A 288,358-nucleotide genomic window follows, 5' to 3' on the forward strand; every position below is an offset into this window, starting at 1 on the left:
AGGAGTGGTCCCTGGTTCTGGAAAGACTCAGTGAAACAGTATTTGGCAAAACCAGAACGGGGAACTGGGAAGGGGTGGGAGGGAGGACAGGGGAAGAGAAGGGGGCTTACGGGACTTTCGGGGAGTGGGGGGGGGGGGCTAGAAAAGGGGAAATCATTTGAAATGTAAATAAAAAATATATCGAATAAAAAAAAAGAAAAAAAAAGAAGAAGAGAACAACAATAAAAAGCAACCATGTCATCTGTGGCATTTAGGGAGGGTGTGCAGCATATTTGAACATGGTTCTGAGAACGTGTGTGGGTGTCTAGTGATTTGCCAGCCTGACAGGTTTGTGTTCAACCATCCAAGTCTGGATACTAAGGTTGGGACCACTCCACTGATGATCAAAGCCATGAAGATGATGAGTGTTACTCCCAACTCTCCTTGATGCTCTGGAGACCTCAAACCTGAGGGGAGAAATGTTATAATGATGATCAGGGGAATGAGCAAAGCCTCTTTGTCCACATTGTGTAAATGTGATGTCTCTTTGAGCCAAGTGGGAGACCTGCTTGGGCAGAAGGTACAGCCAGAGGTCTGCTGAATAAAGATGCTGGTACAGAGACCCCATGTAATGAGAAAGGACTGTCTGAAGTACCCTTGGCTTGAGGTGGAATTTTAAGATTCCATTAAAAAGAGTATGGGACCACAATTGATGGTCTTATATTCAGACCAATAATGTCTCCCCAAATAGTCAGAGATGTATGACTAGTGGCCATAGGTGAGAGAGCAAAGAGCAAGGGGAAGAAATATGATAGGACAGACTTCTTCAGGTTAAGCTGGAAATCTAAAAGCCCTATTTAGAGGTAAAGCAGCATGTTTGGTTGGGTAGTTTAAATTTGCCTACTCTTCCCTTGACATGAGGTCAAAGACCCATCCTACATCATGCAGTGGAGCACATTCCAGGTACTGCCTTAGCAGCTATCAGCTCCTCAGCACAGACTAGAGCATCTGTCCACTATAGTAATTGTGGTGTCCAGTCAGGCAACAGTCTGAGCATTTATCAGAAAACCTGGTTGAGAGTCCCACACTGATTCTCCTTCTTAAGAATATGTTCATTGGCTAGGTCTAGGTATAAAATGTGGGGAACATACCATTTTAGTTTCTATCTCGAGGAAATGAGCTTCTGTTCTGGGCTGTATTTGCTAAGCATGTGCTCTGGAACTTTAAGCCTGGCTGGTCTCGAGGTCCATTCTGGCAGATTGAAATACTATATGTCCTAAAGGTAGGTTGGGGAATGTCTGAAAATGCTGCATCAGAGGAGGACAATGCAAGGTCCTCCTTAGTCAGAAAGGTATATTTGAAGACAGCTTGGGGAGAATGAAAATCTGAGGCCCCCTGGTAAATTAGAGGCAGTAGGTTGGAATTTCTTTGGTCACAACAGAAGGATGTTAGAGACTTAGTAAGTCCACTCACACAGGCGCATATTTAGAAGCTCTGAGAACCTTTTGGATATTGGTGGACTGTAGCTCTCTATTAGAACAAACAGGTCTGAGATTCTATTGCTAAGAAAAGAAATAGTTGGAGTATATAATTATATTTAGGAAGAGGGAATAGTCTAAAATCCAACTCAGTAAAAGAGGATACTCAGATTTCTTTTTGGTAGGTATAGACATTTCCAGTATCCCAGTTTACAGAACAGGAATTTTTCTGCCCCTTTGGGGAAAGGTGATAGATCTAAGATGCTCTAAAGAAGAAGGATGAGATAGGAAATATTATATGTCCTAAAGGTAGGTTGTATGGAATTGGTCTCAGCCTCTCGTACTCTTATATCTGCAGAACTACTGAGCAGAAGTTGAATGTTGATTGATACTTTGAGAATTATAGGACATTCCGAGCACTTACTCCTGCATCAACTCCAAACTTGAAATCACAATCTAGAATACACATAATGTGAAGGTCCATTGTAGGCATGACAGCAGTCTTAGAAGTCTTCTAAGAGGCTGCAGTGCTGTATTCTCAGGATTAATGTCTTCCATGAATATCTGTCCATCCACACATACCTCTGCATGGAGGACAGGACTTCTGTGTCTAAGGAAACACAACAAAGATAGAAATCTGACTTATTCTTGCCTTGATACTCTTCTGTTTGGGACCTCAGTCCAGAGTGCTGAGAGATATTTAGGTAAGAACAGTGCCTATGAAAATTAGAAGTTGTAGGTAGGAGATGCACTGGAAAGATGGGGAATTGTGGGATTTTCTCAATCACACAGGACAGATCTGGAGCACTCTCTGTTGTAAATGTCTAAATCAGGTAAGATGTGGAGGAGATTGGGCAGCTTTGCACTGAAGTTCTCTTCATCAAAGAGGTAACGTGACAGACTTCATGGGAATAAGGGTGTTGAAGCACCCTGGTCATAAGCAGGATTTCTGAGAAACTCTATGCATAGGTGAAATTCTATACTTATTTGGAAGAGTCGTAAAATCTCTGGCTATTTTCAATAAAATAAGAAATGTCATTTAACATGGAGAAAATGTAAATACCTTGTGGAGCAGAGAAAGTTCCAGCATTGTTGCTTGATCAGCTTCTAATTATTTTTCAGTATTTAGATTGTCCATATACTTTGTGTGCTGTGTAAAAGTCCAGGCAGCAATGGTTCCATTATTCCAACAGGTTGTATGTTTATCATTAGAAAATGAATTCTTTGGTTTTATGAGATAAGGCCAAGGCCCCTTTCTTCAGTGGAGGAATGTCTCAGAATATATGTAGCAGAAATAAGTTTAGAAGTAATCCTAGAGAATTGAGGTATATCAGGTACACAAAGTCAATAGAACAAGATCTATTGATACTTTACAAGAGAGGGTAGGCATGAGCACCCCTTGGGCACCAGGAAAGATTTCAGGCCAATGTGGGCATTAGGAGAAGGCTTTGTTATTCACTAGACAGAGGGAAAAGAGGAATTATTTATGAATAGGCATGGCATGACTGAAGTTACCATAGGCAGAGTGAGAAGTATTGAAGCCCTGTTATGAAAGGATGACATTTACAGGCCTCTTGGACAGAGGGTGTGGATTTGAGGACCATTGGAATGAAAGAAGTCATTCTGATGTCCCTTTCAGATGAGGAGTTGGTTGTGACACACAGTTAAGTGTAATATTTGTGCTCTCCTTTATTGGGAAGAGAGTGCTTTGGAATCCTTCTTGGTCAGAGAGGATAATTATTAAGGGCATTTTTTACTGGAAGTGAAGTTTTGGGCCTGGGGCAGGTAGATATAGATGATCTCAGGCCCTGTCAGTCTTACAAGATAGATATTGGACCCTCTTAGATACAGAGGGAACATTTGATATATAATGGACAGAAAATGGTGGTCTAAGTATTGATGTTTAGGAATAGATGATTAAAGCAGACTGAAATTCTGCTTTAAGTCTGAGACCTGTTTAAGGAAAATGGAAAATGGAGTGTTCTAGCCTACCTTGATTAGGGGAAATAGGACTGCTTCACAGTTTAAAAGAGTCTTATCTGCAGTTACTCCATGGTAGATCTAGCAGCAATCCAAAAATTATTCATAAGTCAAGATTGTTAGTTTATAAGTCTTCTTGAAGCTTATCATCAGTTATATTGGTGTACACATAAAGCATGGCATGAAAACTGATGACCTAAGTTTCAGGCTCTGTTCACATAGGGCAGAATTGATGAAGTCCCTTTGGTCACATCTGTATTTTCTTAGTGGCCATGGTTAGAGAGAAATGATCTAAAGCTCACCATTAGAGGGTTATATTTGACACCCATATAGAAGTGGGGGATTCTTTAAGAAGTCAATTCTTGGTCCCCTTGGGCAAAATGAAAATTCTGAAGTCCAAATAGTAAACTCCATTCATTCTTATGACAGAATGTGCACAGAGAAAGTGGAAGGTTTGGGGTATTATTTGTAAGAGCATAAAGTACTGGTGACCCTTCATTCAGTTATGAGATGCCTGGAAAATAGGTGAAGTTTGAGTAGCCTGTATTCATAACTGCACCTTCTGGGGTCATCCTTAACTGCTTTGCTTAGAAAGACTCTGTCCATGTTTAACCAAATAGCAAGATCCAATCTCCACCCTTTATAGATGGGAAAAAATCTACCAAAACATGGGTAGTGGGAGAAGAGTATGGTACTGCATCATTTGTTTCCATCTGTTCTTCCCAGCTTCCACCAGCCATGCATTGTATATACTGTTGGGAAGAGTACAAGAAGCAATCAGCATGCTCTTCAAAGAGGGTGAGTGGTTGTCTGAACTCTGATGCTTCTTCAATGTTATATTGGTCTGTACACATGCATAACTGAGAGAAGGGAACACTGCAATTCTGACATCCACCTCTAGGAAGATCATAAGTATTCTAATTTTACCGTTCTATTGTCTGCCATCTGTCTTACACCCAAAAACTTGTGAGGTCCCCCCGTGAGTTTGCAATTGTGTTTGCCTGACAATCTTGTTCAACATACATTGGCATTTAGGCATGGGCTGAAGAGGAGCTTTGGTGGATCTTTAGTTGAAGAGGTAAACTTGAAGTCCCCTAGTATAGATGGTGGGGGTCAGAAACACACCTTTGGCACAGGAACTAGCTTTGAAAGTCCTTTCAATACAATTTGATTTCCCAGAGCCCCTTGGGCAGAGACTGAAGTTCTAAAATGCACTTGATGAATGAAAGGAGACAATAGGCCCACAATCCTACTGGAAAGACAGAAAATGTTAGATGTTTGTTTGTGTAGAATGTGTGGTATAATCTTCCTTAATCTTCCAGCCCTTTGGAAAAGAGACTCAAAGTCACATGGTAGGAATAGGAATATAGAAGGCCATGTAAGGCATAATACATTTGGCAAATGAGGACTAGGGTCATGTTAGTCCTAGGAGAGTTCTTACATTGTGTTCAATTAGTAAAAGGAAGTAAGTTGACACTGGGACATGTGAGTCCCATATAAGAGAGGAAAACTCTGAGGCCCTATTGAAAAAGGAGGATAGAATCACCTTCAGGCAGAGTGAGGGAGCCATGTCAGAGGTAAAGGTCCCTGGAACTTTGTACAGTAGAGAAAGTTTTCATCAGTGATTATAAGTTTCCAATTCTTATTCAGAGTTTTGTATCTTTATTTGAGTTCATTCTTGGAGAGAGGAGGCAGCAACTTATCTATTTGTCTCAATGTTTGATGACTGTTGCTGGCTAGGTTACTTCTTCTAGTTTGTTCAGCTGTTCAGATCTAGGCAGAAATGTTGACATTATTGCATTTCTATTGACTTACTGGAAGGCAGATGGCACAGGTTCTATGCTCTGATTCTACAATTGCACTAGGGAACCTCAAGTCAGAGTTGACTAGGTTCCCTTTTTTACACAAGGAGTCACTTTTGGAACTATAGCTGATAAGTTAGATATAATACTACTTTGACCATATGTGGGAAGGTCATAGGCCCCATTTTTGAGAGAGAATATGTTGGGAGGATGGGGAAGAGCATAAAATTCATAGAAGGCAAAAGGTTACACTGGGAATTGTAAGAAGGTGCAGAAAAATACCTAATCAGGTGCAAATGTCCTCACAGTCCAGAGAACGCAGGTGTTCTAAGACTCTGAGGTGAGCTTTCCAGCAATTAGAGAATTTTCCTTAAAAACTGGTTAGTAATCTCTGGATTGATGTTCTCCACAAGCTGTCCAGTGGAAGCACAGGCATTGGTAACAAAGTTGGAACTACTCCATTTCAAGTGAGAGTCTTAAAGATAGAAGTTAGATTAGTGCTCAGATTTTTACTGTTATGTCTGAGAACATCATTTCAGAATAGTCTGAAACCCCTTTGGTCATTTGGGCATTCCTAGCCACCCAGGTTAGAGGGGAAATATTAGGACCTCCTAGAGGAGTACAACTGAGGATTGAATGGATAGAAATGGATTCTCTGAGGAAACCATTGTCAGTGGATGTTGATTTAAAGTTTCCTTGAGGTCTGATGCCTCTTTAAACAAAGGTGGAAAGAATGAGTACCCCTGGGAAGAAGGAGGGACTGAGATCCTTGTACCAGGAAAGATGTTCAAAGTATAAAAATTCCTATCATATTTTGAGCAAAAGTTAAATTGCTTACCATAGATCATGAGGTCCTAGCATTGCCTCCTCTTCTAACTGTTCTTCACAGGCTAGGGTATCCATATCTTTAGCTGAATCAGGAAGAGACCAAATATAGACACCATGATTCATATGTAGCTTGGGTATGTCTCCTCAGCATGATTAAGTTCAACCAAGCAGAACTGAATCAGACTGATGATTTTGCACTATGTCATGTGACTGCACTCAAAGAAGTGGCATAAGATTCCAAGATTTGATTCCTCCTCTTGATTTCTGTGTATGTTGACCAGAGCGGCCAATGCTTCTTGGTCAGAGGTAATATATCCCATGGGGTCCTGAGCAGAAAGGATTGTTATTGGAGCCCATTGGGTCAAGGGTGTAACTTTTAAGGCCTCAGTCATCAAAGGGAGAAAATTACCAAAGTTTTGGAATGAAGAAAGGTCCTCAACCCCATTGGACAGGGGCAAAGTATACTTGTTTACCTTCTGTAAAAGGAGGATGATCCAGGCACTCCAGGCCTCCATGCTTCAGAGAAATTTCTTATTTTTGAGGAATCCACTGCAGACTTCTGAGGTTTCTTCTGACAAGTCAGGTCAAAGACCCTGGATCTGTTCCCTATTTAAACTTACAATGAACCCCACACGTATGAGTATGGAGGACAGTTAGCTTTCTGGTGAGCTGCTTAAAGAGAGATGGCCTTGGATCCACGCTGAGTTTTTTATTCATTGGCCATGGGACTTGAATCCAAGGCTCTCTGAGGGATTTTTTTTTTGGTTGTCATTGTCAAAGGTGTATTTCCTAACCAATAAGGCCTGAGGGAGATGCTCTGGTCTGTCTTAGTTAAAGTGTAGACCTGAGTCAGCCGTGAACAAAAAGAGAAGCTCCTGTGCCTTCTTGGTCACAAGGATTCAGTCTAAAGCACACTACAGCTGAGCCTGAATGTTTGAGACACTCCTCAGTCACATTGTCAGTTCTGTAATTTGCTTCATCACAAGGACATGTCTCAGACCCCTCCAGTAGAGACCGAAGAAGAATAAAGTGTTTTTATTGACGGTCAGCCAACCACTTAGGCATACCTAGCTAGAGCAATTAGACAACTTAAGGAGGTCAACGTATACAAATTGGAAAGGAGGAAGTCAAATTATAACTATTTGCAGATGACATGATAATATACTTAAGTGACCCAAAAAACTCCACCAGAGAACTCCTACAGCTGATAAACAACCTCATCAAAGTGGCAGGTTATAAAATCAACTCAAACAAATCAGTTGCCTTCCTATACTCAAAGAATAAGCAGGCTGAGAAAGAAGTTAAGGAAATGACACCCTTCGAAATAACCAAAAACAATATAAAGTATTTTGGTGTGACTCTAAGCAAACAAGTGAAAGATCTATATGACAAGAACTTCAGGTTTCTGAAGAAGGAAATCGAAGAAGACATCAGAAAATGGAAAAATCTGCCATGCTCATGGATAGGCAGAATTAATATAGTTAAAATGGCCATCTTGCCCAAACCAATATACAGATTGAATGCAATCCCCATCAAAATCCCAACTCAGTTCTTCACAGAGTTGGAAAAAGCAATTCTCAAATTTTTCTGGAATAACAAAAAACCCAGGAGAGCTAAAATGATTCTCAACAGTAAAAGAACTTCTGGGGATATTAGTATCCCAGACCTCAAGCAATACTACAGAGCAATAGTGTTAAAAACTGCATGCTATTGGCAGAGGGACAGACAAGTGGAACAATGGAATAGAATTGAAGACCCAGAAATGTATCCACACACCTATGGTCACTTGATCTTCAACAAAGGAGCTGAAAACATCCAGTGGAAAAAAGATAGCCTTTTCAACAAATGGTTCTGGCTCAACTGGAGGTCAGCATGCAGGAGAATTCGAATTGAACCATTCTTATCTCCTTGTACTAAGCTCAACTCCAAGTGGATCAAGGACTTCCACATAAAACCAGACACATGAAAACTAATATAAAAGAAACTAGGGAAGACCCTTGAGGATATAGGCACAGGGGAAAAGTTCCTGAATAGAACACCAAGATCAAGAATTGACAAATGGTATCTCATGAAATTACAAAGTTTCTGTAAGGCAAAGGACACCGTCAAAAGGACAAATAGGCAACGAGCAAATCTTCATCAACCCTACATCCGATAGAGGGCTAATATCCAATATATACAAAGAACTCAAGAAGTTAGACCCCAGGGAACCAAATAACCCTATTAAAAATGGGGAACAGACCTAAACAAAGAATTTTCACCTGAGGAAATTCGGATGTCTGAGAAGTACCTTAAGAAATGCTCTACATCATTAGCCATTAGGGAAATGAAGATCAAAACAACCCTGAGATTTCACCTCACACCAGTCAGAATGGCTAAGGTTAAAAACTCAGGAGGCTGCATGTGTTGGAGGGAATGTGGAGAAAGAGGAACACTATTTCACTGCTGGTGGGATTGCAAGATGGTACAATCTCTATGGAAATCAGTCTGGCAGTTTCTAAGAAAACTAGGCATGACACTTCTGGAAGACCCTGCTATACCTCTCCTGTGCATATACTCAGAGGATTCCCCAGCATGCTACTATGTTTGTAGCAGCCTTATTTATAATAGCCAGAAGCTGGAAAGAACCCAGATATCCCTCAATGGAGGAATGGATACAGAAAATGTGGTATATATATACACAATGGAGTACTATTCAGCAATTAAAAACAATGAATTCATGAATTTTTTAGGCAAATGGATGGAACTGGAAAATATCATCCTAAGCGAGGTAATGCAATCACAAAAGAATACACATGGAATGCAATCATTGATAAGTGGATATTAATTAGCTCTGAAGCTTGGAATACTAAAGATACAATTAGCATATCAAATGATTCCCATGAAGAAGGAAGAAGATGGCCCTAATCCTGGAAAGGCTTGATCCAGCATTGTAGGGGAGTACCAGGACAGAGAAAAGGGAGGGGAAAAGATAGGAGAGTGGATGGAGAGAAGAGGACTTATGGAACTTATGGGGGGGGGACTGGGAAATGGGAAGACTTCTAGAATGTAAACAAGGAATATAGAAAATAAATTTAAAAAATAAAATGATAAGCAGGCTGAGAAAGAAATTAATAAAATGACACCCTTCAAAATAGCAACAAAGAGTAAAAAGTTCCTTGGGGTCACTCTTACCAAACATGTGAAAGATCTGTATAACAAGAACTTCAAGACTCTCAACTGCATGGTATTGGTACAATGACAGGCAGGCAGTTCAATGGAACAAGATTGAAGATCCAGAAATGAACCCACACATGTCTGGCTACTTGATCCTCGACAAAGGGGCTGAAAGCTTCCAATGGAAAAAAGATAGCCTTTTCAACAAATGGTGCTGGTTCAACTGGAGGTCAGCATGCAGAAGAATGTGAATTGATCCATTCTTGTCTCCTTGTACTAAGCTCAACTCCAAATGGATCAAGGACCTCCACATAAAGCCAGACACTCTGAAGCTAATAGAAAAGAAACTGGGAAAGACCCTTGAGGGCATTGGTACAGGGGGAAAGTTCCTGAACAGAACACCAATAGCATATGCTCTAAGATCAAGAATTGACAAATGGGACCTCATAAAATTACAAAGTTTCTGTAAAGCAAAGGACACCAACAAAAGGACAAATCGGCAACCTACAAATTGGGAAAAGATCTTCACCAACCCTACATCAGATAGAGGGTTAATATCCAATATATACAAAGAACTCAAGAAGTTAGACCCCAGAAAACCAAATAACCCTATTAAAAATGGGGTACAGAGTTGAAGAATTCTCACCTGAAAAACTTCAGATGGCAGAGAAACATTTTAAAAAATTCTCAACTTCATTAGTCATCAGGGAAATGCAAATCAAACAACCCTGAGATTTCACCTTACACCAGTCAGAATGGCTAAGATTATAAACTCAGGAGACAGCAGGTATTGGTGAGGATGTGAAAAAAGAGGAACACTCCTCCACTGCTGGTCGAGTATCAAATTGGTACAACCGCTCTGGAAATTAGTCTGGCGGTTCCTCCAAAACCTGGGCATGCCAGTTCTGAAAGATCCTGCTATACAACTCCTGAGCATATACCCAGAGGATTCCCCAACATGTAATAAGGATATATTCTCCACTATGTTCATAGCAGCCCTATTTATAATTGCCAGAAGCTGGAAAGAACCCAGGTATCCCTCAAAAGAAGAATGGATACAAAAAATGTGGAATATATACACAATGGAGTACTATTCAGCCATTAGAAACAATGAATTCATGAAATTCTTAGGCAAATGGATGGAGCTGGGGAACATCATACTAAGTGAGGTAACCCAGGCTCAAAAGATCAATCATGGTATGCACTCACTAATGAGTTGATATTAGCCTGGAAAACTGGAATACTGAAAACATAATCCACACATCAAATGAGGTACAAGAAGAACGGGAGGAGTGGCCCCTGTTTCTGGAAAGACTCAGTGAAGCAGTATAGGGCAAAAGCAGAACAGGGAAGTCGGAAGAGGTGGGTGGGAGAACAGGGGGAGGGAGGGGGGCTTATGTGACTTTTGGAGAGTAGGGTCCAGAAGGGGGGAATCATTTGAAATGTAAATAAAACATATATCAGAAAAAAAAAGAAGAAGAATGGAGGAGTGGCCCCTGGTTCTGAAAGGACTCAGTGTAACAGTATAAGGCAAAACCAGAACAAGGAAGTGGGAAGGGGTGGATGGGAGAACATGGGGATGGAAGGGAGCTTATGTGACATTTGGGGAGTGGGGAGGGTGGCTGAAAAGGGGAAATCATTTGAAATGTAAATAAAAAAATATGTCGAGGAAAAAAAAGAAAAAAAGAATAAATAAATAAAAATAAAAAAGAAAAAGAATCTTAGCTTATGATGTATGTTGCCTGTGAATACATTAACATAATCACAATACACAAATAAGAAACAGCTACTTGATAGAGATTGCATTGAATCTGTAGATTGCTTTAGGCAAGATGGCCATTTTTACTATATTAACCCTGACAATCCATGAGCATGGAAGATCTTTCCATCTTCTGAGATCTTCATTTTCTTTCTTCAGAGACTTTAAGTTCCTGCCATACAGATCTTTCACTTGCTTGGTTAGAGTCATGCCAAGGTATTTTATATTATTTGTGACTATTGTAAAGGTGTCATTTCCTTAATTTCTTTGTCAGCCTCTTTATCCTTTGAGTATAGAAAACGGCTAATGATAGTTTTGAGGTAATTTTATATTCAGACACTTTGCTGAAGTTGTTTATCAGATTTAAGAGTTCTCTGGTGGAATTTCTGAGGTCACTTAACTATACTATCATATCATCTGCAAACAATGAAACTTTGACTTCTTCCTATCTAATTTGAATCCCTTTAACCTCCTTTTGGTGTCTAATTACTCTGGCTAGGACTTCCAGTACTATATTGAACAGACAGGGAGAGAATGAACAGCCTTATCTAGTCCATGATTTCAGTGGGATTGCTTCAAGTTCCTCTCCATTTAGTTTGATGTTGGCTACTGATTTGTTGTATATTGCTTTTACTGTGTTTCGGTATGGGCCTTGAATTTCTGATCTTTCCAAGTCTTTTGTCATGAAGAGGTGTTGGATTTTGTCAAATGCTTTTTCAGAATCTAATGTAATGATCCTGTGTTTTATTTTCTTTGAGTTCATTTCAACAGATTACATTGGTGGATTTCCATATATTGAAAAACCTTGAATCCCTGGGATAAAAATCACTGTGGATGATTGTTTGGATGTATTCTTGGATTCCACTAGCAGGAATTTTATTGAGTATTTTGCATCAATATTCATAAGGGAAACTGGTCTAAAATTCTCTTTGTTTGTTGGATCTTTGTCTGGTTTAGGTATCAGAGTAAGTGTGGCTTCATAGAACAAATTGGGTAGTGTCCCTTCTGGTTTTTTTTTTTTTTTTTTTTTTTTTTTTTTTTGTGGAATAGTTTGAAGAGTATTGGAAGAACACTCTTCCATTGCTGGTGGGATTGAAAGCTTGTAAAACCACTATGGAAACCAGTTTGACAATTCCTCAGAAAATTGCAATTACTAGTACTACCCGAGGACCCAGCTATACCACTCCTGAGCATATATCCAGAAGATGCTCCAACATGTAATAAGGACACATGCTCCACTATGTTCATAGCAACCTTATTTACAATAGCCAGAAGCTGGAAGGATCCCAGATATCCCTCAACAGAAGAATGGATACAGAAAATGTAGTAATTTATATAATCCTCCTACAGGGGCCAGCTTCTTTTCTGTCCATTGGTTGGGTACAAATATCTGCATTTGACTCTTTTAGCTGCTTGTTGGATCTTCCAGAATGGGGTCATGCTAGGTCCCTTTTTGTGAGCATTCCATAGCCTCAGTAATAGTATCAGGCCTTGGTACCTCCCCTCGTGCTGGATCCCACTTTGGACTGTTGTTGGACATTCTTCTCCTTTGGCTCCATTTCCATCCCTGTAATTCTTTCAGACAGGAACAATTATGGGTCAGAGTTGTGACTGTGGGATAGCCCCCTCTCCCTCTATTTATGCTCAGTCTTCCTACTAGAGGTGGGTTCTGTAAGTTTCCTCTCTCTACTGTTGGGCATTTCATCTAAGGTCCTGAGAGTCTCTTACCTCCCAGGTCTCTGGTGCATTCTTCAAGGTCCCCCCAAACCTCCTATCTCCTGTGATTGCTTGTTTCCATTCTTTCTGCTGGCCATCTGGGCTTCAGTCCTTTTCCCTTACACAATACCAGATCATTTCACCACTCCTCTTTATTCTCTCTCCCCTGTTCACTTTCTCTCCCAGATCCCTCCCTCCCTCTCTCCCTCCTTCCGTTCCTCCCCCTCACTTGTGATTGCTTTCTTCTCCCTCCTACTTTTGGTTGCTTTCTTCTCCCTCCCACTTGGAATTGAGGCATCCTCACTTGGGCACTTCACATTGTTGAACTTGTTGAGTTCTGTGGACTTTATCTGGGGTACTCTGTACTTTTCCTTTTCGGCTAATATCCACTAATTAGTGAGAGCAAACCATGCATGTTCTTTTGGGCCTGAGTTCCCTCATTCAGGGTGATATTTTCTAGTTCCATCCATTTGCCTGCAAAACTCAGGATGGCCTCATTCTTAATAGCTGAGTACTATTCCATTGGGTAAATGAATCTCAAAAACTTCAAAAAGAAAAACAAAAACAAAAACAGGGTAACCAAAAAATTATGAACAATAAAAGTAATTCTGGGAAAATCATTGTCACTGACATCAAATTATTATCTTAAATTTAATATTTATATCAAATGCTGCCCAGTCCCTTTGTCCCCTCACAGAGACCCTACCATCATCTGGTATATCCTTCTCCTCTGACAGGGCAGAGGATTCCCATGGGTATCCACCCACCCTTACACATCAAGTCTCTGCAGGGATCAGCAGATTTTCTCCCACGGAAGCCAGAGATATCAAACTGTGTTGAGGAACAGATTACATAGTCAGGCTATAGCTTTAGGGAAAGCTTCTGCTCTCTAAAGTTTTGTTGATGTTGTTTGTTTTCTTTGGTTTGTTCTGTTTTTGCTTTGTTGTTTTTTTTCTTTTCTTTTCTTTTCTTTCTATCTTTCTTTTTCTTTCCTTCTTTTTTTTAAAGACAGAAATTCACTGTGTAGCTTTGGCTTTCCTGGAACTCTCACTGTACACCAGGCTAGCTTCCAAATTCAGCTTCCTGAATTCTTGGATTAAAGGCATTTGCCAGCACCACCCACATCAAAGCTTTTGTTCCATTTAATTGTTTGTTTATTCAATTTATATACTGTTCCCATCCCTCTCCCACTACTCCTTCCCTGTCTCCCCAGAGTAGAGGAAGTCCCCTTGGGTGTCCCTCTGCCCTGGAACAGCTAGTCCCAGCCAAACTAAGCACATAAGCTCCCACATAGGACCAACCAGGAGGTCCAGCCAGAGGAAGTGTATTTCATTCAATTTTGAGATCATGATATAATTATATATTTCTACCTTCTCTTTCTCTCTTCAGACCCTCCCATATATCCCCCCTTGCTCTCTCTATACTAATCAGGACTCACGAGTATGATAGTTTAAACATGAGATAAAGAAGGGTAAGATATATGGCAAAGTGGACAGAGAAAGCCCATGAAGCCTCAACCATACACAAGAAACTACTGGAAACTATGGAATGTTGAGAGTGGAAGAAATATCTGCACACATATGGGTTAGCAAAGATTATTATTATCATCATCATCATTATTATTATCATTTCCTTTGTTGAGTTACCATATAACCACACCACTTCACCCTTCCAGTGTAAGATGATAATAAGTCCTCTCCTATCTAGTTTTGGGTCTATTGAGAGCCTTATAATCAGTTGAGTTAGGTGCTTGTGTCCCCATGGCATTGGCCCACTGTTTTTATGCTGTATCATTTCTAGTAGTTTGGGTGTGGTATGGCTCCACAGTGATAGCACACCCTGGGCAGGCAGGACCATTCTGGGCATCACCCTGTCTTGCGCCAGGGAAATGCTAGTGATCCCCCAAAAGACAGGAGTCAATCTGATACAGGTTACAGCAGGGTCTTTATTCCATTTGATCTAGCTCTCCCCCCTTCAAAACACCACTGTCATGCAGGACAGATTTCATGGTGGGGAAGCATTGAATGTCTATAGAGCAAGGCTTTATTATAAGCAGAAAGCAGGGAGTGCATGTGCAGGCATCTAAAGCTACTGTGGCCTTTAACATAATTGGCTGGTGCTCGGGGTCATATCATAAATTTAACTTCTGCTCCCCTCTGAATTGGTGGTCATTAGGCAAGGCACCGGCTTGTAACCTGGGAGTGCAGGTTTGTAGGGAGAATAACCTGGAGTCACTAGTCTTGCTAAAGGTGTAACCTGGAAATGCTGGTCTTGTTGGGGATTAACCTAGAGACTGGACCTAGGCTCCAGTTTTGTTGGTGGGGCTTAGACACTAATGCTAGGTATCAGTCTGTTAGTTTACCCGGAGTTCAGACATATGTCAGGTTCTCTAAATGGAGTCTGAACTTAAAATATATGGCATCTCACCTACATTTGAGGAGTCATAATGACAGCTGAGTATCCTGTACCAATGGTAATGTTTCTACTGCACAGTGAGAGGATATGAGTTCAGATCCTGGGTCCAGTGTCTATGCTTCTGTATCTGAGGATTCTTATCTCTCTTCTAGCAAAGAAATGGAGTTCCTTATATAGGTATATAATATGGTTCCTGTCCCTTGAGATAACTTAATCTTCGAAATACAGTGGAAATGGGGACACAATGGGGTCTTTGTTTCCAAGGCTGAGTCACCTGATTCATTCTGAGAGGCACATGTCTATCCAGAAGTAGCCAAGATACTGCAGTAGCCAATACTGAGTTTGGTCATGGTGTTTGGCTCAGTCAAGGGATTAGGTAGTGTGCGACAATGCATTATTATGAAATAGCCTCTTACATGCCAGTTCTATGATCCTAGGGTTGACTCAGCAGAAGGGCGTGTTGCTAAAGTAGCAGACACTGCTTCCTGTGCAACAAGCACCATGCTACTCCACTCCATTCCAAACCCTAGAACAGTAAGAAATTTGATTGCTACCACTAAACAGAGTTCATCATTAGGCCTGACTATAATTCCATTATAAATTACACATAATTGAAGTGATAGAGGCTCCTGAAGACTATGGTGTTGCCTGATTCCACAGATAGTGGGCTCAATTGGTGTTTCTTAATAAACCTTATATTCCAAGTTCAATTGAACAGATTCTCAAAAAAAGATATTGTAGATATAGTAGCTAATGCTTCTAATTAGCACCCCAGTCTCCAATTTTAGACAGTCAAGGGGTCTGAGGCAAAGGTAACCCCCCCTGCCAAAGTACAGAAAACGTGTGTGTAAGCCTTCAGAGCAAAGCTGCCATTTTCATCGCCATATTTCACCCTTACCTTTCACTCTTTGGGGTAGAAGATCCTGTGTCAATGGAGTTGTGAAATCTCTGTCCCAGAACATTCTTTCTCAAGGAGCTACTAGAAAACAGCATTAGTCATTAGGGAAATGCAAATCAAAACAACCCTGAGATTTCACCTCACACCAGTCAGAATGGCTAAGGTCAAAAACTAAGGAGACAGCAGGTGTTGTCGAGGATGTAGAGAAAGAGGAACACTCCTCCACTGCTGGTGGGATTGCAAGATGGTACAGCAACTATGGAAATCAGTCTGGCGGTTCCTCAGAAAACTGAAAATGTCACTTCCGGAGGATCCTGCTATACCACTCCTGGGCATATACCCAGAGGACTCCCCAGCATGCAATAAGGACACATGCTCTAATATGTTCAAAGGTGTGCTTTTTCAAGGACTACTTCTCAGTAATCACACACTGGCATCTAGCTTTCAAAGAGCTTTCCCAGGGTGTGCTCAACAGCCCCACCTTCTGACAGCTCTTGGGAAGCCATTAGGGTCCCCATATCTCTGATGTAGCCAAGGCAGGCACAAGGTCTGTACTTAACCCTGTGTGCATGTGTCTTAGCCAATCACAAATCATGTGGCAACTTGTCATGGGTGACAAGACCCATGACCAGAAGTCACTGGCATGGAATCTCTGAGTACTCAGAGCAGAGCCTCCTCTATAGAGTTGTCTTTGAAGCTTCAGAACAGATGTCTTTAAGAGGCTTGCTAGAGAGGTAGAGTTGAACTTCAACGATGGGGTTGTCATCAGGAGGTTGGGAGAGTGTTTTTATTATGTGGTTCAACACAGACATTCTAGGCAGTGTGGTGTTGGAACTCTGGAGGTTTGGTTCTCGAGGGAAATAAGACTTCCTGTGAGTGCAGAAAATCATCACCCCAGTGCACATGATAAATTCTCTGATAATCAGACACATGCTGCTGCCTTGAGTACAGTCCTAGGAATGTAGATATGAAAGATGAGAGAAGGAATTAAAGGTAGAAGCAGAGACAGACAGATAAATAGACTCACCTGTGTGCAGAGAAAGAGGAGAGAAGAGAGAGGAGAGGAGAAGAGAAAGGAGTGAAAACGAGAGAGAGAGAGAGAGAGAGAGAGAGAGAGAGAGAGAGAGAGAGAGAGAGAGAGAGAGAAGTAGAGAGGAGAGAAGAGGAGGGGAGAGAGGAGGGGATTGGACAGGAGGGAACAGGAGGGGAGGGGAGGAGAAGAGGACCACATACTGTCTAAGGACTATATGACCTTCAACCAAAACCTCCTACTGGACCACCTGCTAGCCCACTTCCTTCAATCCTGGAGCCTTTCCAGATTATGACCCATGGGTGCTCACCTGTAACTGACAATAGATGAAAGATGAAGCAAGGTACATGGAAGCTACAGTAGATACTTTAACCTAAATTATTTGGGTCCAAGCCAGGTACCTCAGCCCAGAGAACAAAACTGATCAATATGACCCAGGCATTCAGATAGGGAAAAGGAAACTCCATCACCATGTACATGGACAGTCGCTATGCCCTTCACTACTGTGTTCACTCTATGATTCATAAAGAGAGCATCTCACCACTATGCAAAAGGACATTAAAAACAAAGAGAAAATGTTAGCCTTTTCTTGTGGCTATTTGGCTTTTCCTGTTAATTATGGACACCCAATGCCAGGTTGCTGACCTGGCTTCACAACAAATAGCCTGAAAACCAAAAATATTATGATGGTATATCACAGCCTGAGACTCCATGGTAAAGAAAAATTGGACAGCTCAGACCCACATGTTGATGGAGGACATCAGAGTCAAAGATCATTGTCACACAAACAACTGGCAGGATTGCTGGTAATTGTCCTTCACCAGCCACATAGGGTCCACAAAGTTTTCTGAGTTACTCCTTTAAGGAATGTTATAATTAAATAGAACAGCTTGGTCCAAGATGCCAAGTTTGTGTTCAAATAAATACAAATCACAGAGGTCTTAACCAGGAAGGGGTCCAAATATGAGATCAACACCTTAGAAAACTCTAGGAAACCTGAATTCACTAAAATCTAACCTGCCAGGGGAGAGTAAATGTTCTGGCTTCTTTTATTGGTACATTTCCAGGTGAGTAGAATCATTCACCTGAACTGAAATTCCTCAAAGAGTATCTTCAAAGTTCCTGATGGACTTCCCCTTAGCAATAGGGTCTGACAATGGCCCAGCTTTCATAGCCCAAAATCAATTAATTGCTAAAGATTTAAACAAAGATTGAAAAATGTATTGTCCTCAGCATTATGGGCACTTACAAATAATCAGGGCAGTAAAAAAACTCTAGGAAAAATTTCATTGTAGTCCAGAAAAGGTCAAGTAGATATCCTTCCTTTGCTTGAGGCTGCACCCCATATAGGTAGGGATTTACTCCCTTTGACATTACATTTGAAAGGCCTCCTGTCAGGAGCCATTATAGAACAAGCTAATAACTAGTAGATGATCTTCCTGAGATGGTCTGTTTTGGATTAAAAATCCCTGACAGATTTGCTCTAATATGCAAGGCCCTAGAAAATTCATTTTAGGAAAGATTCCTGCTATTAATATTCTTTTCCTGTTATTATTAAACATATATAACAATCACTAGGTATTAGCCCAATTCCTTTGAGAAGATATCTGCAGATCTATGAAGATTTACTGTCTTGTAGGATGCTATATAGACAAATAGATGATTGCTTAATTCTTTTTTTGCACTAAATGTTGTAAATATTCTTTTATTGGAGATAGAAATAAATTCACATGCATATATTTACACTTGTTTAATAATTGATAGATAAATAGTGGGTAGATGTTGTTAGAAGCAATAAATAACTGGACCAATGTGAATATGTATTATATACAAAGGTATTTATTTATTATATATACACACGCACATTTTCTTACTCTTTGCTTAGTGTGAAAAAATCACAAAACATATAGAATAATGATCACATTTTATCACTTCATCTTCCTGGCTGTGTACAATACTTCATATTAGCAAGTCTCCTTGGAGATACTGCAAATCCCAAAATTGAGACCTAGAGAACATAATGTAGAACACAGACTTGCCAAAAATTTAAGAAATTCCCAATAAATGATATAAGCATCAAGATAACAGGTACAAATGAAAATAGGACCAAAGTGAGCAATTGTAAGCCAATTTCAATGTGAAATAATGATTATGAAATGGATTATAATGATTTATATAAAGAAAGTAAAATAAAATGTTACAAGAGAATTTAAGTGTAGGCCCTCTAGGTGAGAAGCGTGGGAATGTAGACGGAATAATGGAAATAGTAAATGCCTTCGGGTCATAATTGCAGTATTAGGGGTACTCAAGATTAGAGTGGAGAACAGGCAAAGGGAAAAATATAAACTATGAAGAAACTAAGATACGAATTAGAGAGTATCAACTGAACCACAGTAGTAGATGCTATGTAGAAATGCAAAAACATGTAATTGAACTAAATAACCTGTTTAAACCATGAAAATATCCAAATGGATTTCAAGTAAATGTTAACTCGTACTCTTCAAAGGGGACACTCTAAAATTCTGAAACACTAATAAAATAAAAGAAATAAAGAGCAAAAATTACAAAGACATATAATAAAACATTTGATATGAAATGTATTTCCAAAAATAGATGTGACAAAATAAAGTTAACATTTTAATACTTAGTGTTAGCAAACATAATTGTCACTAATGATGATAAACACTTCAATTGACCAGGAAGACATAAGAATTCTAATTCTGTGTTGCCTAAAATTTATAAACCTGAATTATTTAAAGCAAGGGCTGACAGAAATGTAAGAAGCAACACTAATGTGTATACTAGGAAATTTAAACACAGTTTTCTCAATAATGATAAGTCATGTAGTCAAAAATTAGTAAAATCTTGAAAGTTTAGTATCACAAAACCAATAAGGTCCCATGTAAAGACTAAAATAATAAAATGTAACATATGTGTAGAGGCCATATGTGAGTCCCATGCATACTCCCTGGTTGATAGTTCAGTGTCTCTGAGCCTCTGTGACCCCGGTCAATTAATTCAGTAGAGTATTTTGTTGTGCCCTTTCTCCTCTGATTTCTTAATTCTTAATGATGACATCATAAGTATCCCTAAAATTATACCAGTGATCATTACACACTTTTGTAGTAGAACTGCTATTAGATGTTTTTCTGATAGTGAAATCTTCAGTGAGAACTCTGTCAATCTCCCATGTATCACCAGTTAATTGCTTTCTACTCAGAGCACATTACAAGAGGTTGTAAAACAATTAATCAAAAGTTGTAAAATGAAACTAATGATTTATTATAGGCTCAAGGAAAGAAAACGAAATATTGACTGGGTTTATCTACGTAAAACTTTCCTAATAACTTAGTTATGATTTTCAACTTTCACTGACCTGTGGCACTGTGACAGTTGATGGATGTTTAGCCAGCTAACTACTCCTAATGGATATGCATATAAACATTCTCTGTTGTAAACTTCTATTTCAATTTATGATTTGATTTTTTGTGTGATGTTGTCATGAACTTTTTAACATGTGATCATGTATTCTGAAAGTTCTCTTTTATACCTATTATCCTTAGGTTTAGTCTTCTCATTGTGTCCTGAATGATGTTTTGGGTTAGAAGCATTTGGTGTTTTGCATTTTCTTTGACTGTTGTGTCAATGTTTTCTATGGCATCTTCTGAACCTGAGATTCTCTCTTCTACCTCTTGTATTCTGTTGGTGATGCTTGCATCTATGACTCCTGATCTCTTTCCTAGGTTTTCTATCTCCAGAGTTGTCTCCCTTTGTGATTTCTTTATTGTTTCTAATTCCATTTTTAGATCCTGGATGGCTTTGTTTGATTTCTTTACCTGTTTGGTTGTGCTTTCCTGTAATTCTTTAAGGAATTTTTGTGTTTCCTCTTTAGGGGCTTCTATCTGTTTGCCTGTGTTCTCTTGTATTTCTTTAAGGGAGTAATTTATGTCCTTAAACTGCTGTATCATCATCATGAGATGTGATTTTAAGTCAGAGTCTTGCTTTTCTTGTGTGTTGGGTGTGTTCAAGACTTGGTGTATTGGGGGAACTGGGTTCTAATGATGCCAAATAAACTTGGTTGCTATTGGTAAGGTTCTTGTGCTTGCCTGTCACCACGTCATTTTCTCTGGTGTTAGCTGGTCTTCTTCTTTCTGACTTGAGCTTGTCCCTCCTGTGGGCCTGGGATCCTGTGATCTTAGGTGTGTCAGCAATCCTGGGGAGACCAGCTCTCTCCTGGGTGGAGTTTGGGTGCAGATGGCTGTAAGATAGCCTTAGCTCCAGGGTGCAGATGGAGACCAGAAGGATATAGTCCTCAGATGCTCCACTGTCCTGTTCCCTGTACACTCCTGGATGGTCCTGCCTTGGACAATTATTGGAGTGAACGTGATGATCTCACTTCTGGGCTTAGGAATGAGAGCACGCCTAGGAGATCATCTCTCTCCTGACAGGATTTGTGTTCAGGGTATGTTGGATATCCTTAGTTCCGAGGTGCAGATGGAGACCGGTTGAATCCATTTTCTTATGATCCAATTTTATTCTTCTTTGTGGCTGAACAAAATTACATTTTATGTATGCACAATGTTTATTGTACATTTATCAGTTCATGGCTACCTAGTCTTAGTCTATAACCTAACTCTTTTAAGTAGTTTTGAAATAGATATGCATGTGTGAATATCTCTGGTATATAATTTAGATATCTCTATGTACATATTTAGGTGTGGCATAAATATTACATGGTAGTACTACTTCTAGTTTTTTTAGTAATCACCATTCAAATTTCAAGAAACAATGTTTGCATTTGTTTAAAAGACAGAAACAAAAACTATGTTGAATATGATGATTTCTTTATACCATTATTTTTAACATTGGCATACTTCTTCTATCTAACACTTACTTTCACAATTCAAATGATTTGTTAGTTCCAAAACTAAGTAATTACTTACAAATTTCCAAAGAGTATAAAGATATAGATGTTGCCTTTGAAAGAGAAGTTACCATTATTCAATAATTTATCATATTGTCTCAATTGCTTATGATGGCACTTAATTTTTCTCTTATTATGGTTCTAAGTTCTTTAACAGTATATTACTTTTACAAATTAACTTATTTGACCTTCAACTCTATTTTCAAAATATTTTAAAATTTATTATTGTGTTAATGGATTCCTAACCAAACAAAATAAGTAGAGGAAGGGTAAATTGATTTGTTTTAAAATTTAGCTGAGATATCCACCTTCTCCTGATACCACTGCTACACCTGGCATTCAGTTGTGGACCAGGACTAACATTATAGAGTACCCTTGCACCTTCAGACTTGGAGTGAATTATATTAACAGATTTCCTAGTTTGCTGGCTTACAGGTAACAAGCAGACAAAGGACTCCTTGACCTTCAAAATTGAGTGTTTATTTTCATGATAACACGATATATAAACTATTGGATCTATTTCTAACTTGCACAGTTAGTAATCTAAAAACATATCATCTTAAGAAGCAATTCTGAGAGCACTGAGAGTATTGTCAGCAGGACTATAAATACAGTACTCAGTGAAACTGTGAAAATAGGCAAATTGTAGGATCAATGAACTAGAATTTGAAGTCTCTTGAAACTTTCCTAAAGGTATACATAATGTATATATGTATATGTATATGGATAGATAGATTGATAGATAGATAGACAGAGAGAGAGAGAGAGAGAGAGAGAGAGAGAGAGATAGGTAGGTAGGTAGATACATAGATACATAGATACATAGATACATAGAGATATAGATAGATATTAACAAAATCGCTGTAAGATCAGGTCAAATATGTCATATTTCAACAGTGATTCATGTCTCCATCTTCCCAAAAAACATATCATCTTGATGTAATCTCCACTCTGTTGTAAAAGAAAATTGGAATTATTAAATTGTTACTAACCATTTAAGGTTGCGCTCTTTAGGGAAACTACCGGTGTTTAGAGTACACAGACAGCGCATATTTGACTTGACGTTATAATAGGAGACACAAAGGTGGGGGTGAAGGGAAGGTCAGTGAACCTAGAAGGTGTTGGAGATGTTGAAATTATATGACCAAAAGACATTGTATGCAATTATCAAGGAATTAATAATTAAAAGCAGCAGCAACAACACCAAAATGTCAATACTTAAAATGCCTTCCATGTTTAACGTGACAAAATACTAAAGAATGTACTCAAAGTTCTGATGATACTTCTTTAAGAGATCTCACTTGTTTAATTAGCACTAATTACACATAATGATGGGCTCCATTACATCATTTCACACAGATACATAATCCGTTTAGATCATGTTTTCTGCCATGACCCTATCTTGTCCCTTATGTCCTGCTGATCACCTCCCTCTCCCTGACTGGTCCTATTCTACTCTCTTGGATTTTTAATGAGTTCATCAGGTCTGTTTGCAAGACTAAGGGTGAGGAATTACTCACAGGGACACAGGCACTTATTAACAGCTGTAACACTTAAGAAAGTATCTTTTCTTCTGTCAACTCGGCATTAGAAATCAGTGGAACTTCATGACTAGCCCCCTCCTCACTACTTTTTTTCTGTGAGTCCTTAGAGAGCAGTTAGGAGTCTCATGAGACTCCCTCCTCCCAGAAAATATTAACTGTCTGTGAGTCCCTGGATTGTGGAGGCCATGTGTTTTTGATGGAATGCTAATAGGCCTAATCTTGTAAAAGTTTTATATATGTAATGACATCTGCTGTGTCTAAATGCTAAGAAACTAGAAAAAAGCCCCAAGATGGCAATAAGGAATTTGAATAGGAGTAAATTAGAAAGGGTATTACTGAGTATAGAAGAGCTTAAGAGCTATGTTCATAGCAGCCCTATTTATAATTGCCAGAAGTTGGAAAGAACCCAGGTATCCCTCAACAGAAGAGTGGATGCAAAAAATGTGGTACACAATGGAGTACTATTCAGTCATTAGAAACAATGAATTCCTGAAATTCTTAGGCAAATGGATGGAGCTGGAGAACATCATACTAAGTGAGGTAACCCAGACTCAAAAGATGAATCATGGTATGCATTCACTAATAAGTGGATATTAACCTAGAAAACTGGAATACCCAAAACATAATCCACACATCAAATGAGGTATAAGAAGAACGGAGGATTGGCCCCTTGTTCTGGAAAGACTCTGTGAAGCAGTATAGGGCAAAACCAGAACGGGGAAGTGGGAAGCGGTGGGTGGGAGGACAGGGGTAATGAAGGGGGCTTATGGGACTTTCGGGGAGTGGGGGGCTAGAAAAGTGGAAACCATTGGAAATGTAAATAAAAATATATCAAATAAAAAATGAGGTAAATAAATTATTCACATTTATCAATATACAAAGGACCAGTTCAGAAAAATGTCAGGTAATATAAGTTGAAGGCAATTGTCTAGAAGAGTATTGTGGTTTTGTGTTTGTCTCATGTTCATTTCCAATGTTTTCTTTCAAATTCTTGCCTGTGTTGATCTCTGTATGCTGCCTGGTTGGTGGCTCCATCTTTGGGAGCTCTCTGGGGTCTGGGTTAGTTGACACTGCTGGTCTTCTAATGGGGTTGCTCTCCTCCTCAGTTTCTTCCAGCCTTTCCCTGATTCATCCACAGGGGTCCCTGACTTCAGTCCACTGGTTGGGTCTAAAAATCTGTATCTGTCTCAGCTGCTTTTTGGGCCTCTGAAAAATAGCCATTCTAGGGTCCTGTCTTAAGCAGACCATGGCATCAGTACTAGTGTTAGGCCTTGAGGCCTTTCCTTGAGATGGATCACAAGTTGGGCCTGTCATAGGGCATCATTTCTCTCAGTCTCTTCTCTGTTTTTGTCCCTGTAGTTATTTTAGACAGGAACAATTCCTGGTTTTTGACTGTGGAATGTCAACATTTAACTGTAACTTATAAACTGATGAAAAAATATTACCTGTAAATTAAGTTACTACATCCATAAACTTAGATTTCTCTTTTGTTTAATTAAAATTAGTAGCATTTTGATATCTTCTAACTGAAAACTGCTGTATTCTCTCAGAAATGTTCCAGAAATTTGCAAATGTAATTTATTTACCAATGAAGGTCTTCTTTTGTCAATGTACATTTTGATTATAATAATATATATTATATGAGTTTGTTTTTATTAAGATATTATTATTTTGGAAATCTTCTACTTTAGGATACATGTCTTTATTAAAAATTTAGATAAACATTATTTCAATTTTTTTTCCCATCAGTGCTTCTTAGTGTAAGAGTAGTATTAAATGTCCTTTGTTTTTCGTCATACCTTAATGATGTTTCATTTTTCATTACTGTCAAATTATTTCATTCGTGTTTATTTTTCTTGAATGCCATCTCTCCCAGTACTCTACTCCTCCATCTTTCCCACGCACTGACGTATTCCTCCTCCTTTCATCCTCACCTAACTCTAATCCACCTACAAAATCTACCTCCTCTTCACAAGGGGATCCATAAGTTCCCCCCCTCCCATTTAAGCCCTCCTTGTTTTGCTTAGTCCCATTGTGCCTGAGAACTGTATCATGATTTTCCTTTACTTAACAGTTAATGTCCAAATATAAATGAGTAAATACCATGTTTGCCTTCCTGTGTCTGGGTTACCTCACTCAGTATAATTTTCTCTAGATCCATCCATTTGTCTTCAAATTTAGGAATGTCATTGTTTTTAAGCATTGAGTAGTATTCAGTTGTGTAAATTTACAACTTTTTTCTTTATTCACTCTTCAGTTGAGGGACATCTAGGTTGTTTAAAGTTTCTGGTCATTGTGATGAAAGCTACAATGAAGATGATTAAGCAAGCATCCTTGTGGTAATATGGAGAGTCATTTGGGTATATGCTCAAGAGGCAATATAGCTGGATCTTGAGACAGAACCATTTCCAATAGTCTGAGGAACCATTATGTTGATTTTCATAGTGGCCATACTAGTTTGCTCTTCCACCAGCAATGGAGAACTCTTCCCCTTGTTCCAAATCATTGCCTCCATGTGCCGTTCCTTGGTGATTGAACTTAATCATTCTGATAGGTGTAAGATGGGATCTCAAAGTAGTTCTGAATTACATTTTCCTGATTGCTAGAGATCTTTAGCATTTTTAAGTGTTTCTTGGCCACTTGAGATCCTCTTGAGAATTCCCTATGTAGATAATGTAACCCAATTTAATTGTGTTATTAGGTTTCTTGATGTCTGGTTTCTTGAGTTCTTTACATATATTGGACATTAGCTCTCAGTCAGATTTGGGGTTGATGAAAATCGTTTCCAATTCTTTGGCATTTTGATGGCTTTCCCACCTTACAGAATCTGCTGTTTCTGGGTCCCATTTATTGATTGTTGTACTTAATGTCTCTGCTTTCAGTGTTCAGTTCAGGAAGTTGTCCCCTGTTCCACTGAGTCCAGCATAAACATTAAATTTCTCATTGATCAGATTAAGTGGATTTGGTGTTGTGTTGATATAATTAATCTACCTGGACTTGAGTTTTGTCTAGGGTGATAGGCATGGGTCAATTTGCATTCTTCTATATGCTGACATCCAGTTAGACCAGCACCATTTGTTGATGATGTTTTCTTTTTTTTTTTTTAAATGTATATTTCTGGCTTATGTGTTATACATCAGTTTCCATATGTGCATGGATTTATGTCTATTCTTCAATTAAATTCCATTGATCAACTGGTCTTTTTTATTAGAGGTTGAAATCAAGAAAACATATTCCAGATTGTCTTTCATTGTACAGGATTGTTTTAGCTATCATGTGTTGTGTTGTGTTGCTTTAATTTGGTTGTAGATTTCTTTTGTTTGTTTTTTCACATGAAGCTGAGTTTTAAGATGTGTAAATATTTTTCTTGGAATTTTGATAGCAATTGTTTTGAATCAGTAGATTGCATTTGATAGGATGACATTGTTTTACTATGTTAATATGTCAAACCCATGAGCATGTGAGATCTTTCTATCTTTTGATATCTCCTTCAATTTCTTTCTACAAATGCTTGAAGTTTCTGCCATACAAGACCTTCATTCATTTGCTTAGTTATGCCAACGTATTTTATATAATTTGTGCCTATTGTGAAGGGTGATGTTTCCCTGATTTCTCTGTAATTCATGCATCGAAAATCTGTGCTATTTTTTAGTTAATCATATATCTAGGCACTTCACTGAAGATGTTTATCATCTCTAGAAGTTTCATGGTAGAATTTTGGGGAGTAACTTATGTATACTATTATATCATCTACAAATAGTGATACTTTGATTTATTTTAAAATTTGTATCCCCTTTTCTCTTTCAGATTTCTTATTGTTCCTAAGTCTTGAATTAGTATATTGAATGAGTATGAAAGAATGGAAATCCGTTTCTTCTTCCTTACTATACTGAAATTCCTTTGAAATTCTTTCCATTTAATTTGAATTTGGCGACTGACTTTATGTAAATTGTCTTTATTATGTTTAGGTTAGGTCTTGTATCCATAACATATTCCAGACTTTTATCATGAAGGGTGTTGGATATTTTTAAAAGGATATTTCAGAATTTAATGAGATGATCATGTGTTTTTTCTTTGTTAATAGGGTGGATTACATTTCTAAATTTTTGTATGTTGAACTACCTCTGCCTCTATGGGAGGAAGCAACCTTATGATGCATGATATTGATGTCTTTAGGTTTGTGAGTATTGTATTATGGGTATTTTTGCATTTATATTCATGAGGAAAATTGGTATGTAATAATCTTTCTTTTTTAATCTTTGTGTAGTTTAGGTGTTAGGCTAACTATGCCCTCATAAATTGAATTTGGGAACATTCTGTTTATATTTTGTTAATTGATTTGTATAATGTTGGCATTATCAGTTCTTTAACCGTCTGGTAAAAAATTGTATAATTTAAGCTTTAGTTCTATTCATTCACTTTACAAATGCCAGTGCCCTTGCATTTGGTGCATAGATGCTAAGAATTGAAAGATTACCTTGGTGAATCTTTTCATTAATAAATATGAAGTGACTTTTTGTGTCTGCATTAATTTATTTTGATTTGAAATCTGTTTTATTGGATATTAGAATGGAAAAACCAGGTTGCTTCTTGGATCCATTTGCTTATAAAGGTTAGATCAGGATATTGAGAGCTCACATCTTGAACTAAAAGCTGAAAACAGAGAGAATAAACTGGTGGTAGTAGGATGATCATTATCGTGATTTTCTGCCTGCATCAATATACTTCTTCTAAACACCTACTCAAGCCCTGCAAGCAACACTTAACTTTGGGACCAAGTGTTAGAATTCTAAAGAGTATGGGAAGCATTTCTCACTTAAATCACAACACTACTTCCTCCTTTCAAGGTTCAGAGGTCACCATGGAGGAAATAGAAAGATTGCAAGAACCAAAGGTAAAGAAAGACTACAAAGAAAGTCTTTTCGAGACATAATAAGACTTTTGTATACGTGAAATGATAGTAAGTATCTATAACTATATGCACAAGACGAATACAAGATCAAGCCAGACAAAGCCTAGCATGTAGGGGTGACATCTTTAGAATATCCCAATCCTGGTTAAGAAATTTTAACCACTTGATCATGGTGGATGATCATTTTTATGTATTCTTGGATTCAGTCGGCAAGAATTTTATTGAGTATTTTTTATTATAAATAGTGCTGCTATGAACATAGTGGAGCATGTATCCTTATTACATGCTGGAGAATCATCTGTGTATATGCCCAGGAGTGGTATAGCGGGGTCCTCCAGAAGAGATGTGCCCAGTTTTCTGAGGAACTGCCAGACTGATTTCTAGAGTGATTGTAGCAATTTGCAACCCCACCAGCAGTCCAGGAGTGTTCCTCTTTCTTCACATCCTCGCTAACACCTGCTGTCTCCTGAGTTTTTATTCTTAGCCATTCTGAGTGGTGTAAGGTGAAATCACAGGGTTGTTTTGATTTACATTTCCCTAATGACCATTTTTACTATATTGATTATACCAGTCCATTAACATGGGAGATCTTTCCAACTTGTGAGACTTTCTTCAATTTCTTGCTTCAGAGACTTAAAGTTCTTGTAATGTAGATCTTTCACTTGCTTCATTAGGGTCACACCTAGGTATGATATTATTTGGGAATATTGTGAAGAGAGTCATTTCCCTAATTTCTTTCTCCTCTTGTTTATCCTTTGAGTAAGGGAAGGCTACTGATTTGCTTGAATTAATTTTATATGCACCCACTTTGCTGAAGTTGTTTATCAGCTTTAGGAAATCTCTGGTAGAAGTCTTGGAGTCGCTTAATTATACTATCATACCATCTGCAAATAGTGATATTTTGATTCTTCACTTACAATTTATGTTCCTTTGACCTCCTTTTGCTGCCTGATTGCTCTGGCTAGGACTTCAAATACTATACTGAATAGATAGGGAGAGAGTGGGCATCCTTGCTTGGTCTCCAATTTTAGTGGGATTGCTTCAAGTTTCTCTCCATTTAACTTGATGTTGGCTACTGATTTGCAGTATATTGCTTTCACTATGTTTAGATATGGGCCTTGGATTCCCAATCTCTCCAAGACTATCGTGAAGGGATGCTGGATTTTGTCAAAAGCCTTTTCAGCATCTAATGAAATGACCATGTGTTTTTTTTTTTCTTTAGTTTGTTTATGTAGTGGATTACATTGACAGATTTCCATATATTGAGCTATCCCTGAATGCCTGGGATGAAGCCTACCTGATTGTGGTGAACAATAGATTTGATGCATTCTTGGATTTGGTTGGCCAGGATTTTGTTCAATATTTTTGCATCAATGTTCATGAGGGATATTGTTCTGAAGTTCTCCTTCCTTGTTTGGTCTTTGTTCGGTTTAGGTATTATCTTTAGTGTGGCTTCATAGAATGAGTTGGGAAGTGTTCCTTTAGCTATTTCATGGAAAAGTATGAAGAGTATCAGTATTAACTCTTCTTTGAAGATCTGATAGAATTCCCTGCTAAACCCATCTGGTCCTGAGATTTTTTTTTTTTTTTTGATGGGAGACAATGACTGCTTCTATTTCCTCAGGACTTATGGGACTATTTAGATGATTTATCTAATCCTGTTTTAACATTGGCACCTGGTATGTATCTAGAAAATTGTCCATTTCATCTAGGTTTTCAAACCTTGTTGAGTATAAGCTCTTATATTAGGAGATGATGATTTTTTTGAATTTCCACAGTTTCTGTTATGTCTCCCTTTTCATTTCTGATTTATTAATTTGGATACCGTCTCTGTGCCCTCTGGTTAGTCTGGCTAAGTGTTTATCTACCTTGTTGATTTTTTTTCAAAGAACCAGCTCCTTGTTTGGATGATTCTTTGTATAGTTCTTTTTGTTTCTGTTTGGTTGATTTTAGCCCTAAGTTTGTTTACTTCCTGCCGTCTACTCCTCTTGGAGGTATTTGCTTCCTTTTGTTCTGAGATTTCAAGTTCATTGTCAAGTTGTTAGTGTGAGCTCTCTCCATTCTCTTTTTGGAGGTACCTAGAGCTATGAGTTTTTCTCTTCGTACTGCTTTCATTTTGTCCCATAAATTCTGGTATGATGTGTCTTCATTTTCATTGAATTCTAGAAAGTCTTTCATTTCTTTCATTATTTCTTCCTTGACCAAGCTATCATTGATGAGAGCATTGTTCAATGTCTATGTGTATGTGTGTTTTCCATTGCTTTTGTTTGAGCTTAAGATCAGCTTTAGGCCTTGGTGATCTGATAAAATACATGGAATATTTTCAATATTTCTTTATCTGTTTTGTGACCAATTATATGATCAGTTTTTGAGAAGATACCATGAGGTGCTTAGAAGAAGGTATATTTCTTTGCTTTAGGGTGGAAGGTTCTATAAATATCTGTTAGATCCATTTGGTCCATAACTTCAGTTAGTTTCATTGTATCTCTGTTTAGCTTCTGATTCCATGATTTGTCCATTTTTGAGAGTTGGGTGTTGAAATCCCCCACTATTATTGTGGGGGGTACAATGTGTATTTGAGCTTTATTAAAATTTCTTTAGTAAATATGGGTGTCCTTGCGTTCAGAGCATAGATGTTCAGAATTCAGAGTTTATCTTGGTAGACTTTTCCTTTAAACAGTATGAGGTATCCCTCATTATGTATTTTGACAACTTTTGGATGAACATCAATTTTTTCAGACATAAGAATGGTCAATCTAGCTTGTTTCTTGGGACCATTTGCTTGCAAAATTGTTTTCCAACGTTTGAATCTTAAATAGTGATTGTCTTTGTCACTGAGTTGGGTTTCTTGTATGCAGCAAAGCATTGGATCCTGTTTACATATCCAGTCTGTTAGTCTATGTCTTTTTATAGGGGAATTGAAACCATTGATATTAAGAAATATTTTTTATTCGATATATTTTTGATTTACATTTAAATGATTTCCCCTTTTCTGGCTACCCATTCCCCGAAAGTCCCATAAGCCCTCTTCCCTCCATATGTTCCCCCACCCACTCCTTCCCACTTCCCTGTTCTGATATTGCTCTATACTGCTACACTGAGTCTTTCCATAACCATGGGCCACTCCTCCATTCTTCTTGGAATCATAAGGAAAAGAGATTGTTGCTCACTGTTATCTTTTTAGTTAAAGGTGAAATTCTGGTTGTGTATCTATTTTCTATTCAGCTTGTTGAAGTATTACCTTGTTGATTTTTCTATGGTGTTGTTTGCTGCCTTGTGTTGGTATTTTCCACGCATTATCCATTGCAGAGCTGGATTTGTGGAAAGATATTGTGTAAATATGCTTTTGTCATGAAATGTCTTGTTTTCTTCATCTATGGTAATTGAAAGTTTTGCTGGGTATAGTAGTCTGGGCTGACATTTATGTTCTCTTAGGGTCTCCATGACATCTGCCCAGGCTATTCTGGCTTTCATAATCTCTGGTGAGAAGTCTGGTGTAATTCTGATAAGTCTGCCTTTATATGTTACTTGGCCTTTTTCTCTCACTGCTTTTAATATTCTTTCTTTGCTTAGTGCATTTGGTGTTTTGATTATTATGTGACAGGAGGAATTTCTGTTCTGGACCAATCTGCTTAGGAAGTCATAGGACATATGGGAAAACCTACTACTTTTATTTTTTAGCTAGATGGAGATAATATAAACTCCCACATGAAAAAAAATCATACATATTTGGGTAATGTTTGGCAGGAATAATAATATAATTACATCATTTGAAGCAAAATAGGCATAATTGGAAAATGTTATATAATTTGAAGTAAAGAAAGACATAAATAAGTGCATACATTTTCTTTAATATATATATTGAAAGTGTAAAGTTTTAATTAGGCTATGCACGTTCATGTACTTACAACTTATATACAGTATAGGTATTTAGTTACCTACTTAATATTGTGATTTCTTATAATTTTTGGAGATATATTTAATTTAACCCTCTTCCCTCCTCCTTCTATATTATTCTCTCTCCCTATTAGAACCTGACTCTCCAAAATATCTCCAGAAAATATGATGATGACAATCATCCATGCTCCCATCAGTAGCCATATTGAAACACACAGTTCTTATTGCTTCTGGAGATAATTGCTAACGTCAAGGAACCCTGAAGCCCACAAACTCTACAGTGAAGGTCATAGTCTATATGGCCACCCCAGGTCATGTTAAGTTACATGCTCTGAGATAGGTTTTGTTGAGGTCACATATATACTGGCAAGAGACAACAGTGTATGCCCATGATACTTCAGGCCTTTAGAAACCATGATTTCAATGATCCCTGCTGCCTTATGGGACCACATTAGTATGACTGTCTCCAACTGCAGTAGAATCACGACGGATATTAGTTATCTGTGATACTACCCAATTCATGAGAAGTGTTCTGTCAGCTGTAACCACTTCTATGTCCTGTTGAAAGATATGAGAGGTGTGACCATGGACAAAAACCTGTTGTTTCTGTGAATGGTCTTACTTGCTATCTGAAACTATCTTGATGTCCCTGAGATTCCTGGCAACAGATACCATGGTATATCCCAGATACCTGCTGACAAAGGCAACCAGACATGATTGAACCCTTCTTACACTTTGGATCAGTTGATAACATCAGAAATACCCAAATTCAATGAAAATATAATGACATTATATATATTTTATGCCACTGGTAAACATGTTGGGAACCATAGTCTGTTTCATCTTGGAAGAGTTCCCTAATGTCTGATATCCTAAGGTCATAAAAGTCTATCAATAAGATCATTGTCAATACTGCTACCTAAGATCATAATGAGGTAAGTGCTCTGTGATGCTACTAAAGATAACATTGATGCCAGTGATACTACCTGCAGCCTAAAGCTATGCTGAAGTCAGTGCTGCATGCTGTGACTAGCAAAATGATGGAGTCCATTTTTAATTTTGCTTATGAAGACCCTGGTTATGGCTTTGATCTGTATTGCTCCTGGAGAACATGCTGAATTCCATGGTCAATACAGATACTCAAGGTCATTTTGAGGTAAGTATTCTGGACTGACACTGATGATAAGATTGTTGTGCAACATCATACCTGTCACAGAAAATTCTGGTGATGTTTCCTGACGCATGCATGTAGCCCCATATATTGAAAAAGGAATGTACTTTGATGCCTATGATACTATATGAAAACTGAAGCTATGTGGATGTGAGAGTTGCATGATATGAATGGCAAATGATGGGGTCTATTATTCCTATTGCTGTTGGAGATCAAATTTATGGCTGTGTTCTGTGTTGCTATTTGAGAATCAGGTGAATTTGACAGCCCATACTAATGCCCAAGGTGATACTGAGGTAAGTATTCTGAGCCACCACCTGAAATCTAATTGATATCTGAGATCAAACCTTCCACAGGAAATTCTATTGAGGACTCTGATAGATTCATCTTGTGTCCACAGTCAGACATGTAGTGTATATGATCCATATTACCACCAAAAGTGTTAGAGATGCCAAAAATCAATCATACCACTGGAGAAGATGTACATGACCATAGTATCTTCTGTACTTTTTAACAATACTGAAGATATTATTGTATACATGGCAACTGACACCATGGTTCTTCACAAGATCCATGCTGCCATTGGGAACCTTGTTGTCAGTGATCACTGCTGTTACTGGGAACGATGTTAACAGTAATCCAAAGTGCCTGCAGACACTATGTGATGTCAATCATCCATGCTTCCCCCAGAAGCCCTGTTTAAACCCATAATGCATGACAATTCTGGGGAGATTGTTAGTATCAAGGATCCCTGAGGCCAGAAGGGTCCACAGAGAAGTTAAATGTAAATACTGTTTCCTCAGATCATTTTGATTTTCAAGTTCTGAAATGTTATTTCCAGATCACATATATAGTGGCAACAGAAACCAGTGTATGTTTCTGTCCAATTTAGAAGAAGTGTCCTGCTAGCCTAACCAGTTTGATATCATGATTGTCCCTACTGGTCAAATGAAAATATCTAGATGTGCATGATACTTCCTGACAAAAGACAAGATGACATATCCCAGATCAAGGCTGCCATAGGTGCCAAGGTCATGAGTGATACTTACTGCCAATTTGGATGTGATTGATGACATCTGTGATTCCAACTGCCAAAGGAAATATATTGATGTCACTCATCAATGTGGTGAATTGTCGCCGTGTTCAGAAACAAAGTCAATTTTGTCCTGGAAGTGCTCCCTGATATGTGAGATGCCTGAGCCAGAGGAGTTTTCTTTATGTAATTCATGATGAATATTGATGACTAAGTTCATAATGATGGAAGTGCTGTGTGCTGCTATTGGAGATGCATTTGATGTCTCTGACCCCACCTGAAACATGAGCCTATTCTGATGTCTGTGCTGCACCTCTGCTCAGCAATAATGTTGGAGTCCATTATTCCTATAACTGATGGAGACCCAGGAGTTGGCTATGATGTATTTTACTTCTGGAGAACTGCCTGAATTCCAAGGTCCATACCGACACTGGACCTTGACTTACTTCATATTGAGGTAATTATTCTGATCCAGCACTGGAGAGCAGATTGATGACTGAGATCCTACATGTCCAAGGGAATTCCGCTGATGTTCTTGATGCATGCATGTAATCCACAATGTTGAACATGCGATGTATTTTGATGCCTGTGGTCCTACCTATAGCAAGAAGCTATGATGAAATCATGGATATATTCTGTGAGCAGCAAACATGTAGGAGTCCACCAATTTTATTGGTGATGGAGACCGTGTTGATGGCTAAGATGTGTTCTTGTTTGAGAATCTGATATATCCCAAGGTCCTTAGTGATGTCTGAATTCATATCAAGGTAAGTTTTCTCAGCTGTCACTGGAGTACAGATTGATGTGTGAGATCCTACCTGACACAGGAAATTCTGGTTATGTTTCCTGATGCATGCATGTAGCCCAAGATGTTAATCATGCAGTCTACTTTGATGCCTATGACATTACGTGAAACCTGACGCTGTGTAGATGTGAGAGTTGCATGATGTGAATGGTAAATGATGGACTCTATTCCTATTGCCGGTGGAGATCCAATTTATGGCTGTGTTCTGTGTTGCTACTTGTGAATTTGGAGAATTTGACAGACCATACAGATGCCCAGTCATCAACCTGTTCTACAGGTTATATTGAGGTAAGTGTTCTGTGCTAGTACTTGAAATCCTATTGATGTCTGAGAACAAATCTTCCACAGGAAATTCTATTGATGACTCTGATATATTTATTTTGTGCCCATATTCAGCCATGTAATATATATATATATAGTCCGTATTACCAACAAAATTGATAGAGATGCCAAAAATCAATTGTACCACTGGAGAAGATGTGCATGACCATAATATCATCTTCACTCTTAATTGATAATAAAGTTAATGTTGTAAACCTGGCAATAGACGCCATCATATTTTCCAAGTTACATGCTGCCATTGGCAACCTTGTTGTCAGTGGGAATGATGTCAATAAACAGTAATCCAAAGTGCCTGCAGACACTATGATGATATCGGTCATCCATGCTTCCTCCAGAAGCCCTGTTTAAACCCATAGTTCATGATGATTCTGAGGAGATTGTTAATATCAAGGACCCCTGAGGCCAGCAGAGTCCACAGAGAAGTTAAAGGTCATTATTTTTTCCTCAAGTCATTTTGAGTTTCAGGTTCTGAGATGAGATGAGGTCACATATATAGTGGTAACAGAAACCATTGTACGTCCATTAGACTTCAGGTTTCCCGCACGTATGATATCAGTTATCCTTACTGCCATGTGGGAACACAATAACATGAGTGTCTCCAAATATCAATGGAAATTAACTTATGTCTATTATCCATGTTTCAGTCCCATTTAGAATAAGTGTCTTGCCAGCCTAACCATTTTGAGGTTATGATGCCTCTTGCTACTAGAGAACTTGTCTGTATGTGCATGATACTTCCTGGCAAAAACAAGATGGTATATCCCAGATCAATGCTGCCATAGGCACCAAGGTCATGAGTGATACTTAACTGCCACTTTGTATTAATTGATGATATCTGTTAGCCCAACTACCAAAGGAAATATATTGATGTTACTCATCAGTGAGGTGTCTGGTCACCATGTTCAGCACCAACGAGTTTTGTCCTTGAAGTGCTCCCTGATATGTGAGATCCTTGAGCCAGAAGAGTTTTTTAAATGTAATTCATGATCAATATTGATGACTAATTTCATAACAATGTAAGTGCTGCTATTGGAGATGCATTTGATGCCTCTGACCCAACCTGAACCATGAGGGTATTCTGATATCAGTGCTGCAGCCGTGCCCAGCATTAATGATGCAGAACATTATTCCTGTTACTTTTGGAGACCCAGGATTTGGCTATGATCTATTTTGCTTCTGGAGAAATTCCTGAATTCCAAGGTCCATACTGACAACAGAGTTCATATTGAGGTAAAGATTCTGAGCCAGCACTGGAGAACAGGTTGATGGCTGAGATGCTACTTGTCAGAGGGAATTCTGTTCATATTCCTGATATATTCAGATGATTCCTGATTTCAAACATGCAATTCATTTTTCTGCCTGTGATCCTCTTTTAATATGAAGCTATGTTGATGTCAGTGGTACATTCTGTGACCAGCAGCCATGCAGAACTCCATTATTTCTCTTGGTGATGAAGACTCTGGTGATGGCTATGATCTCTGGTGTTGCTTAAGAATCTGATAATTTTCATTGTCCCTGCTGTTGGTGGAGGCATATTGAGGTAAGTTTTCTTAGCTGGCACTGGAGTTCAGATTGATGTCTGAGATTCTACCTTTCATAGGAAATTCAGTGGATATTCCTGATGCATGTATGTAGTCCCTGCTGTTGAATATGTTGTATGTAAAATCACCACTGTACCCAAAGAGGATGTATGTCTTTTATCTATCCTGCAATGGGAGATGAGGGTTATGACCATAATTTCTTCTGTTTTCCAAATTGATGCTGATGTCACTGATTTTACCTGGAAATGGACTCTGCAGTATTTATTGCCCATCATCCATATTGCCTTTCACAGTCCTGTTTTCATTGATCCCTGGTGCCAGTAGGAACCATGCTAACATCAGATATCCAAAGTGCCTGCAGAAACTTGGATGATGTGTACCATCTCTGCTTCACCTGCAGCTTTCATGAAAACCATAGTCTATGTTGCTTCTGAAGATATTGTTAATGTTATGGGTCCTAGAGACCATCAGATTAAGTTGAATTTCAACTTCAATAGTGTTGCCACTAGTCATTTTGAATTACATTTTCTGACATATATTGTTTTGAAAGCATATCCATTGTGGCACGAAACACTGGTATATGTCCATGATACTTCAGGTCCCCAACAGGCATGCCAGTAATGCCTGCTGCCATTAGGGACAACATTGATATGAGTTCTCCAATTGCTAGTGGAATTGTTACTGATTTCTGCTATCCATTCTTCTGCTGAATTTATGGTTTCTTGCCAGCTATAATAATTTTGATGTCATGATGCGCCCTGCCTCTGAAACTATATTGATGTTGTAATTCTTCCTTGCAACAGATTACAATTTATATCCCAGCTTCCAAGTGTTTTAGGCAACCATGCCAGTGGTGAATCTTTCTCCCACTTTGGATTAATTAATGACACCAGAGACCCAAACTGCAAAGGGAAATATATATTGTCATTCATCCATGATGCCATTGGTAACCATGTTTATAGTCCGATATATAGTCAGTGTCTGTAGGAGAAATGATGTAGCAACAAGTTTTGCTTTTGAAGGGCTCCATGGCATCTGAGATCCCCTGGCCAGAAATGTCTATTGTGAAGATCATTGTGAGTACTTCTGCTAAGTTTATAATAACAAGAGAGATGTGTACTCTTAGTGGAGTCCCCTTTGATGTCAGTGATCACATCTGCATGCTGAAGCTATGTTGATATGATTGCTGAATACTGTGATCAGCCAGCATGATGTAATCCATTGCATGATGTTCCTATTACTGATGGAGACCCTGGTAATGGCTATGAACTGTGTTGCTTCTGGAGAAACTGCTGAATTTCTAGTTACATGGCTGATACCCAAGGTCATATTGAGTTGTTTGCTGGCACTGGAGTTAAAATTGATGTCTGAGTTCTTACCTGCCACAGGAAGTTCTGTTGGTGTTCCAGATGCATGCATATAGCTCCTGGGGTGAAACATGCAATATATTTTGATGTGTATGATCCTACCTGTAACAAGAAGATATGTTGATAACAGTGATGTATGCTGTGACCAGCAATTATGATGGAGTCCATTATTCCTATTGCTAACAGAAACCCTGGTAGTGACTATGATCTGTGTTACTGCTTGAGAACATAATGAACCTCAAGGTCCACACTGAGGCCATAGTTAATTTTGAGATAAGTATTCTTAGATGGTACTGGACATCAGATTGGTATCTGGAAAACTAGAGGAAAATCAGGTGTTCCTCATACATGCATTTAGCCCCCCAGTATCAAACATGTAATATATATTGATGACTATGATTCTAGTGGAAAATGAAGCTATTTTGATGTCAGTGCTGCAGGTATGACAAGCAATCACGATGTAGTCCCTTATTCCTATCGCTAGTGGAGACCCTTGTGATGGCTATGATCTGTGTTGTTTCTCTTGAGAACCAGATGAATTCAAAGCTCCATAATGAAGTGCTTGCTCATATTGAGATAAGTGTACTCAACAACAGTGATCAGATTGAAGTCTGAGATTCTCCACTATAAATTCTGTTGGTGTCACTGCTACATGAATATAGTCGCTGATGTTGACTATATATAATGTGCAAGATCCTTAATGCCACCTGAAGTGATAGTGATGTCAGTGATCTATGCTGCCACTAAATAAGAAAATTATGACTGTAATTTATTGTGTCCTGTGAATTGATGTTGATGTCATTCATATATATACCTGGCAACATATCCCAAGTCATTGCACAAGTTCCATGCTGCCATTGGTAACCTGATTGCCAGCGATCCCTCCTGCCGTTGGTTACCATGTTAGCATCACTATTATCAAATGCCTGCAGAAACTATGATGATGTCTGTGATCCAATCCATACTGCTTCAATAGTATGGTTAAGCCCATAGACCATGATGCTTCTTGGGATATTGTTAATATCAAGGATCTCTGAGGCTAGCAGAGTCTTAGGTGAAGTTTTATATCAATTCTTCTGCCTCAGATCATACGGAGTTATAAGTTCTGAGATATATTATGTTGAGGTCACATAAAGAGTGGCAACAGAAGACTCTGTTGTTTGTCATATATACTTCAGGCTTCCAGCAGCCATGTCAGAGATCCCTTCTGCCCCATGGAACCACATTAATATCACTATCTCCAATTGCCAATGGAATCATCATTGATATCAGTTATCAATGCTTCTGCCAAATTTATGTTAGGTTTCCTTCCAGCTGTAATCATTTTGTTATCACGAATAAAACTGCCATTAGAGAAGTTTCTTTACATGGTTGTACCTGCTCTCTGAAATTTTCTTGGTATCTCTGGCAACAGATACCATGGTATATTTCAGATTCCTACTTCCATAAGCAAACAGGCAGTGAGTGATTCCTTCTAACATTTCATGATACTGATTTAGAACAATCTGAAAAAAATTGATGATATCAGTGATCCCCAACTGTCAAGGGAAATTTATTGATATCAGTCATCTGTGCTGCCACTGGTAACCATGTTGAGATCCACAGTCAGTGTCTTTGAAGAGGCTGTGATGTATGTGAGAACTCAACCAGAATAACATATTGTGAAGGTCATTGTCAGTACTGGTGCCTAAGGTCATAATGAAATAAGTGTTGTGTGCTGCTGCTGGAGACATATTTGTTGCCAGGGATCATATCTACAACCTGAAGCAATGTTGAGGTCAGTGCTGTATGCTGTAACCAGAAATCATGATGGAGTCCATCATTCCTATTGCTGATGAAAACCCTGGTGATGTCTATGATCTGTGCAACTTCTAGATAACATGCTGAATTCCAAGGTCCATACTGACACTTAAGGTCATATTGAGGTTAAGTATTCTTATATGGCACTGAAGATCAGACACCATGGTATTGTTAGAGATCATTGTTGACAATGGCAACCTTATTAGCAGTGATCCCAGCTGCCACTGGGAACCACCTTGATGCCTCAAATGTGACAGGACTGCAGAAATTTGGATGATGTGAATCATACATCCTGCCTCCAGTAGCCATCCACAGTCAGTGTTACTCCTGAAAATATTGTGAATAATAAGAATACCTGAGACTATCAGAATCTACAATGAAGTTCAGTCAATAATGCTGTCTTGGATCATGTTGAGGTACATGTTCTGAAATATGTTGAGGTTTTATATTAATATACATATATAGTGGCATCAGAAACCACTATATGTCCATGTTATTTCAGGCGTCTAGCAGACAATATGACAGTGATAGCTGCTGACTCTTGTGCCCATACAAATATGACTTTCATTAACAGCCAAATGGTATCACGACTGATGTCTGTTATCTACCCATAAGCAATTTGATGTAAAGATGCATCTGGCAAGTAAAAAAGAGGTTTCTCTACATGAAACTTTCTGAAATAATTTCAATGTCCCTTGTACTTCCTGGCAACGTTATATCACAGATTCCTGCTGCCACAGTCAAACTGATCTGGAGTTATTCTTACTAACATTTTGGACCAGATTGATGACACTTGTGATTCCAACTATGAAGGGAAATATATTGAAATTACTGATCCATGTTGTCACTGGTAACCATTTTGACAGTCATAGTCTGTATGGTCATTGAAAAGCTACATGATGTCTGTGATAAATCAACCATAATAATCTATTGTGAGGTCCATGGTAAGTATTGCTGCCTAAGTTCATAATGAGGTAAGTACTGTTTGCTGCTACTGGAGATGATTTTTACGCATGTGATCCTAATTGCAACCTGAGAATATGCTGATGTCAGTGCTGCATGCTGAGATGAGCAATCAAGGTGGACTCCATTGTTCCTATTCCTGATGGAGAACCTGCTGTGATGGCCATGATCTCTGTTACTGCTTGAGAACCTGCTGAATTCCAAGGTACATGCCCAAGTTACATGCTGTCATTAGCCACCTTGAGATTTGTGATCCCTGCTACCACTGAGTACTTTTTAAATGTCAACAATTCATAGTGACTGCAGAAAATCTGATGATATCCATTTTTCATGCTGTCTAGAAGTCATGTTTTTTTTTAGGTTTATTCTTTTTTTAATTTTTTTATTCGATATAATTTATTTACATTTCAAATGATTTCCATTTTCTAGCCCCCCCACTCCCCGAAAGTCCCGTAAGCCCCCTTCTCTTCCCCTGTCCTCCGACCCACCCCTTCCCACTTCCCCGTTCTGGTTTTGCCGAATACTGTTTCACTGAGTCTTTCCAGAACCAGGGGCCACTCCTCCTTTCTTCTTGTACCTCATTTGATGTGTGGATTATGTTTTGGGTATTCCAGTTTTCTAGGTTAATATCCACTTATTAGTGAGTGCATACCATGATTCACCTTTTGAGTCTGGGTTACCTCACTTACTATGATATTCTCTAGCTCCATCCATTTGCCTAAGAATTTCATGAATTCATTGTTTCTAATGGCTGAATAGTACTCCATTGTGTAGATATACCACATTTTTTGCATCCACTCTTCTGTTGAGGGATATCTGGGTTCTTTCCAGCATCTGGTAATTATAAATAGGACTGCTATGTACATAGTAGAACATGTATCCTTATTACATGGTGGGGAGTCTTCTGGGTATATGCCCAGGAGTGGTATAGCAGGATCTTTTTGAAGTGAGGTGCCCAGTTTTCGGAGGAACTGCCAGACTGCTTTCCAGAGTGGTTGTACCAATTTGCAACCCCACCAGCAGTGGAGGAGTGTTCCTCTTTCTCCACACCCTCTCCAACACCTGCTGTCTCCTGAATTTTTAATCTTAGCCATTCTGAGTGGTGTAATTTGAAATCTTAGGGTTGTTTTGATTTGCATTTCTCTAATGACTAATGAAGTTGAGCATTTTTTAAGATGCTTCTCCTCCATTCGAAGTTCTTCAGGTGAGAATTCTTTGTTTAACTCTGTACCCCATTTTTTAATAGGGTTGTTTGGTTTTCTGGAGTCTAACTTCTTGAGTTCTTTATATATATTGGATATTAGCCCTCTATCTGATGTAGGATTGGTGAAGATCTTTTCCCAATTTGTTGGTTGCTGATTTGTCCTCTTGATGGTGTCCTTTGCCTTACAGAAACTTTGTAATTTTATGAGGTCCCATTTGTCAATTCTTGCTCTTAGAGCATACGCTATTGGTGTTCTGTTCAGAAACTTTCTCCCTGTACCGATGTCCTCAAGGGTCTTCCTCAGTTTCTTTTCTATTAGCTTCAGAGTGTCTGGCTTTATGTGGAGGTCCTTGATCCATATGGATTTAAGCTTAGTACAAGGAGACAAGGATGGATCAATTCGCATTCTTCTGCATGCTGACCTCCAGTTGAACCAGCACCATTTGTTGAAAAGGCTATCTTTATTCCATTGGATGTTTTCAGCCTCTTTGTCGAGGATCAAGTGGCCACAGGTGTGTGGGTTCATTTCTGGATCTTCAATCCTGTTCCATTGATCCTCCTGCCTGTCACTGTACCAATACCATGCAGTTTTTAACACTATTGCTCTGTAGTATTGCTTGAGGTCAGGGATACTGATTCCCCCAGATTTACTTTTGTTGCTGAGAATAGTTTTAGCTATCCTGGGTTTTTTGTTGTTCCAGATGAATTTGATAATTGCTCTTTCTAACTCTGTGAAGAATTGAGTTGGGATTTTGATGGGTATTGCATTGAATCTGTATATTGCTTTTGGCAAAATGGCCATTTTAACTATATTGATTCTACCGATCCATGAGCATGGGAGGTTTTCCCATTTTTTGAGGTCTTCTTCCATTTCCTTCTTCAGAGTCTTGAAGTTCTTGTCATACAGATCTTTCACATGTTTGGTAAGAGTCACCCCAAGATACTTTATACTGTGTGGCTATTGTGAAGGGGGTCATTTCCCTAATTTCTTTCTCAGCCTGCTTATCCTTTGAGTATAGGAAGGCCACTGATTTGCTTGAGTTGATTTTATAACCTGCCACTTTGCTGAAGTTGTTTTTCAGCTGTAGGAGCTCTCTAGTGGAGTTCTTTGGGTCACTTAGGTAGACGATCATGTCGTCTGAAAATAATGATAGTTTGACTTCTTCCTTTCCAATTTGTATCCCTTTGACCTCCTTATGTTGTCGAATTGCCCGAGCTATTCATTGTGTTCTAAAAAGTCTTTAGTTTGTTTCGTTATTTTTTCCTTGACCAAGGTATCATTGAGTAGAGTATTGTTCAGTTTCCACATGTATGTGGGTTTTCTGTTGTTTCTGTTGCTATTGAAGACCACTTTTACTCCATAGTGATCAGATAGGAGGCATGGGATTAGCTCTATCTTCTTATATTTGTTGAGGTCTGTCTTGTGACCAATTATATGGTCGATTTTGGAGAAGGTACCATGAGGTGCCGAGAAAAAGGTATATTCTTTTGTTTTAGGATAGATTTGGATTTAAAATCACTGGTCGTGATGCTGGTACAGGAACACATGAAGGACATACATAAAGAAATTCAGGAGAAAATGGATCAGAAGTTAGAATCCCTTGCAAGGGAAACACAAAAATCATTGAAAGAAATTCAGGAGAATACAAAAGCCAACAAGGAGGAAATGCAAAAAAACACTTAAAGAAATACAGGAGAACTTAGGTCAACAGGCTGAGGTCATGAAAGACGAAACACAAAAATCTCTTAAAGAAATACAGGAGAACTTTGGTCAACAGGCTGAAGTCATGAAAGAGGAAACACACAAAAATCTCTTAAAGAATTACAGGAAAGCACAAACAAGCAAGTGAAGGAGCTAAGCAAAACCATCCAGGATCTAAAATCAGAAGTAGAAACAACTAAGAAAACTCAAAGGGAGACAACTTTGGAGATAGAAAGCCTTGGGAAGAAATCAGGGGACAGAGATGCAAATATCAACAACAGAATTCAAGAGATAGAAGAAAGAATCTCAGATGCTGAAGATTCCATAGAAACCATGGACTCAACAGTTAAAGAAAATGCAAAATGCTAAAAGCTTGTAACCCAAAATATCCAGGAAATCCAGGACACAATGAGAAGACCAAACCTAAGGATTATAGGCATAGAGGAGAGTGAAGATTTACAACTTAAAGGGCCAGCAAATATCTTCAATAAAATTATGGAAGAAAACTTCCCTAACCTAAAGAGAGAGATGCCCATGAATATACAAGAAGCCTACAGAACTCCAAACAGACTGGACCAGAACAGAAATACTTCCAGTCACATAATAATCAAAACACCAAATGTTCTAAACAAAGAAAGAATACTAAAGGCAGTAAGAGAAAAAGGCCAAGTAACATATAAAGGAAGACCTATCAGAATCACAGCAGACTTTTCACCTGAGACTATGAAGGCTAGAAGGTCCTGGGCAGATCTCATGCAGACTCTAAGAGAACACAAATGCCAACCAAAACTACTATATCCAGCAAAACTCTCAATCACCATAGATGGAGAAACTAAGATATTTCATGACAAAACCAAGTTTACCCAATATCTATCCACAAACCCAGCCCTAAAAAGGATAATAGGAGGAAAACACCAATACTAGGAGGGAAACTTCACCCTGGAAAAAGCAAGATAGTAACCTTTCATCAAACCCAAAGAAGTTAAGCATTCAAATTTAAAAAATAACATCAAAAATGATAGGAAGTAACAATCACTATTCCTTAATATCTCTTAACATCAATGGACTTAATGCCCCAATAAAAAGACACAGACTAACTGAATGGATACGTAAACAGGACCCTACATTTTGCTGCTTACAGGAAACACACCTCAGGGTTAAAGACAAACACTATCTTAGAGTAAAAGGCTGGAAGACAATTTTACAATCAAATGGTCTCAGGAAACAAGCTGGAGTAGCCATTTTAATATCAGATAAAATTGACTTTCAACCCAAAGTCATCAAAAGAGACCCTGAGGGACACTTCTTGCTGGTCAAAGGAAAAATACAAAAAGAAGAACTGTCAATCCTGAACATCTATGCCCCAAATGCAAGGGCACCCTCTTTCGTAAAAGAAACTTTATTAAAACTAAAAGCACACATTGCACCTAACACAATAATTGTGGGTGACTTCAACACTGCACTTTCCTCAATGGACTGATCTGGAAAACAGAAACTAAACAGGGACACAATGAAACTAATTGAAGCTTTGGACCAATTAGATTTAACAGATATATATAGAACATTCTAGAAGTCATGTTAAACCCACAATCCATTATGCTTCTGACGAGACTGTTAATGTCCAAGATCTGTGAGGCCATCAGAACATAAGGTGAAATTTTAGATGATACTTTTCCCTCATATCATGTTGAGTAACATATTCTATGTTATATTGAAGTCACATCATGACAACAGACACCCTTGTATGTCCATAATACTTCAGGCCTCCAGCAGCCTGAAACATGAAACATGATGGATTCCATTGTTTCTGTTGCTGTAGGAGCCTCTGGCCATGGCTACGATCTGTGCTGCTGCTCAGGGACATGCTGAATTTTAAGGTTCATACTGACACTGGACATCATATTGAGGTACGTTTTATGAGTTGACATGGGATATCACATTGATATCTGAGCTCCTACCTGCCACAAGAAACTCTGTTGATGTCCCAGATAATTTCAGTGACCCCTGCTTCCTTATGTGGCAACATAAATATGAGTGTCTCCAACTGCCAGTAGAATCTATACTGATAACCATTATCCATTTTTCTGCCCAATGAGACCATGATATTTATGAGAAGTGTGCTGTCAGCTGCAACAGTTTTTATGTCAAGGATCCATCCTGCCACGAGAGAAGAGGTTTATCTACATGGTCATTCCTGCCCTCTTAAGTATCTTGATGCTACTGATACTTCATACCAACAAGCAAGATGGTATATCCTAAATCAATGCTGCCACAGGGAACCAGGTCCTGAGTGATCTGTACTGCAACTTTGAACCAGTTAATGATATCAGAGACACCAAATATTAAATGTATTAACATCACTTATCCCCTAATGCAACTAGTAAAGATGTTGTGATCCATTGATAGTGTTGTCTTTGAAGAGTTCTGTGCTGTCTGTGATCCTTTAGCCAGAAAAATCTACTGTAAAGTTCATGGTCAGTACTGCTGCCTGAGGTCATAATGAGGTAAATGTTGTGTGCTGCTAGTGTAGACAGTTTTGAAGCCTATGATCATTCCTGAAACCTGAAGCTTTGTTGATATGAGTGTTGCATGGTTTGAACAGTTATCATGATGGATTCCATTTTTTCTGTTGCTGTAGGAGCCCCTGGTCATGGCTATGATCTGTGCTGCTGCTCGAGGACATGCTGAATTTTAAGCTTCATACTGACACTGGGCATCATATTGGGGTATGTTTTCTGAGTTGACACTGGAGATCACATTGATATCTGAGATCCTACCTGACACAGGAAACTCTGTTGATGTCCCACATGCATGCATGCAGCACCTGCTGTGAACCATGAGTTCATTAATAGGAATCATGGGAAGAGACACCATTTTATGTCTAAACTCTTTATGCCACAAGTAGCAATGTTATCAGTGATCATTCCTCCAGCTTGGGACCACATTAATATGAGTGATTCCAACGGTCATTGGAATCTATACAAATTCAGTGATGCATGCTTCTCTCACATGTGAGAATGTTCTTTATGAGAAGTATACTCATAGATGGAGTAATTTTGAAGTCAAATATCCATTTTGACACTATAGATGTGATTTCTGTTCATGGTCCTCCCTGCCCTCTGAAACGATCATGATGTTCTATTTTTTTAGTATAGAATAGAGTTTATTCAGAGCATGAGATAAGAGTTAAGGGGGTAGTAGAGGCAGAGAAGGGCAGAGAGAAGAGGAGAGTAGAGAAGCAGAGGCTGGTCATGACCACGTGGGGGGACCCAAGAGGGACAGGAGAGAGGTTGAGAGTGAGAGAGGTGAGAGAGGCATAAGCAGAGCCAATCATGATGTTCTAATACTTCCTGGCAATAGACACCACAGTATATGCATGATCCTTGATGCCACAACCAGAATTTTAGTGATCTCTAATGACACTTTGGACCAAATTGTGATATTAATTCTAGTGTTTACTAAGATAAATATATTGATTTTACTCATCATTGTACCATTTGTAATCACTTTGAGATCCATAGTCAGTGTTGTTTCTCAAGAGTTTTAAGATGTCGATGATCACTGAGGCCAAAGGTGTCAAGTGTGAAGTTCATGGTCAGAACTGCTGCCCAAGATCACAATGAGGTAAGTGGTGTGTGCTGTGATTGGAAACTAGTTTCAAGCCTCTGATATGACCTGAAGCCTGAAACCAAGTTGATGTCAGTGCTGTATGCTGAACTAAGGAAACATGATGGTATCCATAGTTTCTCTTTCCTAGGAAGACCCTGTTGACTGTGATGATCTCTGTTGCTGCATGACAACAGGCTGAATTCCAAATTTTATACTGATGTGCAAGGTTATATATTGAGGTAAGTGTTCTGAGGTAGCACTGAGGATAAGATGGATGTCTAAGAGCCTACCTGCCACTGGAAACTGTGCTGATGTCTCTGATACATGCTTGTATTTTCTTTTTGTAGACCTTGTTGTGGATATTATCCTTGCTGCTGCAAGAGAATACTTGATGTAATTGATCCTTCCTGCCACTGAAGAAGAAATTTATGTTCATATTTACTTCTTCCCTCTGAATGTCAGTAAAACACTTGTTAACAGACACACTACTATATCATGTGTTGTTCTTGTCAATAGCAAACATATTAGAGATTTGTGCTGCCACTTTGGATCAGTGGGATATAAGTGATTCCAACTACTTACACAAATGTAGTGATGGTAGTCATCCATATTGCTATATGTAACTCTGTTGATATGTATAGACTGTGCTGCCTCTGAAGACCTTACTAATGTCTGTTATCCCTACTGCTAGAAGAGTCTGTCTTGAAGTTCATGGTCAATACTGCTGCCTAAATCATGTTGACTTAAGTGTAAAGTACTGCAACCAGAGATAAATTTCATGTCTGTGACCTGACTTGTAACCTGAAGCAGTGTTGATGGCAATGCTGACATCAGTAATCATGATGGTGATTATTGTTCCTCTTAATATACTACGGGGCACAGGTATGTATGAGATGTCGGTGTTGATTAGATTATTTATAAACTACTTACTGAAACCAGAAGAAATAATCAAGTGTCATTTATCCACCTTGGCAATGAAGATAGTATGATATATACTGCTCCCAGCCCTCTGAATCTATGCTGAGGTCAAAGACACACCTGGAAACACACACCATGATTTTTCCCAAGATCCATGCTACCACAGGCCACTACTGATTTCAGTGATTCCTGTTGGATATGAGTACCATGTTAGTATCACTAATTCAAAGTGCAGTCAGAAAATATGTTGATGTCCATAATCAATGCTGACACTAGCAACTATATTGAAACACATAGTCTGTGTTGCTTCTGAAGAGATTGTTAATGTCAAGGAACTCTGTGGCTTCCAGGGTCTAGGGTGAAGTTCATTATCAGTACTACTAACTGAGGTTAGGCTGAGCTAACCTTTCTGTGATATTTTAATGTCAGTGATACATTGTGGCAACTGACTCTATTGTATGTCCATGAGCTTTGATGCCATTAGCAGCCATAATGTCATTGATCACTGGTGACACATGGGACCACAACAATATGAGTGATTCCACCTATCACCAGAATCCATAGTGATGGTAGTGATCCATTTTTCTACCATCTGAGACCATGCTATGTATGAAATATGTGCTGACTGCTGTACTTTTCTTGATGTCAAGGATCCATCCTGCCATTAGAGAAGAGGTTTATTTCCATGGTTTGACCTGTCCTCTGAAACTGCATCAGTTTCTCTGACACCTATTGGAAGCAAAACCATGGTAAATACTAGATCACTCATGTCTCTGGCTGATCAGCAACCATGATAGTGTCCATTATACCTATTGAGGTCCTACCTGCCACAGGAAACTATGACAATGTCCCTGATGTATGAATGTATCCCCTCTGTAGACTATGCCATGTATAAGATCTTAACTGCCACCAGAATAGCTATTGATATAAGTGATCCAACCTTACAAATTCTTGTCAGCTGTAACTATTTTGATTTCGAGGATTCAACCTGCAACTAGATAAGAGGTTTCAGTCTCTGATCTGACCTTCTAGTGAAACTATGATGTCAATGATAACTCCATGGTAACAAACATTAAGGTATATCCCTAATCTACGATGCCACAGGATACAGGATGTTACTAATCCGTGGTCCCACTTTGGACCAGAATGATGATATCAGTGATCTCCCCTACCAGTGGAAGCAACAATGTTGATGTCAGTGCTACCTGTTGTCACCAGCAAACAAGATGAGGTCCTTCATTGTTATTGAGATTCTACCTGCCATAGGAAATTGTGGTGTGGTCCCTGATGCATGCATATAGCCCTTACTATAAACAATATCATGCATAATATCGTGTATACTGCCACTAGAAGTAATATTTATGTTAGTGATCCATCCTATGACTCAAGATGAGATTTATGCCCATAACCTCTTTCCCTCTGGGTATGTACTGATGTCAACGATATCTATACTGATGTCAGCAATCAGCATTTCTGACAGATGTCACCAAGTTAGGTATGTGATGTGTGCTGCAGGCTGTAACCAATATGATGTCAAAAGTCTATCCTGCTACTAGAGTAGACATTTCTCTTTATGCTCTTTTTTTTTTTTTAGAGTTTTAAACAGCAACATTTTATTTCAAATTCCTCAAACCAGTTTCCAAGTTCTTTATTTTTCTTACATTCAGTTTTTCATGTTTTTCTTTATTCATCCTTCCTATAAATTCTAATTGATATAACCTCCTATCTTTCATTATTTCATAAACATCAGAAGACCGTCACTGGAGCAAACATGCTATTAGTATACCTAGAGGATTCTCCACCATGTAATAAGGATACATGCTCTACTATGTTCATAGCAGCCCTATTTATAATTGCCAGATGCTGGAAAGAACCCAGGTATCCCTCAACAGAAGAGTGGATGCAAAAAATGTGGTATATCTACACAATGGTGTACTATTCAGCCATTAGAAACAATGAATTCATGAAATTCTTAGGCAAATAGATGGAGCTAGAGAACATCATACTAAGTGAGGTAACCCAGACTCAAAAGGTGAATCATGGTATGCACTCACTAATAAGTGGTTATTAACCTAGAAAACTGGAATACCCAAAACATAATCCACACATCAAATGAGATACAAGAAGAAAGGAGGAGTGGTCCCTGGTTCTGGAAAGACTCAGTGAAACAGTATTCGGCAAAACCAGAACGGGGCATTGGGAAGGGGTGGGAGGGAGGACAGGGGAAGAGAAGGGGGCTTATGGGACTTTCGGGGAGGGGGGAGCTAGAAAAGGGGAAATCATTTGAAATGTAAATAAATTATATCGAATAAAAAAAATTAAAAAAAAAGAATTTTCAAATTTACACTAAAATACTTTTGGTCAGTGAGAAAACAACCCCATTGTTCTCAATATTCTCTGTAAAATAATTCAAGCTTCCTACAAGTATTTTGCTTCTGGAAGCACTATGTCAAATTCCCCTGGGAAAGCAGTGCACATGCTTCAAGAAGGGCAAATGCTCTCGTGCCGTCTTCACCCCATATTTTTTTTTTATTCGATAATCAAAACACCAAATGTTCCAATATCTTTATGCTCTTATATGTCCTCTGCAACTCTGTACATGTACATGTACATGCCTCCTGGCAACAAACAACACAGAGTACTGCAGATGATGGCTGCCACTAGCCACATGTGTATTAGGGATTCTTGCTTTCATTTTGGATCATATTGATTATATCATCCTTCTCATTTGCAAAGTCAAATACCTTGATGTAACCCTGTGATAATCATGTTGATAACCCTAGTGTTTAATCTCAAAGGCTTGGTGATGTTTGTGACCCAGTTGCCAGAAGAGTCTATCTTGAAGTTCATGAACAATTCTGCTGTCTACTTCATGTTAAGTGTTCTGAGTGCCACCTAAGAGATGTTTTTGTATGCTACTTGCAAATGGAAGCTATAATATCAATACTGTCTGCTTTCATAAGCAAAGAAGATTTTGTGTGTGTGTGTATATATATATATATATATATATATATATATATATATTACATATATAATATAATTGAGATACTACTGCCACAAGAAACTGTGGTGATTTCCCTGATGCATGTATGCAGCCTCAATGTAGATCACATTAATTAAGACATACAATTTTTTTAATTTTTTTATTCAATATAATTTATTTACATTTCAAATGATTTCCCCTTTTCTAAACCCCCACTCCCCAAAAGTCCCATAAGCCCCCTTCTCTTCCCCTGTCCTCCCACCCACCCCTTCCCACTTTCCCGTTCTGGTTTTGCCAAACACTGCTTCACTGAGTCTTTCCAGAACCAGGGGCCACTTCTCCTTTATTCTTGTACCTCATTTGATGTGTGGATTATGTTTTGGGTATTCCAGTTTACTAGGTTAATATCCACTTATTAGTGAGTGCATACCATGATTCACCTTTTGAGTCTGGGTTACCTCACTTAGTATGATGTTCTCTAGCTCCATCCATTTGCCTAAGAATTTCATGAATTCATTGTTTCTAATGGCTGAATAGTACTCCATTGTGTAGATATACCACATTTTTTGCATCCACTCTTCTGTTGGGGGATACCTGGGTTCTTTCCAGCATCTGGCAATTATAAATAGGGCTGCTATGAACATAGTAGAGCATGTATCCTTATTACATGGTGGGGAATCCTCTGGCTACATGCCCAGTAGTGGTATAGCAGGATCTTCTGGAAGTGAGGTGCCCAGTTTTCGGAGGAAACGCCAGACTGATTTCAAGAGTGGTTGTACCAATTTGCAACCCCACCAGCAGTGGAGGAGTGTTCTTCTTTCTCCACACTCTCTCTAATGCCTGCTGTCTCCTGAATTTTTAATCTTAGCCATTCTGACTGGTGTAAGGTGAAATCTCAGGGTTGTTTTGATTTGCATTTCCCTAATGACTAATGAAGTTGAGCATTTTTTAAGATGCTTCTCTGCCATCCGAAGTTCTTCAGGTGAAAATTATTTGTTTAACTCTGTACCCCATTTTTTAGTAGGGTTGTTCGGTTTTCTGGAGTCTAACTTCTTGAGTTCTTTATATATATTGGATATTAGCCCTCTTTCTGATGCAGGATTGATGAAGATCTTTTCCCAATTTGTTGGTTGCCGATTTGTCCTCTTGATGGTGTCCTTTGCCTTACAGAAACTTTGTAATTTTATGAGGTCCCATTTGCCAATTCTTGATCTTAGAGCATACACTATTGGTGTTCTCTTCAGAAACTTTCTCCCTGTACCGATGTCCTCAAGGGTCTTCCCCAGTTTCTATTCTATTAGCTTCAGAGTGTCTGGCCTTATGTGGAGGTCCTTGATGCATTTGGATTTGAGCTTAGTACAAGGAGACAAGGATGGATCAATTCCCATTCTTCTGCATGCTGACCTCCAGTTGAACCAGCACCATTTGTTGAAAAGACTATCTTTTTTCCATTGGATGTTTTCAGCCTCTTTGTCGAGGATCAAGTGGCCATAGGTGTGTGGGTCCATTTCTGGATCTTCAATCCTGTTCCATTGATCCTCCTGCCTGTCACTGTACCAATACCATGCAGTTTTTTTTCTTTTTTTTTTATTTGATATAATTTATTTACATTTCAAATGATTTCCCCTTTTCTAGCCCCCCCCCACTCCCCGAAAGTCCCGTAAGCCCCCTTCTCTTCCCCTGTCCTCCCTCCCACCCCTTCCCACTTCCCCGTTCTGGTTTTGCCAAATACTGTTTCATTGAGTCTTTCCAGAACCAGGGACCACTCCTGCTTTCTTCTTGTATCTCATTTGATGTGTGGATTATGTTTTGGGTATTCCAGTTTTCTAGGTTAATAACCACTTATTAGTGAGTGCATACCATGATTCACCTTTTGAGTCTGGGTTACCTCACTTAGTATGATGTTCTCTAGCTCCATCCATTTGCCTAAGAATTTCATGAATTCATTGTTTCTAATGGCTGAATAGTACTCCATTGTGTAGATATACCACATTTTTTGTATCCACTCTTCTGTTGAGGGATACCTGGGTTCTTTCCAGCATCTGGCAATTATAAATAGGGATGCTATGAACATAGTAGAGCATGTATCCTTATTACATGGTGGGGAATCCTCTGGGTATATGCCCAGGAGTGGTATAGCAGGATCTTCTGGAAGTGAGGTGCCCAGTTTTCGGAGGAACCGCCAGACTGCTTTCCAGAGTGGTTGTACCAATTTGCAACCCCACCAGCAGTGGAGGAGTGTTCCTCTTTCTCCGCACCCTCTCCAACACCTGCTGTCTCCTGAATTTTTAATCTTAGCCATTCTGACTGGTGTAAGATGAAATCTTAGGGTTGTTTTGATTTGCATTTCCCTAATGACTAATGAAGTGGAGCATTTTTTAAGATGCTTCTCCGCCATCCGAAGTTCTTCAGGTGAGACTTCTTTGTTTAACTCTGTACCCCATTTTTTAATAGGGTTGTTCGGTTTTCTGGAGTCTAACTTCTTGAGTTCTTTATATATATTGGATATTAGCCCTCTATCTGATGTAGGATTGGTGAAGATCTTTTCCCAATTTGTTGGTTGCCGATCTGTCCTCTTGATGGTGTCCTTTGCCTTACAGAAACTCTGTAACCTTATGAGGTCCCATTTGTCAATTCTTGCTCTTAGAGCATACGCTATTGGTGTTCTGTTCAGAAACTTTCTCCCTGTACCGATGTCCTCAAGGGTCTTCCCCAGTTTCTTTTCTATTAGCTTCAGAGTGTCTGGCTTTATGTGGAGGTCCTTGATCCATTTGGATTTGAGCTTAGTACAAGGAGACAAGGATGGATCAATTCGCATTCTTCTGCATGCTGACCTCCAGTTGAACCAGCACCATTTGTTGAAAAGGCTATCTTTTTTCCATTGGATGTTTTCAGCCTCTTTGTCGAGGATCAAGTGGCCATAGGTGTGTGGGTTCATTTCTGGATCTTCAATCCTGTTCCATTGATCCTCCTGCCTGTCACTGTACCAATACCATGCAGTTTTTAACACTATTGCTCTGTAGTATTGCTTGAGGTCAGGGATACTGATTCCCCCAGATTTTCTTTTGTTGCTGAGAATACTTTTAGCTATCCTGGGTTTTTTGTTGTTCCAGATGAATTTGATAATTGCTCTTTCTAACTCTGTGAAGAATTGAGTTGGGATTTTGATGGGTATTGCATTGAATCTGTATAGTGCTTTAGGCAAAATGGCCATTTTAACTATATTGATTCTACCGATCCATGAGCATGGGAGGTTTTCCCATTTTTTGAGGTCTTCTTCCATTTCCTTCTTCAGAGTCTTGAAGTTCTTGCCATACAGATCTTTTGCATGTTTGGTAAGAGTCACCCCAAGATACTTTATACTGTTTGTGGCTATTGTGAAGGGGGTCATTTCCCTAATTTCTTTCTCAGCCTGCTTATCCTTTGAGTATAGGAAGGCCACTGATTTGCTTGAGTTGATTTTGTAACCTGCCACTTTGCTGAAGTTGTTTATCAGCTGTAGGAGCTCTCTAGTGGAGTTCTTTGGGTCACTTAGGTAGACGATCATGTCGTCTGCAAATAATGATAGTTTGACTTCCTCCTTTCCAATTTGTATCCCTTTGACCTCCTTATGTTGTCGAATTGCCCGAGCTAGTACCTCAAGTACAATATTGAAAAGATAAGGAGAAAGGGGGCAGCCTTGTCTGGTCCCTGATTTCAGTGGGATTGCTTCAAGTTTCTCTCCGTTTAGTTTGATGCTGGCTACCGGTTTGCTGTATATTGCTTTTACTATGTTTAGGTATGGGCCTTGAATTCCTGTTCTCTCCAAGACTTTAAGCATGAAAGGATGCTGAATTTTGTCAAATGCTTTTTCAGCATCCAATGAAATGACCATGTGGTTTTGTTCTTTGAGTTTGTTTATGTAGTGGATTGTATTGATGGATTTCCGTATATTGAACCAACCCTGCATTCCCGGGATAAAGCCTACTTGATCATGGTGGATGATCGTTTTGATGTGTTCTTGGATTCGGTTGGCAAGAATTTTGTTGAGTATTTTTGCATCGATGTTCATAAGGGAAATTGGTCTGAAGTTCTCTTTCTTTGTTGGATCTTTGTGTGGCTTTGGTATCAGCGTAATTGTGGCTTCGTAGAAGGAATTGGGTAGTGTTCCTTCTGTTTCTATTTTGTGGAATAGTTTGAAGAGTATTGGTGTTAACTCTTCTTTGAAGGTCTGGTAGAATTCTGCACTGAAACCATCTGGTCCTGATGATTTTTTGGATTTCCTCAGTTTCCGTTGTTATGTCTCCCTTTTCATTTCTAAGTTTGTTAATTTGGATACTTTCTCTGTGCCCTTTGGTCAGTCTGGCTAAGGGTTTATCTATCTTGTTGATTTTCTCAAAGAACCAGCTCCTAGTTTTGTTGATTTTTTGTATGGTTCTCTTTTGGGTTTGATGAAAGGTTACTATCTTGCTTTTTTCAGGGTGGAGTTTCCCTCCTTGTATTGGTGTTGTCCTCCTATTATCCTTTTTAGGGCTGGGTTTGTGGATAGATATTGGGTGAACTTGGTTTTGTCGTGAAATATCTTAGTTTCTCCATCTATGGTGATTGAGAGTTTTGCTGGATATAGTAGTTTTGGTTGGCATTTGTGTTCTCTTAGAGTCTGCATGAGATCTGCCCAGGACCTTCTAGCCTTCATAGTCTCAGGTGAAAAGTCTGCTGTGATTCTGATAGGTCTTCCTTTATATGTTACTTGGCCTTTTTCTCTTACTGCCTTTAGTATTCTTTCTTTGTTTAGAACATTTGGTGTTTTGATTATTATGTGACGGGAAGTATCTCTGTTCTGGTCCAGTCTGTTTGGAGTTCTGTAGGCTTCTTGTATATTCATGGGCATCTCTCTCTTTAGGTTAGGGAAGTTTTCTTCCATAATTTTATTGAAGATATTTGCTGGCCCTTTAAGTTGTAAATCTTCACTCTCATCTATGCCTATAATCCTTAGGTTTGGTCTTCTCATTGTGTCCTGGATTTCCTGGATATTTTGGGTTACAAGCTTTTTGCACTTTGCATTTTCTTTAACTGTTGAGTCCATGGTTTCTATGGAATCTTCAGCATCTGAGATTCTTTCTTCTATCTCTTGTATTCTGTTGTTGATATTTGCATCTCTGTCCCCTGATTTCTTCCCAAGGCTTTCTATCTCCAAAGTTGTCTCCCTTTGAGTTTTCTTAGTTGTTTCTACTTCTGATTTTAGATCCTGGATGGTTTTGCTTAGCTCCTTCCCTTGCATGTTTGTGTTTTCCTGTAATTCTTTAAGAGATTTTTGTGTTTCCTCTTTCATGAGCTCAGCCTGTTGACCAAAGTTCTCCTGTATTTCTTTAAGAGATTTTTGTATTTCGTCTTTCATGACCTCAGCCTGTTGAGCAAAGTTCTCCTGTATTTCTTTAAGTGTTTTTTGCATTTCCTCCTTGTTGGCTTTTGTATTCTCCTGGATTTCTTTCAATGATTTTTGTGTTTCCCTTGCAAGGGCTTCTAACTTTTGATCCATTTTCTCCTGAATGTCCTTCATGTGTTCCTGTACCAGCATCATGACCAGTGATTTTAAATCCAAATCTTGTTTTACTGGTGTGATGGGGTATCCAGGACTTGCTGGTAGAGGAGAATTTGGTTCAGATGTTGCCATATTGCCTTGATTTCTGTTAGTGACGTTTCTGCGTTTGCCTTTTGCCATCTAGCTCTCACTGGTGTTACTTGGTCTTGTCAGTGCTGGACTCACCAGTGCAAGCTGCCCCTTCCCCGTTGGCCTCTGGTGCACAGCTTACACTCTGCACTGCCTGTAGACAGGGTGCTGTTGTCCAGGCTGTTCAGATCCCGAAGCAGGCACCTGAAGGCTCCCGCTGGGGCCCGCAGGATTTATTGGAGCACACCGACTTCTCCCAGCTGGCCGCCCGGAAGCCCCCACTAGCCTCTTGAGGGACCTGGAGATGTGGCGGCCACCCAGGCTGATCTGAAGCGGAGAGAGTTGAGCTGGGGGCTTCTGCCTGAGGCCTTGCCCCAGATTGTGTCTGTGGACCAGGTGGAACCCGTGTGCACCCCCAGGGAGCTCCGAAGGTGAATGTTGCTGTGACCTCCCCTGTGCTCCGCTCACTCCGCTGGGCAGCCGATTTCCCCAACCGGGCTGGCGCACACTAGGTTAGCCTTGTCGCCCGGGCCCTGAGTCCAGGCAAACGCCTGGGAGGCCAAGGTCCGAGCAAAGTTCCCCTAGGGCTATGTCTGTTATTTGGGTCCGCCAGGTGACCCGGATGGCGGGCGTGCGCGTCCGCACTCCCCGAAAGCAACGGGAGTGTCTGTTGTGCTAATAACCTCCTGGGCGGGTTGACACACAGATGGCCCACCAAGCCGCCCAGTTCTTGGGGTCAGTCCTGTGCCTTTTGGGGCCTAGACCCCCGTTTTGTTAGCCTCAGGCTACGCTTGTTAGCAGTCTGTGCCCTCCCGAGCACTCTGGCTCCTGTAGGCAAAATGGCGGCGCATGCACTGGCCGGGGCAAAAAAAAAAAACTCCTGGCTGGGTTGGCGCCCCGATGGCCACTCGAACAGCCCAGGGCCTGGGTGCAGGCCAACGCCCGTCTGGCTCAGACCCCTGCGGTGTTGGGCCTAGGATTATGTTTGTGTACCTCAGTCTGACCGATCTCTGGAGCCCGGGATCAAGATGGCGGTGAGTCTCTCCTGACTGGCGGGCAGCCGAGTTCTGAAGTGGCTTCCGTGCAGCGAAAGGCTCCGCAGAACCGCAGTTGCTTGCTGCCCGGCTGGTCAGCGAAGGTCAGTGGTCGTGGGCGCAGGGCCTAACTGGACCCTGTGTCGCCTTGGTTCCACCGCTGATAGCCCTTCAGCTGGAGCAGCCACTGCTACCGCCGCCGCCGCCGCCGCCGCCTACCATGCAGTTTTTAACACTATTGCTCTGTAGTATTGCTTGAGGTCAGGGATACTGATTCCCCCAGAATTTCTTTTGTTGCTGAGAATAGTTTTAGCTATCCTGGGTTTTTTGTTGTTCCAGATGAATTTGATAATTGCTCTTTCTAACTCTTTGAAGAATTGAGTTGGGATTTTGATGGGTATTGCATTGAATCTGTATATTGCTTTTGGCGAAATGGCCATTTTATCTATATTGATTCTACCGATCCATGAGCATGGTAGGTTTTCCCATTTTTTGAGGTCTTCTTCCATTTCCTTCTTCAGAGTCTTGAAGTTCTTGTCATACAGATCTTTCATGTGTTTGGTAAGAGTCACCCCAAGATACTTTATACTGTTTGTGGCTATTGTGAAGGGGGTCATTTCCCTAATTTCTTTCTCAGCCTGCTTATCCTTTGAGTATAGGAAGACCACTGATTTGCTTGAGTTGATTTTATAACCTGCCACTTTGCTGAAGTTGTTTATCAGCTGTAGGAGCTCTCTAGTGGAGTATTTGGGTCACTGAGGTAGACTATCATGTCGTCTGCAAATAATGATAGTTTGACTTCTTCCTTTCCAATTTGTATCCCTTTGACCTCCTTATGTTGTCGAATTGCCCGAGCTAGTACCTCAAGTACAATATTGAAAAGATAAGGAGAAAGGGGGCAGCCTTGTCTAGTCCCTGATTTCAGTGGGATTGCTTCAAGTTCCTCTCCATTTAGTTTGTTGCTGGCTACCGGTTTGCTGTATATTGCTTTTACTATGTTTAGGTATGGGCGTTGAATTCCTGTTCTCTCCAAGTCTTTAAGCATGAAAAGATGCTGAATTTTGTCAAATGCTTTTTCAGCATCCAATGAAATGACCATGTTGATTTGTTCTTTGAGTTTGTTTATGTAGTGGATTGCATTGATGGATTTCCGTATATTGAACCAACCCTGCATTCCCGGGATAAAGCCTACTTGATCATGGTGGATGATCGTTTTGATGTGTTCTTGGATTCGGTTGGGAAGAATTTTATTGAGTATTTTTGCATCGATGTTCATAAGGGAAATTGGTCTGAAGTTCTCTTTCTTTGTTGGATCTTTGTGTGGCTTTGGTATCAGCATAATTGTGGCTTCGTAGAAGGAATTGGGTAGTGTTCCTTCTGTTTCTATTTTGTGGAATAGTTTGAAGAGTATTGGTGTTAACTCTTCTTTGAAGTTCTGATAGAATTCTGCACTGAAACCATCTGGTCCTGTGCTTTTTTTGGTTGGAAGACATTCTATGACTCCTTCTATTTCTTTAGGCATTATGGGACTGTTTAGATGGTCTAGTTGGTCCTGATTTAATTTTGGTATTTGGTATCTGTCAAGGAAATTGTCCATTTCCTCCAGATTCTCCAGTTGTGTTGAGTGCAGGCTCTTGTATTAGGATCTGATTATTTTTTGGATTTCCTCAGTTTCCGTTGATTTATCTCCCTTTTCATTTCTAAGTTTGTTAATTTGGATACTTTCTCTGTGCCCTTGGGTCAGTCTGGCTAAGGGTTTATCTATCTTGTTGATTTTCGCACAGAACCAGCTCCTGGTTTTGTTGATTTTTTGTATGGTTCTCTTTGTTTCTACTTGATTGATTTCGGCCCTGAGTTTGATGATTTCCTGCCTCCTACTCCTCCTGGGTGAAATAGCTTCTTTTTGTTCCAGGGCTTTCAGGTGTGTCATTAAGCTGGTAATGTATGCTCTCTCCATTTTCTTTTTCCATGCACTCAGGGCTATGAGTTTTCCTCTTAGCACTGCTTTCATTATGTCCCATAGATTTGGGTATGTTGTGTTTTCATTTTCATTTTGTTCTAAAAAGTCTTTAATTTCTTTCTTTATTTCTTCCTTGACCAAGGTATCATTGAGTAGAATATTGTTCAGTTTCCAAGTGTATGTAGGTTTTCTGTTGTTTTTGTTGCTATTGAAGACCACTTTTACTCCATAGTGATCTGATAGGAGGCATGGAATTAGTTCAATCTTCTTATATTTGTTGAGGTCTGTCTTGTGACCAATTATATGGTCGATATTGGAGAAGGTACCATGAGGTCGTGAGAAAAAGGTATATTCTTTTGTTTTAGGATAGAATGTTCTATATATATATATATGTTAAATATAATTAGTCCAAAGCTTCAATTAGTTTCATTGTGTCCCTGTTTAGTTTCTCTTTTCCTGATCAGTCCATTGAGGAAAGTGCATTGTTGAAGTCACCCACAATTATTGTGTTAGTTTCAATGTGTGCTTTGAGTTTTAATAATGTGTCTTTTACAAAAGAGGGTGCCCTTGCATTTGGAGCATAGATGTTCAGGATTGAGAGTTCTTCTTGTTGTATTTTTCCTTTGACCAGGAAGAAGTGTCCCTCAGAGTCTCTTTTGATGACTTTGGGTTGAAAGTCAATTTTATCTGGTATTAAAATGGCTACTCCAGCTTGTTTCCTGAGACCATTTGCTTGTAAAATTGTCTTCCTGCCTTTTACTGTAAGTTAGTGTTTGTCTTTGACCCTGAGGTGTGTTTCCTGTAAGCAGCAAAATGTAGGGTCCTGTTTATGTATCCAGTCACTTAGTCTGTGTCTTTTTATTGGGGCATTAAGTCCATAGTGATTGTTACTTCCTATCATTTTTGACATTATATTTTAAATTTGATTGGTTAACTTTTTTTGGGTTTGATGAAAGGTTACTATCTTCCTTTTTCCAGGGTGAAGTTTCCCTCCTTGTATTGGTGTTTTCCTCCTATTATCCTTTGTAGGGCTGGGTTTGTCGATAGATATTGGGTAAACTTGGTTTTGTCATGAAATATCTTAGTTTCTCCATCTACGGTGATTGTGAGTTTTGCTGGATATAGTAGTTTTGGTTGGCATTTGTGTTCTCTTAGAGTCTGCATAAGATCTGCCCAGGACCTTCTAGCCTTCATAGTCTCAGGTGAAAAGTCTGCTGTGATTCTGATAGGTCTTCCTTTATATGTTACTTGGCCTTTTTCTCTTACTGCCTTTAATATTCTTTCTTTGCTTAGAACATTTGGTGTTTTGATTATTTTGTGATGGGAAGTATTTCTGTTCTGGTCCAGTCTGTTTGGAATTCTGTAGGCTTCTTGTATATTCATGGGCATCTCTCTCCTTAGGTTAGGGAAGTTTTCTTCCATAATTTTATTGAAGATATTTGCTGGCCCTTTAAGTTGTAAATCTTCACTCTCATCTATGCCTATAATCCTTAGGTTTGGTCTTCTTATTGTGTCCTGGATTTCCTGGATATTTTGGGTTACAAGCTTTTAGCATTTTGCATTTTCTTTAACTGTTGAGTCCATGGTTTCTATGGTATCTTCAGCATCTGATATTCTTTCTTCTATCTCTTGAATTCTGTTGTTGATATTTGCATCTCTGTCCCCTGATTTCTTGCCAAGGCTTTCTATCTTCAAAGTTGTCTCCCTTTGAGTTTTCTTAGTTGTTTCTACTTCTGATTTTAGATCCTGGATGGTTTTGCTTAGCTCCTTCACTTGCTTGTTTGTGCTTTCCTGTAATTCTTTAAGAGATTTTTGTGTTTCCTCTTTCATGACCTCAGCCTGTTGACCAAAGTTCTCCTGTATTTCTTTAAGTGTTTTCTGCGTTTCCTCATTGTTGGCTTTTGTATTCTCCTGGATTTCTTTCAATGATTTTTGTGTTTCCCTTGCAAGGGTTTCTAACTTTTGATCCATTTTCTCCTGAATTTCTTTAAGTATGTCCTTCATGTGTTCCTGTACCAGCATCATGACCAGTGATTTTAAATCCAAATCTTGTTTTACTGGTGTGATGGGGTATCCAGGACATGCTGGTAGAGGAGAATTGGGTTCAGATGTTGCCAAATTGCCTTGATTTCTGTTAGTGACGTTCCTGTGTTTGCCTTTTGCCATCTAGTTCTCACTGGTGTTAGTTGGTCTTGTCAGTGCTGGACTCACCAGTGCAAGCTGCCCCTTCACAGTTGGCCTCTGGTGCACAGCTTACCTCCTGCACTACCTGTAGACAGGTTGCTGCTTCCCAGGCTGTTCACATCCCGAAGCAGGCACCCGAAGGCTCCTGCTGGGGCCTGCTGGATTCACTGGAGCACACCGACATCTCCCTGCTGGCCACCCGGAAGCCCCTCTAGCCTGTTGCAGGACCTGGAGATGTGGTGCCACCGCCCAGGCTGATCTGGATCCGGAAGCAGAGAGAGTTGAGCTGAGGGCTCCCGCCTGAGGCCTCAGGACTGGGACTCAAGCACTGGGCAGCGGGAGCAAGCCGAGCTGCGAGCTCCCAGACTGCCTCTGGGTGCACACTGGGTCTCCCGCACTACCTGGAGAACGAGTGCTGTGGCCCTGGCCATTCAGATCCCAAAGCAGGCACCCAAAGAATCCTGCTGGGGCCAGGTGGACTCACTGGAGCACACCGACTTCTCCCCGCAGGCTGCCTGGAAGCCCCTCTAGCCTTTTGCAGGACCTGTGATGTGGTGTTGCTGCCCAGGCTGATCTGGATCCGGAAGCAGAGAGAGTTGAGCTGAGGGCTCCCGCCAGAGGCCTCAGGACCGGGACCCAAGTGCTGCAAGCTCCCAGACTGCCTTTGGGTACACACTGGGTCTCCTGCACTTCCAAGAGATACTTTTTGACACCAGATTCACTATTGATGTCAATGATCCATCCATCCAGTGGAGAAGAGGTTTATGTGTATGATACCTTCTGTCCTCTGAGACTAGGATGATATAACTGATATAACTTGTAGTAAACACCTTGGAATCTATACTGATGTCAGACTTGCACTCTGCTATATATGTGCTGGAGTCAGGGGTCTCAGGATCAGCCTGTGTATGCTACTTGCTGGTAGATCAGTATCTGAGAGCCTCAATGCTCTAAGTTTGTTGATTGCTGTTAGTCTTCCTTTGGATTTCTTATTCCCTTCAGGGTATTCATTTCTTGCCCCAACTCTTCCAGAGGAGTTCCTAAGCTCCATTCAATGTTTGCCTGTGGGTATCTGTATCTGTCTGTCAGCTTCTGGGAAGAGCTTCCTAGAGAACAACATGCTTCTGTCTGCAAGCCTTACATAGTATCATTAATGCTGTCAGGAATTCGTGTTTGACCATAGGAGGGTTCTCTAGTTGTGGCAGTTATTACTTTGCCATTGACTTAGTATCTGCTTTATCCCTTGTCCATGCATTTCTCACATACAGCAAAAATATTAGGTCCAAATATTTGTGGATTTGTGGATGTGTTCTTGTGACTATAGATTCACTGGTATTTCTGCTTAGTTACATGAGGAGGCCTCTTCAGTTTCCATGAGCCGAATGTTGTGAGTCACAGTTAAGGTCACCCCATTGCCTCTTGGGTACCTCACATATCCCAGGTCTCACTCTCATTCTCAAGATCCCCTGCCCCCAAACTCTACACCCCTGCAAGTTTCATATTTCCCTTCATTCTCATGGCCATTTAGACATCTATTCTTTCCCTCCTCACAGTTGATTCTGAACACCCCCATTCCTTTACTCATTCTTTCTCTCACCACTTATCTCTGTCCATCTGCATCCCAAGACTTTTTTTAAAAAACAATTATTAATTACTTTTATACACTCCATATTTTATTCTCCACCCTGCCATCCCCTGTCTACCCTTTGAATATTCCACATCCCATACAACCTCTCCTTCCTCTGACTACACATAGATGTTCCTACTCACAACCCCACCTGTCCTCTAATCTCTCTGGAACCTCTAGTCTCTTGAGGGTTAGTTGTATCTTCTCTGAAAGAATACAGACCTTGTGGTCCTCTATTTTATGTGTGCTGGGGGCCTCATATCAGCAGGTGTATGCTGAGTGTTTGTTGGTCCAGTGTCTGAGAGATCCCAGGGGACAAGATTAATTGAGACTGCTGGTCCTCCTACAGGGTTGCCCTCAGCTTCATTCAGCCTTCTCTAATTCAACAGCAGGGTTCAGCTGCTTCTGTCCATTGGTTGGGTACAAATATCTGCAACTGACACTGTGAGGTGCTTGTTGGGTCTTCTGAAGTGCTGTCATTCTAGGTCCATTTTTGTGAGTTCTCCATAGCCCCAATAACAATGTCAGGTCTTGGGAACTGCCCTTGCACTGGATCTCCACATTGAGACTGTCACTAGACCTTCTTTTCCTTGAACTCCTGTTCATTTCCATCCCTGCAATTATTTCAGATAGGAACAATTATGGGTAAGAGTTATGATTGTGGGATGGCCCCCTCTCCCTCATTTGAAACCCTGTCTTCCTGGTGGAGATAGGTAGAAGCATCCTTACTTGGGCCTCCTTCTTCCTTGGGTCTGTGGAGTATAGGAAGTTTATCCCTTTCCCCATTTTTAAGGCTAATATTGACTTAATAAGTGACTATATTCCATCCATGTTCTTTTGGTTCTGAATTATCTCACTCAGGATGATATTCTCAATTCTGTCTATTTGCATTCAAAATTCAGGAAGTCTTTATTTTTAATAACTGTATAGTAATCCATTCTGTCGATGTGTAACATTTTCTTTATTCTTCAGTTGAGGGAAATCCAGGTTGCTTCCAGTTTCTGGCTATTATGAATCAAGCTATGAACACAGTTGAGGAAGTGTCCTTTTAGGGCCATGGAATATCATTTGGTTATATACCCAGAAGTGGTACAGCTGGCTCCTGAATTAGAACTAATCACAATTTTCTGAGAAACCACCAAATTGATTTCCAATGTTGTTACACAAGTTTTTAGTCCTTCCAGCAATGGAGTAAAGTTTCTGTTGCTCCACACCTTCGCCAACATGTGTTATCACTTGAATTGTTGATGTAAGCAATTCTGACTGGCATATGATGTAATCTCAGAGTTGTTTTGATTTGCATTTCTCTGATGACAAAGGACATTAAACATTTCTTTAAGTGCTTCTTGGCCATTCTAGATCCTTCTGTTTTAACTCTCTGTACCTCATTTTTCGACTAGGTTATTTGGTTTTCTGGAGGATAACTTCTTGAGTTCTTTGTAAATTTTGGATATTAGCCCACTATCTGATGTGGGATAAGTGAAGCCTTTTCTCCAATCTGTAGGTTGATAATTTGTCCTAAATGCTATGTCCTTTACTTTAAAGAAGCTTTCCAGTTTCATGAAATCCCATTTATCAGTTCTTGATCTTAGAGCCTGAGCCATAATTGTTCTGTTCAAGAAGTTGTTTCCAGTACCAATGTGTTGAACCTATTTTCTACTTTCTCTTCTATGATATTTCATGTATCTGGTTTTATGTTGAGATCTTCAGTCCAATTGGACTTGTTTTGAGCAGGATCATAGATAAGGATCTATTTGCATTCTTCTGCATGCAGACATCCAGTTAGACCTGCACTACTTGTTGAAGATGCCTCTTTTTTCCTTGTATAGTTTTGCCTTCTTTGTCAAAAATTAAGTTCCCATAGGTTTGTGGTGTCATTTCAGGTTCCTCCATTCAATTTAATTGATCCACCAGTTTGTTCCTATACCAATACCATGCAGACTTTAGTCTGCTCTGTAGTATAGCTTGAGGTCAGTGATGGTGATACCTCTGGAAGTTATCATACTGTTCAGGATTATTGTAGCTATCATTGGTTTTTTGTTTATCTGTATGAAGCTTAGAATTGTGCTTGCAATGTCTGTAAAGAATTGTGCTAGAATTTTTGATGGGGACTGCATTGAATCTGTAAATTGCATTTGGTCAGATGGTCATTTACAATATGTTAGTCTTATTGATCCATGAGCATAGGAGATCTTTCCATCTTCTGATATGTTCCTTAGTTTCTTTCTTCACAGAGTTGAAGTTCTTCTCATATAGGTCTTTCACTTGCTTGTTTAGAGTTACACAAAGATGTCTTATATTGTTCATGGCAATTGTAAAGTGTGCTGTTTAGCTAATTTCTTTACTTGCCCATTTATCATTTATCAAAAGTAGGGCTGTTGATTAATTTGAACTAACTTAATATTCAACTGCTTTACCAGAGGTATTTATTAGCTTGCTCATGTTTACTATAATATCATTTGCAAATAGTGATAGATACATTGACGTCTTCTTTTCCATTTTGTATCCTTATGAACTCCTTCAGTTGTCTTATTGCTCTGGCTAGGACTTCAAATACAATATTAAAAAATAGGGAAAGAGTGGGGAGCCTTTCTTGTCCCTGATTTAGACCTGTTTTAAGTTTCTTTATTTTCATGTTGACCATTGGCTTATCATATATTGCTTTGATTATGCTTAGGTATGTGTCTTGTATCCCTGATCTCTCTAAGACTTTTAATGTACAGTGATAGTGGATTTTGTCAAAGGTCTTTTCAGCATATTATGAGATGATCATGTGATTCTTTTCTTTCATTTTTTTGATTTGGTGGATTATTGATTGATTATCATATATTGAACCATACCCACATTCCTTGGATGAGGCCTACATGATCATCATGGATGATGTTTTTGATGTGTTTCTGAATACAACCAAAGGCATACTGAAAGAAATGTTCAAAGTCCTTAGTTATAAGTAAATTCAAATCAAAACAACCCTGAGATTCCACCTCACACCAAACAGTATGGCCAAGATCAAGAACTCAGGTGACAACAGATGCTGGTAAGGATGTGGAGACAGAGGAACACTACCCCATTGATGTTGGGAATGCAAGCTGGTACAACCACTCTAAGTATCACTCTGGACATTCTTCAGAAAATTGTAAATAGTTCTACCTGAAGACCCAGCTATAGCACTTTTGAGCATATATCCAAAATATGCCCCACCATTCCACAGGGATGTATATTCTACTCTGTTCACCCATGCTTACTTGTAATAGACAGAAGCTGGAAACAACCTAGATGTCCCTCAAAAAAAAAAAAAAGAATGGCTATAGAAAGTATGGATCATTACACAATGGAATGCTACTCAGTTATTAAAAATGAGAACATCTTCAGTTTTTCAGGCAAATGGACAGAACTGGAAAATATCACCTTGTGTGAGGTAACTAAGACACAAAAGTCATGCATAGTATGTCCTCACTAATAAGTGGATATAAGCCAAAAAGTACAGAATACCTAGGATACAACCTACAGAAGTTAGGAAGCTTAACAATAAAATCCCAAGTGAGGATACTTCAATCCCACTTAAAAGGATGAAGAAAATAATCATGGGAAGCAGGGGTAGGGAAGAACCTGGAAGGGAGTGGGAAGACTGAGAAGAAAGGGGAACAAGATATGGGAGGTGGCACAGGAAAGAATCCCAGAGGGTTAGCAGAATGAATGGAAATATGCAGATTTGGGGGGTGGCAGGTGGGAGGACACTCTAGAAAGTACCAAGGACCTGGGAGATGAAACTCTCAGGACTCAGTGAAATGCCCAACAGTGGGAAGAGGGAACTCAAAAAGCATCTATGCCCATTAGATAGACAGGTCCTCAGGTAGAGGCACAGAGTTGCCAAACCACAGTTAAAGTTTCTGACCCAGAGTTGTTCCTGTGTAAAAGAACTGCAGAGAAAAAAATGGAGAGGAGATGATGGGAAAGGCAGTACAGTGACAGGCCCAACTTGGATTCATCTCAAGGGGAGGCTCCATGGCCTGAAACTTTTTCTGATGCTATGGTATGCTTTCAGACAGGACCCTAGCAGACTGCCCTTCTAGAGGCCCAAAAAGAGTCAGATGCAGATACTTACACCTAACAATTAGACTGAAGTTGGGGACTACTGTGGTGGAATTAGAGGAAGGATGGAAGAACTTGAAGGGAGTGCAACCCTGTGGGACCTTGGTGTGAGACAGCCTGTAGCTTGGTTGGGCAAGGCCACTCCAAGACTCAACACCATAATCCTGTGGCAATCAGTCAAGTATGGCCATGCCTCAGGCCCCTAGTATTCTGGCTAGACTACACCTTTGCAATCACCTGGCTTCAACCAGGCTTTCCCCGCCCCTCGGTTACCTGGCAACCAGGTATCCCAGCCCACTATAAATGGAGGCTTCCCGCACCTCCTCGCTCTCTCTTGCCCTTTTCTTTTCTCTCCATCTCTCCCTATCTCTCTTTCTGTTTCCCCTCTTTCTCCTTCCACGTGATCATGGCCTTCTCTGATCTATCTTCTCCTTTTTTCTTTAGTTCCCTATTTCCTTTTCTTTTTCTACTCTTTTAATAGTAAAGCATTAAAACTATGAACTGTCTCTTCTATTAAACCTTCCATGTAAAAGCATGGAGAAGGCCTCATCTTCTCCAGCTGCCAGGGAAGGACAGAGCCTTCAAATAGCCAAGGCACTTTGCAGTCAAGCAGCTTGGTATCTGGGGCTTGCAAATGGCCCCAACCTTTGGGAAAATCCTATCCTCTACCTGGACCACCTCCTGCTCCACAGATCCTCTGGCTTCTAGCACTCATCTCAGCATCAGAACGCGGTTTTGGTGGTGATCCCTTATCCCCCCTTCATGGACTCTGCTGTGTGCCAGAGTTCTCTCATAGGCGGGACCAGCCACTGTCGTCCCCATTTTCCTTTTCCTTTTTTCCCCCACAGGACCCCAAAGGAAGACAAAGCAGTCTCAGCTAACCCAGACACCTTTGAGTGCCCAGACACTGAGCCACCAACCAGGCAGCATACAAGAGCTGGTTGTATCCACACATACATAGCAGGACCCCAACACATACATAGCAGAGGACTGCCTGGTCTGGCCTTACCAAGAGAAGATGTGCCTAATTTTCAGGAGACTTGAGGCCCAGGGAGGGCAGAGGCCTAGTGTGTTCATGGGAGCATACTCTTTGAAATGGGGGGGGGTGGAAGGGAGGAGGAATATGATGAACTGTAGGAGAAGGTACCGAGAATGGAGGCAAAGGCTGGATAGTAAGTAAATTGTATATGTATGTCTGTGTATGTGTGTGTGTATGTATGTGCATGCATATGTATATGTATATGTATATACGTATAAATGTTCAAGGTCACCTTCACCTCCATAGTGAGTTTGAAGCCCACTCTGAGATTTATAAGACCCTGTCTCACTAAAATAACATTAACCATAGTTATAGTAATAGAAACGTAAGTCCAGTTGGAATTGCTCCCAATTAAATCAAGGATAACTGAAACCTTTGCTGGCTTCAGCTTTTAGTGCTGATGTTGTGACAACTTTCCTTTTCAGTCTTGTCAAGAGAGAAAGAGAAAGATGGGTGGAGGGAGTAATGGAGGGAGGGAAAGAAGTAGGGAGGGAGGGAGGGAAAGAGGGAGGGAAGGAGGGAAACAGGGAAGGAAGGAGAGGGAGATGGGTAGAGACAGGGAGACAGAGAGACAGAGACAGAGAGAGAGCAGCACTGTCCTACAAAGTGTGTTGCTATGAAGTGGACACAGAAGGAAGTAAACCAACCTGATGACAAGCAGACTGGAGTTAAAATGTTTACACCTGGCCCCACAATGGAGACAGAATCTTTCTTGTGTCAGTTTGTTTTTTAAATTGGATATTTTATTCATTAGTATTTCAAATATCATCCCTTTTCCTGGTTTCCCCTCTGCAAAACCTCTATTCCATATCACAACCCCCCCATCCCCTCCCCTCTTACCCTGCTTCTATGAAGGTGCCCCCCCCACCTACTCACTCCTGCCTCACTGCTCTAGAATTCCCCTACACTGCGGCATCAAGCCTGGACAGACCAAGGGCCTCCCCTCCCTTTGATGCCAGATAAGGCCCCTTCAGCTACTTTAGTCCTTCCCCTAACTCCACTATTGGGGTCCCTGTGCTTAGTCCAATGGGTGGCTGGGAGCATCAAATCCTGTATTGGTAAGGATTTTTCAGAGCTTCTCAGAAAACAAGCTTCTGTTAGCAAGCACTTGTTGGCATCCACAACAGTGTGTGGGTTTGTTGTCTGCATATGGGATGGATCCCAAGGTGGGGAAGTCTCTGGATGGCCTTTCCTTCAGTCTCTCTTCCATGCTTTCCCTGTTTCCTTTAGATAGGAGGAATTCTGAGTTAAAATTTTGGAGATGTGTGGGTGGCCCCATCCCTCTAAAATGCCTATCTTCTGGATATGGTCTTGACAGGTTCTTCCTCCCCTTAGTGGGGTATTTCAGCTAATGCCATCTCCATGGACACCTGAGAGGGTCTTGCTTTCTTTTTATATGGGCCTTTCTGGTTGCTTCCTCCAGTTCCCCATACCCCATTGCTATACACCTCTATTCAATATCGTGACCCTATGTACATCTCCTACATTTCCTCCTCCATTGTATAAATATAGCACATATTCTGGATTCATTTCTCTGTTGAGGGACATCTGGGTCCATTTCAGCTTATGGCTATTATAAATAGGGCTGCTATGAACAGAGTGGATCATGTGTCCTTATTACATTTGAAGCATCTTCTGGGTATATGTCCAGGAGTTGTATAGCTTAGTCCCCAGGTAGTATTATGTCCAATTTTCTAAAGAACCATCAGACTGATTTCCAGAGTGCAATCCCACCAGCATCATTCCTCTTTCTCCACATCCTCATCATTGACTATCACCTGAGTTTTTGATCTTAGCCATTCTGATTGTTGTGAGGTAGAATCTCAGGGTTGTTTTGATTTGCCTTTACCTGAGTACTAAGAATGTAGAAAATTACATTAGGGGCTTCTTGGCCATTCGAGTTTCCTCAGCTGAAAATTCTCTGCTTAGCTTTCTATCCCATTTTAATAAGGTTATTTTGTTCTCTGGAATTTACATTTAAAAAAATAGATATTTTCTATATTTACATTTCAAATGTTATCCTCTTTTGTTTCCCCTCTGAATACCCCCTCTCCCATCCTACCTACCTTTGTTCACCAACACCCTCACTCCTACTTCCCTGACCTGGTACTCCCCTGTAATGGGGTAAGAAGCCTTCACAAGATCAAGGGCCTCTCCTCTCACTGATGTACAACAAGGCCATCCTCTGCTACTTATGCAGCTGGAGACATGGGTCCCTCCTTTTGGTTGGTGGTTTAGTTCCTGGGAGCTCTGGGGATACTAATTGCTTCATATTGTTCCTCCTATGGGGTATCAAACCCCTTAAGCTCCTTGGGTACTTTCAATAGCTCCTCCATTGGGGACCCTGTGCTCAGTCCAATAGGTGGTTGTGAGCATCTACTTTTGTATTTGTCAGGTACTGGCAGAGCCTCTCACGAGACCGTTTTATCTCCTGTCAGCAAGCACTTGATGGCATCCACAATAATGTCTGGGTTTGGTAACCATACATGTAGTGGATTCCCAAGTGAGGCAGTCTCTACCCTAAGACTCAGCTATAACCCTCCTGAGCATGTACCCATAAGATCCTTCAAAATGTATTAAGGACACAAGCTCCATTATGTTCATAGCAGCGTTACTTATAATAGCCAGAAGTTTGAAAGAACCCAGATATCCCTCAAAAGAATAATGAATATAGAAATTGTTGTACATTTACACAATGGAATACTACTCAGCTATTAAAAACAATGAATTCATGAAATTCTTAGGCAAATAGTTGGAACCAGAAAATATCATCTTGAGTGAGGTAACGCAATCACAAGGACACACATGGTTATGTACTCACTAATAAGTGGATATTAGCCCAGAAGCTTGGAATAACCCAGATACAATTCCTAGACCACATGAAGTTCAAGAAAAAGAAAGACCAAAGTGTGGATACCTCATTCCTTCTTAGAAGGGGGATCAAAATACACATGGGAGGAAATACAGAGTGGAACAGAGTCTAACTTCTTGATTTCTTCACAAATATTCTGAATAACATTTGTAAGGTAGTTGGTTAGTGACTCCCCATAAATTTCAGGCTTGGGCACATTACCTCCTGAGGGACTACCATGGTTCATGGGTATGGATTTTCCTTAGTTTACCCAAATTCCAATGATATACACATTGGAAACGATGGTTTGTAAAGCAAAGTGACTCCCATTATCTGAGTTTCCCACATATTTTCCCAATTACAGGAAATATCTGTAATAAAAACACATTTATATTGAACATTTGCAGACTTTTCTCTTTCATTCCCTATATAATACAATACAGTCATTTATATAGAATGCATATTTTATTATATATTATATATCTAGATGTGATTTAAAGTATGTGGGAGGATGTGTGCAGGTTACATGCAAATAGTGTGCTATTATAGAAAGGACTTGAGCACCTGGGAACTCTGTTATTTGCAGAGATTTCTGTATCCCATACTTGACAGGAACAAAACTATGAGGTTGTCCCAAATACAGACTGAAGAGGATGAGATGGTATCAATTAGTTTTAGCAAATCACTAGAGTAAGGCTCATAGTGGCCTTCCCGTGAATGGGTACGTGATGGGATTGAGCATTTAGAGAAAATAAGTTTGCAATTCCTTGCAAGGCTGGTAGAACAAAAGTCTGTAAATCCTGGAGAGTCCTGTGGGAAGATCTGAGGAGGCAAGTTCTGTAGATGAGGGATGGGGGGATTGGAGAGGAGCAAAGTCTCTTTTAGTTAAGGTGGACTTTCACCACTCTCCACACACTTGAATTTGCTTCCTGCCAATCACCAACACAACTAATAAAGTGCATGTGTCTGAACAGAAGAAAAGTGAGTCTTAACATCACTTTTAAAATAAACTAAAGGACATGGAAATATGGTCCAGCTGTTGAAAGCACTGGTTGTCTAGAGGACTCCCATTGAATTCCCAGCATCCACATGGCAGCTCACAACTGTAACTCTAGTTCCAGGGAAATTACTACCTGCTTCTGAGCTCTGCAGGAACTATGCACACATGTGGGACCCACACATATATGTGAGCAAAGCACTCATATATATAAAAAAAATTAATGTCTCGTGAATTTTAAAACAAACTAAAACAAACACAAATGAGAGCATGAATTCACAATCTTTTTTATTTTTTTCTCTTCCTTCCTTCTTTCCTTTTTTTTTAAAGTGCGATCTCATATTCCAGGAGTTTCTCAAAATGACTATTTTTTCTTTTTTAAAGTTTGATTTTTATGTTTATATGTGTGTTTTTGTTTATGTAAATGTCACATATATTCCAGTGTCCACAAATACTACAAGAGGATATTAGATCCCCTATAGCTATGGGCCGTTGTGAGCTGCTCAATATGGGTATATGGATGTGAATTCTCATTCTCTAGGAGAGTAGCAAACATGCTTTACCTACCCAATGATCTCTCCAGTCCCACAGACTATGTAGTTATGTTTAGATTTCAATTTCTGATCCTCACATATCTACATCCAAAGATCTTCCTGTACCATTATGACTAGTAGGTGTTATCACTTGCAAATCTGAAATAAGTTTGTTAAGAACAGTATATGAGCAGGAGAGAATTAAATTATCTAAACATTTAATTTCTGATCCTCATATATCTACATCCAAAGAACTTCCTGTTCCATCATGACCAGTAGGATGAGATCTCTTGCAAATCTGAAATAAATTTATTAAGAACAATATTTGAGCAGGAGAGAATTATATTTTCTAAACAAGTCAAGCATAATGGAAGAAAGTTAGAATTACAATCTCCGTAAAAATCAGAAAACCATTTATGATACATATATTCCCCACATGTGTGAGTGAGTGTGTTTGTGTGTGTAGTGTATGTATATGTATGTGTGTGTGAAAGTTGAGTTAAAGTTTTTAATAGTGAACCCACTTCTTGTGATGAAAGCTTGTGATCCCAGCAGTACAAAGGAGGTGGAGGCAGGAAGATTCAAGGTTGCTTTTAGCTATGCAGCTGTTCGAGGCAAGGCCCTGAAATACATGAGACTCTGTTGTGAATAGCCCTGGTCTTATATTTTGATGCTAATTCTGACCTGCAAGGGTCTACAGATGAGGAGTTCATCATATATACAGGTATCTTGTGAATCTTTTCCCCAGATTAACTTTTTAAATAAAAACTAGAACTGGTTAGCGAGCAATAGGAGGGAATGTCCAGCTGAAAAATTTGGGGAGCAGAAGAAAAGGAGGGGGGTAGAGGATTAATGGAGGAGTAGAGAGGATCAGTAGAGGAGTAGAGAGGATTAATGTAGGAGGAGGTGGAGGGAGAATGGAGAGAAGCATGTGGCTTGGAGGAGCCACAAGTTATATGAGATTTCATAGATGGGACTAGAGTGGTGCAGTGGCAGATATGTCCAATTGAGGTGTGTAGCTTAAATTACAATTAATTGAGTTGTGATTTCTTTAACTAGGCCTTTTTTGGTTTGGAGACTTACCACAACATATTGGCGCCCCTTGTTGGGACTCATCTGTTGTTGAAAATATTAAAAAAGTAGACCTGACATCTCTCTGAGGTTTCTGACCATGGTCCCATGCTCCAGGTTCCGATTACTTTCTCTAGCTGCTGGTCTCCAGGCCCACAATCTCTCTTGCCATTTGGGGCCATAGGGCCACTGCTGGGCCATCTCACTAGCAGAGGACCCCTGACTTTCACTCACTACAACACTACCACCCAACGATCTGCCTCCTCACCACCTAATTACTCAGTAGAATCAAGACACTTAATGCTTAATTATCCAATCTGGTTTATGCATCAATAATATCACAATTTACAAGATGCTAAGAGCCAATTGATAATGATAAAAGCTTTGTCCCAATATCACTAAACTTATAAAAAACATAGCTATTTGTGGTTGGTAAATGCCATACAGGTCCACATCTGAAGCCATCTCAATTCTTAGCTCCTAGTGTTCTCATTGCTGTCAGGAAGTTTCTAACCTACATCTGCTGCTTACACAGCAGAAGTCCTACTCTTTACACAGTCCTCCAAGGCCCTTTACTTCATTCTCTTCAATTCATCCTTGTTAGTGTAGAAGTTAGGATGCCATCTAATAGATAACTTACCTGAAAATGCTTATGTAACTAGGAAACTACAGATCTGGGATGTAGACCCAGCCCCCAGGGATCGGTCATGAAGCGCCAGCTACTAAACTGCAGAGAATATTTTAGTTCTGGTATTATTAGGTTTTCTATAACACAAACAAAAAAATATATCACTTCTAAAGCATTGGTTTTGGTTTTTTTCGCATAATTCATAATCTATTCATTGAAAGCAAAGGAATTTCAATTTTATTTTCAAATATATACTTTATTTTTAACTTCCTTTTATGTCTCCTCTAAAAACACCTAGTCTCTTCCTACCTTCTTCCCTTCCTTTTTTCTTTCTTTGTCTCTTCCATTCTTTCTTTTTCTTTTCTCCCCACCTCTCTCCTTCCTTCCTTGCTTCTTTAATATCTCTCTTTCCTTTCTTTCCTTTTTCTTTTTTTTCTGATTTAAAGACAATATTTATTTATGCATTGCTGTAAATAGGCAGCTTATTCAAGTGCCCCTGTGAAACTGTGTAGATAGTAATTCAAGGTCCTTTTTCTCTCTGAACATAACATTCATTTTGAACTATAGCAATTTCTACATGCAGAAGCTCATAAGTAAATCTAGATCTCTTGCCCTTAGCTCACTCCCATTCCAAAATCCTGTTGCTGTTGTTTAACTATTTTTTTTCTGGTTTTTCTTTTGTTCTTTTGAGATAGTAACTTACCATAGTCCAGACCTGTCTGGAACTATGATAGACAAGTGTGGTCTTAAATTTCTGATAGTCTTCCTAGATCAGCCTCAGAAGTATTGGGATTATACACATGAGCCACAATGCTCACCTTGAAATAAAGACTTGTAATTTGTCCTTAAAAAAGAAAAAAATGGAGAGATGGCTCAGCAGTTAAGAGCACTGACTGCTCTTGAAAAGTCCTGAGTTCAAATCCAAGCAATCATATAGTGGTTCACAACTATCTGTAATAAGATCTTATGCCATTTTCTGGTGTGTCTGAAGACAGCTACAGTGTATTTATACATACTAATAAATAAATCTTTAATGCTCTAAGATCAAGAATTGACAAATGGGACCTCATAAAATTACCAAGTTTCTGTAAGGCAAAGGACACTGTTAAAAGGACAAAACGGCAACCATCAAATTGGGAAAGAATATTCACCAACCCTACATTTGAGAGAGGGCTAATATCCTATATATACAAAGAACTCAAGAAGTTAGACCCCAGGGAACCAAATAACCATATTACAAAATGGGGTACAGATCTAAACAAAGAATTTTCACCTGAAGAAATTCAGATGGCTGAGAGGCACCTTAAGAAGTGCTCAACATCATTAGTCACTAGGGAAATGCAAATCAAAACAACCCTGAGATTTCACCTTACACCAGTCAGAATGGCTAAGGTCAAAAACTCAGGAGACAGCAGGTGTTGGCGAGGATGTGGAGAAAGAGGAACACTCCTCCACTGCTGATGGGGCTGTAAGATGGTACAACCACCCTGGAAATCAGTCTGGCGGTTCCTCAGAAAACTGGGACATGACACTTCTGGAGGACCCTGCTATACCTCTCCTGGGCATATACCCAAAGGATTCCCTGGCATGCAATAAAGACACATGCTCCATTATGTTCATAGCAGACTTATTTATAATAGCCAGAAGCTGGAAAGAACCCAGATGCCCCTCAAAGGAGTAATGGATACAGAAAATGTGGTATATTTACACAATGGATTACTATTCAGCAATTAGAAACAATGAATTCACAAAATTTTTAGGCAAATGGTTTGATCTGGAAAATATCATTCTAAGTGAGGTAACCCAGTCACAAAAGAATACACATTGAATGCAATCTCTGATAAGTGGATATTAATTAGCCCAGAAGCCGTGAATACCCAAGGCACATATCGCATAACAAATGACTCCCATGAAGAGGTATGGGGAAAGTCCTGATCCTGGAAAGGATTGATCTAGCATTGGAGGGGAATATAAAGTCAGAGAAAAAAATGAGGGAGGTCATTGGAGAATGGAAGTGGAGAAGAAGGTTTATGGGACATATGGGGAGGGGGGATCCGGGAAAGGGGAGATCATGTGGAATGTAAACAAAGAATATAGAAAATAAAAATATAAAAAAAATAAAAATAAAAAAGGAAAAGTGCATAATTGTAGAACATAAACCAATAAATGCAGTCCAGCAGATAAGCAGACAAAAGCCATATGATCAAAAGTCTTTTTTAAAAATCAGACTCTCCTTCATTATTTCATTTTTAAAAAGTACTGGAGAGAACAGAAATACAATAAAAATATCAACATATTATTTTAACATATCATGTCAACAAAATAATTATATGAATTTATCCCAAGCCCACAACCAACACCAACATATAGAGAAACTTGAAGCAATTCTACTCAATCAAGAACAACACAAGACTGTCTACCCTCTTCATACCTATTCAAAATAATACTTGAAGTCTTAGCTAGGGCTATAAGAAAATGGATCGTGGGGATACAAATAAAAAGATCATGGGGAAACAAATAAAATAATCATGTTGATAGAAATTGGAAAGGTATTATTATGTGCAGGTGATATGATTGTATACATATATGATCCTTAAAGCTAAGTAATTCTTACAGAGATGTTCAAAAATCTTTGTTATCAAGGAAATAGAAATCAAAATTGGTTTAATATTGTTTTTTACACAAGTCAGAATAGCCAAAAGGAACAACACATATGATATCTTATGCTGGCGCAATGGAAAGCAGTGGGGCAGTTCCTCAGGAAGATAGGAATCTTTCAGCTCAAGATTCAGCTATACCACACTTCAGCATATACCAAAGGACTCTATATCCTACTATGTATTTGGAGATGCACTCATTCACAAGTTTATTGTTGCTCTAGTCATAATTGACAGAAATTAGAAGCAATCCAGAAATCTGTCACTGGATGAATAGATATAGAAAATGTGGCACAATTGCACACTGGATTACTCTGATGTTAATAAAATTAAAACAGACATTTTAAAGGCAAATGGATGGTTCTATAGAAAAAAATTCTTGAGGAAGTTAACTCAGAGCCAAAATGACATAGGTAGTGTGCATTTGCTAAAATATGGATGGTAGCATTTAAGTCTTTGATAAACAAGCCACAATACATGCAACCACAGAAGTTAGGTAAAGAGTCAGGAACTAAAGTAGAGAGAAGAATATTCCAAGGAGGAAAATAAAATATAGAGTTTTGGGTGTGTGTGGAGAGGGGATTGGATGTAAAGACTAAATAGAGATGGAGAGGAACAGGAAGAGCAGATAAGTGCCTATAAGAAGACTAAGGCTATTTGTGGTGACATATGAAAAATAACACAGTAAAATCTTTGATACAAGATATTTCTTATACATTCACGTTGAGGTAGTGAGAGACCAGTGATTAGTGGGGAGAGAGGAAAAGGATCTAAGAGAAGGAGGGGCAGAGAGAGAGGGGAAGCCTGGAAGTTGCATGAGGGAATGAATTGAAGAGGAGAAGCAGATACAGATGGCATCAGATGTGTTTCTGGTGTGTTAGACGTTAGAAATATTGTGATATCTGGGCAGTGATGGTGCATGCCTGACCCGTCCATCAGGTCCAGTTATTCCAGGGTCCTGAAGGCGGCTACCTGGGGGTGAAAGGGGGTGAGAAATAAGGAAGCCAGGCAAAGGGGGGTTCAATTGTCAAGGCTTTGTTTAGTTTTCCGGGGTAAATAGGTTTTAAGCTCTCAGAGGAAGAGTTCTTCTCAAGGCAAGAACAAAGGAGGGAGGGGCAATCTTAGCAGTTTCATTGGGAAGCGATAAGGGTCCTCCGGTGGAGACATCTGATGTTTACGTAGTCTGGAGCATCCCATAATTATCTCAGGACTTCCTTCCACCAGCAATCACAGGGAGAGGCTCTTCTTTGTTTTACTCAGGACCTTTGCCCCGTCACCACTCTGGGCTGTAGTGAAGATCTCTAATGGCTTCCCACATTTCCTCCCTTTCCTTATATTAAAAGTGGAAAGGTCTGGGCAGAAATACTGGGCAAGCGGGTCAGACCGATAATGTGAAGCTGTCTCTTGTCTTAGGATCGACCTCTCTTATCACTCAACCTTACCTGTCGTAGGGTTACCTTGTCATCCTCAAGGCCCCATATCTTAGATTGGTCAGGGGATGGAGGAAGTTGCCCATCCTTAAGACGGCTACCTTGCGTCAGCTTCCCCTTCAAACAAGCCCAGGGGTGAATAAGTAGGACCAAACAGAGTCTCACAAAAGGAGCTTATTGAAATTGAGCCTCTCCGTGGCAGGTGCTGCAGTTGTTTCTGCCAAGCTGTCTCGTCTCCTGGGGTCCATCATTTCTCCTGTGTCCAGCCAATGATACTGTAGCGAGACATAATTCTTGGGTAGGATAGAATCTATTTGTGATTTAAGAAGCGAGTTAATCATTGAAAAGCCCAGGGATCAAAGGAGATTAACAGTAATAACGCTAAGAAGGGTCTTAGAATAAAAGGTAGTAGGGTGGAAAGCCACGGGGACGTGGAGAACCAATTTTTATACCAAGGCTCCTGTTGTTCTCATTCTCTTTTGCGTTTCTCTAAACTCTCTTTTACTCTCCTCAGACTGTCATCTACCTTTCTTGTCTTATCCACTTAAACACAGCATTCTTCCCTTAAGGCTGCACAAACTGCTCTCTCCTTCAGGAACACCAAGTCAAAACCTCACCTATTTTGCAATACTACTTCTGATAAGGAGGCAACAGAATCTCTTAAATTGGCTAAACTATCTCTGAGTTCAGTCAGGTCCTTATCAATGGCAACACTAAGTAAATAATATTGTATTCTGTTAAGAGGTAACAAGGGAGGCAATGCATGTGGATGTCTTAAAGAAAATAAATTGCAGGCCACATTCTATTTGGTCTTTACTTGAAATCTGTAAAATTTAAATATATGGCCTTTTGATACCCTGAAGGGGGGCAATCAGCAGTAGCCAATATCTCCCCTTTGATCTGTTTATAATTTGTTTAATCTTCAGCTAAATAAAATTACCATGCAAAGAGGGATGTTGAGTCTGTAGTTGTCTGTGGAGTCAGCATTAGTACAAAGCATCCAAAGGAGTTGAGGACTATGGCCATTTTCAATGATTATAATCAGCATCATTCTTTGTCTCAGCATACTCTGGCAGCTAGCATGTTCCTTCGGCATCCTGTAGAAAAATACACAAACATGCCCTCTTCTCTACACTCAGAGAGATCCCTAGCATTAAAATTTCAAAATTTTTGTGGTATATAGAGATGTGATATTCCCCTCTTTTATTATAAAAATAGTGTTGTAAAGTTCTCTGGGCTTGTTCTATAATATCTTGCCTCTGTGAATTATGAGGAACCTCAGTAATATGACTAATATTAAATTGTTAATAATTCATCTCAACCCCTATGAAGTCAGGCTTACTTTCAGGGAAACTCAGAAGCAGGACATTTCCTTTTTCCCTTGCAGTGCCTCGTCTTGCACCTCGTAACTGGTGCCCATGTTTGTTTAATTAACAAACATGCATAGATCTGAGTTCTATGCAGCTCCATTTTTGGAGATCCACTGGTAAAGTAAATGTCTTGTGAATATGAGCTGGCTGGCTTTCATAGCAGCCCACCTTCGAATCCTAGACGCCATTGCTGTAACAGCCCACCTTCAAGTGCTGTATCTGAAAGATTCCTGCTTGAAACACAAAAGAGATTAAAAGGAAAAACTGCTTGGACTGTTTATCTGGAGGGCCCATGGTATTTAATTTGGTTTTAAATTAGTAGCTCAGGAATAAAACCTGGCTTGCAAATTAATGGCTAGAGGAAAAGCAGCCTACCTTCCCAATATGGGAGAAGCAGCTTTAAGAACATTATTGAATTAGTCATACTTACCAGCTGATTCATCTCTATTTACCTGCCATACCAATCTTTCTGGCAGCCATTGGGCTCTGTCTTCTTTTTGAGAGAAAATATAAATAGATCATCTTCTCCATATTAAAACAGGATCTGGACACTTCCATGTATTAGTTAAAGAGTCCCACCATTTAATCACGGCATAAGAATTAGAAGTGGCAAGATGCAAACAGTGATCTGCTGCCGACTGACCTTTAGCATCAGTTTCCAAGAAATTTAAAAGAAACAAAACAAAAGCAAGGTGTGCTTTGGGTGATCTAGAAGGGTATAGTTTTCACCTCTTTTTTGTTTTTAAAATCCAATTTTTAAGAGTGTGATGTGCACGCTAAACAATTCCTTGACCTGTTGGGTTATAAGTAATTCCAGTTTTATGTTTAAAACCAAATTCTTTCCAAAACGAAATAAAGTTATTGCCAGTGTAGACTGGCCCATTGTCCATCTTAATGACTTTGGGTAATCCCTTGGTATAAAAAGCTTGTGAACAATGACTGATTACATTTAGAGGCTTCTCATGAATGTAGAAAAGTGAAAAGAAATCTTGGACAAGTATCAATGCACACATGTACAAATTTTAATTTTTCAATTTTGCATAGTGAGTTTCATCCATTTGTCAAAAATGTTTGGGCACATGGATCAACCCCTCAATGAGGAGCTGGAGATAAGAAAGGCAATTAGGGCATTGTTTTACAATAGTGAAAACAAAGAACCTGATGGCATATTAAAATTAAATGTGCCATAGGTTTCCAATAAAAGAACAAATTCTGCAACATACAAGATAATTGTAAAAGGATTAAAAATATTATTTATAGGTTGAGAAACATTTAATACCATTGTCAGCTCTGCTAACTGTGCTGAGCCCACATGTTTCTATAACCACCTGTTGATTATATATATCTATCTATTCCTTTAGAAGAGCCATCTATGAATATCACATAGCATTATGCAGCGGCTGTAAAGATCATATTAGGAAACACAACCTCATGCATATCTAAAAAACATTATTAATCTTTCTTGAGGACAATGGCCTAGTGATGTAGAGTTCAGCTCATACATTCTAACAGCTGGTTCTCTGGAATAAGAGATGGGTATTGGAAAGGGTGGTAAGACAAAACACATGGAGAGACACAAAAACACATGGCTTCTTGTTCAAGTCTCCATTTCAATCCCCCTCTCCCAAGATACAAAGGCAGGCCAAGCCCCTCCCCTGAAGGCTGGAAACTGGAACTTCTTGTTCTTCAATGAGGTGGGCAGATCAGGTTGCTGGCTGCTATTCTTTTAGAACAGTGGGCAGGATGAGGTCACATTAAAGTATAGGCCATGAATTCCGGTGCTGTCCAAGACGTTTAGCATGAAAGGATGCTGAATTTTGTCAACTGCTTTTTCACCACCTAATGAAGTGACCATGTGGATTTTTTCTTTGAGTTTTTTTATGCAGTGGATTGCATTGATAGATTTCCTTATATTGAACCATCCCTGCATCCCTGGGATGAAGACCACTTGATCATGGTGGATGACCGTTTTGATGTTTTCATGGATTCGTTTGGCAACAATTTTATTGAGTAGTTTTGCATCGAAGTTCATAAGAGAAATTGGTATGAAGTTCTCCTTCTTTGTTGGATATTTGTGTGGTTTTGGTATCAGCTAATTGTGTCTTCGTAGAACGAGTTGGGTAGTGTTCCTTCTCTTTCTATTTTGCAGAATAGTTTGAAGAGTATTGGTGTTAGGTCTCCTTTGACGGTCTGATAGAATTCTGCACTGAAACCATATGGTCCTGTGATTTATTTGGTTGAAGACTTTCTATGACCCCTTTCTATTTATTTAGGGGTTATGAGACTGTTTAGATGATCTATCTGATCCTGATTTAATTTTCCGTGTTTGGTATCTCTCTAGGAAATTGTACATTTCCTCCAGATTTCCAGGTATGTTGAGTATAGGCTTTTGTAGTAGGATCTGATGATTTTTTTGAATTTCCTCAGTTTCTATTGTTATGCCCCCTTTTAATTTCTAATTTTGTAAATTTGAATACTCTCTCTGTGCCCTTTGGTTAGTCTGGCTAAGGGTTTATCTATCTTGTTGATTTTCTCAAAGAACCAGCTCCTTGTTTTGTTGATTCTTTGTATGGTTCCCTTGTTTCCACTTGATTGATTTCAGCCCTGAGTTTGATGATTTCCTGACTTCTGCTCCTCCTGGGTGAATTAGCTTCTTTTTGTTCCAGGGCATTCAGGTGTGTCATTAAGCTGCTAGTGTATGCTCTCTCCTGTTTCTTTTTGGAGGCACTCATGGCTATGCGTTTTCCTCTTAGCACTGCTTTCATTGTGTCCCAAAGATTTGGGTATGTTGTGCCTTCTTTTTCGTTAAATTCTAAAATGTCTTTGATTTCTTTTTTATTTCTTCTTTGGCCAAGGTATCTTTGAGTAGATTATTGTTCAGCCTCCATGTGTATGTGGGCTTTCTGTTGTTTTTCTTGCTATCAAAGACCGCTCTTACTCCATAGTGATCTGATAGGAGGCATGGAATTATTTTGATCTTCTTATATTTGTTGAGGTCTGTCTTGTATCCAATTATATGATCAATTTTGGAGAAGGTATCATGAGGTGCTGAGAAAAGGGCATATTCTTTTGCTTTAGGGTGAAATGTTCTATAAATATCAGTTAAATCCCATTGGTCCAAAGCTTCAATTATTTTCACCTTGTCCCTGTTTAGTTTCTGTTTTCCTGATTGGTCCATTGAGGAGAGTGGAGTGTTGAAGTTACCCACAATTATTGTGTTAGATGAAATGTGTGCTTTGAGGTTTAGTAAAGTTTCTTTTACTAATGAGGGTGCCCTTGCATTTGGCACATGGATGTTCAGAATTGAGAGTTCTTCTTGATGGATTTTTCCTTTGAATAGCAAGAAGTATCCTTCTGAGTCTCTTTTGATGACTTCAGGTTGAAAGTCAATTTTAACTGATATTAGAATGGCTACACAGGCTAGTTTCCTGAGACCATTTGCTTGTAAAATTGTCTTCCATCCTTTTACTCTAAGGTAGTTTTTGTTTTTGCCACTGAGGTGTGTTTCCAGTATGCATCAAAATGTAGGGTCCTGTTTTCTTGTCCAGGCTGTTAGTCTATGTATTTTTATTGGGGAATTGAGTCCATTGATGTTATGAGATATTAAGGAGTAGTGATTGTTACTTCCTGTCATTTTTGATGTTATTTTTATATTTGAGTGGTCATCTTCTTTTGGATTTGATGAAAGATGGTTACTATCTTGCTTTTTCCAGGATGTAGTTTCCCTCCTTGTTTTGGAGTTTTCCTCCTGTTATTCATTGTAGGGCTGGGCTTGTGAAAAGATATTGTATAAATTTGGTTTTGTCATGGAATATCTTGTTTTCTCCATCTATGGTGATTGAGAATTTTTCTGGGTATAGTAGTCTTGGCTGACATTTGTGTTCTCTTAGAGTCTGCATGAAATCTGCCCAGGATCTTCTAGCTTTCATGGTCTCTGGTGAGAAGTCTAGTATAATTCTGATAGGTCTTCCTTTATATGTTACTTGGCCTTTTTCTCTTACTGCCTTTAATATTCTTTCTTTGTTCAGTACATTTGGGGTTTTGATTATTATGTGACAGGAGGTATTTCTGTTCTGGTCCAGTCTGTTTGGAGTTCTGTAGGCTTCTTGTATATTCATGGGCATCTCTTTCTTTAGGTTAGGGAAGTTTTCTTCCATAATTTTGTTGAAGATATTTGCTGGCCCTTCCAGTTGTAAATCTTCACTCTCATCTATGGCTATAATCCTTAGGTTTGGTCTTCTCATTGTATCCTGGATTTCGTGGATGTTCTGGGATACAAGATTTTTGCATTTTGCATTTTCTTTGACAGTTGAGTCAATGGTTTCTATGGTATCTTCAGCATCTGATATTCTTTCTTCCATCTCTTGTATTCTGTTGTTGATATTTGCATCTATGGCCTCTGATTTCTTCCCAAGGTTTTCTATTTCCAAAGTTGTCTACCTTTGTGATTTCTTAGTTGTTTCTACTTCTGTTTTTAGATCCAGTATGGTTTGGCTCAGTTCCATCATTTGTTTGTTTGTGTTCTCCTTTACTTCTTTAAGAGATTTTTGTGTTTCCTCTTTCATAACTTCTGCCTGTTTACTCAATTTGTCCTGCATGTCTTTAAGGTTTTGTTTTGGTTTTGGTTTTGGTTTTGGTTTTGTGTTTCTTCTTTATTGGTTGCTATCTATTAACACTTATTCTCCTGAAATTCTTTAAGTGATTTTTGTGTTTCCATTGTAAGGGCTTCTAACTTATTCATGTTCCCCTGTATTTCTTCAAGAGATTCATTTATGTCCTTTTTGTGTTCATCTAGCAGCATCATGACCAGTGATTTTAAATCCAAATCTTGTATTTCTGGTGTATTGGGTTATCCAGGACCTGCTGTTATTGGGGAATTGAGTTCAGTAGCTCCCATATTGCCTAGATTTCTGTTAGTAACATTCCTACATTTGCCTTTTGCCATCTTGTTATCTCTGGTGTTCGTTGGCCTTGTTGTCACTGACTGGTGTTTGATCCTCCTGTAAAACTGTAAGGCTATTTCCGAAACACTGGATGACTAGGTTTCCCCTGCAACAGATTGCTGATGTGCTGCTCTCCTCTTGGGTTCCATTGGAGCCCTAGTGTGCCCTGCTCCAAGTTATCTCTGTGAACCTGGTGTTGCCTGTTTGCTCCTTCAGGGAGTGATGATGGTGGATGCTGCAGGGGTCTTTTCTGAGTGCTGATTTCTATGCAGGGCAACAGATCCCCCAACTGGTTTGGTGTACACACAGCTGTCCTAGCTCCCCAGGCTGTGAGTACATTTAAAAGCCTGACAGGCTTAGACCTGAGAAATGTTAACCTTGGGCAAGGTCTGCTAACTGGTTCTGTCAGGTAGCCGAGATGGTGGTGCAAGTTCGGGGCAGTCTTCAGAGCAAATGACCTCCTGGCTGGGTTGGCACACAGATAGCCCACCAAGCTGCCCAGGGCCTGGGTACAGGCAAGAGCTTGACAGGTTTAGACCAAAGCAATGTTAGCCTCGGAATATGTTGGCAAACCTCACACTGGTCAGATTGCTCTGATGTTTGGGAGCCAAGATGGCAGAGCACCTCTTGTAGCTGGCTAGCAGGAGGCAGAGGATTAATGTGGCTTCAGTGAGTTAAAAAGCACCGCAACTCCACTGCTGCTCACAGCCCTGCTGGCCAGTGGGGGCCAGTGGTAGCTGTCGCAGGACCTGCTTGGTCCCTGTCACCTTGGTTCTGCTGGTGGTGGCCCTCTCTGCTGGACCAGCACGTGCTGCGGTAGCTGCTGCCACTGCTGCTGCAAGCTATTGCTTTTCTTGCATTGAACTATCCCTGAATTTCTGAGATAAAGCCGACTTGACCATGATGGATAATATTTTTGATGTGTTTGTGGATTCGGTTTGGAGCATTTTAATGAGATTTTTTTCATCTATGTTTGTAAGGGGAAATGGTTTGTAGTTCTCATTCTTTGTTGAATATATATATGGTTTACGAATCAAAGAGACTGTGGTCTCCTAAAAATAATTGGGCACTGTTCCTTCTATTTCTGCTTGGTGGAATAGTTTGAACATTGACATTAATTCTTGTTTGAATGTTTGATAGAATTATGCACTAAAACTACCTGATCTTGGGCTTTTATTTGGTTGAGAGACTTTCACTTACTGCTTTCATTTCACTAGCCATTATAGGTATGCTTAAATTGCTTACCTAATTTTGATTTAACTTTGGTAAGTAGTATCTATCAAGAAAATTATCCATTTCTTTTAAACTTTCCAAAATTTTGGAGCACAATTTTAAAAAATGTGTCCTTAAGAGTCTCTGGATTTTCTCCATTGTTAAGGCCTCCGTAAAATATTAAGGCATAGTTGTAACTGCTGACTAGCCTGCCATTAAAAGAAACTTCCTCATACATTTTTGCTGTTACTAGGAAACTTTCTAATGCCAAGTTGATTATGTACTCTGTTGTGTTCCGTGCCCTCAGAAAGAATCACAAGAGAAGCCAAACGATCTACTTTGTACTGTTATCTGCAATAATCTTCAATTGAAACCACTCATCCAGAAGTACTTCCTGCACCTATATTTAAGTGTGTATGCTATTTACTTTTATAAGCTGACCCTGTGATGGAGCCCAATACAAGAGAGACACCTGCACCAATATAAGAAACTATTTGGAATAAGACTTTCATTTTGATTAGTAGTTCAGTAAAGTTTAAGTTCCCAAGACCTCTCTGGGAACTAACATCAACTTATCAGAAAGAGACATGTACTTGTGTAAACTGGCATCTTGCTTGGTAAGCTAAGACATAAGTTTTGGAAAAGGCAAGTGCCCTGCCACAGATGAATACCCCAATGAATGGAATCAGGATAAGCGTACCACGAAGACACATTCCTAAGTCAATTCCCTATCCATAAATCCAGATTGATGGAATAACTTGGCACAGATGTTTGTAGATCCCAGACTTAAAAACCCTGTAGGAAATTAACTCGATGTTGTGGCTCAAATCTTGAGCCTGGATTGTGTCCTTCATTGATCACTATTGAAGTGTGGCATTCAATTAACCACCCCAAGTTGACTATGATCTCTAAGTGCTTTGGTTGGCAATTCTCAGACCCCAACAAATATCTAAGATTATGTTCCCATTTTCATTTCTGATTTTATTAATTGAGATATTCTCTTAGCCCTTTAGTTAATTAGGATAAAGGTTTGTAAATTTTATCTATTTTCTCAAGACCATTGTAATTGAGAATTGTCAAAGTACATCATTTGTTAATACCCATTATTTTATGTAGCGTATGGTTTTTTCTGACCCTCTTTTGATATTCTAATATTATTTATTAATTGTATCTTCTTTGGTGTGTTTCTGCTTTTCAGCTTAAATTTTTCCTTCCAGATATTTCAGTAGGGCTGGTTTTATAGATAGATACTGCTAAAGCTTAGTTTTATTGTGAACTGGCTATTTTTATCCACTATTATACACGGCAGTTTTGTTGGATACTGTAGTTTGGTCTGGCATCTGTGTTCTCTTAGAACTTGTATAACATCTGTCCAGACCACCTCATTTTTAACATCCCCATTCAAAAGTCTGGAATTATTCTAATAGGCTGGCCTTTAGAATTTATTTGCTGATTGTTTCTTGAATTTTTAATGTATTTTTCTCTGCATATTTAGTTTAGATCATTATGTGCTGATGGGAGTTTGTTTTTTTCTCATTTAATTTGGTGTTCTCTATGTTTCTTGTGCCTTAATATGCATCTCCCACATTAGGTTAAGGAAGTCTTCTACTTTGTTTTTGTTAATTATATTTGCTGTGCCTTTGACCTAGTTAAGATTCTTTCTTCAATTACAAATATTCATAGACATGGCTTTTTCATGATACCCCAGTCTTCTAGATATTTTTAAAAAGTTTTCTTTGGTTAGGGTATCTATTTCTTCCTTCTTAACTTGCATGCTTGAGATTTTCTCTTCCAACTCTTCTATCCTCTCGGTGAAGCATGCCTCTGAGGCTCTTCTATGACTACCTAATTTTTTAATTTCCAAATTTCTTTCAGTTTAGATTTTTTATGGATTCTATTTTTACTTTACTTCTTGAGATAATTTCTTAATTTTATTCTACTGTTTGTGTTTTCACAGACTTCATTAATGGTTTTATTCATAGCCTCTTTAAAGACTTCTAACATATTTGTGATACATCTTGAAGTCTTTATTGTGTTTTTAAACTATATTGCACTTCTTAGAGCCTACCACAGTAGGCTATACTACAGTGGGTACATAATTGTCCTGGCTGTTATTGATTATATTTTTATGCTGAGTTCTAGGCACCTGCCTTTAGGCTGATTGTAAATCTAGGTGCTGATATTTGCTCTTGTCTTTGTTAGTTTTGAATTATGTATTTTGGTTTCTGGTTCCTTCTGTGATTTAAAGTAGAGTGTCATCTTTGGGGATTGCCCGGGACTAAATTCTTCTGATATCCTGCCAGTTGTGGTAACTGGGGGTTCTGGGCAGAATGTGTTTCTGTATCCTGGCTGGCATCTTCCTGATGGTCTACTTCTCCTCCTTGGCCAGATCAGTGGTAGATACCCTCCCAATCCCTACTGTCTCCTGCTTCCCAGGAGGTCTGCAGTAGACAAAAACCACAGTGAGACTACCACCAAAATTTCCATGCGAGCTGGAGACTCACAAAGTGCAGTTGACTTGGGACCTACCTGCCCTTCTGAACTCCATCTTCTTTCCAGTCTGCTTACCTACCTGGGACAGATCTGTGGGCCAACACCCTCCCACATCCCATAACCTGCCTGTCTCCTAAGGGTTCTGCAGTAAACAGGGACACAGGACATCTGCCTTATTCATCTGCCTTTTTGTACCTCTATCTGTAACTGAGGTATATCCTGCCACTGGAGCCCAGAACCTGCCTGTATCCCAGGAAGTTCACCCTGGCCAAGAACACAGGCGATATGACCTAACCAGTGACCTAGAGGATTTCTCTAACCAAGGACATAGGAGATCCTACTTACCAGAGAAAGCATTTCCTGCTTTCCAGGAGACTGTCTCTATCCCAAATCATACAGCTCTATCTGCCTCCAAGGAGGCCGGCTGAAGTCAGAGACACCTAGGTCAGTTTATATTAGGCCAAAGGTAACCTTAAGAACAGAAACTACAGAAACCAATGCAATTTATCACCATCAGAAGCCACTACTTCCACCAAAGTGGGCACTGAATACCCTAACATGCCTGGAAATGAAAATGTGACCTAAAACCCATCGCATTAAGCTGATAGAGGCCTTTAAAGAAGATGTATATAACTCCCTTAACAAAAATCAAACAGAAACAAAACAAAAACAACAACAAAACGAAACCCGGAAAACACAGGCAAACAGGTAGAAGCCCTTAAAGTGGAAACAAATAAATCTCTTAACGAAATCCAGTATAATACCATCAACCATATGAAAGAATTGATCAAAATAGTCCAAGACCTAAAAAGGAAAATAGAAAAAATATCAATAAAGAAAACACAAATGGAGGCAACCCTGGAGATATACAAATTAGGAATGAGATCAGGAGCTACAGATGCAAGCATCACTAACAGAATATAAGAGATACAAGAGAGAATCTCAGGCATGGAAGATGCTATGGAGATATTGACACACTGGTCAAAAAAATACAAAGTGAAAAAGCTTCTAACCTAATATGTCCAGGAAATTCAGGACACCATGAAAAGATCAAGTCTAGGAATGATAGGAATAGGGGAGAGGGAAGATTCTGAGTTCAAATGGCCAGAAAGCATCTTCAACAAATCATAGAAGAAAACTTCCTCAACCTAAAGAAAGAGATCATCATAATTGTACAAGAAGCACACAACACCAAACAGATTGGAACAGAAAAGAAAATCCTCCCATCACATAATAATCAAAGCACTAAATGCACAGAACAAAGAATATTGAAAGTTGTAAGGGGAAAACTGCCAAGTAACACGTGAAGGCAGAACTATCAGAATTACACCAGACCTCCCAATAGAGACCCTAAAAGCCAATCCATCCTGGGCAGATGTCATTCAAATCATAGGAGAAAACAAATCCTAGCCCAGGCTACTATAATCAGTAAAATCCTCAATCACCATAGGTGAAAAAACAAATATACTTCATAACAAAAAAACCAACTTTAAACAACATATTTCTATTAATCCATTCCTATAGAGGATATTGGAAGGAAAGCTCTAAACCAAGGAGGCAAGTACACCCAAGAAAACAGGAGAAATTAAATATCTAATAACAAACCCAAAAGAGAGATAACACACACATAATGCCACCTCTAGCAACAAAAAGGAGAGGAACTAACACTAATCTGCCTTTAATATCTCTCAACATCAAAAGCAAAAGAAGTTAATATATCACTATTTGTAAATGATATGATAATATAGATAAGCAACCCACACTGATGCTGGAGCCCACTATCAGCCACTAGGATGTATACCAGCATTGCAGGAGAGAAAGATAGCCTCGTAGGAGTGCAAACAGGAATGAATGTGCAGATAGGACCACCCTTGTTGCACAGAAGAATCAGCCAGAATCCCTCAGGATACAATCTCAGGGCCAGCCAGGGACAGAAGTCTTCTGATGTCCATCTATACTCAGATCTGATACTGGGCCACACAGCTACACAAACAAATATCACCACAAGGGAATTGGTCTCCCAGAAATGCTTACACACCTGTGTACACAGAGAGAACTGGTCTCCCAGGAGTACTGATAAACAGGCTTGCAGAACGAACAATCCACAGTCAGAGACAGCAAGACCAGCTAACACCAGAGATTACCAGATGGCAAAAAGCAAATGTAGGGACATAACCAGTAGAAACCATGGTGACATGGCATTATCAAAGCCCAGTTTTCACATAACAGCAAGGATTAGATACCCCCCTACACAACAGAAAAGCAATAACTGGATTTAAAATCACATCTCATCATATTGATAGTGAACGTCAAGAAGGGCATAAATAACTACCTTAAAGAAATGCAGGAGAAGACAGGGAAACAGGTAGAACCTCTTAAAAAGGAAAAACAAAAATACATTAAAGTATTACAGGAAAACACAAGCAAACAGGCAAAGGACCTGAACAAAACAAACCAGGATCTAAAACTGGAAGTAGAAAAATAAAGAAATCACAAAGGGTAGCAACTCTGGACATAGAAATCCTAGGAAAGATAACAGGAATTATATATGCAATCATCAACAACAGAATACAAGTGATAGAAGAGAAAATATCAGGTGCAGAAGTTACCATAGAAAACATTGATACAACAGTGAAAGAAAATACGAAATGGAAAATGCTTGTAATGCAAAACTTCCAGGAAATCCAAGACAAAATGAGAAGACCAAATCTAAGAATTATAGGTATAGAAGAGAGTGAAGATTTCCATCTTATAAGACCAGTAAATATTTTCAAAAATTTATATGTTGCTCTAGTATTTGTCTAGTCACTACTTCATTAGGGCTAAATGTTATAACGCCCATCTCTCACAAAAGATCATTTCCCCAAAGGTTAGTAGCCAAATTTAGCCTCCCCCAACATTTGAGCTGGGCTTTGGAATCTCTGCTTTAATCATTAGTTCTAAGTCTGTGAAATTCCTGGACTTTATTCTTAATAGAACAATACAGCGTCCTGTTTTACATGAGAGCCACTACTAGCCACCACCTGAAGTTTCAGCAGATCTACCAGGCCTGCAGTTTCCTGATGCCAACAGGCTACCTACCATCAGTGAAGTCAAGGAAACTCCAGATCACTTCCATGGAATCTGAGGGTAGAGGTTTGCCCAAGCTGTTATATGGCCTAACTTCCATTAAAAACTTCGGTCTTGATCAGTAAACAATCTTCCTGGATAGTTTCCACCAGCAAACTTTCTTTTCACTACTTCCCCATCCATCCCTCAGCTTCTCTTCCAGGAACCAGTTTATAGTAGCTGATCTCAGCAACAATTATAGAAGAAAACTTCCCTAACCTAAAGGAAGAGTTGCCCATGGATATTCAGGCATCCTACAGAACTCCAAATAGACTGGACCAAAAAAGAAATTACTTCTGTCACATAATGATCAGAACACCAAATCCACTAAACAAAAAAGAATAATAAAAGTAGTAACTTCACGGGGAGCCGTGGTGTCAGCAGCAACAGCAGCAGTGGCTGGTCCAGAGGAAGGGCTATCAGCAGTAGAACCAAGCTGACAGGTTCAAGGCAGACCCTGCACCCACGACCACTGGACATCGCTGGACAGCCGGGCTGCAAGCAGCGGAGGATTTACGGAGCCTTTCACCACACAGAAGCCACATCAGAACTCTGCCTCCTGCCAGTCAGTTACAAGGCCTCCATATTGGTTCTCAGATGCCAGAGAAATCAGACATACTGAGGTACTCAAATACAACCTGAGACCATCATCGCGGGGGTCTAAGCCCGGCGGGCATTGGCTTGCACCCAGGCACTGAGCTGGTCGGGGGGGGGGGGGGGCACTGGTGTGCAAACCTGGCCAGGAGGTTGTTTGCCCTGGCCAGCGTGCCCGCCCCCGCCATTTTGCCTACGGGAAGCCAGAGAGTCCTAGCAGGCAAAACCAGCTAACAGGCTAGCCCAAGGCTGACATAGCTGGGGTCTAAGACAGTCAGGCCCTGGACTGCCCCCAGGCCCTGGGCTGCCTGGTGGGCCATCTATGTGCCTACCCAGCCAGAAGGTTGTTAGCCCAGCACACTGTCCCAGCACTCTCAGGGAGCGAGTGCACACCACAATCCTGGCCACCTGACAGACCCAATTACCACTCACAGCTGAGGGGAACTTTGCTCAGACATTGGACTGCCAGGCTTTTGCCTAGACTCAGGGCCTGAGCAGCAAGGCTAACCCTGTGTGCACCAACCTGGTTGGGAGTTCCGCTGGCTAGCGGAGTGATCAGCACACAGAAAAGGTCCCCGTAGCATATACCCATCAGCACTCCCTGAAGGAGAAAATGGGCACCATCTGGTTCACAGTCACAAACTGGGGCAAAGCACACTAGGGCTGCAAAAGCACCCAAGAAGAGGATAGCACATCAGCAATCCGCAACAGGGGAAACCCTGCCATCCAGTGTTGCAGAAATAGCCCTAGAGCCTCTCAGGAGGCTGAAACACCAGCCAGAGACAAGACCAACTAGCTCCAGAGGATGGCAAAGGGCAAACGCAGGAACGCTACTAACAGAAATCTAGGCAATATGGCAGCATCTGAACCAAACTCTCCAACATCAGCAAGTCCTGGTTATGCCAACACACCAGAGAAACAAGATTTGGATTTAAAATTACTGTTCATGATGCTGCTAGAAGAACACAAAAAGGACATGAATAAATCTCTTAAGGAAATTCAGGGAAACATGAATAAGCTAGATACCCATATAATGGAAACACAAAAATCTCTTAAAGAAATGCAGGAGAATAAGGCCCAAGAGATAGAAGCCAATAAAGAAGAAAGGCAAAAAAAAAAAAAAAAAAAAAAAAAAAAAAAAAAACTTAAAGAAATGCAGGAGAACTTGAGTCAACAGGCGGAAGTCCTGAAAGATGAAACACCAAAATCCCTTAAAGAATTACAGGAAACCACAAACAAACAAATGATGGAACTGCGCAAAACCATCCTGGATCTAAAAACAGAAGTAGAAACAACTAAGAAATCACAAAGGGAGACAACTTTGGAGATAGAAAACCTTGAGAAGAAATCAAGGGCCATTGATGCAAATATAAACAACAGAATACAAGAGATGGAAGAAAGAATCTCAGATGCTGATGATACCATAGAAACCACTGACTCAACTGTCAAGAAAATGCAAAACGCAAAAAGCTTGTATCCCAGAACATCCAGGAAATCCAGGATACAATGAGAAGACCAAACCTAAGGATTATAGGTATAGATGAGAGTGAAGATTTACAACAGAAAGGGCCAGCAAATATCTTCAACAAAATTATGAAAGAAAATTTTCCTAACTTAAAGAGAGATGCCTATGAATATACAAGAAGCCTACAGAACTCCAAACAGACTGGACCTGAGCAGAAATACCTCCCGTCACATAATAATCAAAACACCAAATGCACTAAACAAAGAAAGAATATTAAAGGCAGTAAGAGAAAAAGGCCAAGTAACATATAAAGGAAGACCTATCAGAATCACACCAGACTTCTCATCAGAGACCATGAAAGCTAGAAGATACTGGGCAGATTCATGCAGACTCTAAGAGAGCACAAATGTTAGCCAAGACTACTATACCCAGCAAAACTCTAATTCACAATAGATGGAGAAACCAAGATATTCCATGACAAAACCAAATTTACACAAGATCTTTCCACAAACCCAGCTCTGCAAAGAATAATAGGAAATCTCCAATACAAGGAGGTAACTACATCCTGGAAAAAGCAAGATAGTTACCTTCCTTAATCAAACCCAAAAGAAGATAACCACTCAAATATAAAAAGAACATCAAAAATGAAAGGAAGTAATAATCACTATTCCTTAATATCTCTTAACATCAATGGTCCCAATTTCCCAATAAAAAGACATAGACTAACAGACTGGATAAGGAAACAGGCCCCTACAATTTGCTGCATACAGGAGACACACCTCAGTGTCAAAGATGAAAAATACCTTACAGTAAAAGGCTGGAAGACAATCTTACAAGCCAATGGTCACAGGAAACGAGTAGGAGTAGCCATTCTTATATCAGATAAAATTGACTTTCAACCTAAAGTCATCAAAAGAGACACAGAAGGACACTTCTTGCTGGTCAAAGGAAAAATCCACCAAGAAGAACTTTCAATTCTGAACATCTATACGCCAAATGCAAGGGCACCCTAATTTGTAAAAGAAACTTTACTAAAGCTCAAAGCACACATTGCACCTAACACAATAATAGTGGGGGACATCAACACTCCACTCTCCTCAATGGTCCGATTGGGAAAACAGAAACTAAACGGGGACACAGTAAAAGTAATTGAAGCTTTGGACCAATTGGATTTGACTGATATTTATAGAACATTTCACCCTAAAGCAAAAGAATATACCTTTTTCTCAGCACCTCATGGTTCCTTCTCCAAAATCAACCATATAATTGGTCACAAGACAGACCTCAACAAATATAAGAAGACCAAACTAATCCCATGCCTCTTATCAGATCACTATGGAGTAAGAGTGGTTTTCTTTCTTTTTTTTTTCTTTTTTTTTATTTGATATAATTTATTTACATTTCAAATGATTTCCCCTTTTCTAGCCCCCCACTCCCTGAAAGTCCCATAAGCCCCCTTCTCTTCCCCTGTCCTCCCACCCACCCCTTCCCACTTCCCCGTTCTGGTTTTGTCGAATACTGCTTCACTGAGTCTTTCCAGAACCAGGGGCCACTCCTCTTTTCTTCTTGTACCTCATTTGATGTGTGGATTATGTTTTGGGTATTCCAGTTTTCTAGGTTAATAACCACTTATTAGTGAATGCATACCATGATTCACCTTTTGAGTCTGGGTTACCTCACTTAGTATGATGTTCTCTAGCTCCATCCATTTGCCTAAGAATTTCATGAATTCATTGTTTCTAATGGCTGAATAGTACTCCATTGTGTAGATATACCACATTTTTTGCATCCACTCTTCTGTTGAGGGATACCTGGGTTCTTTCCAGCGTCTGGCAATTATAAATAGGGCTGCTACGAACATAGTAGAGCGTGTATCCTTATTACATGGTGGGGAATCCTCTGGGTATATGCCCAGGAGTGGTATAGCAGGATCTTCTGGAAGTAAGGTGCCCAGTTTTCGGAGGAACTGCCAGACTGATTTCCAGAGTGGTTGTACCAATTTGCAACCCCACCAGCAGTGGAGGAGGGTTCCTCTTTCTCCACACCCTCTCCAACACCTGCTGTCTCCTGAATTTTTAATCTTAGCCATTCTGACTGGTGTAAGATGAAATCTCTGGGTTGTTTTGATTTGCATTTCCCTAATGACTAATGAAGTTGAACATTTTTTAAGATGCTTCTCCGCCATCCGAAGTTCTTCAGGTGAGAATTCTTTGTTTAGCTCTGTACCTCATTTTTTAATAGGGTTGTTTGGTTTTCTGGAGTCTAACTTCTTGAGTTCTTTATATATATTGGATATTAGCCCTCTATCTGACGTAGGATTGGTGAAGATAGCAACAAAAACAACAGAAAGCCCACATACACATGGAGCCTGAACAATACTCTACTCAATGTGACCATGGCCAAAGAAGAAATAAGGAAAGAAATCAGAGACTTTTTAGAATTTAATGAAAATGAAGGGACAACATACCCAAATCTTTGGTACACAATGAAAGCAGTGCTAAAAGGAAAACTCATAGCCCTGAGTGCCTCCAAAAAGAAAATGGAGAGAGCATACACTAGCAGCTTAACGACACACCTGAAAGTCCTGGAAAAAAAAGAAGCCAATTCACCCAGGAGGAGTAGAAGACAGGAAATAATCAAACTCAGGGCTGAAATCAATCAATTGGAAACAGAGAGAACTGTACAAAGAATCAACGAATCCAGTAGCTCGTTCTTTGAGAAAATCAACAAGATAGATAAACCCTTAGCCAGACTGACCAAAGGGCACAGAGAAAGTATCCAAATTAACAAATTTAGAAACGGAAAGGGGGATATAACAACAGAAACTGAGGAAATCCAAAAAATCATCAGATGCTACTACAAGAGCCTATACTCAACACAACTGGAGAATCTGGAGGAAATGGACAATTTCCTTGACAGATACCAAATACCAAAATTAAATCAGGACCAAATAGATAATCTAAACAGTCCCACAACGCCTAATGAAATAGAAGGAGTCATATAAAGTCTTCCAACCAAAAAAAGCACAGGACCAGATGGTTTCAGTGCAGAATTCTACCAGACCTTCAAAGAAGATTTAACACCAACACTCTTCAAACTATTCTACAAAATAAAAACAGAAGGAACACTGCCCAATTCCTTCTACGAAGCCACAATTACGCTGATACCAAAACCACACAAAGATCCAACAAAGTAAGAGAACTTCAGGCAAATTTCCCTTATGAACATCGATGCAAAAATACTCAATAAAATTCTTGCCAACCGAATCCAAGAATGCATCAAAATGATCATCAACCACGATCAAGTAGACTTTATCCAAGGAATGCAGGATAGGCTCAATATACGGAAATCCATCAATGCAATCCACTACATAAACAAACTCAAAGAAAAAAACCACATGGTCATTTCTTTGGATGCTGAAAAAGCATTTGACAAAATTCAGCATCCTTTCATGCTTAAAGTCTTGGAAAGAACAGGAATTCAAGCCCCAAACTTAAACATAGTAAAAGCAATATACAGCAAACCAGTAGCCAGCATCAAACTAAATGGAGAGAAACTTGAAGCAATCCCACTAAAATCAGGGACTAGACAGGACTGCCCCCTTTCTCCTTATCTTTTCAATATTGTACTTGAGGTACTAGCTCCGGCAATTGACAACATAAGGAGGTCAAAGGAATACAAATTGGAAAGGAAGAAGTCAAACTATAATTACTTGCAGATGACATGATAGTCTACCTACGTGACCCAAAAAACTCAACTAGAGAACGCCTACAGCTGATAAACAACTTCAGCAAAGTGGCAGGTTATAAAATCAACTCAAGCAAATCAGTAGCCTTCCTATACTCAAAGGATAAGCAGGCTGAGAAAGAAATTAGGGAAATGACCCCCTTCAAAATAGCCACCAACATTGTAAAGTATCTTGGGATGACTCTAACCAAACATGTGAAAGATCTGTATGACAAGAACTTCAAGACTCTGAAGAAGGAAATGGAAGAACACCTCAAAAAAAGGGAAAACCTCCCATGGTCATGGATTGGTAGAATCAATATATTTAAAATGGCCATTTTGCCAAAAGCAATATACAGATTCAATGCAATACCCATCAAAATCCCAACTCAATTCTTCACAGAGTTAGAAAGAGCAATTATCAAATTCATCTGGAACAACAAAAAACCCAGGATAGCTAAAACTATTCTCAGCAACAAAAGAAATTCTGGGGGAATCAGTATCCCTGACCTCAAGCAATACTACAGAGCAATAGTGTTAAAAAACTGCATGGTATTGGTACAGTGACAGGCAGCGGATCAGTGGAACAGGATTGAAGATCCAGAAATGAACCCACACACCTATGGCCACTTGATCCTTGACAAAGGGGCTGAAAACATCCAGTGGAAAAAAGATAGCCTTTTCAACAAATGGTGCTGGTTCAACTGGAGGTCAGAATGCAGAAGAGTGCGAATTGATCCAACCTTGTCTCCTTGTACTAAGCTCAACTCCAAATGGATCAAGGACCTCCACATAAAGCTAGACACTCTGAAGCTAATAGAAAAGAAACTGGGGAAGACACTTGAGGACATAAGTACAGTGAGAAAGTTTCTGAACAGAACACCAATAGCGTATGCTCTAAGATCAAAAATTGACAAATGGGACCTCATAAAATTACAAAGTTTCTGTAAGGCAAAGTACACCATCAAACGGGTAAATCGGCAACCAACAAATTGGGAAAAGATCTTCACCAACTCTACATCAGATAGAGGGCTATTATCCAATATATATAAAGAACTCAAGAAGTTAGACTCCAGAAAACCAAACAACCCTATTAAAAAATGGGGTACAGAGTTAAACAAAGAATTCTCACCTGAAGAACTTCGGATGGCGGAGAAGCATCTTAACAAATGCTCAACTTCATTAGTCATTAGGGAAATGCAAATCAAAACAACCCTGAGATTTCACCTTACACCAGTCAGAATGGCTAAGATTAAAAATTCAGGAGACAGCAGGTGTTGGAGAGGGTGTGGAGAAAGAGGAACACTCAGTCTGCACTCTTATAGAACCCAAGAGCACCAGCCCAAAGGTGGAACCACCCACAAGGGGCCCTCACAACTTGATCACTAATTGAGAAAATGCCCCACAGCTGGATCTCATGGAGGCACTTCCCCAACTAAAGCTCCTTTCTCTGTGATAACTCCAGCATGTGTCAAGTTGACACACAAAACTAGACAGTACAATTGAACCCTTGTCAACTTGACACACAAACACATCACTATTAAGCCTCAACCCTTACTTTCTTATTCATCCCCAAGATCTAAATTACTTTAAAAGTCCCACAGTCTTTACATATTAAAAGTTCAATCACCTTAAAATATCCAGTATCTTTAAAATTCAAAGTCTTTTAAAAGTTCAAATTCTTTTAACTGTGGGCTCTACTAAAATACTTTCTTCCTTCAAGAAGAAAACATATCAGGACTCAGTCACAACCAAAAGCCAAACTCAGACTCTAAATGTCCAATGTCTGGGATCCAACTCACGAACTTCTGGGCTCCTCCAAGGGCTTGGGTCACTTCTACAGTTCTGCCCTTTGTAGCACACACCTTGTCTTCTAGGCTCCAGCTGCCTGTACTCCACTGCTGTTACTGTTCTTGGTAGTCATTGCATGGAACTTGCATCTCCAAACACTGCTATTTTCCACTTTAATTAGGCTTCACCAATAGCCTCTCATAGGCTCTCTTCAGCGTGACAAGCCTCTGTTCCTACGAATGACCCCTTCAAGTCCTGGGCCATCAATTGCAACTGAGGCTGCACCTTCACCAATGGCCTTCTGTGGCCTCTCACTGTGCCAAGAGCCTCGGCTGCTCTTCATGAACCCTTCATTTCTTCAAAATCAGTACCATCTGGGCGAGTCTTACACAGTACCATGTCCAGCCACAGCACAAAATCCAACTCTGGCTATCTTTGGAACACACTCTCTGTGCTCTCAGAAAACTTTTCCAAGAAGATTTCATCTCAGTGATGTTGGTCTCTTCTTAATCACTGCTAATTTCTTAGCTCCAGCTAACCAGCATCAATAGTCCCAGTAACACAAAGGTTTGCTTTTGTGGTTCTGGTATCTTGTTACTCACAGCTGATTCTTCAGTCCCAGCTAACCAAAACTACAGAATCTTCACAATCAAAACATAGCCACTGTAAGAGTCTTTAATCTTCCCTCTGAAATTTCACAAGCCACGCCTCCATCTTTTGCACTGTTCCTAATATTGTCTTCCAAGCAACTACAGAACTTTTCACAGCTTTTCTAGCTCAAAGTTCCAAAGTCCTTCCACAATCCTCCCCAAAACATGGTCATGTTGTCACAGGAATACCCCACGATGCTGGTACCAATTTGCATTAGTCGGGGTTTCTATTCCTGCACAAACATCATGACCAAAAATCAAGTTGTGGAGGAAAGAGTTTATTGAGCTTACACTTCCACATTGCGGTTCATCACTAAAGGAAGTCAAGACTGGAACTCAAGCAGGTCAGGATGCAGGAGCTGATACAGAGGCCATGGAGGGATGTTTCTTACTGGCTTGCTTCCCCTGGCTTGCTCATCCTGCACTCTTATAGAACCCAAGAGCACCAGCCCAAAGCTGGAACCACCCACAAGGAGCCCTCACCACTTGATCACTAATTGAGAAAATGCCCCACAGCTGGATCTCATGGAGGCACTTCCCCAACTGAAGCTCCTTTTTCTATGATAACTCCAGCCTGTATCAAGTTGACACACAAAACTACCCAGTACAAAAGTATACCATCAAAAGGACAAATCGACAACCAACAAATTGGGCAAAGATCTTCACCAACTCTACATCAGATAGAGGGCTAATATCCAATATATACAAAGAACTCAATAAGTTAGACCCCAGAAAAGCAAATAACCCTATTAAAAAATGGGGTACAGAGTTAAACAAAGAATTCTCACCTGAAGAACTTGGAATGGCAGAGAAACATCTTAAAAACTGCTCAATTTCATTAGTCATCAGGGAAATGCAAATCAAAACAACCCTGAGATTTCACCTTACGCCAGTCAGAATGGCTAAGATTAAAATCTCAGGAGAAAGCAGGTGTTCGTGAGGATGTGGAGAAAGAGGAACAGTCCTCCACTGCTGGTGGGGCTTCAAATTGGTACAACAACTCTGGATATCAGTCTGGCGGTTCCTCAGAAAACTGGGCACCTCACTTCCAGAAGATCCTGCTATACCACTCCTGGGCATATACCCAGAGGATTCCCCAACAAGTAATAATGATCCATGCTCTACTATGTTCATAGCATCCCTATTTATAATTGCCAGATGCTGGAAAGAACCCAGGTATCCCTCAACAGAAGAGTGGATGCAAAAAATGTGGTATATCTACACAATGGAGTACTATTCAGCCATTAGAAACAATGAATTCATGAAATTCTTAGGCAAATGGATGTTCCTAGAGAACATCATACTAAGTGAGGTAACCCAGACTCAAAAGATGAATCGAATCATGGTATGCACTCACTAATAAGTGGATATTAACCTAGAAACCTGGATTACCCAAAACACAATCTACACATCAAATGAGGTACAAGAAGAAAGGAAGAGTGGCCCCTTGTTCTGGAAAGACTCAATGACGCAGTATTCAGCAAAACCAGAACAGGGAAGTGGGAAGGGGAGGGTGGGAGAACAGGGGGAGAGAAGAGGGCTTACGGGACTTTTTGAGAGGGGGGCTAGGAAAGGGGAAATCATTTGAAATGTAAATAAAAAATATACCGAAGGAAAAAAATTAAAAAAAAAAAAACTGGGCACGTCACTTACTGAAGATCTTGCTATACTACTCCTGGGCATATACCCAGATGATTCCCCAGCATATAATAAGGACACATGCTCCACTATGTTCATAGTAGCCCTATTTATAATAGCCAGAAGCTGGAAAGAACCCAGGTATCCCTCACCAGAAGAATGGATCCAAAAAATGTGGTATATATACACAATGGAGTACTATTCAGCCATTATAAACAAAGAATTCATGAAATTCTTAGGCAAATGAATGGAGCTGGAGAACATCATACTAAGTGAGGTAACCCAGTTTCAAAAGATCAATCATGGTATGCACTCACTGATAAGTGGATATTAGCCTGGAAAACTGGATTAAATCTGAGGCCATATCTGTAGGTTGGAAACTATGGCTGACCCTTAGACCAAATACCTGAGACTAGATAGGCCAGTGGCCTACAGTAAACCAATACTACTGCCTGCTTCATTTACACAGCTACAAAATTACTCCTAATGTCCTTCTACTCTAATCATAGATCAGTGTCTTGCTCAACCATCATCAGAGAGCCTTCTGCAGCAGATAGGAAATAACACAGAGACCCACAAACGGACAATGTATAAAGGATGAGAGACCTTAAAATATTCAATCTTAATTGGGACTTCTCCATGAAATGCCTCCCTCTCAGGGTTCAGAGAACTCTTCAACAGAAGATGTGGAACAACTGTAAGATCCTGAAGAATCAAAGCCTTCTAATACATCAGAGCTGACATACATAGGGCCTACCCAGGTCTAAGCCAGATTGGGTCCCATTAACGAGAGGTACTAGGTGGCAAAAGCTCCAGACACCATCATCAATTAGTAAACCTTTTCAAAGGAGAAATCAGTTTTCTCCAATGGATTTCTCACTGAGTGTACAAACTGTGCTTGACTGTACGTCCTATGCCCACCAGTAGATTGCCAGCACAAAACAAAGTAAATGGCATTTTTTAAGGTTAGTAGTTTTACTTACATAATGATTTTTGGTTTTGTATTTTGTGTATGTTTTCTGTTTGTGTGGGTGTGTGGGTCTCTTTACCTATAGGTGTTTCTTGGGCTTCATATTGTTTTTGTTTTAATTGTGATTTGCTTATTATTTGTTTTGAGTTGTGAAACTTTTTCCTACTAAGAACAAAAGAGAACAAGGATGAATTTAGGATGGTTGGAGTTAAAGATCTGAGAGGAGTTTGGAATGGGAAAACCATGAACCAAATATATTATATGAGAAGTATATTTTATTAAAATGTAAATTGATATTCACCAACTCTACATCTGATAGAGGATGTGGGGAAAGAGGAACACTCCTCCACTGCTGTAAGATGGTACAACCAGTTTGGGAAAATGTGGTATATTTATACAATGGAATACTACTCAGCAATTTAAAACAATGAATTCACAATATTTTAGGCAAATGGTTTGATCTGGAAAATATCATCCTAAGTGAGGTAACCCAATCACAAAAGGATACGCATGTAATGTAATCTCTGATAAGTGGATATTAATTAGCCCAGAAGCTCTGAATACCCAAGGCACAAATCGCATAATAAATGACTCCCCTGAAGAAGTATGGAGAGGGTCCTCATCCTTTAAAGGAATAATCTAGCATTAGAGAGGAATATAAGGACAGAGAAAAAGGAGGGAGGTGATTGGAAAATGGATGGAGAGAAGAAGGTTTATGGGACATATGGGGAGGGGGGATTTGGGAAAGGGTAAATCATTTGGGATGTAAACAAAGAATACAGAAAATAAAAATATAAAAAAATATTTAAATTGTAAATAAGATAAACGTAAAATGAAAAGCACAGGCTTGATTTTCTGAGAAATATTTTGTACATCACATTCATTGCAGTATTTTCTAGCTCTGCATCAAATACAGCGAAATAGAATAGTATATTGATCACTGTCTTTGCATCAGCATACAGGAACATGCGGTCAATATTATAAGGAAAACACATTGATTGGGGTGATTAAAAATTTGCACTCAGTGGTGCAAAAAATATTTTCAATTCTGACACCTTTATGGAATGTCAAATATTTAGGTAGAGTGAAGTAATTATTAAAAATATATGAACTTTGAAAAGGAAAACTCCTACAAATAAAAGTATACTGAACATATTGAAAAACAAACTTCCTTCTATTTCTATTTTGTGGAAAATGACCAGTATTTGTATTAGAAGATCTGGAAGAATGCTACACTAAAACTAAAAAAAAAAAAAAAAAAAAAGCCCTGGGCTTCTGTTGTTGTTTTTGTTGTTGTTTTTGTTGTTGTTGTTGTAGTTGGCAAATTTTTAATGACTACTTCTATGTCCTTAGGGTTTATGGGACTGTTTAGTTTACCTTATCTTGATTTAACTTTGCCTAGAGCCTTCCCCTCCTTGGAGGCATGTAAAGTTGTGACAAGTGTTAGAGCAGGCCTCTTGAGAGGCAGGGTGTTCTGACTGTGTTTGGGGAAGGCCTCCTTTGTCACTTGTTAGAGCAAACCTCCATTGTCCCTGTGTAATTGTTTCCCTTGTTAGAACAGACCTCCTGGAAGACAAGCTGGCTTTGGTGTCCATGGGCAGGGGCATCAAGTCCACCTACCATGTGTTCAGGAGAAGTTGCAGACCAGAAGAACAATGGGGCTCAGGCAGAAAGGGATAGATTCCAATTCTGTTGGTCTCTGTAGGGATCCCAGCTGGTATGGGTATTCCTTGCCTGGGGTGGGGGTGGGGTAATCTTACCAGTATTCCTAGTTATAGATCTCCTGTGAGACAGGTAGACTGTGGGGCAAGAGGGAAAGCATGCCAGTCTGCCATGTTCAGGTGGAGGTGCAGATTGGAAGGGTTGTGGGTCTCATGCAGAACAGGACAGATGGATGAGAGAAGGGAAGCTAACCGATTTGTTTCAGGAGTCTCAGGTCTAATGGAAGTTGGTATAGGGGCAATGGAAGAAATGAGATGACCTTTGAATGGAAGTTTGATCAGGGCAGCATGGCTTGACCAAAAAGGGCTCAGCCAGCCAGGAAGATGGGTGGGAGAAGGAAAGCTTACCTGTGTGGTTCAGGGGTCTCATGGAAGTGGAAGAGAGGTAGTAGGGAAAGATGTCCTCCTGCAATGACAGGCTGTATGGTTCACAAGTCTTGTAGAAAAAAAGCATCAGGGAGATGCTTATTGCATTTCTTGCATTAAAGTATCCCTGAATTTCTAAGATAAAGCCTACTAGACCATAGTGGATAATATTTTTGCTGTGCTTGTGGATTTGGTTTGGAGCATTTTAATGAGAATTTTTTATCTAAGTTTATAAGGGGAAATTGTTTGTAGTTCTCATTCTTTGTTGAATCCATATATGGTTTTCGAATCAAAGAAACTGTGGTCTCCTAAAAATAATTGTGCAGTGTTCCTTCTATTTCTGCTTGGTGGAATAGTTTGAACATTGACATTAATTCTTGTTTGAATGTTTGGTAGAATTATGCACTAAAACCCTCTGATCTTGGGCTTTTATTTGATTGAGAGACTTTCACTTACTGCTTTCATTTCACTAGGCATTATAGCTATGCTTAAATTGATTACCTAATTTTGATTTAACTTTGGTAACTGTTACCTATCAAGAAAAATATCCATTTCTTTTAAAATTTCCAAAACTTTGAAGCACAATTTTAAAAACTGTGTCCTTAAGAGTCTCTGGATTTTCTCCATTGTTAAGGCCTTGGTAAAATATTAAGGCCTTGTGGTAACTGTGGACTAGCTCGCCATTAAAAGGGCACTTTCTCATGCATTTTTGCTGTTACTAGGAAACTTTCTAATGCCAAGTTGATTATGGACTCTGTTGTGAGGAAATTCAAAACATCATTAGATCCTACTACAAAAGCCTATACTCAACACAACTGGAGAATCTGGAGGAAATGGACAGTTTCCTAGACAGATATCTGACACCAAAACTAAATCAGGATCAAATAGATCATCTAAACAGTCCCATAACACCTGAAGAAATTAAAGGGTCATAGAAAGTCTCCCAAACAAAAAAAGCACAGGACAAGATGGCTTCAGTGCAGAATTCTATCAGAACTTCATAGAAGACCTAACACAAATACTCTTCAAACTATTCCACAAAATGGAAACATAAGGAACTCAACCCAACTTGTTCTATGAAGCCACAATTATGCTGATACCAAAACCACACAAAGATCCAACAAACAAAGAGAACTTCTGGCCAATTTCCCTTATGAATATTGATGCAAAAATACTTAATAAAATTCTTGCCAACTGAATCTAAGAACACATCAAAATGATCATCCACGATGATCAAGTAGGCATTATCCCAGGGATGCAGAGATGGTTCAATATAAGGAAATCCACCCATGCTATCCACTACATAAACAAACTCCTAAAGCTGGTAAAAAACTTCAGCAAAGTGGCTGGTTATAAAATCAACTAAAGCAATACTCAAAGGATAAGCAGGCTGAGAAAGAAATTGGGGAAATGAACCCCTTCACAATAGCCACAAACAATATAACGTATCTTGGTGTGACTCTAACCAAACAAGTGAAAGATCTATACGATAAGAACTTCAGGTCTCTGAATAAAGAAATCGAAGACCTGAGAAAATGGAAAAATCTGCCATGTTCGTGGATCAGCAGGATTAATATAATTAAAATGGCCATCTTGCCAAAAGCGATCTACAGATTCAACAGAATCCCCATCAAAATCCCAACTCAGTTCTTCACAGAGTTAGAAAAAGCAATTCTCAAATTCATCTGCAATAAGAAAAAAACCCAGGATAGCTAAAACTATTCTCCACAACAAAAGAAATTCTTGGGGAATCAGTATCCCTGACTTCAAGCAATACTACAGAGCAATAGTGTTAAAATCTGCATGGTATTGACACAGTGACAGACAAGTGGACCAATGGAATAGAATTGAAGATCCAGAAATGAATCCACACACCTATGGTCACTTGATCTTCGACAAAGGAGCCAAAAACATCCAGTGGAAAAAAGATAGCCTTTTCAACAAATGGTGCTGGTTCAATTGGAGGTCAGCATGCAGAAGAATGTGAATTGATCCATTCTTATCTCCATGTACTAAACTTCACTCCAAGTGGATCAAGACCTCCATGTAAAACCAGACACACTGAAACTAATAGAAAAAAAAAAACTAGGGAAGACCCTTGAGGACATGGGCACAGGGGAAAATTTCCTGAACAGATCACCAATAGCTTATGCTCTAAAATCAAGAATTGACTAATGGGACCTCATAAAATTACAAAATTTCTGTAAGGCAAAGGTCACTGTTAAATGGCCAAAATGGCACCCATCAAATTGGGAAAGGATATTCACCATCCCTACATCTGATAGAGGGCTAATATCCAATATATACAAAGAACTCATGAAGTTAGACCCCAGGGAAACAAATAACCCTATCAAAAATGGTGTTGGTGAGGATGTGGAGAAAGAGGAACACTCCTCCACTGCTGGTGGGGCTGTAAGATGGTACAACCACTTTGGAAATCAGTCTGGTGGTTCCTCAGAAAACTGGACATGACACTTCCAGAGGACCCTGCTATACCTCTCCTGGGCATATACACAAAGGATTCCCCGGCATGCAATAAAGACACATGTCCCATTATGTTCATAGCAGCCTTATTTATACTAGCCAGAAGCTGGAAAGAACCTAGATGCCCCTCAAAGAAGGAATGGATACAGAAAATGTGGTATATTTCCACAATGGAATACTAATCAACAATTAGAAACAATGAATTCACAAATTTTTAGGCAAATGGCTTGATCTGGAAAATATCATCCTAAGTGAGGTAACCCAATCACAAAAAGATATGCATGGAATGCAATCTCTGATAAGTGGATATTAATTAGCCCAGAAGCCCTGAATACCCAAGGCACAAATCGCATTACAAATGACTCCCATGAAGAAGTATGGAGAGGGTCCTGATTCTGGAAATGATTGATCTAGCATTGGAGAGGAATATAAGGACAGAGAAAAAGGAGGGAGGTGATTGGAGAATGAATGGAGAGAAGAAGGTTTATGGGACTTATGTGGAGTGGGGATCTGTGAAAGAGGAAATCGTTTGGAATGTAAACAAAGAATATAGAAAATAAAAAATATATCAAAAATATTAAGGCCTTATGGTAACTGCTGATTAGCCCGCCATTATAAGGAAACTTTCTCATATATTTTTGCTGTTATTAGAAAACTTTCTAATGCCAAGTTGATTATGTACTCTGTTGTGTTCTGTGCCCTCTGATAGAATCACAAGGGAATCCAATAGAACTACTTTGTACCATTATCCACAATAAGCTTCAATTGAAACCACTCATCCAGCAATACTTCCTGCACCTACATTTAAGTGTGTATGCATTTACTTTTATAAGCTGACCTTGTGATGGAATCCAATACAAGAGAGACACCAGCACCAATATAAAAAACTACTTGGAATAAGACTTTCATTTTGAGTATTGGTTCAGTAAAGTTTAAATTCCCAAGACTGCTCTCGGAATTGAAATCAACTTAGCAGAAAGAGACATGTACTTGGGTAAACTGGCATCTTGTTTGGTAAGCTAAGACATAAGTTTTGGACAAGGCAAGTGCCCTGCCACAGATGAATACCCCAATGAATGGAAACAGGATAAGTGCACCACCAAGACACATTCCTAAGTAAATTCCCTATCCATAAATCCCGATTGATGGAATAACTTGGCACAGATGTTTGTAGATACCCGACTTAAAAACCCTGTAGGAAATTAACTCAATGTCGTTGCTCAGCTCTTGAGCCTGAATTGTGTCTCTCATTGATCACTTTTGAAGTGTGGCATTCAATTAACCCCCCCTAGTTGACTATGATCTCTGTCTAAGTGCTTTGCTTGGCCATTCCCACACCCCCAAAAATGTCTAAAATTATGTTCCCATTTTTATTTCTGTTTTTATTAATTGAGATATTCTCGTAGCCCTTTAGTTAATTAGGATAAAGGTTTGTCAATTTTGTCTGTTTTTTCAAAGAACACACTCTATTTATTCATTGTATTGTTTTTCTCTATTGCATTCTTCCCTAAGTTTGATTACTTCTTTCCATCCAATTCTTATCATGTTTTCTTTTATTCTACCATTTCAAGTGTGCTGTTATGTAGTTAATATCAGATCTCTATAATTTTTTGTCCAGTTACTTAGTGCTATGAGTTTGCTTCTTAGAACTGCCTTCAATTTGTGCCATAAGTTTGGATATATTTTGTTTTCATTTCAACTCAATTCTAAAATCATTATTGATTCTCTCATAGTTACAATATTGACATTTTTAATTTAGTGAATAGTTCAGTTTGCATGAGTTTGTAAGCTTTCTTTTGCTTCTCTTCTTGATATCCAGCTTTGTTCCTTGGTAGTCAAATAGGATTCAGAGTTTTATGCCAATTTCCTTGTACCTGTTGAGTATGTGAGAAACTTTCTGGAGAAAGTTTCATGACTTGTTGGAAAAAGCGTATATTGTTTGTATTTAAAGTGAAAGACTGTATACTATTTTCTGTCATTTTAGTTTATGATTTAGTTTTACTCAAGTATTTCTCTGTGTAGTTTTTGTCTGATGAGAGAACTGCAATATCCACTTGGTAGATCTTTCTTTGATAATTATTTACCATCCTTCCACATCTCCTCTGATAAGTTTTGGTTTGAAGTACATTTTTTCAGATACAAAAATGGCTATACCAGCTTGCTTTTTGAGTTCAATTGCTTAGAATAGATTTTTAATCCTTTTACCCTGAAGATATATACATATAGATGTACTTATATGTACACACACACACACACACACACACACACACACCATGACCAAGGCATCGCTTATAAAGTACATTTAATTAGGGGCTGGCTTACAGGTTCAAACATTAAAACAATTATAATCAAGGTGGGAAGTATGGCAGCATCCAGGTAGGAATGGTGCTGGAGGATCTGGGGGTTCTAAATCTTCTTCTGAAGCAAGCTAAGAGCAGACTGTTCTCAGGAAGCTAGGAGGAATTTCTGAAGCTCACACCCACAGTGACAACCAACAAGTTCCTCCAACAAGGCCACATACACTTCAACATGGCCACTCATCCTAATAGTGCAGCTCTCTGATACAAGCATATTCAAACCACCAAAATAACCTTGGTGTTAAGTTGTGTTTCATAAATGTAGTAGAAGAATTGATCGTGTGTTTGAATCGTTTCTACAGTGTCCTTTATTTTCAGGAAGGAGAACAATGAGACGATTGATGTTGAGAATTGTCACTGTACAGCATTTGTTAATTCCCATTATTTTATTTATGTAGTGTTAGTGTTTTCTGACCCTCTTTTGATATTCTAATGTTGTTTATTCACTGTATCTTCTCTGGTGTGTTTCACTTTTTTGTTTAAAATTTTCCTTCTAGTTCCTTCAGTAGGGCTGGTTTTATAGATAGATACTGCTTAAGCTTGGTTTTTATTGTGGACTGCCTATTTTTATCCACTATTGTACATGACAGTTTTGTTGGATACTGTAGTTTTGTCTGGCATCTGTGTTCTTTTAGAGTTTATTTAACATCTGTTCAGACTTACTTGCTTTTAACATCTCTATTCAAAAGTCTGGTATTATTCTACTAGGTTGCCCTATAGAATTTATTTGCTGATTGTTTCTTGAACATTTTAAAATGTTTTTGGTCTGCATATATAGTTTAGATTATTATGTGCTGATGGGAGTTTGTTTTTTCTTTCCTAATATAATTTCGTGTTCTCTCTGCTTCTTGTACCTTAATAGGCATCTCCCACTTTAGGTTAAGGAAATTTCCTACTTTGATTTTTAAAAGTATATTTGCTGGGCCTTTGACCTAGTTAAGTTTCTTTCTTCAATTACTAATATTCATAAACATGGCTTTTTCATGATACCCCAAACTTCTAGATATTTTAAAACATTTTAAAATCTCATATTTTAATAACGTTTTCTTCAGCTAGGGTGTCTATTTCTTCGTTCTTAACTTTCATGCTTGAGATTTTTTCTTCCATCTCTTCTATCCTCTTGGTGAAGCATACCTCTGAGGTTCTTCTATGACTTCCTAATTTTTTAATTTCCAGGTTTCTTTCAGTTTAGATTTTGTATGGATTCTAGTTTTACTTTACTTCTTGAAATACTTTCTTAATTTTATTCTACTGTTTGTGTTTTCCAAGATTTCATGAATGGATTTATTCAAAGCCTCTTTAAAGATTTCTAACATATTTGTGATAGATATCTTGAAGTCTTTATTGTGTTTTTATATTGCATTTCTTAGAGCCTACCACAGTAGTCTTTACTACAGTGGGTGCATAATTGTCCTGGCTGTTATTGATTGTATTTTTATGCTGAGTTCTAGGCACCTGCCTTTAGGCTGATTGTAAATCTAGGTGCTGATATTTGCTCTTGTCTTTGTGAATTTGGTGCTATATATTTTGGTTTCTGGTTCCTTCTCCAATTTAAAGGAGAGTGTCATCTTTGTGGATTGCCTGGGTATAAACGCTTCCGATATCCTGCCAGTTGTACCCATTGGGGATCCTGGGCAGTATGTGTTTCTGTCTCCTGGCTGGCATCTTCCTGATGGTCTACTTCTCCACCTCTGCCAGATCAGTGTTAGATGCCCTCCCACACCCTACTGTCTCCTGCTTCCAAGGAAGTCTGCAGTAGACCAAAACCACAGCGAGACTACCACCAAAATTTGCATGCGAGCTGGAGACTCACAAAGTGCAGCTGACTTGGGATCTACCTGCCCTGATGAACTCCATCTTCTTTCCAGTCTGCTTACCTACCTGGGATAGATCTGTGTGCTAACATTCTCCCACATCCTATAACCTGCATGACTACTAAGAGGACTGCAGTAAACAGGAACACAGGACATCTGCCTTATTCACCTGCCTTGTTTGCACGTCCATCTGCAACTGGAGTATATCCTGCCCCTGGAGCCCTGAACCTTCCAGTCTCCCAGGAGGTTCACCCTGGCCAAGAAAACAGGACGTATGACCTAACCAGTGACATAGACGATTTCTCTAACCAAAGACATAGGAGGCCCCTACTTACCAGAGAAAGCATTTCCTGCCTTCCAGAAGACGACTGTCTCTATCCCAGATCACAGAGCTCTACCTACATCCAAGGAGGCTGGCCACAGTCAGAGATACACAGGTCAGTTCATGTTAGGCCAAGGGCAACCTTAAGAACAGAAGCTACAGAAACCAATGCAATTCTTCACCATCAGAAGCCACTATTTCCACTACAGTGGGCACTGAATATCCTAACATGCCTGAAAATGAAGATGTGACCTAAAACCCATCTCATTAAGCTGATAGAGGCTTTCAATGAAGATATAAATAGGTCTCTTAACGAAAAATCAAACAAAAACAAAAAAAAAAAAAACAAAAAAATAACAGGAAAACATGGACAAACAGGTAAAAGCCCCTAAAGTGGAAACAAATAAATCACTTAAAGAAATCCAGTATAATACAATCAACCATATGAAGGAATTGATCAAAATAGTCCAAAACCTAAAAAAGAAAATAGAAAAATTCAATAAAGAAAACACAAATGGAGGCAACCCTGGGAATATACAAATTAGGAATGAGATCAGGAGCTACAGATGCAAGCATCACTAACAGAATACAAGAGATAGAAGAGAGAATCGCAGGCATGGAAGATGCCATGGAAGGTATTGAAATACTGGTCAAATAAAATACAAAGTGAAATAGCTTCTAACCTAAAATGTCCAGGAAATTCAGGACACCATGAAAAGATCAAGACTAAGAATGATAGGAACAGAGGAGAGGGACGATTCTGAGTTCAAATGGCCAGAAAATATCTTCAACAAATCATAGAAGAAAACTTCCCCAAGATACAGAAAGAGATTGTCATAAATGTACAAGAAACCCATAACACCAAACAGATTGGACCAGAGAAGAAAATCCTCCCATCAAATAATAATCAAAGCACTAAATGCACAGAACAAAGTATATTAAAAGTTGTAAGGGAAAAAAGCCAAGTAACATGTGAATGCAGACCTATCAGAATTGCACCAGACCTCCCAATAGAGACCCTAAAAGCCAGACCATCCTGGAGAGATATCATTCAATTCATAAGTGAATACAAATGCTAGCCCAAGCTACTATAACCAGTAAAATCCCCAATCACCATAGATGCAGAAACAAAGACACTTCATAACTAAAACCAACTTTAAGCAACATCTTTCTATTAATCCAGTCCTACAGAGGATATTGGAAGGAAAGTCCCAAACCAAGGAGGCAAGTACAACCAAGAAAACAGGAGAAATTAAATATCTAATAAAAAACCCAAAAGAGAGATCATACACAGGTAATACCACCTGTAGCAAAAAAAGGGAGAGGAACTAACACTAACCTGCCTTTAATATCTCTCAACATCAAAATCAAAAGAAGTCAATATATAACTATTTGTAGATGATATGATAGAATGGATAAGCAAACCACACTGATGCTGGAGACCATTATAAGCCACAAGGATGCATACCAGCATTGCAGGGGAGAAAGCCTCGTAGGAGTGCAAACAGGAATGAGAGTACAGGTAGGACCACACTTGCTGCACAGAAGAATCAGCCAGAATTCCTCAGGACACAATCCCAGGGCCAGACAGGGACAGGAGTCTTCTGATGTCCATCTGAACCCAGACCTGATACTGGGCCACACAGCTACAGAAACATATATCACCACAAGGGAACCGGTCTCCCAGGAGTGCTTACACACCTGTGTACAAAGAAAGAACTGGTCTCCCAGGAGTACTGATAAACAGACTTGCAGAATGAACAATCCACAGTCAGAGACAGCAAGCCCAGCTAACACCAGAGATAACCAGATGGCAAAAAGTAAATATAAGGACATAACCAGTGGAAACCATGGTGACATGACAGTATCAAAGCCCAGGTTTCCAACAACAGCAAGTCTTAGATACCCCCCAACACACCAGAAAAGCAATAATAGGATTTAAAATCACATCTCATCATACTGAGAGTAAACATCAAGAAGGGTATAAATAACTACCTTAAAGAAATATATGAGAACACAGGTAAACAGGTAGAATCTCTTAAAGAGGAAAGACAAAAATACCTTAAAGTATTACAGGAAAATACAATCAAAGAGGCCAAGAAACTGAACAAAACAAACATGGATCTAAAAATGGAAGTAGAAAAATAAAGAAATGACAAAGGGAAGCAATGCTGGACATAGAAATCCTAGGAAAGAAATCAGGAATCATATATGCGATCATCAACAACAGAATACAAGTGATAGAAGAGAAAATATCAGGTGCAGAAGATACCATAGAAAACACTGATACAACAGTCAAAGAAAATATGAAATGGAAAAAGCTTTTAATGCAAAACTTCCAGGAAATCCATGACAAAATGAGAAGACCAAACCTAAGGATTATAGGTATAGAAGAGAGTGAAAATTTCCATCTTAAAGCACCAGTAAATATTTTCAAAAAATTATATGTTGCTCTAGCATTTGTCTAGTCACTACTTCATTAAGGCTACATGTTATAATGCCCTACTATCCCAAAGATCTCTTCCCCAAAAGTTAGTAGGCAAATTTAGCCTCCCCCAACATTTGAGCTGTGCTTTGGAATCTCTGCTTTAATCATTAGTTCTCAGGCTGTGAAAATCCTGAACTTTGTTCTTAATAGAACAATAAATACAGCTTCCTGCTTTTACCTGAGAGCCACTACTAGCCACCACCTAGAGCTTCAGCAGATCTACCAGGCCTGCAGTTTCCTAATGCCAACAGGCTACCTGCCAACAGTTAAGTAAAGGAAACTCCAGAACACTTCCCTGGATTCTGTGGGGAGGGTCTTACCCAAGCTGTTGTGTGGTCTAACTTCCATTAAAAACTTCAGCCTTGATCAGTAAACTATCTTCCTGGATCTGATTTCTTTTCACAACTTCCCCATCCATCCCTCAGCTTCCCTTCCAGGAACCAGTATGCAGTAGCTGCTCTCAGCAAAAATTACAGAAGAAAACTTCCCTAACCTTAAGAAAGAGATGCCCATGGATATTCAGTCATCCTACATAACTCCAAATAGACTGGACCAAAGCAGAAATTACTCTTGTCACATAAAGATCAGAACAGCAAATCCACTAAAAAATAATAAAAGCAGTAAGGGAAAAATGTCAAGCAACATATAAAGGCAGACCTAACAGTTTTACAACAGACTCTCACCAGATACTATGAAAGCTTGAAGGTCCAGAGCAGATGTCATCCACACCCTAAGAAAACACAAATGTCAACCCAGACTACGATATCCAGCAAAACTCTCAATGTACCATAGAATTAGAAACCAAAATATTCCATGACAAACCAAATTACACCATATCATTCCACAAATCTAGCCCTATAAAGAATAATAGATGGAATACATCAAAACATGGAAGGAAACTACACTGTAGAAAAAGCAAGAAAGTAGTCTTCTTTCAACAAACCCAAAAGAAGATAACCATACAAACATAAAAATAACAACAAAAATAACAGGAAACAACAATCACTATTCCTTAATATCTCTTAACATCAGTGGAGTCAATTCCCCAATAAAAAGACATAGACTAATTGAATGGGTACTTCATACACAGAACCCAGAATTTTGCTACATTCAGGAAATGTATCACAATGTCAAAGACAAATACTACATGAGAGTATAGGGCTGGAAAACTATTTTCCGAGCAAATGGTCCCAGAAAACAAGCTGGAGTGACCATTCTAATATCAGATAAAATCAACTTCCAAATCAAATTCATCAAAAAAGACACGGAAAGAAAATTAATATTCACCAATGGAAAAGTCTTCCAAGAGAACTCTCAATTCTGAAAATCTGTGCTCCAAATGCAAGGGCATCCACCATCATAAAAGAAACTGTGTTAAAGCTCAAAGCACACAATAATTGTGGGGAACTTGAACAACCCACTCTCATCAATAGACAGATCAACAAAACACAAACTAAAGAGAGGCACAATGAAATTAACAGAAGTTATGGACAAAATGGACTTAACAGATATCTATAGAACGTTCATGCTAAATGAAAAGAATATACCTTCTTCTCAGCACCTCACGGTACCTTCTCAAAAATTGACCATACAATTGATCACAAAATAGACCTCAACAGATATAAAAAGATGGATGTAATCCCATGCCTCCTATGAGATCACTACAGATTAAGGCTAGTCTTAAATAACAACAACAACAACAACAACAACAACAACAACAGAAAGCCCATATATACATGGAAGGTGAACAATACTCTACTCAATGATGACTTAGTCAAAAAATTAACAAGGAATGAAATAAAAGACTTTTATGAATTTAATGAAAATGAAGGCACAACATTCCCAAATTTATGGGACACAATGAAAGCAGTGCTAAGATGAAAACTTAGCTCTAAGTGCCTTCAAAAAGGAGCTGGAGAGAGCACAAACTAGCAGCTTAACAGCATACCTGATAGCTTTAGAACAGAAAGAAGCTAATATACACAGGAGGAGTAGAAGGCATGAAATCATCAAACTCAGGGCTGAAATCAACCAAGTTGAAACAAAAAGAACTATACTAAGAATCAACAAAACCAGGAGCTGGTCCTTTGAGAAAATCAACAAGATAGATAAACCTTTAGCCAGAATAACCAGAGGGCAAAGAGACAGAATCCAAATTAACAAAATCAGAAATGAAAAGGGAGATATAACCACAGAAACTGAGGAAATTCAAAAATTACCAGATCTTACTACAAAAGCCTATACTCAGCAGAATTGGAAAATCTTTATGAAATGGATAAGTTCCTAGACAGATAGGAACTACCAAAGTTTAATCAGGATCACATAGACCATCTAAATGGTCCCATAACCCCTAAAGAAGTAGAAGTAGTCATTGAAATGCTCCCAACCAAAAATAGCACAGGACCAGAAGGTTTCATGCAGAATTCTATCAGACATTCAAAAAGACCTAACCTTAATACTCCTCAAACTGTTCCACTACTTAGAAACAGAAGGAACACTACACAACTCATTCTATGAAGCCAAAATTTTTCTGTTACCAAAACCACATAAAGATCCAAAAAAGAAAGAAAACTTTAGTCAAGTTTCCCTTATGAATATCGATGCAAAAATACTCAGTAAAATTCTTGACAACCAAATCCAAGAACACATCAAAATGATCATTCATCATGATCAAGAAGGCTTCACATCAGGAATGTAGGGATGCTTTAATATGCGGAAATCCATAAATGTAATCCACTACATAAACAAACTCAAAGAAACAAAAACCCACATGGTCATTTCATTAGGAACTGAAAAAGCATTTGAAAAAAATTCAGCATCCTTTCATGCTAAAAGTCTTGGCAAGATCAGGAATCCAAGGTTCATATCTCAAAATAGCAAAAACAAAATACAGCAAACAAGTAGCCAACTTTAAACTAAATGGAGAGAAACTTGAAACAATCCCACTAAAATCAGGGAATAGGCAAGGCTGCCCCCTTTCTCCTTCTCTTTTCAATTTAGTACTTGAGGTACTAGCTAGAGCAATTAGACAACATAAGGAGGTCAAAGGGATATAAACTGGAAAGGAAGAAGTCAAACTATCACTATTTGCAGATGATATAATAGTCTACTTAAGTGAACCAAAAAAAAAATCCACCAGAGAACTCCTACAGCTGATAAACAACTTCAGCAAAGTGGCAGGTTATAAAATCAACTCAAGCAAATAAGTAGCCTTCATATACTCAAAGGATAATCAGGTTGAGAAAGAAATTAGGGAATTGACAACCTTCACAATAGCCACAAATTATATAAAGTATCCTGGTGTGACTTTGACCAAACAAGTGAAAGATCTTGTTTGGTCAAGAACTTTGACAAGAACTTCAAGTCTCTGAAGAAGGAGATGGAAGAAGACCTCCGAAAATGGATAAAAACTGCCATGCTCTTGGATTGGTAGGATTAATATAGTTAAAATGGCCATCTTGTCAAAAGCAATATACAGATTCAAGGCAATCCCCATCAAAATCTCAACTCTGTTCTTCATAGAGTTAGAAAACGCAATTCTCAAATTTATTTGGAATAACAAAAATCCCAGGATAGCTAAAACTATTCTCAACAGTAAAAGAACTTCTGGGGGAGTCAGTATTCTGGACCTCAAGCAATATTACAGATCAATAGTGTTAGAAACTGCATGGTATTGGTACAGTGACAGGCAGGCAGATCAATGGAATAGGAATGAAGATCCATAAATGTATCCACACACCTATAGTTACTTGATCTTCAACAAAGGAGCTGAAAACATCCAGTGGAAAAACAATAGCCTTTTCAACAAATGGTGCTGTTTCAATTGGAGGTCAGCATGCAGAAGAATGTAAATTGATCCATTCTTATCTCATTGCAATAAATCAACTCCAAATGGATCAAAAACCTCCACATAAAGCCAGACACACTGAAACTAATAGAAAAGAAACTGTGGAAGACCCTTGAGGTCATCAGTACTGGGGGAAATTTCCTGAACAGAACACCAGTAGCTTATGCTCTAAGATCCAGAATTGACATATGGGACCTCATAAAATTACAAAGTTTCTGTAAGACAAAGGACACTGTCAAAAGAACAAGTTGGCAACCAACAAATTCACAAAAGTTCTTCACAAACCCTACAAATGACAGAGGGCTAATATCCAATATATATAAAGTACTCAAGAAGTTAGATACCAGAAAACCAAATAACCTTATTAAAAAAAAATGGGGTATAGAACTAAACAAAGAATTTTCTGCTGAAGATCTTTCAATGGCTGAGAAGCATCTTAAAATTTTCTTTCAACATCATTAATCTTTAGGGAAATGCAAATCAAAAAAACCCTGAGATTTCACCTCACACCAGTCAGAATGGCTAAGATTAAAAACGCAGGAGACAGCAGGTATTGGCAAGGATGTGGAAAAAGAGGAACACTCCTTCACTGCTGGTGGGATTGTAAGATGGTACAACCACTATGGAAATCAATGTGGCGGTTCCTAAGAAAACTGGACATGACACTTCTGGAGGACCCTGCTATACCTCTGCTGGCCATATACCCAGATGATTCCCGAGCATGCAATAAGGACACATGCTCCACTATGTTCATAGCAGCCTTATTTTTATTAGTCAGAAGCTGGAAAGAACCCAGGTGTCCCTCAACAGAGGAATGGATACCAAAAATGTGGTATATATACACAATGGAGTCCTATTCAGCCATTAGAAACAATGATTTCATAAAATTATTAGACAAATGGATGGAGCTGGAAAACATCATCCTAAGTGAGGTAACCCAGTCTCAAAAGATCACTCATGGTATGCACTCACTGATACGCAGATATTATCCTAGAAACGTGTAATACCCAAGGCATAATCCACATATCAAATGATGTCCAAGAAGAATGGAGGAGTGGCCCATGGTTCTGGAAAGGCTCAGTCCAGCAATGTAGGGCAATATCAGAACAGGGAATTGGGAAGGTGTGGATGGGGGAACAGGGGAAGGAAAGAGGGCTTATGGGACTTTCAGGGAGTAGGGAGCCAGGAAATGGGAGATCATATGAAATGTAAATAAAAAATATATCGAATTAAAAATAAGAAATGAAAAAATGAAAACAACCTAAGAACAGATTTTATACTAAATCCACAATTACTAACTCTTACTAAGGAGATACAAGTGAGTTCACAAATTAATATGCTAGCATTTGTCAATTTGCATAGAAAGGGGAGATTTCAGAAATGCTGTAAGAAGATGAGGAGGAGGCAACCCCATAGGGATACCAGCATTCTTAACTAACCTGGACCATCAAGAGCTCTCAGACACTGAGACAACAGCCAGAAAACATACAAGAGCAGGTCTGAGGCTCGTTATACACATACAGCAGAGTACTGCCTGCTCAGGCATCAGTGAGAGAAGACACACCTAAACTTTGAGAGACTTGAGGCCCCAGGGAGTGGGGACATCTGGGGGAGGGCATTCTCTTGGAGACAGGGAGGATGAGGAATGGGATGTGGAACTGTGGGAGGCAGACTGGGAGGGGGTTGAGAGTGATCAGTGCTGCTACTGGGAGTGATGTTAATAACAGTAATCCAAAGTGCCTGTGGATACTATGTGATGTCAGTCATCCATGCTTCCTACAGAAGCCCTGTTTAAACACAGAGTGCATGACGATTCTGGGGGAATTGTTAATATCAAGGATACCTAAGGCCAGCAGGGTCAACAGAGAAGTTAAGGGTCAATACTGTTTCCTCAGGTCATTTTGAATTTCAGGTTCTGAAATGTTATTTCTAGAACACATATATAGTGGCAACAGAAATCATTGTATGTTTCTATCAAATTTAGAAGTGTCCTGCTAGCCTAACAATCTAGATCCTACATGTCCAAGGGAATTCTGTTGATGTTCTTGATGCATGCATGCAATCCCCAATGTTGAACATGCAATGTATGTTGATTCCTGTGATCCTACCTATAACAAGAAGTTATGATGATATCAGTGATATATTCTGTAACCAGCAAACATGAAGGAGTCCATCATTTCTATTGGCGATGGAGACCGTGTTGATGGCTATGATGTGTTCTTGTTTGAGAATCTCAAACAAGAGATTTATCTCTTGGTCCTTACTGATGTCTGAATTTATATCAAGGTAAGTTTTCTTAGCTGTCAATGGAGTGCACATTGATATGTGAGATCCTACCTGACACAGGAAATTCTGGTGATGTTTCCTGATGCATGCATGTAGCCCAAGATGTTGATTATGCAGTGTATTTTGATGTTTATGATACTACATGAAAACTGAAGCTGTGTAGATGTGAGAGTTGCATGATATGAATGGCAAATGATGGGGTCTATTACTCCTATTGCTGGTGAAGATCCAATTTATGTCTGTGTTCTATGTTGCTACTTGAGAATCTGGTGAATTTGACAGCCCATACTGATGCCCAAGGTGATAGTGAGGTTTGTGTTCTGTGCTAGTACTTGAAATTCTATTGATGTCTGAGAACAAACCTTCCACATCAAATTCTATTGATGACTCTGATATATTCAACTTGTGCCCATAATCACATGTAATCTATATGATCGTTCTTACTAACAAAAGTGATGGAGATCCCAAAAATCTATGGTACCAGTGGAGAAGATGTGTATGACCATATAATCTTCTATATTCTCTCTTTTAGGATATTAAAAGGAATTAAAGAAGTGGTGACCTTTTGGCAAGTCCCATCCCTCATAAGCATGTTGTTTAATATGTTTCATTCTTTCTACTTTGCCCTACATATACTTTTTAGGAGGAAAAAGAGGTGTCTAAAATTAGTATAGGGGTCACTGAAAATGTTAGTGTGTGGAGTCTAACTTCTACTAGATAAAACAAGACTATTTATTAGCAAATATGTAATCCTATAGTGATAATTGTAGCAAGACCTGTACTATTTTCAGAGGACTATTACTATAACCTTACCTGGTATTACCTTGTGTCTGGTAGTTTGTTTGTACCATTTATAGCAGTTGTTTTCAACCTACCTTATGCTGCAACCCTTTAATACAGTTCCTTAGTTGTGGTCACCCTCTACCTAAAAAAAAATCATTTTGCTCCTTCTTCATAATTATATTTAAAAAAATATCAATTGGTCACAGGAAAATGTTTTACCCAGGGTGTATATAACCTCTTAGAATTTTTATAAGGAGTCAATTATAAGGAAATCTTCAAAGGAAAGACTATGCTAAAATGTCAACCTTGGTTCCTAGCACTCTTGTTCTTACGACCTTGAAGAAAAATGTTGGTGGATGTTGTCAGAATGTGCACTTATGACACAAATGTTAAGTGGTTGCTTAAGAGCCATCTTTTATAAATATTTAAAATTAGATAAAGCAATCATTTACATATATCAGTATGCAAAGCTCTCGATAAGAAAAATGTCAGACAATATAAGTTGAAGGCAATTGTCTAGAAGAGTATTGTGTTTTTGTGTTGGTTTCATGTACATTTCCAATGTTTTCTTTCAAATTCTTGCCTCTGTTGGTCTCTGTATGCTGCCTGGTTGATGTCTCCATCACTGGGAGCGCTCTGGGGTCTGGGTTAGTTGACACTGCTTGTCTTCCTATGGGATTTCTATACTCCTCAGCTTCTAGCCTTTCCCTGATTCAACCACAGGAGTCCCTGACTCCAGTCCATTGGTTGGGTGTAAGCATCTATATCTGTCCCAGTCAGCTGCTTGTGGGGCTTCTCAGAACACAACCATGCTAGGGTCCTTCATATCTGTAAGCAGATCATGGCATCAGTAATAGTGTCAGACCTCGGGGCTAGCCCTTGAAATGAATCCCAAGTTGGGCCTGTCACAGAGCCTTCTTTCATTCAGTCTCTTTTATGTTTTTGTCCCTGCAGTTCTTTTAGACAGGTACAATTGTGGGTCAGTATTTTTGAGTGTGGAATGGCAACATTTAAATGTAACTTATAAACTGATGAGAAAATAGTACCTGTAAATCAACTTACTACATCCATAAACTTAGATTCCTCCTTTGTTTAATTAAAATTAGAATCATTTTAATATCAACTCACTGAAAACTGACTCTTTTCCCTCATAATTTTTCCCAAAATTTACAAATGTAATTTGTTTACCAATGAATTTCTTTTCATTTTGTCCATGTAAATTTTGATTATAATAATTTGTGTTATATTAGTGTGTTTTTATTAAGATAATCTTTTATTATTTATTTGTGGAATTTTCTACTTTAGGATACATGTCTTTATTAAAAATTAAATCTAGATAAACATTATTTGAATTGTTTTCCCATCAGTGCTAATTAGTGTAAGAGTAGTATTATGTGTCTTTTGTTTTTATCATACCTTAATGGCATTTCATTTTTCAGTACTGCCAAATGACTTCAATCGTGTTTATTTTTCTTGAATGTCATGTCTCCCAGTACTCTACTCCTCCATCTTTCCCACCCACTGACGCATTCCTCCTGCTTTCATCCTCATCTGACTCAAATATACCTACAAATTCTATTTCCTCTTCCTAAGGAAATCCATAAGTCCCCCCTCCTTGAGGCTTCCTTGGTTTGCTTAGACTGTGTCTGAGGATTGTAGCATGATTTTACTTTACTTAACAGCTAATGTCCAAATATAAATGAGTACATACCATATTTGTCTTCCTGTGTCTGGCTTACCTCAATCAGTATAATTGCCTCTAGTTCAATCCATTCGTCTTCAAATTTAAGGATGTCACTATTTTTAACCATTGAGTAGTGTTCAGTTGTGTAAATTCACAACTTTTTCTTTATTCACTCTTCAGTTGAGGGACATCTAGATTGTTTAAAATTTCTGGCCTATATGTGAAAAAGCTGCAATGAAGATGATTAAGCAAGTGTCCTTGTGGTAATATGGAGAGTCATTTACATATATGTACATGAGAGGTATAGCTGGAACTTGAGGCAGAACAATTTCCAATAGTCTGAGGAACCATTATGTTGATTTTCATAGTGGTTGTACTAGTTTTCTCTTCCACCAGCAATGGGGAAGTAATCCCGTTTGTTCCAAATCATTTCTACCATGTGCTGTTCCTTAGGCATTCTGATAGGTGTACCATGGAATCACAAACTAGTTCTAAATTGCATTTTCCTGATGACTAGAGAATTGGGCATTTCTTTAGTGTTTCTTGGCCATTTGAGATCCTCTTGAGAATTCTCTATTTAGATAATATATCCCATTTTTAATTGTGTCTGGTTTCTTGAGTTATATATATATATATATATATATATATATATATATATATATATATATATATATATATATAAAGTTTTATATACATATATATTGGACATTAGCTCTCGGTCAGATTTTGGGGTTGATGAAAATCTTTTCCTGTTCTTTGGCACTTTTGTGGTGTTCTGTGCCTTACACATCTTCTGTTTCACAAGGTCCCGTTTATTGATTGTTGTACTTAATGCCTCTGCTATCAGTGTTCTGTTCAGGAAGTTGTCCCCTATGCCACTGAGTCCAACAAAAACCCTAAATTTCTAGTTGATTAGGTAAAGTGTATTTGGTGTTGTGTTGATATATTTAATCTACTTGGACTTGAGTTTTGTCTAGGGTGAGAGGTATGGATCAATTTGCTTTCTTCAATACGCTGATATCCAGTTAGACCAGCACCATTTGTTGAAGATGCTTTCTTTTTTCCAATGTATATTTCTGGCTATTGTGTTATGCATAGGGCTCCATATGTATATGGATTTAGGATTTATGTCTATTCTTTAATTCCATTGATCAATTGGTCTTTTTATGCAAATACCATGCCATTGTTTCTCCTATAGCACTTTAGTAGAGGTTGTAATCAAGCACACATTATTCCAGATGGTCCTTCATTGTATAGGATTGTTTTAGCTATCCTGTGTTGTTTTTCTTTGATTTGGTTGTAAATTTATTTTGTTTTGGTTTTTCCTATGAAGCTGAGTAGGGCCCTTTTAAGATCTGTAAATATTTGTCTTGTAATGTTGCTAGAAATTGTTGTGAATCTGTAGATTGCATTTGGTAAGATGACAGTTTTCCTTTGTTAATATGTCCAACCCATGAGCATGTGAGATCTTTCTATCTTTTGATATCTCCTTCAATTTCTTTCTTCAAAGACTTGAAGTTTTTGCCATACAAGACCTTCATTCATTTGCTTAGAGTTATACCAACATATTTTATGTAATTTGTACCTATTCTGTAGGTCAATGTTACCCTGATCTCTTTCTCAGCCAGTTTGTCATTTGTGTAGAGAAAGACTATGGTGTTTTTCTTTTTTAGTTAATTTTAAATCCAGCCACTGCAATGAAGATGTTTATCAGCTCTAGGAGTTTCATGGCAGTATTCTGCAGAGTAACTTTTGTATTCTATTATCTCATCTACGAATAGAAATACTTTGATTTATTTTACACTTTCTATTCCCTTGATCTTGTTTAGATTTCTTATTTCTCCTGCTCAATCTTGAATTAATATATTGAATGAGTATGATAGAATGGAAAGCTCTTTCTTGTTCCTTGCTATACTGAAATTGTTTTGAAATTCTTTCCATTTAATTTGAATTTGGGTACTGGCTTTCTGTAAATTGCCTTTATGTTGTTTAGGGTAGGCCCTGTATCAATAACATTTTCCAGACTTTTATCATGAAGGGTGTTGGATATTTTTAAAGGCTTTTTCAAAATCTAGTGAGATGATCATGTGTTTTTCCTTTCACTTTGTTTATATGATAGAGTACATTTCTAAATTTTGTATATTGAACCAGCTCTGCATCTTTAGGAGGAGACAACATCATGATGCATGATACTGATGTCTTTTGGTTTGTATTATATTATGAGTATTTTTGCATTTAGGTCCATGAAGGAAAATGGTCTGTAATACTCTTTCTTGTTTAATCTTTGTGTAGTTTATGTGTCAGGGTAATTGTGGTCACATAAAATGAATTTGGAAACATTTAGTTTATGTTTTGTGCATTGAATTGAATAATATTGGCATTTTCAGTTCTTTAACAGTCTGGTAAAAATTTCTATAATTTAAGTTTTGGTTCTATTCATTTCTTTACAAATGCCAGTGCCCTTGAATTTGTGACTCTTTAGGCTAAAAATTTAAAGATCACCTTGATGAATCTATTCTTTCTTGAATATGAAGAGTCTTTTGGGTCTGCATTAATTTAATTTTGATCTTAAATCTCTTTTGTTGGATATTAGAATTGAAAAAACAGGTTGCTGCTTGGATCCATTTGCTTTTCCATTTTAGAACAGGATACTCGGAGCTCACATCTTGAACTGAAATCAGAAAGAGAAAAAATAAACTGGTGGTAGTAAGATGATAATTGCCCTGATTTTCTGCCTGTAACAATATACTTCTGTCTAACACCTACTCAAGCCCTGCAACAACACTAACCTTTTGGGGCCAAGTGTTCAAATTCTAAAAGTTATGCAAAGCATTTCTTTAATCACAATACCACTTCCTCCTCTCAAGGTTCAGAGTTCACCATGGAGGAGATAGATGAAAGATTGCAAGGAGCAAAGGTAGAGAATGATTACAAAGAATGTCTGTTTTCTAGACAGAGTAAGGCTTTTGCATATGTGAAGTAATAGTATGTATAACTACATGCAAAAGAACAATACAAGATCAAGCCAGACAAAGCCAAGCTTGGGGTGACAGCTTTAGAATATCCCACTCCTGCTTAAAGAACTTTCACCACTTCCTTGTGATCACTATGGAAAGGGAGAAAGTAAGATTTTTAGGGATGTGAACTATGCAAATAATGACAACAGAAACTGAATATGTTGGGTTAAATTTGAAATGATCAGCTTGTTATATGTGATCATACCTGTCACAGGACATTCTGGTGATGTTTCCTGATGCATGCATGCAGCCACTTATGTTGAAAAAGGAATGTAATTTGATGCCTATAATACTACTTGAAACCTGAAGCTGTGTAGATGTGAGAGTTGCATGATATGAATGGCAAATTATGGGGTCTATAATTCCTATTGCTGTTGGAGATCCAATTCATGGCTGTGTTCTATGTTGCTACTTGAGAATCTGGTGAATTTGACAGTCCACACTGATGTCCAAGATTATATTGAGGTAAGTGTTCTGTGCTAGTACTTGAAATCCAATTGATGTCTGAGAACAAACACTGGAAACTGTATTGATGATTCTAATACATTCATCTTGTGCCCATAATCATCCATGTAATATATATGATCCTTATTAAAAAAAAAACAGAAATGCTAAAAGTCTATTGTACCACTGGGGAAGATGGGCATGACCATAATATCTTCTGCACTCTTAATTGATAATGAAGTTAGTGTTGTATACCTGGCAATAGACACCATCATATTTTCCAAGTTCCATGCTGCCATTGGCAACCTTGTTGTCAGTGATCACTGCTGCTACTGGGAACCATGTTAATAACAGTAACCCAAAATGCCTTTGGACACTATGATGATGTCAATCATCCATGATTTCTCCAGAAGCCCTGTTTAAACCCATAGTACATGACGATTCTGGGGGGATTGTTAACATCAAGCATCACTGAGGCCAGCAGGGTCGACAGAGAAGTTAAGGGTCAATACTATTTCTTCAGATCATTTTGAGTTTCAGGTTTTGTGATGTTATTTCTAGATCGCATATATAGTGGCAACAGAAACCAGTGTATGTTCATTAGACTTCAGGTTCCCAGCAGGTATGATATCAGTTATCCCTGCTGCCATGTGGGAACACAATAATATGAGTGTTTCCAATTATCAATGGAAATTAACTTATGTCTATTATCTATGTTTCAGTCCCATTTAGAATAAGTGTCCTGCCAGCCCAGCCATTTTGATGTCATGATTCATCTTAGTAATAGAGAACTGGCAATGTCTGGATGTCCATGATTCTTCCTGGAAAAAATATAAGATGGTATATCCCAGATCAATGCTGCCAAAGGTCATGATTGATACTTAATTTCTTACTGCCAGTTTGGAATTAATTGATGATATCTGTTATCCAAACTGCCCAGTGAAATATATGGATGTTACTCATCAGTAAGGTGTCTGATCACCATGTTCAGAACCAAAGTCAGTTTTGTCCTGGAAGAGCTCCCTGATATGTGAGATCCCATAGCCAGAAGAGTTTTTTAAATGTAATTCATGATCAATATTGATGACTAAGTTCATAATGGTGTAAGGGTTGTGTGCTGCTATTGGAGATGCATTTGATGCCTCTGACCCCACCTGAAGCATGAGGGTATTCTGATGTCAGTGCTGCAGCTGTGCCCAGAAATAATGATGGAGTCCATTATTCCTATTACTGATGAAGACCCAGGAGTTGGCTATGATCTATTTTGCTTCTGGAGTACTGCCTGAATTCCAAGGTCCATACTGACACCAGAGTTCATATTGAGGTAAGTATTCTGAGCCAGCACTGGAGAACAGGTTGATGTCTGAGATGCTACTTGTCAGAGGTAATTCTGTTCATATTCCTGATATATGCAAGTGATCCCTGATTTCGAACATACAATATATTTTGTTGCCTGTGGTCCTCTTTTAACATGAAGCTATGTTGATGTCTGTGGTGCATTCTGTTACCAGCAACCATGCAGAAGTCCATTATTTCTGTTGGTGATGGAGACCCTGGTGATGGCTATGATCTGTGGTGTTGCTTAAGAATCAGATAAATTTCATTGTACCTACTCTTGATGGAGGCATACTGAGGTAAGTTTTCTTATGTGGCACTGGAGTTCAGATTGATATCTGAGTTCCTACCTTTCATAGGAAATTCAGTGGATATTCCTGATGTATGTATGTAGTCCCTGCTGTTGATCATGTAGCATTTAAAGTCACTACTGTACCCAGAAGACCAAGTGATGTTTACTATCTATCCTTCCACTTGAGAAGAGGGTTATGACCATAATTTCTTCTGTTCTCCAAACTGATGCTGATGTCTGTGATTTTACCTGGCAACAGACACTGCGATATTTATTGTCCATCATCCATACTGCCTTTCACAGTCCTGTTTTCTTGGATCTCTGGTGCCAGTAGGAACCATCAATAATCCAAAGTGCCTACAGAAACTTGGATGATGTGTACCATCTGTCCTACACCTGTAATTTCTTGAATTCTATAGTCTAGGTTGCTTCTGAAGATATTGTTAATTTTAAGGGTCCCTGAGACTCTCAGATTAAGGTGAATTTCAAGTTCGATAGTGCTGCCTATGGTCATTTTGAATTACATTTTCTGACACATGTTATGTTGAAAGCATATCCATTGTGGCACCAAACACTGGGGTATGTCCATGATACTTCAGGCCCCCAGTAGCCATGCCAGTAATACCTGCTGCCATTAAGGACAACATTGATATGAGTTCTCAATTTGCCAGTTGAATTGTTACTGATTTCTGTTATCCATTCTGCTCAATTTATAGTTAGTTTCTTGTCAGCTTTAATAAGTTTGATGTCATGATACACCCTGCCTCTGAAACTATCTTGATGTCCCTAATTCGTCCTGGCAACAGACTCCAATTTATATTCCAACTCATAAGCAACCATGTTAGTGGTGAATCTTGCTCCCACTTTGGACTAATTAATGACATCAAAGATCCAAACTGCCAAGGGAAATATATATTAATGTCATTCTTCCATGACACCATCGGTAACCATGTTGATATTTATTGTGCGTATTTGTAGGAGAAATGGTGATCAACAAGTCTTGCCTTTGAAGGGCTCCTCGGCATCTGAGATCCCCTGGCCAGAAATGTCTAGTGTAAAGATCATTGTCAGTACTGCTGCCTAAGTTTATAATGACAAGAGAGCTTTGTACTCTTAGTGGAGTCCCTTTGATGTCAGGGATCACATCTGAATGCGGAAGCTATGTTGATATAATTATTGTATTCTGTGATCAGCAAGCATGATGCAATCCACTACATGATGTTCCTATTACTGATGGAGATACTGGTGATGGCTATGAACTGTTTTGCTTCTGGAGAAATTGCTGAATTCCAAGTTACATGGCTGATATCCAAGGTCATATTGACTTAAGTGTTTTTAGCTGGCACTGGAGTTAAAATTGATGTCTGAGATCTTACCCACCACAGGAACTTCTGTTGTCTCAGATGCATGCATGTATCTCCTGAGGTGAAACATGCAATGTATTTTGATGCTTATGATCCTACCTGTAACAAGAAGCTATGTTGATAACAGTGATTTATGATGTGACCAGCAATTATGATGGAGTTCATTATTCCTATTGCTAATGGAAACCCTGGTGGTAGCTATGATCTGTGTTACTGCTTGAGAACACGATAAACCTCAAGGTCCACACTGATGCCCAAGTTAATTTTGAGATAAGTATTCTTAGATGCTACTGGAGATCAGATTAATATCTGGAAAACATGAGGAAAATCAGATGATGTTCCTCATACAAGTGTTTATCCCCCACGTATCAAACATGTAAAAACAATTGATGCCTGTTATTCTAGTAGAAACATGAAGCTATTTTGATGTCAGCGCTGCAGCTATGACAAGCAATCACAATGGAGTCCATTATTCCTATGACTAGTGGAGACCCTGGTGATGACTATGATCTGTTTTGTTTCTCTTGAGAACATGATGAATTCAAAGCTCCATAATGAAGTGCTTGCTCATATTGAGATAAGTGTACTCAACAACAGTGATCAGATTGATGTCTGAGATTCTGCCACTAGAAATCCTGTTGTTGTTACTGATACATGAATATATTCGCTGATGTTGACTATATATAATGTGCAAGATCCTTCATGCCACCTGAAATGATAGTGATGTCATGCCCCAAACCGCGGGGATTTTCAACAGGGGACCCTAGAAGAGAAGGGCAGAGAAACAGAGAAGGAGACGTGAAGAACGAGGTCAAGACAAATTAACTGCTCAAGAGCTCATAAACTGTATTTTCTCAGGGAACTTATACAGGCAGGGGAAGATGTGAGCAAGTGGGATTCTGCACGTAGTCTGGGAAATCAGCCAAGGTGAGTCTCTGGCATCTGCAAGATGTTTTCTTCTTCTGGGAGGGCACAGTGACCCCTCAATTTCTCCAAGGTCTGCAGATGAGGAAAAGTCAAAACCCAAGCCTATCTTCAATAAACACTAAACAAAAAGTAAAGACAGTTTGGCTCCTGGCATCTCCTCCCTATGTATTTAGTTTCTGTGAGGCCAGTGAGAGAGAGAACATCTATAGGTCTTCTTGATGCAAGAGTGGGCATTAACCAAAAAAGAGTGAAAGCAGGAACCCAATCCCTCTCATGGGGAACAGAGGGTTGTACTTCCCACATCTTAGTTGGCATTTGGTGTCTTTTGGAGAGCAGAGGCAGAGTCTATAATGGTGAGAGATCCCCACATAATATAGAATGTTCCAAGGACTGACACCAAGCCTTATGCAGATTGGGTGTGCTTCACGGGGAACTCAGAAGCAGACAATTGTGTCCTCCCCCTGTGATGCCTTGCTCTACACCCCTTGCAGATGCCCACACTGAGTTCACGCTGTGTTGAACCAGTGTGCATATTTCTGATTTGCTATGCATCCCTTGTGGGGGCGATGTCAATGCATGGCTTAGCCAGGCCTCTGTCAGCTAAATCGAGTTGTTGATAATGTACTTGTGTGGTTTTGAATGTCACAGAGTCAATATGCTGTCTAATGAATCCTATCAATCGATTTAAAATAAAGGGTCCTAAAATAGCTATCAAAAGCACACAAAGCAAGGGCCCAACAAGGGGCATCAGGAGGGAAAATATGAAGGATTCCCACCAATCAGTGGCAGCTCTAGAAAATTTCTGTCTCTGTAGATCCTCACTCAGCTTATGGCGTTTGTGCGCCTGTAATTCTATCAGGACAGATTCATTAACATAATAGCAGCATTCTTCCTTAAGAAAAAGGCATATTCCACCCTTCTCAGCTGTGAGAATGTCTAAGGCATGGCAATTCTGCACAGTAACTTGGGCTAGTGAGGTTATTTGCCTTTGCAGGGAAGCCAGAGGTTCAGCAGAAGCCTCTATAGCTAATTAAAATTGTTCAGCTAACTTATTGGTGACTATAATAGAATGTCCCAATGATCCACCTGCCACTCCAGCGGCCACCACAGAGGTAGTCTGGAAAAGACCTACTACAAAGGGCAAAAATAATGTACATCTCTCTCTTCTGAAATGTTCAGAAGACATAAAAATTTCTACAGGGGTAAGAAAATTTAGTTGAGGAATCAAGGTAACAGGGAGGCACAACATAGAAGGACCTATATTTTTGACAAGTATCTAGTGAGGGTGTCAATGCACCAAATAAAATATCCTCTTGGGGCAAAAATATCAGAAGATGGAGTCTGAGAAATAGTGCATCTTCCTTTTCCAGGGTCTGAATAACAAAAAGGAATTTTGGAAAATGACCATAGAGTTCAACCTCAGGAATAGGAGAGGTCTTTATTGATTTTACTGTTGTAGAATTTAATGCAAAAGATGAGGGGGACAGCTACAAAGAGCAGATGGCCCAACATAGCACACAAAAAGCATGAGGAGAGCTTTCCCAATCCTGAAACATTGGTTGGCCAACATCAGCCCTTCCCTCAAGAGGGAAATCCAAGAAAATGTATGAGTAGCAGGAGATATAGAGAGCTGACTATTAAGCTCTTGTTCTGCATTTAAAATATGAGATTAGACTGCAGATTGTACTTGAACAAGAGAGCTCCAGATATAAATCTTGCTAATAGGAAGACTTTCTTTCCTGCTCATATACATGGCTCCTTTTACAGGAGAAGTCCAGCGGCTATCCCAAGGGTCCCAGACAACAATGGTATATCCTATGGATGACTTAAAGGACTTACCTCTATTATAATGGTATTGGCTGATAAAATTTTGTTTTTTCAAAGTGATGGGCAAATGTATGTTGCAGGAACCCCAGAGACATCCTACTTTCTCTTTTATCCAGTTGGTAGAACATGACAAATAGGCTGGGCATAAAGAAAACAAAGGGCAGGCTACGCTCTACCTGGTCTACCCTTGAAATCTGTAAAATTTAAATATATGGCCTTTTGACACCCTGAAGGGGGGCAATCAGCAGTAGCCAATATCTCCCCTTTAACCTGTCCAAAATGTGTCCAATTTTCAGCTAAATAAAATCACCATGCAAAGGGCTATGTTGAGTCTGCAGATGTCTGTAGCGTCAGCATTTGTAGGAGGCACCAAAAGGTGATGAGGACCGCTGCTGTTTTCAATGATCAGCATCTCTCGTTAACCATTTTGGCAGATAGCACTCTCCTTTGACATCCTGTAGAAAAAACACAAACATGCCCTCTTCCCCATACTCAGAGAGTTTCTTGGTACTGAAATTTTAAATTTTTTTGTGTACGGAGATATGATTCACCCTCTTTTATTTATAAAAATATTGTTTTAAAGTTCTATGGGTTTTGTTGATTCTTTGTATGGTTCTCTTTGTTTCTACTTGATTGATTTCGGCCCTGAGTTTGATGATTTCCTGCCTTCTACTCCTCCTGGGTGAAATAGCTTCTTTTTGTTCCAGGGCTTTCAGGTGTGTCATTAAGCTGTTAGTGTATGCTCTCTCCATTTTCTTTTTCGAGGCACTCAGGGCTATGAGTTTTCCTCTTAGCGCTGCTTTCATTGTGTCTCATAGATTTGGGTATGTTGTGCCTTCATTTTCATTGTGTTCTAAAAAGTCCTTAATTTCTTTCTTTATTTCTTCCTTGACCAAGGTATCATTGAGTAGAATATTGTTCAATTTCCACGTGGGAAATTGAAGGGGTGGGTGGGAGGACAGGGGAAGAGAAGGGGGCTTACGGGACTTTCGGGGAGTGGGGGGCTAGAAAAGGGGAAATCATTTGAAATGTAAATAAATTATATCGAATAAAAAAATTTTAAAAAAAGTTCCATGGGCCTGTTCTCCAATATCTTGTCCTTGAGGGTCATAAGGAATCTATGTAATATGACTAATATTAAATCATTAACAAAACATCTCAAAATGACTTACTGTAATAGTCAGTTATAATATTAGTCTTAATCATATTTGAAACATCTAGTATAGAGAAACAACATGGGCAATGACTAATTTTAGTTTTAGTTGCTTCTTCTGTTATCACAACTGTAATTAGAAAGCTGGACACTGTTGTGTGTCATATATACTTTAGGCCTCCAGCAGCCATGTCAGTGATCCCTGCTGCCTCATGGGACTACATTAATATCACTGTCTCCATGTGCCAATTAAATCATTATTGATGCCAGTTATCAATGCTGTCAAATTTATGTTAAGTATCATGAACTCTGTAATCATTTTGATATCATGAAACAAACTACCATTAGAGAAGTTTCTTTACAATGTTGTATCTGCTCTCTGAAACTCTCTTGCTATCTCTGACAACAGATACCATGGTGTATTTCAGATTCCTACTTCCATAGGCAACCAGGTAGTGAGTGAGTCCTACTAACACTTGATGATAGTGATTTAGAATAATTTGGAACAAATTGATGATATCAGGGATCCCAACTGCCAAGGTAAATTTATTGATGCCACTCATCTGTACTGGTAACCATGTTGAGACCCACAGTCAGTGTCTTTGAGGAGGCTGTGATTTCTGTGAGGACTTAACAGGAATAATATGTTGTTAAGTTCCTTGTCAGTACTATTGCCTAAGGACATAATGAAATAAGTGCTGTGTGCTGCTGCTGTAGACATGATTGGTGCCAGTGATCATATCTGCAACCTAAAGCTAGGTTGAGGTCAGTTCTGTATGCTACAACCAAAAATCAGGATGGAGTCCATCATTCCTATTGCTGATGAAAACCCTGGTTATGTCTATGATCTGTGTCTATTTCATCTATGATATGATGTCTATGATATGCTGCTTCTAGAGAACATGCTGAATTCAGAGGTAAATACTGACACTTGAGGACATATTGAGGTAATTGTGCTTATATCGCACTAGAGATCAGATTGATGATGTGTTGGTGTCCCTGATGCGTTCATGCAGCACCCACTATCATCCATGAAATATACAATATCCTTACTGGCACCAGAAGTGGAAGAGATGTCAATGATCTATCCTGTCACTGGAGAAGAGTTTTATGATCATAATTTCTTCTGCCCTCTGAATCAATACTGATGTTACTAATATATACCTGGCAACAGACATCATGGTATTGTCAGAAATCATTGTAGACAATGGCAACCTTATTGTCAGTGATCCCAGCTGCCACTGGGAACCGTGTTGATGTCACTAGTGTAAATGGGCTGTAGAGACTTGGATAATGTGAATAATACATCCAGCCTCTAGTAGCCAAGTTATAATCCATAGTCAGTGTTACTCCTGAAAATACTGTGAATATTAAGAATCCCTGAGACTATCAGAATCTAGAGTGAACTTCAGTCAATAATGCTGTCTTGAGTCATATTTAGTTACATGCTGTGACTTATGCTATGTTGGAGCTATTATATATATATATATATATATATATATATATATATATATATATAGTGTGTGTGTGTGTGTGTGTGTGTGTGTGAGTATGTGTGTGTCAGATATGTCCATGTCACTTAACGCGTCTAGCAGACAATATGACAGTGATACCTCTTGACTCTTGTGCCCACACTAATATGACTTTCATTAACTTCCAATGGAATCATGACTAATCTTTGTTATATATGCTTGTGCAGAAAATCTCAGAAGTGTCTTGTCACTCATAAGCAATTTGATGTAACAATGCATCTGGCAAGTAAAAAAGAGGTTTCACTACACGAAACCCTCTGAAAGTATTTTGATGTCCCATGAACTTCCTGACAATGATATATCACAGATCACTGCTGCCATAGACAAACTGATCTGGAGTCATTCCTCCTCCCAGGTTAGACCAGACTGATGATATCTGTGTTCCCAACTACAAAGGGAAATAAATTGATATTACTCATCCATGCTCTCACTGACAACCATTTTGACAGCCATAGTCTGTGTGGTCATTGAAAAGCTCAATGATGTCTATGATAAATCAACCATAATAATCTATTGTGAGGTCCATGGTAAGTATTGCTGCCTACGTTCATAATGAGGTAAGTGCTGTTTGCTGCTACTGGAGATTATTTTGATGCCTGGGATCCTAATTGCAACCTGGGGGTACGTTTATGTCAGTGCTGCATGCTGTGCTTGGTATTGATGGTGGACTCCATTGTTCCTATTCGTGATGGAGAACCTGGTGATGGCTATGATGTCTGTTACTGCTTGAGAATCTGCTGAATTCTAAAGTCCATGGTGATGCTGGAATCCATATTGAAGTGAGTGTTCTGAGCTGACATAGTAGGTCAGATTGATGTCTGACATTCTATCTTCCACAAAAAATTCTGTTGATGCTCCTGATGCATGCATTTCATGCCTGCTATCAACCATGTCATGTACCTCTAAACTGTTCTGTCAAGGATGAATCCTGCCACTAGAGAAGAGGTTTATGACCAAAATTTTCTTCCCTTTTAATCTATGCTAATGTCATTGATATATAAGTGGTAATAGACTCTATGTTATTACCTAACTTACATGCTGTCATTAGCCACCTTAAGGTTGGTGATCCCTGCTACCACTGTGGATTATGTAAATGTCAACTATTCAAAGTGCCTGCAGAATCTCTGATGATCACCATTATTCATGCAACCTCTTGTGACCATGTTTAAACCCATAATCCATTATGCTTCTGATAAGACTGTTAATTTTCAAGATCCCTGAGGCCATCAGAACATAAGCTGAAGTTTTAGATCATATTGTTCCCTCATATCATGTTGAGTATCATATTCTATGTTATATTGAGGTCACATAATGACAACAGATACACTTGTTTGTCCATAATACTTCAGGCCTCCAGCAGCCTGAAACATGATGGATTCTATTGTTTCTGTTGCTGTTGGAGACCCTGGTCATGGCTATGATCTGTGCAGCTACTTGGGATCGTGCTGAATTTTAAGGTTCATTCTGGCACTGAACATCATATTGAAGTATGTTTTCTGAGTTGACACTGGGGATCACATTGATATCTGAGCTTCTCCTTGCCACAGGAAACTTGGTTGATATCCCAGATAATTTTAGTGATCCCTGCTTCCTTATGTGGCAACATAAATATGAATGTCTCCAACTGCCAGTGGAATCTACACTGATAACCATTATCCATTTTTTATCTCAATGAGATCTTGTCATTAATGAGAAGTGTGTTATCAGATGCAACAATTTTTTATATCAAGGATACATCCTGCTACTATAGAAAAGGATTTTGTACATGGTCATCAGGGTTATCTTGATGCCCCTGATACTTCATGCCAACAAACAAGATCATATATCCTAAATCCATGCTACAACAGGTAACCAGGTCTTGAGTGATCTCTACTGCCACTTTGGACCAGTTAACGACATCAGAGACACCAAACATTAAATGTATTGTCATGACTTATCTCCTAATGCAACTGTTAACCATGTTGTGATCCATAGATATTATTGTCTTTGAAGAGTTCTGTGCTGTCTGTGATCCTTTAGCCAGAAGAGTCTTTTGTAAATTTCATGGTCAGTACTGCTGCTTAAGGTCATAATGAGGGAAGTGTTGTGTGCTGCTACTGGAGACACATATGAAGCCTGTGATGATTCCTGAAACCTGAAACTGTGTTGATAGGAGTGCTTCATGGCTTGACTAGTTATCATGATGGATAACATTGTTTCTATTGCTGTAGGAGACCCTGGTCATGGCTATGATCTGAGCCGATGCTCAAGGACATGCTGAATTTTTTTATTGTGATTTTTTATATATTTTTTATATTCTTTTTTTTATTCAATATAATTTTTTATTTACATTTCAAATGATTTCCCCTTTTATAGCCCCCCACTCCCCGAAAGTCTCATAAGCCCCTTTCTCTTCCCCTGTCCTCCCACACACCCCTTCCCAATTCCCCGTTCTGGTTTTGCCAAATACTGCTTCACTGAGTCTTTCCAGAACATGGGGCCACTCCTCCTTTCTTCTTGTACCTCATTTGATGTGTGGGTTATGTTTTGAGTATTCCAGTTTTCTAGGTTAATATCCACTTATTAGTGACGGCATACCATGCCTCACCTTTTGAGTCTGGGTTACCTCACTTAGTATGATGTTCTCTAGCTCCATTCATTTGTCTAAGAATTTCATGAATTCATTGTTTCTAATGGCTGAATAGTACTCCATTGTGTATATATACCACATTTTTTGCATCCAGTCTTCTGTTGAGGGATACCTGGGTTCTTTCCAGCATCTGGCAATTACAAATAGGGATGCTATGAACATAGTAGAGCATGTATCCTTATTACATGCTGGGGAATCCTCTGGGTATATTCCCAGGAGTGGTATAGCAGGATCTTCTGGAAATGAGGTGCCCAGTTTGCGGAGGAACCGCCAGACTGATTTCCAGAGTGGTTGTACCAATTTGCAACCCCACCAGCAGTGGAGGAGTGTTCCTCTTTCTCCACACCCTCTCCAACACCTGCTGTCTCCTGAATTTTTAATCTTAGACATTCTGACTGGTGTATGGTGAAATCTCAGGGTTGTTTTGATTTGCATTTCCCTAATAACTAATGAAGTTGAGCATTTTTTAAGATGCTTCTCTGCCATCCGAAGTTCTTCAGGTGAGAATTCTTTGTTTAACTCTGTACCCCATTTTTTAATAGGGTTGTTTGGTTTTCTGGAGTCTAACTTCTTGAGTTCTTTATATATATTGGATATCAGCCCTCTATCTGATGTAGGATTGGTGAAGATCTTTTCCCAATTTGTTGGTTGCCGATTTGTCTTCTTGATGGTGTCCTTTGCCTTACAGATACTTTGTAATTTTATGAGGTCCCATTTGTCAATTCTTGATCTTAGAGCATATGCTATTGGTGTTCTGTTCATAAACATTCTCCCTGTACCGATGTCCTCAAGGGTCTTCCCCAGTTTCTTTTCTATTAGCTTCAGAGTGTCTGGCTTTATGTGGAGGTCCTTGATCCATTTGGAGTTGAGCTTAGTACAAGGAGACAAGGATGGATCAATTCCCATTCTTCTGCATGCTGACATCCAGTTGAACCAGCACCATTTGTTGAAAAGGCTATCTTTTTTTCCATTGGATGTTTTCAGCCTCTTTGTCGAGGATCAAGTGGCCATAGGTGTGTGGGTTCATTTCTGGATCTTCAATCCTGTTCCATTGATCCTCCTGCCTGTCACTGTACCAATACCATGCAGTTTTTAACATTATTGCTCTGTAGTATTGCTTGAGGTCAGGGATACTGATTCCCCCAGACTTTCTTTTGTTGCTGAGAATAGTTTTAGCTATCCTGGGCTTTTTGTTGTTCCAGATGAATTTGATAATTGCTCTTTCTAACTCTGTGAAGAATTGAGCTGGGATTTTGATGGGTATTGCATTGAATCTGTATATTGCTTTTGGCAAAATGGCCATTTTAACTATATTGATTCTACCGATCCATGAGCATGGGAGGTTTTCCCATTTTTTGAGGTCTTCTTCCATTTCCTTCGTCAGAGTCTTGAAGTTCTTGTCATTCAGATCTTTCACATGTTTGGTAAGAGTCACCACAAGATACTTTATACTGTTTGTGGCTATTGTGAAGGGGGTCATTTCCCTAATTTCTTTCTCAGCCTGCTTATCCTTTGAGTATAGGAAGGCCACCGATTTGCTTGTGTTGATTTAATAATTTGCCACTTTTCTGAAGTTGTTTATCAGCTGTAGGAGCTCTCTAGTGGAGTTTTTTGGGTCACTTAGGTAGACTATCATGTCGTCTGCAAATAATGATAATTTGACTTCTTCCTTTCTGATTTGTATCCCTTTAACCTCCTTATGTTTTCGAATTGCCCGAGCTAGTACCTCAAGTACAATATTGAAAAGATAAGGAGAAAGGGGGCAGCCTTGTCTGGTCCCTGATTTCAGTGGGATTGCTTCAAGTTTCTCTCCATTTAGTTTGATGCTGGCTACCGGTTTGCTGTATATTGCTTTTACTAGGTTTAGGTATGGGCCTTGAATTCCAGTTCTCTCCAAGACTTTAAGCATGAAAGGATGCTGACTTTTATCAAATGCTTTTTCAGCATCCAATGAAATGACCATGTGGTTTTTTTCTTTGAGTTTGTTTATGTAGTGGATTGCATTGATGGATTTCCGTATATTGAACCAACCCTGCATTCCCGGGTTAAAGCCTACTTGCTCATGGTGGATGATCATTTTGATGTGTTCTTGGATTCGGTTGGCAAGAATTTTATTGAGTATTTTTGCATCGATGTTCATAAGGGAAATTGATCTGAAGTTCTCTTTCTTTGTTGGATCTTTGTGTGGTTTTGGTACAGCGTAATTGTGGCTTCGTAGAAGGAATTGGGTAGGGTCCCTTCTGTTTCTATTTTGTGGAATAGTTTGAAGAGTATTGGTGTTAACTCTTCTTTGAAGGTCTGATAGAATTCTGCACTGAAACCATCTGGTCCAGTGCTTTTTTTGGTTGGAAGACTTTCTATGACTCCTTCTATTTCCTTAGGCATTATGGGACTGCTTAGATGGTCTAGTTGGTCCTGGTTTAATTTTGGTATTTGGTATCTGTCAAGGAAATTGTCCATCTGGAGGAATTGTCTGAATTCCTCCAGAGTCTCCAGTTGTGTTGAGTAAAGGCTCTTGTAGTAGGATCTGATGATTTTTTGGATTTCCTTAGTTTCCGTTGTTATATCTCCCTTTTCATTTCTAAATTTGTTAATTTGGATACTTTCTCTGTGCCCTTTGGTCAGTCTGGCTAAGGGTTTATCTATCTTGTTGATTTTCTCAAAGAAACAGCTCCTTGTTTTGTTGATTCTTTGTATGGTTCTCTTTGTTCCTACTTGATTGATTTTGGCCCTGAGTTTGATGATTTCCTGCCTTCTACTCCTCCTGGGTGAAATAGCTTCTTTTTGTTCCAGGGCTTTCAGGTGTGTCATTAAGCTGGTAATGTATGCTCTCTCCATTTTCTTTTTGGAGGCACTCAGGGCTATGAGTTTTCCTCTTAGCACTACTTTCATTGTGTCCCATAGATTTGGGTATGTTGTGTATTCATTTTCATTGTGTTCTAAAAAGTCTTTTCTTTCTTTCCTTATTTCTTCCTTGACCAAGGTATCATTGAGTAGAATATTGTTCAGTTTCCACGTGTATGTGGGTTTTCTGTTGTTTTTGTTGCTATTGAAGACCACTTTTACTCCATAGTGATCTGATAGGAGTCATGGGATTAGTTTGATCTTCTTATATTTGTTGAGTTCTGTCTTGTGACCAATTATATGGTCGATTTTGGAGAAGGTACCATGAGGTGCTGAGAAAAAGGTTTATTCTTTTGCTTTAGGATAGAATGTTCTATATATATCTATTAAATCTAATTGGTCCAAAGCTTCAATTAGTTTCATTGTGTCCCTGTTAAGTTTCTCTTTTCCTGATGGATCCATTGAGGAAAGTTCAGTGTTGAAGTCACCCACAATTATTGTGTTAGGTGCAATATGTGCTTTGAGTTTCAATAAAGCTTCTTTTACGAAAGAGAGTGCCCTTGCATTTGGAGCATAGATGTTCAGGATTGAGAGTTCTTGTGGTGTTTTTCCTTTGACCATCAAGAAGTGTCCCTCAGAGTTTCTTTTGATGACTTTGGGTTGAAAGTCAATTTTATCTGATATTAATATGGCTACTCCTGCTTATTTCCTGAGACCATTTGCTTGTAAAATTGTCTTCCAGACTTTTACTCTAAGGTAGTGTTTGTCTTTGACCTTGAGGTGTGTTTCCTGTAAGCAGCAAAATGTAGGGTCCTGTTTACGTATCCAGTCAGTTAGTCTGTGTCTTTTTATTGGGGCATTAATCCATTGATGTTAAGAGATATTTAGGAATAGTGGTTGTTACTACCTATCATTTTTGACGTTATTTTTTAAATTTTATTGCTTAACTTCTTTTGGGTTTGACCAAAGGTTACTATCTTGCTTTTTCCAGGGTGAAGTTTCCCTCCTTGTATTGGTGTTTTCCTCCTATTATCCTTTGTAGGGCTGGGTTTGTGGATAGATATTGGGTAAGCTTGGTTTTGTCATGAAATATCTTAGTTTCTCCATCTACGGTGATTGAGAGTTTTGCTGGATATAGTAGTTTTGGCTGGCATTTGTGTTCTCTTAGAGTCTGCAAGAGATCTGCCCAGGACCTTCTAGCCTTCATAGTCTCAGGTGAAAAGTCTGTTGTTATTCTGATAGGTCTTCCTTTATATGTTACTTGGTCTTTTTCTCTTACTGTCTTTAATATTCTTTCTTTTTTAGAACATTTGGTGTTTTGATTATTATGTGACGGGAAGTATTTCTGTTCTGGTCCAGTCTGTTTGGAGTTCTGTAGGCTTCTTGTATATTCATGGGCATCTCTCTCTTTAGGTTAGGGAAGTTTTCTTCCATAATTTTATTGAAGATATTTGCTGGCCCTTTAAGTTGTAAATCTTCACTCTCCTCTATGCCTATAATCCTTAGGTTTGGTCTTCTCATTGTGTCCTGGATTTTTTGGATATTTTGGGTTACAAGCTTTTTGCATTTTGCATTTTCTTTAACTGTTGAGTCCATGGTTTCTATGGAATCTTCAGCATCTGAGATTCTTTCTTCTATCTCTTGTATTCTGTTGTTGATATCTGCATCTCTGTCCCCTGATTTCTTCCCAAGGCTTTCTATCTCCAAAGTTGTCTCCCTTTGAGTTTTCTTAGTTGTTTCTACTTCTGATTTTAGATCCTGGATGGTTTTGCTTAGCTCCTTCACTTGCTTGTTTGTGCTTTCCTGTAATTCTTTAAGAGATATTTGTGTTTCCTCCTTCATGACCTCAGCCTGTTGACCAAAGTTCTCCTGTATTTCTTTAAGTGTTTTTTGTGTTTCCTTATTATTGGCTTTTGTATTCTCCTGGATTTCTTTCAATGATTTTTGTGTTTCCCTTGCAAGGGCTTCTAACTTTTGATCCATTTTCTCTTGAATTTCTTTAAGTATGTCCTTCATGTGTTCCTGTACCAGCATCATGACCAGTGATTTTAAATCCAAATCTTGTTTTACTGGTGTGATGGGGTATCCAGGACATGCTGGTAGAGGAGAATTGGGTTCAGATGTTGCCATATTGCCTTGATTTCTGTTAGTGACGTTCCTGTGTTTGCCTTTTGCCATCTAGTTCTCACTGGTGTTAGTTGTTCTTGTCAGTGCTGGACTCACCAGTGCAAGCTGCCCCTTACCAGGTGGCCTCTGGTGCACAGCTTACCTCCTGCACTGCCCGGAGACAGGGTGCTGTTGCCCAGGCTGTTCAGATCCAGAAGCAGACATCTGAAGGCTTGTGCTGGTGCCTGGACTTTGACCCATGTTCTGGGCTGCAGGAGCAAGCAGTGCTGCGAGCTCCCAGACTGCCTCTGGGTGCATACAGGGTCTCCCGCACTTCCTGGAGACCGAGCATTCTGGCCCTGGTCGTTCAGATCCCAAAGCAGGCACCCGAAGGCTCCTGCTGGGGCCTGCTGGATTCACCTGAGCACACCGACTTCTCCCCGCTGGCTGCCCGGAAGCGCCTCTTGCCTCTTGCAGGACCTGGAGATGTGGTTTTGCTGCCCAGGCTGATCTGGATCTGGAAGCGGAAAGAGTTGAGCTGAGGGCTCCTGCCAGAGGCCTCAGGACTGGGACCAAAGCACTGGGCTGCAGGATCAAGCCGTGCTGCAAGTTCCCAGACTGCCTCTCGGTGCACACCGGGTCTCCCGCACTTCCTGGAGACCGAGCGCTGTAGCCCTGGCCATTCAGATCCCAAAGCAGGCACCCGAATGCTCCCGCTGGGGCCTGCTGGATTCACCTGAGCACACCGACTTCTCCCAGCTGGCCTGCTGATGTGTTCTTGGGTGCCCTTGCAGCTCTAGTGTGCTTTGCCCCAGATTGTGTCTGTGAACCAGATGGAGCCTGTGTGCACCCCCAGGGAGCGCAGATGGTGTATGCTGCAGGGACCTCACCCACGTGCTGATCACTCCGCTGGGCAGCTGATCCCCCAACTGGGCTGGCGCACACAAGGTTAGCCTGGCTGCCCAGGCCCTGGGTCCATGCAAAAGCCTGGGAGGCCAAGGTCAGAGCAAAGTTCCCCTCGGGCTATGACTATTAATGGGGTCTGCCAGGTGACCAGGATGGTGGGCGTGCGCGCTCCTGCTCCCCGAAAGCACCTGGAGAGTCTGCTGGGCTAACAACCTCCTGGGCGGTTTGACACACAGATGGCCCACCAAGCTGCCCAGTTCTTGGGGTCAGTCCAGGGCCTGTTGGGGCCTAGACCTCCGCTTTGCTAGCCTCAGGCTATGCTTGTTAGCTGTTTCTGCCCTCCCGAGCTCTCTGGGTCCTGTAGGCAAAATGGCAGCACGTGCACTGGCCAGGGCAAAAAACCTCCTGGCTGGGTTGGCACCCCGATGGCCCCCCGAACAGCCCAGGGCCTGGGTGCAGGCCAATGCTCGTCAGGCTCAGACCCCCGCGATGTTGGCCTTGGGTTATGTTTGTGTACCTCAGTCTGTATTTTCTTTTTGTAGACCTTGTTGTGGATACTATCCATGCTGCTGCAAGAGGAGATTTGATGTAATTGATCCCTCCTGCCACTGGAGAGGAAATTTATTTTCATAATTTCTTCTGCTCTCTGAATGTCAGTAATACACTTGTCAGCCGACAAACTACTATATCTTGTGTTCTTCTTGTTAATAGCAAACATATTAGAGATTTGTGCTGCCACTTTGGATCAGTAAGATATCAGTGTTCCAAACAGCCTACACAAATGTAGTGATGGAAGTCATTGATATTGCTACAAGTAACTCTGTTGATATCTATAGAGAATGCTGCCTCTGAATATCTTACTGATGTCTGTTATCCCTACTGCTAGAAGAGTCTGTCTTGAAGTTCATGGTCAATATTGCTGCCTAAATCATGTTGACTTAAGTGTCAAGTGCTGCAAGCAGAGAACATTTTCATGTCTGTGACCTGACTTGTAACGTGAAGCAGTGTTGATGGCAGTGCTGACATCAGTAATCATGATGGTGATTATTGTTCCTCTTAAGATACTATGGGGCACAGGAATATATGAGATGTCAGTGATTCATGCATGTAACCACTATTGTTGATTAGATTATTTATAAGCTACTTACTGCAAGCAGAAGGCATGATCAAGGTGTCATTGATCCATCCTGACAACGAAGAAGATATTTATGTCAATACTCTTCCCAGCCCTCTGAATCGAAGCTGATCTCAAAGACACACCTGGAAACACACACCATGGTTTTTTCCAACATCCATGCTACCACAGGCCACCACTGATTTCAGTGACTCTTATTGGATATGAGTACCATTTTAATATCACTAATTCAAAGTGCAGTCAGAAGCTATGTTGATGTCCATAATCAATGCTGACACTAGCAACTTTACTGAAACACATAGTCTGTGTTGCTTCTGACGAGATTGATAATGACAAGAAACTCTGTGGCTTCCAGAGTCTAGGGTGCAGTTTATCATCAGTAATACTAACTAAGGTTATGTTGAGTTAACATTTCTGTGATATTTTGATGTCAGTGATACATTGTGGCAACTGACACTATTGTATGTCCATGAGCCTTGATGCCACAAGCAGCCATAATGTCAGTGATCACTGGTGACACATGGGACCACATTAATCTGAGTGATTCCATCTGCCACCAGAATCTATAGTGATGCTAGTAATCCATTTTTCTACCATCTGAGAACATGATGATATGAAATGTGTGCTGCCTGCTGTTCCTTTCTTGATATCTAGGATCCATCCTGCCATTACAGAAGATGTTTCTTTCCATGGTTTGACCTGTCCTCTGAAACTGCATCAGTATCTCTGACAGCTCCTGGAAGAAAAACCATGGTATATATCAGATCACTGCTGTCTCTGGCCCACTAGCAATCATGATGGTGTCCATTATTCCTATTGAGAAACTATTGCACTGTCCCTGATGTAAGAATGTAGCCCCTTTGTAGACCATGCCATGTATAAGATTCTAACTGCCACCAGAATAGCTATTGATATAAATTATCCAAGCTTACATATTCCTACCAGCTGTAACTATTTTGATGTCGAGGATTGATCCTACAACTAGATAAGAGGTTATAGTCTGTGATCTGACTTTCTAGTGAAACTATGATGTCAATGATAACTCCATGGTAACAAACATTATGGTATATCACTGATCCATGCTCCCACAAGATGCAGGATGTTACTGATCCCTGGTCCGACTTTGGACCAGAATGATTATATCAGTGATCTCCCCTACAAGTGGAAGCAACAATGTTGATGTCAGTGCTTCCTGTTGTCCCCAGCAAACAAGATGATGTCCTGTATTGCTCTTGAGATTCTACCTCCCATAGGAAACTATGGCCTGGTCCCTGATGCATGCATATAACCCTTACTATAAACAATGTCATGCATAATATCGTGTATAGTGCCACTAGAAGTAATATTTTTTTCTTTTTTTTTATTCGATATAATTTATTTACATTTCAAATGATTTCCCCTTTTCTAGCCCCCCCACTCCCCGAAAGTCCCGCAAACCCCCTTCTCTTCCCCTGTCCTCCCACCCACCCCTTCCCACTTCCCCGTTCTGGTTTTGCTGAATACTGTTTCACTGAGTCTTTCCAGAACCAGGGGCCACTCCTCCTTTCTTCTTGTACCTCATTTGATGTGTGGATTATGTTTTGGGTATTCCAGGTTTCTAGGTTAATATCCACTTATTAGTGAGTGCATACCATGATTCACCTTTTGAGTCTGAGTTACCTCACTTAGTATGATATTCTCTAGCTCCATCCATTTGCCTAAGAATTTCATGAATTCATTGTTTCTAATGGCTGAATAGTACTCCATTGTGTAGATATACCACATTTTTTGCATCCACTCTTCTGTTGAGGGATACCTGGGTTCTTTCCAGCATCTGGCAATTACAAATAGGGCTGCTATGAACATAGTAGAACATGTATCCTTATTACATGCTGGGGAGTCTTCTGGGTATATGCCCAGGAGTGGTATAGCAGGATCTTCTGGAAGTAAGGTGCCCAGTTTTCGGAGGAACCGCCAGACTGATTTCCAGAGTGGTTGTACCAATTTGCAACCCCACCAGCAGTGGAGGAGTGTTCCTCTTTCTCCACACCCTCTCCAACACCTGCTGTCTCCTGAATTTTTAATCTTAGCCATTCTGACTGGTGTAAGATGAAATATTAGGGTTGTTTTGATTTGCATTTCCCTAATGACTAATGAAGTTGAGCATTTTTTAAGATGCTTCTCCGCCATCCGAAGTTCTTCAGGCGAGAATTCTTTGTTTAACTCTGTACCCCATTTTTTAATAGGGTTGTTTGGTTTTCTGGAGTCTAACTTCTTGAGTTCTTTATATATATTGGATATTAGCCCTCTATCTGATGTAGGATTGGTGAAGATCTTTTCCCAATTTGTTGGTTGCCGATTTGTCCTCTTGATGGTGTCCTTTGCCTTACAGAAACTTTGTAATTTTATGAGGTCCCATTTGTCAATTCTTGCTCTTAGAGCATACGCTATTGGTGTTCTGTTCAGAAACTTTCTCCCTGTACCGATGTCCTCAAGGGTCTTCCCCAGTTTCTTTTCTATTATCTTCAGAGTGTCTGGCTTTATGTGGAGGTCCTTGATCCATTTGGATTTGAGCTTAGTACAAGGAGACAAGGATGGATCAATTCGCATTCTTCTGCATGCTGACCTCCAGTTGAACCAGCACCATTTGTTGAAAAGGCTATCTTTTTTCCATTGGATGTTTTCAGCCTCTTTGTCGAGGATCAAGTGGCCATAGGTGTGTGGGTTCATTTCTGGATCTTCAATCCTGTTCCATTGATCCTCCTGCCTGTCACTGTACCAATACCATGCAGTTTTTAACACTATTGCTCTGTAGTATTGCTTGAGGTCAGGGATACTGATTCCCCCAGATTTACTTTTGTTGCTGAGAATAGTTTTAGCTATCCTGGGTTTTTTGTTGTTCCAGATGAATTTGATAATTGCTCTTTCTAAATCATCAGATCCTACTACAAGAGCCTATACTCAAGACAACTGGAGAATCTGGAGGAAATGGACAATTTCCTTGACAGATACCAAATACCAAAATTAACTCAGGACCAACTAGACCATCTAAACAGTCCCATAATGCCTAAAGAAATAGAAGGAGTCATAGAAAGTCTTCCAACCAAAAAAAGCACAGGACCAGATGGCTTCAGTGCAGAATTCTACCAGACCTTCAAAGAAGAGTTAACACCAATACTCTTCAAACTATTCCACAAAATAGAAACAGAAGGAACACTACCCAATTCCTTCTACGAAGCCACAATTACGCTGATACCAAAGCCACACAAAGATCCAACAAAGAAAGAGAACTTCAGACCAGTTTCCCTTATGAACATCGATGCAAAAATACTCAATAAAATTCTTGCCAACCGAATCCAAGAACACATCAAAACGATCATCCACCATGATCAAGTAGGCTTTATCCCGGGAATGCAGGGTTGGTTCAATATACGGAAATCCATCAATACAATCCACTACATAAACAAACTCGAAGAACAAAACCACATGGTCATTTCATTGGATGCTGAAAAAGCATTTGACAAAATTCAGCATCCCTTCATGCTTAAAGTCTTGGAGAGAACAGGAATTCAAGGCCCATACCTAAACATAGTAAATGCAATATACAGCAAACCGGTAGCCAGCATCAAACTAAATGGAGAGAAACTTGAAGCAATCCCACTGAAATCAGGGACCAGACAAGGCTGCCCCCTTTCTCCTTATCTTTTCAATATTGTACTTGAGGTACTAGCTCGGGCAATTCGACAACATAAGGAGGTCAAAGGGATACAAATTGGAAAGGAAGAAGTCAAACTATCATTATTTGCAGACGACATGATCGTCTACCTAAGTGACCCAAAGAACTCCACTAGAGAGCTCCTACAGCTGATAAACAACTTCAGCAAAGTGGCAGGTTATAAAATCAACTCAAGCAAATCAGTGGCCTTCCTATACTCAAAGGATAAGCAGGCTGAGAAAGAAATTAGGGAAATGTCCCCCTTCACAATAGCCACAAACAGTATAAAGTATCTTGGGGTGACTCTTACCAAACATGTGAAAGATCTGTATGACAAGAACTTCAAGACTCTGAAGAAGGAAATGGAAGAAGACCTCAAAAAATGGGAAAACCTCCCATGCTCATGGATCGGTAGAATCTATATAGTTAAAATGGCCATTTTGCCTAAAGCACTATACAGATTCAATGCAATACCCATCAAAATCCCAACTAGAAGTAATATTTATGTTACCGATCCATCCTGTGACTCAAGATGAGATTTATGCCCATAACCTTTTTCCCTCTGGGTACGTAGTGATGTTACAGGTAAACTTGTTGTCAGTATTCTCTGCTGACACTGGAAACCATACTAGTATCACCAATCCAATCTGTCCTCAGAAATTATGTCAATCTCCACCAACTGTGCTGCCAACAGTACCAATGTTGATACAGATAGTACTTGTTGCTCCTGAAGAGATTGCTAATATCAAGGAGCCATGTGGCCTCCAGAGTCTATTCTGAAATTTATGGTCAATATTGTTGTTTGAGGCCATGTCGTGAAGTGTTCTGAGTTATGTTATATTGAGGTTATTGGTATAATGTGGGAAAAAACTCCATTGTATGTCCACAATCCTTGATGCCAGGAGTAGCCAGGATGTCAGTGTTGTCTGATGCCACTTGAAATCACATTACCATGAGTTACTCTGTTTGCCATCGATATCTATACTGATGTCAACAATCCACATTCCTGCCATCTGACACCATGTTAGGTATGTGAAGTGTGCTGCAGGCTCTATCCAATTTGATGTCAAATGTCTATCCTGCCACTAGAGCAGATATTTCTCTTTGTGCTCTTATATGTCCTCTGAAATTGTGTACATGTCAATGATACCTCCTGGCAACAGACAACATGGATTATCTCAGAAGATGGCTGCCACCAGCCACAAGTATATTAGGGATTCCTGCTTTCACTTTGGACCATATTGATTATATCATCCATCTCATTTGAAAAGTCACATATCTCGATGTCCCTTAATCCTGTGGTAATCATGTTGATATCCCTAGTCAGTGTTTATTCTCAACAGGTTGGTGATGAGTGTGACCCGATTGCCAGAAGAGTCTATCTTGAAGTTCATGAACAATTCTGCTGCCTCCTTCAGGTTAATTGTTCTGAGTGCCTTCTGAGAAATGGTTTTTTGATCCTACTTGCAGCTGGATGCCATAATATCAACACTGTATATTATATACATAGTTATACATATTATATACAAAAATTAGATATATATATATATACACACACACATATAATTATTGAGATCCTATAGCCGCAAGCAACTTTGGTGATTTCCATGATGCATGCATGCACTCCCAATGTAGAGCATATTGATTGATACTTCTTGACACCAGATTCACTACTGAGTCCATTCTTCCACTGGAGAGGAGGTTTCTGTACATGATTTCTACTATCATCTGTGTCTAGGATGATATAACTGATATAACTTGTAGTAAACCCTATGGAATCTATACTGATATCAGACTTAAACTCTGCTACATATGTGCTGGAGTCGGGGTGGGGAGCAGGCTCAGCTTGTGTATGCTACTTGGTTTGTAGTTCAGTATGTGAGAGCATCAATGGTATAAGTTAGTTGATTGTTGTTGGTCTTCCTTTAGAGTTCTTATCCCCTTTGAGGTCCTCATTTCTTGCCCCAACTTTTCTATAAGAGTTCCTAAGCTCCATTCGATGTTTGCCTGTGGGTATCTGTATCTGTCTGTCAGCTTCTGGCTAGAGCCTCATAGAGAACAACATGCTTCTGTCTGCAAGCTTTACATAGTATCATTAATGCTGTCAGGAATTTGTGCTTGCCTATGGGATGGGTCTCTAGTTGAGGCAGTTATTACTTTGCCATTGCCTTAGTATCTGTTCAATCCCTTGTACATGCATTTCTCATAGACAGGATACACTCTAGGTCCAAAATTTGTGGATGTGTTCATGTGACTATAGGTTTACTGGGGTTCATGCCTAGTTACAAGAGAAGGCCTCTTCAGTTTCCATAAGCCCAATATTGTGAGTCACAGTTAAGGTCACCCCCATTGCTTCTTGGGTGCCTTTGATATCCCAGATTTCACTCTCACCCTCAATATAACCCACCCTCAAACTCTACACACCTGCAAGTTTCAGATTTCCATTCATTCTCATGGCCATCTAGACATCTCTCCTTCCCCTCCCCACACTTGATTCTGAACACCCCCATTCTCTTACCCATTTTTTCTCTCAAAACTTACCTCTGTCCATCTGCATCCTATGACTTTAAAAAATATTAATTACTTTTATACACTCCATATTTTACTTCCCACCCTTTCAACCCCTATCCACCCTCTGAATGTTCCACGTCCCATACCACCTCCCCATGCCCTGATTCCACGTGGATATTTCTAACTCCTACCACAAGTGACCTCTAATCTCTCTTGGGCCTTCAGTCTCTTGATGGTTAGTTGCATCATCTCTGAATAGACACAGACCTGGCAGTCCTCTATTATATGTTTGTTGGGTGCCTCATATCATTTGGTGTATGCTGAGTGTTTTTGGTCCAGTGTTTGAGAGATCCCGGGGTTCCAGATTAATTGAGACAGCTGATCCCCCAACACGGTTGCCTTGAGCTTCATTCAGCCTTCCCCAATTCAACATCAGGGGTCAGCTGCTTCTGTCCATTTGTTGGGTGCAAATATCTGCCTCTGATTCTGTCAGCTGCTTGTTGGGTCTTCTGGAGTGCTGTCATGCTAGGTCCCTTTTTGTGAGTGCTCCATAGCCTCAATAATATTGTCATGCCTTGGGACTTCCCCTTGCACTGGACCCCACATTGAGACTGTCACTGGACTTTTTTTCCTTGGGCTCCACTCCATTTACATCCCTGTAATTCTTTCAGGTAGGAACAGGTAGGTCAGAGATAAGACTGTGGGATGGGCCCCCTCTCCCTCATTTGAAGCCTTGTCTTCCAGCTAGAAATAGGTTCAAGCATCCTTACTTGGGCCTTTTTCTTCCTTGGGTCTTTGGAATATAGCAAGTTTGTCCATTCCATTCCCCTCCCCCCACATTAAGGCTACAATCAACTTAATATGTGACTATATGCCATCCATGTACTTTCGCATCTGAATTATCTCACTCAGGATGATATTATAAATTCTGTATAATTGCCTGCAAAATTCAGGATGTCTTTGTTTTTAGTAGCTGTACAGCAATCCACTGTGTAGATGTGTAATATTTTCTTTTGCTATCCTTCAGTTTATGGAAATCTAGGTTGTTTGCAGTTTCTGCCTATTATGAATAAAGCTATGAACACAGTTGAGGAAGTGTCCTTTGGGACCATGGAATATCATTTGGGTACATACCCTGGGGTGGTACATCTGGCTTTTGACATAGAACTATTCAAAATTTTCTGAGAAACCACCAAATTGATTTACAATGTTGTTACACATGTTTGCAGTCCTGTCAGCCATGGAAGAATGTTCCCATTGCTGCACATCCTTACCAACATGTGTTATCATTGAATTGTTGATGTAAGCAATTCTGAATGGTATATGATATAATCTCAGAGTTCTTTTGATTTGCATTTCTCTGATGACAAAAGACATTAAATATTCCTTTAAGTGCTGCTTGGGCGTTTGAGATTTTTCTGTTGTGAATACGCTGTACCCCATTTTTCAACTGGGTTATTTGGTTTTTTGGAGGTTAACTTCTTGAGTTCTTTGTAAATTTTGGATTTTAGCCCACTATGAGATGTGGGATAAGTGAAGCATATTCTCCAATTGTAGGTTGCTAATTTTTCCTATTGGCTATGTCCTTTACCTTAAAGAAGCTTTTGAGTTTGATGAAGTCCCATTTATCAATTCTTGGTCTTAGAGCCTGAGACATTGGTGTTCTGTTCAAGAAGTTGTTTCCTGTACCAATGTGTTGAACCTATTTCCTAATTTCTCTTCTATGATATTTAGTTTATCTGGTTTTATGTTGAGGCCTTTGGTCCAATTGGAATTGATTTGTGTAGGATGATAGATACAGATCTATTTGCATTCTTCTGGATGCAGACATCCAGGTAGAACAGCACTACTTGTTGAAGATGTCTTGTTTTCCTTGTATAATTTTGCCTTCTTCATCAAAGATCAAGTTTCCATAGGTTTGTGGGGTCATTTCAGGGTCCTCCATTCAATTTCATTGATCCACCAGTTTGTTCCTATACCAATACCATGCGGTTTTTATTATTATTGCTCTGTAGTATAGCTTGAGGTTAGTCATGGTGATACCTCTGGACATTCTCATTTTGTTCAGGATAATTTTAGCTATCTTGGGTTCTTAGTTTATCTGTATGAAGCTTAGAATTATGCTTGCAATATCTGTAAAGAATTGTGTTAAAATTTTGATGGGGATTGCATTGAATCTGTAAATTGGCTTTGGTCAGGTGGTCATTTACAATATGTTAGTCTTATGGATCCATGAGCATGGGAGATCTTTCCATCTTCTGATATGTTCCTTAGTTTCTTTCTTCAGAGAGTTGAAGTTCTTCTCATATAGGTTTTTCACTTGCTTGGTTAGAGCTTCACAAAGATTTCTTATAATGCTCATGTCTATTGTAATGTGTGCTATTTTCCTAATTCTTTATTATCCCACTCATCATTTTCAATAGGAGGGCTGCTGATTACTTTGAACTAACTTAATATTCCAGCTGCTTTGCCAGAGGTGTTTATTAGCTTGCTTATGTTTACTATAATATCATGCGCAAATAGTGATAGATACATTGACTTCTTCTGTTCCATTTTGTATCCTTATAAACTCCTTCAGTAGTTGTATTGTTCTGGCTAGGACTTCAAAAACAATATTAAACAAATAGGAAGAGAGTGGGGAGCCTTTCTTGTCCTTATTTAGTAGAACTGTTTTAAGTTTCTCTATTTTATGTTGACCATTGGCTTATCATGTATTGCTTTGATTATGTTTAGGTATATGCCTTGTATGCCTGATCTCTCTAAGACTTATAACATACAGTGGTAGTGGATTTTGTCAAAGGACTTTTCAACATATTATGAGGTGATCATGTGGTTCTTTTCTTTCATTTTGTTGATATGGTGAATTATTGAATAATTTTCATATACTGAACCATCCCCACATCCCTGGGATGAAGCCTGTTTGAACATCATGGATAATGTTTGATGTGTCTCTATATAGAGCCAAAGCCACACTGAAAGAAATGTTCAAAGTCCTTAGTTATAAGTAAATGTGAATCATAACAACACTGAGATTCCACCTCACACCAATCAGTAGGGGCTTGATCAAGAACTCATGGGGCCGGAAGATGTTGGTGAGGATGGGGAAACAGAGGAACACTCCTCCATTGCTATTGGGATTGCATCCTGGTACAACCACTCTAGTAATCAGTCTGGACATTCTTTTGAAAATTGTCAATAGTTCTAGCTGAAAACAGAGCTATACCACTTTTGAGCATATATCCAAAATATGCCCCACCATTTCACAGGGGTATTTGCTCCACTATGTTCATAGAGCCTTACTTGTAGTAGCCAGAAGCTGGACAAGCCAGATGTCCCTCAACAAAAAATGGATACAGAAAATATGGTTCGTTACACAATATCATACTACTCCCTTATTAAGAATAAGAACATCATGAGTTTTCTAGGCAAATGGATAGAACTGGAAAATATCATCCTGAATGAGGTAACTCAGACCCAAAAGGACATGCATATTATGTCCTCACTAGTAACAGGGTATACATCCAAAAGTACAGAATACCTAGGATACTACCTACAGAACTTCAGAAGTTTAACAACAAAAATCCCAAGAGAGGATACTTCAATCCCACTAAAAAGGGTGGTGAAAATAATCAGGGGAAACAGGGGTAGGGAGGAATCTAGATGGGGGTGAGGAGACTAAGAAGAAAGCGAACAGGATCAGGGAGGTGGCACTGGAAAGAAGCCCAAAGAGTTAGCACAATGAATGGAAATATGCAGATTTGGGATGTGGGAGGTGGGAGGACATTCTAGAAAGTACCAGGGACCTGGGAGATGAGACTCTTATGACTCAGTGAAATGCCCAACAGTGGGGAGAGGGAAGTCAAAAAGCATCTACATCCAGTAGATAGACAAGGTCTCTGGTGGAAGGATAGGCTTATCAAACTACAGTTAAATTTTCTGACCCAGAATTGTTCCTGTGTAAAAGAACTTCAGGGAAAAAATTGGAGAAGAGATTAAGGGAAAGGACCTTCATCTGTGACAGGCCCAACTTGGCATTTATCTCAAGGCGAGGTTCCATGGCCTGACACTATAAATGATGCAATACTATGCTTACAGACAGGAACCTAGCATGACTGCCCTCCTAGAGGCCCAACAAAGAGCTGAAAAGAGTCAAATGCACAGATACCTAACAATTAGACTGAAGTTGGGGACTGCTGTGGTGGAATTAGAGAAAGGATGGGAAAAGCTGAAGGGAGTGCAACCCTATGGGACCTTGGTGTGAGACAGTCTGCAGCTTGGTTGGGCAAGGCCACTCCAGAGACTCAACTCCATAATCCTGTGGCCATCAGTCATGTGTGGCCATGCCCCAGGCCCTATCCACTACCCAGGATGCCTCCTGCTCCACACATAATCAGTCTTCCAGCACTCATCACAGCACTAGCCTGCTGTACTGCAGGTGATCCCTTATCCCCCTTCATGGACTCTGCTGTGTGCCAAAGTTCTCTCATAGGCTGTACCAGTCACTGTAACCCCAATTTTCCTTTTCCTTTTTTCCCCACACGACCCCATAGGAAGACAAAGCAGTCTCAGGTAACGCAAACACTCAGAAGCTCCCAGACACTGAGCCACCAACCAGGCAGCATACAAGAGCTGGTTGGAGGACCCCAACACATATAGCAGAGGACATCCTTGTCTGGCCTTACTGGGAGAAAATGTGTCTACAAGAGACTTGAGGCCCAGGCATGCTAGAGGCCTATTGTGTGTGGGGGAGCATCTTCCTCGAGATGGGGGGTGGAGAGGAGGAGGAATATGTTGAGAAACTATAGAAGATGGTACCGAGAGGTGATGCAAAGCCTAGATAGTAAATAAATTATATAAGTATAAGTATATGTATATGTGTATGTGTATGTGTATGTGTATGTGTATATGTATACATGTATAAATGTTCAAGGTCACATTCAGGTCCATATTGAGTTTGAAGCCCACTGTGAGATACATAAGACCCTGTCTCACTAAAATAATATTAACCCCTCTATCGGATGTAGGGCCGGTGAAGATCTTTTCCCAATTTGTTGGTTGCCATTTTGTCCTTTTAACAGTGTCTTTTGCTTTACAGAAGCTTTGTAATTTTATGAGGTCCCATTTGTCAATTCTTGATCTTAGTACATAAGCTATTGGTGTTCTGTTCAGGACCTTTTCCCTTGTGTCCATGTCCTCAAGGGTTTTCCACAGTTTCTTTTCGATTAGAGAGTATCTGGTTTTTGGAGAATGGGTAGAGAGAAGAAGGTTTATGGGACATATGGGGAGGAGGGAACTGGGAAAGGGGAAATCATTTGGAATGTATACAAAGAATATAGAAAATAAAAAAAGAAAAAAATATAATAATATTAAAAATGGTCATAGTGATAGAAATGTAAATCCAGTTGGAATTGCTCCCACTTAAATCTAGGATATCTCAAACCCTTGATGGCTTCTGCTCTTTGTGCTGATGTTGTGACAACTGTCCTTTTCAGTATTGTCAAGAGATGAGGAAATGGAGAAGGAGAGGGTGAGGAGAGAGAGAGAGAGAGAGAGAGAGAGAGAGAGAGAGAGAGAGAGAGAGAGAGAGAGTAGCACTCTTTTACAGTGTGTTGCTATTATGTGGACACAGAAGGAAGTAAACCAACATGATGACAAGCAGACTGGAGTTAAAATGTTTAAACCTGGCCCCAAAATAGAGACAGAATCTTTCTTGTGTCAGTTTGTTTTTTTAATTGGATATTTTATTCATTTGTATATAAAATGTCATCCCCTTTGCTGGTTTTCCCCCTGCAAAATCCCTATTGCATCTCCCAACTCCCCTATTCCCTCCCCTCTTACCCTGCTTCTATGAGGGTGCTCCCCCACACCTACACATTCCTGCCTCACTGCTCTAGCATTCACCTACACTGGGGCATTAAGCCTCACAGGACCAAGGGCCTCCCCTCCCATTGATGCCAGATGAGGCCCCTTCAGCTCTTTCAGTCATTCACCTAACTCCTCTATTGAGTTCCCTGTGCTTGTCTGATGGATGGCTGCAAGCATCCAAACCTGTATTGGTCAGGATCTGGCAGAGCCTCTGGGAAGACAAGCTTCTGTTAGCAAGCACTTCTGGGCATCATCAATAGTGTCTGGGTTTGGTGTCTGTATATGGAATGGATCCCAATGTGGGACAGTCTCTGGATGGCCTTTCCTTCAGTCTCTGCTCCACTCTCTCCCTGTTTTCCTTTAGATGCTAGCAATTCTGAGTTAAAATTTTGGAGATCTGTGGGTGGTCCCATCACTCTACAATGCCCATCCTCTGGATATGGCCTTGACAGGTTCTCCTTCCCCTTAGTGGGGTATTTCAGCTAATGCCATCCCAATGGGAACCTGAGAGGCTCTTGCTTTCTTGTTGTATGTGCCTTTCTGCTTCCTACCCAACTTCCACATACCCCATTGCTGGATGCCTCTATTCAATTTCATGACCCTCTGTATATCTCCATCTCCTCCATTGTGTAAACATGCCACATTTTCTGTTTCCATTTCTCTGTTGAGGGACATCTGGTTCTTTCCAGCTTTGAGCTATTATAAATATGGCTGTAATGAACATAATGGAGCATGTGTCATTATTACATGTTGGATCATCTTTTGGGAATATACCCAGAGGTTGTATAGCTTAGTCCTCAGGTATTACTATGTCCAATTTTCTGAAGAACCTCCAGACTGATTTCCAGAGTGCAATCTCACCAGCAGTGGAGGAGTATTCCCCTTTCTTCACATCCTTGCCAGTATCTGCTGTCACCTGAGTTTTTGATCTTAGCCATTCTGGATGGTGTGATGTGGAATCTCTGGGGTGTTTTGATTTGCCTTTATGTGACCACTAAGAATGTTGAAAATTTCTTTAGGAGCTCCTTGGCCATTTGCGTTTCCTCAGCTGAAAATTTTCTGCTTAGCTTTCTAACCCATTTTTAATAAAGTTATTTGCTTCTCTGGAATCTAACTTTTTTAAAAAATTAGATATTTTCTTTATTTACATGCCAAATGATACCCCCATCCTTGTTTCACCTCTGAAAATCCCCTACCCCATCCACCATACCTCTGCTCACCAACACCCCCATTCATACTTCCCTGACCTGGCAATCCCCTGCACTGAGGCAATAAGCCTTCATAGGACCAAGGGCCTCTCTTCTCATTGATATCCAACAAGGCTTTCCTCTGCTACATATGCAGTTGGAGCCATGAGTCCTTCCATGTGTACTCTTTGGTTGGTGGCTTAATCCCTGGGAGCTCTAGGGATACTCAATTGTTCATATTGCTGTTCCTCCTATGGGGCAGCAAACCCCTTCAGCTTCTTGGGTCATTTCAATAGCTCCTCCATTGGGGACTCTATACTCAGTCCAATGGATGGCTGTGAGCACCTACTTTTGCAATTGTCAGGCACTGGCAGAGCCTCTCAGGAGACAGCTATATCTTCTGTCAGCAAACACTTGTTGGCATCCACAATAATGTCTAGGTTTGGTAACCATACATGTGGTGGATCCCCAGGTGAGGCAGTCTCTACCTGAGGACTCAGCTATACCCCTCTTGGGCATGTACCCATAAGATGCTCCAAAATGTATTGAGGACACATGCGCCACTATGTTCATAGCAGTCTTATTTATAATAGCCAGAAGTGAGCTGCAGAAGGAGAGAAACCCCACAGCCATATTCGCTGCCTGCCAGGACAGAAAAGGGTCACTAGGTACTGCATCACCCTGAGCTTTAGATCTCTGGTGGTGCAAACCACCAGGGGTCTGCCTGCACTCAGGAACTGAGCACATAGGTGGTTTGTCTGCCAGCCTGCTGTGAGTGGGACCTGTTTCCTGCCCATAGAACAGCAGAGGAAGAGATTCCCTGTGGCCATATTCGCTCCCAGCCAGGACAGAAAAGCTTCACTAGGTACTGGATCACACTGAGCTTTAGATCTCTGGGGGTGCAAATCTCCAGGGATCTGCCTGCACTCCGGAACTGAGCACATAGGTGGTTCATCTGCAAGCCAGTCCATCACAGGACCTGTGTCCTAGGTGAGAATCAACACAGGGAGTGACCCCCCACCACACCATATTTGCTGCTTAATAGAGCAGTCAGAGAACACCTGATTGACCTTGACAACCTAAGTATAACATTGCTTGAGGCAAGACTAAGCAGGGCTCCAAAGGCACAAATGAGGAAGGCAGCATATCAGTAATCTGTGCCAGAGGAAACCCAGTCATCCAGTGTTGCAGAAATAACTTTAAAGATCCACAGTAGGTTTAAGCACCAGCCAGTGACAATAAGACCATCTAACACCTGGGAGAACTAGATGGCTAAAGGCAAATGTAGGAACGTTACGGACAGAAACCAAAGCATTATGGCAGCATCTGAACCCAATTCTCCAACCATAGCAAGTCCTGGATTCACCAGCACACCAGAAAAAGAAGATTCAATATAGTTCAATATAGTTCAATATATAATAGCTCTATAGCTAGAGCAATTAGAAAACATAAGGAAGTCAAAGGGATACAAATTGGAAAGGAAGAAGTCAAACTATCACTATTTGCTGATGATATGATAGTATACTTAAGTGACCCTAAAAACTCTACTACAGAACTCCTACAGCTGATAAACAACTTCAGCAAAGTGGCTGGCTACAAAATCAAAGCAAGCAAAGCAGTAGCCTTTGTATATTCAAAGGACAAGCAGACTGAGAAAGAAATTGGGGAAAGTACTCCTTTCACAATAGATACAAACAGCATAAAGTATCTTGGAGTTACTCTAACCAAACAAGTGAAAGACCTGTATGACAAGAACTTCAGATCTCTGAAGAAGGACATCAAAGAAGATCTCAGAAAATGGAAAAATCTTCCATGCTCATGGATTGGCAGGATTAATGTAGTTAAAATGGCCATCTTGCCAAAGAGAATCTACAGATTCAATGCTATCCCCATAAAAATCCCAACCCAGTTCTTCATAGAGCTAGAAAGAGCAATTCTCAAATTCATCTAGAATAACAAATACCCCAGGAAAGCTAAAACTATTCTCAACAGTAAAAGAATTTCAGGGCGATTCAATATCCCAGACTTTAAACATTACTACAGAGCAATAGTGATAAAAACTGCATGGTATTGGTACAATGTCAGGCAAGCAGATAAATGGAATAGGATTGAAGACCCAGAAATGAACCCACACACCTATGGTCACTTTGTCTTCGACAAAGTGGCTGAAAGAATCCAGTGGAAAAAAGATAGCCTTTTCAACAAATGGTGCTGGAGGTCAGCATGCAGAAGAATGCAAATTGATCCATTCTTTTCTCCTTGTACTAAGCTCAACTCCAAATGTATCAAGGACCTCACATAAAATCTGACACACTGAAACTAATAGAAAAGAAACTGGGGAAGACCCTTGAGGACATGGGCACAGGGGAAATGTTCCTGAATATAATACCAATAACTTACACTCTAAGATCAACAATTGACAAATGGGACATCATAAAACTACAAAGTTTCTGTAAGTCAAAGGACACTGTCAAAAGGACAAAACATCAACTAACAGATTGGGAAATTATCTTCACCAACCCTAAATCCGACAGAGGGGTAATACCTAATATATACAAAGAACTCAAGTAGGTAGAACCCAGAGAACCAAATAACCCCATTAAAAAGTGGGGTACGGAGCTAAACAAACCAAACCCTACAAATGATAATAGGAAGAAAACACCAATACAAAGAGGGAAACTTCACCCTGGAAAAAGCAAGATAGTAACCTTCTTTCATCAAACCCAAAAGAAGATAACCAATCAAATGTAAAATATAACTTCAAAATGACAAGAAATAATAATCACTATTCCTTAATATCTCTTAACATCAATGGATTCAATTCCCCAATAAAAAGACATAGACTAATGGACTGGATATCTAAACCGGACCCTACATTTTGCTGCATACAGGAAACACACCTCACTCTCAAAGACAAAAACTACCTTAGAGTAAAAGGCTGGAAGACAATTCTACAAGCAAATGGTCTCAGGAAACAAGCCAGAGTTGCTATTCTAATATCAGATAAAATTGACTTTCAACCTAACATCATCAAAAGAGACACGGAAGTACACTACTTGCAGGTCAAAGGAAAAATCCACCAAGAAGATCTCTCAATCCTGAACATCTACACTCCAAACGCAAGGGCACCCTCATTCTTAAAAGAAACTTTACTAAAGTTCACAGAACACATTGCACCTAACACTTTCCTCACTGGAGTGATCCGGAATACAGAAACTAAACATGAATACAGTGCAACTAATTGAAGATTTGGATCAATTAGATTTAACAGATACATATAGAACATTTCATCCTAAAGCAAAAGAATATACTTTTTTCTCTGCACCTCATGGTACCTTCTCCAAAATCAATCATATAAATAGTCACAAGACAGACCTCAACAAATATAAGAAGATCAAAATAATCCCATGCCTATGGAGTAAAAGTGGTCTTCAATAGCAACAAAAACAACAGAAAGCCCACATACACACGGAAACTGCACAATACTCAATGATACCTTAGTCAAGAAAGAAATAAATAACAAAATCAAAGACTTTTTCGAATTTAATGAAAATGAAGACACAACATATCCAAATCTATGGAAACAATGAAAGCAGTTCTAAGAGGAAAACTCATAGCCCTGAGTGCCTCCAAAAGGAGAATGGAGAGAGCATACACTAGTAGCTTAACACAACTGAAAGCCCTGGAACAAAAAGAAGCTAATTCACCCAGGAGGACAAAGAGTGGAATACATCCAGTGGAAAAAAGATAGCATTTTCAACAAATGGTGCTGGTTCCACTGGAGGTCAGCATGCAGGAGAATGCGAATTGATCCATTCTTATCTCCTTGTACTATGCTCAACTCCAAGTGGATCAAGGACTTCCACATAAAAGCAGACACACTGAAAGTAATAGAAAAGAAACTAGTGAAAACACTTGAGGACATGGGCACAGGGGAAAAGTTTCTGAACAGAATACCAATAGCTTATGCTCTAAGATCAAGAATTGACAAATGGGATCTCATAAAATTACAAAGTTTCTGTAAGGCAAAGGACACTGTCAAAAGGACAAAATGGCAACCAACAAATTGGGAAAAGATCTTCACCAATCCTACATCCAATAGAGGGCTAATATCCAATATACACAAAGAACTCAAGAAGTTAGACCCCAGAAAACCAAATAACCTTATTAAAAATGGGGTACAGACCTAAACAAAGACTTTTCACCTGAAGAAATTCGGATGGCCGAGAAGCACCTTAAGAAATGCTCAACATCATTAGTCATTAGGGAAATTCAAATCAAAACAACCCTGAGATTTCACCTTATACCAGTCAGAATGGCTAAGGTCAAAAACACAGGAGACAGCAGGTATTGTCGAGGATGTGGTGAAAGAGGAACACTCCTCCACTGCTGGTGGGGCTGTAAGATGGTACAGCCACTTTGGAAATCAGTCTGGCGGTTCCTTAGAAAACTGGACATGATACTTCCGGAGGACCCCGCTATACCTCTCCTGGGCATATACCCAAAGGATTCCCCGGCATGCAATAAAGACACATGGTCCATTATGTTCATAGCAGCCTTATTTATAATAGCCAGAAGCTGGAAAGAACCCAGATGTCCCTCAAAGGAGGAATGGATATAGAAAATGTGGTATATTTACACAATGGACTACTACTCAGCAATTAGAAACAATGAGTTCACAAAATTTTTAGGCAAATGGTTTGATCTGGAAAATATCATCCTAAGTGAGGTAACCCAATCACAAAAGAATACACATGGAATGCAATCTCTTATAAGTGGATATTAATTAGCCCAGAAGCCCTGAATACCCAAGGCACAAATTGCATAACAAATGACTCCCATGAAGAAGTATGGAGAGGGTCCTGATCCTGGAAAGGATTGATCTAGCATTGGAGGGGAATATAAGGACAGAGAAAAGGAGGGAGGTGATTGAAGAATGGATGGAGAGAAGAAGGTTTATGGGACTAATGGGGGGGGGTTATCTGGGAAAGGGGAAATCTTATTTACAATTTAAATTTTAATATAATATACTTTTCATATAATGTAATTTGTTCATGGTTTACCCATTGCAAACTCCTCTCTGATCTTTAACTCCTATCGACATAAATTCATCCTTGTTCTCTTTTGTTCTTAGTAGGAAAAAGTGTCACAACTCAAAACTAATAATAAGCAAATCAGAATTAAAAACAGAAATAATATGAAGCTCAAGAAACACCTATAGGTGAAGAGACCCACACACCCACATAAACAGAAAACATACACAAAATACAAAACCAAAAATCATTATGTAAGTAAAACTACTATCCTTAAAAAATGCCATTGAGTTTGTTTTGGGCTGGCAATCTACTGGTGTGCATAGGACCTACACTCAAGCACAGATTGTATACTCAGTGAGAAAACCATTGGAGAAAACTGATTTCTCCTTTAAAAAGGTTTACTAATTGATGATGGTGTCTGGGAAAGAGGTGGAGCTTTTGCCACCTAGTACCTCTCATTAATGGGACCCAATCTGGCTTAGACCTGGGTAGGCCCAATGTATGTCAGCTCTGATGTGTTAGAAGGCTTTGATGCCCCAGGATCTTACAGTTGTTCCACATCTTATGTTGAAGAGTTCTCTGAACCCTGAGAGGGAGGTATCTCATGGAGAAGTCCCAAGTAAGATTGAATATTTTAAGGTCACTCACCCTTTATACATTGTCCATTTGTCGGTCTCTGTGTTATTTCCTGTCTGTTGCAGAAGGATCTCTGATGGTGATTGAGCAAGACACTGATCTATGATTAGAGCAGAATATTAGGAGTCATTTTGTTGCTGTATAAATGAAGCAGGCAGTAGTATTTGGTTTACTGTAGGCTACTGGCCTATGTAGTCTCAGGTACTTGGCCTAAGGGTCAGCCATGGGTTCCAACCTACAGATATGGCCTCAAATTCAATACAATATTTATTGGTTGCTCTCAGTAATCTTGTGAAACTATTATACACGTATATCTTGCAGACACTTTACCATTAAAGGTTAAAAGCTTTGTAGCTGGATTGATATTTACCTTCCTTCTTTGGTAGCAGGAAGAGTGCCTTTCAGCATCATCAGCACTAGTCAGTATGGGTGAAGTCTCTATTTAAGCTCCACCTTGATTTCTCCTGGTTCAATTATTTATGTATACATTTTCATCAGCAATATGGAATTGCCATTGTTTTGAGGAAAACAAACAGCATTTTCAATAGCCTAGGTTGTTTGTTTGTGGGAATCCATGTGTCCCTTTTGGGCAACAACTCATTTAGATGTAACCCACAGGCATAGGTGGTTTCATTTAGTACTGAGTGATATCTAGTTGGGGATTTATTTTGCCCTTTATTTGGTGATTCCATTTATATTTCTTTCATACATATACATATATTAAGATTTGTAGTGGGAAATAATTAAATATAGTACAGCCCCACCAGGCCTCTGCTCCAAGTCCTGGTGGGTACCACTCTCCTACCTATCACCCTGTACTTCCAAGTATCTGGTAAAGTATGACTCTGAAACTTGAGTAGTTAACCAAACATATTTATGTATATGAACTTCCATTTACATATTGCCAAATTACAATGATAAAGTTTTATACCAACATTTCTTTTTTGTTTGTTTTTTCAAGACATGTTTTCTCTGTGTAGCTCTGGCTGTCCTGGAACTCACTCTGTAGGCCAGGCTAGCCTTGAACTCAGAAATCCTCCTGCCTCTGCCTCCCAAGTGCTGGGATTAAAGGCATGTACCACCACTGCCTGGCTATCCCAATACCTCTAACCTCTAGTGCACTAGAAACACATCTGATGCCATCTGTATCTGCTTCTCCTCTTCCATTCATTCCCTCTTGCAACTTCCAGGCCCCCCCTCTCTCTCTGCCCCTCCTTCTCTTAGATCCTTCTCCTCTCTACCCTCTAATCACTGGTCTCTCACTGCTTCAATGTGAATGTATAGGAAATATCTTGCATCAACCATTTCACTGTGTTATGTTTTCATATGTCACCATAAATAGCTTTAGTTAACTGTCTCTTCACATAGGCACTTATCTGCTCTTCCTGTTCCTCTCCATCTCTATTTAGTCTTTACATCCAACCTCCCCCACACACACCCAAAACTCTATATTCTATTTTTCCTCCTTGGAATATTCTTCCCTCTACTTTGGTTCCTGACTCTTTACCTAACATCTGTGGTTACATGGATTGTGGATTGTTTATCAATAACTTAAATGCTACCATCCATATTGAAGCAAATGCAAACTACCTATGCCATTTTGGCTCTGAGTTACCTTCCTCAAGATTTTTTACTCTAGAACCATCCATTTACCTTTAAATTTTCTGATTTATTTTTATTAACATCAGAGTAATCCACTGTGCAAGTGTACCACATTTTCTGTCTATACATCCAGTGACATATTTCTGGGTTGCTTCTGATTTCTGACTATTATGTATGTCTAGAGCAATAATCAACTTGTGGATAAGTGCATCTCCAAATACATAGTAGGATATAGAGTCCTTTGGTATATGCCTAAGTATGGTATAACTGAATCTTGAGCTGAATGATTCCTATCTTCCTGAGGAAATGCCCCACTGCTTTCCATGGCACCAGCATGAGATAGTGTATGTGTTGTTCCTCTTGGCTATTCTGACTTGTGTAAATAGCAATACTAAACCAATTTTGATTTTTATTTCCTTGATAACTAAGGTTGTTGAACATCTCTGTAAGCATTACTTAGCTTTAAGGATCATATATGTATACAATCATATCACCTGCAAATAACAATACCATTCCAATTTGTATCAACATGATTGTTTTATTTGTTTCCCCATGATCTCTTTATTTGTATCCCAACAATCCATTTTCTTATAGCCCTAGCTATGACTTCAAGTATTATATTGAATAGGTATGGAGAGGGTAGACAGTCTTGTGTTGTTCTTGATTGAGTAGAATTGCTTTAAGTTTCGCTATATGTTGGTGTTGGTTGTGGGCTTGGGATAAATCCATATAATTATTTTGTTGACATGATATGTTGAGGTAATAATATGCTGGTATTCTTATTGTATTTCTGTTCTCTCCTGGACTTTTTTTTTTAAATAATGAAGGAGATTCTGAATTAAAAAAAAAGACTTCTTGATCATATGGCTTTTGTACTTCAGTCAGTTTATATGCTGGACTGCATTTTTTTGTTTATGTTCAACAAGTATGCATTTTTCTTTTTATATAGAGAAAGTACAATTCTTTATTTCAAGGTGAGCATGGCGGCTCATGTGTGCAATCCCTATATTTCTGAGGCTGAGGTAGGAAGACTATCAGGAATTTGAGACCAGAAAAAGAAAGAATGAAAGATAAAAAGAAAGAAAAAAAGAAGGAAAGAAGTGAGGAAGGGACCAGTTGTTTTTACAGGGGACATAAAAGGAAGGTAACGATAAATGATATATTTGAAAATAAATTGAAATTCCTTTGCTTTCAATTAATAGATTATGAATTATGCAAAAAATAAAAAAACACCAAAAACAATGCTTTAGAAGTGATGTATTTTTCTGTTTGTATTATATAAAACATAATAGTACCAGAACTAAAAGATTCTGTGTAGTTTAGTAGCAGGTGCTTCGTGACAGATCCCTGATAACTGGGTCTACATCCCAGATCTGTTGTTTCCTAGCTACATAAGCATTTGAAAGTAAGGTATCTATTAGATGGCATCATAACTTACTACACTAACAAGGATGAATTGAAGAGAATGAAGTAAAGGGCCTTGGAGGCCTGTGTAAAGGGTAGGACGTTCTGCTGTGTAAGCTGCAGATGTAGATTAGACACTTCCTGAGAGCACCGAGAATATTAGGAGCTGAAAATTGAGATGGCTTCAGTCGTGGACCTGTGTGGCTTTTACCAACCACAAATAGCTATGTTTTATAAGGTTAGCGATATTGGGTTAAAGATTTTTTTTTCATTATCAATTGTCTCTTAGCATCTTGTAAATTGTGATATTATTGATGCATAAACCTGATTGGATAATTAAACATTAAGTGTCTTGATTCTCTTGAGTAATTAGGTGGTGAGGATGCAGATAGTTGGGTGGTACCACGGTAGTGAGAGGAAGTCAGGGGTCTCCTGCTAGTGAGATGGCCCAGCAGAAACCCTATGGCCCCGCAGGGCCAGAGAGATTGTGGGCCTGGAGATCAGCAGCTCCAGAGTGTAGTCAGTGGCTGGAGCATGGGACCATGATCAGAACCCTCAGAGAGTTGGCAGGTCTACTTTTTTAATATTTTCCGCAACAGATGAGGCCCAACAAGGGGCACCGATATGTTGAGGTAAATCTCCAAAACAAAAAGGCCTGGTTAAAGAAATCAGAACTCAATTGTAATACAAGCTACACACGTCAATTGGACATATCTACCACTACTCCACTCTAGTCCCATCTATGACATCTCATATAACTTGTGGCTCCTCCAAGCCACGTGCTTCTCTCCATTCTCCTTCTATCTCTCCTCCATTGATCCTCTCTACTCCTCCATTGATCCTCTCTACTCCTCCATTAATCCTCTACCCTTCTCCTTCTCTTCTATAACCAAAATTTTTCAGCTGCACATTCTCTCCTATTGCTCTGTCACCAGCTCTAGTCTTTATTTAAAATGTTAAACTGGGGAGAAGATTCACAAGATACCTGTATATGTGATTAACTCCTCATCTGCAGACACTCTCAGGTCAGAATTAGCATCAAAATATAAGACCAGGTCTATTCACAACACAGTCTCATGTATTTCAGGGCCTTGCCTGGAACAGCTGCAGAGTTAAAGGTAACCTTGAATCTTCCTGCCTCCACCTCCTTTGTACTGCTGGGATCACAAGCTTCCATCACAAGAAGTGGATTCACTATTAAAAACTTTAACTATACTTTCACACACACACATACACATACATACACTATATATACATGTGTGTGTGTGTGTGTGTGTGTGTGTACACACATACTTGGGGAATATACATATCATTGTCCGACCAGCAGGACAGTCAACAGGATTCCTTAAGACACCTAGAAGAAAGGTGATGGGGCGACAAGACAATAGTGGCTGGACAGCAAGTCTAATCCAGATCAAGCTGTTAAACTTTAATTTTTACACAAGTCAATATAAAGGGAAGCATACAAGGTTTGGGAAGGGTAAAGGGGGAAAAATCTCAGGGGACTGACATCATTTCTAACAAACAGTTTCTCATAATTTCTGGGTAAGTCTAGTTATTGCTGCTGGAATTTTGGCATGATAAATGGGGGTTCATGAGGCGGTAAAGTGGAAAGGGGTTTCTATAGTAACCTATCTACAGATGAACTTCAAAGGGAGGGGGTTTGAGATTTACATAGGAATAGTTCCTGGCATGGAGATCTAAGTGAGAATGACTCCTGGTATCAAGGTCTCCTGGCATTGAGAGCCAGGTGAGGATGGCTCCTGGTATGGAGAGTTCTTGGCATTGAGTTCTAAGTGAGGATGGTTCCTGGCATATCATAAATGATTTTCTGATTTTTATGGAGAATGTAATGTTAATTTTCTTCCATTATGCTTGACTTATTTAGAAAATTCAATTCACTCCTGCTCATATAATGTTCTTAACAAAGATATTTCAGATTTGCAAGAGATTCCATGCTACTGGTCATGATGGTACAGGAAGATCTTTGGATGTAGATATGTGAGGAACAGAAATTGAAAGCTAACCATAAACTACATAATATGTGGGACTGTAGAAATCACTGGGAAGGTAAAGCATGTTTGCTGCTCTTCTAGAGGATGAGAATTAAGTTCCACACACCCATATTTAGTAGCTCACAACTGCCCATAGCTCCTGGGGATCTTGCATGCTCTTTTAGTCTTTATGGGCACCTGCATACATGTGACATATACATAAACAAAAACACACATACAAACATAAAAATAAAACTTTTTAAATAGGAAATAGTAAATTTTCTATTAATCTAATTTGTTGGCATTTTCTTTTTTTCTTTTTTTAAATTTATTTTCTATATTCTTTGTTTACATTCTAAAAGATTTCCCCTTTTCTAGTCCCCCCCCCCATATGTCCCATAAGTCCTCTTCCCTTCATCCATTCTCCTATCTTTCACCCTCCCTTTTCTCTGTCCTGGTACTCCCCTACAATGCTGGACTAAGCCTCTCCAGGATTAGGGTCTTCTTCCTTCTTCATGGGAATCGCTTGATATGCTAATTGTATCTTCAGTATTCAGAGCTTCACGGCTAATTAATATTCGCTTATCAATGATTGCATTCCATGTGTATTCTTTGTGATTGCGTTACCTTGCTTAGGATGATATATTCCAGTTCCATCCATTTGCCTAAAAAATAATAAATTCAGTTTTTAATTGGTAATACTACTCCATTGTGTATATATACCACATTTTCTGTATCCACTCCTCCATTGTGGGATATCTGGGTTATTTCCAGCATCTGGCGATTATAAATAAGGTTGCTATGAACATAATGGAGCATGTGTCCTTACTGCATGCTGGAGAATCCTCTGGGTATATACCCAGGAGAGGTATAGCAGGGTCCTCAGGAAGTGTCATGTCCAGTTTTCTTAGGAACTGCCAGACTGATTTCCAGAGTGATTGTACCATCTGGTGGGGGGGGGGGGACTTCCACTTGGAGTGAAGTTTAGTACATGGAGATAAGAATGGATCCATTCGCATTCTTCTGCATGCTGACCTCCAATTGAACCAGCACCATTTGTTGAAAAGGCTATCTTTTTTCCACTGGATGTTTTCGGCTCCTTTGTCAAAGATCAAGTGACCATAGGTGTGTGGATTCATTTCTGGATCTTCAATTCTATTCCACTTGTCTGTCATTGTGCCAATACCATGCAGTTTTTTTATCCTCTTTTTTTATTGATATATTTTTATTTACATTTCAAATGATTTCCCCTTTTCTGGTTCCCCACTCCCTGCAAGTCCCATAAGCCCTCTTCCGTCCCCTTGTTCTTCCATCCACCCCTTCCCATTTCCCTGTTCTGGAATTCCCCTATACTCTTCCACTGAGTCTTTCCAGAACCAGGGGCCACTCCTCCATTCTTTTTGGACATCATTTAATTTGTGGATTATGTCCTGGGTATTCAAAGTTTCAAGGCTAATATACACTTATCAGTGAGTACATACCATGAGTGATCTTTTGAGACTGGGTTACCTCGCTTAGGATGATGTTCTCCAGCTCCATCCATTTGTCTAAGAATTTCATGAATTCATTGGTTCTAATGGCTGAATAGTACTCCATTGTGTAAATATACCAATATAACACTATTGCTCTGTAGTATAGCTTGAAGTCAGGGATACTGATTCCCCTAGAATTTCTTTTGTTTTTGAGAATAGTTTTAGTAATTTGGGTTTTTTGTTATTCGAGATGAATTTGAGAAGTGATTTTTCTGACTGTGTGAAGAACTGAGTTGGTATTTTGATGGGGATTGCATTGAATCTGTAGATCGCTTTTGGCAAGACGGCCATTTTAACTATATTAATCCTGCCGATCCACGAGCATGGCAGATTTTTCCATTTTCTGAGGTCTTCTTCAATTTCCTTCTTCAGAGACCTGAAGTTCCTGTCGAATAGATCTTTCACTTGTTTGGTTAGAGTGACACCAAGATACCTTTTATTGTTTCTGGCTATTGTGAAGTGTGTCATTTCCCTAACTTCTTTCTCAGCCTGCCTATCCTTGCAGTATAGGAAGGCAACTGATTTGCTTGAGTTGATTTTATAACCAGCCACTTTGCTGAAGTTGTTTATCAGCTGTAGGAGTTCTCTGTTGGAGGTTTTCAGCTCACTTAAGTAGACTATCATGCCATCTGCAAATACTTATAATTTGACTTCTTCATTTCCAATTTGAATCCCCGTGACCTCCTTATGTTGTCTAATTGCTCTAGCTAGAACTTCAAGTACTATATTGAAAAGATATGGAGAGAGAGGACAGCCTTGTCTAGTCCCTGATTTTAGTGAGATTGCTTCACTTTTCTCTCCATTTACGTTGATGTTGGCTACTGGTTTGCTGTATATTGCTTTAAGGATGTTTAGGTATGGGCCTTGAATTCCTTTTCTTTCCAAGACTTTTAGCAGGAAAGGATGCTGAATTTTGTCAAATGCATTTTCTTCATCTAATGAGAGGATCATATGTTTTTTTTCTGTGAGTTTGTTTATGTAGTGAATAGCATTGATGGATTTCCTTATACTGAATGATCCCTGCATCACTGGGATGAAGCCTACTTGATCATTGTGTATGATCGTTTTGATGTGTTCTTGGATTTCGGCAAGAATTTTATTAAGTATTTTTGAATCAATATTCATAAGGAAAATTGGCCTGAAGTTCTCTTTCTTTGTTGGATCTTTGTGTGGTTTTGGTATCAGAGTAGTTGTGGCTTCATAGAACAAGTTGGGTAGAGTTCCTTATGTTTCCATTTTGTGGAATAGTTTGAAGAGTATTGGTGTTAGGTCTTCTGTGAAGGTCTGATAGAATTCTGCACTGAAGCCATCTGGTCCCGTGCTTTTTTTGGTTGGGAGACTTTCTATGACCCTTTTTATTTCTTCGGGTGTTATGGGACTGTTTAAATGATCTATTTGATCCTGATTTAGTTTTGGTGTCGGATATCTGTCTAGGAAACTGTCCATTTCCTCCAGATTCTCCAGTTGTGTTGAGTATAGGCTTTTGTAGTAGGATCTAATGATTTTTTGAATTTCCTCACTTTCTGTTGTTATATCTACCTTTTCACTTCTAAGTTTATTAATCTGTATACTTTCTCTGTGCCCTTCGGTTAGTCTGGCTAAGGGTTTATCTATCTTGTTGATTTTCTCAAAGAACCAGCTCCTGGTATTGTTGATTTTTTTTATGGTTCCCTTTGTTGCTACTTGATTGATTTTGGCCCTGAGTTTGATGATTTCCTGCCTTCTACTCCTCCTGGGTGAAATAGCTTCTTTTATTCCCCAGGCTTTCAGGCATTTCATTAAGCTGTTAATGTATGCTCTCTACATTTTCTTTTTGGAGGCACTCAGGGCAGTGAGTTTTCCTCTTAGCACTGCTTTCATTGTGTCCCATAGATTTGGGTATGTTGTGTGTTCATTTTCATTAAGTTCTAAAAAGTCTTTAATTTCTTTCTTTATTCCTTTGCCAAAGTATCATTGAGTAGAATATTGTTCAGTTTCCACATGTATGTGGGTTTTCTGTTGCTTTTCTTGCTCTTGAAGACCACTTTTACTCTACAGTGATCTGATAGGAGGCATGGGATTAGTTCGATCTTCTTATATTTGTTGAGGTCTGTCTTGTGACCAATTATATGGTCGATGTTGGAGAAGGTACCATGAGGTGCTTAGAAAAAGGTATATTCTTTTGCTTTAGGATAGAATGTTATATATATATATTAAATCTAATTGGTCCAAAGCTTCAATTAGTTTCACTGTGTCCCTGTACAGTTTCTGTTTTCCTGATCCATCCATTGAGGAGAGTGAAGTGTTGAAGTCACCCACAATTATTGTGTTAGGTGCAATGTGTGATTTGAACTTTAGTAAAGTTTCTTTTATGAATGAGGGAGCCAATGCATTTGGAGCATAGATGTTCAGGATTGAGAGTTCTTCTTGTTGTATTTTTCCTTTGACCAGCAAGAAGTGTCCCTCGAAGTCTCTTTTGATAACTTTGGGTTGAAAGTCAATTTTATCTGATATTAAAATGGCTACTCCAGATTGTTTCCTGAGACCATTTGCTTATAAAATTGCCTTCCAGCCTTTTACTCTAAGGTAGTGTTTCTCTTTGACACTGAGGTGTGTTTCCTGTATGCAGCAAAATGTAGGGTCCTGTTTACATATCCAGTCAGTTAGTCTATGTCTTTTTATTGGAGCATTGATCCCATTGATGTTAAGAGATATTAGGGAATAGTGATTATTACATCCTATCGTTTTTGATGTTATTTTTTTAAATTTGGTTGGTTAACTTCTTTTGGGTTTGATGAAAGAAGGTTACTATCTTGCTTTTTCCAGGGTGAAATTTCCCTACTTGTATTGGTGTTTTCCTCCTATTATCCTTTGTAGGGCTGGGATTGTGGAAAGATATTGGGTAAATTTGGTTTTGTCATGGAATATCTTGGTTTCTCCATCTATGGTGATTGAGAGTTTTGCTGGGTATAGTAGTTTTGGCTGGCATTTGTGTTCTCTTAGAGTATGCATGAGATCTGCCCAGGATCTCCTAGCTTTCATAGTCTCAGGTGAGAAATCTGGTGTGATTCTGATAGGTCTTCCTTTATATGTTACTTGGCCATTTTCTCTTACTGCCTTTAATATTATTTCTTTCTTTAGTACATTTAAGGTTTTGATTATTATGTGACAGTATGTATTTCTGTTCTGGTTCAGTCTGTTTGGAGTTCTGTAGGCTTCTTGTATATTCATGGGCATCTCTCCCTTTAGGTTAGGGAAGTTTTCTTCCATAACTTTATTGAAGATATTTGCTGGCCCTTTAAGTTGTAAATCTTCTCTCTCATCTATGCCTATAATCCTGAAGTTTAGTCTTCTCATTGTGTCCTAGATTTCCTGGATGTTTTGGGTTACAAGCTTTTTGCATTTTGCATTTTCTTTAACAGTTGAGTCCATGGTTTCTATAGTATCTTCAGCATCTGAGATTCTTTCTTCTCTCTCTTGTATTCTGTTGTTGATATTTGCATCTATGTCCCCTGATTTCTTCCCAAGATTTTCTATCTCCAAAGTTGTCTCCCTTTGAGTTTTCTTAGTTGTTTCTACTTCTGATTTTATATTCTGGATGGTTTTGCTTAGCTCCTTCACTTTCTTGTTTGTGCTTTCCTGTTATTCTTTAAGAGATTTTTGTGGTTCCTCTTTCATGACCTTAGCCTGTTGACCAAAGTTCTCCTGTATTTCTTTAAGTGATTTTTGCCTTTCCTCCTTATTGGCTTTTGTATTCTCCTGAATTTCTTTCAATGATTTTTGTGTTTCCCTTATAAGAGCTTCTATCTTTTGATCCATTTTCTCCTGAATTTCTTTAAGTATATCCTTCATGTGTTCCTCTACCAGCATCATGACCAGTGATTTTAAATCCAAATCTTGTTTTTCTGGTGTGATGAGGTATCCAGGACATGCAGTACAAGCTGCCTCTTCCCAGCTGGTCTCTGGTGCACAGTTGACCTCTTGCACTGCCTGGAAACCTATTGCTGTGGCCCAGGCTGTTCAGATCACAAAGCAGACACCTGAAGGCTCCCGCCTGGGGCCTGCTGGACACAACAGAGCACCCTGACTCTTCCCAGCCGGCCTCCAGTGTACCCCTCTGGCCTCTTGCAGAGCCTGGAGATGTGGAATTGTAGCCCAGGCTGTTCTGGATCCCAAAGTGGAGATATGAAGGCTCCCGCCAGAGGCCTCAGGACTGGAACCTAAGCTCTGTGGTATTGACCGACCGGAGCAAGCTGTGTGCTCCCAGTCTGCCTCGGGGTACACACCAGGCCTCTTGCAATTCCTGGAGACCCAATGCTGTGGCCCAGGCTGTTCAAATCCTGAAGCAGACACCTGAAGTCTCCCCCCTGTGCTGGGAGCCATCCTCAGAACTCAATGCCAAGAACTCTCCATACCAGGAGCCATCCCCACCTGGCTCTCAATGCCAAGAGATCTCGATACCAGGAGTCATTCTCACTTAGATCTCCATGCCAGGAACTATTCCTACGTAAATCTCAAAACCCCCTCCTTTTGAAGTTCATCTGTAGATAGGTTACTGTAGCAACCCCTTTCCACTTCACCGCCTCATGACCCCCCTTTTATCATGCCAACATTCCAACAGCAATAACTAGCTTTACCAGAAATTATGAGAAACTGTTTCTTAGAAATGATGCCAACCCCCTGAGATTGTTCCCCCCTTTACCCCTCCCAAACCTTGTATGCTTCCCTTTATATTGACTTGTCTAAAAATTAAAGTTTGACAGCTTGATCAGAACTAGAGAGGCTGTCCGGCCTCTCTCTCTTGTGTCTTGTCGCCCCATCGCCTTTCTTCTAGGTGGCTTAAAGGAACCCTGTTGACTGTCCTGCGGGTCGGGACACTTTGGCGCCCAACAGTGTGGTACCTGTGGAGCAAAGAATATACCTTTTTCTCGGCACCTCATGGTACCTTCTCCAAAATCGACCATATAATTGGTCTCAAGACAGACCTCAACAATTATAAGAAAATAGAGCTAATCCCATGCCTCCTATCTGATCACTATGGAGTAAAAGTGGTCTTCAATAGCAACAGAAACAACAGAAAACCCACATACACGTGGAAACTGAACAATACTCTACGCAATGATACCTTGGTCAAGGAAAAAATAACGAAAGAAATTAAAGACTTTTTAGAACACAATGAAAATGGAAACGCAACATACCCAAATCTATGGGACACAATGAAAGCAGTGCTAAGAGGAAAACTCATAGCCCTGAGTGCCTCCAAAAAGAAAATGGAGAGAGCATACATTACCAGCTTAATGAGACACCTGAAAGCCCTAGAACAAAAAGAAGCTATTTCGCCCAGGAGGAGTAGAAGGCAGGAAATCATCAAACTCAGGGCCGAAATCAATCAAGTAGAAGCAAAGAGAACCATACAAAAAATCAACAAAACCAGGAGCTGGTTCTTTGAGAAAATCAACAAGATAGATAAACCCTTAGCCAGACTGACCAAAGGGCACAGAGAAAGTATCCAAATTAACAAACTTAGAAATGAACAGGGAGATATAACAACGGAAACTGAGGAAATCCAAAAAAAAATCAGATGCTACTACAAGAGCCTGTACTCAACACAACTGGACAATCTGGAGGAAATGGACAATTTCCTTGACAGATACCAAATACCAAAATTAAATCAGGACCAACTAGACCATCTAAACAGTCCCAAAATGCCTAAAGAAATAGAAGGAGTCATAGAAAGTCTTCCAATCAAAAAAAGCACAGGACCAGATGGCTTCAGTGCAGAATTCTACCAGACCTTCAAAGAAGAGTTAACACCAATACTCTTCAAATTATTCCACAAAATAGAAACAGAAGGAACACTACCCAATTCCTTCTACGAAGCCACAATTACGCTGATACCAAAGCCACAAAAAGATCCAACAAAGAAAGAGAACTTCAGACCAATTTCCCTTATGAACATCGATGCAAAAATACTCAATAAAATTCTTGCCAACCGAATCCAAGAACACATCAAAACGATCATCCACCATGATCAAGTAGGCTTTATCCCAGGAATGCAGGGTTGGTTCAATATATGGAAATCCATCAATACAATCCATTACATAAACAAACTCAAAGAACAAAACCACATGGTCATTTCATTGGATGCTGAAAAAGCATTTGACAAAATTCAGCATCCTTTCATGCTTAAAGTCTTGGAGAGAACAGGAATTCAAGGCCCATACCTAAACATAGTAAAAGCAATATACAGCAAACCAGTAGCCAGCAGCAAACTAAATGGAGAGAAACTTGAAGCAATCCCACTGAAATCAGGGACCAGACAAGGCTGCCCCCTTTCTCCTTATCTTTTCAATATTGTACTTGAGGTACTAGCTCAGGCAATTCGACAACATAAGGAGGTCAAAAGGATACAAATTGGAAAGGAAGAAGTCAAACTATCATTATTTGCAGACGACATGATCGTCTACCTAAGAGACCCAAAGAACTCCACTAGAGAGCTCCTACAGCTGAAAAACAACTTCAGCAAAGTGGCAGGTTATAAAATCAACTCAAGCAAATCAGTGGCCTTCCTATACTCAAAGGATAAGCAGGCTGAGAAAGAAATTAGGGAAATGACCCCCTTCACAATAGCCACAAACAGTATAAAGTATCTTGGGGTGACTCTTACCAAACATGTGAAAGATCTGTATGACAAGAACTTCAAGACTCTGAAGAAGGAAATGGAAGAAGACCTCAAAAAATGGGAAAACCTCCCATGCTCATGGATCGGTAGAATCAATATAGTTAAAATGGCCATTTTGCCAAAAGCAATATACAAATTCAATGCAATACCCATCAAAATCCCAACTCAATTCTTCACAGAGTTAGAAAGAGAAATTATCAAATTCATCTCGAACAACAAAAAACCCAGGATAGCTAAAACTATTCTCAGCAACAAAAGAAAATCTGGGGGAATCAGTATCCCTGACCTCAAGCAATACTACAGAGCAATAGTGTTAAAAACTGCATGGTATTGGTACAGTGACAGGCAGGAGGATCAATGGAACAGGATTGAAGATCCAGAAATGAACCCACACACCTATGGCCACTTGATCCTCGACAAACAGGCTGAAAACATCCAATGGAATAAAGATAGCCTTTTCAACAAATGGTGCTGGTTCAACTGGAGGTCAGCATGCAGAAGAATGCGAATTGATCCATCCTTGTCTCCTTGTACTAAGCTTAAATCCAAATGGATCAAGGACCTCCACATAAAGCCAGACACTCTGAAGCTAATAGAAAAGAAACTGGGGAAGACCCTTGAGGACATCGGTACAGGGAGAAAGTTTCTGAACAGAACACCAATAGCGTATGCTCTAAGAGCAAGAATTGACAAATGGGACCTCATAAAATTACAAAGTTTCTGTAAGGCAAAGGACACCATCAAGAGGACAAATCGGCAACCAACAAATTGGGAAAAGATCTTCACCAATCCTACATCAGATAGAGGGCTAATATCCAATATATATAAAGAACTCAAGAAGTTAGACTCCAGAAAACCAAACAACCCTATTAAAAAATGGGGTACAGAGTTAAACAAAGAATTCTCACCTGAAGAACTTCGGATGGAGGAGAAGCATCTTAAAAAATGCTCAACTTCATTAGTCATTAGAGAAATGCAAATCAAAACAACCCTAAGATTTCATCTTACACCAGTCAGAATGGCTAAGATTAAAAATTCAGGAGACAGCAGGTGTTGGAGAGGGTGTGGAGAAAGAGGAACACTCCTCCACTGCTGGTGGGGTTGCAAATTGGTACAACCACTCTGGAAATCAGTCTGGCAGTTCCTCCGAAAACTGGGCACCTCACTTCCAAAAGATCCTGCTATACTACTGCTGGACATATACCCAGAAGACTCCCCACCATGTAATAAGGATACATGTTCTACTATGTTCATAGCAGTCCTATTTATAATTGCCAGATGCTGGAAAGAACTCAGATATCCCTCAAAAGAAGAGTGGATGCAAAAAATGTGGTATATCTACACAATGGAGTACTATTCAGCCATTAGAAACAATGAATTCATGAAATTCTTAGGCAAATAGATGGAGCTAGAGAAAATCATAGTAAGTGAGGTAACCCAGACTCAAAAGGTGAATCATGGTATGCACTCACTAATAAGTGGATATTAACCTAGAAAACTGGAATACCCAAAACATAATCCACACATCAAATGAGGTACAAGAAGAAAGGAGGAGTGGCCCCTGGTTCTGGAAAGACTCAGTGAAATAGTATTCGGCAAAACCAGAACGGGGAAGTGGGAAGGGGGTGGGTGGGAGGACAGGGAAAGAGAAGGGGGCTTACAGGACTTTCGGGGAGTGGGGGGGGGCTAGAAAAGGGAAATCATTTGAAATGTAAATAAATTATATCGAAGAAATAAATTTAAAAAAGAACAAACCTAAAAAAAAAAAACATGACTTCTAGATAGCATGAAAAATGGATATCATCAGCTTTTCTGCAGTCACTATGAATTGTTGACATTTAACAAGTACTCAATGGTAGCAGGGATCACAAATCTCAAGGTGGCTAATGACAGCATGTAACTTGGGCAATACCATGGAGTCTATTACCACTTATAAATCAATGATATTAGCATAGATTGAAAGGGCAGAATATTTTGGTCATAAACCTCTTCTCTAGTGTCAGGATTTATCCTTGTCAGATGGGTTCATGGGTCAGTGACAACCTTGTACACTACATGGTTGTTAGCAGTCAAGAAATACATGCATCAGGGGCCTCAACAGAATTTCTGTGGCAGATAGATCCTCAGACACCTCTATGATCTACTGTATCAGCTCAGAACACATACCTCAACATGCCCTCAAGCATCAGCATGTACCTTGGAATTCAACAGGTTCTCAAGCAGTAACAGAGATCATGGCCATCACAGCAGGTTCTCCATCAGGTATAGGAACAATGGAGTCCACCTTGATTGCTCATCTCAGCATGCAGCACTGACATCAGCATATTCTCAGGTTGCAATTAGGATCACATGCGTAAAAATCATCTCCAGTAGCAGCAAACAGTACTTACCTCATTATGAACTTAGGCAGCAATACTTACCATGGACCTCACAATAGATTATTATGGTTGATTTATCACAGACATCATGTAGCTTTTCAATGACCATACAGACTATGACTGTCAAAATGGTTACCAGTGACAGCATGGATCAGTAATTTCAATATATTTCCCTTCATAGTTGGGATCACAAGTGCCATCAATCTGGTCCAAAATGTTAGTAAGAATAACTCCAGATCAGTTTGACTGTGGCAGCAGGAATCTGTGATATAACGTTGCCAGGAAGTACAAGGGACATTGAAATTATTTCAGAAAGTTTCATGTAGAGAAACCTCTTTTTTACTTGCCAGATGCATCTTTACATCAAATTGCTTATGGGTAGATAACAGACATCAGTCGTGATACCATTTGGCTGTTAATGAAAGTCATATTTGTATGGGCACAAGAGTCAGCAGCTATCACTGTCGTCTGCTAGATGCCTGAAATAACATGGACATATAGTGGTTTCTGATGCCACTATATATGTATATTAATATAAAACCTCAACATATTTCAGAACATGTACCTCAACATGATCCAAGACAGCATTATTGACTGAACTTCATTGTAGATTCTGATGGTCCCAGGTATTCTTATTATTCACAATATTTTCAGGAGTAACACTGACTGTGGATGGCTACTAGAGGCAGGATGTATGATTCACATCATCCAAATTTCTGCAGTCCTGTCACATTTGAGGCATCAAGGTGGTTCCCAGTGGCAGCTGGGATCACTGCTAATAAGGTTGCCATTGTCAACAATGATCTCTAACAATACCATGGTGTCTGATCTTCAGTGCCATATAAGAATACTTAACCTCAATATGACCTTAAGTATCAGTATGGACCTTGGAATTCAGCATGTTATCTAGAAGTTGCACAGATCATAGACATCACCAGGGTTTTCTTCAGCAATAGGAATGATGGACTCCATCATGATTTCTGGTTACAGCATACAGCACTGACCTCAACATTGCTTCAGGTTGTAGATATGATCCCTCGCAACAAATATGTCTCCAGCAGCAGCACACAACACTTATTTCATTATGATCTTAGCCACCAGTACTGACAATGAACTTCACAATATGTTATTCTGGTTGAGTTCTCACATACATCACAGCCTCTTCAAAGACACTAACTGTGGATGTCAACATGGTTACCAGTGGCAGTACAGATGACTGATATCAATAAATTTCCCATGACAGTTGGGGATCACTGATATCATCAATTTTTTTCAGATTGTTCTAAATCAGTGTCATGAAGTGTTAGTACAGATCACTCACTGACTGTTTGCTTAGGGAAGTAGGAATCTGAAATATACCATGGTATCTGTTGCCAGAGATACCAAGAAAATTTCAGAGAGCAGGTACAACCATGTAAAGAAACTTCTCTAATGGCAGTTTTATTCGTGATAACAAAATGATTACAGCTGGAAGGAAACCTAACATAAATTTGGCAGAAGCATTGATAACTGATATCAATGATGATTCCATTGGCAATTGGAGATAGTGATATTAATGTGGTTCCATGGGGCAGAAGGGATCTCTGACATGGCTGCTGGAAGCCTGAAGTATATATGACAAACAATAGAGTCTTCTGTTGCCACTCTTTATGTGACCTCAACATAATATATCTCAGAACTTATAACTCCGTATGATCTGAGGCAGAAGAATTGATATAAAACTTAACCTAAGACTCTGCTAGCCTCAGAGATCCTTGATATTAGCAATATCCCAAGAAACATGATGGTCTATGGGCTTAACCATGGGTATTGAAGCAGTATGGATTGGATCACAGACATCATCATAGTTTCTGCAGGCATTTGATAATAGTGATGCTAACATGGTAACCAACGGCAGGAGGGATCGCTGACAATCAGGTTACCAATGGCAGCATGGAACTTGTGCAATGACTTGGGATATGTTGCCAGGTATATATATGAATGACATCAACATCAATTCACAGGACACAATAAATTACAGTCATAATTGTCTTATTTAGTGGCAGGAGAGATCACTGACATCACTATCACTTCAGGTGGCATTAAGGATCTTGCACATTATATATAGTCAACATCAGCGACTATATTCATGTAGCAGTGACACCAACAGAATTTATAGTGGAGAATCTCAGACTTCAATCTGATCACTGTTGTTGAGTACACTTATCTCAATATGAGCAAGCACTTCATTATGGAGCTTTGAATTCATCTGGTTCTCAAGAGAAACAACACAGATCATAGCCATCACAAGGGTCTCCACTAGCGATAGGAATAAGGGACTACATCTTGATTACTTGTCATAGCTGCAGCACTGACATCAAAATGGCTTCATGTTTCCACTAGAATCATAGTCATCAATATATATTACATGTTTGATACTGGGGGGCTAAATGCATGTATGAGGAACACCTGATTTTCCTCTAGTTTTCCAGATACCAATCTGATGTCCAGTACCATCTAAGAATACTTATCTCAAAATTAACTATGGCCTCAGTGTGGACCTTGAGGTTCATTATGTTCTCAAGCAGTAACACAGATCATAGTCACTACCAGGGTTTCTGTTAGCAATAGGAATAATGGACTCCATCATAATTGCTGGTCACAGCATACATCACTGTTATCAACATATCTTCTTGTTACAGGTAGGATCATACACATCAAAATATATTGCATGTTTCACCCCAGGAGCTATATGCATGCATCTGGAACACCAACAGAACTTCCTGTGGCAGGTAAGAACTCAGACATCAATTTTAACTCCAGTGCCAGCAAACAACTCAATATGACCTTGGGTATCAGCCATGTAACTAGAAATTCAGCAGTTTCTCCAGAAGCAACACAGTTCATAGCCATTACCAGGGTCTCCATCAGTAATAGGAACATCATGCAATGGATTACATCATGCTGGCTGATCACAGTATTCAGCAATCATATCAACATAGCTTCAGCATGCAGATGTGATCACTGACATCAAAGGGGACTCCACTAAGAGTACACATCTCTCTTGTTATTATAAACTTAGCAGAAGTACTCACAATGATCTTCACAATAGACATTTCTGGCCAGGGGATCTCAGATGCCATGGAGCCCTTCAAAAGCAAAACTTGTTGCTACATCATTTCTCCTACAGACACTGACTATATATCGGACTATAAACATGGTTACCAATGGCATCATGGATGAATGACAATATATATTTCCCTTTGCAGTTTGGGTCTCTGGTGTCATTAATTAATCCAAAGTGGGAGAAAGATTCACCACTGGCATGGTTGCCTAAAACACTTGGAAGCTGGGATATAAATTGTAATCTGTTGCAAGGAAGAATTACAACATCAATATAGTTTCAGAGGCAGGGCGCATCATGACATCAAAATTATTATAGCTGGCAAGAAACCATAAATTCAGCAGAAGAATGGATAGCAGAAATCAGTAACAATTCCACTAGCAATTGGAGAACTCATATCAATGTTGTCCCTAATGGCAGCAGGCATTACTGGCATGCCTGTTGGGGACCTGAAGTATCATGGACATATACCAGTGTTTCGTGCCACAATGGATATGCTTTCAAAACAATATATGTCAGAAAATGTAATTCAAAATGACTAGTGGCAACACTATTGAAGTTGAAATTCAACTTAATCTGATGGTCTCTAGGACCCATAACATTAACAATATCTTCAGAAGCAACATAGACTATGGTTTTCATGAAAGCTGCAGGTGAAGCAGAGATGGTACACATCATCCAAGTTTCTGCAGGCACTTTGGATATCTGATGTTAGCATGGTTCCTACTGGCACCAGGGATCAATGAAAACAGGACTGTGAAAGGCAATATGGATGATGGGCAATAAATACTGCAGAGTCCATTTCCAGGTAAAATCAGTGACATCAGCATCAATTTGGAAAACAGAAGAAATTATGGTCATAACCCTCATCTCCCATTGCAGGATAGATAAAAGACATACATCCTCTTTGGGTACAGTGGTGATTTTACATACAACATATTCAACAGCAGGGACTACATACATGCATCAGGAATATCCACTGAATTTCCTATGAAAGGTAGAATCTCAGACATCAATCTGAACTCCAGTGCCAGCTAAGAAAACTTACCTCAATATGCCTCCACCAACAGCAGGGACAATGAAAATTATCAGATTCTTAAGCAACACCAGAGATCATAGCCATCACCAGAGTCTTCATCACCAAGAGAAATAATGGAGTTCTGCATGGCTGCTGGTCACAGAATGTACCACTGACATCAACATAGCTTCATATTAAAAGAGGATCACAGGCAGAAAAATGAATTGCATGTTTGAAATCAGGAATCATCTGAATATATCAGGAATATGAACAGAATTCCCTCTGACAAGTAGCATCTCAGCCATCAACCTGTTCTCCAGTGCTGGCTCAGAATCTTTACCTCAATATGAACTCTGTTGTCAGTATGGACCTTGGAATTCAGGAATTTCTCCAGAAGCAAAATAGATCATAGCCAACTCCTGGGTCTCCAAAAGTAACAGGAATAATGTTCTGCATCATTAATGCTGGGCACGGCTGCAGCACTGATATCAGAATACCCTCATGGTTCAGGTTGGGTCAGAGGCATCAAATGCATCTCCAATAGCAGCACTTACATTGTTATGAAATTAGTCATCAATATTGATCATGAATTACATTTAAAAAACTCTTCTGGCTCAAGGATCTCACATATCAGGGAGCACTTCAAGGACAAAACTCGTTGGTGCTGAACATGGTGACCAGACACCTCACTGATGAGTAACATCAATATATTTCCTTTGGTAGTTGGGCTAACAGATATTATCAATTAATACAAAGTGGCAGTTAAGTATCACTCATGACCTTGGTGCCTATGGCAGCATTGATCTGGGATATACCATCTTGTTTTTGCCAGGAAGTATCATGCACATACAGACAAGTTCTCTAGTAGCAAGATGCATCATAACCTCAAAATGGTTAGGCTGGCAAGACACTTATTCTAAATGGGACTGAAACATGGATAATAGACATAAGTTAATTTCCATTGATATTTGGAGACACTCATGTTATTGTGTTCCCACATGGCAGTAAGGATAACTGATATCATACGTGCGGGAAACCTGAAGTCTAATGAACGTACAATGGTTTCTGTTACCACTATATATGTGACCTCATCTCATCTCAGAACCTGAAACTCAAAATGACTTGAGGAAAAAATAATGACCTTTAACTTCTCTGTGGACTCTGCTGGCCTCAGGGGTCCTTGATATTAACAATCTCCTCAGAATCATCATGAACTATGGGTTTAAACAGGGCTTCTGGAGGAAGCATGGATGACCGATATCATCATAGTGTCTGCAGGCACTTTGGATTACTGTTTATTGACATCATTCCCACTGACAACAAGGTTGCCAATGGCAGCATGTAACTTGGAAAATATGATGGCGTCTATTGCCAGGTTTACAACATTAACTTTATTATCAATTAAGAGTGAAGATGATATTATGGTCATGCACATCTTCTCCAGTGGTACAATTGATTTTTGGCATCTCTATCAATTTTGTTGGTAATACGGACTATATATATATATATTACATGGCTGAATATGGGCACAAAATAAATATATCAGAGTCATCAATAGAATTTCCTGTGGAAGATTTGTTCTCAGACATCAATAGGATTTCAAGTACTAGCACAGAACACTTACCTCAATATAACCTGTAGAACAGGTTGATGACTGGGCATCTGTATGGTCTGTCAAATTCTCCAAATTCACAAGTAGCAACACAGAACACAGCCATAAATTGGATCTCCACCGGCAATAGGAATAGAGTCCATCATTTACCATTCACATCATGCAACTCTCACATCTACACAGCGTCAGGTTTCACGTAATGTCATAGGCATCAAAGTAGACTGCATGATTAACATCTTGGGCTACATGCATGCATCAGGAAACATAACCAGAATTTCCTGTGTCAGGTAGGATCTCACACATCAATCTGTACTCCAGTGACAGCTGAGAAAACTTACCTTGATATGAATTCAGACATCACTAAGGACCTTGGGATATATCAGATTCTCAAACAAGAACACATCTTAGCCATCAACACGGTCTCCATCACCAATAAAATTGGTGGACTCCTACATGTTTGCTGCTCACAGAATATATCCATGATTTCATCATAGCTTCTTGCTATAGGTAGGACCACAGGCATCAAAATACATCGCATGTTCAACATTGTGGATTACATGCATGCATCAAGAACATCAGCGGAATTCCCTTGGACATGTAGGATCTCAGTCATCAATCTGCTCTCCAGTGCTGGATCAGAATAATTACCTCAATATGAAGTAAGTCAAGGTCCAGTGTCGGTATGGACCTTGGAATTCAGGCAGTTCTCCAGAAGTAAAATACATCATAGCCAACTCCTGGGTCTCCATCAGTTATAGGAATAATGGACTCCAACATTATTGCTGAGCAGAGGTGCAGCACAGACATCAGAATAGGCTCATGTTTCAGGTGGGGTCAGAGACATCAAATGCATCTCCAATAGCAGCACACAGCATTTCCATCATTATGAACTTAGTCATCAATATTCATCATGAATTACACACACACACACACACACACACACACACACACACACACACACACACACACACACAAACTCCTCTGGCTCAGGCATCTCACATATCAGGGAGCACTTCCAGGACAAAATTGACTTTGTTTCTAAACACGGCGACAATTCACCACATTGATGAGTGACATCAATATATTTCCTTTGGCAGTTGGAATCACAGATGTCATCAATCACATCCAAAGTGGCAGTAAGTATCACTCATGACCTTGGCGCCTATGGCAGCCTTGATTTGGGATATGTCATCTTGTCTTTTGTCAGGAAGTATCATGCACATCTAGATATTTTCATTTGACCAGTAAGGACAATCATGATATCAAACTGGTTAGACTAGCAGCACACTTCTTCTAAATTGGACAGAAACATACACTGGTTTCTGTTGCCACTATATATGTGATCTAGAAATAACATTTCAGAACTTGAAAATCAAAATGATCTGAGGAAACAGTATTTACATTTAACTTCTCTGTGGACCCTTCTGGCCTCAGGGATCCTTGATACTAACAATATCCCCAGAATTGTCATGCATTATGTATTTAAACAGGGCTTCTGGGGGAAGCATGGATGATTGACATCACATAGTGTCTGCAGGTACTTTGGATTACTGTTAACATCGTTCCCAGTAACAGCAGTGATCACTGACAACAAGGTTCCCAATGGCAGCATGGATCTTGTGAAGAACCATGGTGTCAGTTGCCATGTATACAATAATATCTTCAGTATTGTTAAAAAGTACAGAAGATACTATGGTCATATACATCTTCTCCAGTGGTATTATTGATTTTGGAATCTCTGACACTTTTGGTGGTAATATGGATCATATACACTACATGTCTGACTGTGGACACAAGATGAATCTATCAGAGTCCTCAATAGAATTTCCTGTGGAAGGTTTGATCTCAGATATCAATTAGATTTCAGGTGGTGGCTCAGAATACTTACCTCAGTATCACCTTGGGCATTAGTATGGGCTGTCAAATTCACCTGATTCTCAAATAGCAACACAGAACACAGCCATAAATTTGATCTCCAACAGCAATAGGAATAATAGACCCCATCATTTGCCATTCATATCATGCAACTCTCACATCCACATAGCTTCAGTTTTCATATAGTATCATAGGCATCAAAGTACATTCCTTTTTCAATATATGGGGCTACATGCATGCATCAGGAAACATCACCAGAATTTTCTGTGACAGGTATGATGTTGCACAACAATCTTATCATCAGTGTCAGTCCAGAATACTTACCTCAAAATGACCTTGAGTATCTGTATTGACCATGGAATTCAGCATGTTCTCCAGGAGCAATACAGATCAAAGCCATAACCAGGGTCTTCATAAGCAAAATTAAAAATGGACTCCATCATTTTGCTAGTCACAGCATGCAGCACTGACTTCAGCATAGCTTTAGGCTGCAGGTAGTATCACTGGCATCAATGTTATCTTTAGTAGCATCACAGAGCACTTACCTCATTATGATCTTAGGTAGCAGTATTGACAATGATCTTATTGATAGACTTTTATGACCTTAGGATATCAGACATTAGGGAACTCTTCCAAGATGAAACAGACTATGGTTCCCAACATGTTTACCAGTGGCATAAAATATATATAATGTCATTATATTTTCATTGAATTTGGGTATTTCTGATGTTATCAACTGATCCAAAGTGTAAGAAGGGTTCAATCATGTCTGGTTGCCTTTGTCAGCAGGTATCTGGGATATACCATGGTATCTGTTGCCAGGAATCTCAGGGACATCAAGATAGTTTCAGATAGCAAGTAAGACCATTCACAGAAACAACAGGTTTTTGTCCATGGTCACACCTCTCATATCTTTCAACAGGACATAGAAGTGGTTACAGCTGACAGAACACTTCTCATGAATTGGGTAGTATCACAGATAACTAATATCCGTCGTGATTCTACTGCAGTTGGAGACAGTCATACTAATGTGGTCCCATAAGGCAGCAGGGATCATTGAAATCATGGTTTCTAAAGGCCTGAAGTATCATGGGCATACACTGTTGTCTCTTGCCAGTATATATGTGACCTCAACAAAACCTATCTCAGAGCATGTAACTTAACATGACCTGGGGTGGCCATATAGACTATGACCTTCACTGTAGAGTTTGTGGGCTTCAGGGTTCCTTGACGTTAGCAATTATCTCCAGAAGCAATAAGAACTGTGTGTTTCAATATGGCTACTGATGGGAGCATGGATGATTGTCATCATCATATTTTCTGGAGATATTTTGGAGAGTCAGGTTCTAATAGGGAGAGAGAATAATATAGAAGGAGGAGGGAAGAGGGTTAAATTAAATATATCTCCAAAAATTATAAGAAATCACAATATTAAGTAGGTAACTAAATACCTATACTGTATATAAGTTGTAAGTACATGAACGTGCATAGCCTAATTAAAACTTTACACTTTCAATATATATATTAAAGAAAATGTATGCACTTATTTATGTCTTTCTTTACTTCAAATTATATAACATTTTCCAATTATGCCTATTTTGCTTCAAATGATGTAATTATATTATTATTCCTGCCAAACATTACCCAAATATGTATGATTTTTTTTCATGTGGGAGTTTATATTATCTCCATCTAGCTAAAAAATAAAAGTAGTAGGTTTTCCCATATGTCCTATGACTTCCTAAGCAGATTGGTCCAGAACAGAAATTCCTCCTGTCACATAATAATCAAAACACCAGATGCACTAAGCAAAGAAAGAATATTAAAAGCAGTGAGAGAAAAAGGCCAAGTAACATATAAAGGCAGACTTATCAAATTACACCAGACTTCTCACCAGAGATTATGAAAGCCAGAATAGCCTGGGCAGATGTCATGGAGACCCTAAGAGAACATAAATGTCAGCCCAGACTACTATACCCAGCAAAACTTTCAATTACCATAGATGAAGAAAACAAGACATTTCATGACAAAAGCATATTTACACAATATCTTTCCACAAATCCAGCTCTGCAATGGATAATGCGTGGAAAATACCAACCCAAGGCAGCAAACAACACCATAGAAAAATCAACAAGGTAATACTTCAACAAGCTGAATAGAAAATAGATACACAACCAGAATTTCACCTTTAACTAAAAAGATAACAGTGAGCAACAATCTCTTTTCCTTATGATTCCAAGAAGAATGGAGGAGTGGCCCCTGGTTATGGAAAGACTCAGTGTAGCAGTATAGAGCAATATCAGAACAGGGAAGTGGGAAGGAGTGGGTGGGGGAACATATGGAGGGAAGAGGGCTTATGGGACTTTCGGGGAATGGGTAGCCAGAAAAGGGGAAATCATTTAAATGTAAATCAAAAATATATCGAATAAAAAATATTTCTTAATATCAATGGTTTCAATTCCCCTATAAAAAGACATAGACTAACAGACTGGATATGTAAACAGGATCCAATGTTTTGCTGCATACAAGAAACCCAACTCAGTGACAAAGACAATCACTATTTAAGATTCAAACGTTGGAAAACAATTTTGCAAGCAAATGGTCCCAAGAAACAAGCTAGATTGACCATTCTTATGTCTGAAAAAATTGACGTTCATCCAAAAGTTGTCAAAATAGATAATGAGGGATACCTCATACTGTTTAAAGGAAAAGTCTACCAAGATAAACTCTCAATTCTGAACATCTATGCTCCGAACGCAAGGGCACCCATATTTACTAAAGAAATTTTAATAAAGCTCAAATACACATTGTACCCCCCACAATAATAGTGGGGGATTTCAACAACCGACTCTCAAAAATGGACAAATCATGGAATCAGAAGCTAAACAGAGATACAATGAAACTAACTGAAGTTATGGACCAAATGGATCTAACAGATATTTATAGAACCTTCCACCCTAAAGCAAAGAAATATACCTTCTTCTAAGCACCTCATGGTATCTTCTCAAAAACTGATCATATAATTGGTCAAAAAACAGATAAAGAAAAATTGAAAATATTCCATGTATTTTATCAGATCACCAAGGCCTAAAGCTGATCTTAAGCTCAAACAAAAGCAATGGAAAACACACATACACATAGACATTGAACAATACTCTCATCAATGATAGCTTGGTCAAGGAAGAAATAATGAAAGAAATGAAAGACTTTCTAGAATTCAATGAAAATGAAGACACATCATACCAGAATTTATGGGACAAAATGAAAGCAGTACGAAGAGAAAAACTCATAGCTCTAGGTACCTCCAAAAAGAGAATGGAGAGAGCTCACACTAACAACTTGACAATGAACTTGAAATCTCAGAACAAAAGGAAGCAAATACCTCCAAGAGGAGTAGAGGGCAGGAAGTAAACAAACTTAGGGCTAAAATCAACCAAACAGAAACAAAAAGAACTATACAAAGAATCATCCAAACAAGGAGCTGGTTCTTTGAAAAAAATCAACAAGGTAGATAAACACTTAGCCAGACTAACCAGAGGGCACAGAGACGGTATCCAAATTAATAAATCAGAAATGAAAAGGGAGACATAACAGAAACTGTGGAAATTCAAAAAAATCATCATCTCCTAATATAAGAGCTTATACTCAACAAGGTTTGAAAACCTAGATGAAATGGACAATTTTCTAGATACATACCAGGTGCCAATGTTAAAACAGGATTAGATAAATCATCTAAATAGTCCCATAAGTCCTGAGGAAATAGAAGCAGTCATTGTCTCCCATCAAAAAAAAAAAAAAAAAAATCTCAGGACCAGATGGGTTTAGCAGGGAATTCTATCAGATCTTCAAAGAAGAGTTAATACTGATACTCTTCATACTTTTCCATGAAATAGCTAAAGGAACACTTCCCAACTCATTCTATGAAGCCACACTAAAGATAATACCTAAACAGAACAAAGACCAAACAAGGAAGGAGAACTTCAGACCAATATCCCTCATGAACATTGATGCAAAAATATTGAACAAAATCCTGGCCAACCAAATCCAAGAATGCATCAAATCTATTGTTCACCACAATCAGGTAGGCTTCATCCCAGGGATTCAGGGATAGCTCAATATATGGAAATCTGTCAATGTAATCCACTACATAAACAAACTAAAGAAAAAAAAAACACATGGTCATTTCATTAGATGCTGAAAAGGCTTTTGACAAAATCCAGCATCCCTTCACGATAGTCTTGGAGAGATTGGGAATCCAAGGCCCATATCTAAACATAGTGAAAGCAATATACTGCAAATCAGTAGCCAACATCAAGTTAAATGGAGAGAAACTTGAAGCAATCCCACTAAAATTGGAGACCAAGCAAGGATGCCCACTCTCTCCCTATCTATTCAGTATAGTATTTGAAGTCCTAGCCAGAGCAATCAGGCAGCAAAAGGAGGTCAAAGGAACATAAATTGTAAGTGAAGAATCAAAATATCACTATTTGCAGATGGTATGATAGTATAATTAAGCGACTCCAAGACTTCTACCAGAGATTTCCTAAAGTTGATAAACAACTTCAGCAAAGTGGGTGCATATAAAATTAATTCAAGCAAATCAGTAGCCTTCCCTTACTCAAAGGATAAACAAGAGGAGAAAGAAATTAGGGAAATGACTCTCTTCACAATATTCCCAAATAATATCATACCTAGGTGTGACCCTAATGAAGCAAGTGAAAGATCTACATTACAAGAACTTTAAGTCTCTGAAGCAAGAAATTGAAGAAAGTCTCACAAGTTGGAAAGATCTCCCATGTTAATGGACTGGTATAATCAATATAGTAAAAATGGTCATTAGGGAAATGTAAATCAAAACAACCCTGTGATTTCACCTTACACCACTCAGAATGGCTAAGAATAAAAACTCAGGAGACAGCAGGTGTTAGTGAGGATGTGAAGAAAGAGGAACACTCCTGGACTGCTGGTGGCGTTGCAAATTGCTACAATCACTCTAGAAATCAGTCTGGCAGTTCCTCAGAAAACTGGGCACATCTCTTCTGGAGGACCCCGCTATACCACTACTGGGCATATACACAGATGATTCCCCAGCATGTAATAAGGATACATGCTCCACTATGTTCATAGCAGCACTATTTATAATAAAAAATACTCAATAAAATTCTTGCCGACTGAATCCAAGAATACATAAAAATGATCATCCACCATGATCAAGTGGTTAAAATTTCTTAACCAGGATTGGGATATTCTAAAGATGTCACCCCTACATGCTAGGCTTTGTCTGGCTTGATCTTGTATTCGTCTTGTGCATATAGTTATAGATACTTACTATCATTTCACGTATACAAAAGTCTTATTATGTCTCGAAAAGACTTTCTTTGTAGTCTTTCTTTACCTTTGGTTCTTGCAATCTTTCTATTTCCTCCATGGTGACCTCTGAACCTTGAAAGGAGGAAGTAGTGTTGTGATTTAAGTGAGAAATGCTTCCCATACTCTTTAGAATTCTAACACTTGGTCCCAAAGTTAAGTGTTGCTTGCAGGGCTTGAGTAGGTGTTTAGAAGAAGTATATTGATGCAGGCAGAAAATCACGATAATGATCATCCTACTACCACCAGTTTATTCTCTCTGTTTTCAGCTTTTAGTTCAAGATGTGAGCTCTCAATATCCTGATCTAACCTTTATAAGCAAATGGATCCAAGAAGCAACCTGGTTTTTCCATTCTAATATCCAATAAAACAGATTTCAAATCAAAATAAATTAATGCAGACACAAAAAGTCACTTCATATTTATTAATGAAAAGATTCACCAAGGTAATCTTTCAATTCTTAGCATCTATGCACCAAATGCAAGGGCACTGGCATTTGTAAAGAGAATGAATAGAACTAAAGCTTAAATTATACAATTTTTTACCAGACGGTTAAAGAACTGATAATGCCAACATTATACAAATCAATTAACAAAATATAAACAGAATGTTCCCAAATTCAATTTATGAGGGCATAGTTAGCCTAACACCTAAACTACACAAAGATTAAAAAAGAAAGATTATTACATACCAATTTTCCTCATGAATATAAATGCAAAAATACCCATAATACAATACTCACAAACCTAAAGACATCAATATCATGCATCATAAGGTTGCTTCCTCCCATAGAGGCAGAGGTAGTTCAACATACAAAAATTTAGAAATGTAATCCACCCTATTAACAAAGAAAAAACACATGATCATCTCATTAAATTCTGAAATATCCTTTTAAAAATATCCAACACCCTTCATGATAAAAGTCTGGAATATGTTATGGATACAAGACCTAACCTAAACATAATAAAGACAATTTACATAAAGTCAGTCGCCAAATTCAAATTAAATGGAAAGAATTTCAAAGGAATTTCAGTATAGTAAGGAAGAAGAAACGGATTTCCATTCTTTCATACTCATTCAATATACTAATTCAAGACTTAGGAACAATAAGAAATCTGAAAGAGAAAATGGGATACAAATTTTAAAATAAATCAAAGTATCACTATTTGTAGATGATATAATAGTATACATAAGTTACTCCCCAAAATTCTACCATGAAACTTCTAGAGATGATAAACATCTTCAGTGAAGTGCCTAGATATATGATTAACTAAAAAATAGCACAGATTTTCGATGCATGAATTACAGAGAAATCAGGGAAACATCACCCTTCACAATAGGCACAAATTATATAAAATACGTTGGCATAACTAAGCAAATGAATGAAGGTCTTGTATGGCAGAAACTTCAAGCATTTGTAGAAAGAAATTGAAGGAGATATCAAAAGATAGAAAGATCTCACATGCTCATGGGTTTGACATATTAACATAGTAAAACAATGTCATCCTATCAAATGCAATCTACTGATTCAAAACAATTGCTATCAAAATTCCAAGAAAAATATTTACACATCTTAAAACTCAGCTTCATGTGAAAAAACAAACAAAAGAAATCTACAACCAAATTAAGGCAACACAACAGAACACATGATAGCTAAAACAATCCTGTACAATGAAAGACAATCTGGAATATGTTTTCTTGATTTCAACCTCTAATAAAAAAGACCAGTTGATCAATGGAATTTAATTGAAGAATAGACATAAATCCATGCACATATGGAAACTGATGTACAACACATAAGCCAGAAATATTCATTGAAAAAAAAAAAAGAAAACATCATCAACAAATGGTGCTGGTCTAACTGGATGTCAGTATATAGAAGAATGCAAATTGACCCATGCCTATCACCCTAGACAAAACTCAAGTCCAGGTAGATTAATTATATCAACACAACACCAAATCCACTTAATCTGATCAATGAGAAATTTAATGTTTATGCTGGACTCAGTGGAACAGGGGACAACTTCCTGAACTGAACACTGAAAGCAGAGACATTAAGTACAACAATCAATAAATGGGACCCAGAAACAGCAGATTCTGTAAGGTGGGAAAGCCATCAAAATGCCAAAGAATTGGAAACGATTTTCATCAACCCCAAATCTGACTGAGAGCTAATGTCCAATATATGTAAAGAACTCAAGAAACCAGACATCAAGAAACCTAATAACACAATTAAATTGGGTTACATTATCTACATAGGGAATTCTCAAGAGGATCTCAAGTGGCCAAGAAACACTTAAAAATGCTAAAGATCTCTAGCAATCAGGAAAATGTAATTCAGAACTACTTTGAGATCCCATCTTACACCTATCAGAATGATTAAGTTCAATCACCAAGGAACGGCACATGGAGGCAATGATTTGGAACAAGGGGAAGAGTTCTCCATTGCTGGTGGAAGAGCAAACTAGTATGGCCACTATGAAAATCAACATAATGGTTCCTCAGACTATTGGAAATGGTTCTGTCTCAAGATCCAGCTATATTGTCTCTTGAGCATATACCCAAATGACTCTCCATATTACCACAAGGATGCTTGCTTAATCATCTTCATTGTAGCTTTCATCACAATGACCAGAAACTTTAAACAACCTAGATGTCCCTCAACTGAAGAGTGAATAAAGAAAAAGGTTGTAAATTTACACAACTGAATACTACTCAATGCTTAAAAACAATGACATTCCTAAATTTGAAGACAAATGGATGGATCTAGAGAAAATTATACTGAGTGAGGTAACCCAGACACAGGAAGGCAAACATGGTATTTACTCATTTATATTTGGACATTAACTGTTAAGTAAAGGAAAATCATGATACAGTTCTCAGGCACAATGGGACTAAGCAAAACAAGGAGGGCTTAAATGGGAGGGGGGGAACTTATGGATCCCCTTGGGAAGAGGAGGTAGATTTTGTAGGTGGATTAGAGTTAGGTGAGGATGAAAGAAGGAGGAATACGTCAGTGCGTGGGAAAGATGGAGGAGTAGAGTACTGGGAGAGATGGCATTCAAGAAAAATAAACACGAATGAAATAATTTGACAGTAATGAAAAATGAAACATCATTAAGGTTTGACGAAAAACAAAGGACATTTAATACTACTCTTACACTAAGAAGCACTGATGGGAAAAAAATTGAAATAATGTTTATCTAAATTTTTAATAAAGACATGTATCCTAAAGTAGAAGATTTCCAAAATAATAATATCTTAATAAAAACAAACTCATATAATATATATTATTATAATCAAAATGTACATTGACAAAAGAAGACCTTCATTGGTAAATAAATTACATTTGCAAATTTCTGGAACATTTCTGAGAGAATACAGCAGTTTTCAGTTGGAAGATATCAAAATGCTACTAATTTTAATTAAACAAAAGAGGAATCTAAGTTTATGGATGTAGTAACTTAATTTACAGGTAATATTTTTTCACCAGTTTATAAGTTACAGTTAAATGTTGACATTCCACAGTCAAAAACCAGGAATTGTTCCTGTCTAAAATAACTACAGGGACAAAAACAGAGAAGAGACTGAGAGAAATGACGCCCTATGACAGGCCCAACTTGTGATCCATCTCAAGGAAAGGCCTCAAGGCCTGACACTAGTACTGATGCCATGGTCTGCTTACAGACAGGACCCTAGAATGGCTATTTTTCAGAGGCCCAACAAGCAGCTGAGACAGATACAGATTTTTAGACCCAACCAGTGGACTGAAGTCAGGGACCCCTGTGGATGAATCAGGGAAAGGCTGGAAGAAACTGAGGAGGAGAGCAACCCCATTAGAAGACCAGCAGTGTCAACTAACCCAGACCCCAGAGAGCTCCCAAAGATGGAGCCACCAACCAGGCAGCATACAGAGATCAACACAGGCAAGAATTTGAAAGAAAACATTGGAAATGCACATGAGACAAACACAAAGCCACAATACTCTTCTAGACAATTGCCTTCAACTTATATTACCTGACATTTTTCTGATCTGGTCCTTTGTATATTGATAAATGTGAATAATTTATTTACCTCATTTTTTATTTGATATATTTTTTATTTACATTTCCAATGGTTTCCATTTTTCTAGCCCCCCACTCCCTGAAAGTCCCATAAGCTCCCTTCATTACCCCTGTCCTCCCACCCACCGCTTCCCACTTCCCCGTTCTGGTTTTGCCCTATACTGCTTCACAGAGTCTTTCCAGAACAAGGGGCCAATCCTCCGTTCTTTTTATACCTCATTTGATGTGTGGATTATGTTTTGGGTATTCCAGTTTTCTAGGTTAATATCCACTTATTAGTGAATGCATACCATGATTCATCTTTTGAGTCTGGGTTACCTCACTTAGTATGATGTTCTCCAGCTCCATCCATTTGCCTAAGAATTTCAGGAATTCATTGTTTCTAATGACTGAATAGTACTCCATTGTGTACCACATATTTTGCATCCATTCTTCTGTTGAGGGATACCTGGGTTCTTTCCAACTTCTGGCAATTATAAATAGGGCTGCTATGAACATAGCTCTTAAGCTCTTCTATACTCAGTAATACCCTTTCTAATTTACTCCTATTCAAATTCCTTATTGCCATCTTGGGGCTTTTTTCTAGTTTCTTAGCATTTAGACACAGCAGATGTCATTACATATATAAAACCTTTACAAGATTAGGCCTATTAGCATTCCATCAAAAACACATGGCCTCCACATTCCAGGGACTCACAGACAGTTAATATTTTCTGGGAGGAGGGGGTCTCATGAGACTCCTAACTGCTCTCTGAGGACTCACAGGCAGTTAACAGTAGTGAGGAGGGGGCTAGTCATGAAGTTCCACTGATTTCTAATGCCGAGTTGACAGAAGAAAAGATACTTTCTTAAGTGTTACAGCTGTTAATAAGTGCCTGTGTCCCTGTGAGTAATTCCTCACCCTTAGTCTTGCAAACAGACCTGATGAACTCATTAAAAATCCAAGAGAGTAGAATAGGACCAGTCAGGGAGAGGGAGTTGATCAGCAGGACATAAGGGACAAGATAGGGTCATGGCAGAAAACATGATCTAAACGGATTATGTATCTGTGTGAAATGATGTAATGGAGCCCATCATTATGTGTAATTAGTGCTAATTAAACAAGTGAGATCTCTTAAAGAAGTATCATCAGAACTTTGAGTACATTCTTTAGTATTTTGTCATGTTAAACGTGGAAGGCATTTTAAGTATTGACATTTTGGTGTTGTTGCTGCTGCTTTTAATTATTAATTCATTGATAATTGCATACAATGTCTTTTGGTCATATAATTTCACCATCTCCAACACCTTCTAGGTTCACTGACCTTCCCTTCACACCCACCATTGTGTCTCCTATTATAACGTCAAGTCAAATATGCGCTGTCTGTGTACTCTAAACACTGGTAGTTTCCCTAAAGAGTGCAACCTTAAATGGTTAGTAACAATTTAATAATTCCAATTTTCTTTTACAACAGAGTGGAGATTACATCAAGATGATATGTTTTTTGGGAAGATGGAGACATGAATCACTGTTGAAATATGACATATTTGACCTGATCTTACAGCGATTTTGTTAATATCTATCTATATCTCTATGTATCTATGTATCTATGTATCTATGTATCTACCTACCTATCTCTCTCTCTCTCTCTCTCTCTCTCTCTCTCTGTCTATCTATCTATCAATCTATCTATCCATATACATATACATATATACATTATGTATACCTTTAGGAAAGTTTCAAGAGACTTCAAATTCTAGTTCATTGATCCTACAATTTGCCTATTTTCACAGTTTCACTGAGTACTGTATTTATAGTCCTGCTGACAATACTCTCAGTGCTCTCAGAATTGCTTCTTAAGATGATATGTTTTTAGATTACTAACTGTGCAAGTTAGAAATAGATCCAATAGTTTATATATCGTGTTATCATGAAAATAAACACTCAATTTTGAAGGTCAAGGAGTCCTTTGTCTGCTTGTTACCTGTAAGCCAGCAAACTAGGAAATCTGTTAATATAATTCACTCCAAGTCTGAAGGTGCAAGGGTACTCTATAATGTTAGTCCTGGTCCACAACTGAATGCCAGGTGTAGCAGTGGTATCAGGAGAAGGTGGATATCTCAGCTAAATTTTAAAACAAATCAATTTACCCTTCCTCTACTTATTTTGTTTGGTTAGGAATCCATTAACACAATAATAAATTTTAAAATATTTTGAAAATAGAGTTGAAGGTCAAATAAGTTAATTTGTAAAAGTAATATACTGTTAAAGAACTTAGAACCATAATAAGAGAAAAATTAAGTGCCATCATAAGCAATTGAGACAATATGATAAATTATTGAATAATGGTAACTTCTCTTTCAAAGGCAACATCTATATCTTTATACTCTTTGGAAATTTGTAAGTAATTACTTAGTTTTGGAACTAACAAATCATTTGAATTGTGAAAGTAAGTGTTAGATAGAAGAAGTATGCCAATGTTAAAAATAATGGTATAAAGAAATCATCATATTCAACATAGTTTTTGTTTCTGTCTTTTAAACAAATGCAAACATTGTTTCTTGAAATTTGAATGGTGATTACTAAAAAAACTAGAAGTAGTACTACCATGTAATATTTATGCCACACCTAAATATGTACATAGAGATATCTAAATTATATACCAGAGATATTCACACATGCATATCTATTTCAAAACTACTTAAAAGAGTTAGGTTATAGACTAAGACTAGGTAGCCATGAACTGATAAATGTACAATAAACATTGTGCATACATAAAATGTAATTTTGTTCAGCCACAAAGAAGAATAAAATTGGATCATAAGAAAATGGATTCAACCGGTCTCCATCTGCACCTCGGAACTAAGGATATCCAACATACCCTGAACACAAATCCTGTCAGGAGAGAGATGATCTCCTAGGCGTGCTCTCATTCCTAAGCCCAGAAGTGAGATCATCACGTTCACTCCAATAATTGTCCAAGGCAGGACCATCCAGGAGTGTACAGGGAACAGGACAGTGGAGCATCTGAGGACTATATCCTTCTGGTCTCCATCTGCACCCTGGAGCTAAGGCTATCTTACAGCCATCTGCACCCAAACTCCACCCAGGAGAGAGCTGGTCTCCCCAGGATTGCTGACACACCTAAGATCACAAGATCCCAGGCCCACAGGAGGGACAAGCTCAAGTCAGAAAGAAGAAGACCAGCTAACACCAGAGAAAATGACGTGGTGACAGGCAAGCACAAGAACCTTACCAATAGCAACCAAGTTTATTTGGCATCATTAGAACCCAGTTCCCCCAATACACCAAGTCTTGAACACACCCAACACACAAGAAAAGCAAGACTCTGACTTAAAATCACATCTCATGATGATGATACAGCAGTTTAAGGACATAAATTACTCCCTTAAAGAAATACAAGAGAACACAGGCAAACAGATAGAAGCCCCTAAAGAGGAAACACAAAAATTCCTTAAAGAATTACAGGAAAGCACAACCAAACAGGTAAAGAAATCAAACAAAGCCATCCAGGATCTAAAAATGGAATTAGAAACAATAAAGAAATCACAAAGGGAGACAACTCTGGAGATAGAAAACCTAGGAAAGAGATCAGGAGTCATAGATGCAAGCATCACCAACAGAATACAAGAGGTAGAAGAGAGAATCTCAGGTTCAGAAGATGCCATAGAAAACATTGACACAACAGTCAAAGAAAATGCAAAACACCAAATGCTTCTAACCCAAAACATCATTCAGGACACAATGAGAAGACTAAACCTAAGGATAATAGGTATAAAAGAGAACTTTCAGAATACATGATCACATGTTAAAAAGTTCATGACAACATCACACAAAAAATCAAATCATAAATTGAAATAGAAGTTTACAACAGAGAATGTTTATATGCATATCCATTAGGAGTAGTTAGCTGGCTAAACATCCATCAACTGTCACAGTGCCACAGGTCAGTGAAAGTTGAAAATCATAACTAAGTTATTAGGAAAGTTTTACGTAGATAAACCCAGTCAATATTTCGTTTTCTTTCCTTGAGCCTATAATAAATCATTAGTTTCATTTTACAACTTTTGATTAATTGTTTTACAACCTCTTGTAATGTGCTCTGAGTAGAAAGCAATTAACTGGTGATACATGGGAGATTGACAGAGTTCTCACTGAAGATTTCACTATCAGAAAAACATCTAATAGCAGTTCTACTACAAAAGTGTGTAATGATCACTGGTATAATTTTAGGGATACTTATGATGTCATCATTAAGAATTAAGAAATCAGAGGAGAAAGGGCACAACAAAATACTCTACTGAATTAATTGACCGGGGTCACAGAGGCTCAGAGACACTGAACTATCAACCAGGGAGTATGCATGGGACTCACATATGGCCTCTACACATATGTTACATTTTATTATTTTAGTCTTTACATGGGACCTTATTGGTTTTGTGATACTAAACTTTCAAGATTTTACTAATTTTTGACTACATGACTTATCATTATTGAGAAAACTGTGTTTAAATTTCCTAGTATACACATTAGTGTTGCTTCTTACATTTCTGTCAGCCCTTGCTTTAAATAATTCAGGTTTATAAATTTTAGGCAACACAGAATTAGAATTCTTATGTCTTCCTGGTCAATTGAAGTGTTTATCATCATTAGTGACAATTATGTTTGCTAACACTAAGTATTAAAATGTTAACTTTATTTTGTCACATCTATTTTTGGAAATACATTTCATATCAAATGTTTTATTATATGTCTTTGTAATTTTTGCTCTTTATTTCTTTTATTTTATTAGTGTTTCAGAATTTTAGAGTGTCCCCTTTGAAGAGTACGAGTTAACATTTACTTGAAATCCATTTGGATATTTTCATGGTTTAAACAGGTTATTTAGTTCAATTACTTGTTTTTGCATTTCTACATAGCATCTACTACTGTGGTTCATTTGATACTCTCTAATTCGTATCTTAGTTTCTTCATAGTTTATATTTTTCCCTTTGCCTGTTCTCCACTCTAATCTTGAGTACCCCTAATACTGCAATTATGACCCGAAGGCATTTACTATTTCCATTATTCCGTCTACATTCCCACGCTTCTCACCTAGAGGGCCTACACTTAAATTCTCTTGTAACATTTTATTTTACTTTCTTTATATAAATCATTATAATCCATTTCATAATCATTATTTCACATTGAAATTGGCTTACAATTGCTCACTTTGGTCCTATTTTCATTTGTACCTGTTATCTTGATGCTTATATCATTTATTGGGAATTTCTTAAATTTTTGGCAAAAGTCTGTGTTCTACATTATGTTTTCTAGGTCTCAGTTTTGGGATTTGCAGTATCTCCAAGGAGACTTGCTAATATGAAGTATTGTACACAGCCAGGAAGATGAAGTGATAAAATGTGATCATTATTCTATATGTTTTGTGATTTTTTCACACTAAGCAAACAGTAAGAAAATGTGCATGTGTATATATAATAAATAAATACCTTTGTATATAATACATATTCACATTGGTCCAGTTATTTATTGCTTCTAACAACATCTACCCACTATTTATCTATCAATTATTAAACAAGTGTAAATATATGCATGTGAATTTATTTCTACCTCCAATAAAAGAATATTTACAACATTTAGTGCAAAAAAAGAATTAAGCAATCATCTATTTGTCTATATAGCATCCTACAAGACAGTAAATCTTCATAGATCTGCAGATATCTTCTCAAAGGAATTGGGCTAATACCTAGTGATTGTTATATATGTTTAATAATAACAGGAAAAGAATATTAATAGCAGGAATCGTTCCTAAAATGAATTTTCTAGGGCCTTGCATATTAGAGCAAATCTTTCAGGGATTTTTAATCCAAAACAGACCATCTCAGGAAGATCATCTACTAGTTATTAGCTTGTTCTATAATGGCTCCTGACAGGAGGCCTTTCAAATGTAATGTCAAAGGGAGTAAATCCCTACCTATATGGGGTGCAGCCTCAAGCAAAGGAAGGATATCTACTTGACCTTTTCTGGACTACAATGAAATTTTTCCTAGAGTTTTTTTACTGCCCTGATTATTTGTAAGTGCCCATAATGCTGAGGACAATACATTTTTCAATCTTTGTTTAAATCTTTAGCAATTAATTGATTTTGGGCTATGAAAGCTGGGCCATTGTCAGACCCTATTGCTAAGGGGAAGTCCATCAGGAACTTTGAAGATACTCTTTGAGGAATTTCAGTTCAGGTGAATGATTCTACTCACCTGGAAATGTACCAATAAAAGAAGCCAGAACATTTACTCTCCCCTGGCAGGTTAGATTTTAGTGAATTCAGGTTTCCTAGAGTTTTCTAAGGTGTTGATCTCATATTTGGACCCCTTCCTGGTTAAGACCTCTGTGATTTGTATTTATTTGAACACAAACTTGGCATCTTGGACCAAGCTGTTCTATTTAATTATAACATTCCTTAAAGGAGTAACTCAGAAAACTTTGTGGACCCTATGTGGCTGGTGAAGGACAATTACCAGCAATCCTGCCAGTTGTTTGTGTGACAATGATCTTTGACTCTGATGTCCTCCATCAACATGTGGGTCTGAGCTGTCCAATTTTTCTTTACCATGGAGTCTCAGGCTGTGATATACCATCATAATATTTTTGGTTTTCAGGCTATTTGTTGTGAAGCCAGGTCAGCAACCTGGCATTGGGTGTCCATAATTAACAGGAAAAGCCAAATAGCCACAAGAAAAGACTAACATTTTCTCTTTGTTTTTAATGTCCTTTTGCATAGTGGTGAGATGCTCTCTTTATGAATCATAGAGTGAACACAGTAGTGAAGGGCATAGCGACTGTCCATGTACATGGTGATGGAGTTTCCTTTTCCCTATCTGAATGCCTGGGTCATATTGATCAGTTTTGTTCTCTGGGCTGAGGTACCTGGCTTGGACCCAAATAATTTAGGTTAAAGTATCTACTGTAGCTTCCATGTACCTTGTTTCATCTTTCATCTATTGTCAGTTACAGGTGAGCACCCATGGGTCATAATCTGGAAAGGCTCCAGGATTGAAGGAAGTGGGCTAGCAGGTGGTCCAGTAGGAGGTTTTGGTTGAAGGTCATATAGTCCTTAGACAGTATGTGGTCCTCTTCTCCTCCCCTCCCCTCCTGTTCCCTCCTGTCCCATCCCCTCCTCTCTCCCCTCCTCTTCTCTCCTCTCTACTTCTCTCTCTCTCTCTCTCTCTCTCTCTCTCTCTCTCTCTCTCTCTCTCTCTCTCTCTCCTGTTTTCACTCCTTTCTCTTCTCCTCTCCTCTCTTCTCTCCTCTTTCTCTGCACACATGTGAGTCTATTTATCTGTCTGTCTCTGCTTCTACCTTTAATTCCTTCTCTCATCTTTCATATCTACATTCCTAGGACTGTATTCAAGGCAGCAGCATGTGTCTGATTATCAGAGAATTTATCATGTGCACTGGGGTGATGATTTTCTGCACTCACAGGAAGTCTTATTTCCCTCGAGAACCAAACCTCCAGAGTTCCAACACCACACTGCCTAGAATGTCTGTGTTGAACCACATAATAAAAACACTCTCCCAACCTCCTGATGACAACCCCATCGTTGAAGTTCAACTCTACCTCTCTAGCAAGCCTCTTAAAGACATCTGTTCTGAAGCTTCAAAGACAACTCTATAGAGGAGGCTCTGCTCTGAGTACTCAGAGATTCCATGCCAGTGACTTCTGGTCATGGGTCTTGTCACCCATGACAAGTTGCCACATGATTTGTGATTGGCTAAGACACATGCCTAGGCCACATGCATACCATGCACACAGGGTTAAGTACAGACCTTGTGCCTGCCTTGGCTACTTCAGAGATATGGGGACCCTAATGGCTTCCTAAGAGCTGTCAGAAGGTGGGGCTGTTGAGCACACCCTGGGAAAGCTCTTTGAAAGCTAGATGCCAGTGTGTGATTACTGAGAAGTAGTCCTTGAAAAAGCACACCTTTGAACATATTAGAGCATGTGTCCTTATTGCATGCTGGGGAGTCCTCTGGGTATATGCCCAGGAGTGGTATAGCAGGATCCTCCGGAAGTGACATTTTCAGTTTTCTGAGGAACCGCCAGACTGATTTCCATAGTGGTTGTACCATCTTGCAATCCCACCAGCAGTGGAGGAGTGTTCCTCTTTCTCTACATCCTCGACAACACCTGCTGTCTCCTTAGTTTTTGATCTTAGCCATTCTGACTGGTGTGAGGTGAAATCTCAGGGTTGTTTTGATTTGCATTTCCCTAATGACTAATGCTGTTTTCTAGTAGCTCCTTGAGAAAGAATGTTCTGGGACAGAGATTTCACAACTCCATTGACACAGGATCTTCTACCCCAAAGAGTGAAAGGTAAGGGTGAAATATTGCGATGAAAATGGCAGCTTTGCTCTGAAGGCTTGCACACACGTTTTCTGTACTTTGGCAGGGGGGTTACCTTTGCCTTAGACCCCTTGACTGTCTAAAATTGGAGACTGGGGTGCTAATTAGAAGCTTTAGCTACTATATCTACAATATCTTTTTTTGAGAATCTGTTCAATTGAACTTGGAATATAAGGTTTATTAAGAAACACCAATTGAGCCCACTATCTGTGGAATCAGGCAACACCATAGTCTTCAGGAGCCTCTATCACTTCAATTATGTGTAATTTATAATGGAATTATAGTCAGGCCTAATGATGAACTCTGTTTAGTGGTAGCAAACTAATTTCTTACTGTTCTAGGGTTTGGAATGGAGTGGAGTAGCATGGTGCTTGTTGCACAGGAAGCAGTGTCTGCTACTTTAGCAACACGCCCTTATGCTGAGTCAACCCTAGGATCATAGAACTGGCATGTAAGAGGCTATTTCATAATAATGCATTGTCGCACACTACCTAATCCCTTGACTGAGCCAAACACCATGACCAAACTCAGTATTGGCTACTGCAGTATCTTGGCTACTTCTGGCTAGACATGTGCCTCTCAGAATGAATCAGGTGACTCAGCCTTGGAAACAAAGACCCCATTGTGTCCTCATTTCCACTGTATTTCGAAGATTAAGTTATCTCAAGGGACAGGAACCATATTATATACCTATATAAGGAACTCCATTTCTTTGCTGGAAGAGAGATAAGAATCCTCAGATACAGAAGCATAGACACTGGACCCAGGATCTGAACTCATATCCTCTCACTGTGCAGTAGAAACATTACCATTTGTACAGGATACTCAGCTGTCATTATGACTCCTCAAATGTAGGTGAGATGCCATATATTTTAAGTTCAGACTCCATTTAGAGAACCTGACATATGTCTGAACTCCGGGTAAACTAACAGACTGATACCTAGCATTAGTTTCTAAGCCCCACCAACAAAACTGGAGCCTAGGTCCAGTCTCTAGGTTAATCCCCAACAAGACCAGCATTTCCAGGTTACACCTTTAACAAGACTAGTGAATCCAGGTTATTCTCCCAACAAACCTGCACTCCCAGGTTACAAGCCGGTGCCTTGCCTAATGACCACCAATTCAGAGGGGAGCAGAAGTTAAATTTATGATATGACCCCGAGCACCAGCCAATTATGTTAAAGGCCACAGTAGCTTTAGATGCCTGCACATGCACTCCCTGTTTTCTGCTTATAATAAAGCCTTGCTCTATAGACATTCAATGCTTCCCCACCATGAAATCTGTCCTGCATGACAGTGGTGTTTTGAAGGGGGGAGAGCTAGATCAAATGGAATAAAGACCCTGCTGTAACCTGTATCAGATTGACTCCTGTCTTTTGGGGGATCACTAGCATTTCCCTGGCGCAAGACAGGGTGATGCCCAGAATGGTCCTGCCTGCCCAGGGTGTGCTATCACTGTGGAGCCATACCACACCCAAACTACTAGAAATGATACAGCATAAAAACAGTGGGCCAATGCCATGGGGACACAAGCACCTAACTCAACTGATTATAAGGCTCTCAATAGACCCAAAACTAGATAGGAGAGGACTTATTATCATCTTACACTGGAAGGGTGAAGTGGTGTGGTTATATGGTAACTCAACAAAGGAAATGATAATAATAATGATGATGATGATAATAATAATAATAATCTTTGCTAACCCATATGTGTGCAGATATTTCTTCCACTCTCAACATTCCATAGTTTCCAGTAGTTTCTTGTGTATGGTTGAGGCTTCATGGGCTTTCTCTGTCCACTTTGCCATATATCTTACCCTTCTTTATCTCATGTTTAAACTATCATACTCATGAGTCCTGATTAGTATAGAGAGAGCAAGGGGGGATATATGGGAGGGTCTGAAGAGAGAAAGAGAAGGTAGAAATATATAATTATATCATGATCTCAAAATTGAATGAAATACACTTCCTCTGGCTGGACCTCCTGGTTGGTCCTATGTGGGAGCTTATGTGCTTAGTTTGGCTGGGACTAGCTGTTCCAGGGCAGAGGGACACCCAAGGGGACTTCCTCTACTCTGGGGAGACAGGGAAGGAGTAGTGGGAGAGGGATGGGAACAGTATATAAATTGAATAAACAAACAAACAATTAAATGGAACAAAAGCTTTGATGTGGGTGGTGCTGACAAATGCCTTTAATCCAAGAATTCAGGAAGCTGAATTTGGAAGCTAGCCTGGTGTACAGTGAGAGTTCCAGGAAAGCCAAAGCTACACAGTGAATTTCTGTCTTTAAAAAAAAGAAGGAAAGAAAAAGAAAGATAGAAAGAAAAGAAAAGAAAAAAAAAACAACAAAGCAAAAACAGAACAAACCAAAGAAAACAAACAACATCAACAAAACTTTAGAGAGCTTAAGCTTTCCCTAAAGCTATAGCCTGACTATGTAATCTGTTCCTCAACACAGTTTGATATCTCTGGCTTCCGTGGGAGAAAATCTGCTGATCCCTGCAGAGACTTGATGTGTAAGGGTGGGTGGATACCCATGGGAATCCTCTGCCCTGTCAGAGGAGAAGGATATACCAGATGATGGTAGGGTCTCTGTGAGGGGACAAAGGGACTGGGCAGCATTTGATATAAATATTAAATTTAAGATAATAATTTGATGTCAGTGACAATGATTTTCCCAGAATTACTTTTATTGTTCATAATTTTTTGGTTACCCTGTTTTTGTTTTTGTTTTTGTTTTTCTTTTTGAAGTTTTTGAGATTCATTTACCCAATGGAATAGTACTCAGCTATTAAGAATGAGGCCATCCTGAGTTTTGCAGGCAAATGGATGGAACTAGAAAATATCACCCTGAATGAGGGAACTCAGGCCCAAAAGAACATGCATGGTTTGCTCTCACTAATTAGTGGATATTAGCCGAAAAGGAAAAGTACAGAGTACCCCAGATAAAGTCCACAGAACTCAACAAGTTCAACAATGTGAAGTGCCCAAGTGAGGATGCCTCAATTCCAAGTGGGAGGGAGAAAAAAGCAACCACAAGTAGGAGGGAGAAGAAAGCAATCACAAGTGAGGAGGAGGAACGGAAGGAGGGAGAGAGGGAGGGAGGGATCTGGGAGAGAAAGTAAACAGGGGAGAGAGAATAAAGAGGAGTGGTGAAATGATCTGGTATTGTGTGAGGGAAAAGGACTGAAGCCCAGATGACCAGCAGAAAGAATGGAAACAAGCAATCACAGGAGATAGGAGGTTTGGGGGGACCTTGAAGAATGCACCAGAGACCTGGGAGGTAAGAGACTCTCGGGACCTTAGATGAAATGCCCAACAGTAGAGAGAGGAAACTTACAGAACCCACCTCTAGTAGGAAGACTGAGCATAAATAGAGGGAGAGGGGGCTATCCCACAGTCACAACTCTGACCCATAATTGTTCCTGTCTGAAAGAATTACAGGGATGGAAATGGAGCCAAAGGAGAAGAATGTCCAACAACAGTCCAAAGTGGGATCCAGCATGAGGGGAGATACCAAGGCCTGATACTATTACTGAGGCTATGGAATGCTCACAAAAAGGGACCTAGCATGACCCCATTCTGGAAGATCCAACAAGCAGCTAAAAGAGTCAAATGCAGATATTTGTACCCAACCAATGGACAGAAAAGAAGCTGGCCCCTGTTGTTAAATTAGGGAAGGCTGAAAGAAGCTAAGGAGAAGGGCGATCCTGTAGGAGGATTATGTAAATTACTACATTTTCTGTATCCATTCTTCTGTTGAGGGATATCTGGGATCCTTCCAGCTTCTGGCTATTGTAAATAAGGTTGCTATGAACATAGTGGAGCATGTGTCCTTATTACATGTTGGAGCATCTTCTGGTTATATGCTCAGGAGTGGTATAGCTGGGTCCTCGGGTAGTACTAGTAATTGCAATTTTCTGAGGAATTGTCAAACTGGTTTCCATAGTGGTTTTACAAGCTTTCAATCCCACCAGCAATGGAAGAGTGTTCTACCAATACTCTTCAAACTATTCCACAAAAAAAAAAAAAAAAAAAACAAAAACAAAAAAAACAGAAGGAACACTACCCAATTTGTTCTATGAAGCCACACTTACTCTGATACCTAAACCAGACAAAGATCCAACAAACAAAGAGAATTTTAGACCAGTTTCCCTTATGAATATTGATGCAAAATACTCAATAAAATTCCTGCTAGTGGAATCCAAGAAGACATCCAAACAATCATCCACAGTGATTTTTATCCCAGGGATTCAAGGATGTTCAATATATGGAAATCCACCAATGTAATCTGTAGAAATGAACTCAAAGAAAATAAAACACAGGATCATTACATTAGATTCTGAAAAAGCATTTGACAAAATCCAACACCTCTTCATGACAAAAGACTTGGAAAGATCAGAAATTCAAGGCCCATACCGAAACACAGTAAAAGCAATATACAACAAATCAGTAGCCAACATCAAACTAAATGGAGAGGAACTTGAAGCAATCCCACTGAAATCATGGACTAGATAAGGCTGTTCATTCTCTCCCTATCTGTTCAATATAGTACTGGAAGTCCTAGCCAGAGTAATTAGACACCAAAAGGAGGTTAAAGGGATTTAAATTAGATAGGAAGAAGTCAAAGTTTCATTGTTTGCAGATGATATGATAGTATAGTTAAGTGACCTCAGAAATTCCACCAGAGAACTCTTAAATCTGATAAACAACTTCAGCAAAGTGTCTGAATATAAAATTACCTCAAAACTATCATTAGCCGTTTTCTATACTCAAAGGATAAAGAGGCTGACAAAGAAATTAAGGAAATGACAGCCTTTACAATAGTCACAAATAATATAAAATACCTTGGCATGACTCTAACCAAGCAAGTGAAAGATCTGTATGGCAGGAACTTAAAGTCTCTGAAGAAAGAAAATGAAGATCTCAGAAGATGGAAAGATCTTCCATGCTCATGGATTGTCAGGGTTAATATAGTAAAAATGGCCATCTTGCCTAAAGCAATCTACAGATTTAATGCAATCTCTATCAAGTAGCTGTTTCTTATTTGTGCATTGTGATTATGTTAATGTATTCACAGGCAACATACATCATAAGCTAAGATTCTTTTTCTTTTTTCTTTTTATTTATTTATTCTTTTTTCTTTTTTTTCTTCGATATATTTTTTTATTTACATTTCAAATGATTTCCCCTTTTCAGCCCCCCTCCCAACTCCCCAAATGTCACATAAGCTCCCTTCCATCCCCATGTTCTCCCATCCACCCCTTCCCACTTCCTTGTTCTGGTTTTGCCTTATACTGTTACACTGAGTCCTTTCAGAACCAGGGGCCACTCCTCCATTCTTCTTTTTTTCTGATATATGTTTTATTTACATTTCAAATGATTCCCCCCTTCTGGACCCTACTCTCCAAAAGTCACATAAGCCCCCCTCCCTCCCCCTGTTCTCCCACCCACCTCTTCCGACTTCCCTGTTCTGCTTTTGCCCTATACTGCTTCACTGAGTCTTTCCAGAAACAGGGGCCACTCCTCCCGTTCTTCTTGTACCTCATTTGATGTGTGGATTATGTTTTCAGTATTCCAGTTTTCCAGGCTAATATCAACTCATTAGTGAGTGCATACCATGATTGATCTTTTGAGCCTGGGTTACCTCACTTAGTATGATGTTCCCCAGCTCCATCCATTTGCCTAAGAATTTCATGAATTCATTGTTTCTAATGGCTGAATAGTACTCCATTGTGTATATATTCCACATATTTTGTATCCATTCTTCTTTTGAGGGATACCTGGGTTCTTTCCAGCTTCTGGCAATTATAAATAGGGCTGCTATGAACATAGTGGAGAATATATCCTTATTACATGTTGGGGAATCCTCTGGGTATATGCTCAGGAGTGGTATAGCAGGATCTTTCAGAACTGGCGTGCCCAGGTTTTGGAGGAACCGCCAGACTAATTTCCAGAGCGGTTGTACCAATTTGATACTCGACCAGCAGTGGAGGAGTGTTCCTCTTTTTTCACATCCTCACCAATACCTGCTGTCTCCTGAGATTTTAATCTTAGCCATTATGACTGGTGTAAGGTGAAATCTCAGGGTTGTTTGATTTGCATTTCCCTGATGACTAATGAAGTTGAGCATTTTTTAAAATGTTTCTCTGCCATCTGAAGTTCTTCAGGTGAGAATTCTTCAACTCTGTACCCCATTTTTAATAGGGTTATTTGGTTTTCTGGGGTCTAACTTCTTGAGTTCTTTGTATATATTGGATATTAACCCTCTATCTGATGTAGGGTTGGTGAAGATCTTTTCCCAATTTGTAGGTTGCCGATTTGTCCTTTTGATGGTGTCCTTTGCTTTACAGAAACTTTGTAATTTTATGAGGTCCCATTTGTCAATTCTTGATCTTAGAGCATATGCTATTGGTGTTCTGTTCAGGAACTTTCCCCCTGTACCAATGCCCTCAAGGGTCTTTCCCAGTTTCTTTTCTATTAGCTTCAGAGTGTCTGGCTTTATGTGGAGGTCCTTGATCCATTTGGAGTTGAGCTTAGTACAAGGAGACAAGAATGGATCAATTCACATTCTTCTGCATGCTGACCTCCAGTTGAACCAGCACCATTTGTTGAAAAGGCTATCTTTTTTCCATTGGAAGTTTTCAGCCCCTTTGTCAAGGATCAAGTAGCCAGACATGTGTGGGTTCATTTCTGGATCTTCAATCTTGTTCCATTGAACTGCCTGCCTGTCATTGTACCAATACCATGCAGTTGAGAGTCTTGAAGTTCTTGTTATACAGATCTTTCACATGTTTGGTAAGAGTGACCCCAAGGAACTTTTTACTCTTTGTTGCTATTTTGAAGGGTGTCATTTTATTAATTTCTTTCTCAGCCTGCTTATCATTTTATTTTTTAAATTTATTTTCTATATTCCTTGTTTACATTCTAGAAGTCTTCCCATTTCCCAGTCCCCCCCATAAGTTCCATAAGTCCTCTTTTCTCCATCCATTCTCCTGTCTTTTCCCCTCTCTTTTCTCTGCCCTGGTACTCCCCTACAATGCTGGATCAAGCCTTTCCAGGATTAGGGCCATCTTCTTCTTCATGGGAATCATTTGATATGCTAATTGTATCTTTAGTATTCCAAGCTTCAGAGCTAATTAATATCCACTTATCAATGATTGCATTCCATGTGTATTCTTTTGTGATTGCATTACCTCGCTTAGGATGATATTTTCCAGTTCCATCCATTTGCCTAAAAAATTCATGAATTCATTGTTTTTAATTGCTGAATAGTACTCCATTGTGTATATATATACCACATTTTCTGTATCCATTCCTCCATTGAGGGATATCTGGGTTCTTTCCAGCTTCTGGCTATTATAAATTAGGCTGCTACAAACATAGTAGCATGCTGGGGAATCCTCTGAGTATATGCCCAGGAGAGGTATAGCAGGGTCTTCCAGAAGTGTCATGCCTAGTTTTCTTAGAAACTGCCAGACTGATTTCCATAGAGATTGTACCATCTGGCAATCCCACCAGCAGTGAAATAGTGTTCCTCTTTCTCCACATTCCCTCCAACACATGCAGTCTCCTGAGTTTTTAACCTTAGCCATTCTGACTGGTGTGAGGTGAAATCTCAGGGTTGTTTTGATCTTCATTTCCCTAATGGCTAATGATGTAGAGCATTTCTTAAGGTACTTCTCGGCCATCCGAATTTCCTCAGGTGAAAATTCTTTGTTTAGGTCTGTTCCCCATTTTTAATAGGGTTATTTGGTTCCCTGGGGTCTAACTTCTTGAGTTCTTTGTATATATTGGATATTAGCCCTCTATCGGATATAGGGTTGATGAAGATTTGCTCGTTGCCTATTTGTCCTTTTGACGGTGTCCTTTGCCTTACAGAAACTTTGTAATTTCATGAGATACCATTTGTCAATTCTTGATCTTGGTGTTCTATTCAGGAACTTTTCCCCTGTGCCTATATCCTCAAGGGTCTTCCCTAGTTTCTTTTATATTAGTTTTCATGTGTCTGGTTTTATGTGGAAGTCCTTGATCCACTTGGAGTTGAGCTTAGTACAAGGAGATAAGAATGGTTCGAATTCTCCTGCATGCTGACCTCCAGTTGAGCCAGAACCATTTGTTGAAAAGGCTATCTTTTTTCCACTGGATGTTTTCAGCTCCTTTGTCGAAGATCAAGTGACCATACGTGTGTGGATACATTTCTGGGTCTTCAATTCTATTCCATTGTTCCACTTGTCTGTCCCTCTGCCAATAGCATGCAGTTTTTAACACTATTGCTCTGTAGTATTGCTTGAGGTCTGGGATACTAATATCCCCAGAAGTTCTTTTACTGTTGAGAATCATTTTAGTTCTCCTGGGTTTTTTGTTATTCCAGAAAAATTTGAAAATTGCTTTTTCCAACTCTGTGAAGAACTGAGTTGGGATTTTGATGGGGATTGCATTGAATCTGTATATTGGTTTGGGCAAGATGGCCATTTTAACTATATTAATTCTGCCAATCCATGAGCATGGCAGATTTTTCCATTTTCTGATGTCTTCTTCGATTTCCTTCTTCAGAAACCTGAAGTTCTTGTCATATAGATCTTTCACTTGTTTGCTTACAGTCACACCAAAATACTTTATATTGTTTTTGGTTATTTCGAAGGGTGTCATTTCCCTAACTTCTTTCTCAGCCTGCTTATTCTTTGAGTATAGGAAGGCAACTGATTTGTTTGAGTTGATTTTATAACCTGCCACTTTGATGAGGTTGTTTATCAGCTGTAGGAGTTCTCTGGTGGAGTTTTTTGGGTCACTTAAGTATATTATCATGTCATCTGCAAATAGTTATAATTTGACTTACTCCTTTCCAATTTGTATACGTTGACCTCCTTAAGTTGTCTAATTGCTCTAGCTAGGATTTCAAGTACTATATTGAAAAGATACGGAGACAGAAGTCAGCCTTGTCTAGTCCCTGATTTTAGTATAATTGCTTCAAGTTTCTCTCCATTTAGTTTTATGTTGGCTACTGGTTTGCTGTATATTGCTTTAATTATGCTTAGGAATGGCCCTTTAGTTCTTCTTCTTTTCATGACTTTTAGCATGAAAAGATGCTGAATTTTGTCAAATGCCTTTTCCTCATCTAATGAAATGATCGTATGTTTTTGTTTTGAGTTTGTTTACGTAGTGGATTGCATTGATGGATTTCCATATATTGAACCATCCCAGCATCCCTGGGATAAAGCCCACTTGATTGTGGTGGATGATCATTTTGATGTGTTCTTGGATTCGGTTGGCAAGAATTTCATTGAGTAAATTTGCATCGCTATTCATAAGGGAAATTGGCCTGAAGTTCGCTTTCTTTGTAGGATCTTTGTGTGGTTTTGGTATCAGTGTAACTGTGGCTTCATAGAACAAGTTGGGTAGTGTTCCTTCTGTTTCTATCTTATGGAACAGTTTGAAGAGTATTGGTGTTAGGTCTTCTTTGAAGGTCTCATAGAATTCTGCACTGAAGCCATCTGGTCCCGTGCTTTTTTTTGGTTGGGAGACTTTCTATGACGCCTTTTATTTCTTTAGGGGTTATGTGCCTGTTTAGATGTTCTATTTGATCCTGATTTAATTTTGGTGTTTGGTATCTGTCTAGGAAATTGTCCATTTCCTCCAGATTCTACAGTTGTGTTCAGTATAGGCTTTGGTAGTAAGATCTGATGATTTTTTGAATTTCCTTATTTCCTGTTGTTATATTTCCCTTTTCATTTCTAATTTTGTTAATCTTTCACACTAAAGCAAAAGACTGTACCTTTTTCACAGCACCTCATGGTCCTTTCTCCAAAATCAACCATATATAATTGGTCACAAGACACACGTCAACAAAAATAAGAAGATCGAAATAATCCAATGCCTCCTATCAGATCATTATGGAGTAAAAGTCGTCTTCAATAGCAACAAAAACAACAGAAAGCCCATATACACATGGAAACTGAACAATACTCTACTCAATGATACCTTGGTCAAGGAAGAAATAAAGAAAGAAATCGAAGACTTTTTAGAATTTAATGAAAATGAAGACACTTCATACCCAAATCTATGGGACACAATGAAAGCAGTGCTAAGAGGAAAACTCATAGCCCTGAGTGCCTCCAAAAAGAAAATGGAGAGAGCATACATTAGCAGCTTAATGACACACCTGAAAGTCCCAGAGCAAAAAGAAGCAAATTCACCCAGGGGTAGTAGAAGGCAAGAAATCATCAAACTCAGTGATGAAATCCATCAAGCAGAAACTAAGAGAACCATACAAAGAATCAACAAAACCAGGAAAATCAACAAGATAGATAAACCCTTAGCCAGACTAACCAAAGGACACAGAGACAGTATCCAGATTAACAAAATTTGAAATGAAAAGTGAGATATAACAACAGAAACTGATTTTCCTTTCAGTATAGGAAGGCTACTGATTTGCTTGAGTTGATTTTATAACCTGCCACTTTGCTGAAGCTGTTTATCAGCTGTAGGAGTTCTCTAGTGGAGTTTTTTGGGTCACTTAGGTAGACTATCATATCATCTGCAAATAATGATAGTTTGACTTCTTCCTTTCCAATTTTTATCCCTTTGACCTCCTTATGTTGTCTAATTGCCCAAGCTAGTACATCAAGTACAATATTGAAAAGGTAAAGAGAAAGGGGGCAGTCTTGACTAGTCCCTGATTTCAGTGGGATTGCTTCAAGTTTCACGCCATTTAGTTCAGTGCTGGCTACCGGTTTGCTGTATATTGCTTTTACTATGTTTAGGTATGAGCCTTCAATTCCTGTTCTTTCCAAGACTTTAAGCATGAAAGGATGCTGAATTTTGTCAAATGCTTTTTCAGCATCCAATGGAATAACCATGTGGTGTTTTTTCTTTGAGTTTGTTTATGTAGTGGATTACATTGATGGATTTCCATATATTGAACCAACCCTGCATCCCTGGGATAAAGCCTACTTGATCATGGTGGATGATCATTTTTATGTGTTCTTGGATTCTGTTGGCAACATTTTTATTGAGTATTTTTGCATCGATATTCATAAGGGAAATTGTTCTGAAGTTCTCTTTCTTTGTTGGATCTTTGTGTGGTTTTGGTATCAGCATCATTGTGGTTTCGTAGAAGGAGTTGGGTAGTATTCCTTTTGTTTCTATTTTGTGGAAGAGTTTGAAGAGTATTGGTGTTAACTCTTCTTTGAAGGTCTGATAGAATTCTGCACTGAAACCATCTGGTCCTGTGCTTTTTTTGGTTGGAAGACTTTCTATGACCCTTTCTATTTCTTTAGGGGTTATGGGACTGTTTAGATAATATATTTGGTCCTGATTTAATTTTGCTGTTTGGTATCTGTCTAGAAAATTGTCCATTTCCTCCAGATTCTCCACTTGTGTTGAGTATAGGCTTTTGTAGTAGGATTTGATGATTCTTTGAATTTCTTCAGTTTCTGTAGTTTTATCCCACTTTCATTTCTAATTTTGTTGATTTGAATACTTTCTCTGTGCCCTTTTGACCATCTGGCTATGGGTTTAATCTTTCCTGTTGATTTTTTCCAAGAAACAGCTCCTGGATTCCTTGATTCTTTGTATGGTTCTCTTTGTTTCCACTTGATTGATTTCAGCCCTGAATCTGATGATTTCCTGTCTTCTTCTCCTGCATGAAGTAACTTCTTTTGGTTCCAGAGCTATCACTTGTGCCATTAAGCTGCTAGTGTATGCTCTCTCCCGTTTCTTTTTGGAGGCATTCAGGGCTATTAGTTTTCCTCTTAGCACTGCTTTCATTGTGTCCCAAACATTTGGGTATGTTGTGCCTTCATTTTCATTAAATTAAATTCTAAAAAGTATCTAATTTCATTATTTCTTCTTTGGCCAAGGTGTCATTGAGTAGAGTATTGTTCAGCCTCCATGTGAATGTGGGCTTTATGTTGTTTTTATTATTATTAAAGACCACTTTTACTCAATAGTGAACTGATAGGAGGCCTGGGATTAGTTTGATCTTCTTATATTTGTTGAGGTCTGTCTTGTGACCAATTATATGGTCGATTTTGGAGAAGGTACCATGAGGTGCTGAGAAAAAGGTATATTCTTTTGCTTTAGGGTGAAATGTTCTATAAATATCAGGCAAATGCAATTGGTCCAAAGCTTCAAATAGTTTTACTGTGTCCCTGCTCAGTTTCTGTTTCCCTGATTGGTCCTTTGTGAATAGTAGAGTGTTGGAGTCACCCACAATTATTGTGTTTTGTGCAATGTGTGCTTTGAGCTTTAGTAAAGCTTCTTTTACAAATGATGGTGCCCTTGCATTCGGCTCATAGATGTTAAGAATTCAAAGTTTTTCTTGGTGGATTTTTACTTTGACCAGCAAGAAGTGTCCTTCCATGTCTCTTTTGATGATTTTAGGTTGAAAGTCAATTTTATCTGATATTAGAATGGCTACCCAGGCTCGTTTCCAGAGACCATTGGCTTGTAAAATTGTCTTCCAGCCTTTTACACTAAAGTAGTTTTTGTCTTTGACACTGAGGTGTGTTTTCTGTATGTAGCAATAAGTAAGGTCCTGTTTCCTTATCTAGTCTGTTAGTCTATGTCTTTTTATTGGGGAATTGAGTCCATTGATGTTAAGAGATATTAAGGAATGGTGATTATTACTCCCTGTCATTTTAGATGTTATGTTTATATTTGAGTGGTTATCTTCTTTTGGGTTTGATGAAAGAAGGTTACTATCTTGCTTTTTCCAGGGTGTCCTTTGCCTCCTTGTGTTGGAGTTTTCCTCCTATTATTCTTTGGATTGCTGGGTTTGTATAAGATATTGCGTAAACTTGGTTTTGTCATGGAATAACTTGCTTTCTCCATCTATGGTGATTGAGAGTTTTGCTGGGTATAGTAGTCTTGGCTGACATTTGTGTTCTCTTAGAATCTGCATGAGATCTGCCTAGGATCTTCTAGCTTTCATGGTCTCTGGTGAGAAGTTTGGTGTGATTCTGATAGGTCTTTCTTTATATGTTACTTGGCCTTTTTCTCTTACTGCCTTTAATATTCTTTCTTTGTTTAGTACATTTGGTGTTTTGATTATTATGTGACAGGAGGTATTTCTGCTCAGGTCCAGTCTGTTTGGAGTTCTGTAGGCTTCTTGTATATTCATGGACATCTCTCTTTTTACGTTAGGGAAGTTTTCTTCCATAATTTTGTTGAAGATATTTGCTGGCTCTTTCAGTTGTAAATCTTTACTCTTATCTATACCTATAATCCTTAGGTTTGGTCTTCTCAGTGTGTCCTGGATTTCCTGGATGATCTGGGATACAGGCTCTTTGAATTTTGCATTTTCTTTGACTGTTGATTTCTATGGTATCTCCGGCATCTGAGAATCTTTCTTCCATCTCTTGTATTCTGTTGTTGATATTTGCATCTATGTCCCCTGATTTCTTCCCAAGGTTTTCTATCTCCAAAGTTGTCTCCTTTTGAGATTTCTTACTGGTTTCCACTTCTGTTTTTAGATCCAGGATGGTTTTGCTGTGTTCCTTCATTTGTTTGTTCGTGTTTTCCTTTAATTCTTTAAGAGATTTATGTGTTTCCTCTTTCATGACTGCTGCCATTTGACTCACTTTCTCTTGCATTTTTTTCAGTCTTTTTTGAGTTTCTTCTTTATTGGCTTCTATCTTTTGAGCCTTATTGTCCTAAATTTCTTTAAGTGATTTTTGTGTTTCCATTATATGCTTTTCTAGGTTATTCATGTTCTCCTGTATTTCTTTATGAGATTCATATATGTCCTTTTTGTGTTCTTCTAGCAATATCATGACCAGTGATTTTAAATACAAATCCTGTTTTTCTGGTGTGTTGATGTATCCAAGACTTGCTGATATCAGAGAGTTTGGTTCAGACTCTGCCATCTTCCCTAGATTTCTGTTAGTAGCATTCCTATGTTTGTCCTTTGACATCTTGTTATCTCTGAAGTTAGTTGGTCTTGTCTCTGGCTGATGTTTGAACCTCCTGTGAGACTGTAGGGCTATTTCTGCAACACTGGATGGCTGGGTTTCCCCTGTCAAAGGTTGCTGATGTGCTGCACTCCTCTTAGGTGCCCTTGAAGCTCTAGTGTGCCTTGCCCCAGATTGTTTCTGTGAACCAGATTGTGCCTGTTTTCTCCTTCAGGGAGTGTTGATGGTGTATGCTGTGGGGACCTTTCTGCAGGAATCAGCAGATTGCTGATCACTGCCTTGCAGCCACTCCCCCAATTGGGTTGGTGCACACAATGCTAGCCTAGCTGCTCAGGCCCTTGAGTCTAGCTAGGCAAAAGCCTGCCAGGCTTAGGCCTGAGAAAAGTTCCCCTCGGCCTATGAGTGTTAACTGGTTCTGTCTGGTAGCCAAGATGGCAGCATGCTCCCTGAAAGTGATTGGAGAGTCTGCCCGGCTAACAACCTTCTGGCCAAGTTGGCACACAGATGGCCCACCAGACAACCCAGGGCCTGGGTGTAATCCAACGCCTGGTGGGCTTAGACTCCCGCTATTTTAGCCTCAGGCTATGACTGTTAGCCAGCTTTGCCTCCTAAAACTCTCTTGCGTCCAGTAGCCCAAATGATGGCGCATGCACGTGCCAGGGACAGACTGCTGGGCAAAGCTAAGATTCTTTTTCTTTCTTTTATTTTTATTTTTATTTCTTTATTTCTTTATTTATTCTTTTGATATATTCTTTATTTACATTTCAAGTGATTTTTGCCTTTCCTGGAACCCCCTCCCTGAAAGTCCCATAAGCCCTCTTCCCTCACCCTGTTCCCCAATCCACCCCTTCCCACTTTCCTGTCCTAGTATTCACCTACACTACAGCACTGAGCCTTTCCAGGATTTTTTTCTTTTTATGAGGCAGTAGTTTTTATGTCATAAGTTAGCATAGTATTGTCAAAGACAAATCATCTGCCTTATGATTTATTGGTTTGAAGCCTTGTAGAGATAGACTCATCCATTATTTATTTTCTGTCCTTATGCCTACAAGAAATTCCTTGTTCCCAGTTTATGACCTGTTGGTACCAGATAGTGCTCTCATTCCTAATCTAGAAGGAGTGTTTTCCTAGACTGTAAGGTAGTTTCAAGGTTTTTTTTCTTTTCTGAATGCAATTAATCCATGACACATGAAGGTTTATAGAGCTCTATTTGCAGCTTTTATTCTACAGAGGGCTTGGATTACATGTATCAATTTAGGAATTACATGAGTTTATTTTTTTTAATATTTTTATTTTCTATATTCTTTGTTTAAATTTCCAAATGATTTTGCCTTTCTAGGATCCCCCCTCCCCATATGTCCCATAAACCTTCTTCTCTCCATCCCTTCTCCAATCACCTCCCTCCATTTTCTCTGTCCTTATATTCCCTTCCCATGCTAGATCAATCCTTTCCAGGATCAGGACCCTCTCCATACTTCTTCATGGGAGTCATTTGTTATGCAATTTGTGCCGTGGGTATTCAGAGCTTCTGGGCTAATTAATATCCACTTATCAGAGATTGCATTCCATGTGTATTATTTTTTGATTGGATTACCACACTTAGGATGATATTTTCCAGATCAAACCATTTGCCTAAAAATTTTGTGAATTCATTGTTTCTAATTGCTGAGTAGTATTCCATTGTGTAAATATACCACATTTTCTGTATCCATTCCTCCTTTGAGGGGCATCTGGGTTCTTTCCAACTTCTGGCTATTATAAATAAGGCTGCTGTGAACATAATGGAGCATGTGTCTTTATTGAATGCTGGGGAATCCTTTGGGTATATGCCCAGGAGAGATATAGCAGGGTCCTCTGGAAGTCTCATGTCCAGTTGATTTCCACAGTGGTTGTACCATCTTACAGCCCCACCAGCAGTGGAGGAGTGTTCCTCTTTCTCCACATCCTCTCCAACACTTGCTGTCTCCTGAGTTTTTGACCTTAGCCATTCTGACTGCTGAAAGGTGAAATCTCAGGGTTGTTTTGATCTGCATTTCCCTAATGACTAATGATGTTGAGCACTTCTTAAGGTGCCTCTCGGCCATCCGAATTTCTTCAGGTGAAAATTCGTTGTTAAGATCTGTACCCCAATTTTTAATAGGGTTATTTGGTTCCCTGGGGTCTAACTTCTTGAGTTCTTTGTATATATTGGATAGCCCTCTATCAGATGTGGGGTTGGTGAATATCCTTTCCCAATTTGATGGTTGCCGTTTTGTCCTTTTAACAGTGTGCTTTGCCTTACAGAAACTTTGTAATTTTATGAGGTCCCATTTGTCAATTCTTGATCTTAAAGCATAAGCTATTGGTGATCTGTTCAGGAACTTTTCCCCTGTGCCCAGGTCCTCAAGGGTCTTCCCCAGTTTCTTTTCTATTAGTTTCAGTGTGTCTGGTTTTATATGGAGGTCCTTGGTCCACTTGGAGTGAAGTTTAGTACATGGAGATAAGAATGGATCAATTCGGATTCTTCTGCATGCTGACCTCCAGTTGATCCAGCACCACTTGTTGAAAAGGCTATCTTTTTTCCACTGGATGTTTTTGGCTCCTTTGTCGAAGATCAAGTGACCATAGGTGTGTGGATTCATTTCTGGATCTTCAATTCTATTCCATTGGTCCACTTGTCTGTCACTGTGCCAATACCATGCAGTTTTTAATACTATTGCTCTGTAGTATTGCTTAAAGTCAGGGATACTGATTCCCCCAGAATTTCTATTGTTGTTGAGAATAGTTTTAGCTATCCTGGGTTTCTTCTTATTCCAGATGAATTTGAGAATTGCTTTTTCTAACTCTGTGAAGAACTGAGTTGGGATTTTGATGGGGATTGAATTGAATCTGTAGATCGCTTTTGGCAAGATGGCCATTTTAACTATATTATTCCTGCCAATCCACGAGCATGGCAGATTTTTCCATTTTCTGAGGTCTTCTTCGATTTTCTTCTTCAGAGTTCTGAAGTTCTTGTCATATAGATCTTTCACTTGTTTGGTTAGAGTCACACCAAGATACTTTATATTGTTTTTGGCTATTTCGAAGGGTGTCATTTCCCTAACTTCTTTCTCAGCCTGCTTATCCTTTGAGTATAGGAAGGCAATTGATTTGCTTGAGATGATTTGATAACCAGCCACTTCGCTGAAGTTGTTTATCAGCTATAGGAGTTCTCTGGTGGAGGTTTTCGGGTCACGTAAATAGACTATCATGTCATCTGCAAATAGTGATAATTTGTCTTCTTCCTTTCTAATTTGTATCCCCTTGACCTCCTTATGTTGTCTAATTGCTCTAGCTAGAACTTCAAGTACTATATTGAAAAGATATGAAAAGAGAGGACAGCCTTTTCTAGTCCCTGATTTTAGTGGGATTGCTTCAAGTTTCTCTCCATTTAGTTTGATGTTGGCTACTGCTTTGCTGTATATTGCTTTAACGATGTTTAGGTATGGGCCTTGAATTCCTGTTCTTTCCAATACGTTTAGCATGAAAGGATGCTGGATTTTGTCAAATGCTTTTTCTGCATCTAATGAGATCATCATATGGTTTTTTCTTTGAGTTTGTTTATGTAGTGGATAGCATTGATGGATTTCCTTATATTGAACCATCCCTGCATCCCTGGGATGAAGCCTACTTGATCATGGTGGATGATCATTTTGATGTGTTCTTGGATTCGTTTGGCAAGAATTTTATTAAGTAATTTTGCATCAATATTCATAAGAGAAATTGGCCTGAACTTCTCTTTCTTTGTTGGATCTTTGTGTGCTTTTGGTATCAGTGTAATTGTGGCTTCATACAATGAGTTGGGTAGAGTTCCTTCTGTTTCTATTTTGTGGAATAGTTTGAAGAGTATTGGTGTTAGGTCTTCTATGAAGGTCTGATAGAACTCTGCACTGAAGCCATCTGGTCCCATGCTTTTTTTTTGGTTGGGAGACTTTCTATGACCCTTTTTATTTCTTCAGGTGTTATGGGAATGTTTAATTGTTCTATTTAATCCTGATTTAGTTTTCGGGTTGGACATCTGTCTAGGAAACTGTCCATTTCCTCCAGTTTCTCCAATTGTTTTGAGTATAGCTTTTGTAGTAGGATCTAATGATTTTTTGAATTTCCTCAGTTTCTGTTGTTATATCTCCCTAGTCATTTCTAAGTTTGTTAATCTGGATACTGTCTCTGTGCCCTTTGGTTTGTCTGGCTAAGGGTTTATCTATCTTGTTGATTTTCTCAAAGAAACAGCTACTGGTTTTGTTGATTCATTGTATGGTTCTCTTTGTTTCTACTTGATTGATTTCAGCCGAGTTTGATGATTTCCTGCCTTCTACTCCTCCTGGGTGAAATAGCTTCTTTTTGTTCCAGGGCTTTCAGATGTGCCATTAAGCTGGTAGTGTATGCTCTCTCCATTTTCTTTTTGGAGGCACTCAGGGCTATGAGTTTTCCTCTTAGCACCTCTTTCATTTTGTCCCATAGATTTGGGTATGATGTGTCTTCATTTTCATTGTGTTCTAAAATGTCTTTAATTTCTTTCTTTATTTCTTCCTTGACCAAGGTATCATTGAGTAGAATATTGTTCAGTTTCCACGTGTATGTGGGTTTTCTGTTGTTTTTGTTGCTATTGAAGACCACTTTTACTCGATAGTGATCTGATAGGAGTCATGGGATTAGTTCGATCTTCTTATATTTGTTGAGGTCTGTCTGGTGACCAATTATATGGTCGATTTTGGAGAAGGTACCATGAGGTGCTGAGAAAAAGGTATATTCTTTTGCTTTAGGATAGAATGTTATATATATATATATATATATATGTTAAATCTAATTTGTCCAAAGCTTCAATTAGTTTCATTGTGTTCCTGTTTAGTTTCTGTTTTCCTGATTGGTTCATTGAGGGAAATGCAGTGTTGAAGTCACCCACAATTATTGTGTTAGGTGCAGTGTGTGCTTTGAGCTTTAATAAAGTTTCTTTTACGAAAGAGGGTGCCCTTTCATTGGAGCGTAGATCTTCAGGATTGAGAGTTCTTCTTGTTGTATTTTTCCTTTGACCAGCAAGAAGTGTCCCTCAGAGTCTCTTTTGATGACTTTTGATTGAAAGTCCATTTTATCTGATATTAAAATGGCTACTCCAGCTTTTTTCTTGAGACCATTTGCTTGTAAAATTGTATTCCAGCCTTTTACTCTAAGGTAGTGTTTGTCTTTGACCCTGAGGTGTGTTTCCTGTAAGCAGCAAAATGTAGGGCCCTGTTTATGTATCCAGTCGGTTAATCTATGTCTTTTTATTGGGGCATTGAGTCCATTGATGTTAAGAGATATTAAGGAATAATGATTGTTATTTCCTGTCATTTTTTACAATATTTTTTAAATTTGATTGGTTAACTTCTTTTGGGTTTGATGAAACGTTACTTTCTTGCTTTTTCCAGGGTGAAGTTTCCCTCCTTGTATTGCTGTTTTCCTTCTATTTTCCTTTGTAGGGCTGGGTTTGTGGATAGATATTGGGTAAACGTGGTTTTGCCATGGAATATCTTAGTTTCTCCATCTATAGTGATAGAGAGTTTTGCTGGATATAGTAGTTTTGGCTGGAATTTGTGATCTCTTAGAGTCTACATGAGATCTTCCCAGGATCTCCTAGCTTTCATAGTCTCAGGTGAGAAGTCTGGTGTGATTCTGAGAGGTCTTCCATTATATGTTACTTGGCCTTTTTCTCTTACTGCCTTTAATATTATTTCTTTCTTTAGTACATTTAGAGTTTTGATTATTATGTGTCAGGATGTATTTCTGTTCTGGTTCAGTCTGTTTGGAGTTCTGCAGGCTTCCTGTATATTCATGGGCATCTCTCTCTTTAGGTTAGGGAAATTTTCTTGCATAATTTTATTGAAGATATTTGCTGGCCCTTTAAGTTGTAAATCTTCACTCTCATCTATGCCTATAATCCTTAGGTTTGGTCTTCTCATTGTGTCCTGGATTTCCTGGATATTTTGGGTTACAAGCATTTTGCGTTTTGCATTTTCTTTAACTGTTGTGTCCATGGTTTCTATGGTATCTTCAGCATCTGAGATTCTTTCTTCTATCTCTTGTATTCTGTTATTGATATTTGCATCTATGTCCCCTGATATCTTCCCAAGGCTTTCTATCTCCAAAGTTGTCTCCCTTTGAGTTTTCTTAGTTGTTTCTACTTCTGATTTTATAGCCTGGATGGTTTTGCTTAGTTCCTTCACTTTCTTGTTTGTGCTTTCCTGTAATTCTTTAAGAGATTTTTGTGTTTCCTCTTTCATGACCTCAGCCTGTTGACCAAAGTTCTCCTGTATTTCTTTAAGTGATTTTTGCGTTTCCTCCTTATTGGCTTTTGTATTCTCCTGGATTCCTTTCAATGATTTTTGTGTTTCCCTTGCAAGGGCTTCTAACTTTTGATCCATTTTTTCCTGATTTTCTTTAAGTATGTCCTTCATGTGTTACTGTACCAGCATCATGACCAGTGATTTTAAATCCAAATCTTGTTTTACTGGTGTGATGGGGTATCCAGGACATGCTGGTAAAGGAGAATTGGGTTCTGACGTTGCCATATTGCCTTGATTTCTGTTAGTGACATTCCTGCATTTGCCTTTTTCCATCTAGTTCTCACTGGTGTTAGTTGGTCTTGTCAATGCTGGACTCACCAGTGCAAGCTGCCCCTTCCCAGGTGGCCTCTGGTTCACAGCTTACCTCCTGTACTGCCTGGAGACAGGGTGCTGTTGCCCAGGCTGTTCAGATCCAGAAGCAGACACCTGAAGGCTTCCGCTGGGGCCTGCTGGATTCACCAGAGCACACTGACTCCTCCCAGCTGGCCTCCTGGAAGCCCCTCTTGCCTCTTGCTGGACCTGGAGATGTGGTGTTGCTGCCCACGCGGATCTGGATCCAGAAGCGGAGAGACCTGAGTGCTCCTGCCAGAGGCCTCAGGACTGGAACCTAAGCTCCGTGCCACTGGAGCAAGCTGTGCTCTTTCCCAGACTGCCTCTGGGTCCACACCAGGTTTCCCGGAAACTGAGTGCTGTGGTCCAGGCTGTTCAGATCCCAAAGCAGACACCTGGAGGCTCCTGCAGGGGCCCTCTGCATTCACCAGATCACACTGACTTCTCCCCGCTGGCTGCCTGGAAGCCCCTCTTGCCTCTTGCAGCACAACCAGTCTTATTGTCTCCAAAACCACTTCTGTCTGCCCAGGGAGTTCTAGGAACATTGACATCTGCCCAAGGAACTCCGGACACATCTTTATTTTTCCAATAGCCTCCAGGATCCTGTTTGGAAAAAGCAGATATTAACATCTGATGCAGAAGACCTTGGGCTTTCTGAATCTGGCCTGGGCATACTAGAAGCATTGCCACATGTGCAATGTGCCTGTACCCAAATAATTTTTAAAATTTCATATTCTGAGTCAGGGACTTTAGAATCTTTGCCATCTATACCAGGGGCTCTTGGACTTTTGATTCCTAATGAAGGTGCTCTGGGCCCTTTAGTATCTGAAGAAGGAATCCTGGGAACACCAACATCTACCCAGACAACTCTAGAACATTCTCAACCAACCCAGGGCCCTCTAAAACCTATGTCATCTACTCAAGACACTGTGGGTACATCCTTCTCAACAGAGTTTTCCAGACTGTTCCTTTGTGCACATGAGGACTTTATCCCTACCCCTTCTAATGAAGACTGCCTGAGACATTCCCCCTTTAACAAGAAAAGCCCTAGACTTTTCAATTCTACCCAAAGGATATTGAAATATGTACCATATCCTGAAGGGGACATCAGATCTTCCCTTTCAGAACATGAGGTATTAAAAACTATTTCGGCTGCTGAAAGTAGCCTCACTTCTTCCTAATGTTCCAAAAAGGACTCAATCACCACTTCTGATTCTGACAAAGCAGATTATGGATCTCACAATCTTATGAGGATGATCCCAGAATATCCCATCCTCCTCAAGTCATTCACACATGATCCAAATCTCCCGAAACCTCATCAGAAAATGTCCCTTCTGACCAAAGGGACACTCAACATTCCTATTCACAGAATGAGAGTGGCAAAACACCCTCTCTATCAAAAAAGGGCACAGACATTCTTCAACTTCCAAACAAGATATGGAACTGAAAGATGCTCCCCAAGAGGGCATCTCTATAGAAGAGTGCATGCAAACCGCTCCATCTCATGAAGAGAGACTCAGGCATTCCACCTCCCCTCATGAGATTCCCAGAAACACTACTTCTACCAGGAGAAGACAGAAGAATTCCTCTAACACCCAAGGCACTCTGAAAACTTTTCCTGCAGACAAAGAAAGCATTGAGTAATCTCCAGATGGAGACAGTACTGATAGGTATGTCAAACTTTCATCATCACCCCAAGAGGATGTCACTCATCCTCTTTCTACTAATGGGGCTCAGACCATGTTCCCTTTGTTCAAGAGGGAGAGAATCCTTCCATTAGTGCCAAACCTGAGCCCACGGTTTTGCTTCCCATCCTTTGGAGATTCATACCTCCATCAGCTCCAAAACGGAGTGCCACATCATCACCTGTTAGCCAAGGAAATTACAGATGCACTGTCAAGCAGAGGATGTGATACCTGCCCTCTCTTGCCTAGGGAGAGGCCAAGCATTCCAGTATGAATTTCGCTACCCACTTTGTGACTCTTCTGTCCTAGGAAGCCACAAATATTCAAATATTGTTCAAAGCAGTCTCAAAAGGATCACACTTCAAACGGGGAGCTGTAGTTCTTTTCTCTACCCCAAGGAGCTATCAGACCTCCTCAATCTGACCAATGTGGACTCAGACTCCCTATTTCTCAACAAAGAGATATTGGATATGTGTACCCTGTTACATATAGCCTCAGAGTGTTTCAGGCTGTAAGAGATGGCCTCTCAAATGCCCCATTTAAGAAATTGGGCATCAGAGAGGCTTTTTATAACAAAAGAGACATCAGAAATGTGTCTGCTAATGAAAAGTCAGTCAAACCTTCAAGTTCTGCTCTAGGAAGCTTCCAACTTACCTCTTATGCCCAAGATGGTAACCACAGCTTCCCAGCCTGACAAATGGAAGCTGTAAAGCAGCCCATCTCATGAGGGTGTCCTGGGCCCTACTCTCTCTTATCATGGCATTTTCAGTTCTTTTTTTATCCACAAGCTGCCCTCATGTGTCCCACTCTGTGCTCCATATGAACAACAGGAGTTTAAAACTTTTATCTTCTCATCAACTATCTATCAAACTTACAACTTCCACTCCTAGCTGCCTCAGATGCACATTTAGGCATCAGGTAGGCCCCTCTGACTAAAAGCACAACAAGAATCCCCCTTCTGATTAAGAGTAGCTCACAATTTGCAGCCATTAGCACATGCTATACAATTTTCTCCTCATGGAGAATAACATGCTTCTTCTGACCAGTGAGGACATAGACCTACTTGATCTGATCTAATTGGTGACAAATCATCCCCCTCAATCTAAGGTGCACGGAATGCATCTTAGTCTGACCCTCTGACCTCATGACCTCTGTACAAAGAAAGGTTCCCTGGTGCCTGAGGTCCTAATGTCTAAGAGTAGCCAAGAAAGCCGTAAATCCAGGAAAATTACCCTAACATTGGCCAGCATAAATGTGAAAGCCATGTCATGTTCAGAAGTAGGCAGCTGATTTATCAGGAGAAATATCTGGGAACTGTCAGCTAGCATGTTGTTAATTGATTACACTGCTACATGATGGTCTGCATGATATGGATGTTCTAGGTTGGCATGAAGCCTGGATAGGAAATATGCAGGCCTTCTCTACTCTCTAAGTTGACTCTTTCTGATCTTCACCTGAAACAAGAGTATTTGACATATCTGCTTTCCACAACATGGTATAAGACTTTCTGCCTCTAAATAATGGCATCCATAATAGATTGTGTGTAGGTATGTCAACTTTCTCATTCTGTCCATTGGTCCTCCAAACCATCAAGACTTACATTTTCCCCAGTGCCTAATGTGGAGCTCAAATCATTCTCAAGTGTTCAAAGGGTCTTCAGGCACACTTTTTTTTTTTAACCAGGAAGCCCAATGCACTTCAGGCATTCTCAAGTAATGACCTACTGCTTAAGAACCACAGATCTTCTAAACTACTGTATGGACCAAGGGGGATTCTGATCTGTCTGAATTCTGAACCAGGAATCCTCAGATAGCCTAAGTGACCTTCCTCTTACCTGTCTAGAACCAATGTGCTTCACAAATTTCACCAATAACTCCAGGGGTTTCAGAAGTATCCCATCAACATCAAATGTGTCAGAAACTCCCCAGTGTTCCAGGCAGCATTAACATATAATTCCTTTGAAAACCTGGAATCTCATACATTCACTAATTGATAAGATAGCCCTCAGAGTTACCACTTCAGAACAAAGCTGTCATATAGATCCTCAGTGACTAAAGAAGCCCTGAGATACATGACATAAGCAAAGTACTTCAGACCTTGACTACATCTTAAGAAGGACACAAATATAGCACCTTTACTATCAGCACGCTGTAGCATTGATAAAGTCACTATGGGGACGCAGATGTGCCCTTCTAGAACCAGGACAATTTATACCTTCAGCTAATAACTCTATCAAGTCAGAAGTAAACTAACCCATAACTTGAAGGGGGCTGATACTCAGTTGGATTATCTTTTCAAGAAGGCTTTAGCCTTATTTCCTCTAACCACAGTAGCCACTGACTAATAGGGTATGCCTAAGTGGTTGGCTGACCGTCAATAAAAACACTTTATTCTTCTTCGGTCTCTACTGGAGGGGTCTGAGACATGTCCTTGTGATGAAGCAAATTACAGAACTGACAATGTGACTGAGGAGTGTCTCAAACATTCAGGCTCAGCTGTAGTGTGCTTTAGACTGAATCCTTGTGACCAAGAAGGCACAGGAGCTTCTCTTTTTGTTCACGGCTGACTCAGGTCTACACTTTAACTAAGACAGACCAGAGCATCTCCCTCAGGCCTTATTGGTTAGGAAATACACCTTTGACAATGACAACCAAAAAAAAAATCCCTCAGAGAGCCTTGGATTCAAGTCCCATGGCCAATGAATAAAAAACTCAGCGTGGATTCAAGGCCATCTCTCTTTAAGCAGCTCACCAGAAAGCTAACTGTCCTCCATACTCACACATGTGGGGTTCATTGTAAGTTTAAATAGGGAACAGATCCAGGGTCTTTGACCTGACTTGTCAGAAGAAACCTCAGAAGTCTGCAGTGGATTCCTCAAAAATAAGAAATTTCTCTGAAGCATGGAGGCCTGGAGTGCCTGGATCATCCTCCTTTTACAGAAGGTAAACAAGTATACTTTGCCCCTGTCCAATGGGGTTGAGGACCTTTCTTCATTCCAAAACTTTGGTAATTTTCTCCCTTTGATGACTGAGGCCTTAAAAGTTACACCCTTGACCCAATGGGCTCCAATAACAATCCTTTCTGCTCAGGACCCCATGGGATATATTACCTCTGACCAAGAAGCATTGGCCGCTCTGGTCAACATACACAGAAATCAAGAGGAGGAATCAAATCTTGGAATCTTATGCCACTTCTTTAAGTGCAGTCACATGACATAGTGCAAAATCATCAGTCTGATTCAGTTCTGCTTGGTTGAACTTAATCATGCTGAGGAGACATACCCAAGCTACTTATGAATCATGGTGTCTATATTTGGTCTCTTCCTGATTCAGCTAAAGATATGGATACCCTAGCCTGTGAAGAACAGTTAGAAGTGGAGGCAATGCTAGGACCTCATGATCTATGGTAAGCAATTTAACTTTTGCTCAAAATATGATAGGAATTTTTATACTTTGAACATCTTTCCTGGTACAAGGATCTCAGTCCCTCCTTCTTCCCAGGGGTACTCATTCTTTCCACCTTTGTTTAAAGAGGCATCAGACCTCAAGGAAACTTTAAATCAACATCCACTGACAATGGTTTCCTCAGAGAATCCATTTCTATCCATTCAATCCTCAGTTGTACTCCTCTAGGAGGTCCTAATATTTCCCCTCTAACCTGGGTGGCTAGGAATGCCCAAATGACCAAAGGGGTTTCAGACTATTCTGAAATGATGTTCTCAGACATAACAGTAAAAATCTGAGCACTAATCTAACTTCTATCTTTAAGACTCTCACTTGAAATGGAGCAGTTCCAACTTTGTTACCAATGCCTGTGCTTCCACTGGACAGCTTGTGGAGAACATCAATCCAGAGATTACTAACCAGTTTTTAAGGAAAATTCTCTAATTGCTGGGAAGCTCACCTCAGAGTCTTAGAACACCTGCGTTCTCTGGACTGTGAGGACATTTGCACCTGATTAGGTATTTTTCTGCACCTTCTTACAATTCCCAGTGTAACCTTTTGCCTTCTATGAATTTTATGCTCTTCCCCATCCTCCCAACATATTCTCTCTCAAAAATGGGGCCTATGACCTTCCCACATATGGTCAAAGTAGTATTATATCTAACTTATCAGCTATAGTTCCAAAAGTGACTCCTTGTGTAAAAAAGGGAACCTAGTCAACTCTGACTTGAGGTTCCCTAGTGCAATTGTAGAATCAGAGCATAAAACCTGTGCCATCTGCCTTCCAGTAAGTCAATAGAAATGCAATAATGTCAACATTTCTGCCTAGATCTGAACAGCTGAACAAACTAGAAGAAGTAACCTAGCCAGCAACAGTCATCAAACATTGAGACAAATAAATAAGTTGCTGCCTCCTCTCTCCAAGAATGAACTCAAATAAAGATACAAAACTCTGAATAAGAATTGGAAACTTATAATCACTGATGAAAACTTTCTCTACTGTACAAAGTTCCAGGGACCTTTACCTCTGACATGGCTCCCTCACTCTGCCTGAAGGTGATTCTATCCTCCTTTTTCAATAGGGCCTCAGAGTTTTCCTCTCTTATATGGGACTCACATTTCCCAGTGTCAACTTACTTCCTTTTACTAATTGAACACAATGTAAGAACTCTCCTAGGACTAACATGACCCTAGTCCTCATTTGCCAAATGTATTATGCCTTACATGGTCCTTCTATATTCCTATTCCTACCATGTGACTTTGAGTCTCTTTTCCAAAGGGCTGGAAGATTAAGGAAGATTATACCACACATTCTACACAAACAAACATCTAACATTTTCTGTCTTTCCAGTAGGATTGTGGGCCTATTGTCTCCTTTCATTCATCAAGTGCATTTTAGAACTTCAGTCTCTGCCCAAGGGGCTCTGGGAAATCAAATTGTATTGAAAGGACTTTCAAAGCTAGTTCCTGTGCCAAAGGTGTGTTTCTGACCCCCACCATCTATACTAGGGGACTTCAAATTTACCTCTTCAACTAAAGATCCACCAAAGCTCCTCTTCAGCCCATGCCTAAATGCCAATGTATGTTGAACAAGATTGTCAGGCAAACACAATTGCAAACTCACGGGGGGACCTCACAAGTTTTTGGGTGTAAGACAGATGGCAGACAATAGAACGGTAAAATTAGAATACTTATGATCTTCCTAGAGGTGGATGTCAGAATTTCAGTGTTCCCTTCTCTCAGTTATGCATGTGTACAGACCAATATAACATTGAAGAAGCATCAGAGTTCAGACAACCACTCACCCTCTTTGAAGAGCATGATGATTGCTTCTTGTACTTTTCCCAACAGTATATACAATGCATGGCTGGTGGAAGCTGGGAAGAACAGATGGAAACAAATGATGCAGTACCATACTCTTCTCCCACTACCCATGTTTTGGTAGATTTTTTCCCATCTATAAAGGGTGGAGATTGGATCTTGCTATTTGGTTAAACATGGACAGAGTCTTTCTAAGCAAAGCAGTTAAGGATGACCCCAGAAGGTGCAGTTATGAATACAGGCTACTCAAACTTCACCTATTTTCCAGGCATCTCATAACTTTGAATGAAGGGTCACCAGTACTTTATGCTCTTACAAATAATACCCCAAACCTTCCACTTTCTCTGTGCACATTCTGTCATAAGAATGAATGGAGTTTACTATTTGGACTTCAGAATTTTCATTTTGTCCAAGGGGACCAAGAATTGACTTCTTAAAGAATCCCCCACTTCTATATGGGTGTCAAATATAACCCTCTAATGGTGAGCTTTAGATCATTTCTCTCTAACCATGGCCACTAAGAAAATACAGATGTGACCAAAGGGACTTCATCAATTCTGCCCTATGAGAACAGAGCCTGAAACTTAGGTCATCAGTTTTCATGCCATGCTTTATGTGTACACCAATATAACTGATGATAAGCTTCAAGAAGACTTATAAACTAACAATCTTGACTTATGAATAATTTTTGGATTGCTGCTAGATCTACCATGGAGTAACTGCAGATAAGACTCTTTTAAACTGTGAAGCAGTCCTCTTTCCCCTAATCAAGGTAGGCTAGAACACTCCATTTTCCATTTTCCTTAAACAGGTCTCAGACTTAAAGCAGAATTTCAGTCTGCTTTAATCATCTATTCCTAAACATCAATACTTAGACCACCATTTTCTGTCCATTATATATCAAATGTTCCCTCTGTATCTAAGAGGGTCCAATATCTATCTTGTAAGACTGACAGGGCCTGAGATCATCTATATCTACCTGCCCCAGGCCCAAAACTTCACTTCCAGTAAAAAATGCCCTTAATAATTATCCTCTCTGACCAAGAAGGATTCCAAAGCACTCTCTTCCCAATAAAGGAGAGCACAAATATTACACTTAACTGTGTGTCACAACCAACTCCTCATCTGAAAGGGACATCAGAATGACTTCTTTCATTCCAATGGTCCTCAAATCCACACCCTCTGTCCAAGAGGCCTGTAAATGTCATCCTTTCATAACAGGGCTTCAATACTTCTCACTCTGCTTATGGTAACTTCAGTCATGCCATGCCTATTCATAAATAATTCCTCTTTTCCCTCTGTCTAGTGAATAACAAAGCCTTCTCCTAATGCCCACATTGGCCTGAAATCTTTCCTGGTGCCCAAGGGGTGCTCATGCCTACCCTCTCTTGTAAAGTATCAATAGATCTTGTTCTATTGACTTTGTGTACCTGATATACCTCAATTCTCTAGGATTACTTCTAAACTTATTTCTGCTACATATATTCTGAGACATTCCTCCACTGAAGAAAGGGGCCTTGGCCTTATCTCATAAAACCAAAGAATTCATTTTCTAATGATAAACATACAACCTGTTGGAATAATGGAACCATTGCTGCCTGGACTTTTACACAGCACACAAAGTATATGGACAATCTAAATACTGAAAAATAATTAGAAGCTGATCAAGCAACAATGCTGGAACTTTCTCTGCTCCACAAGGTATTTACATTTTCTCCATGTTAAATGACATTTCTTATTTTATTGAAAATAGCCAGAGATTTTACGACTCTGCCAAATAAGTATAGAATTTCACCTATGCATAGAGTTTCTCAGAAATCCTGCTTATGACCAGGGTGCTTCAACACCCTTATTCCCATGAAGTCTGTCACATTACCTCTTTGATGAAGAGAACTTCAGTGCAAAGCTGCCCAATATCCTCCACATCTTACCTGATTTAGACATTCACAACAGAGAGTGCTCCAGATCTGTCCTGTGTGAATGAGAAAATCCCACAATTCCCCATCTTTCCAGTGCATCTCCTACCTACAACTTCTAATTTTCATAGGCACTGTTCTTACCTAAATATCTCTCAGCACTCTGGACTGAGGTCCCAAACAGAAGAGTATCAAGGCAAGAATAAGTCAGATTTCTATCTTTGTTGTGTTTCCTTAGACACAGAAGTCCTGTCCTCCATGCAGAGGTATGTGTGGATGGACAGATATTCATGGAAGACATTAATCCTGAGAATACAGCACTGCAGCCTCTTAGAAGACTTCTAAGACTGCTGTCATGCCTACAATGGACCTTCACATTATGTGTATTCTAGATTGTGATTTCAAGTTTGGAGTTGATGCAGGAGTAAGTGCCCGGAATATCCTATAATTCTCAAAGTATCAATCAACATTCAACTTCTGCTCAGTAGTTCTGCAGATATAAGAGTACGAGAGGCTGAGACCAATTCCATACAACCTACCTTTAGGACATATAATATTTCCTATCTCATCCTTCTTCTTTAGAGCATCTTAGATCTATCACCTTTCCCCAGAGGGGCAGAAAAATTCCTGTTCTGTAAACTGGGATACTGGAAATGTCTATACCTACCAAAAAGAAATCTGAGTATCCTCTTTTACTGAGTTGGATTTTAGACTATTCCCTCTTCCTAAATATAATTATATACTCCAACTATTTCTTTTCTTAGCAATAGAATCTCAGACCTGTTTGTTCTAATAGAGAGCTACAGTCCACCAATATCCAAAAGGTTCTCAGAGCTTCTAAATATGCGCCTGTGTGAGCGGACTTACTAAGTCTATAACATCCTTCTGTTGTGACCAAAGAAATTCCAACCTACTGCCTCTAATTTACCAGGGGGCCTCAGATTTTCATTCTCCCCAAGCTGTCTTCAAATATACCTTTCTGACTAAGGAGGACCTTGCATTGTCCTCCTCTGATGCAGCATTTTCAGACATTCCCCAACCTACCTTTAGGACATATAGTATTTCAATCTGCCAGAATGGACCTCGAGACCAGCCAGGCTTAAAGTTCCAGAGCACATGCTTAGCAAATACAGCCTAGAACAGAAGCTCATTTCCTCGAGATAGAAACTAAAATGGTGTGTTCCCCACATTTTATACCTAGACCTAGCCAATGAACATATTCTTAAGAAGGAGAATCAGTGTGGGACTCTCAACCAGGTTTTCTGATAAATGCTCAGACTGTTGCCTGACTGGTCACCACAATTACTATAGTGGACAGATGCTCTAGTCTGTGCTGAGGAGCTGATAGCTGCTAAGGCAGTACCTGGAATGTGCTCCACTGCATGATGTAGGATGGGTCTTTGACCTCATGTCAAGGGAAGAGTAGGCAAATTTAAACTACCCAACCAAACATGCTGCTTTACCTCTAAAAAGGGCTTTTAGATTTCCAGCTTAACCTGAAGAAGTCTGTCCTATCATATTTCTTCCCCTTGCTCTTTGCTCTCTCACCTATGGCCACTAGTCATACATCTCTGACTATTTGGGGAGACATTATTGGTCTGAATATAAGACCATCAATTGTGGTCCCATACTCTTTTTAATGGAATCTTAAAATTACACCTCAAGCCAAGGGTACTTCAGACAGTCCTTTCTCATTACATGGGGTCTCTGTACCAGCATCTTTATTCAGAAGACCTCTGGCTGTACCTTCTGCCCAAGCAGGTCTCCCACTTGGCTCAAAGAGACATCACATTTACACAATGTGGACAAAGAGACTTTGCTCATTCCCCTGATCATCAATATAACATTTCTCCCCTCAGGTTTGAGGTCTCCAGAGCATCAAGGAGAGTTGGGAGTAACACTCATCATCTTCATGGCTTTGATCATCAGTGGAGTGGTCCCAACCTTAGTATCCAGACTTGGATGGTTGAACACAAACCTGTCAGGCTGGCAAATCACTAGACACCCACACACGTTCTCAGAACCATGTTCAAAGTGCTGCACACCCTCCCGAAATGCCACAGATGACATGGTTGCTTTTTATTGTTGTTCTCTTCTTCTTTTTTTTTCTTTTTTTTTATTCGATATATTTTTTATTTACATTTCAAATGATTTCCCCTTTTCTAGCCCCCCCACTCCCCGAAAGTCCCATAAGCCCCCTTTTCTCCCCCTGTCCTCCCACCCACCCCTTCCCACTTCCCCGTTCTGGTTTTGCCCTATACTTCTTCACTGAGTCTTTCTAGAACAAGGGGCCACTCCTCCTTTCTTCTTGTACCTCATTTGATGTATGGATTATGTTTGGGGTATTCCAGTTTTCTAGGTTAATATCCACTTATTAGTGAGTGCATACCATGAGTCACCTTTTGAGTCTGGGTTACCTCACTTAGTATGATGTTTTCTAGCTCCATCCATTTGCCTAAGAATTTCATGAATTCATTGTTTCTAATGGCTGAATAGTACTCCATTGTGTAGATATGCCACATTTTTTGCATCCACTCTTCTGTTGAGGGATACTTGGGTTCTTTCCAGCATCTGGCAATTATAAATAGGGCTGCTATGAACATAGTAGAGCATGTATCCTTATTACATGGTGGGGAATCCTCTGGGTATATGCCCAGGAGTGGTATGGCAGGATCTTCTGGAAATGAGGTGCCCAGTTTTCGGAGGAACCGCCAGACTGATTTCCAGAGTGGTTGTACCAATTTGCAACCCCACCAGCAGTGGAGGAGTGTTCCTCTTTCTCCACATCCTCTCCAACACCTGCTGTCTCCTGAATTTTTAATCTTAGCCATTCTGACTGGCATAAGGTGAAATCTCAGGGTTGTTTTGATTTGCATTTCCCTAATGACTAATGAAGTTGAGCATTTTTTAAGATGCTTCTCCTCCATCCGAAGTTCTTCAGGTGAGAATTCCCTGTTTAACGCTGTACCCCATTTTTTTTTTAATAGGGTTGTTTGGTTTTCTGGAGTCTAATTTCTTAAGTTGTTTATATATATTGGATATTAGTCCTCTATCTGATGTAGGATTGGTGAAGATCTTTTCCCAATTTTTTGGTTGCCGATTTGTCCTTTTGATGGTGTCCTTTGCCGTACAGAAACTTTGTAATTTTATGAGGTCCCATTTGTCAATTCTTGATCTTAGAGCATACACTATTGGTGTTCTGTTCAGAAATTTTCTCCCTGTACCAATGTCCTCAAGGGTCTTCCCCAGTTTCTTTTCTATGAGCTTCATAGTGTCTGGCTTTATGTGGAGGTCCTTGATCCATTTGGATTTGAGCTTAGTACAAGGCGATAAAGATGGATCAATTCACATCCTTCTGCATGCTGACCTCCAGTTGAACCAGCACCATTTGTTGAAAAGGCTATCTTTTTTCCATTGGATGTTTTCAGCCCCTTTGTTGAGGATCAAGTGGCCATAGGTGTGTGGGTTCATTTCTGGATCTTCAATCCTTTTCCATTGATCTGCCTGCCTGTCACTGTACCAATACCATGAAGTTTTTAAACACTATTGCTCTGTAGTATTGCTTGAGGTCAGGGATACTGATTCCCCCAGAATTTCTTTTGTTGCTGAGAATAGTTTTAGCTATCCTGGGTTTTTTGTTATTCCAGATGAATTTGTTAATTGCTATTTCTAACTCTTCTTCTTGTTGCTCTTCTCATTTTCTTTGTTGTTTGAAGTTTAGGAGAGGACATCTTGTTATTTTGTTATTATGGAAGTCATCTACTGCTGTTAAAACAACTCACTGCTTTAATGTTTCACATTTTCTTCTCTATTTGGAAATCACAATGTATGCATAACATTTTTCTCATTGGTTCAAAGACACACACACACTATGTAATTCTATTTGACAAATGTAATTATTTTAACCATTATTCTCATGAATATATATATATATATATATATATATATATATATATATGTTATGTGCAAAACTGATTACTGTGTTGTGTTGTTTCTCACCTGAAGACAGTTTCACTTGAAGTCATTTGAAAGATAATTTCTTACTGATGTGTCTTAAAAAGATATATCTGGGTGCTGATGAGGGTGTATGACTGAATATCTCCATCACAATAAGTACCTTCTGTAGCATTGCTGTCTAGTGGATTATAAGTATCAGTTAGTATACAGTAATAACTGAAGCAATGAACACGTATGAGAGAGATTTGGGGGCATAATCCTTAAAAATAGCCAGAAATAAAGTAAAGCTTAATCATTAATTAATCAAATCTATACACATCAAATCAACATTGTGTGTTTTATGGTGTGTTTGTAGAAGACTTTGCAGTTTGAATGTTCAATCATTATGTCTTAATTGGGGGTAGTAAACTATGCTCAGTGTGTGAGTGTGCATGTGTGTGTGCGTGTGTGTGTGTGTGTGTGTGTGTGTGTGTGTTTGTGTGTGTGGGTGTGTGAAATAAGGACACCATGTCTTTAGTATTTAGACAATCATCACATCTATCTCCTTGTCTATCCATCATATATGTGTGTAAGTATGTGTGTATGAATGGATGTAGTTATGTATGCAACTATCTGTTTATCATCTATCTCTTTTTCTTTCCATTACCCATCTTTCTTTGTTTATCTCTTATCTGTGAATATATGTATGCATGTAGATAGATAGGTGTAGTAATTTAAATGTAATTGTAATTGGTCCCCATAGGCCTATAGGCAGTATTAGGAGGTGTATTCCTATTGGAGTGCATGTTTGTTTGTTGGAGGAAGGGTGATACTGGAAGAGGTGGGCTTTGAGATTTCATATATGCTCAAGCCATGCATGGTAGGCATCTTTCTGTCTGTCTGTCCGTCTAGTGCCTGCTTGCCTGTCTGTCTGTCTGTTTGTGCAAGACTAGTTGTGACAGTGTCTTTAGTGATCCAGGAGGGCATGTGGGCTTGGTGTCATGTAAAGCAAGTACAGACACAATTACACACTTGGTAGAAGATGCAAGCTTTAAGAAGCTCATACAGTATTAGACACACACACACACACACACACACACACACACACATACACACACATATTTGGTGGATGGAGCATAGTTCCAATTTTATGTTTTCTTGCATTGTTTACCTATCCCTGCAAAATCTGTAGTACAAAAATTACAATGTGATTACATTCTATTTGATTCTAGTGAGTAATTATGAGTATATGTATGAAAAAGCATCTCCCCCAATATTGTCCCATGATTACCTGTTTATGAATTACAAATAACCCAAATTATTTCCAAGAACCCATAGGTGTTCCAAACTAAGCAACTTGTTATAGATTAACAAGGCATAACCAAGCAAGGTAATTTTGTTAGTAGTTTCTCTTACCAGCAGGACACACTTTGCAGTTATAGAGAAAGGACCTATTACTTTATTACTTATCTCAAAAAGTAATCTTATAAAAATCTTAAAAGAATCACAGAATTAACCATTTATATAAAAAAAATCAGCTGTTTCCACATTGAATCCCCAGGGTGTATATCTGTTCATTAACCATGTTTTATTTAATTCACATCAGGAAATTGAGGGGAAAAGTGGGTACAAGGAATTAATAATCGCCTGATCACCAGCCTAGATTTTACAAGAAAGGCATGTTTATTGGTAGTTCTTTCTAAGAGTAGTGGGTGATTCATTCATCTGCCCTAGCAGCAATGCTTGAAAATGTTCAATCCAACCAACACTCTTTGTGAAAATGACATTGCCCTCTAAGAGGTTGGAACCTCCCTTAGAGATTTTATACAACTCATAGATTATGAGGGATGTGATGTGAGCGAAACTCCACAACAGCATGAAGTCCTCAGGACACTTAGTCCTCAGGGCTCTGCCTCTCTCAGGCATACCCACTGTGCTTGGTCTAACTGCTGTGCCAAATTCCATAAGTTCTAATGGTTTTGTTGTTCCTCTTGCACAACACCCAACATCTTATCTATTTGACATTATTTATGTTATGCAGGGTATAGAACATACATATGGAAGTCAGAAGAACATGCCACAATGTCTTGTCTTTCCTTCCATCATGCACATATACTGGATCAAACACAGATTAGCTGGCATAGCTGAGTTACTACATACCTATCTGACGAGTCCCAATACTGTGTTGTAAAACTGACTTAAAGGATTATTTAACGTTTTATTATCAAGTGTACATGATATCCTCACTGTTGTCTCTGTTACCCATGGAATATGTACACTTCAATGTTATGTGGTTCACCTCACCAAGAACCCATCACGGCCTAGTAGTTCAGAGGTAAAATCTACAGTATTTAGAGCCTCTCTGCCATGTTTAACTTATGTTTCTTTCTAGTAAAATTTACAATAAATTAATTTCTCATATAATATATCCTGATTACTGCTTCCCCAACTTTACTTTTCACAGTTCTTTTCCCACCTCTCCTCCCCTCCAAATCCATTTCTTTTCTGTCACTCCTTAGGAAAGCACAGGCTTCTAACAGGCAACAACCAAATATGACAAAATAATGAATAGAAAAGAAAAATTAGAAAAATCATCAAATTGAGGCTGGACCAGGAAGGCCAACAGAAGACAAAGAGTCCCAAGAGCAGGCACAAGAGTCAGAATCCCACTCAATTATACACTCAAGGATCTCTTAAAAATCTAAAGCTGGATGCTATAATATATATGCAGAGGACTTCCTGCAGACTGAGTAATCCCTGTGCTTGATGCTTCAGTCTCTCTGAGTCCATATGAGCCTTTATAGATTCAGAGGGTCTTGTTCTTCTGATGGCCTCAATCCCTGGCTGGATCATACACTCTTTCTGTCTGCTGTTATGCATGGTTCCCTGGGCTCTGAGTGGAGGGATAGTGGCTGAGTAAGGTACTGATCTGTGAGTACAGGACAATATCATTAGGAGTCATTTCATCACTACATTTCTTCTCTTTTTTAGACCAGTATTATTTGATTGTACCCTTGGTCCCTGGGCTATCTAGTCTCAGGTTCTTTCTCATTGAAGCAGTCTTGGGTATGGGTTCCATCTAGAGGAGTGGGCCATAGGGGAAATCAGTTACTGTTTGGTCACTCTCACAAGTTCTCTGCCACCATTAACCTAGCATGGCTTATAGGCAGAAAAGATTCATGTCAAAGGTTTTGTGGTTGTATTAGTGCTTACATTTCTCTTTTGTTAACTTCCAAAGTAACTACCTGCATCAGAAAACTAAACTGTAAGTATGAAGGTTCTGTTTAGGTACCAAAATGAATTCTACATGTTCAATGACTTATGTTGATATTTTCCTCAACAATGTAGTCCCAGAGACTGTTTGCTGAGAGCAGCCCATTGTCTTGGCAATGGTCTGTGTTGTGTGTGAATTTCCATGGCATTCCTTGGCCAACAACTCAATAAAATGCCACTCAGTACCTGTAGTGGAAGCTTTGTTTGGTAACAAGAGACGCCCAGTTGGAACTCAGTCCCCTTCATTAGTAGGAGATTTCTTTAGCATCACCTTCACATATTTTAGGAAATGACCACTGCACTAGGTTTTCCTATCATCCATCAAATGCCCCACTATTCGAACTATCTCTTCCTGCATTCTCTCCCTCAATCCCATCTCCCTCCACCATGCCAACCGATCTTCTCATTCTTGTCCACCTTGGTCAACTAATGAAATATATTCTATTTTCCCATACTGTGAGCTTCCATGTGTCAACCCTAGTCCCTTCCTCTCTACCTAACATCAGTGAATCTACAGATTGTAGACTGGTCATCAGTTATGTAATGTTGAATGCCTTAGTGTTTTTATTGCTGTCACAAATTAGTATGACCATAGAGCAAGTTTGGGATGGTAGGACTAATTTAGGTTACAGTTCTTCATTGCTGTTCATCATTGAAGACATCCAGTACAGGAACAGAAACCAACCAGTAACCTGGAGACAGGAGCTGGTGCAGAGATGATGGATGGGTGCTGCTTAGTAGCTAGCTCTGCATGGCTTGCTCTTTTATAGATAACTCAAGACCATAAGCCCAGTGATGGCAGGAAAAATAACAGGCAGAACTATTCACCATCAACCACTAATTAAGAAAAGGCCCTGAAGTCTTGCCTGCATAGTCTAATCTTATGAAGGAGTTTTCTCAATTGAGGTTCCCAGCTCTCAGAAAACTTTAACTTGTGTCAAGTTGTTTTCTAGGATATAAGTGTACCAATATCCAAAAAACAATTCAGCATAGTGAATAAAAACATATGAATCAATATATACCATATTTATCTTCCTGAGACTGGGATACTTCATTTGGCATAATTTTTTTTCTACTTCCATCTATTTATCGGTAAATTTTATGATATCGATTTTTTTCGAACAGCCAAGTAATACTCTGTTGTATAACTATATCACATTTTCCTTATCCATTCTTCAATCCAGGTGCATGAAGGTTGTTTCCAGTTGCTGGCTCTTATGAATACAGCAGCAATTAACATGGTTGTGCAAGTGTCCTTGTGATAGAATGAAGCATGATACAGCTCTCTGTGGAATTGCTGCATTGATTTCTAGCCCAAGGCCTGGGCTTCTGCTTCCCTTTTTAGTTTCTCAGATTCCTATAGAACTCAACCATTTTGTCTACTCATTCTCTTGATTCCCTGTGATCTCTTGGTGCTTGTGACTTCTGGTCTCTCTCATGCTCTTCTTTCTTCTCTCTTTCCCTTGTTCTCCCTCACCTCTTGTCAGAGACCCAAACTGTTTCATAGACTTTTTTGTATTGTTTCCTCTCTATTTCACTTATTTTAGCCCAGAGTGATTATTTCTTACCACCTACTACTTTGGGATGCCATTTCTTTTTGTTCTACAGCTTCAAGTGTGCTTTGCAATTGCTAGTATGACACTTCTCGGTTTTTTTTAAGTAGGCCTCACACTCATTTTGTAGGTAAAGATGACTTTGAAATTCTAATTCTCTTGCCTCCTCCTCTTAAGTGCTGGAAATACAGGCTTATGTCATCATGCTTAGTTTGCAGGTTACTGGAAATCCAACCCAAGGCTCTCTGCTCATGCATGGTACCAACTACAGTATATTCTCACCCTTTAGCAGTTTTGTCTCTGTGTGTGTCTCGTACATTTATATCATAAAAAGGGTATCAGATCTTTTGTAATTGGATTTGTTTCTTTTCCTCACCCACAGTACAGTCAACAGGGTCCCCAGACCACCTAGGAAAAGGTAAGAGACAAGAGACACAAGAGACAGACAGCAAGACAGTATTCTGAGCAACCTGTCAAATTTTATTTTTTACTTAAGGCAATTTAAAGGCAAGCAAGCAGGTGTAGGGAGGGGTGAAGGGGAAAAGTCATTGTGTTCGGGGGAACAATCTCAGGGGGCTAACACCATTTCTCAGGAACAGTTTCTCAGAATTGTCTCTCAGAAACTCAGGGAAGAATTGGCAATTGCTGTAGGAACTTGGCACTATCAATTGATCATGAGGAGGTGAAGTGGAAAGGAGTTAATATGGTAACCTAAGCACATGTGAGCTTCATTTGTTCTAGCCCACTAGGGTGAGCTCTGCATGTACTGACCATCTAGCTTATTTGGCTAATATTTAAACTAGTATATTTCCTTCTAAAAGCGGCCTAGAGAAAGCAGGCTAGAAATGGCTGAAAGGAGGGGGTTTTGAGATCTAAGTGAGAATGGCTTCTGGCATCTCTCCCTTCTCTGTATAAAAGAGAGCAGAGGTCAGACAGCCATCGATGGAAAGCAGATGAGGCACCAAGGTAGTGGAGCAGCATCTGTCATAGGATCATCCCAGTCACCATCGATCACCCTTTCCTGTTCCTGGGTGTCTTCACCAGCCACTAGAAATCCGTGTCTTAAGTGGGTGAGGTGCTGGGAAGGTGCCTGTCATCAGCAACTACTCAGCAAATTTATTGATTATTGGAGCCCCCACCTTGTGGCTCCTTCTGGCGTCCCAGCTAGAATGGCTGTGACAGGAATGCTCTCTCTGACAGGGCACTCGGATGTGCCATTTGGGCTGTTCTGTAACTGCCCTGGGGGTCTGGGTAGCTATCTCTCGATCCTCCATAGCCAAATGATGGTAATGAATCTGAATAGGATTGGCTGCCAATTCATCTACCTGCTTTTTAGTTAGGGTAATAAGGCATTTAAAAGCCCATGTCACAAAGGAACATAACAATAATAGACCTACAAAGGGTCTTAGGATACTGGGTAAAAGTATAGTGAGCCATGGAGAAGTGGAAAACCAGTTTTTATACCAACGTTCTTTTTGTTCTCTTTCTCTCTTACATTTTTCTAGTCCTTCTCTGACTTTTTTAACCAGCCACACTGTTGAAGTTGTTTATCAGCTGTAGAGTTCTCTAATGGAGTTTTTTTTGGGTAACTTAAGTAGACTATCATATCATCTTCAAATAGTGATAGTTTGCCTTCTTCCTTTCCAATTTGTATCCCTTTGAATTACTTATTTTGTCTAATTGCTCTAGCTTCAAGTACTATATTGAAAAGATATGGAGTAAGAGGGCAATCTTTTCTTGTCCTGATTTTGGTGGGATTGCTTCCAGTTTCTCTCCATTTAGTTTGATGTTGGCTATGGCTTTGCTGTATATTGCTTTTCCTTTGTTTAGGTATGGGCCTTGAATTCCTGTTTTTTCCAAGACTTTTAGCAGGAAAGGATGTTGGATTTTGTCAAATGCTTTTTCAGCATCTAATGAAATTATCATGTGTTTTTTTTCTTTGGGTTTGTTTATGTAGTGGATTGCCTTGATGGACCTTATATTGAACCATCCCTGCATCTCTGGGATAAAGCCTACTTTATCATGATGGATGATCATTTTGATGTGTTCTTGGATTCAGTTGGCAAGAATTTTATTGAGTAATTTTGCATCGATGTTCATAAGGAAAATTGGCCTTAGGTTTCATTCTCTGTTGGATCTTTGTGTGGTTTTGGTACCAGCATAATTGTGGCTTCATAGTATGAGTTCGGTAGTGTTCTTTCTGTTTCTATTTTGTGGAATAGTTTGAAGAATATTGGTGTTAAGTCTTCTTTGGAGGTCTGATAGATTCAGCACTGGTCCTGTGCTTTTTTTCGGTTGGGAGATTTTCTATGACTCCCTTTATTTATTTAGGGGTTATTGGAATATTTAGATGATCTATTTGATTATGATTTAATTTTGGTGTCTGGTTTCTGTCTAGGAAACTGTCCATTTCCTCCAGATTCTCCAGTTGTGTTGAGTATAGGCTTTTGTATTAGGATCTGATGATTTTTTTAATTTCCTCAGTTTCTGTTGTTATATTTCCCTTTGCATTTCTAATTTTGTTAATCTGGATACTGTCTCTATGCCCTTTGGTTAGTCTGGCTAAGGGTTAATCTATCTTGTTGATTTTCTCAAAGAACCAGCTCCTGGTTTTGTTGTTTCTTTGTATAGTTCTTTTTGTTTTTACTTGATTGATTTCAGCCCTGAGTCTGATGATTTCCTGTCTTCTACTCCTCCTGGGTGAATCAGATTCTTTTTGTTCCAGGGCTTTCAGGTATGTCAATAAGCTCTTAGTATACGGTTTCTCCATTTTCTTTTTGGAGGCATTCAGGGCTATGAGTTTTCCTCTTAGCACTGCTTTCATTGTGTCCCATTGATTAGAGTATGTTGTGTCTTCATTTTTATTAAATTCTAAAAAGATTTTGATTTCTTTATTTATTTCTGCCTTGACAAAGGTGTCATTGAGTAGAGTATTGTTCAGTTTACATGTGTATGTGGGTTTTCTGTTCTTTTTGTTGCTATTGAAGACCACTTTTACTCCATAGTGATCTGATAGGAGGCATGGTATTATTTCGATCTTCTTATATTTGTTGAGGTCTATCTTGTGACCAATTATATGATCGATGTTTGTGAAGGTAACATGAGGTGCTGAGAAAAAGGTATATTCATTTGATTTAGGATAAAATGTTATATATATATATATATATAACTAAAAGATCCAAATCTTCAATTAGATTCACTGTGTCCCTGTTTAGTTTCTGTTTTCCTGATTGATCCATTGAGGATAGTGGAGTGTTGATGTCACCCACAATTATTGTGTTAGGTGAAATGTGTTCTTTGAGATTTAGTAAGTTTCTTTTACAAATGAGGGTACACTTACATTTAGAGCATTGATGTTCAGGATTGGGAGTTCTTCTTGGTGTATTTTTCCTTTGACCAGCAAGTAGTGTCTGTCTGTGTCTCTTTTGATGACTTTAGGTTGAAAGTCAATTTTATCTGATATTAGCGTGGCTACTCAGGCTTGTTTCCTGAGATCATCGGCTTGTAAAATTGTCTTCCAGCCTTTTACTCTAACGTAATGTTTTTCTTTGACACTGAGGTGTTTTTCCTGTATGCAGCAAAATGTAGGGTTTTATTTACCTATTAGCCTATGATTTTTATTACGGACTTAAGTCCAATTATGTTAAGAGATATTAAGGAATAGTGATTATCACTTCCTGTCATTTTTAATGTTATTTTTTTATAATAATTGATTGGTTATGTTCTTTTGGGTTTGATGAAAGAAGTTTACTATCTTGCTATTTCCAGGGTGGAGTTTCCCTCCTTGTATTGGTGTTTTCCCCTTATTATCCTTTGTAGGGCTGAGTTTGTGGAAAGATATTGTGTAAATTTGGTTTTGTTATGGAATATCTTGGTTTCTCCATCTATGGTGATTGAGAGTTTTGCTGGGTATAGTAGTTTGGGCTGGCATTTGTGTTCTCTTAGAGTCTGCATGAGATGTGCCCAGGATCTTCTAGCTTTCATAGTCTCAGGTGAGAAGTCTGGTGTGATTCTGATAGGTCTTCCTTTATATGCTACTTGGCCTTTTTCTCTTAGTGCCTTTAATATTTTTTCTTTGTTTAGTACATTTGGGGTTTGATTATTATGTGATGGGAGGTATTTCTGTTCTGGTCCAGTCTGTTTGGAGTTCTGTAGGCTTCTTGTATATTCATGGGCATCTCTCTCTTTAGGCTAGGGATGTTTTCTTCCATAATTTTATTGAAGATATTTGATTTTCCTTTAAGTTGTAAATCTTCACTCTCATCTATACCTATCATCCTTAGGTTTGGCCTTCTCATTGTATCTTGGATTTCCTGGATGTTTTGGGTTAAAATATTTTTACATTTTGAATTTTCTTTGACTGTTGAGTCCATGGTTTCTATGGTATCATTGGCATCTGAGATTCCTTCTTCTATCTCCTGTATTCTGTTGTTGATATTTGCATCCAAGGTTTGTAATCTCCTGTAATCTGTTGTTGATTTCTTCCCAAGGTTTTCTATCTCCAAAGCTGTCTCCCTTTGAAATTTCCTAGTTGTTTCTACTTCTGTTTTTTGATCCTGAATGCTTTTGCTCAGTTCCTTCTCTTGCTTGTTTGTGTTTTCCTATAATTCTTTAAGAGATTTTTGCATTTCCTCTTTCATGACTTCGTCCTGTTGATCCAAGTGCTCCTGTATTTCTTTAAGTGATTTTTGCATTTCCTCCTTATTGGCTTCTATCTTTTGACCCATATTCTTCTGCATTACTTTCAATGATTTTTGGGTTTCCCTTGTAAGGGCTTCTAACTTTTGATCCATTTTCTCCTGAATTTCTTCAAGAGATTTATTTATGCCCTTCATGTGTTCCTCTAACAGCATCATGACCAGTGATTTTACACCCAAATATTGTTTTTCCGGTGTGTTGGGATATCACAGACTTGCTGATGTTGGAGAGTTGGGTTTAGATGGTGCCATATTGCCTTGATTTATGTTGGTAAGATTCCTACATGTGCCTTTTGACATCTGGTTATCTCTAGTGTTAGTATGTCTTGTTGTCACTGACTGGTGCTTGAACCTCCTATTAAGGCTATTTCCTCACAGCTGGATGACTGAGTTTCCACTGGCACAGATTGCTATATTGCTGCCTTCCTCTTGGGTGCTATTGGAGCCCTGGTGTGTTCTGCCCCAAGCAATGTTATACTTGGTTGTCTCTGTGGACTGAACATGGTGTTGCCTCTCTGCTCTGTCAGGGCAAGAAGAATGTGGTGGGCATATTGCAGGGCACAGGACCCAGGCCTGGCTGGCTCACAGATGATCCGCTGCTCAGTCCAGGACCTGTTCACAGACAGCAGTCTGCAGCTAGGTGGTCTTAGTCCACAGAGGTCTTATACCTGGGATATCTCGGTACCTCAGAAGTTAGGTTTCATTATACAAGTGAGTGTAAGTTGAGGGGACCTTTGTTCCACTAGATATCACACAAAGTACCAAGCCATATATTTGGGTTAATGAAAGACCTTGCCAAGCACAGGTCTTTTGCCAGCGATAATATCGTGGATCATCAGCATGGAGGGGATCACTGAGAATGGCAATTCCTTCATAAAAGGGTGGTTGGGAATGGTAACACAACCAGCAATCTTCAACAAGTTCAGGGGCAGTTTTATTTAAAGTAAGAAAAATCTGATTAACTAAGGAAAAGAAAAGATTTTTAGTGAAAGCTGGCTGTGGAGGTGGTACAGGCAGAATAATGGCTGATGGCCTAGCTGGTGGCAGGAGGGGAAATACAGAAGGCAGGGAGGTGTCCTGGTCAATTCCTTTAGGAGGAACAAGAAGAGGTACCAACACAGGATTAGGTCCCATTGGGACCGGCTGGTCAGGATGTAAAGGCTCTTTAAGGAGCTTAATAGAGAAAAATAATACCTGCATCAAAGACAAGTACGTAGAGGCAAAGACCCCATTCATAACCTCTTTGCCCATATAGATTGGGAGATTTTGCACAGGTGGTAAACTCAATTTGTAAATGTGTGCACTATCCCTTTGTAGAGGGATTAGAGGCCTTGCAGGATTCATCATCTGTTTTAAAACTAGCTGGTGGTATAAAATTGTATTTTAATGGGATGTAACGACCAAAGTAATTCCTGTGGATGTCTTGAAGAAAACAAATAGCCGGCCACGTTCTACCTGGTCTACACTTGAAATCTGTAGAATTTAAATATATGGCCTTTTGATACCTTGAAGGGGGGCAATCAGCAGTAGCCAATATCTCCCCTTTAATCTGTTTATAATTTGTCCAATTTTCAGCTGAATAAAATTGCTATGCAAAGGGGGATGTTGAGTCTGTAGATGTCTGTGATGTCAACATTAGTAGGAGGCATCCAAAGGTTTTGAGGACTGTGGCCATTTTCAATGATTATAATCAGCATCATTCTTTGTCTCAGCATTAGCATACTCTGGCAGCTAGCATGTTCCTTCGGCATCCTGCAGAAAAAACACAAACATGCCTTCTTTTCCACACTCAGAGAGTTCCATGGCATTAAAATTTTTAAATTTTTGTGATATAAAGAGATGTAATTCTCCCCTCTTTTATTTATAAAAATATTGTAAATTTCTGTGGGCCTGTTCCATAATATCTTGTTCTTGAGGATTATAAGGAATCTCAGTAATATGACTAATAATAAATTGTTAATAAAACATCTCAAATGACTGACTGTAATAGTCAGTTATAATATTTATTTTAATCTGATGGAAAATTTAGTATAGGAAATAACATATTTAATGACTAATTTTTTTTTTTTGATATTTTCATTCTTTTTTTTTATTCGATAAAATTTATTAACATTTCAAATGATTTCCCCTTTTCTAGGCCCCCCCCCCACTCCCCGAAAGTCCCGTAAGCCCCCTTCTCTTCCCCTGTCCTCCCTCCCACCCCTTCCCAGTTCCCCGTTCTGGTTTTGCCAAATACTGTTTCACTGAGTCTTTCCAGAACCAGGGGCCATTTATTTTTGTTGTTTGTTTTGTTAAAACAGTTTTAACTAGAAAGCTTGAAAAGTTGTCAATAGTCATATGTATATTTTTGATTACTCTTTTGAATTGTATTTGTATAAATAATTGTAAAATTTATGAATTAGTAGAATTTAGAAAAGAAAAATTTCAAGCACTTGTAAGCCATGAGTTTATATATATATATATATATATATATATATATATATATATATATATATATATATATATATATAATCAAATGATTGATTTTTTTAAATTTTTTGATATATTTATTTACATTTCAAATGATTTCCCCTGTTGATTTTTAACATCTTAAAAATAGCAGCTATAGCACCCAATTCAATTATCTGCTGAAGCAAGGGAAAACTCAAAAGAAAAAACATGTGATCTAATTATCTGAGCTTTATTCCCATGGTAGATGTATTTTTATAGGATGCATGTATAGAAATATAAAAGCGTGTATTGAAGGAAATTTTAACAATTTATCTTTTGGATAAAAATTATTAATTTTGCCAAAAAAGGCTTGTCCTATAATAGATTAACTATAAATAATAATTAATTTGTTTGCTGCTTGAAATAAGGAACAAACATTTCATCAGACTCTTAAAACATTCCTTTTAAAAGTATTTTTATGATATTATATTATAACACTTTATTATCATACCAAATCTTTATTGGAGGATGCTAAAAAGTTTATTTGGAGAGATTTTACATTAATATTCTCTTTGTCAAGGAATGGAAGTGAACACATATCATAAACTTGTTGACAAATACTTATGATACCTTTCTCGAAGTTATGTCTCTCAATATTTATTTTACATTTACCTCGAGAAGATCAGAGGCTTAAATCTTCTTGTGGCAAGCTTAAAGCAGTGTATCAGCCAAATGATTTACCTTAACACCTTTTGAAAATCATTTATTTAAAGATTTTCAGAGTTCATTGTTAAGAGCAAAGGCCTATAATAAAATCATATGAATAAAAATTTAAGATCTTAGCTTTTGTATTGAAACAGAGACAAAATATATATAGGCATATATACATATACACATACACATAAACATATACATACATATATGCATATGCATACACACACACACACACACACACACATATATATATATATATATATATATATATATATATATATATATATATAGTAAGGTTATTAGCCATTTCTTGAGGAAGACCTTTTTTAATGAAATTATTTTACTGTTTTTTTTAAAAATTAGCATATGTTCTTTTAAAGTTAGAAGTAAATGCTTTTATAATTACAAGGATCCACAAAGTAAAACCAGCCATTTAAATTTATAATAAATTTTTATGGAGTAGGCAGGCCAAATTTTAATGCTTTCATAATTTCTATATAGCCTTATTAATCTTTCACAGATCTAAGTTTGAACTGTATTTTGAACCACATCTGTATGGTTCTGTTAAAAATGTTCTTTTGGCCAGAAACTCTCTAGGTGAGGCCTGCAAGATGAAAGCTCTATCTTTCAAGCCTCTTGTGAGGCAGCTCTGAGCTTTGTATTTAACTCAAATGTAAATCTTTTGATCTGTTATCTCTAAGGCCAGACCTACACCCACCAGTCCTGCAAGGAGTAGCCTGTAACCAGACCCCATTGTATGAAGGTCAAATAACAAAAGGGACCTATAATATTAAAGCATAACTACAACTTTTGAAAGCAAAACCCAGTTTTAAACAATCTATTTTCCTTAAAATTAATGGGCAAACACATTACTTTCATACTGCAAAGTTTGTCTATTAGTTCTGACAGTGTAACTTATTGAAGAGACATTATTTTAAATCTTTTTTATAAGTCTAATTTCTAGGATAAGAACCACATAAAGCATTATGTTAATTTAAAAATATCTTAGAGGCCTGTTTTTCTTCGATTGTATCATGCCACGTGTTATTTAAAATAAACTCTAACCCTGAATTTTTATTTTTTAATATTTTTAATATTCTTTGTTTACATTCCAAAAGCTTTCCCTTTTCCCAGTTCCCTCCTCACCCATATGTCCCATAAGTCTTCTTCCCTCCATCCATTCTCCTATATTTTCCCCTCCTTTTTCTCTGTCCTGGTGCTCCCCTACAATGCTGTTTAAAAACTTACCTTTTGTTACCATCAATATACCTTTTAAATCATGTTCAATAACTTATGAGCCAATACTCTATAGTCAAGACATGTAAAACACTTACACCTTTCAGTCCAATTAGAAATAAAGATGAAGTGTGTACATGATTCTCATAAATTTAAACCAAGCACATTTTTTCCAAGGGAAAAAAGCACTTTGAACCCAATCTTCACCATTGTAGAAAAATTTTTAGGAGAAATATCCATTAGTCCACTTGTCCCAGAAGTGCTTTAAGAAGCAGCTTTTTCTCCAGCTGTGTTGGACTCCTAGTTAAGAATGTGAAGCACCTTAAATCAGCTTCCACTGTGTAAACTGTGACTGGAAGGACTGCCAGCAGATAACAATTTTTATCATTTTTTTTTCCTTTTTAACATGAAACATTAAACGCTCATCCAAACAAGGACAAACATAAATTGACAGACATATAGACGGATTGGTGCTCCAAAAGACAGACAATAAACAGAGAGAGAACTTGATGTCCCAAAGAGGCCCACATATCCTAACTAGAACTAAGGATATCTCCAGTAGGATCCAAAGAGGAAGCAGGAAGTCTCCTGCTTTCCTTTCCTCCCCAGGAGACTTTTGAAAGAGCTTTTAATCATTTTTTATACCATGTCCTGCACATGGAAAACCTGCTTTCTCTCTCTCTCTCTCTCTCTCTCTCTCTCTCTCTCTCTCTCTCTCTCTCTCTCTCATTTAAGATTTAACTCCTTTTCTTTTGTTTCTTCTGGGAATTCTGCCAGAGAAGGGAGGGGAGTCACAGTGGCAGCCAGCGGTAGTTGCTCCCCAGTGCCCTGCTTTTTAAACCTCTGTTGGATTCATAAAAAATAGAAAGAACGAACGAAAGAAAGAAAGAAAGAAAGAAAGAAAGAAAGAAAGAAAGAAAGAAAGAAAGAAGGAAGGAAGGAAGGAAGGAAGGAAGGAAGGAAGGAAAGAAAGAAAGAAAGAAAGAAAGAAAGAAAGAAAGAAAGAAAGAAAGAAAGAAAGAAAGAAAGAAAGAAAGAAAGAAAGAAAGAAAGAAAGAAAGAAAGAAAGGTTTAGCAAATGTGGTATTCGGCAGTGTGGGGAAGGGGGGGTGCCTAGGTGGATACACACAGAAATGGTACAGAATAGTTTATTCAGGAGGGATAATGAAAGTTAATTGAGTGGAGGCAGAGAGAGAGAGAAAGAGAGAGAGAGAGAGAGAGAGAGAGAGAGAGAGAGAGAGAGAGAGAGAGAGAGAGAGAGAGTAGAGAAGTAGAGACTGGCCATGACCATATGGAGAGAGGTGGGAGGAGAAGAGAGCCCAGGAATTTCTTTGCAGTCCACTTTCCTTGCCTGTGAGCAGTTTTTACTTTCCATTTCACTGGCCACTTCAGCTGCCTCTGACTTCCAAAGAACAAATTCTCCCCCAGAGAGCTCTGCTCAGGCTAGTTAGATAAATTCATTAGGTGTGATCCAGCCCTCCGTGGAAGAATTTAAGTGGCAAAGTGAGGTGAGCAGTCCACACATAGGCTGTGACTGTAGACTTTAATTTTTTTAAAATTTTAAAGTCAATGGGCTTGTAAGAGTCCTGAAGTTAGAATGACCATCTGTCTCTCTAAATCTCACAGTGCCTTTAAGGGGGCTACTTGCTCCCTGTGGCTTTCTACTATTTGGTGGAGAGAAGTTCCACCTTCTTCAGTAACTCACCTGCAGGCAGCTTTCTCCTCCAAGCTGGCTATCTCCCTGGGTGATAGAGTGTCAGCACCTGAATTATGACTAGATTTCAGAGTTTGTAGAGATAGACTTTGTTTTGTTTTTTTGTTTGTTTGTTTGTTTGTTTTTGGTTTTTTTTGAGAACTAAGAGAAAAGAGAAGACATAATCAGAGACCGTTTTAAAGGTCCCTCCTCCATATCAATCACATCAGATGCGGGAGGGATAAGAGAGCACAGAGACAGTGTTCAGATGAGCACTTTTTCAGAGAATGCTCTCCCTCAGAAACTAGATCTTGGAAACAGGAGGAATTCTGAATAATATCATTAATCAGAGACCAGTAGTTAAAGGCTGTAACCAGATTTTTTTCCAGACCAAAAGTTGCATAGTAATCTCGAAAACAATCACCCACTCTAGCCCATGTTTTCTTATCTATAGTTCCTTCCTCTGGGAACCAGGGACAAATTTGTTCGAAAACATACTTAAGATCCTAAGTACTTCTCAAAGAAGTACCTAAGATCTCTTTTTCTTAACCCTCTCGTCTTGACAGCTTCTTTGCGCCATGAAATGAATAGGGAGTACTAATGGGAGTGCTAAGGGAATCCTTGACCCATGTCTCACATTCTGAGACATTGTCACCATTGGAGATTTTTCCCTGGCTGAGCACCAGTGGGTCAACCATGCCTCAACCTAATCCTCTCCTGGAGCTGCACATGAAGAGCTCTTCCTTGGGTCCTACAGCATCCTCCTCCCTGGTGACTCCATGGAGGCCTCACTGTTGGGGGTCAGAGTGTCCTTACCCCCAGGACAGTCAACAGGATCCCCACACCACCTAGGAAAAGGCGAGAGACAAGAGACACAAGAGAAAAGAGACAGACACCAAGACAGTACTCTGATCAACCTGTCAAATTTTATTTTTTACATAAGGGAATTTAAAGGTGAGCAGGCAGGTGTAGGGAGGGGTGAAGGGGGAAAGTCATTGTATTTGGGGAAAATCTCAGGGGGCTAGCATCATTTCTCAGGAACAGTTTCTCAGAATTGTCTCTCAGAATCTCAGGGAAGAATTAAAAATTGCTATAGGAATTTGGCATTATCAATTGATCATGAGGTGAACTGGAAAGGAGTTGCTATGGTAACCTAACCACAGGTGAGCTTCATTTGTTCTAGCCCACTAGGGTGAGTTCTGCATGTACTGACCATCTAGCTTACTTGGCTAATCTTTAAACTTTTACATTTCCTTCTAAAAGCAGCCTAGAGAAAGCAAGCTAGAAATGGCTGAAAGGAGGGGGGGTTTGAGATCTAAGTGAGAACGGCTCCTGGCAGTTTCTGAGGCTCCTCCACTATTGTAGGTTTGTGACGGCTCTGTCCACTCTGCTACAGGGCACTAACACTAGGGGAGTCAGGATGTAGGAGTTAACTGCTCTTACCCCCATGCTATTTCCAGGCATGTGTTGGGCCATATGGAAGGCCCCAGACACAGCTCCAGGGTTGGGAAAGCACAGTCTGAGGACAGGACAGTTGGAGTTGACTCCAGGGTCCAAGGGCCTGCAATGAGGCCAGGGCCACCTGATTCTCGGGGTTCTTCGACATCCAGATGCCCCTAGAGACAGTGGAAGAGCAGAGAAAGAAGTGGGGGCCCACAGGCTGGATCTAGCCCAGGGCAGCAGGGGGAGGAGCTCCAGGTGGTCCTACAGTTGGTAGTCCTTGACTTGACCATGGTTGGCTGGGGCTTGGGATGTGTTGTGGCTGAGAGCACAGAGAAGCCTTCTACAGGTGATTAGATGGTGGCTCTATACAAGGCTGTCTCCAGGCCTCCCTACAGCGGATGCCAATGAAAAGAGTCAGTTCATGGTTTTAAATCATTTATTGTCATGGCAGAAAGTGGATGTCTAAAACCATACCTCCTTTTTCAGGGTGGGCCTGGGATTAAATACCTTTTGCAGAAAGGAGTGTCTTGGAAGGAAAGCTTATTGGCTAAGCCCTTCACGCCTGTATGTATCTCATTAAAATGGAGATCTGTCTTCAGCCTATGTGACTACAGTTCACATCCTTTGCATGAAAACGGATTTGGGGTGTTGCCCTTACATGACTGATGGCCACAAATCTAAAGGGAACTGTGGCTAGTGACGGGGACCTGGTGCCCAGGAACAGGTGAAACTCCAACCATCCTTTCAGTGTCTCTAGGGTTTCTAGCCTTAGTTCAACTAGAAGCCAGGCTACCTTTCAGGGTCTGGTCCCATGCACTATGATCTCGATAGGCTTGGAATGTGTGTACATGTGTTTTTGTGTGCATTTTATACATATTTGCATATGTTTGCATATGTGCATATGTGTAGTATAATCTCTGTGTCAGCTGTACAGAAAGCTATGCCTTATAGAGCCCAGAAACAAGGCTACAGAGTAAACAGAGCATGGTGTTTAGTTTAGACATCTCAAAGTAGGCATGGGGAAGGACAGGTTGTTTTGTAGCTAAAGCCAATTACATTCCAATCCCTCTGAGTCAGCCAAGGTGGGCAAAAGGTTTGTTCTTGTTCTGGGATGTGTGTATATGCACATGGATTAGTCTAGCAAATGAATCAAATTGTAGCATAGATGCATTCTGGCATAGCACATCCTTGAAATTTGCCAGGATGACACCTCTGTGAACTGAGATTAGGTTCAGTCCAAAGAATGTCTGTTAGAGAGGAAGGGTTAGAATGCAATGATGGTGCTCCCTTCAAGAGGCAGGGAGGGTCTTCTAGGTACAGCCCAGAAACTTTGGGAAGTATGGTGGTATAATTCTGGAGACTTAGTCCTCAAGGGATTGAAGGTTTCCTGTGGGTCTAGAAAGATTTACCGAAATCTACATGATAAATCCTCTGTTAAATAGATAGGTAGGCAGTTCTTCCCTGGATAGAGTGATTAGGACTATAGATATGGAAGAGCACAGATGGAGAGGAGAGGGAGTTAGTAGTTGAATTAGGGATAGACCAAGATGGAGAAGTGGAAGAGAGAGAGAGAGATGGGGGAGGGAGGAGGAGGAGGAAGAAGAAGAGAAGAGAGAAAAATCTCCATATATTTATTGTATCTCCCTCCCTCCACCTCTCTCTGTGTGTGCATGTGTGTGTGTGTATGTGTGTCTGTGGTGTGATATGATCTGGTGTGGTGTGTTTGTGTGTGTGTATGCGTGTGTTGTATGTAGTGGTGGTGGTGTGTGGTAGTGGTGGTGGTGTGTGGTGGTGTTAGTGTGGCGGTTGTCTCTAGTTTGTTGCATACACCCTGGTGACAAAACACATTCTCTCATATTTTCTGCGGTATGGACTTTTCTCACTGATCTGTGGACCATGGAGGGAATAGGTGAATGTACTACCATAATTTCCTGTGAGGATACCTAGGCATTTTGCACATGGAACACAATGGTGGAGATGTGTTGCAAGTATCCTGGTATGACAGATGAGAACTGTCTTCTGCCTTGTGGGAGGTGATCATTGGTCCATTTTATTCACTTCAGAGAGCTCTGAATTGCATGTGTGCTTAGTACTAGCCAGTTTGGAGGTCGTCCACAGAAGTTGCAAAAAGGTGCAAGTTGAGAGTGACTTGGAGACTTTGAAGAAAGGAAAGTGAGCCAAGTATCCTGAGTCATTCTGATGATTGTGGTGGGGATGTGGTTGCTTGGTGGGAGATGAGAGAGACTTCCAGTTAGCTCTAAATGGATTCCTAACTTTGCCTAAGAGATTAATAGCTTGGGAACTCAATATCAGGACTTGGCAGACAAGGTGGCAGGAAGAAGAGAATGATTCTTCCTTTGATATGTTCTTGTCTTCATATCAAGCTCCTGGGTATGGCATTGAAAAGTGGGGATAGCAGAACTCCACTATCAAGTCAAGTCCTCATTACTTAAATGGGATTGTTAAAAGTTTTTCTAAATTTGGGATTTCAGAGAAAGGTTTATCACATACAGCTTTGTTATGTTTGTGTATGCTCACTCTAGTCCGCTATTCCTTAGAACTTGTACCATGAAGCCATGTTAGATTTTGTCAAAGGTCCTTTCTGCATCTATTGAGATGCTCATTTATTATTTTTTCTTGAAGTCCATGTGGTTTATTACATGTATTGTTTTAGTTGCATGTTCTGAGGCAATGAAAAACAATTGTGTTGCCCAAGCAGAAGTTGGACTTTAGATTGAAATGATCATTAAGTATATCTGTACCGGACTTCCACTCGCCATTTATCACTTATAGAATATATAGGTTATTTCCATTTCTTAGATCTTTTATAGAGGACAACAAGTATCTGAGGTAAAGGATATCATGTCATTTGGTCACATCCCAAGGAGTGCTTTATCTGAGTTTTCTGGTAGATAGTTTTAGCTTTCAGAATCATCCATGGTGTATTCTAGAATGACCTCACAGGTCTTCAATCCCAACACAATATTGGGATTCCCTTTACTTGACATCCCCCAACCTAGAAGTCCATTGTTCCTGGTTTTGGTGAACATTGCCATTTTAAATGGGATAAGCCAGAAGGATCTTGATTTTGATTTGATATATATTTCCCTAATTACTGGGGACAATGAACATTTTTTGAGATATTCTGAGACATTTTCCATCACTTGACATCTCTGTTCCAGACTCATTTTTTATTTTTGAGTTTATAATTACTGTATTTGTCTTACCTTTCTTCTCTACAAACCTCCTGACTATCCTTTAAATTCATAGGCCCAGTATTTTAATGTGTCATTGGGCCTTTTGCTGTTCTTTACAATAATTCTTTGCACATTCTGGATATTTATCCTCTGTCTGAAAAGTAAGTGGCCGAGAAACTCTCACAGTCTTTGGGCTTCTTCTTTACCTGACTGATTGTTTGTTTAGCTGCTCATAAACTAAAATACTTTCATGAAATCCTATTCAATATTAATTTTTGGACAAATTGAGTTCTATTCAGATAAGCCTTTCTATTGTGAGGTTTTCACCAGAGAAGACCACTCAGACATACCTTTATGCTAATGGAAAGTCTTTCTTTGTTCCTGGCAACTACACTGGGTGTTCAGGATCCCAGTGTATCACTGAGCCTTACTTAGTGTGAACTTTATTGGGGGGTGGGCTCACAAGGTATATTTTAAAATTTAAGAAACAGTTTTCACTTGAATACTATGATGTTAATTTTTTTAATAGGATATATTCTTTACATTTGAAACATTATCCCCTTTCCTACTTTCCCCCCTTCTTGGAAATCCCCTATCTCATTCCTCCCTCCCCCTGCTTCTATGAGAGTATTCCTCCATTCACCCAACTCCCACCCTCGATTGCCCTACACTGAGGCATCTATTGAGCCTTCATAGGACCAAGCACCTCTCCTCCCATTGATGCCTTATAAGGCATTCCTCTGCTACATATGCAGCTGGAGCAATGTGTACCCCTTGGTTGATAGCTCAGTCCCTGGGAGTTCTGGGGGGGTGGACTGATTGGTTGATATTATTGTTCTTCCAATGAGGTTGCAAACCCCTTCAGCCCCTTTAGTCCTTTCTCTAACTCCTCCATTGGGGACCTCAGGCTCAGTCCAATGATTAACTTTGAGTGTTGGCCTTTGTATTTGCAAGGCTCTGGCAGAGCCTCTCAGAAGCTTTTTTAAAAAAATTATTTCTTCATTTATTTATTATATGTAAGTACACTGTAGTTATCTTTAGACTTACCGAAAGAGGGTATCAGATCTCATTACGGGATGGTTGTGAGCCACCATGTGGCTTCTGGGATTTTAACTCAGGACATTGGAAGAGCAGTCAGTGCAATTCAGCTCTGAGCCATCTCTCTAGCTCTAGTGTTGGCTTTTAAGCATAAAAAACATGTTCTGGGGTGACATACTTCATTTGACAAGAACAGATGCTCAGAAGTGGAATTACAGGAGCCAAAAACCAAGGATAGCTCATTTAGAGACTTTCTCAGTATTATGTACTTTGATGAACCAGGTCTTTGCTTTCAGTTTGGCAGGTGTGCTGTCTATGTGCTGACTTTTATGACCTGAATGGTACTTCCATTTTAGAGCCAATTGTGATAAGGTCTGGGGGCCTACTAAGGTTTAGAGACCTGTTACATTCCCACTGGTCTTAGTGAATGAGCCAAATCATGAATTCATTCTGTTTGAAAGACTTATGGTTGGTCCTAATGACCATTACTTTTACTAAATTTATACTTTTGCTAAATAAATTGGCTAAAAGAACAGTCTGGTACTATTTTTCTAGTTACTGTATTTATCTCTTATCCTCCTTTGAGTTCTTTGTTTGTTTGTTTGTTTTTACTCTTGATGTCTTAGCACACACAGAAAAAAATATGTTTCTTTAAGTATCAAGAATTTCTTCCATATATGATGCTTTTTGTGTGGTTCAGTGGGGAGAGAGAGGGAGAAGGGGAGAGGGGAGAGTGAGAGTGAGAGGGAGAGGGAGAGAGACAGATTGATTCAGGCCTGTACAGACCCAGATTCATGCAACAGAGAAAGAGAAACAGTGGAAGATATGGAATGAGAGAAATGAAGAATTCAGATCTGGGCTCACTCTTGGTTAAATTACACCAAGGAAACTTATTTACATTTATTTTCCATGAAACTGATGGGTTTTGCTGCTCTGAAATCATTACTACATTCAAACAACTGCATTTTGGTATTCTATGTGGGTATATATTTGTCTTTTAGGGCACATTGCTGTATTACCAAGAGCTTTCAGAAGGTGGGGCTGGTGAGCATACCCTGGGAAAGCACTTTTTTTTTAATTTTTTTATTCGATATAATTTATTTACATTTCAAATGATTTCCCCTTTTCTAGCTCCCCAGTCCCCAAAAGTCCCGCAAGCCCCCTTCTCTTCCCCTGTCCTCCCACCCACCCCTTCCCACTTTCCCGTTCTGGTTTTGTCGAATACTGCTTCACTGAGTCTTTCCAGAACCAGGGGCCACTCCTCCTTTCTTCTTGTATCTCATTTGATGTGTGGATTATGTTTTGGGTATTCCAGTTTTCTAGGTTAATATCCACTTATTAGTGAGTGCATACCATGATTCACCTTTTGAGTCTGGGTTACCTCACTTAGTATGGTGTTCTCTAGCTCCATCCATTTGCCTAAGAATTTCATGAATTCATTGTTTCTAATGGCTGAATAGTACTCCATTGTGTAGATATACCACATTTTTTGCATCCACTCTTCTGTTGAGGGATACCTGGGTTCTTTCCAGCATCTGGCAATTATAAATAGGGCTGCTATGAACATAGTAGAGCATGTATCCTTATTACATGGTGGGGAATCCTCTGGGTATATGCCCAGGAGTGGTATAGCAGGATCTTCTGGAAGTGAGGTGCCCAGTTTTCGGAGGAACCGCCAGATTGCTTTCCAGAGTGGTTGTACCAATTTGTAACCCCACCAGCAGTGGAGGAGTGTTCCTCTTTCTCCACACCCTCTCCAACACCTGCTGTCTCCTGTATTTTTAATCTTAGCCATTCTGACTGGTGTAAGATGAAATCTCAGGGTTGTTTTGATTTGCATTTCCCTAATGACTAGTTGAGCATTTTTTAAGATGCTTCTCCGCCATCCGAAGTTCTTCAGGTGAGAATTCTTTGTTTAACTCTGTACCCCATTTTTAATAGGGTTGTTTGGTTTTCTGGAGTCTAACTTCTTGAGTTCTTTATATATATTGGATAGTAGCCCTCTATCTGATGTAGGATTGGTGAAGATCTTTTCCCAATGTGTTGGTTGCCGATTTGTCATCTTGATGGTGTCCTTTGCCTTACAGAAACTTTGTAATTTTATGAGGTCCCATTTGTCAATTCTTGCTCTTAGAGCATACGCTATTGGTGTTCTGTTCAGAAATTTTCTCCCTGTACCGATGTCCTCAAGGGTCTTCCCCAGTTTCTTTTCTATTAGCTTCAGAATATCTGGCTTTATGTGGAGGTCCTTGATCCATTTGGATTTGAGTTTAGTACAAGGAGACAAGGATGGATAAATTCGCATTCTTCTGCATGCTGACCTCCAGTTGAACCAGCACCATTTGTTGAAAAGGCTATCTTTTTTCCATTGGATGTTTTCAGGCTCTTTGTCGAGGATCAAGTGGCCATAGGTGTGTGGGTTCATTTCTGGATCTTCAATCCTGTTCCATTGATCCTCCTGCCTGTCACTGTACCAATACCATGCAGTTTTTAACACTATTGCTCTGTAGTATTGCTTGAGGTCAGGGATACTGATTCCCCCAGATTTTCTTTTGTTGCTGAGAATAGTTTTAGCTATCCTGGGTTTTTTGTTGTTCCAGATGAATTTGATAATTGCTCTTTCTAACTCTGTGAAGAATTGAGTTGGGATTTTGATGGGTATTGCATTGAATCTCTATATTGCTTTTGGCAAAATGGCCATTTTAACTATATTGATTCTACCAATCCATGATCATGGGAGGTTTTCCCATTTTTTGAGGTCTTCTTCCATTTCCTTCTTCAGAGTCTTGAAGTTCTTGTCATACAGATCTTTCACATGTTTGGTAAGTTTCACCCCAAGAAACCTTATACTGTTTGTGGCTATTGTGAAGGGGGTCATTTCCCTAATTTCTTTCTCAGCCTGCTTATCCTTTGAGTATAGGAAGGCCACTGATTTGCTCGTGTTGATTTTATAACCTGCCACTTTGCTGAAGTTGTTTATCAGCTGTAGGAGCTCTCTAGTGGAGTTTTTTTGGGTCACTTAGGTAGACTATCATGTCGTCTGCAAATAATGATAGTTTGACTTCTTCCTTTCCAATTTGTATCCCTTTGACCTCCTTATGTTGTCGAATTGCCTGAGGTAGTACCTCAAGTACAATATTGAAAAGATAAGGAGAAAGGGGGCAGCCTTGTCTAGTCCCTGATTTCAGTGGGATTGCTTCAAGTTTCTCTCCATTTAGTTTGATGCTGGCTACCGGTTTGCTGTATATTGCTTTTACTATGTTTAGGTATGGGCCTTGAATTCCTGTTCTCTCCAAGACTTTAAGCATGAAAGGATGCTGAATTTTGTCAAATGCTTTTTCAGCATCCAATGAAATGACCATGTGGTTTTGTTCTTTGAGTTTGTTTATGTAGTGGATCGCATTGATGGATTTCCGTATATTGAACCAACGCTGCATTCCCGGGATAAAGCCTACATGATCATAGTGGATGATCGTTTTGATGTGTTCTTGGATTCGGTTGGCAAGAATTTTATTGAGTATTTTTGCATCGATGTTCATAAGGGAAATTGGTCTGAAGTTCTCTTTCATTGTTGGATCTTTGTGTGGCTTTGGTATCAGCGAAATTGTGGCTTCGTAGAAGGAAATGGGTAATGTTCCTTCTGTTTCTATTTTGTGGAATAGTTTGAAGAGTATTGGTGTTAACTCTTCTTTGAAGGTCTGATAGAATTCTGCACTGAAACCATCTGGTCCTGTGCTTTTTTTGGTTGGAAGACTTTCTATGACTCCTTCTATTTCTTTAGGCATTATGGGACTGTTTAGATGGTCTAGTTGGTCCTGATTTAATTTTGGTATTTGGTATCTGTCAAGGAAATTGTCCATTTCCTCCAGATTCTCCAGTTGTGTTGAATACAGTCCCTTGTAGTAGGATCTGATGATTTTTTGGATTTCCTCAGTTTCCGTTGTTATATCTCCCTTTTCATTTCTAAGTTTGTTAATTTGGATACTTTCTCTGTGCCCTTTGGTCAGTCTGGCTAAGGGTTTATCTATCTTGTTGATTTTCTCAAAGAACCAGCTCCTAGTTTTGTTGGTTTTTTGTATGGTTCTCTTTGTTTCTACTTGATTGATTTCAGCCCTGAGCTTGATGATTTCCTGCCTTCTACTCCTCCTGGGTGAAATAGCTTCTTTTTGTTCCAGGGCTTTCAGGTGTGTCATTAAGCTGGTAATGTATGCTCTCTCCATTTTCTTTTTGGAGGCACTCAGGGCTATGAGTTTTCCTCTTAGCACTGCTTTCATTGTGTCCCATAGGTTTGGGTATGTTGTGTTTTCATTTTCATTGTGTTCTAAAAAGTCTTTAATTTCTTTCTTTATTTCTTCCTTGACCAAGGTATCATTGAGTAGAATATTGTTCAGTTTCCACGTGTATGTGGGTTTTCTGTTGTTTTTGTTGCTATTGAAGATCACTTTTACTCCATAGTGATCTGATAGGAGGCATGGGATTAGTTCGATCTTCTTATATTTGTTGAGGTCTGCCTTGTGTCCAATTATATGGTCGATTTTGGAGAAGGTACCATGAGGTGCTGAGAAAAAGGTATATATTTTTGCTTTAGGGTGAAATGTTCTATAAATATCAGTCAAATCCAATTGGTCCAAAACTTCAATTAGTTTTACTGTGTCCCTGTTTAGTTTCTGTTTTCCCGATCAGTCCATTGAGGAAAGTGGAGTGTTGAAGTCCCCCACAATTATTGTGTTAGGTGCAATGTGTGCTTTGAGCTTTAGTAAAGTTTCTTTTACGAATGAGGGTGCCCTTGCATTTGGCGCATAGATGTTCAGAATTGAAAGTTCTTCTTGGTGGATTTTTCCTTTGACCAGCAAGAAATGTCCTTCTTTGTCTCTTTTGATGACTTTAGGTTGAAAGTAAATTTTATCTGATATTAGAATGGCTACTCCTGCTCGTTTCCTGTGACCATTGGCTTGTAAGGTTGTCTTCCAGCCTTTTACTCTAACGTATTTTTTATCTTTGACACTGAGGTGTGTCTCCTGTATACAGCAAATTGTAGGGTCCTGTTTCCTTATCCAGTCTGTTAGTCTATGTCTTTTTATTGGGGAATTGAGACCATTGATGTTAAGAGATATTAGGGAATAGTGATTATTACTTCCTGTCATTTTTGATGTTCTTTTTATATTTGAGTGGTTATCTTCTTTTGGGTTTGATGAAGGAAGGTAACTATCTTGCTTTTTCCAGGGTGTAGTTTCCCTCCTTGTATTGGAGTTTTCCTCCTATTATTCTTTGCAGAGCTGGGTTTGTGGAAAGATATTGTGTAAATTTGGTTTTGTCATGGAATATCTTGGTTTCTCCATCTATGGTCAATGAGAGTTTTGCTGGGTATAGTAGTCTTGGCTGACATTTGTGTTCTCTTAGAGTCTGCATGAGATCTGCCCAGGATCTTCTAGCTTTCATGGTCTCTGGTGAGAAGTCTGGTGTGATTCTGATAGGTCTTCCTTTATATGTTACTTGGCCTTTCTCTCTTACTGCCTTTAATATTCTTTCTTTGTTTAGTGCATTTGGGGTTTTGATTATTATGTGACGAGAGGTATTTCTGCTCAGGTCCAGTCTGTTTGGAGTTCTGTAGGCTTCTTGTATATTCATAGGCATCTCTCTCTTTAAGTTAGGAAAGTTTTCTTCCATAATTTTGTTGAAGATATTTGCTGGCCCCTTCTGTTGTAAATCTTCACTCTCATCTATACCTATAATCCTTAGGTTTGGTCTTCTCATTCCAGAAAGGGTATCAGATCTTCTGTAATTGGATTTGTTTCTTGTCCTCACCCACAGGACTGTCAACAGGGTCCCCAGACCACTTAGGAAAAGGCAAGAGACAAGAGACACAAGAGACAGACAGCAAGACAGTATTCTGATCAACCTGTCAAATTTTATTTTTTATATAAGGCAATTTAAAGGCAAGCAAGCAGGTGTAGGGAGGGGTGAAGGGGGAAAAGTCATTGTGTTCGGGGAAACAATCTCAGGGGGTTAGCATCATTTCTCAGGAACAGTTTCTCAGAATTGTCTCTCAGAATCTCAGGGAAGAATTGGCAATTGCTGTAGGAACTTGGCACTATCAATTGATCATGAGGAGGTGAAGTGGCAAGGAGTTACTATGGTAACCTAAGCACAGGTGAGCTTCATTTGTTCTAGACCACTAGGGTGAGCTCTGCATGTACTGACCATCTAGCTTACTTGGCTAATCTTTAGTACATTTCCTTCTAAAAGCAGCCTAGAGAAAGAAGGCTAGAAATGGCTCAAAGGAGGGGGTTTTGAGGGGGAAGGTGCCTGTCATCAGCAACTACTCAGCAAATTTATTTATTATTGGTGCCCCCAGCTTGTGGGCTCCTTCTGGAGTCCCAGCTGGAATGGCTGTGACAGGAATGCTCTCTCTGGCAGGGCACTCGTGTGTGCCATTTGGGCTGTTCTGTAACTGCCCTGGGGGGTCTGGGTAGCTATCTCTCCATCCTCCATAGCCAAATGATGGTAATGAATCTGAATGAGTTTGGCTGCCAATTCATCTACCTGCTTTTTAGTTAGGGTAATGAGGCATTTAAAAGCCCATGGTACAAAGGAACATAACAATAATAGACCTACAAAGGGTCTTAGGATACTGTGTAAAATTGAAGTGTGCCATGGAGAAGTGGAAAACCAGGATTATACCAACTTTCTGTTCTCTTTCTCTCTTACATTTTTCTAGTCCTTCTCTGACATTTTTCATGCTATCTCTAACAACTCCTGTTTTGCTAGAAACAGCATTCTTCTGTTAAAGCTGCACAGAGTCCGCCCTGTTGAAGGAACAGATCAAGTGCCCGCCTATTTTGGAGGACAAACTCAGCTAGGGAGTCAATGGAGTCAGAGAGATCAATTATCCCTTGCTGAAGGCTTTGGATATCACGATCGATGCTGGCACTTAGTTCTGTGTACCTAGAGTTAGAAAGAACAAGGGAAGAAATACCTGTCCCAGCTCCCACAGCTCTGAAGCCAAGTAGGACAGAAATAGTAACAGCAGAGATAGGTTCTCTGTGGGAACGGCTCAAAGGGGTGGACTCTCCAGTGGATGTGGATTGATCCCACAAGTGAAAATCTTTAGAGTAATAATAAACTAAGCAAGGAACCATCTTAATATGGGTACAAAACTCAGGACTCTCTCCCTTCTTTTGATTTTGAAAAACCGAGCCAGAGAGGCAAAGTGTAAGGCCATCAAGGCACACCCACCATGTTCCCTCCAGGGGGGAGAATAAAAAAAAGTTGCCAGGAGGGAGAAATTAGGTTTCTTTTTTTTTTTCTTCAGGAAAGGTGGTACATAATTTTATTTTTCATCTTTCTGTTTTTTTATTTATTTTCTAAATTCTTTGTTTATATTACAAATGCTTTCCCCTTCCAGGTTCCCCCCTCCCCATATGTCCCACAGGCCCTCTTCTCTCCACCCATTCTCCAATCACCCCCTCCCTTTTCTCTGTCCTGGTAATACCCTACAATGCTGGATCAGACTTTTCCAGGATCAGGGCCCTCTCCTTACTTCTTCATGGGAGTCATTTGATATGCTAACTGTGTCTTGGGTATTCAGAGCTTCTGGGCTACTTAATATCCACTTATCAGTGAATGCATTCCATGTGTATTCTTTTGTGATTGGGTTACCTCACTTAGGATGATATTTTCCAGTTCCAACCATTTGATTAAAAATTTCAAGAATCCATTGTTTTTAATTGCTGAATAGTATTCCACTGTGTAAATATAACACATTTTATGTATCCATTCCTCCACTGAGGGACATCTGGGTTGTTTCCAGCTTCTGGCTATTATGAATAAGGCTGCAATGAACATGGTAGAGCATATGTTTTTATTGCATGCAGGGGAATCCTCTGGGTATATGCCCAGGAGTGGTGTAGCTGGGTCCTCCGAAAGTGTCATGCCCAGTTTTCTGAGGAATTGCCAGAATTATTTCCAGAGTGATTTTACCATCTTACACTCCCACCAGCAGTGTAGCAGCATTCCCCTTTCCCCACATCCCCACAAACACCTGCTGTCTCCTGAGATTTATTTATTTACTATATGTAAGGACACTGCAGCTGTCTTCGGACACACCAGAAGAGGGTGTAAGATTTCATTATGTTTGGTTGTGAGCTGCCACGTGGTTGCTGGGATTTGAACTCAGGACCTTTGGAAGAACAGCCAGTGCTCTTAACCACTAATCCATCTCTCCAGCCCCCATCTCCTGAGTTTTTAACCTTAGCCATTCTGACTGGTGTGAGGTGAAATCTCAGGGTTGTTTTGATTTGCATTTCCCTAATGACTAGTGATGTTGAGCATTTCTTAAGGTGCTTCTCAGCCATCCGAATTTCTTCAGGCAAAATTATTTGCTTAGCTCTGGACCCCATTTTTAAAAGGGTTATTTAGTTCCTTGGAGTCTAAAATCTCGAGTTCTTTGTATATATTAGATATTAGCCCTCTCTCGATGTACAGTTGGTGAAAATCTTTTCCCAATTTGTTGGATGCCATTTTGTTCTTTTCATAATGTCCTTTGCCTTACAGAAACTTTGTAATTTTATGAGTTCCCATTTGTCAATTCTTGATCTTAGAGCACACGCTATTGGTGTTCAATTCAGGAACATTTCCCCTGTGCCCATGTCCTCAAGGGTCTTTGCCAGTTTCTTATCTATTAGTTTCAGTTTCTCTGGTTTTATGTGGAGTCTTTGATCCACTTGGAGTTGAACTTAGTACAAGGAGATAAGAAGGGATTAATTCCCATTCTTCTGCATGCTGACCTCCAGTTGGACCAGCACCATTTCTTGAAAAGGCTATCTTTTTTCCACTGGATGTTTTTAGCTCCTTTGTTGAAGATCAATTGGCCATAGGTGTGTGGATGCATTTCTGGGTCTTCAATTCTATTCCATCGGCCCACTTGCCTGTCACTATGCCAATACCATGCAGTTTTTAACACTGTTGCTCTGTGGTATTGCTTGAGGTCTGGGATATTGATTCTGCCAGAAGTTCTTTTACTGCTGAGAATCGTTTTAGCTATCCTGGGATTTTTGTTATTCCAGATGAATTTCAGAATTGCTTTTTCTAACTCTATGAAGAACAGAGTTGGGACTTTAATGGGGATTTCATTGAATCTGAATATTGTTTTTGGCAAGATGGCCATTTTAACTATGTTAATTCTGCCAATCCCAGAGCATGGAAGATTTTTCCATTTTCTGAGGTCTTCGATTTCCTTCTTCACTGACCTGAAGTTGTTCTCATACAGATCTTTTATTTGTTTGGTTAGAGTCACAGCAAGATACTTTATACTGTTTGTGGCTATTGTGAAGGGTGTAATTTCACTAACTTTTCTCTCAGCCTGCTTATCCTTTGAGTATAGGAAGGCAACTGATTTTCTTGAGTTGATTTTATAACCAGACACATTGCTGAAGTTGTTTATCAGCTGTAGGAGTTCTCTAGGCGAGTTTTTTGGGTAATTTAAGTAGACTATCATATCATCTGCAAATAGTGATAGTTTGCCTTCTTCCTTTCCAATTTGTATCCCTTTGATTTACTTATTTTGTCTGATTGCTCTAGCTTCAAGTACTATATTGAAAAGATATGGAGAGGGCAAGCTTTTCTTGTCCCTGATTTTAGTGGGATTGCTTCCATTTTCTCTCCATTTAGTTTGATGTTGGCTATTGCTTTGCTGTATATTGCTTTTGCTATGTTTAGGTATGGGCCTTGAATTCCTGTACTTTCCAAGACTTTTAGCAGGAAAGGATGTTGGATTTTGTCAAATGCTTTTTCATCATCTAATGAAATTATCATGTGGTTTTTTTTCTTTGGGTTTGTTTATGGGATTGCCTTGATGGAACTTATATTGAACCATCCCTGCATCCCTGGGATGAAGCCTACTTGATCATGGTGGATGATCATTTTGATGTGTTCTTGGATTCAGTTGGCAAGAATTTTATTGAGTAATTTTGCATCGATGTTCATAAGGAAAATTGGCCTGAAGTTCTCTTTCTTTGTTGGATCTTTGTGTGGTTTTGGTATCAGCATAATTGTTGCTTCATAGTACGAGTTGGGTAGTGTTCTTTCTGTTTCTATTTTGTGGAATAGTTTGAAGAATATTGGTGTTAAGTCTTCTTTGAAGGTCTGATAGAATTCAGCACTAAAGCCATCTGGTCCTGTGTTTTTTTCGGTTGGGAGATTTTCTATGACTTCCTTTATTTCTTTAGGGGTTATTGGACTATTTAGATGATCTATTTGATCCTGATTTAATTTTGGTGTCTGGTATCTGTCTAGGAAACTGTCCATTTCCTCCAGATTCTCCAGTTGTGTTGAGTATAGGCTCTTTTATTAGGATCTGATGATTTTTTGAATTTCCTCAGTTTCTGTTGTTATATCTCCCTTTTCATTTCTAAGTTTGTTAATCTGGATACTGTCTCTGTGTCCTTTGGTCAGTCTGGCTAAGGGTTTATCTATCTTGTTGATTTTCTCAAAGAACCTGCTCCTGGTTTTGTTGTTTCTTTGTATAGTTCTCTTTGTTTCTACTTGATTGATTTCAGCCCTGAGTCTGATGATTTCCTGTCTTCTCCTCCTCCTTAGTGAATCAGATTCTTTTTGTTCCAGGGCTTTCAGGTGTGTCAATAAGCTGTTAGTGTATGGTCTCTCCATTTTCTTTTCAGAGGCACTCAGGGCTATGAGTTTTCCTCTTAGCACTGCTTTCCTTGTGTCCCATAGATTAGGGTATGTTGTGTCTTCGTTTTCCTTTAATTCTAAAAGATTTTGATTTCTTTATTTATTTCTTCCTTGACCAAGGTGTCATTGAGTAGAGTATTGTTCAGTTTACATGTGTATGTGGGCTTTCTGTTATTTTTGTTGCTATTTAAGACCACTTTTATTCCATAGTGATCTGATAGGAGGCATGGGATTAGTTTGATCTTCTTATATTTGTTGAGGTCTGTCTTGTGACCAATTATAAGATCAATTTTTGTGAAGGTACCATGAGGTGCTGAGAAAAAGGTATATTCATTTGCTTTAGGATAAAATGTTATATATATATATATATATATATATATATATATATATATATATATATTAAAGATATTAAGGAATAGCGATTATTACTTCCTGTCATTTTTAGTGTTATTTTTTATAATAATTGATTGGTTATGTTTTTTGGGGTTTGATGAAAGAAGTTTACTATTTTTCTATTTCCAGGGTGGAGTTTCCCTCCTTGTATTGGTGTTTTCCCCCTCTTATCTTTTGTAGGGCTGGGATTGTGGAAAGATCTTGGGTAAACTTGGTTTTGTTATGGAATATTTTGGTTTCTCCATCTATGGTGATTGAGAGTTTTGCTGGGTATAGTAGTTTTGGCTGGCATTTGTGTTCTCTTAGAGTCTGCATGAGATTTGCCCAGGATCTTCTAGCTCTCATAGACTCAGGTGAGAAGTCTGGTGTGATTCTGATAGGACTTCCTTTATATACTACTTGGCCTTTTTATCTTAGTGCCTTTAATATTTTTTCTTTGTTTAGTACATTTGGGGTTTTTATTATTATGTGACGGGAGGTATTTCTGTTCTGGCCCAGTCTGTTTAGAGTTCTGTAGGCTTCTTGTATATTCTTGGGCATCTCTCTCTTTAGGTTAGGGATGTTTTCTTCCATAATTTTGTTGAAGATATTTGCTGGCCCTTTAAGTTGTAAATCTTCACTCTCATCTATGCCTATCATCCTTAGGTTTGGCCTTGTCATTGTGTCTTGGATTTCCTGGATGTTTTGGGTTAAAAGTTTTTTACATTTTGCATTTTCTTTGACTATGCTCTGTATTTCTTTAAGTGATTTTTGCATTTCCTCCTTATTGGCTTCTATCTTTTGACCCATATTCTTTTGCATTTCTTTCAATGATTTTTGGGTTTCCCTTGTAAGGGCTCTAACTTTTGATCCATTTTCTCCTGAATTTCTTCAAGAGATTTATTTATGCCCTTCATGTGTTCCTCTAACAGCATCACGATCAGAGATTTTACACCCAAATATTGTTTATCCGGTGTGTTGGGGCATCACAGACTTGCTGATGTTGGAGAGTTGGGTTCAGATGGTGCCATATTGCCTTGATTTATGTTGGTAAGATTCCTACATTTGCCTTTTGCCTTCTGGTTATCTCTGGTGTTAGTATGTCTTGTTGTCACTGACTGGTGCTTGAACCTCCTATTAAGGCTATTTCTACACAGCTGGATGACTGGGTTTTCAATGGCACAGATTGCTGTTTTGCTGCCTTCCTCTTGGGTGCTGTTGGAGCCCTGGTGTGTTCTGCCCCAAGCAAAGTTATACTTGGGTTGTCTCTGTGGACTGAACCTGGTGCTGCCTCTCTGCTCTGTCTGGGCAAGAAGATTGTGGTGGGGATCCCACAGGGCACAGGACCCAGGCCTGTCTGGCTCACAGAAGATCTGCTGCTCAGTCCAGGACCTGGGCACAGACGGCAGTCTGCAGCTAGGTGGTCTTAGTCCCCAGAGGTCTTATACCTGGGATATCTCGGTACCTCAGAAGTTAGGTTTCATTATAGAAGTGAGTGTAAGTTGAGGGGACCTTTGTTCCGCTAGAGATCACACAAAGTACCAAGCCATATATTTGGGTTAATGAAAGACCTTGCCAAGTACAGGTCTTTTGCCAGCGATAGTATCGTGGATCATCAGCGTGGAGGGGATCACTGAGAATGGCAATTCCTTCATAAAAGGGTGGTTGGGAATGGTAACACAACCAGCAATCTTCAACAAGTTCAGGGGAAGTTTTATTTAAAGTAAGAAAAGTCTGATTAACTAAGGAAAAGACAAGATTCTTAGAGAAAGATGGCTGTGGAGGTGGTACAGGCAGAATAGTGGCTGATGGCCTAGCTGGTGGCAGGAGGGGAAATACAGAAGGTAGGGAGGTGTCCTGGTCAATTCCTTTAGGAGGAACAAGAAGAGGTAGCAACATAGGATTAGGTCCCATTGGGACTGGCTGGTCATGATGTAAAGGCTCTTTAAGGAGCTTAATAGAGAAAAATAATACCTGCATCAAAGACTAGTACATAGAGGGAAAGACCCCATTCATAACCTCTTTGCCCATATAGATTGGGAGATTTTGCATAGGTGGTAAAATCAGTTTGTAAATGTGTGCACTATCCCTTTGTAGAGGGATTAGAGGCCTTGGAGAATTCATCATCTGTTTTAAAACTAGCTGGTAGTGTAAAATTGCATTTTAATGGGATGTAACAACCAAAGTAATTCCTGTGGATGTCTTGAAGAAAACAAATAGCCGGCCACATTCTACCTGGTCTACACTTGAAATCTGGAGAATTTAAATATATGGCCTTTTGACACCTTGAAGGGGGGGCAATCAGCAGTAGCCAATATCTCCCCTTTAATCTGTTTATAATTTGTCCAATTTTCAGCTGAATAAAATTGCTATGCAAAGGGGGATGTTGAGTCTGTAGATATCTGTGATGTCAACATTATTAGGAGGCATCCAAAGGTTTTGAGGACTGTGGCCATTTTCAATGATTATAATCAGCATCATTCTTTGTGTCAGCATTAGCATACTCTGGCAGCTAGCATGTTCCTTTGGCATCCTGCAGAAAAAACACAAACATGCCTTCTTTTCCACACTCAGAGAGTTTCCTGGCATTAAAATTTTAAAATTTTTGTGATATAAAGAGTTGTGATTCTCCCCTCTTTTATTTATAAAAATATCGTTGTAAATTTCTGTGGGTCTGTTCCATAATATCTTGTTCTTGAGGATTATAAGGAATCTCAAGATTTAATAACAATTAATAATAAATTGTTAATAAAACATCTCAAACGACTGACTGTAATAGTCAGTTATAATATTTATTTTAATCTGATGGAACATTTAGTATAGAAAATAACATATTTAATGACTAATTTTATTCATTGATTTTTGTTGTTTCTTTTGTTAAAACAGTTTTAACTAGAAAGCTTGAAAAGTTGTCAATAGTCATATGTATATTTTTGATTATTCTTTTGAATTGTATTTGTATAAATAATTGTAAAATTTATGAATTAGTAGAATTTAAAAAAGAAACAATTTCAAGCAATTGTAAGCCATGAGTTTATATATATAAATCAAATGATTGATTTTTAACATCTTAAAATAGCAGCTATAGCACCCAATTCAATTATGTGCTGAAGCAAGAGGAAACTCAAAAGAATAAACATGTGATCTAATTATCTGATCTTTACTCCCATGGTAGATGTATTTTTATAGGATGCATGTATAGAAATATAAAAGCATGTATGGAAGGAAATTTTAACAATTTATCTTTTGGATAAAAATTATTAATTTTGCCAAAAAAGGCTTGTCATATAATAGATTAACTATCAATAATAATTAATTTGATTGCTGCTTGAAATAAGGAACAAACATTTCTTCAGACTCTTAAAACATTCCTTTTAAAAATATTTTTATGAAATTATATTATAACACTTTATTATCATACCAAATCTTTATTGGAGGATGCTAAAACTTTATTTGGAGAGATTCTCCATTAATGTTCTCTTTGTCCAGGAATGGAAGTGAATACATGTCATAAACTTGTTGACAAATACTTACGATACCTTTCTCAAAGTTTTGTCTCTCAATATTTATTTTGCATTTACCTTGAGAAGATCAGAGGCTTAAATCTTCTTGTGGCAAGCTTAAAGCAGTGTCTCAGCCAAATGATTTACCTTAACATCTTTTGAAAATCATTTATTTAAAGATTTTAAAAGTTCATTGTTAAGAGCAAAGGCCTATAATAAAATCTTATGAATAAAAATTTAAGATCTTAGCTTTTGTATTGAAACAGAGACAAAATATATATAGGCATATATACATATACACATATGAATAAACATATACATACACATATGCATACACATACACATATATATACATATTATATATATATATATATATATATATATATATATATATATATATATATATATGGTAAGGTTATTAGCCATTTCTTGAGGAAGACCTTTTTTAATGAAATTGTTTTATTGTTTTTTTAAATATTAGCTTATGTTCTTTTAAAGTTAGAAGTAAATGCTTTTATAATTACAAGGATCCACAAAGTAAAAAACAGCCATTTAAATTTATAATAAATTTGCATGGAGTAGGCAGGCCGAATTTTAATGCCTTCATAATTTCTACATAGCCTTATTAATCCTTCACAGATCTAAGTTTGAACTGTATTTTGAACCACATCCGTATGGATCTGTTAAAAATGTTTTTTTGGCCAGAGACTCTCTAGGTGAGTTCTGCAAGATGAAAGCTGTATCTCTCAAGACTCTTCTGAGGCAGCTCTGAGCTTTGTATTAACTCAAATGTAAATCTTTTGATCAATTATCTCTAAGGACAGACCTACACCCACCAGTCCTGCAAGGAGTAGCCCATAACCAGACCCCTTTGTATGAAGGTCAAATAACAAAAGGGACCTATAATATTAAAGCATAACTACAACCTTTGAAAGCAAAACACAGTTTTAAACAATCTATTTTTCCTTAAAATTAATGGCAAACACATTACTTTCATACTGCAAAGTTTGTCTATTAGTTCTGACAGTGTAACATATTGAAGAGACATTATTTTAAATCTTTTTTATAAGTCTAATTTCTAGGATAAGAACCACATAAAGCATTATGTTAATTTAGAAATATCTTAGAGGCCTGTTTTTCTTCGATTGTGTCATGCAACGTGTTACTTAAAATAGCTCTAACCCAGAATTTTTAGTTTTTTTTAATATTTTTATTTTCTATATTCTTTGTTTACATTCCAAAAGCTTTCCCCTTTCCCAGTTCCCTCTTCCCCATATGTCCCATAAGTCTTCTTCCCTCCATCCACTCTCCTATATTTTCCCCTCCCTTTTCTCTGTCCTGGTACTCCCCTACAATGCTGTTTTAAACTTAACTTTTGTTACCATCAATATACCTTTTAAATCATGTCCAATAACTCATGAACCAATACTCTATAGTCAAGACATGTAAAACATTTATACCTTTCAGACCAGTTAGAAATAAAGATGAAGTGAGTACATGAATATCATAAATTTAAACCAAATTTTTTTTCCAAGGGAAAAAAGCACTTTGAACCCAATCTTCTCCATTGTAGAAACATTTTTAGGAGAAATATCCATTAGTCCACTTGTCCCAGAAGTGCTTTAAGAAGCAGCTTTTTCTCCAGCTGTGTTGGACTCCTAGTTAAGAATGTGAAGCACCTGAAATCAGCTTCCACTGTGTAAACTGTGACTGGCAGGACTGCCAGCAGATAACATTTTTAATCATTTTTTTTCTTTTTAACATGAAACATTAAACACTCATCCAAACAAGGACAAACATAAATTGACAGACATATAGACGGATTGGTTCTCCAAAAGACAGACAATAAACAGAGAGAGAACTTGATGTCCCAAAGAGACCCACATCTCCTAACTCGAACTAAAGATATCTCCAGTAGGATCCAGAGAGGAAGCAGGAAGTCTCCTGCTTTCCTCCCCAGGAGACTTTTGAAATAGTTTTTAATCATTGTTTATACCATGTCCTGCACATTGAAAACCTGCTCTCTCTCTCTCTCTCTCTCTCTCTCTCTCTCTCTCTCTCTCTCTCTCTCCCTCTCATTTAAGATTTAACTTCTTGTCTTTTGCTTCTTCTGGGAACTCTGCCAGACAAGGGAGGGGAGTCAAAGTGGCAACCAGCGATAGTTGCTCCCCAGTGCCCTGCTTTTTAAACCTCTGTTGGAGTCATAAAAATTAGATAGAAAGAAAGAAAGAAAGAGAGAGAGAAAGAAGGAAAGAAAGAAAGAAGGAAAGAAAGAAAGAAGGTAAGAAAGAAAGAAAGAAAGAAAGAAAGAAAGAAAGAAAGAAAGAAAGAAAGAAAGAAAGAAAGAAAGAAAGAGAGAAAGAAGGAAAGAAAGAAAGAGGTTTAGCAAATGTGGTATTCGGCAGTGTGGGGAAGGGGGGTTGCCTAGGTGGACACACACAGACATAGTACAGAATAGTTTATTCAGGAGGGATAATGAAAGTTAATTGAGTAGTGGAGGCAGAGAAAGACAGAGAGAGAGAGAGAGAGAGAGAGAGAGAGAGAGAGAGAGAGAGAGAGAGAGAGTAGAGAAATAGAGACTGGCCATGACCATGTGGAGAGAGGTGAGAGAGGAGGAGAGCCCAGAAATTTCTTTGCAGTCCATGAATTACACTCGGCCTGTGAGCAGTTTTTACTTTCGATTTCGCTGGCCACTTCAGCTGCCTCTGACTTCCAAAGAACAAATTCGCCCCCAGAGAGCTCTGCTCAGGCTAACTAGAAAAATTCACTAGGTGTGAGCCAGCCCTCGGTGGAAGACTTTAAGTGACAAAGTGAAGTGAGCAGTCCACCCATAAGCTGTGACTGTGGACTTTAATTTTTCTAAAATTTTAAAGTCAATGGGCTTGTAAGAGTCCTGAAGTTAGAATGACCATCTGTCTCTCTAAATCTCAGAGCACCTTTAAGGGGGCTACTTGCTCCCTGTGGCTTTCTACTATTTGGTGGAGAGAAGTTCCACCTTCTTCAGTGGCTCTACTGCAGGCAGCTTTCTCCTCCAAGCTGGCTATCTCCCTGGGTGATAGAGTGTCAGCACCTGAATTATGACTAGATTTCAGAGTTTGTAGAGAAAGATCGACATTGTATTGTTTTTTTGTTTGTTTGTTTATGTTTTTTTTGTTTTGTTTTGTTTTTTGAGAACTTAGTGAAAAGAGAAGACATAATTAGAGACCGTTTCAAAGGTCCCTCCTCCATATCAATCACCTCAGATGCGGGAGGGATAAGAGAGCACAGAGACAGTGTCCAGATGAGCACTTTTTCAGAGAATGCTCTCCCTCAGAAACTAGATCCTGGAAGCAGGAGGAAATCTGAATAATATCATTAATCAGAGACCAGTAGTTAAAGGCAGTAACCAGATTTTTTTTTTCCAGACCAAAAGTTGCATAGTAATCTCTAAAACAATCACCCACTCTAGCCCATATTTTCTTATCTATAGTTCCTTCCTCTGGGAACCAGGGACAAATTTGTTCGAAAACATACTTAAGATCCTAAGTACTTCTCAAAGAAGTACCTAAGATCTCTTTTTCTTAATCCTCTCGTCTTGAGAGCTTCTTTGAGCCATGAAATGAATAGGGAGTACTAACAGGAGTGCTAAGGGAATCCTTGTCCCATGTCTCACATTTTGAGACATTGTCACCATGGGAGATTTTTCCCTGGTTGAGCACCAGTGGGTCAACCATGTCTCAACCTAATCCTCTCCTGGAGCTGCACATGAAGAGCTCTTCCCTGGGTCCTACAGCATCCTTCTCCTTGGTGACTCCATGGAGGCCTCACTGTTGGGGGCCAGAGTGTCCTGACCCCCAGGACAGTCAACAGGATCCGCAGACCACCTAGGAAAAGGCGAGAGACAAGAGACACAAGAGACAAGGGACAAGAGACAGACACCAAGACAGTACTCTGATCAACCTGTCAAATTTTATTTTTTACATAAGGCAATTTAAAGGTGAGCAGGCAGGTGTAGGGAGGGGTGAAGGGGGAAAGTCATTGCATTTGGAGAAAATCTCAGGGGGCTAGCATCATTTCTCAGGAACAGTTTCTCAGAATTGTCTCTCAGAATCTCAGGGAAGAATTAGAAATTGCCAAAGGAATTGGGCACTATCAATTGATCATGAAGGAGGTGAACTGGAAGGAGTTGCTATGGTAACCTAACCACAGGTGAGCTTCATTTGTTCTAGCCCACTAGGGTGAGTTCTGCATGTACTGACCATCTAGCTTACTTGGTTAATCTTTAAACTGTTATATTTCCTTCTAAAAGCAGCCTAGAGAAAGCAAGCTAGAAATGGCTGAAAGGAGGGGGGTTTGAGATTTAAGTGAGAACTGCTCCTGGCAGTTTCTGAGGCTCCTCCACTATTGTAGGTTTGTGGGTCCTCTGTCCACTCTGCTACAGGGCACTGCCACTAGGGGAGTCAGGATGTAGGTGTTAACTGCTCTTACCCCCGTGCTATTTCCAGGCATGTGTTGGGCCATATGGAAGGCCCCAGACACAGCTCCAGGGTTGGGAAAGCACAGTCTGAGGACAGGACAGTTGGAGCTGACTCCAGGGTCCAAGGGCCTGCAATGAGGCCAGGGCCACCTGATTCTCAGGGTTCTTCGACATCCAGATGCCACTAGAGACAGTGGAAGAGCAGAGAATGGAGTGGGGGCCCACAGGCTGGATCTAGCCCAGGGCAGCAGGGGGAGGAGCACCAGGTGGTCCTACAGTTGGTAGTCCTTGACTTGACCATGGTTGGCTTGGGCTTGGGATTCGTTGTGGCTGAGAGCACAGAGAAGCCTTCTATAGGAGATTAGATGGTGGCTCTATACAAGGTCTTCTCCATGACACCCTACAGCGGATACCAATGAAAAGAGTCAGTTCATGGTTTTAAGGCATTTATTGTCATGGCAGAAATTGGATGACTAAAACCATAACTCCTTTTTCAGGGCAGGCCAGGGATTAAATACCTTTTGCAGAAAGGAGAGTCTTAGAAGGATAGCTTATTGGCTAAGCCCTTCAAGCCTGTAGGTATCTCATTAAAATGGAGATCTGCCTTGAGCCTATGTGACTACAGTTCACATCCATTGCATGAAAAGGGATTTGGGGTGTTAAGGTTACATGACTGATGGCCACAAATCTATAGGGGACTGTGGCTAGTGACAGGGACCTGGTGCCCAGGAACAGGTGAAACTCCCACCATCCTTTCAGTGTTTCTAGGGTTTCGATCCTTAGTACAACTAGGAACCAGGCTACATTTCAGTGTCTGGTCCCATGCACTCTGATCTTGCTAGGCAATGAATGTGTGTACATGTGTTTTTGTGTGCATTTTTACAGATATTTACATATGTTTGCATATGTGGATATGTCTAGTATAATCTCTGTGTCAGCTTTACAGGAAGCTATGCCTTATAGAGCCCAGAAACAAGCTACAGAGTGAACAGAGTATGGTGTTTAGGTTAGACATCTCAAAGTAGGCATGGGGAAGGACAGGTTGTTATGTAGTTAAAGCCAATGACAGTCCAATCCCTCCGAGTCAGCCAAAGTGGGCAAAAGGTTTGTACTTGTTCTAGGATGTGTGTATATGCACATGGATTAGTCTGGCAAATGAATCAAATTGTAGCATAGATGCATTCTGGCATAGCACATCCTTGAAATTTGCCAGGATGACACCTCTGTGAACTGAGATTAGGTCCAGTCCAAAGAATGTCTGTTAGAGATGAAGGGTTAGAATGCAATGATGATGCTCCCTCCAAGAGGCAGGGAGGGTCTTCTAGGTACAGCCCAGAAACTTTGGGAAGTATGGTGGTATAATTCTGGAGACTTAGTCCTCAAGGTATGAAAAGTTTCCTGTGGGTCTATAAAGATTTACCCAAGTCTACATGATAAATCCTCTGTTAAATAGATAGGTAGGCAGTTCTTCCCTGGATAGAGTCGTTAGGACTATGGATATGGAAGAGCACAGATGGAGAGGAGAGGGAATTAGTAGTTGAATTAGGGATAGACCAAGATCAAGAAGTGGAAGAGAGAGAACTAGATGGGGGAGAGGGAGGAGGAGGAGGAAGAAGAAGAAGAGAAGAGAGAAAAATCTCCATGTATTTATTGTGTGTATCTCCTTTCCTCCACCTCTGTGTGTGTGTGTGTGTGTGTGTGTGTCTGTGGTGTGATATGGTGTGGTGCTGTGTGTTTGTGTGTGTGTATGTGTGTGCTGTATGTAGTGGTGGTGGTGTGTGGTAGTGGTGGTGGTGTGTGGTGGTGTTAGTGTGGTGGTTGTCTCTAGTTTGTTGCATACACCCTGGTGACAAAACCCATTCTCTCATATTTTTCTGCAGTATGGACTTTTCTCACTGATCTGTGGACCATGGAGAGAATAGGTGAATGTACTACCATAATTTCCTGTGAGGATACCTAGGCATTTTGCACATGCAACACAAGGGTGGGGATGTGTTGCAAGTATCCTGGTATGACAGATGAGAACTGTCTTCTGCCTTGTGGGAGGTGATCATTGGTCCACGTTATTCACTTCAGAGAGCTCTGAATTGCATGTGTGCTTAGTACTAGCCAGTTTGGAGGTCATCCACAGAAGTTGCAAAAAGGTGCAAGTTGAGAGTGACTTGGAGACTTTGAAGAAAGAATGTGAGCCAAGTATCCTGAGTCATTCTGCTGATTGGGGTGGGGATGTGGTTGTTTGGTGGGAGATGAGAGAGACTTCCAGATAGCTGTAAATGGATTCCTAACTTTGCCTAAGAGATTAATAGCTTGGGAACTCAATATCAGGACTTGGCAGACAAGGTGGCAGGAAAAAGAGAATGATTCTTCCTTTGGTATGTTCTTGTCTTCATATCAAGCTCCTGGGTATGGCATTGAAAAGTGGGGATAGCAGAACTCTACTATCAAGTCAAGTCCTCATTACTTAAATGGGATTGTTACAAGTTTTTCTAAATTTAGGATTTCAGAGAAGGGTTTATCACATACAGCTTTGTTATGTTTGTGTGTGTTCCCTCTAGTCCTCTATTCCTTATAACTTGTACCATGAAGCCATGTTAGATTTTGTCAAAGGTCCTTTCTGCATCTATTGAGATGCTCATTTTTTTTCTTGAAGTCCATGTGGTTTATTACATGTATTGTTTTAGTTGCATGTTCTGAGGCAATGAAAAACAATTGCATTGCCCAAGCAGAAGTTGGACTTTAGTTTGAAATGATCAATCTATAAGTGACAAATGGTGACTTTCACTCACCATTTGTCACTTATAGAATATATAGGTTATTTCCATTTCTTAGATCTTTTATAGAGAACAGCAAGTATCTGATGTAAAGGATATCAAGTCCTTTGGTCACATCCCAAGGAGTGCTTTATATGAGTTATCTGGTAGATAGTTTTAGCTTTCAGAATCATCCATGGTGTTTTCTAGAATGACCTCACAGGTCTTCAGTCCCGACACAATATTGGGATTCCCTTTACTTGACATCCCCGAACCTAGCAGTCCATTGTTGGTTGTTTGGTGAACTTTGCCATTTTAACTGGGCTAAGACAGAAGGATCTTGATTTTGATTTGATATATATTTCCCTAATTACTGGGGACAATGAACATTTTTTGAGATATTCTGAGACATTGTCCATCACTTGACATCTCTGTTGCAGACTCATTTTTTATTTTTGAGTTTATAATTACTGTATTTGACTTACCTTTCCTCTCTACAAACCTCCTGACTATCCTTTAAATTCATAGGCCCAGTATTTTAATGTGTTATTGGGCCTTTTGTTGTTCTTTATAATAGTTCTTTACACATTCTGGATATTTATCCTCTGTCTGAAAAGTAAGTGGCCGAGAAACTCTCACAGTCTTTGGGCTTCTTCTTTACCTGACTGACTGTTTAGCTGCTCATAAACTAAAATACTTTCATGAAGTCCTATTCAACATTGATTTTTGGACAAATTGATTCCTATTTAGATAGGCCTTTCTATTGTGAGGTTTTCACCAGAGAAGACCACTCAGACATACCTTTACACTAATGGAAACTCTTTCTTTGCTGCTGGCAACTACAGTGGGTGTTCAGGATCCCAGTGTATCACTGAGCCTTACTTAGTGTGAACTTTATTGGGGGGTGGGCCCACAAGGTTTATTTTAAAATTTTAGAAACAGTTTTCACTTGAATACTATGATGTTAATTTTTTAAATAGGATATATCCTTTACATTTGAAACATTATCCCCTTTCACACTTTCCCCCCTGCTTGGAAATCCCCTATCTCATTCATCCCTCCCCCTGCGTCTATGAGAGTATTCCTCCATTCATCCAACTCCCACCCCCGATTACCCTACACTGGGGCATCTATTGAGCCTTCATAGGACCAAGGACCTCTCCTCCCATTGATGCCTTATAAGGCATTCCTCTGCTACATATGCAGCTGGAGCAATGTGCACCCCTTGGTTGATAGCTCAGTCCCTGGGAGTCCTGGGGGGCAGACTGATTGGTTAATATTATTGTTCTTCCAATGAGGTTGCAAACGCCTTCAGCCCCTTTAGTCCTTTCTCTAACTCCTCCATTGGGGACTTCATGCTCAGTCCAAGGATTAACTTTGAGCGTTGTCCTCGGTATTTGCAAGGCCCTGGCAGAGCCTCTCAGAAGCTTTTTTTAAAAAATGATTTCTTCATTTATTTATTATATGTAAGTACACTGTAGCTGTCTTTAGACTTACCAGAAGAGGGTATCAGATCTCATTACGGGATGGTTGTGAGCCACCATGTGGCTTCTGGGATTTTAACTCAGGGTATTGGAAGAGCAGTCAGTGCAGTTCAGCTCTGAGCCATCTCTGTAGCTCTAGGGTTGGCATTTAAGCATAAAAACATGTTCTGGGGTGACATACTTCAGTTGACAAGAACAGCTGCTCAGATATGGAATTACAGAAGCCATAGTATTATGTACTTTGATGAACCAGGTCTTTGTTTTCAGTTTGGCAGGTGTGCTGTCTATGTGCTGACTTTTGTGACCTGAATGGTACTTCCATTTTAGAGCCAATTGTGCTAAGGTCTAGGGGCCTGCTAATGTTTAGGGGGACCTGTTACATTCCCACTGGTCTTAGTGAATGAGCCAAATCATGAACTTATTCTGTTTGAAAGATTTATGGTTGGTCCTAATGACCATTACTTTTACTAAATATATAGTTTTGCTAAATTAATTGGCTAAAAGAACAGTCTGGTACTATTTTTCTAGTTAATGTATTTATCTCTTTTCCTCCTTTGAGTTCTTTGTTTGTTTGTTTTTACTCTTGATGTCTTAGCACACACAGAAAAAAATATGTTTCTTTAAGTATCAAGAATTTCTTCCACATATGATGCTTTCTGTGTGGTTCAGTGGGGAGAGAGAGGGAGAGAGGGAGAGGGAGAGGGGAGAGGGAGAGGGAGAGAGACAGACTGATTCAGGCCTGTACAGACCCAGTTTCATGCAACAGAGAAACAGAAACAGTGGAAGATATGGAATGAGAGAAATGAAAAATTCAGATCTGGGCTCACTATTGGTTAAATTACACCAAGGAAACGTATTTACATTTATTTTCCATGAAACTGATGGATTTTGTTGCTCTGAAATCATTACTATATTCAAACAACTGCATTTTGGTATTCTATGCAGGTATATATTTGTCTTTTAGGGCACATTGCTGTATTACCTAGAGCTGTCAGAAGGTGGGGCTGGTGAGCATACCCTGGGAAAGCACTTTGAAGGCCAGATGCCAGTGCTTGATTATTGAAGTAGTCCTTGAAAAAGCACACCTTTTTCACTAGGTTGTAAAGGAATATGATCCTGTAAATCAATGACAATTATATGGTAGTTTTGAGTGACCATGGCAGGTAAAGAAACTCCAGTCTGAACAGCATCACAGCAATGGAGATGGGCATTGACTGGGGAAGAAATGTAAACCACTTACCAGACTCTCAGGAATATAGGAGATAGGAGTATTCCAAGTGCTGAAGTGTGACTCCATATGGTCCTTCTGAAGTTACTCTTGGATTAGTTGATGATAATGTTTAAGTCTCTCCTCTTAATTAGTCACTAGTGTGCTGAAACAAGGGACTCTTCCATTGAAGAACATTAGCTAGGTATTTTCCAGTAGCCCCTTGAGAAAGAATGTTCTGGGTCAGAGATTTCACAACTCCATTAACACAGGATCTTCTACCCGAAAGAGAGAAAGGTAAAGGTGAGATACAACATTGAAAATGGCAGCTTTCCTCTTAAAGCTTGCACACATGTTTTCTGGACTTTGGTGGGAGGATTACATTTGCCTCGGACTCCTTGACTGTCTAAAATTGGAGACTGGGGTTCCTATTAGAAGCCTTAGCTACTATATCTATAATGTCTTTTTGATAATCTGTTCAATTTAACTTGGAATATAAGGTTTATTAAGAAACACCAATTGAGCCCAGTATCTGTGGAATCAGGGTGTTGCTTATGGCAACCAAATCAGGGATATACAGCAACACCATAGTCTTCAGGAGCCTCTATCATTTCAATTATGTGTAATTTTATAATGGAATTACAGACAGGCCTAATCCTGAACTCTGTTTAGTGGTAGTAATAAAATTTCTTACTGTTTTAGGGTTTGGGATAGAGTTGAGTGGCATGGTGCTTGTTGTACAGGAAGCAGTGTCTGCTACTTTAGCAACATGCCCTTCTGCTGAGTCAACACTAGGAACATAGAACTGGGATATAAGAGGCTATTTCATAATAATGCATTGTCGTATACTACCTGATCCCTCAACTGAGCCAAACACCCTGACCCATTACCTTCCAAACTCAATATTGGCTACTGCAGTATCTTGACTATTTCTGGCTAGACATGTGCCGCTCAGAATGAATTAGTTGACTCAGCCTGGGAAACAAAGACCCCCATTGTGTACCCATTTCCACTGTACTTCAAATATTAATTTATCTCAAGGGATAGAAACCATATTATGTAACTATATAAAAACTCCAGGACTTCAGATCTTCGCTTCAGGATCCAGAACAGCCTGCGCTACAACACCACATCTCCAGGCCTTGCAAGAGGCCAGAGGGGCACCTGGGAGGCCGATTGGGAGGAGTCAGTGTGCTCTGGTGGGTCCAGCAGGCCCCAGGCAGTAGCCTTCAGGTGTCTGCTTTGGGATCTGAACAGCCTGGGCCACAGCACTCCATCTCCAGGAAGTGCAAGAGGCCTGCTGTGCACCTGGAGGCAGGCTGGGAGGATGCAGCATGCTCAGGTGGGTCTGGCCCCACAGAGCTTAGGTACCAGTCCTGAGGCCTTTGGCGGGAGCCTTCATGTCTCTGCTTCAGGATCCAGAAAAGCCTCGGGTATAACACCACATCTCCAGGCCCTGCAAGAGACCAGCTGTGCATGTGGAGGCAGGCTGGGAGGAGTCAGTGTGCTCTGGTGATTCTGGCCCTGCAGAGCAGAGGATCCAGTCCTGAGGCCTCTGGCTGGAGCCTTCAGGTCTCTGCCTCTGGTTCTGGAACTGCCTGAGCCACAGCACCCCGTTTCCAGGCAGTGAGGAGCTCAGCTGTGCACCAGAGGCCAGCTGGGAAGAGGCAGCTTGCACTTGTGAGTCCAGTATTGACAAAAAGACCAACTAACTCCAGAGAACAAGATGGCAATGGGCAAATGCAAGAACATCACTGACAGAAACCTAGACAATATGGCAGAGTCTGAACCAAACTCTCCAACATCAGCAAATCCTGGTTATGTCAACACACCAGAAAAACAAGATTTGGATTTAAAATCATTGGTCATGATGCTGGTACAGGAACACATGAAGGACATACTTAAAGAAATTCAGGAGAAAATGGATCAAAAGTTAGAAGCCCTTACAAGGGACTTTCCTCAATGGACTGATCAGGAAAACAGAAACTGAACTAATCCTATGCCTCCTATCAGATCACTATGGAGTAAAAGTGGTCTTCAATAGCAACAAAGCAACAGAAAACCCATATACACATGGAAACTGAACAATATTATACTCAATGATACCTTGGTCAAAGAAGAAATAAAGAAAGAAATTAAAGACTTTTTAGAATTTAATGAAAATGAAGACACAACATACTCAAATCTATGGGACACAATGAAAGCAGTGCTAAGAGGATAACTCATAGCCCTGAGTGTCTCCAAAAAGAAAATGGAGAGAGCATACACTAACAGCTTAATGACATACCTGAAATTCCTGGAACAAAAAGAAGCTATTTTACCCAGGAGGAGTAGAAGGCAGGAAATCATCATACTCAGGGCTGAAATCAATCAAGTAGAAACAAAGAGAACGATACCAAGAATCAACAAAACCAGGAGCTGGTTCTTTGAGAAAGTCAACAAGATAGATAAACCCTCAGCCAGACTAACCAAAGTGCACAGAGACAGTATCCAGATTAACAAACTTAGAAATGAAAAGGGGTATAACAACAGAAACGGAGGAAATTCAAAAAATCATTAGATCCTACAACAAAAGCCTATACTCAACACAACTGGAGAATCTGGAGGAAATGGACACTTTCCTAGACATATATCAGACACCAAAACTAAATCAGGATCAAATAGATCATCTAAACAGTCCCACAACCCCTAAAGAAATAAAAGGGTTCATAGAAAATCTCCCAACCAAAAAAAGCACAGGACCAGATGGCTTCAGTGCAGAATTCTATCAGACCTTCATAGAAAACCTAACACCAATACTCTTCAAACTATTACACAAAATAGAAACAGAAGGAACTCTACCCAACTCCTTCTATGAAGCCGCAATTACGCTGATACCAAAACCACACAAAGATCCAACAAAGAAAGAGAACTTCAGGCCAATTTTCCTTATGAATATTGATGCAAAAATACTTAATAAAATTCAACCGAATCCAAGAACACATCAATATGATCATCTACCGTGATCAAGTAGGCTTCATCCTAGGGATGTAGGGATGGTTCAATATAAGGAAATACATCAATGCAATCCACTACATAAATAAACTCAAAGAAAAAAATATGATAATCTCATTAGATGCAGAAAAAGCATTTGACAAAATTCAGCATCCTTTCATGCTAAAAGTCTTGGAAAGACCAGGAATTCAAGTCCCATGCCTAAACATAGTAAAAGCAATATACAGCTAACCGGTAACCAGCATCAAACTAAATGGAGAGAAACTTGAAGCAATCCCACTAAAATCAGGGACTAGACAAGGCTGTCATCTCTCTCCATATCTTTTCAATATAGGACTTGAAGTTCTAGCTAGAGAAATTAGACAACTTAAGGAGGTCAAGGGGATACAAATTGGAAAGGAAGAAGTCAAATTATCACTATTTTCAGATGACATGATAGTCTACTTAAGTGACCTGAAAACCTCCATCAGAGAACTCCTACAGCTGATAAACATTTTCAGCAAAGTGGCTGGTTATAAACTCAACTCAAGCAAATCAGTTTCCTTCCTGTACTCCAAGGATAAGAAGGCTGAGAAAGAAGTTAGGGAAATGACACCCTTCACAATAGCCACAAACTATATAAAGTATCTTGGTTTGACTCTAACCAAACAAGTGAAAGATCTATATGACAAGAACTTCAGGACTCTGAAGAAGGAAATCGAAGAAGACATCCAAAAATGGAAAAATCTGCCATGCTTGTGGATTGGCAGGATTAATATACTTAAAATGGCCATCTTGCGAAAAGCAATCTACAGATTCAATGCAATCCCCATCAAAATACCAACTCAGTTCTTCACAGAGTTAGAAAAAGCAATTCTCAGATTCATCTGGAATAACAAAAAACCCAGGATAGCTAAAACTCTTCTCAACAACAAAAGAAATTCTGGGGGAATCAGTATCCCTGACTTCAAACAATACTACAGAGCAATAGTGTTAAAAACTGCATTGTAGGGTGGTAGCAGAGGCAACAGCAGCAGCGGCTGGTCCAGGGGAAGGGCCATCATCAGTGGAATCAAGGTGACAGTGTCCAGGCAGACTCTGAGCTCACTATCACTGACCATCGCTGGCCAGCTGGACTGCAAGCTGTGGCAGATTTACAGCACCTTTCACCTCACAGAAGCCACTTCAGAAA

The sequence above is a fragment of the Apodemus sylvaticus genome, chromosome X (genome assembly GCF_947179515.1).
Source record: "Apodemus sylvaticus chromosome X, mApoSyl1.1, whole genome shotgun sequence".
Lineage (NCBI taxonomy): Eukaryota > Metazoa > Chordata > Mammalia > Rodentia > Muridae > Apodemus > Apodemus sylvaticus.